General features: G+C 42.6%; 6 protein-coding genes and 6 long non-coding RNA genes across 21 annotated transcripts; 5 read left to right on the forward strand and 7 right to left on the reverse strand.

Annotated features, from left to right (window-relative positions):
* Positions 1-2,155: 2,155 nt before the first annotated feature.
* On the reverse strand, positions 2,156-24,757 carry ST13 (ST13 Hsp70 interacting protein). Its single transcript, XM_086885689.1, has 12 exons — positions 24,427-24,757; positions 19,834-19,891; positions 18,527-18,596; positions 18,352-18,422; positions 17,769-17,835; positions 17,115-17,199; positions 14,552-14,662; positions 13,505-13,607; positions 10,167-10,283; positions 9,413-9,476; positions 8,150-8,244; positions 2,156-3,894 (listed from the first exon to the last, which is right to left on the reverse strand). The coding sequence occupies exons 1-12, from the start codon at positions 24,753-24,755 to the stop codon at positions 3,766-3,768; spliced, it is 1,299 nt and encodes a 432-aa protein (XP_086741815.1). The 5' UTR covers positions 24,756-24,757; the 3' UTR covers positions 2,156-3,765.
* A 1-nt stretch (position 24,758) lies between these two features.
* Positions 24,759-41,674, forward strand: XPNPEP3 (X-prolyl aminopeptidase 3). The gene is made up of 10 exons (XM_023934828.2): positions 24,759-25,126; positions 26,671-26,787; positions 29,297-29,704; positions 30,873-31,075; positions 31,933-31,995; positions 33,340-33,453; positions 35,734-35,819; positions 36,301-36,484; positions 37,967-38,087; positions 38,910-41,674. Exons 1-10 carry the CDS (start codon positions 25,066-25,068, stop codon positions 39,074-39,076), a joined length of 1,524 nt encoding a protein of 507 aa, XP_023790596.1. The 5' UTR covers positions 24,759-25,065; the 3' UTR covers positions 39,077-41,674.
* Positions 26,838-37,254, reverse strand: LOC147653544 (uncharacterized). Its single transcript, XR_015285849.1, has 4 exons — positions 33,295-37,254; positions 33,034-33,172; positions 28,455-28,562; positions 26,838-27,086 (listed from the first exon to the last, which is right to left on the reverse strand). It is a non-coding gene; the product is annotated as an uncharacterized LOC147653544 (long non-coding RNA).
* A 6,129-nt stretch (positions 41,675-47,803) lies between the features above and the next one.
* LOC111934638 (uncharacterized) lies at positions 47,804-57,186 on the reverse strand. Its single transcript, XR_015285847.1, has 5 exons — positions 57,031-57,186; positions 56,777-56,879; positions 56,554-56,682; positions 51,318-51,454; positions 47,804-49,637 (listed from the first exon to the last, which is right to left on the reverse strand). It is a non-coding gene; the product is annotated as an uncharacterized LOC111934638 (long non-coding RNA).
* A 70-nt stretch (positions 57,187-57,256) lies between these two features.
* Positions 57,257-68,255, forward strand: RBX1 (ring-box 1). Its single transcript, XM_023934793.2, has 5 exons — positions 57,257-57,446; positions 59,784-59,862; positions 65,355-65,425; positions 66,680-66,765; positions 68,076-68,255. Exons 1-5 carry the CDS (start codon positions 57,303-57,305, stop codon positions 68,086-68,088), a joined length of 393 nt encoding a protein of 130 aa, XP_023790561.2. The 5' UTR covers positions 57,257-57,302; the 3' UTR covers positions 68,089-68,255.
* Positions 61,349-94,863, reverse strand: LOC111934643 (uncharacterized). Of its 2 annotated transcripts, XR_015285848.1 has the most exons (5): positions 93,644-94,863; positions 77,634-77,733; positions 73,564-73,658; positions 66,334-66,808; positions 61,349-64,210 (listed from the first exon to the last, which is right to left on the reverse strand). It is a non-coding gene; the product is annotated as an uncharacterized LOC111934643 (long non-coding RNA). The 2 variants fall into 2 exon arrangements; XR_002867350.2 differs by lacking the exon at positions 66,334-66,808 and having other exon boundaries at positions 93,644-94,732.
* Positions 94,864-95,189: 326 nt separating this feature from the next.
* Positions 95,190-158,003, forward strand: EP300 (EP300 lysine acetyltransferase). 2 transcript variants are annotated; one of them, XM_086885692.1, is made up of 33 exons: positions 95,190-95,245; positions 96,234-96,346; positions 96,468-97,073; positions 110,894-111,552; positions 120,148-120,324; positions 122,469-122,730; positions 123,500-123,613; positions 124,530-124,766; positions 127,241-127,334; positions 127,668-127,802; positions 128,199-128,316; positions 128,806-128,980; positions 129,374-129,451; positions 130,288-130,397; positions 130,925-131,080; positions 132,145-132,588; positions 133,079-133,267; positions 134,169-134,325; positions 134,870-134,988; positions 136,198-136,437; positions 137,003-137,091; positions 139,522-139,602; positions 141,715-141,771; positions 143,211-143,288; positions 144,371-144,438; positions 145,108-145,258; positions 145,795-145,941; positions 146,361-146,474; positions 148,109-148,274; positions 148,916-149,080; positions 152,392-152,553; positions 153,027-153,308; positions 154,599-158,003. In XM_086885692.1, exons 3-33 carry the CDS (start codon positions 96,980-96,982, stop codon positions 156,822-156,824), a joined length of 7,344 nt encoding a protein of 2,447 aa, XP_086741818.1. In that variant the 5' UTR covers positions 95,190-95,245; positions 96,234-96,346; positions 96,468-96,979; the 3' UTR covers positions 156,825-158,003. The 2 variants fall into 2 exon arrangements, with proteins under 2 accessions (XP_086741818.1, XP_023790529.2); XM_023934761.2 differs by lacking the exon at positions 95,190-95,245 and having other exon boundaries at positions 96,234-97,073.
* A 237-nt stretch (positions 158,004-158,240) lies between these two features.
* LOC111934619 (uncharacterized) lies at positions 158,241-168,621 on the reverse strand. Of its 2 annotated transcripts, none has more exons than XR_002867329.2 (3): positions 164,354-164,876; positions 160,078-160,298; positions 158,241-158,892 (listed from the first exon to the last, which is right to left on the reverse strand). It is a non-coding gene; the product is annotated as an uncharacterized LOC111934619 (long non-coding RNA). The 2 variants fall into 2 exon arrangements; XR_015285850.1 differs by lacking the exon at positions 158,241-158,892 and adding an exon at positions 165,238-168,621 and having other exon boundaries at positions 159,682-160,298; positions 164,354-164,448.
* On the forward strand, positions 164,896-182,263 carry L3MBTL2 (L3MBTL histone methyl-lysine binding protein 2). 2 transcript variants are annotated; one of them, XM_023934769.2, is made up of 17 exons: positions 164,896-165,037; positions 166,449-166,716; positions 166,927-167,060; positions 167,739-167,862; positions 168,862-168,941; positions 170,255-170,372; positions 170,696-170,830; positions 171,501-171,589; positions 173,097-173,328; positions 174,038-174,117; positions 174,708-174,812; positions 175,941-176,088; positions 176,905-176,987; positions 178,402-178,636; positions 179,391-179,456; positions 180,385-180,507; positions 181,373-182,263. In XM_023934769.2, exons 1-17 carry the CDS (start codon positions 164,987-164,989, stop codon positions 181,480-181,482), a joined length of 2,181 nt encoding a protein of 726 aa, XP_023790537.1. In that variant the 5' UTR covers positions 164,896-164,986; the 3' UTR covers positions 181,483-182,263. The 2 variants fall into 2 exon arrangements, with proteins under 2 accessions (XP_023790537.1, XP_023790543.1); XM_023934775.2 differs by lacking the exon at positions 179,391-179,456 and having other exon boundaries at positions 164,945-165,037.
* A 2,129-nt stretch (positions 182,264-184,392) lies between these two features.
* CHADL (chondroadherin like) lies at positions 184,393-191,617 on the reverse strand. Of its 6 annotated transcripts, none has more exons than XM_086885698.1 (7): positions 190,842-191,560; positions 190,623-190,689; positions 189,519-189,603; positions 188,345-188,515; positions 186,591-188,252; positions 185,758-185,924; positions 184,393-185,419 (listed from the first exon to the last, which is right to left on the reverse strand). In XM_086885698.1, exons 4-7 carry the CDS (start codon positions 188,495-188,497, stop codon positions 185,194-185,196), a joined length of 2,208 nt encoding a protein of 735 aa, XP_086741824.1. In that variant the 5' UTR covers positions 188,498-188,515; positions 189,519-189,603; positions 190,623-190,689; positions 190,842-191,560; the 3' UTR covers positions 184,393-185,193. The 6 variants fall into 6 exon arrangements, with proteins under 6 accessions (XP_086741824.1, XP_086741821.1, XP_086741822.1 ...); XM_086885695.1 differs by having other exon boundaries at positions 189,519-189,925; XM_086885696.1 differs by lacking the exon at positions 189,519-189,603.
* LOC147653545 (uncharacterized) lies at positions 191,609-198,093 on the forward strand. Its single transcript, XR_015285851.1, has 2 exons — positions 191,609-196,486; positions 197,878-198,093. It is a non-coding gene; the product is annotated as an uncharacterized LOC147653545 (long non-coding RNA).
* A 5,770-nt stretch (positions 198,094-203,863) lies between these two features.
* LOC147653546 (uncharacterized) lies at positions 203,864-204,673 on the reverse strand. The gene is made up of 2 exons (XR_015285856.1): positions 204,599-204,673; positions 203,864-203,965 (listed from the first exon to the last, which is right to left on the reverse strand). It is a non-coding gene; the product is annotated as an uncharacterized LOC147653546 (long non-coding RNA).
* Positions 204,674-209,393: the final 4,720 nt, after the last annotated feature.

The raw sequence follows: 209,393 nt of genomic DNA on the forward strand, positions 1-209,393 counted from the left end.
GATTTGTCTTGTGGCACTGAACATGGAGGTATCTGCATTATATTGGACACCACCATTTTTTACTCCACTTCAGCTTTTTGGTAATCCAGAATTACTTTCTCACAATGCTGCCCTAGCTCCATCATGTGTGAAGAAAGGTTGAGGCCCACCTCCGCAGAGCTCTGGTGGTTCATGAGACGCTTTTCTCTAGGCATCAGAGAAAACACTGCTCCTATTTCCTCAGTGAACCACCCTCCAGCTCCAGGTTACCAATCATTGTCAGTACTGGTAACTGCCAGTGTCAGACTGCCCTTGGAGCAAACGAAAGGAAGCAACCTTCCTGCCTCTGCCACTAGCATCCCTCAGCCTACAAGCCCTGGGGGATTTCAAAGGGGCTCCAAACACTTCCAAGTCAGCAGCACGCCATGATCCAGGGGAAGCTACATGCCAAAGCTAACCTGGCTCCAGCTCCCCTGGCTACGTCCAGAATCTCCCATCCATATGGGAAGGATTCTGCTTGGACAGCAGGTGCCATATGCTCCCATAACAATCTTATTTGCTCGTCCATTCCTCAGAAGAGGGATGTACAGGCATATGTAAGAGTGTGGCTTGTATGAGCGTTACGCAAAAGCCCTGAAAGTAACACACAAGAAAAAAGAGGTGGCATTTAAAGACAGGTTTTTTAAACCATATATAGTACTTGCAAAAAACTGTTTCTGTAGCATGGTTTTACCTTTACATGGCTTTTTAATACTTATTGACCCATTCTCCTCTGGCCTATCACTGCTCTACCTAGCTTTGTTCCATATGCTTTCATCCAACTTTTAGAGTCGCTCCTACTCATCCAGTCACTGCCTTCTGACAAAGACAAACCAAGCCACCACAACAACTACCATTTATTTGTAGCCCAACAATGGAAGGAGAGATTTCAAAAAAATTCTGGTAAAGGAACCAAGCTTTGCATTTTCCACATTACTATACAAAAGGACTTCCTGTGAACTACAACAGCCTGGATATGGCAACTGAGCTGACACTTGCTTTCCCTTGGGGCAGCAGCTGAATCAGAGAGGACAGTCAAGTCACTGGGACTCACACAGGAACAAGGCTATGAGCCTCTGCTACCAGTCAGCTGCAGGTGCATCACTGCACTCCTGTCCTGGGCAGCCCGGGTCATTGAATCTGTGGCATGGGATCAGCCAAACAGCACAAGGCAGAAAGGCACACCTGAGCCAGGGGCAGGAGTGGTAGCACTCTGTCCCAGCTGACATCAGTACGCTCTTGCAGCTTTCAGAGCCAAACTGCCAGCAGAGCTGATTATTGCCACTGCACTTGCAACAACCACTCCTACTCTATGCTGCAATTGAACAAATAACCTGAAGGAGCTGCCAGTAAACGCAGGAGCAACCAATGAAAGTAACAACTTTCTCATTTAGCTACTTACATCCTGCATTTGGAACTTCCCATCTTTGCTCATCTCTTGTGTAGTTAGCTTTTTGCACTTTTACTTCTCTTCAAATCAGTTTAGCTGCTTGGATGTCCACACACCAACTTGGGGAACTGAGATGACAACTTGTCAATTTACTTGCTGAGTAACACTAAAAGCAAAAAAGCTCACACACCAAGGGAGTCATAGAATGTGTATTCCCAAAGAACAAGAATTCAGCTAAACTGCTAATGCCAACATCAAAATGAGAGAGAATGCTTTTATAGAATCAATCAGCTCTCAGGAAGGGCAACTGATGTGTAAGCAAGCAGGACACAGACATGACCATTTCTATTAGGTAGGAATAATTTCCTACTTATGGGTAGACAGACACAGACAGCCAAGTTGGAATAACAGGAAACTGTAGGGGATAAATCTATAATCAAGATACTCTAATTTGTGCATAACACATATGCATTAGCCTGAATGCAGAAGTCAAAATTTAGCTTATACTGAGGGGTGGCCTACTTCAAATATCTCTTCTTGGGAATAGGAGATCAAGACCATGAACAAAAGCCATGCACACAGCAACACACAATTACAATTTGAGTTCATTTGGTCATGAGGATGAGCCCTTAGGCATTTTGTTCCAATTTAAAACACAAGTTATATATACAGTTTAATTAAAGCATGTCCACATTTAATTTAAGCAAAATAGTTTTTAACAGAAAGTTACACAAACCCAAAAAGCAGTGTTTTTCAAAACCATACTTTATTTTTAAAGGTGGAGAGAAGTATTCAGAACTGTATTTCTTAAGCAAAAAGATTCACATTTCACTGTGCAGGTCATTAGTAGGAGAAAAAGCATTTGGGGATTTACTTTTTTCAACTGCTGTTGAGTTCCTACATCAAACCAGATTTGTTTAAAAATGGTAACATCAGTTATGGCTTAAGATACAGAATTACAAAAGATTAACACAAGCCTTGAAACTCAAGGGGTGAACAGGTAACTATGGTCATTCTTTCCACATAAAAGATGTTTTAGCCAAGACAAACAGAAGCAACTGTCTTTATTGGTAGACAAACCCACTGAACATCATCAGCTTCAGACACTGCTTCAAAGATATCCATGCTGATAAATGCACGTGTTAGAAGAATGTTCTGTCTGTTCCAATTACTTCACCTTATCCTCCGCACCACAAGCCTCAAAACCATGGAGGTATAAAACCACAACAACAAGATACTTTATTTCTTTTTTAAACAAGAGGCTACAAGAAAAGACGGAAGACTACAGAATGTGGTGAAGAAAGAGTCATCACCTCTACAGAGACAGCAGGACTTTGACCAAGAAATTTTAATCACTGAGCATGTAAGAACCCAAACCAATTCAGAACCCAGAGCTGCAATTTTGCTGGGTACTCTCCCCTTGACCGATCTGTAACTCTGCATGTACATGTTCTGGATGGCTTGCATTCAGTGGGACAGAGGTAGTGATGGGAACAAGATTCCTTCCCTAAGGTTTCCAAATAGATGCAACCTGGTAAGCATGGCCCCAAGGAAGGGTAAATGCAACCAGCAGAGGGCCTGCCAACTGGGAAAGGACAAGAGCACAAGCACAGACAGGAAGCTGCTCTCCCTACCTAGACCGATAAATAAAATGTTATGTAAAGGTGCTGGACAAGAACTGAACAAGTAACATCTGTGGCCTCAACAATATGTACTTCATGCCAGGTTGTGCAAAGGGTAGAACTGAACCTTTACTGCACAGTTATAGTGATCAAAATGATATAGTGTTTGCAGTACTGCCAGAAGTTCCAGTGTGTAACTAGCTAGCCTGATTATACTGATAATAGCGCTAAAAAGTCAATCATCCATAAAAAAAAAAAAAAATGTATTTGCAGACAATTCCTTTATCCAGTTAATTCTTCAGACTTGTCCCACCTTTTTTATTTTTCTGTCCTAAGGGGATTAAGACAGACTTCAGTTGTTAAAGTATTTTCCCCTTTGCTCAGTGAGAGCAATTTTTAAAAATGGCATATTTTTTATCTTACATTCCTGGAATACTACAATTTGTTATAAGAATGTTCATTAAGAGGAAGCTGTCTGTAATACTTGTGATGAAAGGTTGCAACTGCTGGACAAGAAGGGATGGTTGAAAACTAGGTCATCTGAATATAATTTGAGTTCTACAAACCAATAATTGAATAAAGTCAATACTTGGGGCGAGAGAGCAGTTCTCCTTAGAAGAACACCCCATTTCTCTTCTTAAGAAGATCAGAGGTAAAATGGTTTGTTTTATTGCAACGCTGGTTAGCCAAATCCAATCCTTGCCATTCAGATATGATTTTTAAGAACTAGGGATTTTACGGTTTACTGCCAAATTTGGCAGACAATTTACTGATGAGATTCATGACCTTGGGATTGCTCTGGTACTTGGACATATTTGCTGGGTTCTGGGCAACATCTTGGAATGCAACCATAACTTCTGGATCCTACAGGACAAAAAGCAAAAAAAAAAAAAAAAGAAAAATTAGGGCACTTGTAAAACAACTACAAAAGTGATTATGTGGTTCCACATTAATCTAGTCTTGCTCAGCTTTTACATGACAAGCCTACACTAGTCTTCTGGCAAGAAGTCTCAAAAGACAACCCAATAATACAGTGCATGTTGTTAAAACCATGTCACTAAACACCAAAGTCATTACTGAACTTGTTACAGTAATAGTTCAGTGTGTGAGAAGGGGGATAGGATAAGACTTCTGTTTCCCCAGGACAGAAGTTATCAAACACAGCCACATCTGCTGTATTATTTCTGTTCAGGTATCTTTCAAATGCATTTTGAAGGAGGTAGGAGTTTGATGTGTGTAGCATGCATGATAGAAAAGTTCTACTCTGAGCAACAGCTGATTCTTATCTTACTTTTTCATTCTAGCAGTGGAAGCCTGAAACTGTTTGGTTGTGAGCAGACAATGTGGCAATGTCTGGCTTTTAAAAATTCATCTAATTTCAGTCATTCCCCACCTCCACTGAGAATTCCCACTTGGAAAAGAACCTTGTTATTTCTCGTCACACTACTGTGTTGCAGTTGATAAATACATTCACATATTCAGTAAAGTCAGTGCCCCCAAAAAAACCTCTCCATCTTCTCTACTTAATATGAGAAGCATGAATACCTTTTTCCCATACTTCTAGTATACCTTTGGCCTCCACTGAACTTGAACTGGTTTTACTTGTTTTACCTGTGTATGTTTTGAACATAATGAATTGGTACGTAACAATTTTACATCTCAGTTTGGAAAAAATGTTTCCATTATAAGCAATACTTAAAAAAAATCCATTTTTCTCTAATTCAACAGAAGTGCAAGCAGTTTATTATGTTCAGTACAAATCACAGATGTTAGCTGTAATTTCATCTGCTGTTCTAAGACATTTAAGTATTTTCACCAAAAGACACACTGCTTCCTAGACTTCTAACCCATTGCTACAGCAGGCATGTTCTTTGGAATCCATCACAACCCAACCAGTCTGCTCAGAGCTGTCTGTGATATAGCAACACCATCCTGTATCTATTCCAGCATCAGACTCAGTCCAAAGCTGTTTAACAAGTCTGATCCTAAATTGCATTTGGTAGGTGTGGACTCCACTGAAAGCACCCACACACCTCAGTCATATTTTATACATGTTGGGAACCCAGAGTCCAGTCTTATGGGAGGATTTACAAATGTGTTGTCTCCCTCACCGAAAATAATCTGCAAAGTATATGGAAAATGGAATGCTGACAGAAAAGAGAGACTAGATACATTCTCCTCTCCACTTTACAAGATTCCCATGGAAAGAAAAAAGGCAGACTTTCAAAACCTCAGGCTTCTTGAACTGATTTCAAAATAGGGCACATGATTACAAAGATTATGTCATGTTGTTAAGTCTGTGGTTTCACTTATATACGAATCTGGAACAAAAAGCTGAGTAATCTTAGTCACTAGTTTGTATCAAAGCTCTCCTCAATATCCTAAATGTTAAATATCCAGTTTTCTGCTAAGCGTTTCACTTTCCTATAAATTCACAGCACGTAAATGATTCTGTACTTCCGTTACACCCTGGAATCTCTCAACCTTAGAGAGTGTGTATAACGTCCAAGGTTTAACAGTGATGAGCAATATTATCAAAATAAAGCGTAAGACTGAGGATATCTACATTTCTAAACATTTCAGGGAAATATTTAGTGCATAAGGTAGAATGGTAGCCATTCCATTAATGGTACTAGGGAGACATACAGTTTTCTAATGCTCTGGGTCTTTAGCTGCAGAAGGAAAAATAACACTTCCAAGAAAAAAGTTATCACTATTTTTATTTTTTTTTTTAAACTTAACACGTTTCCTTGGAAGTCTGTGTCTAACATATGGCTACACGTCAAATAAGGAATCTATAGGTTCATCTTACATATCACTCCTTATAAAAAGAACTTCTACTTGACTCCAAAATGCAAATGTCCTGTGTCTAGAGAAAGCAGTTGTATATGCAAGATAAGATGTACTAGACAACCCTCCAGACAGACAAAACAGTAATATGAAACACACTAAAATTTCAGTCAATTCTTCTGGAGACTAGAAAGCTTAGGGGCAAATGAGCTAAACATCCATCCATTAGAAGTCACTGCAAAAAGTTACAACTGGCTACCAGTAAGAAGCTGTGAAAAGAAATGCCAGAGAATTTTTGCTGCTTTGAGAAAAAAAAACCCTAAAAAACTTAAAGAAATTAATCTTCAGGTAACAAAACCAGAAATCTTCCTCAAGAAGTAAGTCTTTATAGTGGTTTGCAGAGATCACAAAATCACAGAATTGTTAGGGTTGGAAGGGACCTCTGGAGATCATCTAGGCCAACCCCCCTGCTCAGAGCATGGTCACCTAGACTAGGTAAGATTTATGTAAATGACAAGCAATAACTCCCCTAAACATGTCCAAAGGCAACCACATCTGGTTCTTTGCTTCTGTGGGTGACAAGATGAAGTTAACAGCAAAACTCATTTAATCTGGCTTGTCTTCAGGCACACATGGTTGTCAGGTTTGCTAAGATGTCAAAAGACTCAGGGACATTTCAGTGTTAACTCATGGAGAACAGTCTCCAAAATTATGAAATCACAGCAAGTCTAAAGAGACTGAGGTGGTGGCCTTTACTCTTAGAATATTCCCATTTTGGCACTAACACCTCACTATGAAAAGCCTCTACAGACTAGCAGTTAAAATACAATTTTGCATCAACTTGTGTGTTTCGGTATGTTCAGACTTTTTTGTTACCTCAGATAACAGACATAATATAATAGCTGCCAGCTAACATTATCCATCAACACATTCTGTAGCTGCACTGGGCAGATGCCAAGCAGTAGAAACTACTGTCTTTTAAAACTACAGTTTACATGGCCAAATCAGAAAAGACCAGAAAAGAGAGTTGGACATTTTAGGAAAAGGTGGCAGTGTAGACATAGATCAGGCTCTAATAAATCATATCTAGATACAAAGTTGATGCAAAGAGTACAGTAAGAGACTCAAGGTTTGCTAACAGGCTGTACATGCTAAAGCCTGCCTGCATTATCAGAAAACACTGTCAACACACATTCTTGCAAGAGTCCTGCCCTATGATGGGGCGTAAGTAATCAGCGTGAAATGGAGTTTTCTTAAAAGCATGTGACAAGCACTGAATATTGAGCTGCACCTCAACACTGTTTTCAGCAACCTCTCATCACAAACTCCAGTGTTACAGCAGGAAGTAGTCAGGTAAGGAAGACAGCAACATGTCAAGGGCCCTTTCTGCATGGTTTGCATGCAAACCAACACTGCTGACTGTGGTAGCCTAAGTGAAGGTGTGTTTTCCAACACCAGCAACCACTAAGGGAATGAACCCATGAACTTTTGCAGGGAAAGTGATGATTTCTTTGTGATTCCAGGGCATACTGAATAAGCTTCCTTTGTGATTCCTTTATTTCAATGAGCTGAGGACAATACGTAACTCTAATCACAGCAAATCCACAAAAAAGAAACAAGACAGTTTTATACTTGATCATGTAGGAATGTAAATGTAACTACACAGCTCTGACTTTTTCTAGCCCACCTGCCCTTAAAACTGGTGTTGTCAGACATGTTCCCTTTAATCTGTTGAAATATTTTTCTTGAGTAGAAGTAGTTATGATATTGAGCAATTAATCAAGCCCACTATGGAAGTAAGCTTTTTGAATATGATTTCAGAAAATCCCAGATGAAGAACTATTCTAATAATACTTTGGCAAAATCTCAAACATTTAATCTTCTAAAAGGAAGGCAATTCTCATCACAATATTATTATAGTATATTGTGTAAGAAAAATATTGCCATTTTTTCTTTTTGTGCATAATTATTCCTCTATAAAGTGTGTGCATTCAAAAAATGAGCAAGTAAACCATGATGTGTAGAAAACAACCATTTGAGAGACTTTTTCAAAAGAGATGACAACTGCATATAGCACAGTTTTCCCTATCATAGACGTGGGGCAGCGTTTGTGTGTCATCTTTAGTTAAGCTTCCATTAGTTTGCAAAACAGCTAAGGTTGAATCCAGACAGTCTGAAGTCACACACATCAGGAAAGAATTTTACAACAGAAATAAGTAAACACCCCATTGCTATCCAAAAGGTCACATCTTCCTTCCTCCCGTTAGGCTCATAGGTACTGTTCTTTCCTCGCTCATAACGTGTAGCTTTGACTTTAACAAATACTCACCTGCATGGCTGCAAGAACCTCTGGATCACTGAGAATCTCATTGAGTCCTGGCATACCTGCCATTCCTGGCATGCCTCCAGCCCCAGGAAAGCCACCTGAAAATCCAACACAAGAAAAACGTTCAACTCACCTACACAGTAATTATGCTCCCTGAGACCAAGACGTACTGCCCTTGGCACATCTCTAAAGCCATGTCTTCTCTACAGCTACAGCTGGTCCACTCAATGGAAAGCAGGGTCTTCACCTTCTCTTTCTGTTAAGACCTACATCTTATTTCATCCATGTTTGTACCCAGTTGAATAGGAGGCTTTTAATGAGTACAGTTCTTTTCCTGGTTAACTTAAATGAGGTAGGCCTCAAGCTCAGGAACATAAGGAGTTTGAATGCATAGGGTGAAAAATTTAGAGCAGAAGCAGCTCAGTATTATGTCCCAGGCACATTCTATATTTAGCAGGAACTTTAGGTTTTGAAAAATTGTACACCAATGGGGAAAAACTCCAACAAAATATCAAGAAAAATATCCCTGAAGCAAAATGCTTGAGGTTCTGTTATGGAATCCCTATTCTGCAGCTTCCCCAGGTGTGCCGAGCATGACACATATGGTCTCTATCTGGCTGCTGATCCATATAGAGCACACACACAGCTTAGCTCAACTCTGAACTACACTACAATCTTCAAGAGCATCAATACTTTTGTTTCTGCCCAGTTAATTGTATAACATGGAAAGTCTCATTTTTGTGAAGCTGTCAAGGATAATTTTTCTATAAGGTAATCTGCACTACCTTCTTTAAAGAACTATTCTGTTGAAAACGGCTTGCAACCAGCAGAGATTTCCCTCATGTTCAATCCAAATTTTCAGCTTCAAAACTATTGTCCTTAAACAGAATGGATTCAAGGCACCCTGGGTAATTAAGAGAACATTTTCATACTCATTTTTTAAACACATTATCAAGCAAATTCTGCTTCTTTTGTTTTCACAGACCTAAATTCTTTCATTCTGTTATCCCTCAATTATTGATTTCTTTCTTCTCTCTACTTGCTACACAGCATCAATCTTCTTCAAGAGAAGGAATCCCAACCCTTTTACTACTAGTGCTCCAAGTATACAAGTTCTAATACTAGTGCATATGCATATAAGTTCTAAACTTCACATAAGATTTTTCTCTCTATCTTGAGAAAAAATGCTACAAAAACTGCAGTTATACTCCATATGGAAACAAAAGCCGCTTCCACCTCAAGTACTGGTGCTTAAAAATAAAATACCTGGGAAGCCACCTGGGAAGCCACCAAACTGAGCTCCTCCTGCCTGTCGTCTTGCTTCTTCCTCCTGCAGATGAAAGCACATCATTCCACACAAAACAATGGAACTGCAGTCTGTTTTCTACTGCTCAACTGGGTTTAGGAGAAAAAAAAATAGCCAAGACTGTTTCAGGCAGATACGCTATCACACTGAACAAAGCACTCTACTACCTTCAAAATCACTGACAAGAAATTGCTTTGTCTATTCTTAATTTTGTACAGGATTGCAAGTTAGTTATGCAGGGTATGTTTCTACTGAACATGAACTTGTACAATTTGTTTTAGCTCCCCAACTGTATTTTTAGAACACCCACCCCCCACATATTCAAATACATCACTAAAGCATTAAGAAAAAGCAAGCAAACTGTGCCAAGAATTGAGAAAGAGAAGCAAAGTATTATTCTGAATTTAAAACCTCCCACTTTGGGATATATAAGTGCTTTAAGTGAAAATTATTCTGGAACAGTCATACAATAACTGACTTCTTGAAGTACAGGATTAGTAGCAATTCCAGAGACTGTTTTTGTCACAAGCAATAAAACCAGATTAACTCAAATGCCCTCTTCTTCAGATTTCATTATTGGTTAAGTAACCAAGACAAAAACCAACTCTCTAAAATTTAAAGCTTACATTTAAAGTATTTTTTCCTCTGCAATTAATGCTAACCAAAATTAACACTCTCCAAATTATTAAGAAATATTAAAGCCTAAATATTCACCCTTTGTGCTTTCTCATGCTCCTCCCGTGCCTTCTTCACCCTTTCCATTCTTTCCTTGATTTCCTTTTCTTCCCGCTTCCGCTCATATTTTCGTCGATGTTCTGCAATTTTCTGAGCCTGTCACAATGGAATACCAGGAGTTCCTACACATTTCTAGTATATCACACAATGTATTTCAATGCAAAACACATGTAAGCATAACCAACTCATTCTAGCAGTTCTTAAAACTAAGAACCGATTTCTCATCCTAAAAGCCTCTCTGTTTTAGAAGCTGTTTGCTACTTCTTTCCCCTGACAGTCAGTCATTTATGTCTACTCAATCCTGACTGGATTCACCAGAACACACACTCTAGCATATTTTTTTGCAGTAGTTTCAGAACTTGCGTCATTGTTAGAACTTGAACATGTTATTATTCCATGTGCATTTATGCTGAAATACTGATTTCTCTGGGGCTAAAACCAGCAAGTGGCCTAGAAAAGGGCACAACAGGAAGATAATTCCCACTGCATACACACACACACACACACACACACACACACACACACACATTCTAGATAGTGCTATTGCTGTTTCAGATGCCTCTACAGCATGTACAGACCGACACAAGCAGACCAAAGAATTACTCAACCAAACCAAGAAAGGGCTGGTGGGGAAGAAGTTTGCTTCCTTTTACTAACTTTTTCCTCGAATTTATTAAGTCTATAGTCCCAGCGAAAGAGGGATTAACAATGAACTTCCCAAGGCTCCTCACTCAGGGCTCCACAACAGAATTAACTGCAGCACTGCTTTCCTCAAAACAGAATGTATCCTTATAAATAATTGCAAAAATGGTTCATGATTTCAGAAATGGAGTACGACGATTACTCTGTAATATTCCTGTAACTAAAAAACCCATAGCAAAACCCGCCTGCAAGAACAAAGATACTATTAAGACAATAGATACTCTTGTATTCTTTTTGAATACTCTTTAAAGGAAAAAAATATTGTTGAAGTAGCAGAGCTTTGATACAACTTGTTTTAGCTAGGAGATACTCATTCCATACTACATCATTCCTGAAGTGCATCTGCCAGAGAAAGCACACTGGAAGCAGCAGGAATGATAGTGTGTACGCAGTACCTGCTATCAGATCCTGACGTCACTAACATTTAGTGGCTCATTAAGAGAAAGGTAAATGCTCTGTTTTCTTTTTAATAAAGTATGAAGAGTTTCCAAATTTAAGATTTTTGCTCTAAGTATTTTTCAAAATGAACTAAACGTTTTTAGAATTTAACTTAGACTTTTAGGTGAAAGTGCTACAAAGTAAAAAATTCTAGGAAAGCGTGAAGTGAGTAAATTAGATGAATGCATCATTTTCACTTAATAAAGATTTTGAAAATCACCCATGAAAAGATCCTATGTTCTTCCTAGAGTTACAAACACAAATTCCCATGCAGTTAGTAACTACACATCCACGTATCACAGATACTCACTCTGCTGTTTCTGTGCTCAGGCAGATTAACTGGGAAAGAAAAGGTTCCCCCTCAGCCATGCATTAAGTATTACTTATTATGAAAACCAGTTGAGACCTAAAACCTAATTACATTAACCACAGATCAATAGTCTCCAAAACAGAAGACTAATAGGTTGTAAACTGGCTTCCATTGTCATTTTGCTGGAGAAGCAAAGACATGGCAGAAAAACTGAACGCTATTAGACACAGGAATGTTTATGCTTGTGGGGGTTTAAGCCTGACTGGCTGCCAGATGTTCACTATGCTGCTCTCACTTTCCCCTCCTCAACAGGACAGGAAGAGAAAATAAGATGGAGAAGCTCTTGGCTTGAGATAAAGATCATCCACTCACTACCATCATGGGCAAAACAGACTCAACCTGGATAGGATTAATTTCATTTATTGCCCATTAAAAATAGAGCAGGATGATGAGAAACAAAGACTAAACTAAAGCCACCTTCTTCACAAAGATCAGCTTTACTGCTTCATTCCCCACTCTTCTACCCTGAACAGCACAGTGGGATGGGGCTGTTATCAGTTCACAACACTGTACTTCTGCTACTCCTTCCTTTTCACACTTTTTTCCTGCCCCAGCATGTCTTCTCCACAGGACACAGTTCTTCACAAACTGCTCCAGCATGGCTGTCCCCACAAGGTACAGTGCCTAACCAACAGACTTTTCCACCATGGGTCCCCCATGAGCTGCAGCTCCTGCCACAAAACCAGCTTCTGTGTAGGCTTCTCTCCACAGGCTGCAGTTCCTGCCAGGAGCCTGCTCCAGGGAACTCTCCATGAGCTGCAGCTTTCTTCAGGGCAGATCCACTTCCTCTGTCATGGGATCCTCCATGGGCTGCAGGGTGGATTTGCCCCACTGTGGATCTCCATGGGCTCAAGAAGGACAACCTGCTAAACCATGACCTTCTTCATTGGCTGCAGGGGAATCTCTGCTCCCATGCCTAGCACACCTCCTCCCACTTTGTTCTTCACTGATCTTGGTGTCTCTGAGGGGTTGCTTCTCTCAAATTTTTCTTCTTTTTTGCCCATCCTCTCACAGCTGTTACACTGCATTTTTAAATCCTTTTTAGAATATCACAGAAGCACCACTGGCATCACTGACTCACTCGGCTTTGGCACCAGCTGGAACTGGCTCCCTCTGACACACAGGCAGCCTCAGGTCTCTTCTTACAAGAGGCCAGCCTTGCAGTCTCCACCTTCCCCCAAACTTCCTATGTAAATCCAATACAATGCAACAGCTGCCATCTGTGGTGTGTCAATCATTTCAAAGAAGCAGCCAAAAACATGAAAAAGAAAGCCTGCTATCAATAGTGTTACAGAAGTCTCGCCTTACAAGATTCTCCCTGGGGTCAGCCAGGGGAGAACAGCTGAAAACCAGTTGTGCAGAGCTAAGGCTGCCCTCATGGGGCTGACTTATGAAAGTACAAACCATTTCAAAATGCTTCCTTTGGAAAACATGCCTAAGGTCAAAGCCTTGATCAACTCAGAAATACCTTGGGAAAAAATCAATTACTAGCTATCTCTGGCTTTTCTGAAGGTTTTTTAGTCTAGATCCTAAAATACCTGGCAAACTTCAACTGCTTCAGATTCTTCTGTTGAAACTTTAAGAAAGAATGTATTTCATATTTCTGTTACATGCCCAGCCCCACACACTCAATTTCTCTAAACACAGCCATAAGCAGCTGTTACCAAAGACAGAAGTATTTATAATTCAGTCTGAAGTGTCGGAAGATATACGAACACATTTCTTCCAGACAACGTCTGTTGAAGAATATGAAGGCAGCTATGTCACTCAAATACAGGAAAGACCTCCAGCATTCTTCCCCACTTACTCTTGGCTGCACCTCCTTCAGCATGGCACTTGCATCTTCATCATAATCCAGTTTACAAGCTAATGCAAGATCATGAGCAGCCTCCTCCCAGTGACCAAGAAGTCTGGAATTCAGAAGACACCAACAGTCAGAAGGGAAAACTGACCACTTGCAGCTATTCAAAACATTTAACCCTGCATCACTCAGAAATTTTACCTAGAGCTACAAGGACTTACAGAAGTTTAATAATCTGTGTTTAATGATGGTTAATAATGTTAAATAATGGTTTAATAATGGTTAATAACATTTAATAATAGTGTTTCCTCTAAGCTGCACACTACAATACCATTAGAGGACACTTGATTGCTTGCTTCATATCCTTAGATAACTTCTACTTGAAGTAACAATGAGTAAAAAACTCTCCATGAGATCATGTCATTGTCTGCTATAAAGAATGATCTAACAGGGAGAAGGTGCCCTAGCTAAACACAAGAAGCACTTCTATCACCTCAGGCTTAAGTGGACACTCTTACACTTAGCACTCAAACCCTGCGACTGGATGCACCATGTCTTAATTAAAGTGGTCACATAAGCCTCTGTGCACACTTCCTTACTATTAATTTACACATACGCTTGATAACTAAAAATTTTTAAGCAAACTGTGGTATTACTAAATGGTCAAAGCACTTCTGCTCAGAGACAGGTATTAATTCAAACTGTTCTCAAATCCACAAATAAAACAAGCAGTTTTATCCTATATCTCATAATCTTTACCAAATGATTAGAAAATGTTATTCAGAAAAGCAGGAAGCCATTAGAAGATGAGACAGAGAGAGGAAGGGTGGGGGGGACCACAGTACCAAGAGGACTACTCATAAATTGCCATCAATAAATCACTATCATCCTTTCTATTCTCTAAGCCACATATTCAGCACAATGGTGTCTTGGCTCACAGCTACTGCTCTCAGGTACAAGACAAACAGTTCAGAGGCACAGAGAGAGAGAATGCATGAACAGGACTATTCCCTCCAAGAAAAGATAACATCAAGTACAGGTGCAGTTCATTACCTATGTGCTGTCCCCCTCCATTTATAGGTCTGTGCAGAGTCAGGATTAATCTTGATGGCTCTGTCACAATCTCTAATGGCAGCATTTGGCTTCTGTAGTTTCACAAAAACACTGTGGGAACAAGAACATTTATCATACATATTGAAATACCAAGTTACTAACTTAAGCTGGAAATAATTTTGGATGACTAACAGGCAAGCTAGTGAGATAATGCATTTGAAGAGCTGAGTTCAAAAAGATTTCATAGTAGCATAGATAACAAAGTCGCAAAAATTTAGTCTCACCCTCCCAGTATTGTAGGTGAGTCATGAGCAAGAACTGAAAGCATTCATTGTTCAGACTCAAGCCTTGTCAGCAAGAGTAACTTCAGAGCAGATGAGAAGATACAAAATTGCAAAGGACAGTTCAGCCCCATGGTGCTGGGGTCTATGGCAAATGGCAACTAGCTATTTGAACAAAACAACAATAATATTCTGCATGCCATATTGCACAGTCTTGAACACAGTAACACAAAGAAAGCATGAGAAGTTACACAGGCTACAAGGATCAACAGCTAGATTCATGGAGGTAGGAGATGAGTCATCAAAATCAAAAGCAGCAAAACAAACACAAACTCAGCAAGAAGCCTCAATCCCTTGTCGGTTAAATGTAAAAACTGAAAATTTTACAACACACAAGCATATCAGACTAATTAGTAGAGTGGTACATTAGGAGGTTCACGTAATTAAAATTTAAAATCTCTTATAGAAACACTAAAAAACATTCCTGAATTGGTCAAAGTATTCAATATTCAACATATTCCATGCCAGAACTTCTACATCTACATCTAATTCTACATCCCCCTTTTACATGAATCTGAAAACAGTTTCTCAACAATTCCTGTAAGTAACTTCATATTAAGTCTTCTTATAAAGCAAGCACAAAGTCACACATTATCTTCTAGGAACAAACAGGTGGACAGGGTGCCAGGGAAGTGCTCCAAAGCTACACCTCATCAATGAGAGCCATTCCTATGCTGCTGGCTCCACAAAGCCTCAGTCTCTCGAACTATGTTATTATAGTTTATATCTCAAATATATTATTCATTTCTTTCTACAACAGACCAAACTGAGGGAACTTTTAAACTTCTAAAATTCTTATTTTTCATTGCTACACTCAGTCCTAAGAAGACAGGACACTGTAAGAGATTTAAAAAATACTGTTATGATTGCAACAGCAACAGTGTACTATGAAGGTATGCAAATGGTGTTACATGAAAGAACTTTGATATGGAAAGGAAAAAAACATCAAGGCAAGTACCAGTCAAGATGTATTACAATGCAACAGTATTTCGTATTACAAAGGACACTAATAAATAATAATTAATCTTATGAAAGTTTAAGTTCTCTCTGAATAAAACTTTGCTAGGGAAAAGATCCATTAAATTATCAAATCATCCATGATTAGTGGACTTTTGTGTAAGAACAGAAAAAAAAACCTGCTTTTGCAACCCATACTTGTCAACTCTTCCTGAAGAATCAGGAAGATAAAGATGTTTGTGCATTATGAATTCAGAAAGTTCCCAGTGCATCATCTGCAGTCTGGTAGGGGTTAAGTAGCAGTAAGGTGGGTAGAGAATGGGCTGAGATACAGATGTGTCCTACTCAAACATAAGACTGTTGAGCAGAACCTGGTCTGCTAACAAATTCAATTAGCAGATACAACAGGGAGAGAATTCATAGGATTTTTAACTAAGTTTGCATCTAAATAGAATATCATTTCAATCATCTTAATCCCAGAATACACTTCAGATTTTACAAGAGTTCACAACCCAGCATTATTCTATCTCAACATCCCAAAAGCATTATTGTTGAGGAATACTTTCAGTGCAGATAGCTCCACGCGCAGTTGCAGTGTCAGCTGAAGACTGAACTCTGGGTGGTGAGAGGCCCAGGCAAGAACTGGTGCTAACCTCTGCACAGGGAGCTGTGGCCCAGCCAGGTGATTGGACACTCGCAGACACAACGGAAGCTCATAACCCCAGACATCACGAGCACAGACTGTGAAGGTATAAAAGCCCAGGGCTTCCTCTGTTTGGAATCCCTCCTCAGAAACACAAGCTCAAGCTGTTATTTTGTTATTGCACCATGATGAAATTATTTTAGGGATCCAGATGCCTGAGAGTCTGCTGTGGGAAACCCAGGGTCAAGACAGTAAGAAAAGCTGATGTGACTGTCTGAGTGTGGGGTGTGTAGGTGCAAAGGCCCTTCAGTCCCAGCTCAGGCAGTGCAAGCGTGACTGCCAGGGTGTCCCCTGGAAGGTCAGACATGGAAGTACCATTAAGGTTACCACAATGCATTTTGGAAACATTTTCTGTTATTTATCCTATTACCAAGATTCTTTATATGGCTGCTACAGCAAATCTGGTGAGTCAAACAGAAGAGAAACTGCATGAAATTAACACTTCCCTTTCCCTCCTGTGTGTGGTTTAAGTTTATACAGATCTTCAAGTTGCCTTATATTTAGGCTCTTTAAGGAAAATAACAGAACAGACAGAAACATTAATCAGCAGTTTATGACTCACCTTGCCCTCTTGGCATACAAGATGGCCAAACAAGGATTCAGCTTGATAGCATCTGTGAACAAGTCAACAGCCTTCTGAAGGTCCCCTAAATAAAAGTACCATGAAGTTTCAATCATTATGTAATGAAATTGCATCTGAATTCTCAAACCTGCCTTCACAGTGTTACGTAGACACTTCTTAGAGAGAACATTATCAACAAAGAAAAATCACTTTCTCCCTCTCGCTTTGTTACTGAACTACAAGCTCCAAAATGAATGCTTGAGGAGAAGAGATACTATTCCCATTTAAATTTGTATATTTAACTTCTAATGCAATCAAACAGAATGTCACATCTTCACTATACATCTTTTCACTGTATTAAGACAAACCACCAGAGACAATGTGGAGGGAATTACTACATTGATCAATTTGGAATTAAGATGCTGCAGTACCTCATTCCCCCCTCTCACCCTTCCCTAAACTATGGCTACATTGGACAAACAGTACTTGAAGAAGCTTTCATGTTCTAGATAATTTTGGGTATCCAACGAGAAGTATATTTTCTCCTCCTCAAAAGCATTCAAAAATGGTCCAAGATATTCTCCTTTTTTGTAATAGGAGAGCCAAAACTAATAAACTAATAACTTGAATAAGTACTAAAAAAAATTTTATCACCTTCACTGAGAGCATTTATTGCTTCAATCTTCTTTTCATTAGCTTGATCCGCCATCTCTTCAGTTACCTAATAAAATAAGATGAAAAACACACACACAACAAACCCCAAAAGCTGTAGAGTCCAGGCCAGAATTACCACACTAAGACCTCGCCAAAGGAGAAAGTGCTTCAGTTGTTCAATTCCAGAACCTTAATTTTAACTTGCATTGAAATAATAGTTTAAAAAAACCCATAAAACCTTTGCTTTTAGCTTGAAGACGTTAGTCAACATTATTTTTAGCTATAAAATCTTGAAAGCCAAGTTGAATAATGGTAGAATTCTATGTCTCTACTTTGCATGGGTGTTTTGATAAACTTTGCTGGCATTTTCTGACCTGATCTTCCACATGCAACTTTTTGATTGACTAACCTTGAATAAGAAAAGAATGTGATTTTAAGCCAGTTTTCTGTTTAGAAGAAAAAGAGCCAAAACAACAGCAGGCTACACAGAAAATAGAGTATTCATCCTCCCTCAGCTGCTATCCTTGATTACAGTCAAACCCTCCTATCTTTCCTACTGCCACATTGAAAATATTTTGCTTACCTCCACATTTTCATCTCCCATTTCTTGATGGTCATCGTTGTCTGGTTCAATCACTCCCTCATTATCAATTTCTGGGGGAAAAACAAAAAGCAAGACTAAGCTCCATCTACAGAGACAGGATTTCCAGAATCGTTCTCACATTGGCAAAATGCAATCAAGTCGCAATTTTCCCCACCTAAGTCGCTCTCTTCACTTTCTGGTTCAGGTGATTTAACCGGCTCCTCTGGGCGCTCCTCTGCTTTGCCCTGAGAGAGACACGTATTTGTAAGCACACATTATTTCTGACCAATGCTCTATTCCCACTCTCATAAATAACAATGTATTAGAAAAATCAGATTGCTATACAGCTGAACCATTTTATTTTTAGGATACTAGTGTCCTTTCCCTCCTCTCAGATTAAGCCTATCATGCATGCAAGTATTCCAGAGCCCAAATTTGGAACCATGAACTTCTATTATTGGTAAAGCTGGTCCTTCAAATTCTGTAATTCAATAACCAAAAACAAATAATCCAAATAACATCCAATTCAGATCCACTTTTGCAGTGATTACTAACCAACCCTTCCAATCTTCCTGCCTCCCCTCACACATTCTCTGGATCAAAAATTCTCTCAATTTAATACCATTAAGCTAAGATCCTTTAGCAGAGAACAATAAGCTGATGACAGTGATTTACATATTGTTTTCATTTGCCAAGGTCTGAGATTGTTGCCACTTCTACGTGCTTAGAATATTTTTTCAAAAATTTCAAATGTTTTCTTATCGACTTCTAACTAAATTTCATCTGAATCCCGTAACTTAGCACATCCTGTCTATTATCACAGATACAAGCTGCTTGTCCTCATACTTAGTGTCAGACTATATTCAGTACATACACACAATACCTCCATATTGTTCTAACTAGCCAGTAATTCCAGCATCCAGTCTCGCTAAAAAAAATTAAAAACATCTTTTTTCCAAAATAAATTCAAACTTGAAAAAATCCTGATATAAATATTTAAAAGGAAATTTTATTTTCTCCCTTAAAATAAATCCACAGAAGCCAACATCTTCCACAACACTGCCTTAAAAATTTCATAGTTCAACTGATCACTTCATTACTTATCATGCTCATAAATACTTCTTCTCATAAATACTTCTTCTCATGAAGAGATTATAATTTAATCCACTAATGATTAGAGAAATGGTTTATAAAGAGACAAGAAAAAACAAAAAAATAGAAATCAAGACTCTGTACGGCATTTGCATTGCAGAGAACATCAGGCATTCAGGATTAGGGAAATGGAGCATGATAACACTTGAAATGAACTAGGAAGCCATCTGTAACAAGTCCTCTACAATACACAATGGACAAGCTTCAGACTGAACTCTAACATCCATGACCCCCCCCAATCTGAGTGAAAAATGACAGCAAATTTTTCCCTTCTGCTGCTCAGTAATTTTGCCAGCATCAATTTTCAGTGACAAATGTTTCATATCTCACCTTACTTGTCTCCTCCGTGGAGGTATTGGCTGGAGCAGGTGGTATGGTGCCTCCCATACTTTTCAGCAAAACAGAGAAAAGACAAAACGAAACAGTAAGATTACCAAAATAGTGGCATGTATTTTATTGATTCAAATCCTGATAATCTCTGCTTTTTGTTGCAACACAAAACATGATGATCCATTTCACTGTCAAAGCAGCAGAGTACACATCCCCCACACTTTTCTCAGTGTAGTGCAATGCACACTGTTGTACAACTCCACTGAGACTTGTAGTCACTCGCATCACCCTTCACCCATCCACCCTTTCTCATAAAGGAAAAGGTATCTGTTGGCTCAAATGGATTTTCTCCTTTAAATGTAACTTATGTTTGAATCAAAACTAGGTATTATGATTATAGAAATTACTAGAATTAGAATTATTTTTTGAACAGAGATCAAACAATTAAAGAGAACATCCTAAAATGCTTATGCAATTAAAAAAAATTGCTGCCTAGAAAAAAAATTCTCTTAAATATTTCAACATTCCTGCTTTTCCTTCACCACAATTAAGACACAGTCTTGGTGGAGACAGCATTCTGTCAATACAGAATAAATTTCCACATGCTATCGACTTTGATTAGGAGCCAGGAATAAGCAGAGGTCGAATTCTCCAGCTGTTAGATAGAACATCTAATCATACCTATGACAGCACACCACAAGGAATACCATTCCCAGCAATCCTCTGCCCCACATTTCTACCTACTGATGGTTTTCAATAAAAATGTTTCTATGAACTCAACAACCAACTCCTTGGGGCCCCACACAAATGGTTAGATGGGATTCAGGGGAGAGGAGAAGGATGTGGGTAAACAGGGCTGAGCAGGTGGAACTGGAAGGACTATCTGCTTTCAGGAATTAGTGCAACATAAAACTATCCCAAGGATGAGAAGTTAGAGCTTCTTAAGTCAAGCTACTGCAGTGCATTCTCCCCTCTTTCCTCCCCCCTGTCAGCAGCACCTCAGACTCAGGCCTCAAACTGGCTGAAAACAAACCTGAATGAGGGAATGAACTGGGGGAGAAAGGGGAGAAGGAGTTGGAGAAGGAGTTGACAGGACTGACAGGTCCTGGCACAAGGCCCTGCAGCAAAAGGCAAGCAAACAGCACTAAACTACTTCTCATTTCAAGAGAAAACTGTCAAAAAAACCCAAAACCAACCAACCAACCAACCAAACCCCAACAAGTGACAAAGCCCAGCATGTTCAGAAGCTTTTGCAACAATCTCTATGCATCCCTGGGATGTTGACATTACTTAATCAAATTTATACTGCAAGGATTGAACAACTGCAGCCTGAGAAATCATTACCCAGCCAGGCAGAAAAAAAGGAACACAGACTAACTGTTCCTCCTGAATTTTTGCCCTTGTAGGCTGACAATAGAACACATAACTCTAGTAGTCTCTAAAAACCAGAGACAACTACAGGGACCATCTAGTGAAGCCTTGGAACTTTTCTTCTGCATAAAGGAAACTACAAATTACAAAGCATTTTAGCAGCACTAATAGCTATTATTAGCTGGTTTTAATTCTGAAACCTTAAATCACCTCAAGACTGAAACAACTTAGTCAGTCCCCTCTGTTCTCTTCATATCCCCCTGAAAACTATCCAAGTTTAGTTCAGTCTGAGAAATGTTTACTAATATACATGCATATTTTATAATATGCTATTTCATGAACTGCCAAAGCTAAACAGTTTCACTCACAGTACTTGAAAATCTTTTTGCTATCCTAGTAATCTCTATTTAAACGACAGTTATAATCCCAGAATAATGCAAAAGCAAGTTACACTAAAATCTCTTTAACCTAGTATTTGATAACAATGACTGAATACATAGCAGGGATATATGCAATGTTTGCAACGTATTAAACCTCAGCAGTATATGGAAACACAAGACACTCTTGAAGGGAAAGGCAGGTACTGAGCTGTAGAAAAAGCACAGACACACACACAAGACACACAAAGAGTTTAAAGTGTGTGATGCCAGCAACAACTGGGAGTTGTCAGGACTCCATTGCAACAGTGACTGCACATTTCCACTCATCACAGCCATAAAAAGTGTCACATTTATGACTAGTTGGAAGAACTGCAAATGTGATTTCTGCAACCACTTTTATTACTGACAGCAAAATTATTGTTAGAGAGAAATTGGATGACCATGAATTCAAAAGGGTAAAAACCTATTTGAACAAAGCAACAAAAAAAGACAAAAAGCCTTATTAATCAATTAGGGATTCTGTGTTTTATTTTTAAGGACTGCTATTGTTTCTTTGCTCCATTGCAGGGTTTTGAAATGTGTTTCCTTTAATGACTCATTTCATAATAATTCAAGTAAAACATTTGCATTTTTATGCAATTATGAAAAAACTGTCTTGATAAAAGGAATGTCAAAACACTTCCAAACACACTCACGCACTACCCTATGCTTTCTCTACAAAGAGCATCAATATAGAAATTAAATACAACAGCTAGGCAGAATAAGGGTTAGAAAACCAAAAACCACAAGTGTATGAAAACAGGTAAGACTTAAAGTTACTGATGCAATATTAACAGCTAATCAGAAATAAAGCATCCCATTCTGGCTTCAGGAGTAGTTAGCATAATTTAAATTACAATCACTAGGTTTATGGAAAAAATCTAAATCAAAGCAATTAGCAGGATTTTACTTGAAAAACTTAATGATGATTTTAGTATAATTTAATCATTATTATAATCACTCATAACAATACCTAGGTCAACAAATCTATATACTTCAGATTAGACAGGTAAGCCAAACAGAGATATAAGAGTGATCAAGTTTATTTCCACCTGAAGGCATGCCATGCTGTTTGAAGCAGTTTCCAAAGAATGATCAGGCCCTATAATGCACTTAGCAGTTCTACTGCACACAGCGCTATTATGCAAAGGCAGAGGGAAACCCACCGGAATTCCAGACAAATTTTACATGGTAAGTAATTTGGGTACCACTACCACCATCCAAGTGTATTACTTCGGCAAATATTTAACTCAAATATGTGAAGAAAATCAGAAAACTTGAGAAAACTGTGGGAGGCTTTGCTTTCAAGTATTCTTAAACTTTTGAGACAGAGACATTCAATGAAGATTTTATATGTAAAAAAATATTCCATGGCTCTAAATGTAATTACTGTATTTATAAGACAAGCACCAAATACAAATTCTAAAAATTAATCTGGAAATTAAAGACCTCTCCATTAACACAGAAAAATCATCTTTGCATTCCCTGACACTTTCTTCGGCAAAAAGAAGTCAGTGTTCTTCCTCTCCCTTTTAAAGTAGTGTGTCCACACCCTCAGATTTACGCAACAGAAGTACTGAAAGAAGCCTAGGGTAAGACACTGAAGTATTTCATGCAGTAGCAAAAGGAATAGACCTGTAGTAGGGTGAGACAGACATCGATCTCCGTCCTAGGCAGAGGTACATCTACTGTCAGTACTGCAAAGCCAAGTTCAGTTAAATACCAGTGGTTTTACAACCACACTGTTATTCAGATGCAAAAAAAAATTCACTATCACTGTAAAAAACCACGAATGAACACTTCATTGTAGCCATTTTCATTACAGGACGTGTTGTGAAATGCCAGTGTTTACTTCTCTATATATATGTACATATATGTACATGTAAACACACAAAACCCTGTTAAGACGTGATGAACACAAATTTTCTAAAACGAATCCCACTTTGTCATTAAATAAAAATCTTTTAAATTCTCTTTGCTTAAAACGTGCACCTGAAAGTATGCCCCTCACTTCTCAAGAGTTCTTCAGCACAGCAGCCATAAAACCCAAATAGAGGCACCGTAGCTGAACACGGGGGTTCTGTGGGCTCTCTGCCAGCAGCAAAGAATCCCAACCCTTCGAGCCTCCTGCTTCTGGACGCTTAGGGTGGAACCCAAAGAGGATTTTTATTTGATAAGCATCTGCTACGGCAGGCCCCGCTCACACAGAGAATACGTGCAGCGTAAACAGCAGGTACCTAAATGGCCCACAGGGAGCGGAGAACTCGACTACCTTTGAGACATTAAACTTCAAAGAGCAAAGCACGTCTTGGACAGGAACTGTAGCTGCCAGGTATTTTGTGCTTTTGGGTACCAGGATGCAAATCAACGCCACTCAGCGCCCCAAAAACTCGGCTCCTTTTTAAGACAGGCTAACCAACTCTGCTGCGTAATGCAAGAATTAGCTCAATAAGTATTACTCTGGGGCTTTCCAGGCTGGAAAGCAGAGCCACTGAGATAGCCGGGGGGCAGGCTTTTTGCAACGGCAATAGCCAGCGTTAACGAAACAAAACGAAAAATTAACGAGTCTTTTTGACGCGCCAGGACTAATCCCGGAGGGAAGAGGAGGAGAGGGCGGGAAGGCCGCAGCACGGACCGGACCCGCGGGGGCGACACTGTGCGCCCCCCTCCCCGGCCACGCGGCGCGCCCGCGCTCCGGCACGCGCCGAGGAGACACGCCCCCCTCCCCTCACCGCGTCCCGCGCCAGAACACCCCTCCCCCCCCGCCCCTCACGGCCGCCTCCTTCCGCGGCCCGGGACCGACCTCTCCACCCACTCGCGGAGGAAAGCGAGCTCCGGGGTGTGCAGCAGCCCCGGGTTCTGCTTGCACAGCCGGACGAAGGCCCGCAGCTCACTCAGCTTGCGCGAGTCCATGGCGGCACGGCGGCGGCCCAGGCGCGCTCGTTCCCCCGCCCACCCGCCGCGGAACCTTCCAGCCCGCCCCGCCCCCCAGAGGCCCCGCCCACAACCGGCCTGGTTCCGCCCACCAGCACTGACTCTGCCCATGCCAAACAGCGTCCCGCCCATAAACTCCACGGGCGCGCCCACAAACGCCGCGCGGCGCCGTGGAACCTTCCAGCCCGCCCCGCCCATCCCATTCCGAGGCCTCTACCCCGCCCACGCCAGTCATGGCCCCGGGCCTCCGCGGTGCGGCGGGTGGAAAAGTTCCCGAAGCCGGCGGCCGTGGCCCGGCAGCTGCGCCCCGCCCCGTGCGGCGCCGCTCCCCTGCTGCTGTTGCCGCCAGCCCCGCCGTGGCGCGGGCTCCCCCTGGCGGCCGAGGCAGGCGGGCCCCGGGCGCTCCTGAGGCGGCGCCGCTCATTGGCGGCGGGCCGCGCGCCGTGATGGTGTCAGCGCGCGGCGCCGCGGCGCAGAGAGGCCCCGCCATGCGCCGTGTGGCCCGGCCATGTCGCGCCTCCCGCAGCAGGGGCTTGTCCTGGCGGCCCGGGGCTGGCGCGGCGCCGCAGGTCAGACACCCCTCCTTCCCCACACCCCGACACCGCCCGCGGCTCCGCTAGCGACACCCGGCTATCGCCGCTTATAGCCCCGCTTTCGCTTCTCGGGTCGCGGAAAAGCGGCTCTCCCCGGCGGTGCAGTGGCAGCCCCCGTCAGGGCTGAATCCTAGGGAAGAACAGGCAGTAACTTGAATAATAAAGCGACGGTAGAAAGCTCCTCGCCGCCTTCAAGGTGTTGCTTTATTTAATGCCCGCTGTGTCGTCTCGTTGCGAGCTGCCCTGTTTGTCTGCCGTGTATGTGGAGGGAAACAGTAGAAACACCAATTTTAAGCTAGACTGCACAAGAAACTGCAGTTACATTTCACCGCCCGGATCTGCAGTCAAGCATCACATAGTGAACGCTTCATGTTGTGACTATTAGTTGTCAGCCATAAATGATGTTCAATTAGAGGCTAATCGTACTGGCTCTCACAGCAAATCCATGTACGTAGGTTTTGCTGTAAGCCTCGGAGGCTCAGCTACCTGAAAGGCAGGTGTTCTGCTTGTGTTATCCTTGCTTATGCTGGTGAAGATGTAATAATATTTGTTTAAAGGATAGCAGCACAAATTAGTTTTCTAGCAGGCATGTGGTAAGTAACATACAGAGCAACCACTCTAAATAGATGTTTACCTTCTGACTACCCTTTCCTTCCTACATGTCTGGATGATTTGTATTCAGGCACAAGGCAACTTCTTCAGTTGCAAAAGGCTGTGACAGAGAATTGGAAACTTTCTGACAATTCATTTTTAGTTTTAGATTTTGTCTTATCGTGTCCATTCCCAGCTCACAGATGCATACTTGTAGTATTCTTTAAAACTCACCTGCTTTGGCTGTGTGTGGGTTTGGAAGTGGGATACAGTAACTATTCAGTTTGGCTAATGCTGCTGTCATGGAAGGTCAAGACATAAACAGGGACTCACGAGTATCCTCCACACAGGAAAATTCCTGTATAAACCTGTGTTATTTGATGGTTTCTTTTCAGCATTAGTAATAAAAAACAGAACTGGAAAGGCCTTGAAAACTGTATAATTTTTTCAAATGAGAGAAATTTTTTTGAAGACATAGTCAAGAAGACACAATATGTCTCTTGTCTTCATAGTCAAGAAGAGACAGGTGCGGTGCTTGGAGCCCTTTGGTGTTTGAAGGAAGCAAGGGAGGGAGAGTGCTAAGTACCTCCTGATTGTCAGTTGTATGAATTGGGATGTGCAAACCAACAGAGCTTCCTGGGTTTTGTTGCTGAATTGTCAGGTTTAGCATATGTTTGTTTCTTTCTGTTATGAATATGTTTGTTTTTATCTGTTCCACGAGTATTTGATTGTCAGTTGAGTTGTGTGCATGTTGTTTCATAAACTTGTGATGCACAGCAAATGGAGACCTTAAGGAGGGATATTTATGTCATATAAGTGAAAAAATGCTGCTAAGGGACTGATGACTAGACCACAGTTCTGCAGTTTCCTAGCTGGAAAGATTAGTTGTTTTTTTTTTACCTTGACATGGTGCATTTCTTTTCCTCTAGTTTGCAAATCATGTGCTCTCCGAAGATTTTCCATCCAGCCTGCCCAGCAGAAGAAGATTCCAAACCGGTATTTGGGCCAGCCCAGCCCCTTCACACACCCACATCTGCTCAAACCAGGTGAGGTTTGGGCCCTGCATGAACTAGTCATTGATATTTTCTTGTCTCTGTTTTTCTGAGTATATTGATTTTCTGCATCATAGAGTTGTTTGTGTTTTCAGCTGTTTATGACTTCCTTCATTAGCCAGTAATTACATTTAGTAGCTAATTTCCTTGTCTAAGATGATACTGATTCCAAAAATAGGCTTCACATGTGATGGCTTTCATAGCTTCTTTCTTTTTTCTCATGACGTACTCAGGGTTGTTTACTTGGGTGCTGCAGATCTTTCGTGGCAGTGGCATTTTGCGGGCTCGTTGTCCTGCAAATAAATATGTTTTTTATTAAGAGGGAGTATTTTGTGCAAGCTGAGCTGTCAGAATGGTTCATATCCCATATCTTGTGAGTCACAAAACAAAGGTGCAGTTCAGCAAAGGTGAATGGGGAGGGACATTGATAGATGGACACCACTTATCTAAAGAATGTGCCCTGTTCAGAGGAGTATTCAATATGAGGCAAAGGAGAAAAAGAAACTTGAGATAGAGTGATAGAAAAAAAGAAAAAAAGAAACTAGTGATAGAGGCTGAAGTTGTGCATTTTTTTTGAGATTCATGAAAATGAGTGTATAGGCATAAGATGACCACAGTTAAATTTTAAAAACAAAAAACAAACATACAAAAAAACCCAAAAAAAAACCCCAAACAAAAAAATGCAGCAAAAATATTTTCAAGAATATGTCCAGGAAAACACTCTGTGTTCTTCCATAGGTGTGTATAAAGGAAGAACAGATGACTATATGTGTGTGTATCTATATATATACACATATACACACTTCTGCATTTAATTGTAGAATAATTCAGGTCAGAAGGAACCTCACACAGTTAACAGGTTCCCCCAGTGCTCAAAGCTGGTCTAACTTCAGCATTAGATCAGGTTGTTTAGGCCACTCATTGACAGCTCACAACAAGGCTGACTCCTTAAAGTGCAGCCAAAGCACTGGAAATGAATTCCAGTTATCCAAAGTATTTTTCCATTTAATAAAGCAGAGGTGGTTTCTTTAAAATAATATGACATGGTTTTATTGCAACCATTGTTTTAAAAAGCAAATGCCTTTAATGCAAAGAGAATTTCTAGGCCTCACAATTGGAAGACAGCTGGGATTCCCATGTTTCACCCCATTGCAGCTTCTGAAATTCACTGGACTGTGGCGGCTAAAAAGCTGACTGGAATGTGGTGGAACACAGGAAATTTGCATTATAGCATTGTGGAATTGTGAGGCCACATTGCATTAAAACAGTTTCTGTGTTCTCTGTCATTTCTACATTTATAGAGTAAAACAAATGTGGTGGGTTTTTTTGGTTTTTTTTGGTTCTTTTTAAAAACTTCTACATCTAATAGGCATTGAGGATATAATTGAAAAGGTGTAAAAATTAATGCAAATAGAACTTCCCCCTCCCACTGCACTCATGCAAGAATCCACTGGCAATATAAGTCAAATGTAAATTTTTGTTCTATAATTGTCACTGTGTAACACATGAAAGAGGAAGAAAAGATTATGAAAGTGGAAAGTTAACAAATGGTATCAAAATTCAGTTCATCTTAAAGTAGGATATTAGCCAAAGTACTGATTAAGGCTCTTATATTAATTTAGATCATAATTAGGGAGTCTCACAATTTTAAAAATACATACTTCAGCTGTTGCTGGTTGTCCTTTGAACTTCAGTCCTGTTTTGGTGACTATCTTGATTGCTGTACTTCATGTCTTTTGGGACTGGAGCAGTTGAAAGAGTACCTCCATCTGAAAGATCATTTGCTTAGTGTTATTAGAAATACAGTATTTTTAGAAAAATCTGAATTGTTAAATATTGAGAAAAGCTACATATGTCCTGGAGAAGATCCCTTCCCTTAACAGGAGTCTGATGGCAGCCTGCAGTCTGTGGTTTGTTTCTGCCTGGAATCTTGAGACTGGTTAGACTCTGTGATCTCTGTTGCTTCTGCATGATCTCCCAGAATCTCTGACACTCAATTTGCCCCTTGTGGTTTAGAAATAGTCACTTTATGAGTTGACTTAGTGTGCATTTGGACAAACATTCTAGCTTTATCTGAGAAAATTAATGCTCAACCTCAGGAAGCAAACTTCTGTTCAATGTCCATGCTGTAAAACCCATCAGTTTTTAGCGGTCAAAGTTCAGTTTGCCTTGCCCCTTGTTTTTTTTTACACATTCTCTGCAAACATTTGGATGTTTGTCTAAATCTACCAGGTTTTGTGATTTCTACCTTTGCACAGAAATATGTAACATAGCATCCAATTGGTTAAAACCAATGTCTGGCTTTCCATGATGGAGAAGCAGCATGAATGAAGATGTGCTGTAGGGATGGAAGGTGAAGAGTAGCAAGGGAAGGGCTTGTGAGGGATGACAAAGGAGCCATGCACATGTAAGGCATCAGGGAGTAGGCAGGAATTGGCCATGTGATGAGTAAAATACCCTTAGTGCCTTGAATTTCTCCATCTGATTTGTTTTGTGTTCACAGGAGAGGTAACGCCAGGATTGTCACAGGTGGAATACGCTCTTCGCCGGCACAAACTGATGGTGTTGATCCAGAAGGAAGCCCAAGGCTGGGAAAGTTTGGACCACACAGTGATTCTGCTGTCCAACCCTACATACTATATGAGCAATGACATCCCCTATATTTTCCACCAGGACACTAATTTCCTGTACCTCTGTGGGTTTCAGGAGCCTGACAGCATCCTTGTGCTGCAGAGCATTCCTGGCAAAGCGCTGCCGTCTCACAAATCCATACTTTTTGTGCCCCGGAGAGATCCAAATCGAGAGCTGTGGGATGGGCCCAGATCAGGCCCAGATGGGGCAATTGCTCTCACAGGAGTAGATGAAGCTTACACCATTGAGGAGTTCAGACACTTGGTGGCCAAGCTGAAAGGTAACAAAAAATAGAGGGGGAATGAGATGAGATGTGGTCTGTAGATGGTACAGGTTTGGGAGGTGGTCTGTGACATCACTTTGAGACTGAAATGAACTTGGAGAGGGGCAGGGAGTATGGTTTTGGCAAAGGCAGTTGGAAGTTCATGTTAGCTCTTTGAGGGCCACCAGTGGATATGTAGTTTTGAAAATTTCTGACTTTCTTGTGTATCCGTGTGAATGCCAGTCTGAGTATCTGTGAAATATTAAGGAACAGGGTGAACAGGACCATGTTACTGATTTAGTCATATCTGTTTGCTGACAGAGCCAGAACCAGATGACATATAGGAAACTTGAAGGCTTTTTATTCATAATAGGCTTGGAAAACGATCCACACAGGGAGCTTGTTAGTCCACTCTCATTTAGCTAGATGATGACTTGCCCCTGAAATACAAACATTGCTGTGCTTTAGAAATATTCTTCTGCATCTCACATCACCATGTAGCCTCAATACTTATAATCTAGGGGGAACTTAAATGCATTATAAAATGAAGTTGAAGAAGGCTCATGACAATATAAGGGCAAGTGTGACTTTGGAGGGATCACACAACTAGAGGGAGAGAATTCTGGAGTATCTTGGGATACTATCTTGGGATCAGTTATTTTGTTTCAAAAAAGGATATCTTGAAAACAGGTAAGTCACAGGGCAAAGGATGATCAAAGAAAGCAGGAAATGTGTGTGAGATACATGCTGAACAAACCTGCTCAGCTTGAAGGCAAGGTATGAGATGTGTATGTCTCGTGGACAGGCTGAATGGGAGAACAGTCCAGAAGGTGCACTGTAATGTGATGGCTGCTTAGCTTACCCAGGTGCAGTTTTGACAGTGAACTCTGAATGGATCTGAGTCAGATGCATATATTCAGTGATGGTTGTAATCCCTATTATTTGCCCAGAAGTGGGGATTTGTCAAATCAATATGCTATGAATTGGTAATCTTCCAAACTTAGAAGACATTGCTGGTATTCTGTGACAGTGCAAGTGTCTATAGCCTGTCAATGTAGATTCAGAGAAAATTACTTTTCTCAAATACAGCCACAGATCTTGTCTAAGGGGAGTGAGTTAGTTTAAGATGGGGAGGGACATTTCTGCATTTATTTTAGTCTGTGGCAACTTGTGTTTTGTTTGCTAGGTGAGTCAAACATGGTTTGGTATGACTTGAGAAAACCAGTGCATGCAGAGCTGCACTCTGACTACATGCAGTCCCTGGCTGAGGTAAAAGCTCGGAGCAAAAACCGCATCCAGGGCGTTCGACATCTCGTGCAAAACCTTCGGCTGATCAAATCCCCTGCCGAGATTGAGAGGATGAAGATAGCTGGCCGGGTGACAGCAGAGGTAATGGGGTTGTGTGCTCTCCTAATGAACCAGTGCATTGCCTTGATGAGGTGACATGAGTTGGAAGGAGAGCTTTGGTCTAATCTATTACTGAACTGCTCTGTCTCAACCACTGGCTGGGCTTGGCTCCCTCCACAGAACAAGGAGAAACGGGAAGACTGCTTAGACTACCAGATTCTCTCAATTAGCATAACTCCAGTGAAGAAAAGCCAGCAGCTGTTAGACTTTGTTTGAAAGCAAAGGCTAGCCTTTTCACTGTCTTCCCAGCTTACTCTCTGCTTTCCAAAATAATTTTCGTTCCCATCTATTATGTTTATTTTGAGAAAATAGGGTTTTTATGAAGATGTTTCCTATGTATGTGTCTGCATTCCCCCTTCACTCTCAAGTACCTTTTGAGCTCATTGGCCACTTCTAAACATATCTGACAGATACCTCAAATGCAGTTACATTTTCATAAATGTTATTAAAATAGCCAAGTAGACAAGAGAGGCACAGATTGTCCTTCTCTGAAGGAAAAGCTGCATAAGGCAATCCTGTTATACCTGAGGGAATCCATAAGTGAGACAACTTCGAAAATGCCAACACCATGGGATCATCCTGAATCATCTAATTCTTGTATTTTTTTTTTCCCCAAAAACTAGAGTCAGTCATCTCCTAAGTACAGTTTCACAAGGCACAGGGTATAGACAGGGCATAGAATTTAACTGGTTCTAGTCTTGACAGCACTTTCACCAAAGAAGTTGATGAAACCCACTGATTCTGGGCCAGCTGATTTTGGGCTTTCCTCAAGAAACAACAGGTGGAAAAAAAACCAGTTCATGCTTCTTTGCTAACTGAAAGTCCCTTCATTTTCACAGGCTTTCACAGAGACAATATTTGCCAGTAAATCCCCTGTGGATGAAGCCTTTCTGTATGCTAAGGTGAGTACTTCATAGCTGGAAGTGAGATAAAAGGGCTGGATGTTGGTTATCCTTCCAGGAAGCCAGAAATGTCAGATGTCTATCACATGTCTCCCATTGTAGCACTTTTATTCACACAGCTCTTGGGGTTCCTTGGACTTGCAGAAGAGTCAGTGTGAGGAATTCTTCAGCTGTATTTCCTGTACCCTTATTTAAGGAGTGTAGCATTTGTCTAAGTTTCTCTCTGTTGATGACTATTTGTACTATATAGAAATGTAAAACCTGCTAAACAATTGCAGGTAGAGTTATTACCTTATTCTATAGAACAGATCTGTTGTACAAAATTTAAGTAGTTATAACACCCGTTTGTAAAACCTGCTTCTCTTGCCTCTAACCTCTTACTGCATCAGATTACCACAACCATCTTGAAGCAGTTTAGATGCCTCTCAGTTACAAAATAAGGACTGATTGGCCTGCACATTTGGTAAGGAGCTATGTAAGGAATTGCAGTGAGATGCCCGGAGAAACATCAGCAAAATTTGGCCTTCTGTTATGAAATGGATGGGCCTGTGCTGACATGGCACTGGCAGTAGTGAGTTGAAAAAACTACTTTAATTATAGTGTATTTAACAGGTCAGTTTTTCAGTCCAGACCAGGATTGTAAAACCTTTGCTCCATGTTGGCATCCTGGAGTGTTCCACACATGATTTCGGTACCCATAGAAAAGGCATGCTATTAATATATTGAGGGTCTTTATAGGTGTAAATTTATTCATTTCCAGCCTTTCATCAGCTTCATCGTTCAAGAAAGGTAAAGATCTTGAGGCTTAAGGTGCTTTTTTCTTCTATCCCCTCAGACATCAAGGTAGTGCATGCTTTCAAACCTTCTTACTTCAACAGTCATGAAAAACAGATACTGCTGTAAATATGCTGGTACTTTGCAATTTTAAAAGACAGAAACAAACCATGACTGTTGTCATGCTGACATATAGGATCTTTGAAAATTTGCAGAGTCATATGGCAAATAAGAGCATTATTTTATATAAGAACAAATCTTCACCTGGATATGTGACAATGTAATTAATGTTTGAGACAGTATTGAACAGCTTGTACCAGAAAGAGCTTCCTGGAAACCTGGTAAAGGCTTGAAAAACCCTTGAAAAAGTGGACGGTTCTGTATTTTTTTTCCTCCAGAGTTCCTGTAAAATATTTAAGACTGCTTTCATTTAGTCAACTCACTTCCCAATTTCACTTTGTATTGTACAAATTAAGAAAACAGTTGTAGGGCAAAAAATTTTATGGTTCTAGGGCAGTTAATGACCTGAATCAACTCTAATGGTTTTCTCTCTCTGTATTGTTGCTCCAGTTTGAATTCGAGTGCCGGGCTCGTGGTGCTGACATATTGGCATACCCCCCTGTTGTTGCTGGTGGCAACAGATCAAACACTTTGCACTATGTGAAGAATAATCAGCTCATCAAGGTAACCCCTGTGCTGTCCAGTAACTTGAAATCCAGTGCTGTGACACAGATATACATTCCCTAGCTGCTGCTTGTTTTGACTGAACAGATCAAAGCACTTAAATACATATTTTTTAAGTGAGCAAGGGAAAAGAATCCTGCCCTGGTTAATTTTACTGTCAGTGGCAGATTCAGCTTGTCCTTCTTTCCTCTCAGTTCTTGCTGCAGTATTTTCTGAACAGTGCAAGGACTTGCAAACAAGGTTGCAGATAATTTACTGAATGTCTGCTCTCACAGCAGCTTGCAGTGCTGAGGGCCTCACAAATAAAGGGGAGCCACTGTTGCAGGCAGAGCAAAGGCACCGGAGGGGATCTTCTGCTGTCACTTGCATTCCTTGGCCTTGCTTTGCAGTATAAGGGCAAAGTGCATTCCTGCTCTGGTGAAACTAAAACATATTTTGGTTCCATGTAGCCCAGCAGAGCAGGGAAAGGGAACAAGTAGGGAGCAGATCAGCATTAAATGTCAAGAGGTGGAAGAGTAATGTGTTTTGTCTTATTTTGAAGATTCCCATTGAACTGAACTCTCTCCAGCTTTCCTGACAATAGGTCTTTCGATTCAGATAAGTATTTTCAGGGGCAGTATGCCCTCACTGCTCTGCTCACTATTTACTTTTCAAAGGAGTATATTTTTCTTCTGTCTTAAGGCAGAATGAAACTTTCCCACTAGCATTGTCTTTTCTTGAAACTGGCATGCTAGCAGACCTTGAAATGATCTGCAGAGACAAATGTACAAAAGATATGACAGGCTGCTTTTGGCAGGAAGAAGCCTCCTTTGTTGTTCTGTCATCCAAGGTCAGGCGCGCTGCTGTAACTCCAGTTGCTTCTGTTAAAGTTGTTCAGTTAAATGATTGTCACTTGTTTCTTTCCAAAACTATTAAGTAGAAGGCTAAACCCATAAACTTGACTCTTCCTTTGTGTGCTGCTTCCTACAGATCTTTTTTCCAAATAGGCTAACGAAATGTCTAATTTGGGAGGTATCTGAATGTTTCATTCAGTTTTTTTACTTAGAGGGATCCACTTTAAAGAAAGGACAAGCACAGCATAAGGCATTTACTGGATAATCAAACCACAAGCTGAATTCCCTTAGTCAATAAATTGTTACTTAGCTTGTTTAATTGCTTGGAAGATGGCAGGTGCTGTAATTTCAAATTTGCCTTAAAGAATTCAACCAGCTATTCTGAAAAAGTTAAAAAGTACAATTTAAATGGATAGTTAATGGCCTGTCTATTCAGAGGGATAGTGAGATCTGCTCACTGCTGGTTTATCTGCTGTGTGTTTGTTTGTGTCACTTAACTGTACACAATGATAGCAGCTAGTGCTGGAGGTAACACTAGCAGTGGAATTCTGCTGCTTTATTCTTTCACTTAACATGGTGCAATTATGGCTTGCCATTCCACATCATGTCTGCTGGCACAGTCATGGATCTGTGGAATGAATCTCTACATGTAGTGTAAATCTATAGCGAATTTAATCCAAAATTTGTTGAACATCTTACTGCTCTATTTGTTGTTAGCCCCTTTAAGGAGGGAAAGCAAGACAGTGGTTTTGTTCCTGGCCCTTTGTCTTTCTTCTGTGTGACTTTTTGGGAGATGTGTAGTCATTGATATGGAACAGTTTTGCTGAAGTGGAGATTCACATCTCCAAAATTTTTTTCTTCATCACCAGATAGATCCAGAAAGGTATGTTAAAACAGTCAAGAAAGTCCTAGAAGAGAAAGGGAAGGTTGTACAAGCTATTCACCAGTGCATTTACAGCAGTGATTACAGAGCTGTCCGATTTTGTGATACAAGGGTAAATTTGTAGCTGTTAGTGATCCTGAGGGGAGCTCAGAAATCCTATGCTTTTGTTACAAGCCCCCTCTGTTTGAGTCACTATAGCTGAGAACTTCTAGTGAAAGGAATCACAGGCATAATTTGCTAGAGTAAGTGATCCAGGTGTGAATAGGACTCATGTCTTGGAGAGCAGAATAGTTCAAGGCAAATGCCTTTTTTTTCTTCAAAATCTTCATCTTAAAAGTTCAGGCCATAGATAAGCATAACAGTCAGAGACTACCTTGCAGAGACACAATCCAACTGGAATAGCCCATTTATAAACAGTACTACCTGGGGTATTACTCTGCAAAAGGAATTCACGTTCCTGCAGCTGCGTTGTGAAAACAGAATCATAATCTCCCTGCTCTCAGACAGAAAAATCAGTTAATAGCTGGACTGATCCACAGAGAATTCTTTCCTGTTATTCTCTAGGATGGTGAACTGGTCTTGCTAGATGGTGGATGTGAATTTTCCTGCTATGTGAGTGACATCACACGTACCTGGCCTGTTAATGGAAGGTATGCTGCAATAAGTTTTTTAGAAGAATTTTGCTAAGTTATTACATAATTGATGATTGAATGTGTGTTTAATCATAGTTTTACCATGTCCCATTCTGTGGTGCTTCAGAGTAATCAAATTATACAAAGTAATCGTTCAGCTCTATTCCCCACTGCCTCATTAATTACTGCATGAATATGTGTGATTATTGCTATTTTCAGCTATTACAGCATGCTTAAAGTGCACAGATGGCTTTCATACAACTGACTTCAGTTGTGTGTAAGAAAACAGGAGTTTCAGTTGATGTGTACATAGCTCTGCCAGTTGTGAATTTGCTGGTGTGGCCTTTTGTACAAGGAGACAGTTGCTTTGCTTTCTGGTTTTCCCTTGTGCCATCCTTGAACTGAATCTGTCCCCAGAATAGGTTCTGGGGACAGAACCTCTTTTCTCTTGGAAACAGAGGTTTAGTTGTGAGATATTCCTTTACTCAATGGCCTTCAGGTTCACCAAACCCCAAGCAGAACTGTATCAAGCTGTCCTGGATATCCAGAAGTCCTGCTTGAGCCTCTGCTCCCCTGGCATGAGTTTGGAAAATATCTACAGCCTCATGCTGAGCCTTATTGGACAGAAACTGAAAGACTTGGGTGTCCTGAAAAGCAGCGTCACTGACAGCCATTTTTTCAAGGTACCTCAAGTTTTTTACTCTAGTTTACTAGATTACTCCTAGTAATCCTGATTAATCCTTGGCTAGTTTTAGGGCTTTAATTTGGGTTACAAATGTGGTTTCAGGATGTCTCTTTTAATTGCTGCTACACAGTGCTGTAATTCGTGTCGTAGGCTGGTCTCAGCACAGGAATGAATTTCTCTGAGACAGGGCTAAACTCCAAGATGTGATTTAACCATTTGGTACACAATTTGATCTGAAGTAATCTCCAGTCTTACATGCACATAGTGTGAATATTTGTTCCTTGGTTCTTGCTGTTTCACTCTGCAGATCCATTCCCATTGCTCTGCACTACTTCCCAGTGCAGAAACAGCTTTAGAGCATGGTCTGAAGGGAACTATAGGCACACGGGCACTAACACAAGATTCTGGGTCTAGGGCTGGCTGCAGGCAGTTATTCGTACTTTTGTGGTTTGTTTTACATCACAAAAATCTGCATTGCCACCAAAAGGTGCAGCCTATTCTCAGTCATTCCACCTGCCGCCTCTTCTGCACCATTTTGTGTCACTACTGGAATTCACAGAGCTACCTGCTGAACAAGACCGGGAAAGTGGTCTGCCTTAGAGCAGAACCTGCAGGTAGATAGGATTGGTTTGCAGTTAGAGAAGTTTGTGCGGTCACTCGCAGTGCAGGGCAGTGCAGAGCACGGCTGCCGATGGCAGCAGTGCCAAGATGGCGGGAGCAGGTGAGGGCGGCGCGGCCTTGGCGGCCGGACAGGTTCGTGCCGGATTCAGCTGCGCGCGGTGCCGGTGCCATGGCAGCCCCGCTGCCGCCGGCCGAGCGAGGTGTCGTGCCGGGCTCCTCCGGCAGGGGGAAGCACAGCCAGACGGGAGCGGCGCCGCCGGCTCAGTCCCTTGGGAATGAGGAGCGTAGGCTGGGGAGGAGTTCTCCCCGATTCCTGTTTTGGAGGGAGGGAGGTTAGGATGGAGAGGTGGGCGGCGGTGTCCGTGCCTTGTAGAGGCGGATTGAAATCATGCTGTCGCTACTGAATGAAATCGGCACAGCATTCGCTCTGCTGTGCATAGGAGACAACTTTCACAGCCCAGAGCGGCTGTACCCGCTGCTGTCAATTGTGAAGATCTGCTGATGGGAGTCGTGCAGGGCTTGGATGTTTAAGGGATGTTTAAGGGTTGGGGCAGCAAAGCTCAGCGATTTGCAAATTGACATCTTGCCTGACGTGCTGAGATGGTGATGGGTTTGGGCTGTTCTTTTTAGTGCAGGGGAAAGGCAATCTGCAATGTACTCATAATAGGCACCTGGTACTGGCGGGTTTTAAGGGCCATCCAGTTCTAGTCAATGGAAGGCAGGCCCTGGTGACCTAGGCATGGCAGTAAGACTGCTAGTTAAGCACATAACTATTCTGCCTCTTTTCCCTATCTTTTGTGCTGAAACAAGTTGGGCTGTGTTTAACTGCCTCTGTGACACTTGTTCTGTCTTCTCGTAGGCTGTTCGAAAGTACTGCCCTCATCACGTGGGCCATTACTTGGGCATGGATGTTCACGATACCCCGGATATATCCCGATCGCTCCCGTTCCAGCCAGGCATGGTGATAACCATTGAACCAGGTAAAAGCACTCAATGGTGGACAAAAACATGCTGAAGACATGAGGACAAAAACTTTTACTGAGGGTAACAGTATTGCTTTTCAATAGTTAGCTGGTCCTGCACACCAAAGCATTCAAATCCTTTCTGGTGAAGCTGGAAACTATAGCAGTATTGGAAAGCCTTAAGTTATTCCCCTCCCAAAGTCATTACAGTATTAGGAAACCCTATTTCCTTCCCAAACATAGCCAAGGTAACACGTAGTGGGAGTAAACTCATGAAGCAGAGTAGTGTAGAGCTCAGGCTGTGCAGCATAGGTGAACTGCAGTGCAGAAATCGGGGTCAATTCACTTGTGCTGCGTTCTGTGTTCCTGCCACTGAACTTCTACCAGTCACTGGTATTGTCTCAAGCATTGCAGTCAGCAATTACAGGGATTCACAGCTGAGCTTTGCAAATTAGGCATACTGTGAGAAATCTTTCTATCTCCTTGTCACTAGATTTAGAGCTGTCAGCTGGAAACTTATATTTTGCTTGGCTCTCTCTCTATTCAGAACATTGTTAAAATCATTGTGAATGTAACACTGAGGGCAAGAAGTGTGAAAAGGCCAGGTGTAACTATGGAAGTTTTTATTAATGTGCTGATATCTGTAGCCACAGAGGGACACTTCCTTTGCCCACCAACAGCCATGAGTGAGAGGAAAGAGAGTAACTTGCCATATTAAAAATTCTCAGGATCATACACATTATGTTGCTGAAAGTCCAGCCCTGCTCTCCTGGTGGTGCAGTAAGGGAAAGGTGGTGTTCTGGAGAGTGTTGTGTGTTTTAATTCCATTTCTTCTTTCAGGCATTTATATCCCTGAGGATGATGTGAGTGCTCCAGAGAGGTTTCGTGGCATTGGTGTGCGCATTGAGGATGATGTTGTGATAACAGAGGATGCACCTCTCGTCTTGTCTGCTGACTGTCCCAAGGATATCTACCACATTGAGCAGATCTGTGGCCGCAGCTCATGATGCCCCTTCTCTGCCTCTTTCATTCTCCTTGGGAGATGCAGCCCTGCAGGGATGCAGATCCCTTCGCTGGCTGTAGTTGTGAAGTGATGGAAGGCATGGATGGACACTTGATGGCTATTTCCAAGACTGGGACTGGGCAGTGGAATGCAAAAGGCTTGGGTACTGAGGGATGAAAGAACAAAGCAACCTTTTCTGTGCTCAATTTTCTTCTGATTTGTGCTGATGTTAAACTGTTGTATGATGTGGGAGTGGATTAACCCCTCTGCTGTGTGTATCCGTGTGTTCTGGGACCCTTGGCGGGGGTTGAATTTTGTCAGCGCTACCAGATGCATAGGTACAACAGCTGAGACCAAGGACCCCTGTTTTCCCCCCTTAGCAGCAGTTTCACAACAGTCAGATTTTTAAAATGAGGCTTTTATAAATGCTGGTTTGGGATAAGAAAGTGTCGGCTTGAATTTTATAGCACCATGTAAGGAGATAGCCTGGTAATCAAGAAGATGGGATTGTTGGAGAGGTGGCTGTATCTGAAGCCAGTGGAGAATTCTTTTAGTATTTTAAGGATAAAAGTGTGTTTAGACCTTGTTCAAGCATAGGCAAAATAGGCCTGCAGCTGGGAAAAACACCTTGTCTTTCAGCTTATTGGAGTGTTTCATAATTTCAAAAAGTACAAATAGGGCTCAGAAGGTTAGACATACCTATTCTTGCTGTCTTCCACATTCCATTCCTTTTGTCCCAAAAGTCCATTAGATTTTCCTGCTCTGAGTTCCTTTCTAATGTAGGAAGCAGGGCCATGTTGATTATGCTGGACTCCACTGGTGAGCTGTTGGTTGTCACCCAGATGGGAGGTGTCCAGTTCTGGGACAGTCACAACACCTGTCTGGCTTATGCTTGTTTTGTGTTGTAAGTGCCAGCAGCTTCAGCAGTGTGGTTTTAAGGAGTCTGTCCTATGGCAAGTCTTTACATGGCTTTTATATGGAATTAATTAGAATTAAAAGTAATTCTTCTTTTCTGAACTCCAAGGGCATGACAAGAGTTGACTTTTAGATTTTTCCAAGTGCTCTGACAATATTTTTGAAGCAGCTGCAAATGTTACTGGGACTAGGCTGGGTGAGGAGTAAAGAGAAGAGTTTTCTACCCTGAACATCAGCCTACCACCCAGGCCATTGTATGCCATAGTAAATACACTTACTAGAGGCAAGCACAGCATCTGTGTATTTACTGAAAATATTTAGACAATCAGCTATTTAACATGTCTGAAAAATGCCTCTCATCAGAGCATCTCCTGTTATTTACACTTGCTGTTGCATCACCTTACTTCCTTTCTTATGATAGCTTTCAGTGCTCTTCATTTGTTACTTTAAATTTTCTTTTCTCTTCCTAGATTGTCTATTTTTGACCCACTATGTCACTGCTTGCTAATCCATTTTACTTTCTTACCAATGTCACTGCCTCTTCCTCGGTTTGGCCTAATTCCCCACAGTGAATGTAGCCACAAGCATGTGGGAAAGGTGCTCAGGGTTCTGGAGTTTGACCTCTGGTTCTGTTGCTGTGTAATCTCTAGCAAAATCTGCACTTGTTTTTTCCCCCCTCCTTGTTTTTTTTCTATGTTTCACTTAGTGAAGGCCAAGTGGGCAGTGTCTTGCATCTCTCATTGCATTTAACATGAGCTGGGTGCATGCGCTGGAGTTGGAATTTTGGCACCTGAAAGGCAGCCAAGGCATGCCATAATTTTATTTTCTAAATATGACAAAAATAAATGCTTTTATGGGGTTTAGTGTATCAAGTTTCACCTATTTAAGGGAATCTGCTAATCTCTGATGTCAGTGCATGTTAAATACTCCTGTGTTGCAGTGATAGCTACAGCCTAAAATGGGAGGCTTCCTAAGTATGAACACAGACCTGATGAATACTTTTGATGTTGTTCTGATCTGTAATACATTTGTTCCAATTACACCTGTTAGAGCCACATCAACTGGGCCAAATCTTGGGGATTTTGGAACTATGTAAGCAGCTTAAAATAACATTAATCTGAGAGATACATGTGTGGGCTGATCTGCACATCTGCCCATGCATCTAACAGAGTTAATAATGGTACTTACTGTAAATAAGCCTTTAAAATGCATATATACAAATTATTTTTAAAATAAAGCAATTTGTAGGAAGTAATTTCTTAGGCCATCAAATTGTACGCTGTTGAATAGAAATATGCACCTCCAAAAACAGCATTGTTTTTGAGGGAGATTTATAAATTGTGTGTGACCTGTTTTGGACTTGAAATAACATTGTCAAATGTTATTTCACACACTAATTCCTACACCTCTCAGGAAAATCCTGCAACTTGTAAACACCAATAGATCTTAGGAATGCTGCAGATGAATGTTTCTGTTAGTAATGAAGTGTTTGTGACTCTGCTGAGTGGAAAGTAATGGATCTGCTAGGGCTGCTGACTGTGTCTGATTCAGGCCATGCATATTCTGTAATTTTTCCACTGTGTTCAGCCATTTTTTCAGCATGGTTTGAATGCTGGTTTGAATCTCTTGTTCCATGTAAAGGGTGCATTTCACAGAAGGTATTAAATCTGCATCCTATGAACCTAAATTTTGGAAGGCTTTTTCTCACTCGTTGCAGAGATGAATAATCTGTGACCTACACACATGCTGCAGTGTCCCTTGCAAACAACCAAATCCTTGAACATTTTAGACGACCTTCATCCAGAAGCCCTAAAGAGCTTGGTTCTCTGGCTGCCGGCACGGCACATACCCGTGGTGTATCTCCCCTGTCGCTGATCCCTTCCTGCCAGACTGCTTCTGCCACAGAAGAGATTCCTCCCTCCAGCCACTTGGGCGCAGGAGCAGCTCTCGGTGGTGGCACAAGCTGACAGCTGCTTGATGAGGGCGTTGGTGGGATCATGGGGAGTGAAAGAGAAATTGAGGTACAAACAAGTTCACATGGGGAGAGATTTTATTCATGTGGCACAGGTCTTAAGGACATCAGAGTATGAGAGAAAACGAGAGCCAACCATCCCTGTGGAGAAGCTGCTTTATTTTTAGAGGAACTCTGAGAGGCTTTTGGCTTTCCCACTTCACCTTCTGCCAGGGGACTATTTTGCCTTGCAGAGAACTAGTAAAGTCCTGTTGTTAAATACAGTCTGAGCAGAGGTACCAATTTGCAGATTTGCTTCCGTCATTGAAGTGGAACAAAATTTGTCATTTAACACAATTTGGCATTCTACCTCTATGTGGAAAAATACAGTATGTCTTTCCTAAAATTGCATTCATTATTTTGCAAAGGAACACAGTGTAGGAAGTAGCAAACTGAGGTAGCTCAGTAAAGAGAATGGACTTGGAGAGTTTTGGGACCGTACAATGCAATAAGAGAAGAATCAGGAGAAGGTTGTGATTTGCAGCGGCAGGGATGTGTGCCAGGGGGATGGGAGAGCAAGGAGAGAACAACAGAGCATAAACTGGCTATTCAGTATGTTGTCAGAATGGTGCAATAGCTCCAGAAAACTGGTTATGCTGTTTCATAACCCTGATTGATTTGTCCTACTCAGTAGGGAGGAACAAAAGAGTCAAGATTGTATTGATGAACTTCGTCTTAACGGTTAGTTTAATTATTTCTTCTAAAAATCAATAGAATTATCATACAAGAAAGTTTTATGCAGTTTCAGGTTATTGATTATGTGTCATATTTCAAATAATGCGAAGGGAAAAATATATGTTTCTAGGCAAAATCTTCATTTTGATGGAGGGAGCAAGGCTGAGGTTACATGCTCTTATGCTATCCAAATTGCTGCTGTGGAAATTGAGTAATTACTCCCAGGAGAATTACCATAAGGTCAAAAGAGTTAGGGCTAAACTTAGAAAAGAAATCTGTACGAGATAAATGACAAAAATGTTTTAATTGTGATATTTAATACTTTATGTAATTGGATAACAAAACTCTGCACTGACATAAATTGATGGTTTTAAATTTCTTTTAAACTGAGTTGTCCAGAAGCCTGTACAGCCATCTCTTTATTAGTATGCAGATCTAAAGTGCATTTAAGTTTATAATTCTGACATCATTACAGCATAGCTGTTAAATATACTCCCTACATGTGTGCACAGCCTCCACTTGATTAAAAATCATCCTTTGGACACTGTCACAGTGCTGGCTCTAGGATTGGGTCTATAAAATCCACTGTATTTAAGAGATATATCAATAAATTACATTTTAAAGCAGTATCTATAATTGAAATGGACAGTGAGCCACCATGGGCTCAATAACACTCAATTTCAGCTCCTTTCTCCTCAGGTCCTTTCTCCTTCTCAGTTTGTCTTGCTGCCTTAACTGCCTGGCAGCTCTGAGCCTTCTTCTGTAGCAGCAGGTGGAGCAGTGAAACCCTGTCTTCCTAGGACAGCTTATGCCTCAGCCTACCTGGTTGTTTCTCTGAACCCCCACGCAATATCTGGCTAACCAAAACCAGGATTTTCAGAAGACGGGCAGAAAGGAACAAGGAAGACTTTTCAGCTCCTCCACGTGTACGTTGCCTTCACTTGCTGACTCATACCATGTATACCTTAACAACCATGACAGAGTTATCCATTAACAATGGCAAAGGAAAGAAAATAAAAATCCTGTCTGGGTAAGCTTAACAATGAGATTTTTGAACAAGGAAAAAGTTAAGAAGCAAGCTGGTTCTAGACCCAGAAGTGAGAATGTGTACTATAGGCTTCAGTATGTTCTTTCCTGAGAGCTCTCAGCCTGTGGTCCAACTAGGAGTTGTTGGCATTCCAGTGAAAACTTTTAGAAATGCAGTTCTTTCCAGGAAAATAGCTCACTGCATTTTTTTGGTGAGTAACCAGGCCAATATGAACAATATTTCATGAAAGGGAGAGAGACTCAGCTTCTTTTTATTCCCAGCAGCACAAGGCTTCTGCCTCTGTGTGCCTTTGGGATATTAATGCAAAATGGGATTGGCCACTGATCCAAGTTAAGATTACATGATCTGACTCTTGTACCAGGAAATAGTTAGCAGATGTCAGGTAATGTCTTATCATGTGAATATTTTACTCAGGTAGTGCTTTAAGTTTGGGGATAATATACTGTGTTCTTTCAGTCTGCGCACAGAGAATGTAACATACAACATCTGTTTTGCCTATAGGAGCTACAAGCAGCTCCTCTGTAATTAATAGTATTACATCAACGTCATGAGCACCCAGCAAATTATTAGAGTCATTCAGAGAAAGCGCAGCTGCTAATGGCACAGCAAGGGGTTGGGTTTGAGCTGTATCTACAGGCTTTGTTCCAGGCTACAAAACCTAATGTTCCTGGTACAACCTATGAACACCCTTCCCTACCGCCTCTTGGTAGAATCACCATTTCTATTGAGTGGCCTCTGCAAAGTTTCTGGTGGCATTTCTGTGCTGTTGTCCTAATGTGTCATCAGGATCTGCTAAACAATTTTAGCATTGCTTCTTGGATAGACAAAGTTTGATACGGCATCAGGAGAGTTCTGCTGTGGAGCCAGGTCTGGCTGGCTCCTCGCAAGCTGTGCCCTTGGTCCAGCAGCCCGGTTGCTCTTGTCTCCATGTCCTCAGCAGGACAGAGAGGCATGGCCCTACTGACAGCACAGGAATGTCCTCATCCCCATGCAGCTGCTCCTGTCACAGAGGCCTTAATTTCCAAATGTCTTTCTAACTCCTCCCCTTCTGGACGTGCAGAGGTACCAGTCTGGAGCCAAAAGCTGTAGCTTCTGGTGTGCTGGTTGCACTGACCGCTTGTCAGACTCCATACGGTGCCACTGATGCTCCTGTGATGCATTGCAGTATCTGGTATGTATATTGCTTCCTAATTTATGCTTTATCCTCTTCTTTTTTCCAGAAGATGAGCTATTTGACAGCTACATGGGTGTTACTGTGGTGACTGTAACTAAGCAAAACCATGCAGTTTGTACTGAGATGGTTCTACATTTGTGGACTTGGAGATGATTAAGAAATTTTTAAGGGCTTGTTGTGGTTTTTTTGGTCTTCCCTGCAGAACCAAGGTTTCTTATGAACTTTCAGTTACCATGAAGTAGAAAGGTATCATTCATCTTCAAATGCACAGATGTATTAGTATCTATACACAAACAACACATATTGGGTAAATGAATGTTCTGACTTCTAGTTAGCTAGAGATTTAAGAGATGTTTTCTCAAACCATAATTAAGATTGTTTAGATATTTGACTCTTAATTTCTTTGTGCTTTGTTTGGATTTCTTGTTACATGTAATTTTACCCTAGAAGTTCCAAGGTTTATAATTCTTCGGGTTTGAATAAATGCATTATCTCTCTAATGGATTTACTGTAAGTCACTGCCATATAGCCTTACCTTTGCTTCATTCTTCAGGGGTTTTTTTCACTTTTATAATAAAATTTCCCCGGAGTATGAGGCTCTTTTGGGAGACAGCATTCTGTGATTCTCACCTGAGGAGCGCCTTTTCAAAAAAAGGTGAGAATGTGCTATCTGAAAGATGCCATTATTACTCTTGAAGCTTAAAACTGTGTGAGTTTTGAACCCAAATGTACCATTCTAACTTAGGTTTTAGGGATATAAAATTGAATAAGTATAGAAATTCATGGAAATTAGGACTGTAGTACAAATTTAAATTCCTAATAAACTGATACTTGTAAATTAATCTCAGCAATTAGACATAAAAGCTATTTTCCTCTAGTGTGCAACTCTTCAAAATTTTACTAAACTTTAATAATAAATTACAAGACTGATAAACTGTCTAAGTTCATTGGAATTAAGAATTGCACCAAATGCCACATTTCTGAAGGACTCAATTTTTAAATTATTCATAAGCTAATAGAGGACTGAGTTGAAATCTTCCACAATATTGGCTATATTTTGTTAATAGAGTCACTGAATGAAAGGGTAGGACTGAGATCTTTGATCAAACAGTTTGAGCACCTTTCTATTACAGCAACTGCATTTCATCTCTTCATTTAGTGCATCTCTTCATTTTAGAGCCTTGTAGTTCGTATGTGGCAGCAACAAATCCCTCAGTAAGGCATTAAGCCTTGATCAGAGGGCTTGTGGAGGGAGAAGGATAAGGTGGAAAATGGCTTTTTTCTGTCATCTGCTTCAGCTGCTAATCACACCATCATCAAAAATCTCTGCACTTTTTTTTCCCACTCCCTATAATGCCCAAACAGGCATAATAGGGAGTATAAGGAGCAGCTTTATATGTTTTGTGAACCTGCTCTGTGTTCAGTGTAGCCTTGACAGTAGAACTGTGACTGTACTTCTGTGAAAATGTCTACAACTATGAAATTCATTCACATTTCTGAGCCCACAGAGCTGCACAACAGGGCCATTCACAGTTTAGCAAGAAGGACAGAGAACCAGAGAGGAAAGAAAGAAAATGAGCAATGAAGAGACATATGTGTTGCATGACTCTCCTCTGGTAGAAAAGATCTTGGATGCATACAAACATGAAAAAGAAAATCAACTCTTCTGGTAACTACTGCAATCTCCTTTTTTTATTATTTTTTTCCCCTGGTACTTAACATAATCTTGGTGTGTTTAAAAAATTAAGTGTAATCGTACAAAAGCTTCTTCAAAGTGACTCTGAACCTGGGTCCATACCAAACTGGGACCTGCCCTGCCTGCCCCTCTTTTTGCCATCATGTTTGTTCCCCTAAAACAAGCAACTGTAACAGGACACAAGTATTGTCCAAATATTATCTAAGTCTTCCCTTTATTCCCTGAATCATCTGGCTTTGATCGTAGACTGCTCATGCCAACACAAAGTGAAAGCAAACTCTAAACCTGAAAAGTAAAGGAGAGAACCAACTAATCCTGTGAACTGACATTGCCTTTTGGGTGTCACTCTGCATTCAGGATCTGGTGTTTCAAGAAAAGCCCATCCTTGTGTGTGTTCTGTTACTTTTGATCACTTTAACCACCTCAGTAGCAAAGGTCTTTCCTTAAAATCCTCATTGTTTGTTGCTCTTGCTTTACATTTTAAATCTAACAGGCACAATACAGACTTCGTGTACCTCCAACTTTTTCCCATGCCACTTGGTATACTTACATTGATCTGGTTACAGTATATTTAACAGATAAGAAATACACTGTGGCCGAGATCTTTTCGTCCTGTCACCCGGTATTTTCAAAACATTTCTATTGGAAAGCTTGCTCTAGATTGTATGTTGAATACCACTGAGTGTGGTTAAAAGGATGGATGGCCTTTTACATGACCCATAACCTGAATTTGCCCTGGAAAAATTTTTGGAGTAGGTCTGATGTGGGCAGCTTGTCCCAGCCCCAAACAATGACTAGGAGGATGTCTCTGTGAAACATTATTCCACACCTGGAGGAGAAGGCTTGTGAGCCTATGTACACACACCGTGTGCTTTTCTGCAGACTTCCCTTTTCAATTCAAACAGGGAGCAGCTGATTGTAAGGTACACCCTTACATTCCTTTCTTCAGTAATTAATTCAAGAGAAGTGCCTAAATCACAGAGCAATTGCAAATGGAGCACTCAGTGATGGATAATCTCTACTGTTTGTTTTGAATTCATTATTTCCTCTATCTTCTCAAGACAGTCATGCCATTATTTTGCTCTCTTTTCAGACTCTTCCATTCAGTCTCTTGTAACCTGCTTGCACACAAATCATTATTTCATTTTATCTGGAGGTGGCTGGACTGATGATAATATTTAATTCATTTCAGGAAGTTTGAGGTCACCAGCATCAAGGAACATTAGCTTCTTTATTAAGTGCATTCTTTTTTTTCAATCAAGTATTATTTTACCACAAAAGAGAAGTATTCTTGAAATTTATACTTGTTGCAGATATCATATCCTCTTCCACCAACTTTGAGATCGTTACATAAACCGGAAGATTAAAAACATTTTTTATTATAAAAATCTGGGCAAGGAAGAAGCTGATTCTTTATTTCTAGCTTTTTTATGCAATAAACACATTTTTAAAAAGAGTAACATTGTAGGCAGAAGATTAACTGATTAGCAAAAGTTAACAATATTAATTGCAATTAATGAAGGTAAATTATTCTAGATAGTAAACCCAGATCTCATATTACAGATGGTAGCCCAGAATTTTTAGATGACAAATGGAAATCTCTTCTAACTCTGTACCATTATTTTGGTTGTTCCACAGATATAGAAATCCACAGTTGGATTGTCTAAATAAGTTATTTTAGTAAATAGAGCTCCTTATTCAAAGTACATATGCAAATAATTCCCAGCCCAATATTAGTTATTGACTTCTAAGTTAATGCACTTTTTGAAGAATTCCCAGTGCCAGTCTTCTCTTTTGGACATCAGAAGAGATGTCCAAAAGCAACATGTGGTTTAAAGCAACATGTGGTTTCTCACTTTTCTATAAGAAAAAGGCAATTTCTACATAAGGTGAAGAAAAATGTAATTTAAATAAAAGTGTGTTTTATTTTGGATATTAAAATCTATAATAGCAGCTCTCCTGAAGAGAGAAAAAACACTTTCTATCTAAAGAGACCTCCTTAGCAGTTATTTTTTTTACATTTCTATGGACAATTCAGATAGTTTTTTAGAAGTCTGTATAAGATACTGAGAGGAGCAAAGCTTATGATTTCATAAGTCTTATGAGGAAGGATGTTTTCTCTTGTGCATTAATGTGTTTCATTGGAATTCCTGGGAATCTGTCCAGCTATACATAGTAGATGTTTCACATACCAATAAAGTGATTCCTCAGCAATTCAACCACTCAGCACAAATGAGGCTTAATTTGTGATGGATATCTGCACCTGTTAAACAGTGGAATAGGCTCCTGATATAAGTAATTCTTTCATGCCGTTATTTCTCTAAATATTTTTTAAGATCATAGCTACCTAGATTTACCTCAAGACATTTTTAAAGCTCATAATTTCAAAAACACATCCACATTTTGAAATTTCATATTGAAGAAGGAATTTATGTGCTTTTGAGCTAAAGTGTATATATGAAGTGTTTAGATCAACACCATGAAAGGCAGGCATGAAACATGCCTATTACTAAATTAGCCTTTTGCTTTGTATATCTAATGATAAAATCAATATGAGGCTCCATCAGAGGAGAGATTCATCAGCCTCCATCTTGCTAGCACTCAATCAAGAGATTGAATTTGCAAACTTCGAGGAGGAGAAATGTTTCTCCATTTTTTGACAATCCATATTACACTAATTCAGACAGCTTTTACACAGAGCTGCACCAGTTTACTCAAGCATTGCTTTCAATATCATTTCATTAAATCAATGCAAAAGGTGGTGTTGACCTTTTAAGTATATATTTAAATCTGATCAGTGAAGCTTAAATCAATTTGGAACAGATTTTAGACAATTCTTAAGGCAAATAAGTGTGTCCACATGGGGTTCCTCAGCTGTTCAACGAATTGATGTGAAATCCAATTTAAATTAAGCCACTGCAAACAAACCATTGTTGTGTTGTAGGTAAGTCCCAAATGTGCCATCCAAGTTTTTCGAGAACTTTCTTTCCAGCTTGAACAGAGAACCCAAGGGAGATACACTTAATGGAGTGAAAGCTGTTCATCCCTGTCAGGAAAGGAGAAATGACTATGAAACGCAGTAAAAAGCTTCCAAGCAAACATCCAGGGTTCAGCCAAAAGCTGTGTTTGTAAACCTGTTCCCTACTGTTTTTTATTCCTTTCTCTTGGCAGCTGTAACTGTAGTGAACAAGGAAGAAATGCCACCACCCACCAGATTCTGGCAGGAGGAAGCCTCTGTATCTCACAGGTTTAAAAGATCCAAAGTGAGTTTGAAGGAAATCCCCTCTTGTTCATGTTTGCTAGGGATTTGGATACCCAAGGTTTTCAACCTTCAGTTTGCCTTTGCAGGAGCTTTGGTGTTTCCATAGCGTAGATTTTTGCACTCTCCTAAAACATCTCTGAAGACCTTTGCAGGACTGCAGAGAAGCCCCTTGATCTTCACAGGCCTTAAGTCTACAGGGGGACTTCAAAGAATTTGCTCTTAGAGCAAAGAAGTGCAAAATGAACTTCACTCCATATTGATTGGTAATGCAAATAAGATGGGTATTTGTAGAAGGGAAAGATTACCTGACAATTGTAACCAGGGTTTTTAATGACTGAGTTTAAAAACATGAAAAATCATAGAGTCATACGATAAAATAAGCTATGAGAGAAAGCAGGGATGAAAGCAGTAAGTAGGAGGAAATAGTACAATAAATTGAGGGAAAACTGGTTTAGTATAAGCAAATACCAGAATTATTAATCCAATAACATGGAAATGCAAGTTGCACTCCTGAACTTAAGGAGGCTAGTGGTCCCTCAACCTCTTCCCCCCCACTCTTATCCAGATAAATTATTATCTGCTCCATTTTCCCCTGTCCTAGAACTGAGTGAACAGTTTTCCTTATATTCTCAAAAATGTTTTAATTATTTGACAGTTTTGCTGTGTGAAAGAAGAGTATAAGGGCTCTTCTTCAGTTTCACACCCCTTTCTAACAGAAGGTTAATGTTTGATAGGCATTTTGGAGCTCTCTTTGCCAGTCCAAACCCCAGCAGGAGAGAAATAAATGCAAAGATAGGTTCTTGTATGAACAAAGGGACATAAGAGAATGGGCCTTTGTTTTGTCTCCCCCAGGGATTCAAAAGGTTCTGCTGCTGACTGCTAATGGTTTGGGTGTGTGTGGTACTGGTAGATTAATGGCCTCTTTCCAGCTTTCCTGGTTCCTCAAAATTACTTACAATATTCCCATTCAAACTTGTGCAGTTGATTATATTGAATGGCTGCAGACTCACAAAAGGTTACAGGATGTGAGCAAACTTGAACATAAGGATCTTCCATGATAAACTCATGAGTATTTCTACATATTGAGGTAAAGGAATTAACTCCATAGTACTAAGTGGAATGAACTTAGAACTTTCCATGTGTCTTGCTGAAACCACCCCAAAGCTGTTGCATCTTGTTGTATTATTTTATGTTTTAAAGTCTTGTTGACTGCAGGTGAGTGGGAGTGTGTTCCTAGTGCTGGATATGGCTCTTTCCTCTTTCTCCTAGCACAGGGCACTGAATCCTTAAACTGGGTTGAGAAATAAAATTTATTAATGTGGTGAGCAGAAGAGGAAAGAAAACCCACAAAGCCCCCACCATGACTGGAGAGAAGAAGAGACTTCGTCACTTTGCAGTGGTAAATTACCAAAAGCATAAACTACCAAAAGTAAAAATTACCAAAGCAGTAGGCTCTGCACTTACACTTCCTTCTCTGCTTGCTCCTATTTCCTGCATTTCCTGTGGCTGTCAGAATTGGGGAACTTCTGTGCTCAGATCAGTGAAAGCTCACTGCCTCAAATGGTTCTTCTGTCCACTGATGTTTTGGAGATCCACTTGTGCTGAGTTTGGAAATGAAAGGAAACGGTGTTTAACACAGCAAGATACATTTAAGGTATGTTCAGTATAGAACTGGCAGAGACACCACCTCTTGTGGGATTTGCATATAGGCATTCATAACAAACAGAAGTTAAATGCCAGAAATACTTTAATACTGCCTTCTGAGGACTGAGTTAGGTACCACAACCTTCTGTTCCTTCTGGTATGGGAGGCAGAGGATTGATCCCTCCCTCACTCTTGGCTTCTTTTGTAATATCCATATAGTTTTTGAACTAGAAATTGCCATGTCTGCAAGCCACCTATTTTTTTCCCCATTCCTTTGTGTATTTCTAAGAAGAAATGATATAAAGTTAGTCAATTTTTTTGCCCTGAAATCACATCTGAACTCACTTCAACATCCCCCCTGCCTAAAACCAAACAAAACCAACAATACCAAAAAAATAACCACCAAAAAAAGTGACAGAAAAACTTGGATTGTTACAATTTTTGATTGTCAAATGGTGCCTTTGCTATGGCTACCAGGGACTTCAACAAGATGCTTTTACTGACAGCAGCATCTTTCCTATTTTGACAAAGAAGCATGGCAAATGAATTGCATCTTACTGAGCAGGGCCTGCAGTTAGGGACTTGATTCCCTTAAGAGATATTTGGAGCAATTTTGGGATACTGTATTTCTTGGGAAATGAACAAAGAATCTTCGACTCAGTGAAGGTAGCTTCCAGACCTCTCTTTTTCTGAAATATTTTTTTTGTCTGATTTTAGTGCTTGTTGCCTCTTTATGACTCTCTCCCCACATTCAAGACTGTCAGGGAAAAGCTGTAGATAAGAATATCTGTAAACAGTGTTTTAGTATCTCCCACACAACAGTCTGGAACTGCCTCCCCTCCTGTTTCTGAAGGTTCATGGATTTCCCAAATCAGTAGGAGTTTATTGATTTATATGCAGGCAAACTCGTGTTACTACTTTGGTTACTCTTGTGCTTTTTCCTGGCTACTGCTAATTAGCCTGGCAGATCTTCCAGTGTTGCTTACATGCAGTAGTAAATGAATATAACTACTTGTATTGAGTTATCATAATGTTCTTTTTTTTTTTTTTTGGTATGCTACTTAAGAGGATAAAAACCACTTTGAAAACTCTAATCTGAGCAATGAAAGAGATGCAGACTATGACCTGATACTCAGATCAGTCTCCTGCACTTGAGCTATCCCATAGCCTCTTGTCACCTCATGCAGTTTTTTATGGTATATTCAGGTTAACAATCATCACTCCCTTGCTACCTCTTTCCTGTTAGTTACCCTCTGAAAGACTTGTCCTCTCTCTCAATTACAATCCTGTCTCAATTCTCATTGGGATCCCAGCTCAGGTTAAAGATTCTTTCTCTCTTCCAAGCCCTCGCTCTTCCCGGTGTATAATTTTTTTTTTTCCTCAGTTTCTGTAGGCAGTCTCACCCTTCTGCTTCTTCAGCTTTGTGAGTAACAGAGGTTCCCAGGCTGCAGCTGACCCAGAGGTGCGGCGATCTTGGGCCCACGTTTGCCTCCCCAGGCTGCCGGCGGTCCCTGGAGTCCCGGCTTGCCCGGGGCCCTCCGTGCAGGCTGGGAGCCCGGCTCTGGAACGTTTCCTTCCCTCTGAGCTGAAGCCAGGATGCTGCTTTCTCTCGGGAGGTGGCAGCACAGCCAGATGTGATCAGTGTATGCAGTTTGACGCCCAGAACTGCAAAGGGGTGGCAGGGAGGTGGGGTTGGCGTTGGATTCCTGCTGAGATGGAGCTCCTTAGCTGGGAGCAGGGATTAAGATGGGGAGCACAGGGGTGCTCATGCATAGGAGGCATAGCTTCAAGCCCCTTCTCGAAGCGGAATGGAATCAGCCCAGCATCCTCACGGTAGCATACTGGGATCCCTCTGTCCTGACCATGTTCCTCTGTATCAGCTGCAGCTGATTGTTAGGCGTGGTGTGGGGCCCGAGATGCCCACGGTGGGGACAGTGCCATTTGCTGAGCCTGCAGGCGCAGCCCCAAGTGCTTGTTTTATTCATGTGTGGAGAAGGGCTCTGCAGGAATCTGGGCACAGTCAGTATATATCCTGGGTTTTGCAGGCACCCACTTTCCTGCAACCTGCCGGAATGCTTGCATGTTATTTTTTCTATCAAGCAGTTTAAGGTAGAATGCCAGGAGAAAGGAAGAGCAGCAATCAGTCACCATCCCATTAAATGCTACAACCTGCTCCTCTCTCAGAACCTCGTCTGTTCTATTTAGCCAGTTTGGAGGGTCCCATTCTCTCCCGAGGTTTTAATAATGAATTATAAAGACAGGGGTACTGTATGGGGTTTAATGTGACCCTCATCTGGAAAACATACACAGAGGCAGGTTGTTTGGGTTTCCACAGAAAGCGAGCACAGTCTGGTCCAAAAATCTATGGGATATATTGCCTAATCTATCCCTCTGTCTCTGTTCTCTGAATTCAATCTCCCTGTGCCAAGCACTCTGGAGATGCTACAGAGCCTTGTAGAGAGCTTTGTTGGGTGGTTGTCTGCTTGAATTTTGAGAAAGTTTTGCGGCAACACAGAATAACTGTAGATTCAGCTTTGCCCCAACAGTAATTTGTGAATGCTGTCTGTGGGCTTGTGCATCCAAAAGCAAAGAGTGCTAGAAATCCCAGCTTAGGCAACTCAAATAATTTTACTAGCATCAGCAACTGGAGGGCAACCAGCCAGTCAGCCCTACAGTTCTTTAAAAAGTAATAAAGTGCACCTGATTTTTGCTCCTTGGATGGCAACCACTGACTGGCAACTGGTCCCATATATCAAGTAATTCCTGCTTGATGCTGCTTAGGGTACCATTGAAACTACACCTTAAGCAGGCAGCACTGAGAGGGTGAAGCAGAGAAAAGCAAGAGAAAAACTGAGGTTTGTAAGCACTTAGGAAAGGGCCACCTCCCTTTTTTCCCCCCCTCTTTGCTCTTGGCAGTCTTGGAAGGCCCATTCTTACTCTCAGGATTTGCTCTGATAAGTGTTTGAAAGTGCTGCAATTCTCCTTCACAACAGTTTTGTTCCTAAGTGACCCAAGTGCCCCAGAAAGATCCTGTCACACTGGAGGACTAGTCATGATAACTGCTCGTGTCTTCTGGGGTTGGGAAGCAGAATACAAACAGTTCAGGCAGCGAGGACTAAGCAAATCCACCTTTCCTGTCTGTATTTTCCTTCTAACTCAGTTCTGGGGGATCCTCCCACTGCCATGTGCCTCCCTCTGCCCTGGAGGGACAAGTTGTGTTAGTATGACCACCACCAGGCCTGCTGCCCAGTCCCTGTGCAGGTGCAGAGCCAGGGCTGCGAGAAACCACACCTCCAGGAGCAGTTCCACAGCAGTCCAGTCAGGAACATGCATTCAAAGAGTGCATGTAATGGAGAAGGGAAGTATTTGAGGGATAAATCCCACATAGGAAAATCTTGGTGACTTCAGAAAAATAAACAGCAAACCACCAATAGAATGAATGAAAGGGAAAAGGGCAGTAACCAAAATCCAAGACACTGGCTTGACCTTTCGAAAGGTTGGCGGTACCCTGCCTTTTGGAACAGTCTTTGACAATTTAGAGTTTGTCTCAGTTTAATTGGGACTAACCATATTCACAGGAGTTGTCACATGTCACCTAGTCTGTCTGTCTCCCTGCCTTTTCAATTTGGTAGCCTTCTCTTTTCCCCCTGCATGTCCCAGAGATTTGAAAAATGACCCTATCTTCAAAGCATCCCTGGTAATTTGGACCACAGTGTTACATTTTTGAGACTGATGCCTTTCAAAGCTGCAGCCTTTCTTGCTGCAGCAGCTCCTGACAGCCCTCTCCAACATATAGGCTTAAGAGGGGAAAACAGGTCTGAGGAGATGCACTTTTACTAGGAGGAAAGACATTAGAGATGGCACTAAAATCAACAGAAAACAGATTATTTCAAGCAGAGAAGGTAGCTTAGCCCTTTTTATGAAGTGCGGGACTATACTGTCACTAATTTCACTTTGCAAAGTGTACTGGAAGTCTCTTCATGCACTTGTTGGTAAAATGTATCTGCATACACAGTAAATATTAATTAATTAAATATCGCTTTATGCATATGCGATGTTTTCTGTCCTGCACCATATTTGCTATCTTTTTTGTTTTCCTAAGAACACCCACACCTTTTTAGCAAGACTTAAGATCTGTGTTGCTACGTTGTTTTTGCTGCCAGATAGGGAAAGATAAATCTAGACCACAGGATTGCTGGCTGCATGGTTTTACCCCACTGGCAACCACCTCCCTGTGGTGGGACAGCTGAGGTGGGGAGACTACAATTTTATACAACAGTAGACACTTAAAGTGAAAATTAATGTTAAGATCTTGGATATGTGTATGCCCTAGTCTACATGTTTGATCAATGTCCTGGTTTCTTACTGAGAAATCTCCTACTGGAGATGTTGCCATACACATTTATGAATTAGGGTTAGAATTGATGCTTCTATTAATAAGAAATCTTGCAAATTCTGCTTTGAAAAGAGCTATTTTCTTGAAGGTGAAAAGTACATTTTCTCAAGCACCCAACTCTCATTTTCAAAATACCCCTTTGCAATAGTCCTGAATATGAAGCAACAGGACAGAAACATGAATTTGTACAGCTGCAATTGAGATGCTTCATACCCAAGCAGCATCTGGGGAAAGGGGCAATTCAGTGAAATGGAAGCTTTCCATGTATGTAAGGAGAGGTGTTAAAGGGTGTTTATATGGTGGAGGGCATTTTTCTTCTTCAAACTTGCGATTATTGTCTGTGCCACTCTCAGGCTCAGCCTGATGCTGCAAATATTTAGGTATGCGTGTAAGTCAAGGCGGAATGTCTTTCAAATATTAATACCAAACCAATTATTAAAATTATTCCTATACATCCAGTGACAGCATCATTTTGTTCTTACTGCAGATCTCTGCTTTAGGTTTAAGTCTATTTGGAGACTGCCAGACACCCACCCCAGCAAGCACGGGGTCTCAGGAAAAAGCTGTATGCACACAGCAAGACGGATACAATGGAGCCAGACCACAACAGTGCTGTTGGGCCCGAGTACTTGTGAGAGGTAGAGTACAGATATTGCTTGCCTGTATCTATGCAAGAGAATGGCCTTTTAGTGCCTCTAGAGCTTCCTCTTTCCCACATCCATGGAGCAGCACAGTGTACAAATGGGTTTAGAAGGGATGACTCTGCAGAGAGGTCGCATCTCCAGAGACCTGCAAAGCCGGGTGAAATTTCAAGACCTGTAGTTGTCCTGCTGGGGAGTGAATTGCCCTCAGTTTCCAGATCATGGGGGGAACTACCACTGACCTTCTCGGGAAGGGACTGACGGAGGAAGCTCCCAGTAGCAGCTGCCGTGCTTGTCTCCATCCTTGCAACACATCAGGCAAGGCTTGGGCAGCTCTGGCAGCACCTATAAACCCATGTTGATTATAACTCTTGTAAGCCCAAATCACACACCCTAAGGTGAGCGTCCTGTCTCCAGCAATTCCAAGTTCATTTAAAAAAAAACCTGGACTGCGGGAGAACAAAAGGGCTACAGCAGCAGCGCCGCCCGCCCCCACCTCGTTCTGCATCGATTACGATGGGCGAAAACAAGTTAGAAATTTATTGAGGGCTGAAGGCCCTCATATGAAGAGGGCAGGGAGGCAAATCCCAAGGGATTGTAGTGAGGCGCGGTACCGAGAGGCCGGACGCCGGCGGCAGTGATGAGGTAACTTGGCGCGACCCCGCCCTGGCTGCCGCCCTCGGGAGCGCGCTCACGTGACCGCGCCATCAGCCCCTCCACCTGCCGGCGCGGGAAAGGGGGCGGGGCTAAAGTGGGCGTGACGACTGCATGGCCCCTCCCACCGCCTCGCCGCGCACGCGCGCGGAGCAGGACGGGCCGATTCACGCACCCAAAATGGCGGCCGCAATGGATGTGGATACCCCCAGCGGAACCAACAGCGGCGCCGGCAAGAAGCGCTTCGAAGTGAAGAAAGTGAGGCCCCGCCGGCGCGGTCCTCCGGTTGCTGCCGGAGGGACGGGGTGGGGGACTGGGACCGGCCTGATGCCAACGAGAGGGACGGAGAAGGGGGCGACTTCCCGCTCCTCTCACGGAGCCGGGCGCCCGGTTCCGCACCGGAGTGGTGGGAGGGGCGAGGCGAGGCCTGCGGGGAGTCCTGGCGTGCGTCCTAGCCAATAGCTGAGGCGGGCCGCCGCACGTGCAGCGGGAGCTGGCCAATCAGCGGGCGCGGCTGGCGGGGGCGGGAGCAGGAGCGGGGGCGCCGACGGGGCCGTGCCGGTGGGGTAATCCCCCGGTCGAGCTCTGCCGCTCGCTCCCCTCAGCCGCTGCCGTCCCGACGGGCCTGGGCTACTCCGTACCCAGAGCCTCTGGGCAGCTCGGGCTGGCGAGCAGCGCTGGAGTGCTTGCGGCTCCCCATCACCTCCGACCGCTGTGGCCCAGCTGCCCGGGCTGCCCCATGTGCTGCATAAAATGCTTTCTACAAATGTCTGTGGCTGACTTTTTTTCTCCTTGTTATTTAAGTCGAGCCATAGCAACGTGTTAGTGGGAAAATGTTCTCATGCCACCCTGGCTTTGCCTCCTCGCTCAGAGCAGCCATTATATGCTTTCCTAATCCAGTGCCACCCTTTGGTCAGCTGGATCACGGTGATGGTCCAGGCTCTTCCCGAGAGTGTAGAGAAGCAGGGATAGATTGTGTGGGCTTGCACTAAGGTATAATTTGAGGAAAAATGACCCTCTAGACTGAATATCAGTAAACATTTCCAGTGATTCCTGCTTGTAGATGAGTTTGTTTGAAATGCAGCTGCCATCAGTGATGATGGAAATCCCGGATGTGTGCAGAAGGAAGAGTCTGGGTGACATAATGGCTTGTCCTTTGGAAATAGGGACAGATATAATGAGAGTGGTAGGAAGTAGCACCATGTATGTGTCAGTGGCATTACTCCTCCCCAGCAAGGTACCAAGACCTTTATTGCATGTGTGGCTCAGTACAGGTGTGTGAGCTATCAGAGTAGACCATGATGGGACAAGAGATTAAGTCCTGGAGTGTATGGGAGAGATAAGGGTGCTGAGAACTTTTATCTCAGCTGCCTTGAAGTATGGATGAAATCCGTGCGAAATGAGTAGATGGCCAGAAGGCCAGCTAGGCTTGAAGTTGGGAGATTGGGGAAAAGAATTGGATTGCTGCTGGTGCATGTCCTAAAAGATCTAGCAGTACTGGGAATACTTTTTATATCAGTACTAATGAAAAATTGAAGAATTTATCGAAGTCCAGTACTGCCTATCAATACTTGGAAGTTGGCATTCCTCCTTTAGTGTCCCAGACTGAGGGAAAGAAATGAAAACATTGAGATGGAAAAGGAGCACAGTAGAGAATATTTACTATAGTACAGTCAGTGCAAATATATACTGAAAAAATGTAAGTGGGAAAAACAATCTATACTACTTAAGTAGTAAATCAAAATTATTCTGATTGCCAGTAGAATGTTTTGGATTGCATTGGATGTTGAAGGCAGACCCACTTATTTAAAGAGTTTACAAAAGACCTGATTATGGGTTTTGTCTGGAGGAATAAAAAGGAACCATGTTTTTCTGCCTGGCTTGCCCTAAAGTCCTCAAACCCTTCCCCTGAAGTAGCATGGGATAGTGCTATTACTTTTTTATATGTAAAAAGTAAGTATTTGAAAGGTGGATTTGGTAGTACTTTGAAATTTTTATATCCAGCCTTGCTGATAGGTTGTTGCTTATTAACCTTTTCTAGGGAAGATTATTCAAGATTCAGTGGAGAGTAGCCTTAGAAATTTAGTTCCTGACCCCAGTTGCTCTGAAGGGTGATTCCTAGAGGAACTGCTGCAAGTAATGTGAATTCCTCCTACAAAAATCTCATCTGAATTGGTCTTTCTCCAAGGGACTGTCCTTTCCTTCAGAATTGAGGATTTGGCATGAGCTGCACCCTTGCCATTGGATCTTGAGTAGAAATCCAGATATTTGCATTTGATTCACAAGAAGAAAAAAAAAAAAAAAAGGCTGGGGGAGGGGGGGAGGAGGGGAAAGGTGGTCTGTGTGAGTTACCTTCTTTTTGAATTGGGAAGGAGACATTGTGTCTGGGAGGTTTGTGAGAGGAATGTACCACTGCTTCCTAGTAACCTGAACTCATGATGAAGAATTGTTCTGGACTTCTAAGATTTGTTTTTTCTTAAATATTCCAGCTTTTCTATTTCAAAAAGTACGTGGGATCTTGAAGAATAGTGAGGATTTCTGTCCCCTGTAAATTGAATCAAAACTATGTTTTTCTTTTTTTTTCCCTCTCTCCAGTGGAATGCCGTAGCTCTGTGGGCATGGGACATTGTGGTTGATAACTGTGCCATTTGCAGAAACCACATTATGGATCTATGTAAGTAAATGGGAGGGAACACAGTTTGTACTTGTGTGTGATGAACAGTTGGATTGTATCCAGCTGAGGATATAATTCAGCAAAGCTTGCTGTTAGTAACTAACTCTTCTGCTAACCTCTATTTTATGTAATGCTGAAGTCTCATAATCCATTTTTGTAACCTCTGTCACCATACTGCTTCTCCCTCACCCTTTTCTTGTAAAGGGTAGGATCACTTGATGCCAGGTCAACAGTCATGGTGCTGCTGAGTGTATTTTGAATGCAACAAAGAAGAAAAGGAGTAGTAATAAAGAGGAACTGAAATTATTCAGGGTTCACAGACATTGCTTCCAAAGAGAGGTATTATATTTCAGGGCTGGGGAGGTTGCTATGAGTGTCAACTTCTCAATGACGCTCATTAAGATGAAGTCTTGTAACACTCTCTGTGTCTGTGTCTGGCAAGGAAAGGCATGGAGCAGCAAATTAATTTGACTCCTCATTCTATAAAACCTACCTTGCCTAACTAATTTAGTACATGTTATAGTAGGGGGAATTTTATAGCCACCTAGAAAAATATTTTTTCAGTTACAAAGGAGAGGAATAAAATGCCAAAATAAAAAGCGATACATTGCTAGTATCAGTTTGATTTGAATTTTTTTTTTTTTTTTGCTGTATAATCTTGATGGTTCATTTCTATAATGAAATAGGACTGTGTGCATGAAGTCACTGTTTTCAGTTCCTTAGAGTATTAGTAATGAGTACAAATCTATTTATTTTTTTTTCTCCTCAAAAGTGACAAAGTACTGTTGGCACCGTAGCTGTCTTGTTTCAATTATGAAGAACAGAAGACCTTTTAACATACCCAAGATAGAAATTTGCCTATGTTCCTAAAATATGAAGCTGATGAAATCCCCCAAAACAAGCTCAGGTCCAAGAACAGTGCCTGGGCATGGCCCATCCTGATCCCATTGGAATAGTTTTGTTGCACTTTGGTTTTATGCAGTTGCCCTTGGAACCAATACTATTGGCAACTTCTTGTCAATAAGACTGTATGGGTATAAAACACTGCAGAAAAATGAGACTTCAAGTTTATAAACTTGAACAGCTACTGAGGGATGCACCTTATTTTACTCCATATTTAAATAATAGTTATAAAATTACTCTCAGAAGCTTTGTTTCAGTGCTTTTTTTTAATAAAGAGAAAACACACTGTAACACACCAGTGTGAAAATGGGTTAAGCAGGTTCACTTCTCTTCTTGAGGACTGGTATGTTTGCATTTTGAGCCAGCTACTGCCTATCCATGCTTCAGTTTATTCTTGGTTATTAGACAGGGAATGATAACTCTAAAAAAGAACAGGAATTATGAAACAAGTTGAGGTCCTTTAATGTAAAGATTTCCTTTTTAAGTGTCTCTAACCTGTACTGTCTTGGAAGACACTGGGCTACTACTTAGTCTCTCAGGTTTATAATATATTAGAGAGGAAAGCATTTTGCTGACAGGCAAATGGAATTTCAAAGATTTATTAGAACATGTTACATTTATAGAATTTACAAATGTATAGAATAAGTATATAAAATCCTGTAATTCAAGGTAATTATTCATGGTAAGAGTGATGTATTTTAAGATAGGAGATGCTGGGGTGTTTCTTTCTATCAATCTGCCTCAGAACTAATTGTACCTTCCATGACAGACCAAATACAGTCTCATATATTTGCTTTTTTTTTTTTTTTTTATAAATAGCAAATAGGACATATGGGATGAAGGAGAGGTGTGGAGGAGCTGCAAGGAGAATGGACAGATGCTATTTTTCAGTAGTAAATTTTGTTTATCAATTCTTAAAAAAATATTTTAAAAAGTCCTACCAATATGTGGGTGGGGGTTGAGAGTATATAGGTAGATCAGGAAAAACAGTAAAGAAAAAAGGCATAGGTAATTTTTTTTTTCTTTTCTGAGTTGCTCGAGCATAACATGTTATTAATTTGTATGAGCAATGTTATGAGAATCCTGGACTGCAAATGACATACTAAAATTGACAGCATACAGAGTAGAAGGGATATCTAAATTGGTATTCCGAGATCAGTGTTGGCTCTGGATTTGCTTACTTCCTTATTACAGATCATTAATGTTGTTAAAAAACCCTTTAATTAGATTTTCAAGCATAATATGTGAAGTGATGGCAAATTGAGAAAAAATTAATAGAATGTGCAGGGAAGAGCAACACAAGATTTGATTTGATAAAATGCAGGATACAAATGTCTCCCACTCCTAGCAATGAAGGGAAGCCTAGAATGGAAAAACAGTAGGAGAGTGATAAGTAATGCCAGTCATGGTAACAAAAGTTTATTAATGTTGTAAAGTCAGGCATCAAGGTTAAGGTGTCATGCAATTCTCCCCATGCATATGCCTTATGGCTGGGTAATAATGTGATTCAAAGGATCCCCCCTGCCCTCAGTTTGGTTTGTATTCAGTGTACAGAAGGGGTGAGTAGATTTTCAGTGTTTTGGTTTCATTCTTCTCTGGGAAGGCCCAAGATCTGTTTAGATTTTACTTTGGTCTTTCTTCAAAGGCTTGCTCTATGGTGCTGTCTCTGCAACATGGTAAGCTGAGGAGTGTTAACAGGTTGTTTAGTATATTGGATTATCTTTTGGTCTAAAATGTGTAATGTCTTATTATAGTAAGATGACCGGCTCTGAACTGTGTAATATGTGCTGTCAAAATACTGTCCCCTTGCTTTGACAGTAACATGCCAAGTACCATGAATCCATCTTCACAAAGATGGATATGTTGCACAGAATCCAGAGAAGAGTCTCAGGATGTTTATTAAGTGGAATGGGTTTGGATTTTTTTCTTGATCTGTAAATGTACAGGTGAATTCTGCAATAGTATATGCATAGGAACCATGGGCCGGTTCTCATGATGTCAAGGTTCAGAAGCTGCCATTATATAAGACGCATTTCTGCAACTCCCTGAGTTTAAATGCTTCCATTGCATCTTTCACAATTATTTACAGGTATTTCAGGTTTTAGCTGTATCTTTCTGTCCTCACCTGCAGATACTCTGTCAAAAGCAAGACAACAGGAGAGTCATTCAGTATTCCTCCAGTACCTGTTACTATCTGACTCTTACTGCTTCTTTTGGGTCAGCAGATGGTAAATAGCTTCTCTTTCTTTCAAAAGCCAGGATCATCAGTTTTTATTCTAGGATGGAGATTGTCCATGTGTTATTTATGATTTGTTTTTTATTTGTTGATATATTTTCCTTTTCTGAAATGAAGCAAGTAGGAGACCAAAAAGTGCTTCAGCTTTTGGGAGGCCCTTTTTTGGCAGCCAAATGTAGCAGTGCTGGCAGTAGCTACCACTCCAGTGTGTTTGAGGGAGCTAAGCCTGGGTGTCTTGTTGGAAGGGCTTTTCATCACCACCAGGGAACTCCTCCTCAGCCACTTCCACGAGAGTTCATCTGTCCTCTTAAACGTTTTGGATTATCATGCTTTAGACTGTCAGTGAAAGTTTAGGTTTGTCAGTGAAACTTTGAGTAATGCTTAAAAGAATGTCAGTGCTGCTTCTTTTCTTTGCCTAAACCATCCTTCTTCCCTCTCAATCCCAGTAAAATACAGAGTCCTTTAAATCCAGCAAAATTAAAAATTGTGTTCAAGCAGCTCTAATGTTAGAGCCACTTAAAAAAAATGGGCTAGGTGGACTTCATGTCTAATATGCCCAATATTTTGTTTCCAGCAGGGAAAGAGAAGAAACAAGATAAGTATATTGTGTGCTGGAGTATTTTCCTTGCTTTCAGGAGAAGCTTTCTGAATGAAACTTTGCTTACTTCCTGACTTTTCTCCCTTCAGATGAATTGCCTCATCTTTTCCTACTACTTATCATCCCACCATTATCTGTTACTGTACAGATAATTACTGGCCAGATATTGAAAAGTTAATATACTATGCCCCATGACCATGAGTCTATACTGCAGTAACAGTAAAATTGTTGCAATTATCTCAGGTGTAGAGTTTTATACAAGTATCCAAAGAAATCAAAGTTCTTCAAGGGTCTTGAGTATCTTCCACATTCTTAATCAGATTTAGTTTTATAGCAGTATGTACTGAGAGATTCAGGAATTAAGACATCAGACCTTTCTTCTGTAAACAGGCAAGGGATTGAGCTTTTGACTTCTTGCTGTGGTATATCATACCTTTGATGTAAACCATATGATAAATAGAGGTTCACTCAAATCTTGCAGAACAGCTGTTGCTACTGAGTTTCTTTAGACATCAGTCTTGTTCTGAGTAGTTCCTCATGACCAAAGTTAATTGACATCTCTTGCATCTCAGAAAAAATGGGCCTTTCTTTTCTTTTGTGCACCTCCACATCTGAAAAGCATGAAAAATAGAGAAAGGGATGAACAAATAGAGATCACATTCTTCAGCCAAACCTGTAGGATTTGAAAGTTTTTGAATCTTCAATTGGTGAATCAAATTCCTTTTCCTTTAAGCATATTCAAGCACACAAAGAGTGAACAGAAAATTGGACCTCATTCAGACATCTTCTTTGCCAGGAAAAAAAATCTGAAAAACAAGAAAGCAGCAAGCCCTTGTATTGAGTTCTAAGCTGATCATCTATCAGCAGATTTTTTAATTCATTTGGGTTTTACTCTTAAAGAAGACATCCTTTAGCAAGAAGTAAAATGTTAGTGTTATAGGTTTGTGCTGCTGACGATGGAGGAATTGGAAATATCTTTTTTCCTTCTGAAGTTTCTTCTTGAGCTGGAGCAGAAGTGAATTGCTCAGGCTTTAGAATGGAGAACTGGCTTGTAGGATTTATTTTCTCAGTATTGTTCTTCTTTCCTCACTCTTTTTCATCTCCTTCATCCATGCCATCTGACACAAAAGCCCAAAATATAACCCAAACTCATAAATAGTTAGGGCTGGGGATCCTCCTGGGTACTCAGCTCCAAGACATAAAAAGTCCAAACCATACTGTATTTGCTATTGTGGATTTTTGGGATGTACTTACCTATCACATGACTATAAAACAAAGACAGTAAAGTTACATGAGCAAATTAATTTGCAAATTAATTAAAGTACATAATGTCTGACAGGAACATATAGGAATTTGTATTGAGAGAAACCTGGGTAAGAAGTTAATGTACTGTCAACTCATCTTCAAAAGACATCTCTGTGAACACAAGAGGAAAAAATGGAAAATATTTATCCTTCAAATTTGTGAAGCAGACACATGTTGCCAGCAGATGAGCTATGTGCTCTTGTCCTCTGGAACTTTGGAATACTAAAATGTAGAGGAAGGAGAAAATCGGGATTAAGTATGTTTTGATATGATACTTTTGGAAAAACAGTACACATTAAACCGTAGCTCATGATACTTTTTGGTGTGTTAAATACCACAAAAGAGCTCCTCCTCCCCTGCCTACATCTGCTATTATGAAGGAATCTACCAGTTAGTATTGCATGTACATCTTAACTCCTGTGTATATTTGTTCAATCTTTATTTTCACAGGCATAGAATGTCAAGCCAACCAAGCATCGGCTACCTCTGAGGAGTGCACAGTTGCATGGGGCGTCTGCAATGTAAGGAAAACTTTTATTGTGGAGCTTGTGTGGGGTGATGCTATCCTGCTTTTTTGAAGACATGGGGCAGAATGAGTTCTGTAGCATGTTTCACATAATCTACCAGAAATAAGAATTTTAAAGTCCTTATGTTTACTAGAATGTAGAAAGGAGAGAGAAAATGAAAGATGGGGAGATTTAGTAAGACACAGAAGCAAAGGGAGGAAGATAAGCCTTAATTTTCTTTTTTTTTTAATTTTTTTTTTTTTTTGAGGAACAATAGATCTTTCATTCTGAACATGATTTTCCTGATCATGGTTTGCCTAGGAGTTATACCTTTTCCTTTCCCCCAGTAATATGATCACTTGGATGTCAGCCTGCTTGATTTGTCTATGTGCAGGCTAATTCAATGAGTCAGTCTGGGATAACCAGGTGATTTGCTTCCAGTTTTTGATTGATTGATCAAATCAATTGGTCCCACTAGCATGTGAACTCCAAACTTGAATACCTCACTAGCCTGGGCCTGAGTTGGAAAATAAACTATTCCATGGTGGAATAACTTCCTGATCCTCAGTCCCATCTTTACTGTGCTGTGGGATCGAGTTACAATGTGATAATGCTAGAACAGGACTATAAATGTTGCAATTCTGTTTGCAGAGGACAAGAGCAAAATTTTTAACCATGTCAGGATATTCTAGTGTCAAAATTATGTTGTTGTGTGTGAGACTCACCACAAGTAGAACTTTGATTTTAAGTAGCTGTGTGGAGTAAGAGAAAGGACGCTCTTACTAAACACATAAATGAGATTTTTTTTTTTTTCTTTCTTTCTAATTTTGCAAATTCCTTTTTATTCAGGCTCTGGTATCTCCTGCAAACTGACAGAAAGCTTCCTTCAGCATGTATACATTTATATCATCCCTGCTACTCACTCTGAAATCCTCTCTTTTCTTTCTGATTATGCTTCTTATCAGCATCTGCTCTGCCAATTTTAGCAGCTGCTAAACTCTGCACTCCCTCCTTCAACAGAAGTCAGTCAGGTGCCACTGCATGCACTGTGGAGCAGGCTCCCTGCTGTGGTTTCACTAATGTTTCTTCCTCTCTGAAAATGTGGATCGATTCCTTGGTGTTTATCAGCTAATTGACTTATCAGTTGTCCCCGCCTTTGCCTGCAAACTCTTGCTACTCTCTTCTTACTGTGATTCTTTCAGTGGTAGTTTTCACATTGAGATGCTTTCATACATTCTGAAATTACGTGATCTGAACTTTGTCTTCCAGCACGCTTTCCACTTCCACTGCATCTCTCGCTGGCTCAAAACTCGCCAAGTATGTCCGCTGGACAACAGGGAATGGGAGTTCCAAAAGTACGTATCCTGCACAGATTTCAAGATGAAAGGTCTATTTGTCCTGTAAATATAAATTATCAATGTCAGATTGGTGTGTCGGAGGGCATAGTTGCTGTTCAGAGAGGTTCTTTCCTTAGTCACCTGGGTCTGAGATCTGAAGGAAGTCCAAACAGATGTGGAGTATGTGGGAGCTGTTAAAAAGTAGTGATTTCTACTGACAGTCTCTAAAGAATGGAGAGCAGGAGAGAAATTGAATTAGCTAGAAGTGGAGCCTCAGGTGAATAGTGTTCTGCTGCATGAGCGATTTGGGTTTAGAGAATGACCTGAATTCAGCTGCTTGGGTTCCAAAGTGTTTCTGCTGAGGTGCCAGACCTCAGACATCTTATTGGGTCCCTCCGTTATCCTGATGCTTTGTTTCATAACTCTGATAGCCTCAGAAATTAATAGAGCTGATTTCCTAGCATTTGGAAATCAAGTGTCCATTTAGCCATTCCTGCAGCTTTGGCCCATTTATTTATAATTGCTGTATTGTTTATTTAATGTTTTTTAAAGGTTTCATGCTAAGAATAGCAGTAGGTTATCCAAGAATGGGTTTTTGAGGGATAATCATATTTTGAGAGGTAATTGTCCATTGAGAATAGTTAGGAAGTTTGCCTATCACTTGCTTCATTCTGCACCATTGATCTAGTAATGTTTTCTTAACTGTGCATTGTCCCTCTCCCCACCCACTTAAAAAAAACAAATTAATTCTGGTCAGAGTCCAGACTGAAACAAAGCAAAATAGGTATTATAACTGTTGAGAATTGTGTTTGGGCTCTGGTACAGTCAGTTGTGCAAATCATCATTGACATGACAGCTGAAGTACCATAGTTTTGATATTAACATGTTTCCCTGAACACAGAGTGAAAACTGAGTCCATGTTGCCTGGCTAATCACTTCATAATACACGGGCAGCATGATGAGATACAGAGACATGAATTAATATTTTCTGATGTGTGCTCAGTGTTACTTCTGGGGCTGTGAAAAGCTTTGGCCTTGTTTCGTGCCAGATATATTTGAAGTGGGATTCAGGGCAGAAGGTAACTGGTACTGAGATCTCTTTACACATGGTGTTGTGGATTGCTCAGGCTCTCTTCTAACTGGTGTCTGGGTAGACTTTTAGGGGAAGTGAAATGTGGACAACTTCCTAAGATTTTCTTAACAGCATTTCACCTTCATCCCATTTACATGTTAATTATGTTGTGGTAGAATGAAAATAAATCCATCCAAACCAGCACTCCAATGAATTGTAGTTTTTAAGGAAGCATTAACATATTATCTATTTACAGGTACGGACACTAGAGAGATGGTCACACGCTTCTTGTTATGTCATCGAACTCAGTTGTTCTTGTCACTATGGGTTTGTTTTAGTGACTTGGAAAGTCAGTAATGTATACGATTCTTCTTTCATGCTAATTTCTTCCTATTGTATACCATTGAATAAAGTCTTGCTGGAGCTTCCTGTCAAAGTTTTTTGTCTTGTGTTCAGGAGTGGGCAGTCGGAGCATGGGGGAGGAGAATTATCTGCAGACCGGGGACTTAAGCTAAGTTAACTCTTTAGATGGGCAGTGCTGCTTCTTTGCTGTACCAGGCTTTTGACTGTGAGTTTGGTCTTACTCCCACACAACTGAGAACCACACCTTTGGCTCGCTGAGATTGGTATTAAGCTCCATTGAGTAGTGCAGTGGGTGCAGGATTTGGCCTAAGAGTAGTTTATGCAAATAGCTTTTTGTGTGGACATGCTTTATTACAGCAGAGTTGAAATGATGATCTATACAATTAGGGGTTGTGTCATCATTAGAAACTATTCTCTCACTTCTGCTCTTGCGTTTGACTAGACCACCGCCCCTGCAGAGGAAATTTTCACTAACTTCCCAGTTCCAGCTGTTTAGCTTTGGGGAATGGAAAAGGGATGTCACTTTTTGTCAGTGTTCATAAAGCACATTCATGTGTTGAGTGAAAGTAAACTCAGGAAATTCATGTGCTAGATTGGCTGGAAAGCTAAAGGTAAGCAGTCTATAAGAAAGCCAATTCTTAGTTGGTATTTTATAATACCACTATAGTAGTGGTATTTTTCCCAGTTCCAGTCCAATTGGCCAAAAAGCATTCCTCTGAAAACTCTATAATGTTCTGTTTGGTGTGTCCTCTGCCAAATGGCCTGGTATCCCGCTCATGGCATCAAATTTTGCCCTCTATGTTAACAGCTGCAGCAGATGCTGGGAACTGAAACAGCATTCAGAAGTTTTTCCTGCTACAAAAGACTGCCTCTGTATGTCAGCAGTAGTGGACATGGTAGATTTCTGTCCTTGGCTATTCATGATGCCATCTTTGGATGTCATTTTTTTGCTGGTTACTGAGGATGGGAAATTTGATAGCTAATGCTAAACATTAGTGTACTGTAGTGATAGGGGATAAAAATGGCCAATGACAGAACCAAAACTTGCAGGTTTTTCAGTAATTGCTGGGGCTTTCTCTAATCTGCAGCAAGCAAATGTCAGGATTATTTTATCAGTTGGTGTCATTGCTCTGAAATTATATTGCTCGCTGTTTTCCACCCTTAAGAAGAAAACAGGAACAAGTAAGACTGGAAGAGTTTATAGCTAGACAGGTTATTTACTATGTTTCTTGGTAGAAAGGTCATCCTGAATTTGCCAGGTAGTTTTGGTGATGGAGGCAGGAAAGGAACAGAAGAGGAGGGGGAAGATGATCTCAACAGTGGTCAAAGTATTCATCCAGGCAACAGGGTATCCAGGTTAAATGCCATTCCCTGAAATTTGAACTATTTAATGTCCTGTTGAGATGAGTGAAATGTTAGATGTCCCTGTTCTTGATTGTCCATTTTGGTTGCAGTGTTTGGTTTTTCAGGACCTGGTACCCAGATGTTCACCAGTTTATATCCTTGAGAACTTTGTTTTGGGTCCCAGCTACATTGTTCTGATTCATCCCCCTTTCATCTGTGCATATTGCCCTGAGCTTATTTCTTTTAGATGGGGACAGACATATTTTCCTCTCCTCTGTGGCTTCGTGTACATTTGCTTGAGGCTGTGCCTGCAGAAAGACAAGGGGGTTTGGTATTTTTTATTGCCTTTCTTTAAATGTACCCTCCAAATGGCTGGCTACAGGCACTCTTCCCTAGACATCCTTTGAAACTCTGTTCTGCTGCAGTGCGTAAAACTCTGTTAAATTTGATTTCAGATTGCTTTTGTAGTGTCTGTCCCAAACATGGTTTTCCCAAATGGAAAAATACAGAATGTAAAGCACCAATTGCATACATCCTCAGGAAAGAAAATCCTTTTTCAGCTGCTGCCCGTTGCAGTGGCCCTGCTGCCATTTCCCCTGCTGCAAAGGTGATGGGCCATGGCTGCTGCAGCACAGTCCTGTTTTCTGTAGTGCAGAAATACACTAAGGATTGTGTTTGGAGAAACAAGGAAAAGCTTCAGTGAGTGAGCTCAGAGAGAAGCTGTGTGGCACAGGCAGCACCAGGTGAAGGTATAAGAGATCTCCTATCCAAGGGTGCAAAGTGCCCCATTTCCCAGGGAATGCTTGTTTGCTTGGGCTGGTATGGCTCTGTCCTAACTTTTACTGTGCACCCTCTCCACCTCTGCTAGATGTGGGAGAAAGCCCATTTATTCTCACTGTCTCTTCTCCTGAAGCAACAATAATTTTTGCCTACAGCTTTCCCCTTTTTGCAAAATACTGAGAACTTCTTGGGGAGGAAGGAGAAATAGGGCACATTTCTAGGTATCCTGTGGTGAAGATAGGTACACAGGGGAGAAAAGACCATGTCAGTGCCATTTTCCCATCCTATAAATGGAGAATGCATTTGAACTGTGGATTTGAAAATAAAATCAGGAGCGAATGACAGTTAAAACTGCAGAGAACAGTGTATCCTGCAGCTGCCTGGCTTAGAGAAAAACAAATCACTGATAGACCTGCTGTGGAGCAGAAGGTAATTTTGACATTTCTGATTCTTTCTACAAGTCTATCAGCTGAAGCAGGCTGCATCACTGAGCAGGCCATGGCAGAGAGCAGCCAAAATGACCAGACACTGGTTTCCTCCTCTGCCTTTTGCAAAGGAGACAATGAGCTCTAGGTGCTGTGTGGCATTGGCTGTGCCTCATGTGCCAAATCCCTTAGTGGTCTTGCATTAAAATGCCAGAATCAGGACAATGAGACACCATGATGACACAGCACATTGAGCTGCGTGGAAGTACGAGGGGATGGATGGGAATTTTCCTGTCAAAATCACTACAGACTGTGCATTAAAGAAAAATGTCAGGCTGACAGGAGTCTGCTGGTTGAAAAATGTCTGATGTCAGAGAAAAATGGCTGAAGCCTCAACTAGTTTGCCAGGTTTGTAGCGACACACCATGGAGTGAACTTCATCATCATGTCCTCCTGCCATAGTCAGATAGGGAGGGAGTATCTGTGGAGATGCAGCTGTTTGGGCTGGGATGAGAAAGCTTTGCAATTGCTTTGTGTGGTCCTGTGCAAATACCCCTTGTAGGAGAGCCCCAGGAGCTGCTCCTGCTTCTCTATGGTCAGGTGTGATGGTGAGACCCCAACCACACGAGAAAATACACCTTTGAGTGTGGAGCTGTCTGTGTGCAGGTAAGAAAGAGATGCACAGCTATGAGCCCTCTCCCAATATCTCCTAATAAAGAAGCTAATGGCATCCCCAAGTGGTCTGGGACCATAGCAGCAGAGCAGATGTGAAGATGAGCTAAGTAGCACTGGTGGTGTGTGAGCTGCAGCACAGCCTGTGCAGGCAGAGAGCTGAGCTTCCAAAAGGAGAGCACCCACTTGGGGAGATCTGCACTGCTTCTGCAAAACTGCCTCCTCCAAAGGCATCAGGGCAGAGAATGGCAGTAGCACCACTTCCCTGGAATGTGGTTCTGTCATGGGACAGCAGAAAGGCACTTGCAAGTTGTGGAGCTGATGCCTGTAAAGTGTTGCTTGGCCAGTGTGCTGCTAGCCCTTTCCTGGACCACCATGAACTCCCATCCTTCTGCCCTATGGCAGCTGCTTTGCCGTGCAACAAAGGGATGAACCTCTCGGCACTGTAAGAGGAGGCACTGGCACCGCAGGTTGCTCACCCCAGCCTGGGTGACATCAGCCATCGCTGCCTGGAGATCCTCAGGCCATGGCTGGAGAAAAAGAGGAGGAGGTGACACTGCTGAGGGTATTTTTCCTAATGCAGTTTCCTCTGGGGGCTGGAGGGGAAGAGGAGAATGGGTTTAGAGAAGCATCCTTTGTCTCTGCTTTGCTCACAACCTTCTCCTCACAAAACCTGTGGGAAGACTGAGCTCTTCTTGTCTGCTTTTGCTTTTCCTCACAAGCTCCCTCTGCCAATATCGCTGCCAGTTTAATCTGCTGTGAGGAAACACACCATTCCCCCACCACAGGCTCCATACATCGCTCAGGTTTCTTCCCCAGTGCAGCAGGCTTTGCAGTAAGCCTGTTATTGCTCGCCACAGGGCACTGTGGCACATGGATGGTCTCCACATGTCCTTCACCCCACCACCACCCTCTCTCTGTTCCCTGCTGCTCACTCTGGTCTGTTCTCTGCTCTCCTCTTTCATTTCCCCTCGCTCTGATATGGTTCCCATGGAGATCCAAGGTACCAGTGGTGCCCTTCCTCCGCAGCCTGAGGGTAGTGGGGTGATTTTGGGCTCGCCTGGGGTTGACATTGCATTCAATCCCAGAAGTCAAGCTACAAGGTGCTAGAAGTTCTGTTTTGTCTCTCTGCTACTTGACTCCTTCATAACAGGACATTGGCCTGTTCTTTCCCCTTTTTAGCAGCTTTCCAGCCTTTCTCCATTGGACACAAGAAGGGGTAGCTCACCAGGTCTTTGCATCCTGCCATACCCAGCAATGGTCCTGATTGTAAAAGAAAAAAAAAAAAAAGGCATTTGAGGTTTGATTTGAAAATCCATTGGAAATTAGAACCAACTGATTTTGGAGAGGCCAAATCTGAGTGTGGGGATGCACCACTGCCTGTTGCCTTGAAGAATTTACCCACTCCACTGCAGCAGCCTAGAATTTGCCTGTTTGCTGCCTTTTCTTTACATATGGCTGTGAATATGGCTCAGTCACCTGATTTCTTGGTCCTTGCATGAAAGGTGGTTCCTGACCTCACTGCTCCAACACATAAACCAGGAACACAGCAGAGCAGTTTCCTCTGGAAAGGAATCAGATGTACTATCATGGTAGGTATCAAAACTCAGCATGGGAATGCAAAGTGCCAGGGTTCCGATGGTGCCCTTGAGAACATGTCTTTTTCTTCTGGTTGTGCTGTTCTTACTCTCATGTCCTCTTCACCTTATTTGCTGGGAAGAGGATTAAAGGGAGTTTTTTTCTCTTGAGATGCAGGCTGCCTAATATCCCTTTCATCCCCCTTCCTCTCCTATGTCCTAGAAGACACCACTTTCAATGCAAATCAAAAAGGACATTCATCTCCTGTCCACTCACAAAGAGAAGTGGTGTGCTGTTGGAGCAGTCTCTTCATTGCAGTTGTATTGGATGCATTGAGATTATTCATTTTGATATTTTAGACATGAAACATTATGATTTTTTAATGAAAAACATGGGCTTGGATGTTTTGTGTTCTCCTCCCCCTCCCACCCTTCACCAAATGTCAGTATTGTGGATTTTTGAAGGGCGTGTGCTTGCCAAAATCCATCCCAGAACTGCAGCGTTTTCTGTAAAACATGAGTCCAGTTTCACATGGTTTCAGTGTACAAGTCATTATGCTTGTCACAAAACCCTTTGACTCACGTTCAGTTTTGGGGATGAGAGATGGCTCCAGGTGACAAGGCTCCGATGTCCTGCTGCTCCATGCAGAGTGAGTGGCCATCCATCTCCCTGCTTAGCTAAATGGAGACCAAACATTTAAAGACTCATAAATCACTGATCTGTGTAGTGTTCAGAGATAGAAGTCTACAAAGAAAGACAACAGCTCTGTGAGGGTTGTCCTGAGCTTCTGGTTTCTACAGAAACTTTCCAAGACTCCCTAAAGGGACTTGTGTGAGAAGCAACACAAACCTGTTCTCACAGTGGATATTTTGCATGTCTCTTGGTGCCACTGTGTGCCTTTCCAGTGGGGCAGTAAGATGGCAAAGAAATGTTGCATAGGAGGCAAAATGTGATACCCCTTCCTTTTTGAGCCATTTTAGGACAGATATAACTTTATCCATGTGGCATCTTCTTGAGATGTTGAAGGTAAACCTCAAATCCCTGATTGTCACCCATGAGCCTCAGCTTCATTTCAGACAATAGTCAGCTGATGACAAACCCAAACCACAGTCTTTTTTTGATACAGCCATTAACTACCTTTAAAACCTGAGACTGATACCCAGAGATGCTCCTTCTTCTCCCATATCACATATGACATCTCACTCAAAAATTGTTTTTAGTGTTTCTGCAACCGTTGTGCTCATGGAATATTCCTATCCTGGGTTGTGACTGCCTCCACCACCTCACTGACACGGTTCATCCTGCTTGAAGCTGGAGACCTCCAAGGGGCAGGATAGCATCCATGGGAGAGGGACACAACAAATCCTCAAAATCACAAGCAGCTGCAGCATTTGTGCCACAAATCACTGTTTGAACCTCAGCCGTTACTTGTTTTGTGGCAGTTTCCTCACCTATGCTGTAGGATGCATCAGCAGAATGGAGCTGCAGGTAATGACAGTGGCTCTGGATTTGAGGCCACTGTTGATCAGCCATCTACTGAAGCACTAAAAGCAGCTCCTGGAAGATGAGGCAGCCTCATTTACTTTCTCCTTTCCCAGTTCTCTTCTGGGATCAGAATACCAGTTTGGGCTCTTTCCCTTGAGTGCATTGTCAAGCTCTTTGAGCTGTCTATAACTGTAGTATCTTCATTAGTATTTAATAATCCCTGGTCACCCCTGAACAGCAGCCCATGAAGATGTCATGCTTCTGACAGGAGGCACTTGTGGCCAGTCCTGTCTATTGTGGCAGCACGTGTTCATCAGAGCTTTGCACATAGAGCAGATGTGCCTGAGGTGAGGACAATGAGTTCAACCCAGATCCTTTCTGCTGCCCATAAATCACATTAGAGTTTATCAAAGCCTTGGACTGTCAGCACTATCTAGATGTAAATACCGTAATTATCTTAAGTAAAATTAACAGTTTATCGGACTTCCTGTGTTGAATCTTTTTATTACAGGGTTGCTTTTTTTCATCACAGATTTGATTTGCCATAGAGATTATGTGACCCTGGATTATAAATCTCTGCCTTTCAAACACTACCTGACATCATGAGCTGTTACAGCAGCTAATTGGCAGCCACTCAGAGGCTTGTTTTGCTGAGGAGAACGCTTCTCTCCTGACTGCCCTGAAATCTTCTAGTCCCTTCAAAAAAGCTTTTCCCATGAAATGAATGATGTTGGATCCTCACCAAGGTCCAATGGGATCCAGGCACAGATGCAACCCCACACAAATAAAGCAATGAGCCTGTGCCAAGGAGAACATGGGGTGGCGAGTGTGGGGAGCAGAAAGGGCTCAAGCCTTCTTCATGCACATCAAGGCAGAAGGCAGCAGCGTCACACAGTGAACGCAAGGATGGTCTCTTCAGCCCACCATCCCCACCAGTGACTGCCATCATGGGCTGCCTCCACGATAGGGGAGGCTGCCCACAGCGGCTGCCAAGGTAGGAGCTTCAGAGAGGCACCTGCAGAAAGCTGCACTAATATCACAAGTTAGTTATTACACAGTCAAAGCTTCCTAATGATTGTATCAGGCTGCACAGTTCAAGTCATATGAGATAACCTTCTTTTCACCCTATCGGAAAAACCATTGAGCAAAATTACTCCAGTAACAGGGAAGCACTTGGCAAAGCCTCGTGCTGCATTTTCCACTGCCCACCTCCCCGCAGCAGAAGACAGAGGAGAGTCAGCACAGGCATTTCACCGTGAGTTACAACTGGCAAAAAAAGGGGCACTGTGTTTTGAACACATTAAAAAATGAGCCTTTTTCCGCACACACATTTGCACATTAGGAGACAAGGAACGTTATTGCTTTTGTCCCAGTGGATCCTGGCATGAGAGGTTCATTTTTCCTGCCTGTTCAGTGCCTTTCCACCAGATCCACACTTCCTGAAGATGATTCAGAACATGAAACGTGACAAACCAAAACTCATTTTAATAGCTTGTTTTGGCCAAGGCCAACTAGGAATATAGCTGTGTTATTATCATGAGCTGGAATGCAGAGCTATTTACTTCATTCATAGGAACAACAGCAAAATAGCAGCCTGTGGTGTTGGCATGGGTAGAGCCATAACTAAAATACTGCATACAAAATAGAAAAAGACCTGGAATAAACTCCTTATTATGGATCTAAAATATTTTTTTCTTGGACAAAATAGGCTCAGAAAGCTCCAGCAGCTTGTGAGAGTCTCCTTGAAAAGCGGTGTTTTGTCCAACATCTGACTGGAAACCTCTGACACCCTGAGCATGAAACACTGACCCTCCTGCCTCCAGGATGAAAGCCAGGGTCTGAATACTGGCACTACACTGATGAGTGAAAACTTCAAGGCTGGAGACTTAAGAAGGACAGAGCATTTAACCAAAGTGATTTTACGTTTTGGAGTGAATGCAGTTCTAGAACCAGGGCAAGCATTGAATATGTATATCTATTCCCAGCCATTGAAAAATGAGAGCTGCAGGTACAGTAAAGTAAGAGTAGGCTGAATTCCTCATCATGAGACTAACATAATTAGGCTGGGGTTTGTTTTGCTTTGCTTTACTTTTAATTAAAAGGCTCTCTGTACAATTTTGACAAGTATTTTCACTGTTTATGGGTAACTTCTTTCCAGGGACAGGTTGCATTCCCCAACTGGACCAGGGCAGCCATGTGGATACAGAGGTGTTTAATTCTCTGGAGACAGAACTTCATCTGAAGTACACAACAGGAGAATATAACGTAGAAATAACTGTAGTCAAATCTGCTTAATTTTGAGAGAGGAACAGACTGTTTATCTGGTTGTAACAACATAATGTCTTTCAGTTTTGTTCCAAATTTTCAGTCTATCTTGGACTGTCTTTTGCATCTTAAATAGATCAAGCTGTCCCTAAATGCCCCATGAACATACCTGAAAGCAATATGTGCTTGTACCTCGAGCCTGCCTTCTTCATCAGCCCACTGGAGAAATCTTTTAAAACAGCCCTTCAAAGTACCTTCCAAGAGTAGGAAGGGTTCCCTCTGTAGGATTTTAATTTTCTCTCTCTGTTTTGGACACTTAGTCCATCCGCCCTGCTCTGTGCCCCCCCATTTCCCCAGCCATGCCTCCACCTGCTTCCCATACACTTGCAGGTACTGCTGGAGGAGACTGGTACCACCACCTCTACTGTGCCAGGAGGTGGCTATGGGAGGCAGCACCAAAGATCTCCAATAGCTTCTTTAGGAAAATGGCTTGGGTTTGGGATGATAGGTCCTCTTACCCTCATTCCAAACTGCTGTGAGCTGAAGACATGGATACATGTGCTTCCCCCAGTCTGTGTATGCCCATGCCAGCTTTAGGAGGAGACATAAAAGTTGTCAGAGCTGCCCTGGCTTCCTTCTTTCCTTGAATTTCCACCACCGTTTTTCCCCTCACTTGTGCTTTGGCATCAGCTGCAGTATAAGCCATACAGAGGCTTGAAGAAGACAAGGTAATGTGCATCTCCTGGAAAGGATGAGCTTCAAGGTATTTAGTCCATGCATTCAACATTTGCATGCAGAATGGTGTTCAGAAGGACAGCAGGGAGAGAAATACAGACAAGTCCCAGCTCTACCTTTGTGAAAAGGCTGTGTGCAGCAAGAGGAGCTGAAAAGCTCTGCCATACCTGTGCTCTCTCATTCTGACTCTATGGCTTTTCCAGGACATCAGACTCATCCTCCACCTCAGCTTTCTTGTTGGCCAGCCCAGGAAAGCAACACAAACATCTGAAACACAGGTTTAGAAGTGATTACTCAGAGTCTACTATGCTTTGGATCAGAAAAGTGCAGGGCAAGCACTTTTATTTATTTAGGTCCTAGACATGTATGGTAATTACTCAGTGCTTGTGTGTTTGGGTGGCTTTCTAAGTTTGAAAAAAACCCAGACTGCCACGAATCAGTCAGCAGTAAAGATGTCTCAAGAAGACGAGCTGAGGCAGGGAAGTTTCTGTAGTGAGTCACGGCAAGATCACAAGTAATTTGTCAGTAAGCTCCTGTCCTCATCCTTGGCTGTCCAAGACATTTCTCATCCCATTGGGTGGCCTCCAGGCAGTTGTGTGCTGCTGGTGCCAGTACCCAACATTACTGCACATGGCCCCTGTTCTCACCTGTCTTCTGTGAGCAGCAGTGCACAGGTCTTCCTGCACGCCTTTGTGCACATCTTTTTTCCTCAGCAAAAATCTACTCTTTGGGGTATCTTTCAAGGATTATCCAGAATGTAAGAGAGATATATGTTGGGGCTGAAATGTAAGCTCTTCCTTTAGCAAGCCATACTGTTTTGATACAAGGAAAACCAAAAAATCAATTTGCTCCCCCTCCTTCTGCACATACATTGTTAGAAACATAGACTAAATTAATTGCAGGAACATCAGGCACCAGGGGGTAGAGAAAAAAATCCAAAGCCTTGTAGTACAAATCTAACAGCATTTAATGTTCTCTGGGGTTTTCACTTCCAGTGATTCTAAATCAAGGTTTCAGTCACACAATTTAATGTGAATTTTTATTCTGCTCATTCCATCCTGGGGACATGCACTTGACCTCTGCGAAAATACACTTTAAGGCCTCAATGCATCAGTGCTTTTTGAATCTCAGGTATGAGTAGGCCCCCAAAATAATTTCTCTCTTTAGTCCTCTAACTACAAGCTTTTTCTTCCTTTCTTCTCTCTGGGTCTGGATTAACAAATAGACACTATCTATCTGTGCCAAGGTCCCAGCTCCTGGGCGAGGTGATGAAATTGAAATTTCAGCTTCAGGAGCTGAGATTATTTCTTTTAATAAATTAAACATTCAGTCTTTCATCATACTGAGAGGAAATTTGAAAACATCACCTACAAGATGTTGGTTGAAGTCTGTGGAGATGCTGGAGCTGTACATCAAACAAGAGATGCACTGCACTGTGCATCTCAACCAGGACTTAATGAGAAGGGTTATTTCTACAAGGGCTTCTTCCTGGTTTATGGCTGGGGTGGCCTTTCACTGGCCTATAAATCCTGCTGCTGGGTTAAAAGATTTGGCAGGGGTCTCTCCTACTCCCAGAGGTGTGGAAGTCTCACAGCCCAATGACACCATACCAAAGATAGGGGACATTTGACATCATTCCGAGGGTGGGAGACTCCCCACCACTGAATTGACAGCAGACCTTCAGAGGTCATTTGAAGGTTAGAAGATTGCAAAGTGCATCTGGCTGCTGGCACAGATCAGTGAGCTCTGCAAATTTGCAGTGTTGTCCCTGGGGGCTCCTGCTGCAGCCTCTTTTGCAGGGCTGGTTCCAGGATAGGAGGTCCTGACAATCTTTGGGAGCACCTGCTTCCCACCAAGAGTGCTGTGATCACTGCAATCTCTACTTGTTTGTTTCTGGGGGTGAATTTTTCCACTTCAGTGACTGAGGTGGTGGAGCAGGGAGCAAAATGTTCTAATAAAGGTCTCCAGGTGCTTTTTTGCTCCAGACAGCAAAATGCCTGTCTTGGAAAATGGATCTACCAATATTTTATGTAACCAAACATTTTAAAACACATGATGCTGAATTTTCTCTGTAGATCTTCTCTATAGGATTGTCTTCCTCTCAGAGCATGTTGGAGCTTGGATGTGTCAGTCCCCTGGCCCATGGAATAATTGCTGAGAGGACAATTATTTTCTCAGCTCTGAGTGAGGAGCCTTGTCAGATAAAACTGCAGCAAGGAGTAGCAAAATTCTGATCACTTATTTTGCCATTAGTGTGTGCACCTTCTCCAACAGAAATATTTCACAGCTATCACTCAGGCACTTTCAACCCCCATACCATGCCAATAGATTGTTCTGGCTTTTCTATAATAACGGAGCTCAGTTTGGATCCTGCTGATTTCAAGTATTTACTTCTCCTTACTATCTTCTTTGTTTGTTTGTTTGTTTGTGGATTTTCCCTTGAGAAAGCAAAAGTAATTTGCCTGTTCTTGCAAGATCTGTTTTGCCCGCTCCCTTCACCAGGACTGACGCATGGCTGCTGGGATCAGGAGGTGACTAAGGGCTTTGCTGCAGCCAAACACAGAGCAGAGAGCCCTTTGCAAAGTTGTGTGTTATATAGCGGGAAATGCTAAATATGACGAAACAGTTTCAGGGCTCAGCGTTTCAGCAACCGATTACTCCCAGTTCAGGATGAATCACCCTGGAGCTGCTGCAACCTCAGGCAGGTGCCGCCTCCAGGAGCCCTCCCACCACCTTCCCCATGGCCTTTCCCATCCCCTTGCAATGTTTTATCCAACAACAGCAGCAGCAGCAGCCACACAGGCACTTTTCTCACTCAGCATTCCTCTCCCCTCATTTCCAGCATAATGGCTGGAGCCTGTCTGGCATGCTGGGACATTGCCATGGACCTACTAGACAGCACCAGCAAAACAAGAGAGGGAACCTTTAGTTGGGATGTTTTAGGATCTCTCAACCATCTCTGGGTTTGCCTGAGCCTGTGCAATTTCCTGAGAGCAGAATCCGCTGCTGTTGGTTATACTTCGTTCTCTGGAGAGGCAGAGGGATTCAACAATCTTAACAGCAATAAATCTCAGCTGAAGTAAAAGTGGCTGTAGGGTCAGCTTCACTCAGAGAAACACAGAAACCACAATCACAGGGTAGGGGTGATCTTGAGAGGGCGTTTATAATCCCAGTGAGTTCAGCAATCTGTTAGCATGCTGCCGACATCACTGGCTGCTGTCCGGTCCTGGGGTTTAATATGTCCATGCGGTGGTTCTGAGGAACTCAGGATCCCAGCTCATCCCTGCTTTTTCCTGATTGCATAAATGACCCCAAAACAACACACCTCTCTTGGGGTCGTAAGGGGCTGAACATGCTCATCGCCGGGTCTCCCACTGGCAGTATTTTGAAGATGACTTCCCTGCTTAGCATAGGTGCTGCCAAACAGTACAGCTGGGAGATGTGTCCTCCTCTGCTTTGCACCTTCTGGATCCCCAGGGCTCTTCCTTGTCCCACTGTGCCATGAAAACTGGGATTAGTATCAGCTGCAGAGCCTATACCACCCAGAGGCATCACCATCCACTCCTGGATATCCTGCTCACACCACTCTGGGACCTACTTGTAGCTCCAGAAAACAGACATTTGAGTGGCTGCTGCAGGGTAAGCTTGTGACTCAGCCCAGTTAAATGGTGGTTTGTGATTGAGCTGGAAACTGTTTGAAACTGGGTCCATCCATCTGGTCTGGGTGACCAGAAGATGGTTGGCTTCATAGCTGGAGACAGGTTATATAGAAAAAGAAATAAAAAAACATCAGTGATGTGATCTTTGATTGTTTTGTCCTGAATTCAGTTGATGTTCTTTCAATTCCCTAAGATGAAAATACAGTAAAACAGGGATTTTTCAGCCTCCTTTTCTTTGTAGCAAAAAATAAGATCAAGCCAAGATACCAAGCTCTGCCATGAGATCCTGGGTGCAAACCTGGCCCTTCATTCCTTGCCTCAGGTCTCTTCCCATTGCCACACCAAGGGTTAGATGAAAAAGAAAGGTCCTTTCCAAATGGACTCAACCAAACTGATTCCCAGTGCTTTGGTTCTGTACATAAAACTGAAAGGTTTATCAAAACCTGCTGTTGAGATATCCTGTGCCATTTAAGCACATTTGTTAAGGAACGCTGCTGTGATTTAGAACACCAAATCTAAGGGCATCCTGTCATGGCTGTATAAGTAAAAACATTAGGATATCTAAAAAGAAAGTGGCTTATTTTGACTATCTAGAATGAATGAACACTAGTAACCAAACTACATGAAAACACAAATAAAACCATAGTCCTTATTTTCTGTACATGAAAGCATTCAATTTTTCTCCACAATAATCCCTTGATTTCATGTCTATACATTTTTATTATTAGTCACATGGCAGCTCTTTTTAAACTACATTTTGAGAAATAAGATTTCCTCATTGATATCTCAAACCTTCAGAGCAAACCATGAGTTCCCAACCAAAGAGCTCTTCCCACTTCAGCACAAGATGCAAAATTTTGAAATGCAACACATGTAAGGAGAGGTATTTAAATTCCTTTGAATGAAAATAACTCCCTAAAATATTACTATCAAATGCAGAAGCACTAACATTTGTCAAAGGTGAATAGATCTTCACTCCTGTGGAAGAGAGGTCAGAGCAGGTGGAAGAATATGCAGAAGGCAAGGAATAAAAACTCTCTCTGACAAACATAGGCAGAAGTCCTGCAGAGGGGTGGGCCAAGGTATTTCATTAAAATAATTGTCAAGTCAGAAGTGCTATGACCTGGCAGGTAAAAGCTTTAGCTTATAAACTGGGAGAAGTGACCACCAGGGTTTGAAATGCCCCTTGGTGATAAGCAGGTGAGCAAAGGTGGGTGCATTTACCATGTGCACACTCCGAGGCTTCACCATCATTGCTCCTCTGTTTCATTCATCCCCTAGTTGAGTTGGGAGCACCAAGAAGATCTTCCTGGGCTACCCACAGGTCTGCTCCAGGGAAGAAATGCCTTTTGGCTCTAAGGGTTCTGGTCCATCGTGCCTGGCTCCTGCTGGTCCCCTGAGAATCGGGGCAGGAGAACATGTGGGCAGCTGTGCTGCTCCTCTCAGTGCCACAGCCACCCCAGCTGGATCATGGGGAGCAATGTGGTGAGTTTTGCATCCAAAGCAGGGGGTGAAGTAAAAAATTTTCTTTCTCTCTGATGTTCTCAGAGCAGTATGACAATGACATAAAACGAATATAAAATAAAAAAAAAGTCTATTTTAATTATTAAAAAAAGAAACAAGTGCAACAGTGAACCACATAGGTTTCTGGAAGTTTTTCCTTACAGTGTATCTATTGTTTCTCTCTTGAATTCAAAACCACCCACTAGTGAATTTGAATGAAAATCACTGAAAATATAAAGGCTTCAGAAGCGTTTTTGATTGAGAGAGGTGGACAACAAACAGATCATAAAGCTGCACACAGTCTCCATAGTGACGGGGCTTCCAAAAGGACACAGGGGAGCCTCAGCCTTCAGGAGCATCACCAACCTCCACCACACCAGGAGAAGCAGGAACATCCCAAAAGGGACGTTGGGAGTTGTTATTCAAAGGAAGGATGTCTCTTCAGGGAGACAGGTGGGAGGCTGTGCAGACAGAGTCCTTCCTGCTGGCCCTCTTAACAAAAGAATCACTGAGCAGATGTGGAGAGTTTGGGATCTTGGGAAGAGACCTTCAGAAACATGGCCTTAGGACAGCTATTGAGTTGTCTGGGCTTACATCAAGCAGTGGATGGGAGGTGATCTCAGTGTCTTTAGCAGCCCAAATTTCTATTTGAAACTGAGCCCTTAAGAAGAACTTAAAAAAAAAAAAAAAATAAAAAACAACAGAGGCCAGAAATCAACCAGCTTGACTCAAAAAAATCTTCCCTGTCATGCACTGATTAAAAAAAGAGCACTGAACACTTCTGAGTCCATCATGGGGGACCATGCACAGAAGACTTCATCTCATATGGAAAAAAACAAGATGAGTAAGGGAAAGGATTGCTCTGCTACCCAATAAATAGCAAAAGCTATTGATAAATACTTTCAATAAAGTCAAAGTCCTTAATACTTTTTTTTATTATCAGCCTACAGTGAATATATTGCTGCCAAACAGGCAGCCAAGACAGGGAATGAGATGCAAGCTGGAAGGAAAGAAGTGGTTAGAGAGCACACAGATGAGGTAAATGTTTTCAATTTCACTGTGCAGGAGCAATTTCACCCAGCACTAATTGACAGTAGTGGTTAATTTGGGGAGTTAGTGATAGATATGCCAGGACCCCCCAAGTTTAAAAGGCCAAAGGAGTTCCTACGAAGAGAAAAGGGAAGACAAGTGAAGCCAAGGTAATTGTAGACCAGTCAGCCTAGCTGTAACTCTTTAGAACAAATAATGAATTTATTTGTAAACATCCAGGATATAACAATGAGATGAGAAGCAGCCAACTTGGATTAGTCAAGACCAAGCCATACCACACCAACCAGCTTTCCTCCCGAAGCAGACTAACCTGGAAGTTAGAAACTCCAGAGGTGAAGCAGCTCAGCTCCAGACAGGCTGTGGCCCAGTCTCATGCAATGTCCTGCTTAAACCAGGAAGAAGAACACACTTGATAAAATTAGGAGGGCTAGTGGCAAAGCCCTGTGCTATTCTGGACTTTAGAGGTGATTTATTTTCCAAATGAAAGGCTGGACCAAGTGAGGGTGAGCCAGGATCTGTCCTGGGCACAGGCCTGTACATGACTTTCATGTAAATTATTTGCCTGAAAGATTAGGTTGATTAAACCTGCAGATGACCCAAAGCTGTGTCATGTTGCAAGTAACACAGATAACTCTCCCTAAAAATAATACAAAAAAAGGCTTTATAAAATAAAATAAGATATTCAAATTTCAGCTGTGCTTACTAATAGTATCTCAGAAAGACTGAATATATATATATATAGATGAGATCAGTCAAAATCCTTAGCTACATATCACCCTAAATCAGGAAATTACTTTCCACCAGAGCACTGTGCAGAGCTCACCCCCTGATTTGTGCCGTCTCTGCAAAAGGAGAACCACAGCATCTTTTATTTTACTCTTTATTTTTTTATTTTTAAGGCCCACATATTGCCTCAGGCATGCTATAATTCACATTGGTGACAAAGAAATTTGAAAAGCCTCCCACCACATTACCAGCAAGCCTGGGGCCTCCATGAACTGGGAATTCAAATACATTTTGACCCTTGCTTGGACTGGACACTGTGGGATGAGAGTAGACCCAAAGTAGAGTCAATACTGAGAAAACTTTAATGGTAAAATAGTAATTAATGTAACAGTGTTTTGTAGGTTTAGATCAGAAGCCATGAGAGTAATGGAAAAAATTTCCCCAAGTTAGCACCCCAATAGTTTTCCATTAAGAAATTCACAATATTTTAACTGTAGGAGGAACTAACACAAGGAAACTGTACCAAGGAGCTGTATGCTGAGCAGGATACCCAGTATTTTTCTGGAAGTTGGGAGATTTCCATCAACAGCATGTGATACTCCCTTACCTCTGCTGCAAGAAAAACTTCCCCTTTACTGGCAAGGCTTCCTCCTACACATCTGTATTTTATATTACAGATATATGATCAAAACTGATCAGGCAAAATTAAAGGTCACTTGCTAGTGGGACTTCCCGACACAGCTTATGAAAGACCTGGATGACAGATACCATCCAAACCAGCAGGGTTTATAACTGGCCTGACAGCCCTACAGTGTGACCCCAAGGCTGGTTTAAGTAGAAGTTGTACCTGTACAAATGCTAATGATAACAATAAGAGAAACATGATTCTTTTGTATCATCCACTACCCAAAATAAAAATATGAACATGCTGCCTTAGCTGCAGAGGAAGATGAGCTAGACTTGAGGGAAGGCTCTCATGGGGCTGGGCAGGCTGCAGCCTGCTCTGGGGCCACATCAGACTCCAGGCTGTGTGCCCAGAGGAAGCCTTTAGTGTTGTGCTTGGTGTAATGAAGAAATATGGATGGAATTAAACCCTCCAAGGAATGATGAAATTACATTGTTTGTTTTTACCTTTGTTTTAATGAATCGATTCCATCTCTTCTTGGTTTTCTATTGGTATGAATGGGTGACCAGGTGTGCTTGTGGGAAAAATCCCCTTGGAGGAATACTAGAACAAAGTAGTAAATTAGTTAAGATGGCAGGTTTTGGAGCTGAAAACAAGATTATTCAGAAGTTGCCAGGCTTACCTAACTACCCCTTCTGCTTTGGCAGTGGAGAAAAACTGGGCCACTTGCGAAACAGGGTATATATAGACAATAAATGTTAATATATTTTAAAGTAAAAATAAGGTTTAAGAAAGATGTGTTAAAGGAAAGTTACCGTGGTGATGCCTGTCACGTTACATCCCCAAACACAGTGAAAACAAGATTACCATATGACCTGGGTCATACAGCTTAGTAAAAAATCCAAAGAAGACTGGATATACCCCTTTGAAGCAGGAGAGATATCTCCTTCAATATCACTATATCTTTCAAAGGTCTATGTTCTTCACTGCTGGAAAGCTCACTGGGGTTTTAGCCTGAAAAGACTCTGCCTCCTCGTTGAAATCTTCCTAGACAAGATTAAAATCAAAGTAATTCCTTCAGTGGCAACCTCACAAGTCGTTTTGATAGATATACAACCTGCTGATCAACCATTTGAATCTACTGATTTATTGATTTGATCTTAATCATGATCGCAGTGTGATCACTTAATTGATCTGCCTTTAATTAGCTTAGTAGAAATAATGAATTAATCTAGTGATATCCTTGCTCAGGTGTTCCTTCATGTGTTCATCCTTTTTAATCAGCTCTGCAGGGAATATACAAGGTAGGTTTACACTATTAAATAGTCACTGAGGTCACAAACCTGAGGGCAGGAGTAAATTTGGGTAGGGCATATGCCAGCAGCTCAGCTCTGCATCTCTCCAGCCAAGACCTCATACACCCTTTGAATAAACTCATGTCCAGCCATGTTTGGTCTCCCAAAGATTTTGCCGTATTGCTGAATGAAGAGCAAGGAGGGCTTTGTCTCAGAAGCAGTCAAACATTTCAAGGATATCTTTCTCCATGATTCACAACCAAACAGGAGTGAACAAGGCATCCTGGACCCCACAGTGGATTATTTATCCTCCCATAGCCTTCATTCATGAGCACAGAAAGCTCTGACTCTTTTGAGTCCTCAGGGAAAAAGTTGTGACTGAATTAAACTGAAAGAGAAGGTAAGATTTTGAACTGTAAGATTTTGAATAACACAGTAATGGGGTGACAAGCATCCCATTCTGTTGGGTTTTTTTTTGCATTGTCACCGTTCTTGCATACCAGGAGAGATCACACACTCCTGTGGGATAGGTAACACACACAAAAAAAAATCTCAATGGACTTTTAAGTGAGGTGGATGGGTGGTAAAAGGTAATGAACAGTTGAAATCACAAAAAAAAATCACTCAGTATTTGCACCTAGATGGTTAAAATTTGAGCAGAAGAGCTGAGACTTCATGCTTGTCAAACGATGTGAGTGAACAGAGAAGGCACTGGGCTGATGCCCATGGAACCCACTATCAGAGCATGAGCTCCCACTGCTCCCAGTGCCCAGGCAACTCTTCTTTCAGGACTGATGCCTTCAAATGCAGGTCAAATGTATAACCACAACAGAATGAGCAGGAAAAAAGAGAAAAAGTAAAAAAAGCTCACATAAGCTCATATTACCAGCTCTGAGTGTGTAAGGGATGCAGCTTTCAGTTAGCTAATTTTGTTCTTTACGGATATTGCTGTTAGCTTTGTAAGAAAATCAGAAGGCATCATCTGAACTGGCTTAGAAATTACAAACAAGCACTTTAATTTTTATTTAAACATGGAGAAGCTGTTAGAGGCCTGTTTTGAAGCCAGTTTAAGTCCATGGAAGGATTTAACCGGGCTTTGTTTGCAGGCGTGGCGGCAGCCTCTTTTAAAGTCATTCCTCTGCTTATAATCAAGCCTTGCCCCCGTCAGATTTTAACCACTTCTTCCTAAGTTAGGCACGGGGATGGGCTGGTGACAGTCCCTGCTGCAGTCGCATACCACTCGTGTGGAGCTGGCGCTCGAAGCCAGGCTGCTTCACGGTTTCCACTGCCGACTGTTTGCAAACGCGGGAGAGGAGCTGGGAATGAGCAGAGCAATGCAGAGTCGGGGAGGGAGGGGTTTGGTGGCTGGGCTGGAGTTAGTCACCGCAGACTTCCATTTCCAGATCGTGAGGAAGGACTCAAGCCATTTTAGGCATTTTCTTGGACTTCCTTCTCGGCTTTTAATTGAAATACCCAGGAGGGATGGAGGAATCCACGGGCCCATTTTGCACCGACGTGGGATACTTCTGTGCAAGCACAGACGTGCTCCCCCTTCGTATTGTAGTTCGGACCACTGTTGTTAGTCCTTGGCTCAGCTCCTTTGCGTGGCAACCGGGAATCTTCCACATATCTCACCTTCTGGAAGCTGATGCACTCCTCTGTGGAAGATGCTCACTGAGGTGAAAATAATTTTTAAAGAATTTTCTATGCTGGGATGTCTTGAATATTCAAAACAAAACACATTTAATTCTGAGACCTCTGAGGTATATAAACATACATGTACATTTATCCATATATATCTGTAAGTGCCACAGATAAGAAGACATATGAACCAGCAAATTGCAAAATCACAAGAGGCTTTGAACACCCCTGTTCCTCTTTAGCAGGAATTCAGATGCCTACATCTAGCACAGCAAACAAGAAAAAACCCTGCATAGCTGCCAAGACAACTGACACATCCAGCTGCCAGACTTCACTAGGCTTCTCACTCTGGTGTTGTAAGTTTTGCATCTCCCCTTGTCCAGCAGCAGTGTCCTTTTTGCCAGAGAGCTGTTTGGGAAATCACCCCCAGGACGTCGCAGGGGGGACAGGCAGCAGGCATGGTTAGGAGCACATCCAGCACATCCAGGCAAAGTCCCCTCTGTCCAGTCCCAAACAGGGGGCCAATGCTCACTGTGCAGGGCAGCAGCAGGAGCAGCAGCAGCAAATGGGGTTTTTTGTGTGGTTGATGTTACAATGCTTTTTTCTCCTGGTGAGACAAAAGAATTTTCTCTGTCCAGGGGAGCTCAGTGTCGTGGTCACCCAGAGAAGCTTCTCCTGGGCTTGGTGCTTGGCCTAGCAGCACCGTGCAGAGCGCCCATGGCCAAGCTCCTTCACACGGGACCCATATATTGGCACAAAATACTTATTTATCACATGGTGAAAGAACCAATGTTTCTGGCCTTTCGTGATGCTGATTGTGCACCTTGTGCTTTGTGTTTTGCTTTCTTGAAGCTGATTCTTAATTAGCAACAAAGTTGCAGTTATATAAACACTGAGGACAGAGGAGTAACATCAACCTTGAAATTGTTACTTTTCTGACCACTCGAAAAGCCCTCTGCCGTCCCCTAAAAGCTACTTAAATGTTTCTTCACTTCTAAAGAATGATAAACAAGTCCTTACTGACAAAGTATCACGGCAACCACGACCTTCCTTTCTCATTGGGGCCTGCAGGTTTATGAAACAACGATCAGTCCAGCCATCTCTCATAAGGTTTTAGTTTTACTCACAGGTGGTTGCACCTTTTTTATGGTGCCTGTGTTGGACTGGGTGACTGGCCTTTCCCTGACACCCCAATGACACCTGATGTGGTTTGTGACCACCTCCATGCACTGAATCTGGAGAATCCTGTGGCACCCCTCTCCCGTGTCTGCCCTGCAATCAAAAGGAAGGCATCTGAGATGGAAAAAGAGGTTGGAGTAAGTATCACAAATCAGCCCATAAACCTCTGCTCTGCTAAAATGATCTTTCCAAGGACTGAGGCAATGTAGGAGCACAAGGAGGAAAGGTGTGCTGCTGGGGGGCTGCCAGAGTTTCTGCATTCTGGCTTCTCTCTTGGTGCCTTTTAACAGCTTTACAGCATCAGGGGTGATGTTCCCTTCTCCAAGGCTCCCAGGCCTCACATGAGGGACAGGAAGGGAATGAGAACTGAATGTCTGGTGTTGTCTGGTGTCTACAGAGACCAAACAGTAAAAAAAAAAAAACCTCATAGACAATGAAATGTGAGGGTTTGCAAGGAAACTTCTGGGAAGAGAAGTGATAAGTCAGTATAAATTAGGAAGGTAGGGAACTGAGAGATTTACCCTATTGTTTTACACACAGTGGTTGCATTAGAATCAATTGTATTTTGGTGTTTGTGGTTAATAATTGACTTCTATTTACACGTAGAAGGAAAGAATTCATGCCAAAAAACCAAGAATGTGCAAGATCTTTTTAGAGAAAAGCAGAAAAAGAAAAAAGAAAAAAAAAAACCAACCAGACCTATATTTCTGGTGTAATCTTTTTCTTCCATGGCAGCTGTAAAACCAGCTCACATTGTGTTAACTAAGTGTATTATCCTGTGAACAACAGGGTCCCATTAGCTCCATCAGAAGGCCAATACCCTCTGTACTGAAAACCTCTTGATTCAGTATATTTCTCTGTCACAGAGTAAATTTTTGCTTGACCCCATTGAAGGAATCGGTTTAAATCTTGAAACATAAAAACTATTAAAGCAGAAAAAAAAATACTTTCCCCCTCTCTTTGCCTTTTGATTGTTGACATCAAACACCACGTTGCAGTTCAGCAAATAGAAGAATGTTGTAGCAAGTAAAAAAAATAAATTAGGAAATACTGAGAAAAAAAAAAAAGCAAGACAGGAAAGGATTGTATGGCAGTAATAAATGTATTCTGTTCTTTATAAACACATGTGTGGTGTGGATTTGTGTCTGTGGGACAATTCAGGAAAAAAAATGAAAAGACAAGTTTTGGGTTTAAACTCAGCAGATTTCAAAGTGCATTGTTTATACCCTCTGCAGTGCAATAAAGCTTATCAAGAACTTTTCCACTGGATACAAGAGTCAGAAGAAATAAGAAGAATGTGAACAGTATGCTTCCTTTGGGTTGCTACAATATCTGTAATTCTTTTAGCACAGATTTCCCATGTTAGCTTAAGCTCTGTCTCACAACCATCATTTTCAGCAGATAGTTGTAAATACTTCGCTGAGCTGAGTTGTTCAGAAATTTGCCATCATTTCACTCTCCACAAGCTCAAAGCATGTGGCAAGTTCAAGGGCCCTTAATTAAAAATGTAATACTTTCATTCTAGAAGCTCTTGCTTGCATCCTGGCGATACTCTGGGATAAATCAACTGCTGATGTAAATGCATTAATTTCAGTGTAATTTCATTTAGAAGCTACAAGTGTACTAAATTTTTATTTAATGATTTGAATGTGCTTTCTGTAAGAGGGAGTAGGATCACTTCTCCCTTAAAAAGGGGAGAGCTGAGCCTGGGAAGTGGGAGGCAGAGATTTGACCAGCCCTTGGTAAAAGCTGGGAGAACAAGCCTCTCACTCCAATCCATGTTTGTACTTTCAGCATGAACCAGGACATGGAAACGACAACTAAAATATGTACATTTCAAGCACGGGATTTGGCACCAGACCTCAAAGCTGCCACATTTTCTAGGCAGAATGTATTTCTGCCCCTCTCTTAAATTGAGAGGTCAATTTTTGTCTTCTTTTCCTATTTTGCTCTTGTAAGGGAAGACAGCATGGCATGTTTGTTAGAACTATAATGTTGCATTTACTAATTAAATAAAGTGGGGTTTTTGGGAGAACTTCTTTTAAGCGAAACCATGTGTCCCAGGGAGGAAACATTCTTCTGGTAAACAGCTGAGCCCTTAACATTTAGCAACATAACTGTGTTTGCAGCTATTGAAAACTGTGTGACCGAGGAAGCCTGTGTTTCTGAGGCTGAGGACTGAAAGCATTTTGCTCGCTGTCAGAATGCCAGCCCTTTCTTTTATGTATATGCTAAAAGCAAGAAAGAACCAACTATTGGATGGTCGCTTCTTATGGTTTTAATAAAATTTCTCTCATATCAAAATGCTGTTGGGTTTTAATGTTGACACTGCACTAAGCAATCTTCTCTGCTCTGGCACAGCTGGCTCTTGCTTTCCAGAAATATAGCTGCACCCTGGCATTACTTGCAAAAATTGCAGCCTTAAATCATTTCCTCATCCCTCTGACCTGTGCCAGGAAGGACCCTCTCACTGGTACAAAGAAGGGGATCATTCCTCCTCCCTCCCCAGCTGCTGTGTGAGCAGAGTGCTCAGAGTGGCAGGAGGTAGCTAAGGAACAAAAGTTACCTGCCAGACATGAACAGCAGCCTTGGAAAGCTCAGGGAAAAAAGATAATAGAGCTAGACACTACAAGCAGAAACAGGACTGAGAAAATGGGAGTGCTCTGTCACTGGCTCCTGCTTTCCATTCCAAGAGTCCACATCTCTCAGAGACACTCGAAGTGCCGCAGGACTGTGGGACAAATCCTGCTGAGGGGGAGCAGGGAAGTATTATTTGGTATAAGTGATTTCCCGAGCAGTGTTAGGGAGGGGGCTGGCTGACTTTGAGACCTTACACTGCTTCTCCATCCAGCAGCTGGAAGGGGAAGGCCACAGTCCCAGCTCCCTCTGGGCCAAAGGAGATGATTATTCCTCTGCCTGCTCATCTCACTGAAGCTGGGCTGCTGAGCTCTGGCCATCACGTTGACCTTTGCAGTACAAAGGGATCTTATATTGTTCTTTGTAGCCCTCAAAGCAGCTGGGCATGCTTACAAATTTCAGTAACTACCAGATAAGGCCAAACAAGATCCCACGATAAGAGTTCAAGGCTCTGCATTCCTCTCTGATTGCTTTCCTGAGCAGATTCTCATTTTAACTGGACTTATGGTAGTTTCATCCAGTTATCTTAAAGTACATAATGACTATGGTAATTACTGACAATAATGAGCTAATAAATTCTTCTAGGTATTTTCAAGGGATAAATATTACTGTCCTTGCTGTAATAATGGGGAAACTGAAGCAAAGAGAAGTTTTTTGATAAATGTACTTTACTTCTAATATTTTGATATCCTTCTGGTTTTATTTGTACAGGTTTATGTATTTGCTTCTTAGTATGCTTTGTGTTCTGTTATTGCTTTCCAGTAATGTTATCTGGCATGGGTTGTGTGTGTGTACTAAGGTGCATTTAAGAAAACAGCAGTGATTTCAGAAAACTTCACAGATATTGAAGAGTTTTTTGTAATTGTTTATATATATATATACACATACATATTTGATTTATCATAACCCTATTTTTCTATTTTTTCTATTTTTAATTGAATATAATTAATATTCAAAAGACATAAGTTTGTTTGGTAGCATTTATCTAAGAGTTTAAGTTTCCCACAGTTCAGGTATGCTTCCCCGAAGCCTTTTCACGGATAGATATACAGGTAGCCAGATCAGAGGCTAAGCTGCACCAAAAAACAAAACCAAAACCAAAACAAAAAAGACAATTTTGTTTGTCAGCACATTTTCAGGTGAATTATGTGGGAGGATCTAGTCTCTAGACAGGAACAAGTGCCACAAAACTCTTATTTGAGACATTTTCTTTGATGCAAACTTATTTAGTAAGGACCTGACTTCTAAAAACATTAAGGTGTTTATGTGCATTTCAGCATCTTTATAAAGCCAGCACTGATTCCTTATTGAACTGTGGACTAAGAGCCTCCAGATAGTCTGACAACTTTATATTGATTTATTTCAACCAACTTCTAATTCTAAGGAGACAAAAAAGTTAAAATAAGACTTAGGTGTGTTAAAAACTTGCTTCGCAAACAAGGAAAACAGTCAATATGAAAAAAAATTGAGGTACTATAAAATCTTTATAACTGGAATATTTTGGGAAGTTTAGAAACAATAAAAGGCAAAAAACCCTGTGAGAACCACTAACATAGTTTCTAAGGTATCACTGGTAAATTTAAGGCTGTTAGCCCTGACAGCTTTAGTACTGAGACTTTCTGCTCTACAGAATATTTTCCTGAGGCTTATTTGTCCTTGCAAGACTCCCTCCACCTCTCTTAGCGTACTGCCTATGCCTTCAAGACTTTTCAGGAAGGCTAATCCAATCTTTGGGCATTTTTGGAGTGGTTTGTGTTTTCCTTTTTGTGCTGGGGGAGACAAGAACAATCTTGCTTAATGTAAAACCCAAACAAGGGAAACTGAAGAGTGGGAGTATGTGAGGGAGCTGGTGGATAACTTACAGGGCTGTGAATCTCCTCCCGCCTGTAGACTCCTCTTGCAGGCTGCAGTAGGGATTCTGTGTTTAGTCTAGGCTCTTCCCAAATACCTGCTTCGGCTCTTACGTGGATTGCAGAGAGCTCAGCCCTGAGGGTGAGCGGCAAGGGAAGCCCGCGTCGCAAATGTCCGGTTTTGGATCAACACCCCCTGATTTTCCATTAAAAACACGCACGTGCCTGCATTTCCCTTCCACTCCTATCCCGTAATGGTGTGCGGCCCGACGGAGTCCAAACGCACCGAAGGGAAATGCCGGGTTGGGGCATTTCCTCACGGACGAGCCCTCAGAGATTTGAGGAAATCTCGTGGTGGGTCCGTAACCTCTGGGACGGCTCAGGGGCCGAGAAGGCTGGGGAAGAACCGCGCCAGTGTCACCTGCGCCTGCGACAGCCCCTCTGAGGGGCGGGTGCGCTGTCAGGGCTCTGCGATCCCTCAGACCGTGCCCTGCGCCATCACCGGCACGCGCGGGGGCCTGGCAGAGAGCGCGGGGCTTGTGCGCTTATTTACCCTTTGGCATACAAGTGTGGGGTTTTGGGGTTTTCATTTATGTTTTGCATATATGTTTTTTTATAATGCCGACGGGAGCCCGAGGCAGCTCTGGACACCTCCGGGATGGGCAGTACAGAGCGCTCCCAGATTAGGAGGAATTTATTCACAGAAGGGGCAATTAGGCATTGGGAGCTGCCAGGAGCGGTGGTGGAGTCTCCGTCCCTGGAGGTGTTTAACGTAAGACTGGACATGGCACTCAGTGCCGTGATCTGGTTGACACGGTGGTATTCTGTCTCAGGTTGGACTCGATGATCTCAAAGGTCTTTTCTAATCTAACTTATTCTGTGACTCGTACGCGCACTCGCCCACCTCGGGGCGCGGGCCTCGCTCCGCAGCCCCTTTGCTCGCTGGCCAGGGACTGCCGGCCCGGGCTGCCATGTCTGTGGCGCAGCACGGCCCGGGATCGGCGGCAGGAACGCCCCGCCCGCCGGCGCCGCGGGGAACCGGCCGGGAGCCGGCAGGGAAGGAAGGAGGGAGGGCGGCGGCGAAAGAACCGCGCTCTTCCCGCTGGCGCCTCAGCCCACCGGGCCTGGCAGCAGGCACCGGGTGGTGCAAGAGGCCAGAACGGCCACAGGGTCCGGCCAGCCTTCCCCAGGCCTACGCCGCGCACTTTTCGGCCGACAGATAAGGGCGTGTGGGGCGGGGCAGGAAGAAGGAGCCTTTTTTTTTTTTTTTGCCTTTTTTTCCAAGGGAAAAACCCTTCGCCTTTAAGGGGCGGGACCACAAGAGTTTGCGGAAGAGCCGGGCGAGAGACGAGCGGTGATTGGATAGACGCAGTCTCGTGACGGCGGCGGGGGCGGTCCCACCCCCCCAGCCCGCCGGCGCCCCGCGTTCCATTGTGTGCGCTAGCGCCGCCGGGCCCCGCCCCGCCGTGTCCCCGCCCGCAGGGCTGACCACGCCCCCGGTGGCGGCCCCGCCCCCCGCGTTCTCTTGGCTCATTTCCGGCCGCCGCCGCCACCGCCGCTTCCCTCCGAGGGCTCGGGAGAGCGAAGGAACAACAGCCGCCATTTTGTTTGTGTGTGAGCGACGGAGGGAGGAGAAGGGAGCGAGAGGCCGAGCCGGACGGGGCGAACCAGGGGGAGGGCAGCGCACAGAGATCCAGGGGCTCGGACAGGGGACGGGGAGAGAAGCGAGGAGCCCAGACGTCCGTCCCCCCCCCCCAACCCTAGCCTGCCCGACCCCTCGCTATTTCCTCTCTCTCTGTTTCCTTTTCTCTCTTCTCCTTTTCCCGGAATTCTCTCTCCCCGCGCTGCCCTCCGCCCCCGCTTTGCCCGCTCCGCACACACGCCCCCGGAGCGCCAGGCAGGGGCAGTAGGGAGCCTGCGCTCGGCCCCCGCGCTGCCGCCGTCCCGCCCCGGCCCCCCCCGCCGGGCAGCGCCGGGGACCCCCTCCCCCGCCCGGCCATTCCGGAGCGAATCCCCCCGCCTCCCCCGCCGTGATTTTTCTCCTGTTTTATTATTTTAATTTTACCTCTCACGCCTCTTCTCGGAGGGGTCGCTGCGCGGCCTCCCCTCCCACCCCGACTACAAACCTCTTCGCTCCCTTCCCCACCCTCGCAGAGGCGAACGGGGAGTCCCCACCGCGCCCGAGGGTCTCCTCCCTCGCTCATCGCGCCCCGCATCGCCCGTGGGTCCGGGGGAGCTGAGACAGACAGCCCCCTCCCTGCCACCGTCCTCGGCCGCCCGGGAAGGGGGAAGGTAGGCAGAGAGGGCGGGAGGGGCCGGCTTCTTCCTCCTCCTCCTCCTCCTCCTCCTGCCGCTGCTGTGGGATCGGCCCCTCTGCCTGCGCCGGAGAGGGGGGGCAGCCTGCTACTGCGAACGAGAGAAAGAGGAAGGGGAAAGAAGAGGAAAAAGGGGGGGCAGCAGGGGTGTTGAAACCCGCCCCCCACCTTCCCATCCCGCGATCGGTGCTGCCTCCATCAGGACAACAACCCCTCCTCCTTCCCTGCACAACAAGATGTGAAGCGGAGACTCCTGGGACTTATCCTCACCCTCCTCATCCTTACAGCTCCCCTTTCTGCAGCCATTAGCGACGGGCGAGGAAGAAGCGAGTGGAGCTGGGGACCCCGCGCACGCTGTGCCACTCCCCCCGCCGCCTCCCCCCCAGCCCTGTCGCTGGCGGTGGGTATTTTTTCGCAGGGTGGTGTTGGAGGGGGAAGGAGCCGCTGCTAGAGGACGGTGATCTTTTTTTCTTTTTTCCTCCTCCTCTCCCCTCCTTCGCCCGCCTCCTTGTGGCGATGAGGAGGAGGAGGACGGCGCCGAGGAGGAAGAGGCTGATGGCGGCGGTGAGGAGGCAGCAGGAGGAGGAGACCCCACGAAGGATGAAGATGATGATGGTGGCGGCGGCGAGGAAGCACCAGCACAACAGCCGGGATTAATTTTACTTAAAAAAAAAAAAAAAAAAAAAATATTCACCAGCCTCCTTTTTTTTTTTAAATTTTTTTTTTTTTTTTTTTTTTTTTTTTTGGCGGGGGCTTTACCTGCTCTTCCTATCTTCGTTCAGCCCTTTCGCCTGGGGGAAGAGGCCTCTCCCGCTCCAGCTCCCACCTCTCCCGGCTTCTCCGCTGCCGCCCTCCCAGAGCCCGAGAAGCAGAAAAAGGGGAACTTGGCCCCCCTTCTCTGCCAGATCCTCCTCGCTAGCTCTCGGCGTTATTGTTGTTCTTCAGCTGACTCGGGGCCCCAGAAGAACGCGAAGGTTTTGGGGCTCACCCCCCACCTTCTCTCTGCTCTGAGTGATTGTCTAAAAAATTAAAAATGGCCGAGAATGTGGTGGAGCCGGGCCCGCCTTCAGCCAAGCGGCCTAAACTCTCCTCACCGGCGCTCTCCGTGTCCGCCAGCGACGGCACAGGTCAGTCTCGGGGCCCCAGACCCTCCCCACTTCTCGTTGCCGCAATTACTGCCCCTTTCTCCCCGATTTTGCCTAAATTTCTTCCTCCCTTTTGCTGCTCTTAGCTCGAGCCTGCCTTTCTCCTTCGCGTCTGTTTCGCCTGTTCTCGCTCCGTTTGAAGCTATTTGCGTTAATGGCATAGGGAGGGTGTTCGGATGTTTTTGCCCTTCTGGTTTTTTGGAAGTGATTGAACGCAAAGCTGTTCTGTTTATTGTGCTTTTGATCAGCTGCAGATAGAACTTAACAGTTCGTCATTTTCGTGGCTTTCACAATAGTAGCGATTACCGAGCTCCTTGCTAAGCATAATGCCAGTTGCAGAAAACGAAGTACTGCTAAAGACGATGCTTTTGTATATTTTATTGTTAAATCACGTGTGTACACACAAATGTCTTGGTTTTGTATTTTATTTTGCATATATGGGGTTCTTTTACAGTTTGTTTAGAAACGAGTGATTTATTTCTCTGCTATTTTTCTTTTTTCCTTCTTACGTGCAGTCTGCTTATATGATTTACTTTTTACAATCTTCTTCTTCCTTACAGAAGTGTATCAAAATACTGCTTTTCTGATTCAAATAGCCCATCGGCTTTAGGAAAAACAGCTAAAACCAAAATCCAGATGCCATGCTTGTAGCATAAGGTTTATTGAGACTCTTATCTTCTTAGAGATGAAATTTTATTTCACCTTATTTGCATTAAGAATCAATATGGAGTGTAGTTAATCTTGCATCTCCTGTTTCTTTGCTGCTAGACCAAAATGTCTGAAATTCTCCTGTAGTCTTAAGAGCTGTGAAGAGAAAAGGGATGTCTCTGCAGTCCTGCAAAGGTCTTTGGTGATGCTGCGAAGGCAAGCTAGAGCATGGAAATTTTAGGTGTCCCAGTCCCTAGCAAATATGAACTGGTTGTTCTGGGAGGGGGGAGAAAGTAACAAAGGGCTGTTCAGCTTTTTAATGCTTCTTGGGAAGTAGGTGAGTATTTGGTGTCATTCTGCTATGAGAATACTCTGTTACCTGTCCCACAGGAGTTTCTTTGAACTCACATTAGATCCTATTAGCCTATGGGATATGGAGGAGGCCTCCTCCTGCCAGTCTGACGAGTGGTGGCATTTCTGAAGGCACCATTGCTCTTGTTCAATGCAGTTAACAACTGGCAAGAAAAGGGGAGAGTAGTTTTGTTGGTGATGGTGTTGGGTTTTTTTGTTTGGTTTGGTTTGTTCGCTCTGAAAAGCTCTCTTTGACAGTTAACACCAGGTTTTAATAGCAGGTCTTTGAGGAGTGGATGTGATTCTACTTGGGATCATCTCCAAAATTTTGATTTTGCCTTTTCTATTCTCAGTGAATGACATGTTAGTTTTGAAAAATTTGTGTGTGACTTTTAGTGCATATTAAATACAGCCAATACTGTGTTGTAATTGGAGGACATGACTATTCCTTATATCAACAGGTCTCTAGTAAGAGTAGAAGAGGGTTGGAGAAACTACTCTTAACTAGAACTAGTTGTTGTCTGTTTTTGTGCTACATTTGGGAAACAGTGGTTAATTCAATAGTAATCACTTTTTATTTGTCTTGATAGTGGTTATTTTTGCTCTGTTTAGAGAGGTGAAATAATATTTTGTGAAAAAAGTTCTGATACTTTAAAAATATGAAAGTTAAAGGCACGTTTTGATTCATATGTATGCATACATCTAAGTTTGGACATTTGTGATCAAATAAGGGTTGGATGTGAATGTATTTCAGTTTATCAGGTGTAGTCTTTCACAGAATACTTAGTCTTTAGTTGTTAACTTACTGGGCAGGTTTTTATAGTTAATAAATTAACTTTTTATCGTTTTGGTGAAACACTAGGGACTGGAGAGTTTCAATAAGTTTCAGACAGTTTCAGTTTTTCCCAAAGTGATTTGGACTGTCATCATCTGATAGCAGAGGTTTATAGTATTGCAAGCACTTCATATGTGCTACATAAGACCTATTAAAGAGTTCTTAATTTTCTGGCTATTTTTTTTTTTATTGCCAACTAATTATATGAATATGGGACAGTTTTACTTTCAGTGTTTTTTAACATGACATATAATACCTATTTCTGTAAAAATCCAGCCCATGAACCAATGAATGTATTTTGAGGGTTATATTTTTTCATTTGCTGCTTGCGACTGCAGTTTGTTTTGTCATATTTCTGTTGTGAGAAACGGCTTTAAGTTTACAATTTTTTAACCTATCTGCTAAATCTGCTTTGAAATAGTGCAAGCAGCTGTCATTAAGTAAATTCCACTTATAGAATCTTGTATTGTCCCCACTCCTTGGATAATTATAGGAAATAAGTAACATGGTGCTTATGTACTTACTCAAGTACTCTTTTTAAAACTGTTAGATTCTCAGCACCATCAGAGGGAAGGAGAAAGAAATTTGCACTGTTCATGAAACTTTTTGCAGCACCTGTGCTTAGTGCTGTTTTTGCTGTTAACTTTTTGATTAGTGTCTTAATCTCAAACGTTTTAGTTTGTTAGATATGTAAAGATGATGATTGACTCCTGTTAAGTTATTCCCAAACTTGCAGATGTTAAGTATATTTGTATTGAAGACTAAGAGGAGTCTCTAACTCATGTTTTCACTGTAGACTTGGATGATACTCATATTCTGGGCCTGGAGTACACTAAACTCTTAACGTTGGTGGCTTTCTTCTAAAAAGTAAGGAGAGATTGTCCTAATATGCTTGATTTATTGACAGCAGCCAAATATAGCTGCATTTCCCACTTCTGTTGCAGTGCTGCATCTTCTGTCTTAAAAGTTATAGATGGTTCATGTGTTCCCTGCTCAGAATTTCCTTTGCCATGGAACATACTGTGTTAGTGTGCTTTTAAGTTGCTTTATTAATGCCAGTTCATACTTTAGTAGGGCAAACTGAAATGCTTGTAGCACATCTTATAATAAATATTTTGAAGTAGTTTAGAAAGTCTTGGTACTTCCAATGTAGTATATTAGAATTTTTGAATGGTCTCATTTTTTCTTTAACATTGTGTAGCTCTGGAATAATTTCAGAGGCAGGACTGTGTGGGATTCCCTTGAACTACAGATTTTTTTAAAACTTTTTTTCCCCCTCCCCCCGCTTTCCGGTTTAAGTGTTAAATTTGTTGCGAAGAAGAACGGTAATGATCAATATATCTTGTCCAGGTCTTAAGTTTTCTGAGGGCCATTACAACTCTAGAGTGGGATCATCTATTGGTAACAACAGTGACTGTCACACTTCTGTACAAGCAGGGTTACATTGGGTTACATTGATAGAAGATGAAACTGGCTACATTGCCAATGTAGCTCCTTTGCTTACCTTTCCGAACTGGTAGCAACATTTTTTATTTGTTTCACCTATTCTAACAAGACTTTCTTAAATATTATGTTAGCAAATTGGTGCATTTTAGTCCCCCCACTACAGCAGAATACCATGAGTGCATCCTGAGGAATTACCTCTTGGAATAAAATGAGTGAAAGTTGTTCATAAAGATAGAATTGGATGCTTTAAGTCACTTAATTGGATGCTTTAAGTCACTTGTTTTGGGATTTTTTTTGGGGGGGGGGAGGGGAAATATGTCTTTTTATTCGTGAATCCCTTAACTTTTCCTGCATTAATGCAGCTGTGCTGAAATTGTTATGTACAGATTTCTATGTGGTATATTCAGGGCAGGAGAGTTTAATTGTATTTTACACCCCCCCATGTACTTCTCTTGCTTAAAAATAACCTGTTTTGTGTTAACTGGGAAAATGATTTGGGCTCTGGGTTCGGAACTGCTGTATTTCTTCACAGAATAAAAATGGAGTACACCCCCTGCTGCAGTGTGTTTGTATAGTATCATGTCTTTAGGCTGCTAGATCTGAAAATAAGATTTTAAGGGCTTAGTGTTTCAGGCTCGCTGGGACACTGGAAGTCAGTTGTTCACAATTAGTTGGCATTTGTGTATTTGTGGTATGTGCCTCAATATCCTTCAGTTTACTATACCCAAAAGTCACGTTTCTCTGCGCAGTAGCACATCTTCAATCTCCCTTGAAATATCCATCTTTTGTAAAGCCTGGATGTTCCTTTTTGTCAGGAGCTGTTTCTAACCTTTGAAATTTTACTCTCCCTCACATCAAAGGTTTAAGACCTGTAATGTAACTTTTCTTCTGGACTATTGCAGTTTTGACTGATTCTCATCTTTCATTTGTTCCGAATGGATCAGGATGTTTATTTTCTCAAAATGAGTTGTATTAATCTTGCCTCACTGCCCTCTTCAAGTCTCTTTTCCGAGAGCTGTGTGGTTTTTGCTGGTGTTTGTATGTACTACATTTAAAATTAAACTTTTCATCAATCTGTTTTCTAGCTAACGTTAAAGATTATGACAAGCTACATTTAACTTAAAGCCATCACTTCAATGTTTTCATCCCTTCTTGTTAAAAGCCTTATTTCTTGCTGGTTTTGCCTTAAAATGTCGTATGATGGATAGCATATACTATAAGTCAAGTATTGTAGTGGTGGATGCTTGTGTGACAAAAATGAATGTCTTTGCTGTGTAGCTCAACAGGCTCTCAAAGTAACTGTTTTAGGAATAAACATAAATTAAGAAAATATAAGTCTGTGAGACTTGTTTAAAAAGTAAACCAGTCATTCATATAGTGCTTAGTGATTTTTTTTTTAAAGAAAATCTTGCAGACTTCTGAGCCTTGTAAGTTTCCAAAATCCTGTATCCTTTCGTGTCTTTCACCATGTAGACTCTGGCATAGGCAGGTACTTTTTCTGAGCAGTGTTAGAAAGGTACCTAATTAAAAAAAATAAATGCTCACTCCAACACAATGACCATACGTACCACGGTGTAAAACTGAGTGTTGAGCACTTAGCAATAAAAAGCCTTTGAGACTGGAAAACCAGTTTACAATTGCAATTTAAAACTAGATTTGCAAGTTTAATATTGCAGGGAAAAACTTCTGTTTGGGAAAACACTTTGGAATTTAAATCCTAGTTAAAAAAAAAATCTTCTAATTTTTACATCTTGTTCCTCACGGTCCTAGAGCAGGGCTTGCCTTGAGTTCAGTTTATTGGTCACCTTTTGCAGAAAACCAAATTTTATCTGGGAAGGGTCTATCAGACTCTAGGTTTTAGTATATGTTTTTTGGGGATGTGGGTCTAATAAGATACTGGGGCCAAATACTGAACTTCTACTGTAGGAATTCTGGTTTTTTGTATCTTTATAACTTGGAGAAAACCACTTTATTATTAAGTTTGAATTTTGTATGATTTAGTGTGTATTTCCTGCATCTTCTCTGTAGGCTACTTGCTCATCCTCCAGGGTGTCACCTCAGTGTCTTTCTTAGCTGCTTAGCAGAAGCAGCCTTTCAGTGCTTGCTCCAACAGTGTAATGATACTATTTCAACCTTTCTCATCTCTTGAATTTGTGCTCCTTCTGAGAGGGTTTGCCCAAAAATAACTTAGATTTATAATTTGACAAATTGGAGTCATTTTGCTGCGTAGATTTCACTGACAACTAAACAATGCACACCTGTCTCCAAGGATTTTGTTTTTCTGTCTTCACTTAAACTGTAGCAGCAGGCTGAAGTAAAATACATCTGTCTCTGCATATGGTGGTGGGCCTGATAAAAAACTTCTGTGGCTGCCTTGAATTTGTAGAACTTAAACTAGGGCAGAGATCCTCCCCCTGAACAGTATCAGAGAACCTATCATTCTCTTCCTAAACAGCAACAAGTTTTCTTTAAATGCACTAGCATATGAATGTATTTAAAGTTCTCTTAAAAACTCGATGTACAATATTCTCCTTCAAGCACCTATTTCTTCCAAATATTTTTGAAGAAAATTAGAAGGAGTGTTGAATTTTGGGGGTCTCAAACCGCAGTAACTTGTTGCTCCTGTAAACATACCTGATATCAAGCATGTGAAGTTGTAGACCAGTCTAAGATATTCATTAAAAAGTGCAAGTTAGATACAGAACCTTGAAAAACAGGTTATTTTCTATTAGTGGTCGTTGTGAGATGGGGCAGATAAAGATTTAGCTCTTTCCCATTTGATGGTGTGAAACACCTCTGTGCTGCTTCTTTCTCTGTTTGCAGAATCAAGATTTGGAGTTTCTTTTTTTTGGTAGGACTTCCAAATAATACTGAATAGACAATTTATCTTGTTTTAAGAGAGATTGTAACACACTCCTACTGTTTCAATGAATGAAACGATAGTTATTTTCAGAGTTTTTTCCTTTTTGGAATCCTAATAGAAAGTAAAATTCCAGCAAAATGCTGATATATGGCTTGCTCAGTACAAATTTTGCTGAAGCTAAACTCCCTTTTACATGTTGCTGGATGTAATTTCAGTAAATCTGGACTACTACTGGTTTAAGATAATGAAGTCTGATCTTCTGACTTATGTTATTTCGTTTACTTGTATGTTTTTTGTACATAAGTTCAGCATTGCTTTTTGCTTTTACTCTGGAGTAATGGGGAATGAACTCAGAAAAGTGACTTGACTTTTTGGTAATTGTATATGCAGATTGCATCATTTCAAAGTCGTTGTTAACTTGACAATGAAATGAACTTTACTATTTTCTTGAAACATTTGTAATCACTTTTAAAGTGGATTCAGTGTGTTCTGTGTACATGAGGGTGTTCCCATCCTGTCTGCATGTACCCGGTTTTTGTTCACCAGCTTCTCTAACTTTCTAGACCAGTGTGAATACACAGATGCCACTGGGAGTAAGAATACTATTTTAGAGACTTTTGACTAAAGTTAAAGGTAGTCCAGTGAAATTTATGTAAATAGCAACATGTTCATAAGGAAGTTATGATGGTTTGACTTCAGCATTTTGGAATTAAAATGTAAAAACTTCATATTATGTGGGTTATCAGTGTTGGCAAGACAAGTACCGTTGTATAACAGCGTGAATAAACAGGTACATAGATAGAAATGTCTCTGCAATTCCTCCTTAAGTAATATTAAATCTTCAAACATACCCTATTCCTGAATTCTGACCCCAGTCTTTTCCATATGTTTACACCACTTCTCTTTCCCTAGAACAATTACAATTATATATTTCAGACTCATAATCATTGTCTTTTCACTGTGGTTTTCTGTGGTTAACTCCTGCAATCATCTGTATCTCTAAATATTGGTTTTTTAAGAACTTTGAATATGAGACTGAAAAGTTTGTTATAAATACTATTTTATTCTGAAGCTGCAAAAAACATGTATCAAGCAGAGCCTATTAAATAGTCATTTCAGTTGATATTAGCTTGGGAAAAGTATGACTTAAACTTGCAGGTTATTTAGACTTCACGAAATTAAGACTATTGTCCTTAAGCAAAAGTTGATGTATTTGACACCAGTGTTTGAATAGAGATTAGGATAGCTTAAAAAATTGAGAGAGCAAAGTCCTAATTTTAGGACTTCAGTAGATGTTGAATGATATGCTGTTGCTGCTTTAGAATGATTGTTGTTGCTGTTCACATTTGTACTTACATTTATGCCTGGTTGTTACAACTAATATTGGAATCGTGTACATTCTAGATGGTGAATTGGACTTTGATCAACAAATGTTTAATCGTTTTTAAAAATATTTGTGCCAGAAATTGCTACCATAATGTGGCAACATATTTTGAGCCTTTGTGTTTGTTGTCTTACAGGTTTTTCGAATAAGTTTTTTTTAATATGTTTTCTGTTTGTATGATTTACAGTCTCTTACCTCAAAATACAATGTTTCTTGATGTAGTGAAGAAATTCAGGTGTTTTTCTGGATTGGCAGGGAAGGAAGATGGCAGTGCTTTCCCAGTTTCTTACAGGGAACAGAATTAACATTGAAGTCTAATGCTGAAGACTGTTACTCAAATAGCATAATACAGAACACGAATTCTCAGTTGCTGTTGAGCAAGAGATCACCTCCCATTAGGGTTTTAGAGGGAGTGCTCTCTGAAGATTTTGGAAGCAGTAGCTGCAATGATGACTCTTAATATGTTAGGCTGATGTGGTTGTTTTGCCCCTTCATTTTGAATCAGTTCAGTAGATGAATTTAAATTAATTCTACATTCTAAGTTAGAACATTTTGACAGAGCTTGTGTTATCATTGGGTAATTGTGGCTTCATAGAGGATCTACATGAAAAGTCCCCTCTTTTAAAGGATTTGATGGTCTGATCTCCAAAGTGCAATATAGCAAAGTTCCTACCAGGTTGGTGTGTGCTTCTTTCTTGAGCATGTGGATTTTTGTTTGGGTTTTTTTCTTCCCTGATAAAACTGCCTGGACTTGTCTAGCTTAATTTTCTGTCATTGTAGAGGCCTTGGGAATTGATGACTTTATTAGCACTTTGTTGCAAGTCTGTGCTTCACCTTTGCTTCTGAATTTTCATGGATAGTTGAGGATTATCCTATTGTGTCTCCTTATCTTCTGTCTTTTTTTGTTTTTATGTTTTGAATTTTGGGGGTTTTTTTTGTGGGTTTTTTTTTGGGGTTTTCTGGTTCTGGGTTTTTTTGTTTGTTTGTTTGTTTTTGAAGGCATTTCAGACAGTGTGCTTTAGGGCCTGTAATGCTGGTGCTTGACTGCAAACCTGAATGGCTGATTTCTCTGGAATACTGGTGGGATCATCTGGGCACTTTCTCTGTTACTTGTAGGCCCTGTTCAGTTATAGGTAGCTTTTGTGTCCTCATGCAGGGAAGGTACTGACCTCAGCACCTTATTGTCATTCTTTGTCTGAAAGCATGACAAAGGTGTTGTTTTCCATGTGGTCCAACATCATCTGCAGTTCCTGTCAACCCTGTAACATGCATGCTTTGTATTCAGTGTCCTGTCTGCTTGTTTCATAGTGAACCCAATGACTGTGATAGAAGTTGATCCACGAAGAGGTTCTTGGGCTTCAGAAACATTTGTGTAAAAAGGTGTGTTCAGCAGCTTTCTAAGGTGGTGTGCCTCTGGAATATACTACATGGGAAACAGGAACAGGAGCTGGTTGAATTTCTTACCTCTTTGCTGGTCTGGCAGAGGTAGGCTCAGGAGTCTGTAGCTGTCTGACCTATCTGCTGTGCAGGGTTCTTGAGGTATGGCTGATCACACGTGATGCTTTTCCTTCAGCTTGTACCAGCTCTTCTCAAGACTGAATGCTGTAATGGCTTGAGTCTGAGGGTTCATACCTGTGAGAATAAAATGTTGCTATTTTGTAGCACGTGGGGAAGTTCCTAGAAAACTAGTATTGTTCACTGCAGCCTATTTGCTAGGACCAGATAGTTTGCATACAGACAGCAATTCCTGTTTTATTCTGGAAGGTGAGTAAAGGTCTGTTCTCTTAATCCAGAAATGAGAAAATGATGGAATCCTGACTGTAGTCTATAAAGCATGTAAAAGAAACTCATATGTGCCACCTGAACACGTGTTGATTTCCTTGCTAAGTAGTTAGTATTGATATATTTTCCCTGCTTTGTAAGCACTGTCATAAATTGCTGCATTGCCTGCTTTGAGAGCTGTTGCATCACTGGTGCTACCAGGTGCTCTTGCAGTAAAACTAACTTGAAATAAATACTTTGTAGCTAATTTGAAAATTGATCACTTGATAAGACTCTGAAGTCTTATTGACTTAAGGATTTTGATTGCACACTCTGCATATGTATTAGTTTAAAGTCCATTTTGGTGCCAGATGGCTTTTCAACCCAGGCTGGAAGTTTCCTTGCATTTTGCAGATTTGATATTGTTAAAGGCAGACTTTTAGAAGTAGAATCCAGAATCAAGAAGACAGTCCATAGCATGCAATGCAAGTTAGTACACTGATTTTTGAAGTTGCCTTCTCACAGTTTAGGGCACATTTAATCCAGTCTAGCTGAACTGCCTCTGATAGAGATGGACCTGTTTCTACTGTCTTTTCTGATTTTCTCACTACAGATCTAATGTAGCCAGGGCAAGTTAGATCAGACTTTCATGACTCTTTTTTTTTTTTTTTTTCCCCTAAAGACTTGCTAAGTGTTCAGTAGTGGTACAGTTCCTAAATGGCATTATACCTTTGCATGTTGAGATGATCACAGGGTAAGACTTTTGGATCTACCACTTAGATGTTGTTTGGAGGAGGCTTTGTTTTCTTTGCCTCTTGGGTGGCAGCACCAATCTATTCTGTATGTTCGTTTTACCTGGAGAAAGAAATACGCTAACAATACCGTGAACAGCATAATGGGGAATTGCTCTGTGCCGCTTTACTGAGATCAGGATTTAGCTTTACCACTACCACTTCCTTCCAGTGTATTACTGGATGGTTTTGGGCTTTAGGCCAGATAATGTCTGTTCTGTTACATCCCAATTTTCTTTGTGTCAGGATCTCTAGAGATGATGAATCAGGTGGACAAACCTTTGCAGCACTGATCTTCCTCCACTGCCTGCCCACAAGCTTGATTTTGTTAGCAAGAAATCTTTGTGCATATTAATGAAACAGATTGCAAGAGTAGCAGTGAGTTCAGTGTACTGGAAAGTCAACTGGTTCTCTGAATCCTTCTCACCATTGTCTTAAACTATGTCTTTGGCTCTTGTGTGAGTATATATGATCTTGTTTTCACATGGTTTGTGAGCTGCCTGGCCCAGCCTTGACTGTTTATGGCTTGGTGATAGGTAGAACTCTCTACAGTGGCCCTTAGGTCACCAGTTCTATGCAGAAGACTGAAATGGATTGCAATTATTAGCTATACACAAGGTTCTATTCATCTTTATGATCACTGAGATTTTGTTTCAGTCCTGTATCAGAAAATTTCTGCCTCCCAGCAGTTGACTAAAAATGTTATTTTCATAGCTGATCAGACAATTGAAAGTTTTTTTTCTTTATCTACTGGCTAAAGAAGACTTTGAAGATTTATTTTTGGACAAGGCTTCTAGAAAGAGCAAACTCACACCAGAATCTTACATTCTTGGTAGTTACTACTTACCGTTCTTAATAGTTGACAGTATCTTTTGCAATTAATTGTCTGTAGTATATTCTCCAGGATTAAAAAATCCTAGCAAGTTAGTTTTATGTGGAAAGTTTTATTGGAATGTCCTAGATGTTTTGATGTAAAGAACTAGTCCAATTAGGATTATTTCACAGCCATTTTCAGGTTGGGGGTGGGTTTTGTTAATGTAGTTGGTGCTACATTGTGTTTTAAGGCATTAATAAAAAGAATTAATGCCACTTACAGTTTTTATGACATTTTTCTTCCTGTTCACTGATGACACAAAATGACCAGGCCAAGGAGCTCAGATAGCTTGTACCTGGATGCTCCAGTTAGTAGTGTGCAAGTAAGCCTTAAAGCTGGAATTATCTACTCATTTATGAAGAGGGAGAATTTCAAGAAGAGTGAGGTCTTCAGAGAAGCAGATTAATATTTTCTTGTGAGTCAAGATGATCAAAACTTTGTCTCTCAAAACAAGAATTGCACTGCCTCTTTGTGGTGTTACATCTGAAATCATCTGTATGGGTCTTCCTGAGAAAATACTGTGTGGTAATTTGATAAACAAATTAGTTTTTCATATTTAAACATTTACCAGTCACTTTACAGTTGGTTTTGTGAAGGGCTTTGTAGGCAATGGTCTGAACTCAAGAAAGGTGAAGCGAGGACTTACCCTGTGCTGGAAGTTGTTCAAGAGCAAAAATTATTTGTTCTTTTGTTCAAGAGCAAAAATTCTTTGCTCAGCTACAGTCAAAAACTTGGACTGTGTGGGTGCTGATGGGGAGGTGTCTGGGCTGCCATGGTGGTTATGTTGTCGGTACAGGCCTTGTGCTGGGTCACGTTTTTTCCAGTCACTTAACTTTCGTTTTCAGTTTTGTTTGTTCAACATTGAGGCCAACAGACTAGTTTGTGAGTTTCCTGATCTTGAGTATCTTTTACTTCTTCCTCACTCATGGGCTCTTTGTCAGAGTGTTAGCAGGGTGTTTTCAGGATGTAGTGTTTCAACAGTTGTCTGTGAAACATGTCTGAACATGCTTCTTAAGGTGCCAATGGAAGCTGATTTAAGCTGTCATCAAGTTTTTTTGATGGTATTCTCCAGTTTGTGGATCTCTAATTTGAGGGTCTCTTCCATTAACTCTTCCCATGTTCATTAAAACTTAATTTAAACACTGAGCATTGTAAGTTGGTTTTAGTTTTTTGTTCTGTGTTTTTTGTGGAGATGGGGGGGTGTGTGGTGTGTTTTTAGATGAATCTACTGACACACAACATTAAGTTCATAATTTTAGATGAAAGACAACTTGGACAAAGATTTATTCTTCTGATTGTTCCTTCACTTTTAAATCCTCAAAAATACCAGTCATGCAAAAGAATGATCAGTCCATAGTGTGTCTTGCAAAGCACAACTTCTAGCACAAGATAAATGGCAATGAAGAATGGGCTACCTGATTTTAATAGTTTAAAAGTTCTTTAATGGAAATTTTCAGTCTGCCTCTGGTGGTTTGTAGTAATGTAGAGTGTATAAAAGGAGTGTTAAAATCCCTGATGTGATGTACTTGCATTCTTGCCAATCTCATACCCTATTTTCAGAATTCTAAACTCATAATCTTACAGATTGATAACGGTTGTGAAGTTGTAGGAACTCTCTTAGTCCAGGTGTTTGGTAATTCGGATATAATATCATGCGAAACATTTTAAACGTAAAGAGAAGATCCATAATGCTGATGAACTTTTCTGACTTGCTGTTCAACTGTAGTCCTTTTCCACTAATATTTGGACCGTTTGGATCTTGACCTCCTCTGTTTCTGGTTACTGAAGCCAAGGCTGCATTTGAGCTTTGCATTCCTCACCAGATACTCGTTGTTGGTGAGAACAGCACACCAGCTCCTCTCTCACTTGGAGAGGGAAGTTGTCATTAATGCATGTCAGAAACCATAAGCTTGCCAAGTTATTTTTGGTTTAACTACTGTAGATAAAATAGACCAAGGTGTGTACTAGTAGACATACGAACTTCTTGTTCTTTTTAGAAAATCAATTCTGGGAACTGGGAATGTGATATTCTTGTATCTATATATTCCAAGTAGCAATCTTTCGCCACTTAGTTACTTTTCATGGGCTCTTGAGATGGGAACTCGTTTTTTCATCCTGGTGTTTTTCACAGCTTTGTGGCAAGGAGGGTTACTTTGTTTTTTGACAGTGGTTGTTGTGGGAAGATACCGGCTTACTGAATTTCAATGAAATTAGGCAATTCAGTGGTGGTGATGACTGCATATGGAAGAATAAAAAAAACAAACAGCTACCCAAAAAAAAGAAACCAAACCAAACACCAGAAAACCAAATTCAACATAAAACCCTATAACCAAACTTCTACTGATTATTTCATAAATAATAAATAAATAACAAATATAAATAATAAATAAACTTTTTTTAAAAAAAACTTTTTTAAGAAATTATGTTGCTGTATTAATTACTGTTGTTCCAAAAGTGACAGAGGTTAGTGAAAGTTATAAAGGCAGTGTTTTCCTGTCAACCTGCTAATTCTTTTTCATAATTGCTCTTTAATTCCACTGGCGAACTCAGAGATTTCTATATGCATTTTTCACTTCCCCCTTATTGAAATTCTCAAGTTGAGAGATAATAGGCTGAGTTATCCAGTGATCTTTCAACACAGATTGTAGAATGGTTTTCTCTAGTTTAGACCCCATAAAGTTTAGAATTACTTTTATCTTGATGAATTAGATAGCTTTCGGTAACAACTGATAAGGGAATTCTGTTCAAATTTAAAAGGTCAAGTTTCGCTAGTTACTGGAAATTAAAAAGTAGAAGCTTCAAGACAGTTAATTACTCTGACTTCATACACAATCTGTTTTGTTTTTCAGATTTTGGATCACTCTTTGATCTGGAACATGACTTGCCAGATGAACTAATCAGCTCCACAGAACTTGGACTCACCAATGGCGGTGACATTAATCAGCTGCAGACCAGCCTTGGCCTGGCACAAGATGCTGCCTCTAAACACAAGCAGCTGTCTGAACTTCTACGGGCTGGTAGCTCCCCAAATCTCAATATGGGGGTTGGTGGCCCTGGCCAAGGCATGGCCAGTCAAACCCAACAAAATAGTCCTGGAATGGGAATGTTAAACAGCATGGTGAAAAGCCCTATGGCACAGGCTGGCTTGACTTCTCCCAGTATGGCGATGGGCGCAAGTGGACCAAACCAGGGTCCTTCTGCTCAATCCACAGCAGCAATGATGCCAACAGTGAACAGCCCAGTTAACCAGCCTGGCATGGGAATGAACACAGGGATGAATGCTGGCATGAATCCTGGGATGTTGGCAGCAGGCAACGGACAGGGGATGATGCAGGGGCAAGTCATGAACGGTTCCATTGGAGCAGGCAGAGGACGACCCAATATGCCGTACCCAAACCCGGGAATGGGCAGTGCTGGCAACTTGTTGGCTGAGACACTGCAACAAGGCACTCCACAAATGGGAGGGCAGGCTGGACTTAGAGGGCCACAGCCTGGAGCCATGAACAAGGTAAGACATGCTAAATTTTATTACTTTTCCTCATTGTTTACTTTGTTTAGTAAAATGAATCCTCTGCACTGTGGAGTCTATAGGGTTTTTTCTTTAAGAATCCTGTATGATGGATTAAATAGTTTATAAAGTGCTAAAGTGGAATTTGGGATGGCCATAGGAAGCAAAAATTGAATCTTGCACAAAAAGCAAGACTATGGCTAGATTAGAAAGCCTGTTTTGGCAATCTTGTGACAATACTGATTATCCATAACACTGAAAAGTAACTTAATTATATTTTATTCTGTTTTATGGTTTGTCTTCAATTGTATTTTTCCATCTAATGTGATGCTGGTATTGTGAGTGTGATGGGAATCCATCAGGATATTTTAGATGTTGTGGTGCTTTTTTCTGTAGGACAGTTATTGCAAGTATTTGTTGTCTGAGATCAGCTGAGTGTTCATGCTGTAGCAGATGCCAAGAGGTGCATGCAGGTTTGAATTAACTGATGTACTCACTGTATGTGTTGGGTTCTTAAGACTCTTAATCTGACTCAGTTCTAGTTTTAAAATTTGCAGTGGCTTTGTCTATTGGAGAGTAAACCAGAAAGCTGGGAAAAAAGAAATTAATACCAGGAGGGAAATAAATGTGCTTTTTAAAATTTTTAAAAACAGGTTGGAAGAAAATTGTTGTCATAAGTCACTGAAATGATGAGAGAAGACCTACTGGTTTAACTAGCAAAAAGATGTCTGAATTTAATTTTTGTCATGCACAGTTAGGCAGCTTAGAGTAGGAGCCATTAATTCTCCAGTATTCTCCATTTTTTTGTGTTTTGGTCAAAAGCCTAGAAAACCCTTCAGTGTTTTAGTTCACTTTAAATGGGTATTTTGTGTTTCTTGGCTAATGAGGGGAGAGTTCTTTTTAAGTTCCTTTGCAATACCTAAATCTGTCTCAAAATGCCTAAAGTCCACTTGGAGGACTTGGAATGATAAGTAAGAGTCTATAAATGTATTTGAAATGTACATTAAAATTATGCTGTGTATTGATAGTTTTGTCATGCTTTAATATATTAAGCGAAATTACTTTTGTGTCTTGTGAACATTAATTGTGAAATTCTTTGGTCTTAGTTGCTATATTTTATATATATATATATATATATATATATATATATATATATATATATATGCATGCTTAGTAATGAGTTGGTTCTGTGATCTGGTCATTTCGGGTATTTTTGCCTGATAGGAAAATAATTCAAAGCTTGATTACTAAAGTAAAAATTTTATATGCAGCTCACAGTGATAAGAAATATGTAGCTGCTTGAAGTATTCTTGCATTGGAATTATATAACACCTCATTCGTTATTCCTTGATCAAAAAAAAATTTTGATCTTTAGAAAGCTATCTTCAGAGGTCAAAAATTGACATATTGAGTGTTTGGATGAAATGCAACTTCATCCTTACTTATCAGAGCTGAAGTAGAGTTATGCACTATAATAAACTAATTTATCTAAAAGTAAAGAAAGGACATAAAATCAAGCTTTTGACTGATTTAGTCTAAAATTAAATTGTCTTCTTTCCTTACGTAAATTCCAAAAGTTCTGTACATGTAAATTAAGAACACTTTATGCTTTTGAAAATATTCAGACCAAATACACAATAACTTCTGCTACGAAATTCATAGTCCCAGACTGGTTAAAAATATTTAGGGGTCTTAAATTACTGATGAAACAATCTTGAGACTTTTGGTGTTAAGCATAGTGGGTATAGTGCTCATAAAGGAGTTGAAACTGTCGGATGAGAGAGAACAGTCTGAAATGGAGGCTGAAATTCCAGAATGTCTTCAATTGGTTTGGTTGTTGGCAGGGAGCCTGTGTTTCACTTCATACAGTAGACTTAGCAAAGTCTTACAACAGTAATGTCTGACCATTTTATCTCCCCACCCATCTGCTTTTAGGTTTTTCCACCTACAAATCTTCAAAAGTAGATGAAAACGGAGGGCCTTAAGCAAAGTGTTTTTAAAAGCCAGTTTTTCTAATTGGTAAATTCAGTAGCGTGTTGCTGTTAATGTGGGAGTTTGTTTAATAACTTCTGTAGGTTTCCTTCATTGCGGCAAAAAATGGGCATTATCCAGAAGCTCTCCTTCAGTAGGAGGGAAAAAAAACAGATGAGATGATTTGGTTATGATTGTTTAACTTTGTGTTAGCTTGCCAAATGCATCCCCTTTAGGTGATGGGAGAGTTCCTTCAGAGAGTTCTCTCTCAATGAAATAGAGGTTTTTTGTGCAATGGTTTGTATGGAACAGCTTAGGTTTGCTGTGATGTTGAGTAATTGGGAGGGAGGATGTTATGCTCTTCTAACAGGAAAGATGATCTCCAAGGGGCTAGTCAATTTGAAAAAGTGAAATTAGTTATGTTTCTGCTTTGTTCTGTTATCCTGTGGAGTTACTGAAATTTTCTTCCTCTCTTCCCAAAACGTTGACTAGCAATAGAGTGGAACACTTTGCTCATTATCTATGTACTTCCAACCTTCTCTAGTTGTGCATGTTACTTTTAGGACTTTAAATCCCAAATGTCACTGTAAATTATTTCTATTCATAAACTTGTCCTGTCACAATCTGATGCTTCCATCCTGTGGTTAAATGCTGTAGTTTTCTGTCCTGATGTTAGCAGTCACCAACATATGAAGGAGCAGTTCTTTCTGGATGCTGTCTCTGTGCCAGTTGCATGACAGGCTGTGTTGAGAAACTAAACCTGACTGAAACTGAAACTCAGGTGGCCATTAAAAAAAATTAATTTCAATTTTTTTTCAGGTCCACTTCATGCTCATCGGTTGGAAAGCTGGTATCCCTGTGTTAGGGAGGGGATTTTTTAAAGCAGTTGATCTTGCCTGTCAGAGGGGGGTGTGAATCCTACGTTGGTGACAGTTCAGGCATAAAAATGCCTGTGAAAGTCTACCCTGAAAGGATGTGTTAGAAGTTTGGAGGGGATGGAATTGTAACAAGTTTTGAATTCTTGATAGTTTTTTGTTTTCTATGTGCTTGGTTTTGTGCAAGTTAAGAGGGTAACAGGCATGCCTTTTACTCTTGAAATAGTGTTTTGGAAATTGTTTGTAATGCTTGGGTTCTGTCATCATTTAAGTATTTTCCAGGCATTTTGTTTCACTAGATAGTTTTACAGCTTTGATTTAAATGTGAGCAGGTAACTTATTACAAAGCTTGAATTGTTAAAAGCTGATTCATGTTTCCGGTTTTGAACCATTCTTCATTTGGAATTTGATCTAGTTAAAACCTTTGTTTTGTTTTTCCACTGGGTTCTGTTAAGAGTGCCCCATTAGGGTCTTAACTGTCCAGCCTTGTATGAGGGGAGGAGGGTATTTTCTGTATGAGCTGCTCTATGCATTTTTGTCATAGCAGTGCTCTACCACAGAGTGCTAGACCTGACCTTCAGGTCACTGACATTTCCTCTCTGATTCAAGAAATTCCCTTACTCCACTAACAAAGTGGATGTGTAGGCAGTTCAGATTAGTAAGGGCATTACTACTACATCTGCTATATGAGCGTTTCACTTGAAACATTTACTTCCAGTAGTAATTCTTTGTGACTTGGTTTGCTCTTTCAGTTAGTACAAAGCTGTCTGCTGTTATTTGCTTTAGCAGTTTAACATTTTACAAAGACAAACATAATTTGTCAGAATCTCCTTAACTTCCTCTGAGCTGAACAATAAGAAATTTCATAATAATAAATTTCTGTTCAAAGTTGAAGGGATTGAAGATTTCACCCTCAAATTGTGAAATTAGGTTAAGAAAATAAAAACATCATATATTCCTTAGTTGTTAGCATATTCAGTCTCTCATTTTAGTTAGGTGGTAAGTGTTCTTGGTTGCCTTTCTTTTTTCAGTAGCTATTGAATTCAACAGTAAGTGTATCCATACTGTTGAGAGTCTGTTACTAAGCATATTGTATGATCAAGTACATTAATCTGTTCAAAGGGTAGTGTGAGTTCCAGTCCTTGTCTTTCTCTTCTTTGGTAAACCAAGGTGAAAAAAAGAATAACTGCTCACTGTATACCAGAGTAAGAGAGGAATATTTGTTTATGAGGGAAAAATGAAACAGTGAAGACTTGGAGTCTAAGTTTCTGGAGTGGCATGGGGAGTTTCTTGCAGAAATAGCGGTGACATAATGCTGGTATCCTGAAATAGGCATCTTAAAATACTGTGCAGTTAAGTGCAAAGAATAATAATCAATAGCAGTCCTTGGAAGGAATGCAGCAAACACCACTGGCAAAATGTAGTTAGGGTATGCTTGAGTTCAGTAATGCTCTACAATTCAGTAGAATGACACTAGGAAGTGATGTACAGTAAATTCTTGTTTTTAAATACACAGCTGGAATTTACTAAAACTAAATTTCCTGTTTGGGTAAAATTAATTAACTTTCACTTGTGAACCTGTGGATATGGAAAGATACTAGATATTATCAGTATAGCCTTAAACTAGTCCATGCACTGCAGTTTCCCTGATAGATATATACATAGTTGATGCTGTGATACTGGATTCTTTGAAAGAATGTTATTAAAACTTCATTCTATTTGTTTACTTTTCCACACTTATGATTATCTTTGCAAATCTAAAAGCTGGTCATGGTTCAGTACTACTGCAGATATCTAGCTGTCTTTCAAATGTAGAAATGTAAATTAGACAGAATAGAATGTAGAATGTAAATGACACAGTTGTTCTTACAGAGAAACAATAGAATATTTGCAATGTCTGGGTGCATACCGGTAGCAGGTATTCATTTTCAATTTGTACTCTGTGGTATTAACCAGAGTAAAACCAGAAGTGGAGTTAATCACTTGAGCTTCCTCTGAACTGAAGATGCATATGTTTCATGGCATTAGAACAAAACCTTGGGGAACTTCCTCTGCTTTTGTAGTTACTCTTCATAGATTGGGGGAGTACCTGAACAGCCCTGTCTGATGCTGCTTGTAAACTACGATGTTTCCTGAACTCATGTCATCTGTGGTGAGAGATACACACCTTTCACCATTCTGATATTGACAGCCCCTGCTTCCCCTGGATGCAGGCAAGTCATGTTGTTTTCTACTGTGTATATAAAAGGTAGAATCATTTAAGATCACCTTTGCTTTCTATTAACCACCTATCATCATTTTCTGATCTTCCTTGTTTTCCTCTTCTTGACTGTCAATTTGATTTCTGTCTGTTCTTCCTTGTGTGCAAGTTCTTGAATACGTGATGAAATTGAGTGGAAGCTGTGAGGTGAGGAAGAAAAACTTTGGATGAATATGAAGTAGGAAGGGCAGTCAGAGGAAGTGGTGGCTAGGGGAAGAGTAAGTAGAGGTTGCAGTTGCTGATTTGTAGCTCTAATTAAGACGTGTATGTTTTTGCATTGTATTGCAGATGAAGCCTTCTCTTATGCGGTGGTACTAACACCACCTTTCTTTAGCTGGTTCTTCTGCACTTGGTTGTTTATCTGTCCCCTCCCAAAGATCACTAATGTGCTGATGAACTTCAGTGACTGTGCATCAGTCTTCCTGGTTGTTGCCTACTGATAAAATTATACAGGATTTTGATCTTCCTTCTGTAGTCATGAGACCATACTTTTCTTACTGTTACATGTTTTCTTTTATTCAAGTTTCTCAACATGTCACAGCAAATAGCATGAGCATGCTCCTGCTTCTTTTGCAGGATCACAAGGCCACCTTGTGCCAGGTGGAGAATCTCCCAAATGACCCTTCTCTTGACTCAGTCTAGAGATGCATGCAGTTGGTTGCTGTCAGGTTAGTCTATGATGGCTGAACTGGGGGACATTGCTGTGAGGTTCAGCTGAAGATCTGTCAGGTGTCAATCTCACCTGGATCAAGTAATGGCTGCTGATTTGTTTAGGGAGACCTTGAGGAATTTGGTTTTTGGCATCTTAGGTGTTACTTGAGTGTCTGGCTTTGAGTCAGTTTGGTGTGCTTGCCTGTCAACCTGGCCTGAGCTTCTCTGGTCTTTGCCTCTCCACCTAAAATGGGAGAATATTACCCAGTAAGGAACACCTAGGCTGAGCTGGGCAGGTGGTGTTCTGTTGCCAGGTCCCTTGGCACAGTGGGGTGGAGGTGGAGGGGAGCCTTGTGTTTCTGCCGTGGAGAGAGCCTTGTTGGAGAGGACTGGTCTTGCATCCCAAACAATGCCAATGGCTGATGCTTGAGAAAGCATCAGAGATCCTTGTGCTGAGCCAACTTGATGAGTAATTTGAAAAAGTCAGAAGTTTCACATAAAGTTTGTGTTCAGCTTTGTTGCAAATATAAATGTTGATTGGCTTGGTGAAACCTCATCCGTGAGTTTTATTAGAAAGCTGTTCTGAGTGACATAGCAGAAGTGTCTTTTTTAAGTCTAGGTTTGCGTTTCTTACCCTGTAGTCAGGACAGAGCTGGCTCACAAGGCCACAGTTACTCTGAACCCTTTGATACCTGTTTGTGAAGTCTCCAATTGTTTGAATTGGGTGTCTTGATTTCTCCCTGTAACACCAAGCTGTGAAAATGTGCCCTTCAGCCTTTAATTCTTAATTGTTTGGTTTGTTTTTTAAGGCTGATAGCAGCATAAGTTACAGAAGTCAAATGGGGCTGATAGTGATAGCCAGCATATAGTCTGTGCTTTGGTGTGCTCTCAGGTGTCAACTGACTTTGGGAGCTGTGATTGTTAATGAACGTAAAGCTTTGCTCAGAAATTTATGGTTTTGGGGATGTCCTTGCTTTCAAAACTCTCTTGGAGTTTTGAGATCCCCTCAAGGGGATCGGGCTGTCTTACAGGAAAACATATCTTTTTTTCTAAAGGGACTAATCCTCACTGTCAGGCCTTCACTGAGCCTTGAAAACCTGTCTGTCAATTTGAGATGGCTGTGACGATGGGGAATATTTCTGAAAGTGTGTTTGCTGGCTCCTTATGCTATTCTTCTCCCTTTGCCTTCTGCTTAACTTGCACATAAGGTCTTACGAGTCTTCTGAGGGAGAAGAAGGAAGACTAGGTCTTACCTGTCCTGGTTTTGGCAGCAGCTGCTTCATTGGTCACCATTGAGGTATTCATTGTGGTCGAGACATGGCAGTGGGAAGGAAGGCTTTCAGTTCTGCTTGATCATTACATAGTTTGTTTGTCTGCCATGTGCAGAGATTCTTTTCATTGCTCTCTAATGAATTACTGCTGTGTGATTATGGTTATTGCTTATGTGTGGAGGAGGGGGGCTGTCCTCAAGTGAATTCACTTGTGCATATCAGATGTCTAAAGTGGCAGGTTCTTTAGCGAATTTTGTATTCCTTTTCCTGTAGCTTGAGTTTGATCCAGCCTTATTTTGTAAATGCAAACTGAAGGCTATTATGATGGATTGGAGGCTGTTAGAGCCTGAGAACGGGAAGTGTGAGTAATTGCAGGTAATCTCAGGGCATGTTGGTTACTTCTAGTGCAGGTTGAAGAAGCTCGGTGAGCAGAAACAAGGTGTTTCTCCTAGGGGAGGATGCTTTAAGAATAAATGTAGAAGTGATTAGAAACAAGCCTGCCATAGGAGTTAAGTTCTTCTTTGAATGCAGGAAAATGCTTTGAACCAAAGAGCATCAAGGAGACTGGACATTGTCTAGTCAAATGCTAATGTAAGTTGAAACAACACTGCTCTTTAAAGTATTTTTGTGCCTTTTTGAGTTATGGCTCCTTGAGGATCCTGCCTGAGTAATGGTGAGAATGTGGTAATCTTAATGAAAATCTCCAGTTTTTCTGGTCCTCTGTCTAGTTCTTTTGGTCCTAGAAGGCCAAATTTCCCATGGAAAATAAATGGGAATGCAAGGAATGGAAAAAAAATGTCAGGGGACAACAACTTTATTGGCAAAATTGCTCCTTGTTCTTTAGGTTCTGGGCATTCCAAGACAACAAATGGTATTCTGGTATGCTAGAACTGTTGAATATGGCTTGTATGAAACATTAATCTATTTCCCCTGTGGGTGAATGGTTCAGTAGATTTGTTTCGTTTGCAGACTTCCTATCTGTCCTCTCCTTTGACCTCTAGTACTGCAAATGAGTTGGTGTGACTGTGAGGTGTTACCTATGACTGTGGTGTATCCTTAAATTGAAAATGGTTGTGTACTGATAATGCAGGCATGCACTGTTATGCCTGTCAGGAGAGGAGCTGTGGGAGTGCTAGTAGGATGTTTTTGGGATAAACTCTGCTGATATGAATGAAGATGGTATTTGTCTCCATTTAGAGTCTGCACAAATACAGGGGGAGAACTCAAGTCTGGAAGAATTATGTAGTCCATTGTACAAATCTGTGATTCAGAAAGGTGAAATGAGAAATCTATTGAACCAAATATTTTATAAAAAAATAATCAGACCACTTCTGTCCAGTCAGGTTCAAAGATTGCTAAATTAGCTTTTTTGTGTTTACAGGACCTGTCTAGTTGAAGAGTTTGTTGTGTGATGGGTAAATCTATGAACATGAAGGAGCAGGGGAAGCATGTGTATCAATATTGCATTGCAGCCATGGCTGTTCTTGCTTCTCTGAAGTATAAATTTGCCTTTTACATTGTGAATTTAAACTATCTGACTTAAACACCTTATCATTTTAATTCCTAGATGGGAATGATGAACAATCCTAGCCCTTATGGCCAGCCCTATAGTCAAAATACTGGGCAGCAGATTGGAGCCAGTGGACTTGGTCCTCCAATGCAGAATAAAGCTGGACTGCAGAATAGCTTACCACAGTTTCCAATGGACAAGAAGCCAGTTCCTGGAGCAGGAATGCCTAATATGGTAAGTAGAATGAAAGGTGTATTCAGAAAATGTTGTGGTAAAGAGGAGCAATATGCTCTGGTCTTGGCACATTATAAGTTTTTTGCAGCTGTCATACCCTATGTGAATTTGTGCTTGGAGTCCACAAAGAATGCACTTGTTTCAACCCCAAAGACTGATATGCAGGAGAGGGCCGAGTTGTGCCTTCTGTGTTAATAAACTGCATCTCCACTCTTTGGCCTTCAAACCCTGTTAACAGGGAAAGTGAAATGGAGCTCCTTAACTGAAATGAGCTTTGCAACCTATTTGGACACCTCTGTTCTCCTATCCCATCCTTTCCTATGCTGTTGCTGTCTTGGGCCCCTTCTCCTCAGAGTATCTCTGTCTGGAGAATTGTTTTCCTGCTTGTACTTGCTGATGCTTTTTGGGAAAGAGAAGTGTCCCTTCTCCAACAGATATTGCCTATGATAGGGCTTAGAAATCCCAGCTGTGTGTTCATTCTTGTGAATTTTACGAACATGCACAACAGTCCTGATGCTGAAGGTGATTCCCTGGCAACTGGGATACCTTGATAGCCTGTCCCTTTACCTCCACTCTTATTACAGCAGGACTTAAGGAAAAGGGAAGTAAGAACGGTGGGAAAAATGGATCGCCCAAGCTTGTAAATGCCAGTGCCTCACCACATGCCTTAATATTGGATTCCCTGGCTTGAGCTTAATGCTGATGCCTCATTTTCAAAGTTAAATTTGTTAGGGGCATGACATGCAACATTTCTTACAGGTTTTTTTCCCCTATATTTATTTATTTATTTATTTAAAAAACAAATTCATGTTTCTGAATATAGCTGGTGTTTCTCTCTGCTTCAAATTTCACTCCCACACACCCCCTGGGAGGGTCCATCTATTTATCTTACTAACTGTTGCTGAAAAACCATTTCTAGTTAACTTTAGTGCCTTTAAATTAAAAAGAGCTGCATCCTGTGAGTTTTATTTAATTTTTTTTTAAGTTGAGCATGAAACATTGGAAGATGAGCAAAGCAGTTGGTTATATGAATCAGTAAAAAAGCAGCCAAAACTTGTTCAGAACCCCAGCTGTCAAGTTTGTGTTCAGTGCAGAGCATATAACTCTTTTGAACTGGTACCCAGCTGAACGTAGGAACTTGAAGTTGTTGCTGTCTCAGTTGTTGTTTAGAATGCCAGGCTGTGAATATTTGGATATTGGAGCATGCACAGACCCTGAGAGCCCAACTTAATTGTAGTGAAGTCGCCTTGTAAAATGAAGGGTTAATGCTGGTAGTCAGGTGCTATGGGAGAACTGGGGTTTAGAAATACTGGTAGCTGGATCTGAAGATCTGGAGATCTCCAGAATCATCTTGTAGAACCTTTGAGAGTCAATTAGAAACTGGAGTCTGTTGAAATGAAGTGATATAGGCAACACAGAGTACCTCAGCCTCTCTTATTTGAGTATTCCTCAAATGTCACCTGAAATGAACACAGAGTTCTGAACAAATAAACAGTAACAGAGAAGACAAACTAGATGTTGCCATACCTGACATTAGTTCTGTGGTGTTTATTATCCTGAAGTTGTGCTTCATCTCTAGCAGACACTAGGAGATGCTTGTTTTGAATGCCTGTGTGCAAGTCTGCTGATGGAAAAAGGTTAAAAGCTTCACAGAACTTCCCTTTCCTTCTCCCTTTCTAGGAGCAGTCAACTTGAGACACCACATACTGAGAGGGAAAGCCCTATTATTTCTAAAATGTGCTTTCTTCCATTACTGCAAGAATTGTGGATGCAACTTTTTAGCCTCCAAAATTAGGAGATTTGAGATCTAAATGCTATTAATATTTTCTGGTTGGTCTAGCACTGCAAATTAACCTGTGAGCCTGTGCAAAGGTCTGCTGGACATTGATAAGGCAAGAGCTAGGACTAATAGAGTGATATGGGGAGGAAATTGTGGCTGGCAAGCGAATTGCCAGGACTGTTGCTAAGGGACATTTTTAGTGAGTCCTCCAGAACTACACATAGGTGGGCTGTTTCCTTAATCAGAGAATGTAGTAATAGTTGTTTCTCTTATTGGACTTCTTCTTGTGTTGCTGTTTACTTGCCAGATGAATTATTTTCAAAAATAGATTTATTTCCAGGAATTTCTTTTTCAACTTCTTCAGGGCCAGCAGCAGGCTCCCCAGGTGCAGCAAGCTGGGATGGGGCCAGCAGCTTCTCAAGGAATGGGGTCTGGAGCACCGACAGCAGATCCAGAAAAGCGCAAACTCATTCAGCAGCAACTCGTTCTCCTCTTACATGCTCACAAGTGTCAGCGTCGAGAACAGGCCAACGGGGAGGTGCGACAGTGCAACCTCCCGCATTGCCGAACCATGAAGAATGTCTTGAACCACATGACACACTGTCAGGCTGGCAAATCTTGCCAAGGTAAGTGGGGGAGTGGTTATGTATATGAGGTCAACATTTGAGGGAGGAGAAGGGCTCCTAGAAAGAGATGGACTGGTGAGTGACTTGGGAAATAAGTTTGAGAAATTCTGTCTTATTTGCTTAAGACAGGGAATTGTAAGCAACTTCTGAGCCTCTAAAGTTTAGGGAAGTTAGAGGGGACAAGATACGACAAAGAGATGAGTAAAAATCTTTTGCTTAACTTCGTAAGTCACTGTAAAATCTTTTGGATTCTGCCTTTAAAAAAAGGTAGACACAAACCAGGAATCTGCAAATAGGAGTCTACCTGTCTTCCTTAAACTGAAGAGATGAATCCCAAACAATACCAAGCCATAAATTTGACTGCTGCTGGCACTTGCAATCTCTCTCTGTCCTACTAAAATGTAATCTCCCTTTTTGGTAGCCTTGGCTCATCTGGATTGTGCCAGTTGTTAATATCCCAGTTGCTTGGCACAGTCTGCCCTGATACCTGAGCTAGATGGAGCTATCCTTCAAGCCACGGAGACATAAGCTTGGGTGTATCATGTAGGGTTTTTGAGTAGGCTTTGGTTGAGCCAATAGTCCAAGAAGAAATCTGGCTACATTTTCAGGTCTAATTAGTGCTGAACTATTTCAAATAATACTTTATTGACTTGTGTTGATATAGATGTGTGCCCTGAGAGAAAATGCCACTCTCTACCCAGCTTGTGATGACCACGTGGAGAGACTGGCAGCAGTTTGTAAATGCTTTTCCATTCCTTCTTTTTCTCAGTGGCACATTGCGCATCTTCCCGACAAATCATCTCACACTGGAAGAATTGTACAAGACATGATTGTCCTGTATGTTTGCCTCTCAAAAATGCTGGGGACAAAAGAAATCAGCAATGTAAGTCTACTGGGGAATTCTGTGCGTTGAATAAACCATAAAATGCATGTTTGGAGTTAAACTTTTTTGCACCCATATGGTAGCGGTGATGCTCTCAAACCTGGGAACATGTTAATGTGATTTTTCTCTTGTTTTAATCTCAGAGTATTTTTCTGGCTCTGATTGCTAGTGTTTATGAAAGCTTTCTAACTTTATTGTATTTTTCTATCAAGAGAGTGGTAAGGGTGAACAAATCGTAGCTCTCTCAACCAAATGCTTGGCTTTTCATTACTGCTTCTTCCAGCTGGATAGTTTCTGGAGACAGATGTGCACACACACGCACATTGTGTCATTTTAGCCCTGATACTTGGTTCTGTCTTCGTTCTTTGTTTTCATCAGATGTCACTTTCCCTTTCTCTTTGTGTCCTCTTGGTCTCCCTGACAAAATGTTTGGCAAGATTTTTGTCACTGTGTTACCTGTATGGGGATGTTTTCCTCCCTACTTTAATGTTGTTTTAGGTTCTTCTCACAGCTAATGTGAGCTATTTCTTGGCTTAAGAAAACTAAAAAAAAAACCAAAAAGGGCAGAAAAGGCATTGCAATGGCTGGTGGAAAGCTGTATGTACATTTCTGCCTTTAGCCTCTGTGACATGGTATGCCTCTGTTTTCAGTTTGAAGCAAGCAGATGTGTCCTAAATACTTAAGAGTGGGATTTCCTCTGAGCAGCCCAAAGGGAAAACAACATGTTGGATTGGCTGGTTGGGTCAAAATTTGTCTCTCTGTTTCGTGACAGATTTTTCAGATCTGTTCCCTGCATGCTTCCAGAAGGAGATGCTTCAACTCTGAGCAGCCAGTGCACTTTTTGTCTGTCCCTGTATTGGTGGGGCCTCTCTGGCCGCCTTCTGCTCTCCTCACTAACTCCGTGTGTCTCTCGCAGCGCTGCTGGGCGGAGCTGCAGTAGGACTTGCCAATACCGGCTCTGTGGGCGTGGGGCAGCAGACAACGCCCAGCATCAACACTACCAGTCAGATAGACCCCAGCTCCATCGAGAGAGCCTACGCAGCCCTCGGACTGACCTATCAAGGGAACCAGATGCAGACACAGCCCCAGGCTCAAGTGAAGAATCAACAACAGGGACAGTCACCCCAGGGTCTGCGCCCTATGAATCCTATGAGTAAGTTTATCTGTTAGTGTTAAAATGCAAACTTCAGGCAACTTCCCCATGCTACATCTAATGCAAATTTTCTCAACCTACTAGCTTAATACTGCTAGTTAATTTGCAAAAGGTAGGGCTTTGCGATATTTTAGATTTGAAATAGCAAGTTACTGAGTGGAACATTAGAGGGCCCAGGTGCCTTCTCCTGGTAAACAAGTTCTCTGGAAAAACTAGTTTCTTTGGAAAAATGATAATTTTCCAAGACTTTTTTTTTTTTCCCCTTTTTCCCCCCCTTTTTGTTTTCTATTTTTCTTTTTTTTTTTTTCCCTGCTTTATGATTGTACTGTAATGCAAGTCTCAGGCTACTGGGGAGTTTTTAATTGGATATGCAGCCATTGGAATGCCAGCATTCAGGTGTACTTCCCTGTCACTCAGAGTGCAGCATTTTACATTTATATCTCAGATAGGTAAAGTTTGTTTAAAAAATGAAAAATAGGAAATAACTGACATCCTCCCCAAATCCTGTCAGTGATCTCACATAGCTCTAAATTGTCTAGGTGGCTTATAGCAACATTGTAGGACTAGGTAAGAATTTCAATTCAAGTGCAGTTAATTGGAACCTGGCTATCAATGGTGTCAAATGAAGTCATCTTTAACTACCAAATCTAAGTTAGATGTTTTGAGATTACATCACAGGACTTTTTCTCACTCTTAGCTGTTTGCTTGAATTGCATAAGTAGATGTGGCTTTTTCAGTGGAAAAGGAAAGAAGAGCTGGTAGTGATTTATCACAAGCTTGTATGGGATTGCAGTGATCGTGCCTACGCGTCCCATGACAAGCTTGTGTGCAGAATGAGACATTGGTGCAGAAACACACAGACCGCAGCCTGAAACCAACTGCTACTTTGCAAAGGGAATGCTGCTCCTGAGTTACTCAGGAAAAGGCTGCTGGGTAGAGTAGACTTGTTAATGAGATGACTGGCCCTCATAGATTACATGACTTGCTAGAACTTTACCTTCCAGTGTGTAAAAACAGAGGAAAGGTCAAGGGTCGTGAGAGCTTAGCCTTAAAACAGTTAGGTTAAAATAATATTATTTTCTATTGTGCCTTAGAGTCTTTTTTGAAGCAAAATGATTCCTATTTTTTTATGTATGTAATTACTTATAAGCAGTGTTTTGCCTGTGCATTCCTTGCAGAACAGTGGGCATTCTTTGCACAATTGCTAAGAAAATCCAGTGAAATGGGATTGAAAAAACTCTTGGAGTTTGGAGAACTACAGCTTAATGTAAAAAAGACAAGCATGGAGAGTGTAGACTTTTGACTCTTGCTTCCTTATTAGGAGTGGGTGGCTAAGGAGGAAATTACAACAGGTGAGATAGGAATTACCAGGTCATGGCCTACAACACAGCAGGGCTAGTTTAGGAGAGACAGCGGGATTTGGTGAGGACTGCTATGTGAAAAGCTGCAGTCCTAAGTAGCTCAAACAAATAGAGGACAATTTTGACAATTGAAAAGGGGAGAGTTAAGGTAAAGGTTGACTATTGTCTTGCATGCCAGTGTGCTTTCAGATGGCAAAGTGGATTTGGGAAAAAGAAAAGGACTAAAGGAAGGGAGATTTGGAACAGATTTATGAAAAATCTGTTAAATACTTGGTTGTAATATTAGGTATCAGGCTTGATAGAGTTCTCTTCTGTGGTTTTCTCCTGTATGCAGTGTGTAATTTTGCTTGAAATACAGATTCTGTGTGATTCAAATGTTCTAAATACATGTGAAGCTTGGTCATGGCTTTTATGCTATTTGCTGTTTGGTTTCATGCTACTTGATCTGTTTGGAAGCTCCAGACAGAAATATGCCGAGTTTTTCTTTACTAATTGAGAAGTAACTGTAGTTTGTGAAGAAGATAAGAAATTTTTATGGTGATTAAAATCTGGTATGATTCAGAAAATCAGATTTTGTTATGCAACAAATTGCAGGTGTTTCCTGCAAAGGACTGTCAGATTTCCTTCTTACAAACCTCGTAGTTGTAGGATCATTAAATATGGAGTGGGTGAGAAGGGACCTTGTCTGATGTAGGTGGTAGCTGAAGGTTTAAGTTTTTGAAGCCTTTGTGAATATATATCCTAAGATTCTGAATGAAAAAAAAAGTCCAACTGCTTCTAAACAAAAAAATAGAAGTGGTTGGAGTCTTTCATTAGAGAATCACAGAACATAATATTTGCAGCAAATTGAAATCACTTGTTTGTTGATAAGTTCAGGAGGATGTGCAGAGGAGTAATGGGGTTAATGCTTCACTTGGAGGTCACCAGTGTTGTGCCTCAGGCTTTTTCTAAGTTTGTAAAAGAAAGAGGGTGAAGAGAGCAATAGGTAATTAAATTCCCTTCACAAAAGTCCAAGTACTTGAAAGTCGAAACCCTTGTTATTGATTATTAAGAGTTACTGATTTTGTGTGGTAAATGGGCTTTTAATTTTTTCTGTATTCTTCTGTTTTCTAGGTGCAAATCCAATGGGAGTGAATGGAGGAGTAGGGGTCCAACCCCCTAATCTGCTGCCTGACTCAATGTTACATTCAACCATGAATTCTCAAAAGTAAGTTGAATCCTTTGAAGTCCCCCAGTGATTTTGTTTTGCTCTCATGGCACTTCTTGCATAAACAGTGGAGTAAATGCCATTGATGGCTATCTCTCCCTTTGGATTTTGCATCTTTTGTTGCAGTTTTCCAAGTCCTTGGGTAGAACAGCATGTACTGTTTCATGGCGTTGTTTGGTGTGTGTGTGTGCAGCTATTTCTGCAGTTTGTCCATTGATTAGGGAATGGCTGAACTAGCACTTTGTCCTAACATTATTCTAAAAGAGGCTATGACTGTAAGATGATTAAGCTGGGGCTAGACTTTTGCACTCAATTCTTGCTCTGTTTTTGAAGCCCCATGATGAGTGAAAGCGCCAATGTTGCCAGTTTGGGAGCCATGCCAACAGCTCAACCATCCAATACTGGAATTCGAAAGCAGTGGCATGAAGACATTACTCAGGATCTCCGAAACCACCTTGTTCACAAATTGTGAGTAGCTAATATCAAAACAGCCTCCTGTTAGGTGAGCTGCTGCCCCAGAGCAGAGGTGTATTGGAGGCAGAGGGGTTGCAGAAGGGGTTGCAGAAGGAAGCCTGACTTGCAAAACTAGAAGGCCAGGGGGTGAATTTTGTCAGAATGCATGAGAAGGGAAAGCAGAAGCCGGAAAGATGAAGCTGTGCTGGTTTGGGACTGTTGTCTTGGAAGTTTCCCACTCCATGCTCAAGCCATCTACAACATCTACTGCCCCTGGAAGAGTAGCAGTAGCTGCAGTCTGTCAGCAGATTTACTTGCTGCTTAGTGTTCAAACCACTGGGTTTAATGCTGTTTTGGGAACATTCTAATCATTTGCATGCACTTCTTTAATATTTTTTTCTTCCTACTCAGAGTCCAAGCCATATTTCCTACTCCTGACCCTGCAGCACTGAAGGATCGGCGTATGGAGAATCTGGTGGCATATGCTCGGAAAGTGGAAGGGGACATGTATGAATCAGCAAACAGCAGGGTGAGATGCCATCCCCTGTTGTCTGGTTGTGTGTATTTCTACCTTGATCCTGTAGTGACTGGGGAGGAAGAGGAATAGGGACTCCCAGGCTCAGGAAACAAATGTTCAGGGGCTGCTGGATGGAGTCTAGGAACCAGCCAGTTGAGGGCTGCTCACTGGGTGTGCTGGGAGTTGAGATGTACTGTGCCTGAGACTTGTCATAGTCCCCCAAAAGCAATGTTGAAGCTCTTCACTGTGATTGTCCCAGAGAAGTGTTGGACACAAGAAGAGAAATATCTGGTGTTCTAATAGTTGAGAACAGTGCCCTTAGCAGTGCCCCTTTTGCCCCCTCCTGTCTGTCTGACAGTCCCTGCAAAGGGGAAGACCACCTCCCACCCCAAGCCAAAATGTGTCTGTAAGGCCACTTTGCAAGTTCAAATCACTGGGACCAGTTGCCTTTTCTTAATGTGTGTCTCATCTCCTTTCTTGGCTTTTATTCCTCCACAACAGGCTGAGTACTATCACTTGCTAGCAGAGAAGATCTACAAGATTCAGAAGGAGCTGGAGGAGAAACGAAGAACCAGGCTGCAAAAGCAAAATATGATCCCAAATGCTCCAGGCATGCCACAAGCTCCTATGAATCAAGGGCCCAATATGGGACAGCCACAGCCAGGAATGTCTGCAAGTAAGAAGCTTTGGGTCACTGATTACCTGGTGTGGGAAATCCTGTACTGTCATTTCAGTAGCCTGGTGACTATTTAGCTTTCATGGGTACCTGACTTGTTTGTGAGCTATTGTTTATTGTTATACCTTGATAACATACTTCAAATTTGTCCCAGTGGCTGAAAGCTGATTCTAAGTCAAAGGATATTTCTGTCACTGGGATGTACTTCTATTTTCAAGGAGGTTCTTGAGTTTGCCTCTCACTTCGAGGACTCTTTAATAATGTTTAGTTACTGTATACATTTACTTTCTTTGTACATGAGTTTTAATGTGTAATTCTCACTAAAATGTTTGGTGGATAAATCCTGGTGGTCTTCTGAATAACACTATCTTATTTCAATGTCTTTTTTCCCAGATGGTCCTCTTCCTGACCCAACCCTGATACGTGCCAATGTGCCAAACCAGATGATGAATCGCATGCAGGCACAGCCAGGTAAATACTTGAAGAAAATTTGCTACTGTGATTTTTGAAGGAATCTTGGATTTGGATAGCTCTTACTGAAGCATCAGAGATCTTGTATCATGTGCAGTTTTTACCTTTGATTAAGAAAAATAGCTATCTATATAGCATAATTCTTACATAACTATATAATAAATATAAAATGCTATCTCTAGTAGCATTTCATCTTGTGATTTTGAGCTGCACATTAGCTGCTTGCTTCATTAAATAAAGAGCTTGATGCTTTTGGAATTTCCGATGATGTGTGCATAGGATTGTGGGATCAGTCAAACATGGTGAGCCCAGCCAACTCAGGTGAGGGCATGTTGGTGGCAGAGGGAATATGGTGAGAATTACTACTCAGAAAAAAGGGACAGAACCTTTGTTATACATTCAAGATGTGTTACGGCCAGCATGCAAAGTACTTGAAGTTAAGATACAGTTTGAGATAAAATAAGTGAATTTCTAATATGTAATTATGATAATGCAACTTTCTGTGGAAAGTTTATCTTCAACAGCAGGTGTATTCAATACAATCAGTATTTGTCATGTGTTACAGTAGTTCTCAAACTTAATGAGTTTTAGTAACAGTGGAAACAGATGTCTTGAGTTGGGGAAAGCTGATCTGTATTCTGAAAGAATAGGTAGCTTGAGCACTATATTTAAAATAATTCCGCGTAACTAGTTAATAGAAGGCAATATTTGATTGGAAGCTGGTTGCTAGAAAGCAAAATTAGAAAGAAGCAGCATTTCTTCTCCAAATGTTGAATGATGCCTAAAGAAGATTTCAGACCTTTGTTTACACATATGTTTTTGGCACAAACTCTCAGGAATGAATCAGTTTGGCCAGATGAACATGCAGCTGTCACCGATGGGACCCCGACAAACCCCTCCTCTTCAGCACCCTGGACAGCTAAGTCAGGCCGGGGCCATGAACCAGGTCAGTGCGCCTTCCCTCCAGGGTTGAGTTCACAGGTTGGCTTCTCTTGTCTGTGGTTTCCTTAAAATCAATAAATAAAAGAAATTTGAAAATAAATCAAGCATCACTTCTTCATTCTCTTGGCCCTTTGGTTTCTGTCTTTTGCTTCTGCTTTAAAATCTGCCCGATATATAGTAAATCTTTAGATCTTTGTGGTAAGACTTGCCTAAAAATTTAGTTGAAGTGGCTTTTTATTGCAGTCTTATAACAAGGAATCAAAATAAATCTTAAGCCACAGTCCCAATCTGAAATCAATATCCTTTTACTATGCTTTTGAGAGAAACCATCATAAATTGTGTCTTTTGAGAGGAGCTATAAGCAGGCTTTTCATGTTGTTTCCTACATTTATATGGCAAGCATCAATTTCTGATTGATAAAAGTTTTTTGGGTTTGTTTTTTGGGTTTTTTTTGGTTTTTTGGGTTTTTTTTGTAAAATGTTATGAAGGTGTATGCACATTGTGTGAAATGAGTTGCTTTTTTTTCACCAGATGGGATTTCCTTCACGTATGCAGCAACCAGGAGTTGGCCAGCCTTCTGGTCAGAATCAATTTCTACAACAGACTCAGTTCCCTGCTTCTTCCCCGGCAATGAATGCAGCGAGCATGCCTATGACTCAGCCTGGCAATCAGACACCAGTATCTCAAGTAAGTTTCTGATTTCTTGAAGTGCTGTCAGTGACTTTTGTCATATACTGGTTATGATTGTTCAGTTTGTAGTAATGGAGATAAACTTGTTTCCTTGAGAGACTTTTGGAATTATAGTCAACCAAATTCATATATTGAGACTTTCCATTCCTGGTGTAGCACTGGGAATGGCAAGGGTGAAATATTGTTGACTTGTTCTCAGGCTTTAATTTAAGTGTTAGAGAGGAATTGGTTTAGGTTTATTTTTATGGAGCAAAGAAGAAATTGTGACTCAGCATGCAGTAGTTAAGATTCTCTTGCTGAACAGCAAAGCAACAGAGCCTGAGAAGTTAAGAGGTGGCAGAATAAGTCATAAAAAGGCATGTCTGTCCAGGCCTGTGTGCTGCTGACTTTGGGGGATTAGGAGGGTTATCACTACTGAAGATCTGAACTTGCAGTCTAGCAGTTTCCTTTCTGTCCTCTCCCTCTCCCTTTTCAGCAAGAACCTTTCAGGCCAGGAAGAAGTAGGGAACGTCAGTTTGCTTCTCATTGATGCTTCTTCCTAGTTTGCAGGCAAGATTATTGTGGAGTTACAGTTTTTTATCTTGACCAATACTTTTTTTTTTGTAATTTTATAATGGTAGAGTTACAGCTGTACTTATTTGTGATGATAAATTCAGTTTCTAATCTTGGGGGTGGAGGCATGGGCACACTAAGTGTATTTGAATGCAGTTTTTCACTGTGGTGTATTGTCCCATATCCAGGATGTACAAATCTGCAGTTTTAGAAAGAAATGTTTTGCAAACCAGGAGTGTAGGTGTGCCATTCTTCTAAGTTTATCAACAAGTATGTTATTCATCTCTCTTAGAGAAGTTTCAATACAATAAATTATAAAATAGCCTTATTTTTGGGTAGAACAAAATAAATCAAGTAGACCATTTCTGCTTTTTGAAAGAGTTTTTAAAAGTGAAGCAGATGGTTTGTCACATTTTTTAAAGTATGTTGTGGGAAAGCAGACATTTGACAGTAATTTATCTTGCTTTTGTATTTCAAGTCATTCCAAATGTGTACCTGTTTTCCCACAGGCACAAATGACCAGCGCTTCCTGTCCTGTCAACTCTCCTGCAATGGCTCCAGGTTCTCAAGGGAGCCATATTCACTGCCCACCTCTTCCACAGCCTCCCATGCACCAAAATTCTCCTTCTCCGGTACCTAGCCGAACCCCAACACCTCACCACACGCCCCCAGGCTTGGGATCACAGCAGCAGCAGGCGGCAGCAGCTGCTGCCACCACTGCCCCCACACCTGCTCCTCAGGCAATGCCACCTGGACCACAGTCCCAAACTATGCACCCCCCTCAAAGGCAGACTCCAACGCCTCCGCAGGCACAGCTGCCTCCGCAAGTCCAGCCTCCAGTTCCAGTTACCCCTTCTGCAGAGCAGCAGCAGCAGCCCTTGTCACAGCAGAGCACGACTGCGTCTGTTCCTACACCAACAGCACCACTGCAACCTCAACACCCCACAACACCTGTAAGGAAATACTTTAAATGTGCTTTCCCTGCAAATGTTTGTATGTAAGGTTTAATTTTCAACTGTGTGCTCATGGCATGTTTAATTTTAAAACACAGGGTTTTTTGTATGTGGGGAGTAAACTTTTTCCATCAAGACAAGTCTGTAGATCATCTGTTGTTTCCAGAGAGGAAGTATTTTACAGAATTCTTGCACATTTTTTGAAATTCACTGTGAAACATGGATGATGGTTTTGGTTACATATATGTATGCATAGGGCTTATACATTAGGGGAAACAATGTCATCTTCTATAGACAGGGCCTTCTAGTGCATGCCTCTGATACATATTTTCCACTAGTTGAGGTTGGGGGACACTGTATTCTTCAGGGAGAGCAATTAGAAGGGCTGGAGTGCTTTTAAACTCAGTGGAAATGTAGCATAGGTAAAACATAGATTAGGAAAGAAAAATAGGCTCATTAGAAGCCTGTTTGTAATGTTTTGTTCCTTCAGCTTTCACAGCCAGCTGTGAGCATTGATGGGCAGGTATCCAACCCCCCGTCCACCAGCAGCACAGAGGTGAACTCTCAGCAGACTGTTCCAGAACAGCAGCAGCCACCCTTGCAGGAAGTGAAAATGGAGATTAAAACAGATGAAGGGGAACCAGAACAAACAGAGATGCAAATGGAGGAGAAACCTGAGGTGAGGTTGTTGGTCCTGATCAGATTTTGGGTAGAATACCTTCATCTATTACTGCTGGATGCTTTCTGTCATTCCTTCCAGAATTCAGTGAGAGCTGTAGGTGCTCCCTGCTGCTGCTGCAGTTTTGATTGTTGTATTTTGTCTTATTCCTAAAGAAAAGTTTGTGTTTTCTGGTGAAATTGTGGTAGAAGTCAGTGGCCACATTATAATGTGGTTACTATGAACCTTTTCTTTGGTAAATGCCAGCTTTTATATATAAAAATACCAGTGAGTGAGAATGCACTCGGGTCAATTCTACAGATGTTAAAATAGCAGATACTAGGATGAGGGGAAATGGCTTCAGGTTGTGTCAGGGAAGGTTTAGGTTGGATATTAGGAAAAGTTTCTTCACTTGAAAGGGTTAGCAAGCATTGGAACAGGCTGCCCAGGGAAGTGGTTGAGTCACCATTCATGGAGGTATTTAGATGATGTGTAGATGTGGCACTTTAGGATGTGGCATAGCAGTGGACTGGTCAGTGCCGTGTTAATACTGGACTTAAAGGTCTTTTCCAACCTACATGATTCTATATGTACATGGTGGGATGCTTTACTGGGCTTTGACAACTTGTCACCGAGGACAGCCAGGAGTGTGGCTGCCAGTCGCATCATCCTGGCAGCTCTGCTGAATGAGAGGCTGTTAGAACTGCCTGAAGAGGTACCCATGTGTCTGCTTGCAGATCAGAACTCGTTAGCAGCTCATCATTGCTACTACTGCAGTGTTTAAAGATGCATTCTAACACATTTGCTCAAGTTTTAGGGGAGTTTTGACTACAAAGGAGATAGAAGAGTGGTTTAAAGGACAGAAGTGTACATGGGTGGCCTCCCAGGAGATTTAAGTGACAGGTTTCAATCTGCTTTCCAGGTTAAAGTAGAACCAGTCGTGGAGGAATGTAAACCAGACCCAATGGAGCAAGAAGAGAAGAAACCTGAAATGAAGACTGAAGTACCAGAGGGGGAAGAACGACCTACTACTCCAGCAACTCAGTCTTCTCCAGCAGCTGGGCAGTCTAAGAAAAAAAGTAAGCAGAAAGACTGTTTTTACTTAAATTCACTGCATCTCCCTAGAGAAATCTCTGCAGGGAAAAAAACCCTGGGCTTTCCTTTTTGGTACTTAGTGGATTATGTGGTACTTATATGGCTTGTTCTTTGTGGCTTTTGGACAAAAATATCTAATAATACATGTGCTTATAATTGGCTTTGGGCAAGTTCTTTAAGCCTTTAGAATTAGACACTAAGCCGTAGTAAAATTGTCAATACAATGGAGATTTGAAATACTGAGTTACAGATTCTCTAGACAATTTTTTTTCCTCGGGGCCTCTGAGAGGGGATGTATCTGGAATGTGAACCATCTCTACTCATCAATGTTGTCTTATGATCGCCTTTTCTTCAGGTGATCATTTTAATATCCGCCTCACGACTCAGTGTTTTAGAGGATAAACAAGCCGTGCTAAGTACCTTAAACACATCGTCTGTCTGTCTTTTTCCACAGACATCGCACTTTCTAGCAGGTTTCTTCCTTCTGGCTGTTTCTGCTATCTTTCTAATGTTGATTGTTTTCCAAAGTTTTCAAGCCAGAAGAGTTGCGGCAGGCGCTTATGCCAACACTAGAGGCACTTTACCGTCAGGATCCGGAGTCTCTTCCATTTCGACAGCCTGTGGATCCCCAGCTACTAGGAATTCCTGTGAGTGTCTTAGCAAGATAATTTCCTGGTTTTAATTCAAAACTACTGTATTTTGACATACCTGTTTGAGAACAGCTTATGTCTGTCTTGTTAATGTCTTCATATTGACATGTTTGGGGAGGTTTAACTTTGCCGGTGGAACATACAAGGTCTGACTTAGGAAAGTTTGTTTGGTTCTCTGTTCCTTTTACTAAATAAGCCAGATGTAACATGCACTGGAATGATTTACCAACAGAACCCCAGTGCTGTATGGCCTTTTTATGGTAGTTGCTTCATGTTGTGATGCTCTCATAGGTGTTTCTCATCATGTATAAATCTTGTCTGAAGATGTGGGAAATTATGCAGATCAAACCCACTTTAAAATATCCATCAATGATTATTATCTGTTATAGGAAAAGAAGAAACAATTTAAGTTAGATGTTTCTTTAGATTAAATTTTCTGCTTGTTTTAGAATTGTCTTGAGAAGACAATTATCGTTCAAGGATCTGTGTTTTTATAGTCTCTGAACTGACCACACAAGTTCACAAAATATAAACAAATACACAGATGTAGAAGTCCTTTTTAGGTGCTTCAGACAACATTTTTTGCCTGAAAGAGTTTTGATTTGCTGTTGGTGTGGGGTTTTTTTTAAGGCAGATACTAGGAAACTTCAAGGCCTGCTGTATTACAAGCATTTATACACTTGCTAATATTTTTAACAAGCTTTTAATTGACTGTCATTCTGCAAACTTTTGTAGATGTTGCACTGTATCAATGGTGGATTGGAAAAAGGCATTCTTTAGAGGAGACATGATAAGTTTTATTGTAGAATAAAGTTTTTTATTTTTGTTAGGTTTTCTGGGCTACTGGAAACAGTTGCTTTATATTAACGTTCTTGTGTATATCTTTGGATCACAATGGCTGCAAAAATATTGGCATTTTCTACTATTTGTAATACTTGTTTTGTTGATTAAAATTAGAGTGACTTGATTCCATTCGTTGTGAATGAGCAACAGCACTGGGAAATACAGGAATAATGAAAAGAAAGCACTGGAATTATATGCTATTACTTAGAGATTGCATTCTGTGTGTCACAAGTAGTTTGACAATCAAGTCAGGGAGGAACCTGTTTTTCTTGATGAGAAGACTTTATACGCTGAGAATGCGCATGCTCTCATGTCACAACACAGTTCTCTAGGAGGGTTTTGATGTGCTGCGTTTTCTTGCAGGATTATTTTGACATAGTGAAGAACCCCATGGATCTTTCTACTATCAAGAGAAAGCTGGACACAGGACAGTATCAGGAACCGTGGCAGTATGTAGATGACATCTGGCTCATGTTCAATAATGCCTGGTTGTATAACCGCAAAACGTCCCGGGTATACAAGTACTGTTCCAAACTGGCAGAGGTGTTTGAGCAAGAAATTGACCCAGTTATGCAGAGCCTTGGTTATTGCTGTGGAAGAAAGGTAAGAAAGTAAATATCTTTAGTCTGTTGCTTGCTTGCTTGAATTGAAGGGGGAAAATATAGTGGTTGCAGTTATCAGTTATGGTGGATCCAAAATTTCCAAAGTTTACCAGGATTTAGCAATCCTGAGTAATCTGAATTTGAGCATTTTGTGGGTCTTCTAATTCTATCTGGTCTTTAAGTAATCTATTTAAAGGTAAATGGATTAATTCCACCCCCTTGAGGGGAAAAAAAGCCTGCAACAGAAGGCTTATTTTGATTAGGACAAACGTTTGCTATTGCAGATTTAACAGACATGATTTTATTACTTCAGAAGTTCTGTATTTCACTGTATACTGAAATTCTGTTTCCCTTGTTTTGATGCGCTTTCTGTCTTTGGAGAAGAGTTAACTTGAAAATAACAGCCCACTTAATGTCTTCTGTGACTAGCAGTGCGTACACTTTGCTGTACAGAGAGACCTGTGCACAGAGTAAGGTGGAAGTGTTCACTGTCTGGGTTACACTTGCTTCCCACAGAGAGCAAGTGAAAATGTGTGAGTACTAAGACGACCCATTCCTCTTTGCAGTTGGAGTTCTCGCCACAGACTTTGTGTTGCTATGGCAAACAGCTATGCACGATCCCTCGAGATGCCACTTACTACAGTTACCAGAACAGGTAAGGAAAACTCAGTTGGTGCAGTTTTGTGCATGCTGCAATCAATCTGTTATAGGCATGCATGTATTTACATAGACACCCTCTTTATATGTGCACACCTTTATGTTTTAAGATAAAAATTTTTGCTGGAAGTGCTCTTGAATAGTTTGCCTTGTGTGTTAATAATGATTTCTTTGAGCAAAAGTTCACTGCAGCCTTTGTTCTTCCCTCCTTTGTTTGCAGAAATGTGATGTTTTATTACATTTTGATCCTGCAGTTAATTAAATGTTCAGTTACCTACAAATCATAATACAGCTCTGTTGCCTTTGCTTCCTACTGTGCAGCAGTATTTTTTGTGCAGAACACTGAGTAAACTATGCAGAAAGTGTATTAATGCTCATAATACATATTGGTTTTGGCAAGTCTTGGTTTTTCTTGTGATGTTAACGCTGAAGAGCAAACTTACCTCTGTATTGCACATCTTAACTGGAAGATCTGTGTATTCAGATCTTCAGCAGATTGATGCTTGCTTTTTCTTACAAAGTTTCCTAAAGGGAATTGTTTTGGCAGTAGCTATCAGTAGCTCTGTAAAACGCTGTCCCTTCTACAGCTCTTTTGAGTACATTTTTTGCTTGAAGTTTATTAAAGGATTTAAACTTGACTTCTGGAAGGAAGTTTCTTGTTAGTAATCTGACAGCTGAGGAAGTGAGGCAGGAAAAAGCAGGCAAACACACCCTTTAACATTCCCATATTCCCTTCCCTGTCACCAGAATGCACCTATTAGAGCAGAGAACTGCTTAACTCCAAGATACATCAATTTTATTTAGTTCCTGCTCTCCATTCATTCAAAAACCTCAAACAAACAGAAAAACCAGCCCCAAAACAAACCAGAATGACAAAAACATGGATGATTTTACCTCAAAGCCAATTTTCCAAGATTTGTAACTTCCTTAAGCACCTGGTCTGATTAAAAACATTCAAAGATTATACAAGTTATATCTTAACCTTTTAAAGCTTTATAAAGGTTTATAGCAGCAAATGGTGATTTTAAAATTTCTCCTACTTTTTTAGTCCTGTAATACCCTACCATAGCTATTGTAGTGTTATACTTGTATGTGGTGTAGAGCTTGTCATGTCAGTATCTTCTGCTTATGTTTGTCCATGGGCAAGCACTAGAGGAACCGAAAGACTTGCTCAGAAATCTGACATTTGACATGTTTTCAAATGTTAGAAGGGAATGTCTGCATTTAACAGGTGCCTGTGTGTGACTTGTAGATTGCATCATATGCACAGATGCACCTATCTATAGATTGAAATGTATAATTCCAGAAGTACTGTTCTCTGCTTTATCTCAGATGAAAACTGAGAAAGGAGGTTGAGACCTGTCTTTTTAGCCTGACAGTTGCTAATAACACAGATTCGTGTGGCTTTATAATGAACTTGTTTGAATATTTTTATTTCTATTTTTAGCTGTCTTGTACACTCAATTAACATGCCTTATAATGGAGAAGCCACAGCTTTAGACCTTTTTTGAAGGCTAGGGTGGAATCTTGAATTAATCTCTTATTTTATTGAAGTACAAATAAAATCTTTCTCTGTAATGCTTGCTGTAGTGATGGCTGGACTGTTCTGTGTGCAGACTGGGCTATGGCAGAGTCATATCCATGTAGAGCATTATATGTCTAGTTAATGTTAGTTAACATGCAGTTTGACAGTTCTATTAGTCTGTAAGAATTCTGAGGACAGATTTTATTGTTCCTAAAGTTTTGATATTTAGCTTTCCCTTTCAACTGGGAGAGAATTCTGTGACCTTTCAGCATTTATATATTTAAGATGGAAGACTACCTCTCTTCCATTGATCTCCTGCAGATCCTCCTCCCAACAGAACTGCTGTGCTGATGTACAAGTCAGAGTAGCAGTTCCTCCTTCTTTCTGCTCTTTCCCTGTCTCATTTTAATTCTTTGCTGTACGTGGCATGGATTATTAAAATGAAGAGGGTATGGGTATGCTAAAATGGAATACTCTTGTTTAATTTGTTTTTATCGTTTGCTGCTTGTGAACCCATTTGAGAGATTTAATGCTAATCTGTGCTTTGCCTTGGCTTTCTGCTTTGTGTTGTCTTGTCTTGCTTCTATGTTTTTGTTTTTGTCCTGCAAACCCCCATTTATTTGTTTGTGTGTGTGTTATTTTTTTAATTTCTCCTTCATGCTTGTCATTGTCTGCACTTGGCTTTGATTGCGCAAAAAAAAAATCCAAACCAAAAAACCAAACCAACCAAACACAATGTGGGGCCCATAAATCTGCATCATTGAATATCCTTGTCGCCGTTGATGACCTGCTCTCTGCTCCTGTCCCTTCCTTGGCCTGCTGTGATTGGTGGCTCCGTTGCTTGACTTGGGCTGTGTTGTGTGGACGGAGCAGTTCACCCAAATATGGCCTTCTTGCTGACAGGTATCATTTCTGTGAGAAGTGCTTCAACGAAATCCAAGGGGAGAGCGTTTCTCTGGGAGATGACCCATCACAACCTCAAACGTGAGTTACTTGTGCTTGCTTGGGCTGTGCTTTTGTGACCTGTGTCTTGGCCTACAATGCTTTCTGTAGGGAAGGGGGGGTTCAGCTGTAGGTTTTGAGGCTAGTAGAAGGTGGATGATAGATCCTTCAGAAAAGCCTGGACTTGTGCTTGTCTTCAAAACCTGGACTGACTGAACTAGTGAAAAATAAGCACTTAGTGCTTAAAAATTGCAACTGTATCAATAGAAGGGAAAGAAGAAAATGGCTTTTTCCCCTGAAAAAAAAGTGGATGTATTCTACTGCAGAAAAATAACCAAGCCTGCAGGCAAGTGTGTGACAGACATAGCTTGAAATGTCAAATGTACTGTTTTCTTTATACCCTAGCTATGCTATTAAACTTGTATTCAACATCAGGTTGTTTTTCATCCAAATTAGAAGCAGGCAACCTCCTTTTGCCATACAAACATTTCACTGCTGGAATGCCATCTGCCTACAAGAAATACTGTGCAGTTGTTGAGGACACAATAAAAGGCTGTGCATGGATTTTACCATGTTAGTGGCAAACTGTTGAGGCAGCCTCTCATTTTGCTGTATCCTCCTCATACCTCCCCTCACAAAAAATCTTGAAACAGAATTTTTGGAGACTATGGAAGCCCTTGAGGGACAAACAAGTGCCAAGCAGTTACTCTTTGAGCTATTCAAGAAATCCCTTTTCAGGAAGGCACTGCAACAACCAGGTAGAACAAAATGATGAATTCAGGAAGGTCTGAAGCTAGAGGGAGAGTTGCTGAAGTTGGTAATTGGACAAGCTGAGTTAACTTTCATTTGGAACCAGATCCTGGATGCACTAATGGATACATACAGAACAGTACTGGAAGTATCTGGGCTTGGGATGATGTAAGTGTACTGAAAGAGGTTAGATACAAGGAAGAAGTTATTCACTCTGAGGGTGGTGAGGCAGTGGAATAGATGGCACAAAGAGGTTCTGGATGCCCATCACTAGAAGTGTTTAATGACAGGTTGGATGGAACTTTAAGCAACCTGGTCTAGTGGAAGGTGTCCCTGACAGTGGCAGGGGGTGATGATCTCTTAATGTCCCTGCCAGTCCAAACTATCCTAGGATTCTGTGATCTACCTTTCTGGAAGGAAAAAGGAAGAAACAATGTTGTATACTGGTCAGTACAATGGGCCAGGTCATGTCCCTGTGGATAAGTGGATTGCTATTCTAGTAGAAGCAAAAAAAACAAAGTTTAATCATTCTAGAGTCATAGAGTACATCACAGGAATATACATGGTGGGTCCTGTTTAAGTTCCCTGCACCTTATTATAAGAATAGTTTGAGATAATTGAGATTTTTAACTTCATCATTTATTTTATAAGGAGCTTCATGTATTCAGAATAAACACTGAAATAAGAGGAGAATAAGAGGAAGGTTAATTCATCTCATGCAAATTGGAGTCTGTCATTGCGTTTCAGAGAGGGACATACTGATCTCGTGTTATGGAGAACACTCTTTGGGGCAAGTTCTCACAGATTCGAGTGTTCTTGTATGTTCTGAACCAGGTCGTTTAAAAGATACTTGGGACCTCACTGTCAAAAAGATGGAATTTTAGGCCTTGAAAATTATGTAGAGAAGGTATAGATAATGTATAGTAGTGGCTGGGCTGGGGTTGCAGGGTTTGGAAGCTGAAATTTTTCCTTTGAAATTGATGTAGGAGGAGGGTTAGGGGAATCTGAAAAAAGATAACCTGCCTTTCTCAGTAATCAAAGATAATTGGAATTCTTTGCCTGCAGAACATGAGAGGCATATCAAGTAGTCTTTTCACCATTAAATACTGATCAGACCTATCAAAACTTGAATTGTCAGCAAGCTTTAATATTTATCCTGTAGTAAAACTGAATATGGGAGCAATGTTCTCCACAAGAGAAAAGTAATGTTTTCCACAGACAAAGTGGAATGGCGTACACTTCAGTTGTCTGTCACTGTAAAATACAAATACTTTCCTTGTAGTGCCAGTGAGTGTTTAAAAATTCTGCTTGTAAGTTTTGTCTTGGTTTGTGGATAGGTGTGCTATTGCATGGATGTTTGTTGTCTTGTGTTAAAACTGAGTTTTATTGCCTGTTTCTCCATAGCACGATAAACAAAGAACAGTTTTCAAAAAGGAAAAATGATACACTGGATCCTGAGCTGTAAGTATTGCTGTCCCTCTTTGAATGATCCTCATTTTATTATAAATACTTTGTAAGATACATGTTATTCATTCACCGTCAGCTTTGTCTTTGAATGTTTTCTAATTTCATGTAGCTCTGTTAGTTGGTAGGGGCTGCTCAGTAATCAGCAGATCTGGCATTCAGTGCTGAGAACCCAAACCACCGTGGCTGTGCTTGAGAAATACATAACACTGAATGTCTGGGCTGAAATGACTCCATTTTGTTGTCTTGCATGTGGATTCTACAGGAGGATGAATGCAGATAGCTCTGCTTTGAAACTTTGTTGTGGCAAATGCTCAAGTCTCAGAACTGATTTGAGTCATTTGGCAGTAGCTCTTAGTGCCTTCGGCATTTCTAGTTCCTGCATATTACAGGCAGCTGTAGTAGAAGGAAAAGTTGCTGTATTTTGAATCAGCCTGTTCTCTACTGCTCTGAAAGCAGAACTGTAGTCATTCAGTAGCATTAAGATGATGGTGACTCAGCTGCTTTTGCTTTTCTTTATATTCCTGAGCCGTTTTTTGAAACTGCTTTACATGGTCCTGCATCATACACCTATGCTGCTATTTTGCAAACATCATATCAGTTCTCAAATGAATGAGCAAAAGGGATATTTATTGTTCCCACACCATCCTTCTAAAGGCACAAGGGTCAGCCAGTTCTTCTGTTTTACAAGGGCTGTGGGAAGGAGAGAATAGTAGCTTGATTCATAAATTTTCTTTCTCTTTGTTAAAGTGAAGATAGAATATAAGCCTAACTTACAGTGTGATACCACATGCTCTACATAGATTACAACTATTCATTCAAAGTCTCAAGCTTTTAGACAGGCATGTTCAAAAGGAGCCAGATTGCCCCAATACCTGAAGCAACCCTAGATATTTTTGAGAATTATATTCACCAACATCTGGGAATTAAATCATATGACTTGTCTCAGCTGTTCTTAAATCTCTGCTGATCTTCTGAAAGTGACTTAGGTATTTGCTTCTGTGTTCTTCCTTCCCAACTTTCTGCAGTATAGTTGTAATATACCGCAGAGTTCAAGCATAGTGGGGCAACTAACAGCCAAGTATTTCACCTGGTTCTTCCTTTCTGACATGTGTGAATCCATTTTCCTCTACTCTTTATAGCAACAAGCAGTTTACAGATTTTATCCTTAAAAGGGCTTTACTTGACAAAAAAAGGAGTGGATAGTGGTAGTACAAGCAAATGGTAATTATGTGTCCTTGCATAGTCTGCCTGACTTGAGCTGGCAGGTTCTTAATTTATTCTGAAGGCTGTTCTCAGCGTAGATGTGCTCTCTGTGTTAAACAGACTCAAAAGCCTAAATGCTAGAAGTGCTTGAATAAAATATTACAAAATATACAAGCAAGCAGTGTTACTATTAACCTTTGCGTCCCTTTGCCTTTTTCTGCCTCGTACAGATTTGTTGAATGTATAGAGTGTGGAAGAAAAATGCACCAGATATGTGTTCTTCATAATGAGATAATCTGGCCTTCTGGGTGAGCAATTTCTCCTTATTAAGTAGTTAGCATGTTTAGTGTTTGGTAAAGCTCATGCATAAACTTCCTTATATTGGTTATATTTAAAAGACTGTTTAATGGAATAAGTTACATTCCCTGAAAATTTTACACAATCTATAGGGTAACATCAAATTTAGACAGTATATCTTACAGTGTTCTGTGTGAAATTTTCTAATCTTTAATGTTTCCAATGTTTCTTTCTGTGGAAGAGAGCATTTCAATTTCGGCCTTTTATGTTTAGAGAGTCTTGGCCTTCATGGAAAGATGTTTTTAATTCTGGTAACAGTTTCAGACTGATCTGTTTTCTGTACAAATCATACTGCTTTGTCATCTTCAAAAAATTTTGTAACAAGGATTTAACAGGTGAACCAACTTTTTTGACCTCAGTGATCAGATTAAAATTTTAAAATTTTAATTTAGATTTTAAAACAAATGTGAGTTTCTTTTACTCCATGGTTCTTGATCAACGTGTTTTCTTCTAATTGATTAAGAAGGATGATAACTTATATGTTGAGGAAGTTTTATAAGAGCTTAAATGTCCCATTTCTTGTCAAAAAAGCTGTGGGTTTAGCATTCTGTTGTCCCATCCACATTGCTGCAGAAGTCTGTGGATGCTGCAGAGACGTACTCCTGTAAGTGAGGAAGAATCATAGAATCATTTCAGTTTACAGTGTACTTGGGCATTTAAAAAAAAAAAAATCAGCCTTGTGCTTGGTGTTGCAGTGTCTTATCATGATCAGAGGCAACAGTTTGAGCCTATTTGCTCCAAGAATACTGTGAGCTGATATTGTCAGACCTGGCAGTGGAGACTTCCCTGGGCTTTCCAGAGGTGATGTGGACAAGTGATAGGGCGTGCAGAACCTGGAGCTTAGATCCTCCTTTGCAGCTCTGAAACAGTTGGGCTGTTCTTTGTGCTTTTATTTCAAATTTCAGTTAAGGTATTTTTCAGATCAGCTAAGATCTGGTGAAGGATTTTGCTTCTAATGCTAAGATGCTAGAGAACTTGGTGGTCTGACTTGGGGTGACTTCAATTTTTATTTATTTATTTTTTTTTGCTTCAGCTTTGTCTGTGATGGCTGCCTAAAGAAAACAGGACGAACCAGGAAAGAGAACAAATTCTCTGCTAAAAGTAAGATTCTTATTTAGATTTATTTTGCACCAGCAAATTTAAATAATAGGTTAAGAATGAGGAAGAGGTGGCTTTTAAACTTGTGTTGTATTTAAGTGTTTTGGAGCTCAAGGAGGATACTTTTGGTCAGTTTTGACCATCAGTTCTGTAGTGTTCAGAGTGTTTGCATTCACAGGTGGGAGTGTTAGTTAATAATAGTCTGTTTTAGAGGGCTAACATACTGTTTTAGAGCACTTCCATTATTGAAATGTATTCTTTTGTTAAGTGGAGATACTAACTTGGCTAGTATGGCTTTAGAGACAGGATATACTTCCAAATGCAATGTCTGCTTGTGAAGATATGTCTGGAAACAGTGTTTTGTAATCCAGTTTAAGTAAGTTTAACACCTATTCAGGAGAAACCATAATTGTGATTGACTTTTAAGACAAGATAAAAGTTGGGTTGAAATACAGATTCTTTATTCATTTAAATAATGTATAAGCCATAAATGTGCCTGCAGGGGAAAAGCAGCTCACCCCATCTAGAAGTGGTAGGGTTTAAAGATAAAGCTTTAATTAATGTTAACATGCTGCATGTGTTAAGTCATTTTTCATCTGATATCTGAGTAGAGAAATCACATATGAACAGTTCAGTTTTGTATATGTTTAGAGCTGTATTTTCTTTCTGCAGGGTTACCAGCTACAAGACTTGGTACCTTCCTGGAGAACAGAGTCAATGATTTTCTAAGACGACAGAATCACCCTGAGGCAGGAGAGGTCACCGTTAGGGTGGTACACGCATCTGACAAAACTGTGGAAGTAAAACCAGGAATGAAAGCAAGGTATGTTTGTTTAATTTTGCTTTCTTTTGGTGGAAGTGGGAGTTGTTTGTACTTACATGATACACTTGATTAAATAGAATCATTTAGGTTAGAAAATAGTTTTAAGCTTGAATCCAGCTGTTACCCTAGCACTGCCAAGGCCACTGCTAAACCATGTACATCTACATATCTTCTAAATATCTCCAGAGATGGTGACTCAAACTCTTCCCTGGGCAGCTTTTTTCTACACTTGACAGTCCTTTTTATGAAGAATTTTTTTTCTTAATATCCAGTCAAAAAAGATTTTTGTATTCAAAACCTCATCACCAGACAGTTCATGACAAACAGGTGTTCCAGCAGCATAATAATTTTTTGTGACGAGTGTCTTTTTCACAGTAAAAAGGGAATCCCTCATATTTGAGTAGTCTGTAAACTATTTTCAAATTTCACTAAAATTACCCTTAGAGTAGTCTTGATCTTTGTTGCCTTCACCTAGTAACATGCAGTCTCTGATATGTGAATATATTTGGTATTCCTCTTTATCCTCTGGTCTGCAGGTTTGTAGACAATGGAGAGATGGCAGAGTCTTTCCCTTACCGAACAAAAGCGCTTTTTGCCTTTGAGGAGATCGATGGAGTAGACTTGTGCTTCTTTGGGATGCATGTGCAGGAGTATGGCTCGGACTGCCCTCCACCCAATCAAAGGTGAGGAACCCTATGAAAGTCTGTTTTACCTCGGTACTCTCTTCTTTGGATGAACCTCCTGTAGTTCTGGATAGAGATTCCCTGTTGCGTGTGAGAGACCTGTAGTGCTGCTAGGTTCTAGAAACAAAGTAGCTTCTGTAATGTTAGAGTTGTTTCTTACTGAGGATGCTGGCTAGCAGACAGCCTTACCTTAAGGATCACTTTATCTGTGTTCTCAAGGAAAGAGTTGAATAGTTTTAGAGAGATGAAGCTAGGATATCAAAAGAAGGCCAAGTTTCTAGAGGTAAACTAGAATCAGAGGCTTTGCAGATTGCTGTTATAATGGATGCTTCAGATTTATAAAAAAACATTAATAAACTTGTAGAATTACTTCAAAAAGTCTTTTCTTTCTCATGCTTTTTGTTGCTTTTTTTTTTTAGGCGAGTGTATATATCTTACCTTGACAGTGTTCATTTTTTCCGCCCTAAATGCTTGAGGACTGCTGTCTATCATGAAATACTAATTGGATATCTAGAATATGTTAAGAAACTAGGGTAAGTATCTTAGAACATTTTCTTCTGTATAACATTTGTACTGAGTAGTTCTTTCAGCAAATTAAATTACTACATCCTCTAGTAAAGAATATGGGGCCTAAGTATCAACCTGTGGTAGAATAACTTGACAACAACTGTGTACAGTTGAAAAGAAGAAGAGAAGGAGGAATTGCAGGCTTTTCATGGGAGGCCTCTGTTTCAGATATTTTTGTTTCCAAACTTATGTAAAACTCGAAGTCTAAGTAGAAACAGTAAGCCTCTTCTCCATAAAATGTTGTTGGCATTGTGTAATGCCACAGCTTTAATTAGGTCATTCCTTTGGGCTAGCAAGTAAGTCCTTACCCTTGTTTATAAGGAGAAAGTTGTGTATTTTGTTGTACTGATGAACTCATAAGTTATAACTTTGTAACAATTGTATAAAGCCACTAAGAAATCTTATGTAGTTGAAATTGTGAGAAACTGTAGAGTTAGGAGAGAGGAAAATATCCTTGGACAGCACAAAATAACACAGAACACTGCTGCAACGAGAAGGGTGGAAATTAAATGACCATGGTTACTGAAGTAGAAAGGCCAGTGAAGTAAACATCCCACTATTGTCAAGGTACCTAGTGTAGGTTGGTGAAGTTATTTGTGGAGAAATTGTTAGGGACTACATTTAAAACATTGATGAGAAAAGTTAGGGGAGTTGAAATGGAGGTAAGTAGTACTATCTTCAGTACCTCAGTGAGGTGGTGTTTTCTTTATTAATTCAAAAGCATACATTAGGCTTCTTTCTGGTTTTTTTTATTGTCTATTTTCTAACTTTTGAGTCTGTACATTTGCTGCATAGAGTTCAAGCCTCAGCTTTACTTAATGCTGTTTTCTGTGCTAATGGGTAACATCAGGTTCTCATTTTGGGAAAACAATCTTGGTCATGCAGTATCATCTCTCCATTCTCAGGCAGAAGGAATGACAACTGGCTGCAGCTCCCAGGGCTTGGGGAGGGTTCTGCAGAGCTGTTTCCCAACAGGGAAAGGATGGTTATTTTTCTCTGATTATCCCTCCTACTAGAGTTCTCTTCAAAAACTAATAGAGAAGAACTGAGGATGAAGAACTGATCTTAGGTGTTATATTCACTGCAGCTGCTGCTAATTGGCTGTCATCTGTCTTAATATGTCATCTGTCTTAATCTGTGCACTCCATACTATTGTTTGGCAGTGCCTGTTTATTCCCAGATATAATTCTAAAACTTTCTCAAACCAATTCTCAAAACCCAGAGGATCTACAATAGAAAAGTGAATTCTGTCTTTAAGTAAATCTGTTTTTAAAATGTTGCTACCTGAAGTAATACTGCTCTGTCTCAAGATTTTGCTACTTGAATACCTAGACTGCATCTTTCTCCTGTTAGTTAACTGTGAGATGGAAGTTGCAGGTTTGTGTCAGGCTTTGTTTTTCATGTAGACTGTAAAATGTGCACCCTTTACATATAAGTGCTCGATATATAGCGCTGGATTTTGGAAAATTAGTGAAAAGATGGAAATGTTAGGTCCGCGAACAGCCGCCGGCTCGGTGGTGGCGCCACCTGGTGCCAGAGAAGAGAGTGCGCGAGTCCATTGTCAGAGCCCACATGTCCCGGTTTTGTCTGCCCACACCAGGTATACTACTGGACACATCTGGGCGTGCCCGCCCAGTGAAGGAGATGACTACATCTTCCACTGCCATCCTCCTGACCAAAAGATACCCAAACCCAAGAGACTGCAAGAGTGGTACAAAAAGATGCTGGACAAGTCTGTGTCAGAGCGCATCGTCCATGATTATAAGGTCTGTTAAGTGTGTGCCTGGGGGAGATTGACCAATCTCATTCTGATTTCTTCCTTGCCTTATGCGTTGTGCCTGCTTAGTGGTGTTTACTGCATTAGTTTTAAGTGAATTGAGCACCAAAAGTTTAGAGTTAAAACTTACTCTCTTCAAAACATGTAGCTTCTGAAGTCATTCTAGCAAAAGACTTGAAATGGTACCTTAGAACAAACTAAGTTCTCGAGGAATACTGTAAAAGAGCAAAAGAACATACATGGAATCTTAAATCCTGTGTTAAATCAAATTGCAGAGTTAGGGTGCTGATGCACTTAGAAGTATGTAAAATCTTTGGAATTATCAAGACTAAAATGAGAGTGGAGATTATGGTGATTACATTGTCCCAGTTGGTAAGAATGCACATTGAAATCTAGCACACAGTAATGATGTCTTACTTCTGAGTGGGAATATTTGAAATATATTTGACAAACTGTAACTGATACAGTGTTAAATTTGCACTTAGAATGTGCTCTCATAAAATGAATTGAAATAGTAAGCTTTCCTTTGTTTAGTCTGCTGATGCCTTTTCTTGTCACTCATTGAGAACATTGCTTTTCATTACATGACTTGTAATAGTGATAACCAAAAGTGGTTTTGCTGTCTTTTAGGATATATTTAAGCAGGCAACAGAAGACCGTCTAACAAGTGCAAAGGAGCTCCCTTACTTTGAAGGGGACTTCTGGCCTAATGTTCTGGAGGAGAGCATTAAGGAGCTAGAGCAAGAGGAAGAAGAACGGAAGAGAGAAGAAAACACTAGTAATGAAAGCACAGATGTAAGGATGCTTCTGCTTTTCATGATCTAATGTAAAAGTTCTGATTATATATGGCTAATGATAAAAAAAGAAGGGGGGGGAAAGGCACTTTGGTTAACTGAATTTTTCACTCTAATATAAATTTCAATTTTAGTTTATAAATTAGAGCTGATAAAATACCACTAAGCTACATTTGGATGAACAGTGGGTGTTCATATGGCTATAAACTATCTAATTACCTGTCTTGGTAATTTTGTTGAAACAGCTGCTAATTGAATATTTTGTTGCTGAAATCCAATTGTTATCAATGATCATGTTGCCACCTCAGCCTGATTTGGAAGTTTTATCCTTAAGCATTACCTTTTTAATAGTGGCTCACTCTTTCCTTTATAACTTCGATGTTATAACACAAATCTTAGCAGAATGTTCTGAGAAAGTAATGGAATGTTGAGAGTTAGTACTTGATTCTCAATAGGTTTGTTTAGTGGTATTAAGGATCTGAAGCACAAATTACTGTGAATCTATTGTTGGGCTGCTTTAAACTAGAGAAATTTCTTGCTGGTGTCTGGTGTATTTTTTTTTTTTTTTGAGAATGTACAACAGTGTAATCAAGTTCAACAAAAAACCCTCCCAAAAATAAAAAGATGCCTCTTAATTCAACAATAAGTTTGAAAGTGAACAGATGCAGAATTTATGTATCTGCCTATCCTTGGATACTCTGAGCTTTTATGGAAGAGGTTGTGAATCTAGGGTAAGATTAGTAGTTTTGCTCACGCAGTAGTATTTGTTAGTTAACTCCTTAAACACCTTTGCTTTGTCACCTTATCAACTACTAGATTTTTTTGGCAGCTTAGAATTTTTTGCTGGAAGATCTTTGGATCAAAAAAAGTTAGGTTTAATGTTACAGTTAAAACCTGTGATTCTCCTGTGCTGCTCTTTGCAATACCTAATGTCATGGGGTGGCTTTACCTTTAAAGTACTTTTGAGAGCTAAAGAAGTTGAGGCTGCTGGTGGCTGATGAGAGTCCTTTCTCCTGACCAATTATCAAGCATTTCTAAGAATTGACAGCAGTTCTGACCATTAAAAAGTGAATTCAACTTGTGAACACCCCCTTAAGATGTACAGTCAGAGTTTTCTTGCTCTCTTTTGTTTCCGGCTTTTGAGAAGGTAACAAGGCCCTGTCGTATCTTCCTCTTTCCCCCCCTCCTTGGCCGGATAAGGCCGCAGAGGACGAAGGCGGGGGGAGGAAAAGAAAGCAGAGCTGCTCAGTTACTGCTGCTGCTGAACTGAAACCTGACACCATGAACTCTTGCTGCTTTTCTAAAGCTTTTAATTCTTTTACTACCTGGATAAAACGTACAGATTACTCCTTTTCTCAGAAAAACAGAGAGAGAGACAATAAACATGAAGAAGACATCATAGAACCACCAAAAACAGTGAAGAAGAGTTAAGTTTTAAATAGAAGAGAGAAAATAGTAAGATGCTTGATAGCTGAAATATCTTTCTGTTAAAGCTATGGAGATGGACAATAGTAGTTTAAAAAGACTCCTTTAATTCATGATAAGAGTATTGAGAGGAATAGAGTATTCAGAGTGTGGATTTTGAGCAAAAGAGAGAGTACTTGTGATACTGTGAGTTGCTGGAATTAGGTAGAGTGAAGATTTTGAAGCCTTAGGGGGCAAAGATAAAACTGTTTTCCAGGAAGGCTCAGACACAGATGAAGAAGACTTCTACCTTTGAATACAACTCATCCTTAAAATGGCATCCCTAGACTCATGGCCCATACAAACCTCAGAGTGATGTGAAATGAGAGGAGTGAACTGATGACAGATTTCCAGGCAGCTGGCATTAGAGAAATAGAAAACTATAACAAAAATAGTTTTCTTGTGAGAAACTCCATAGATTAGCAAAAAGAGACTTCTGTTTCTCTACAAAGACTGATGAAAAGACTCTAGCAAGAATTGAGACTGTTTTTGACCACCAAAGTTCTAAAGTTTTTTGTCTCTGTGTTACCATGTGTACAAAGAAATGGTCAAGTAGTGAGAGATAAAAGAGTTTTCTGGAAGTTTATTCTGGTGTTCTTATTCTTGTAGTTTGTTAATAAACTGTCTTTATTCCTTTTAAGTTTTAAGCCTGTTTTGCTCTTGTTCTAATCCATATCTCACAGCAAGAAATAAGTAATTTTTAGTTACTAGTTTAAAACCATAACACCTTCTTTCAAGGACTTAGATTAAACAAAGTGCAGGAAATTAGGCAATATGATATCAGATTTGCGTTAAGAAACATCTTTCTTAGGAAGGTATTGTTGGCTTCCCCATAAGGTATAGCTTCAAGTCCTCATCTTTCTAATACACCCAGAAACCACTTTTGAAAGATCATTTAGTTCTGTCTGTGAGGTTGGTCAATATTTAGTTGAGCCTTCACAGCAGTTTGGCTCCAAAATCCTGAGGTACGGCAAGCTTGCAGTACATTACTATTTAACTTCATTATTATTATTACAAGTATTTTTAACTCTTTATTGTTACTATGTTGCACTCTTGAAGAAGGGGCAATAATAAACTGTACTGTCAAGTGACATGATACTCATCCATGTTCACTGGGAATTTCCATTCTTGCAAAGTTATTTTAAGCTTAGGAAAAATGTTTGTTTGGCTAGCAATTACTTGGATCCTTGATCATCTTATGCTGTGGGATTTTGAGGGGTTTTCTGAGCAGCCCAGTGAGGAATAAAGTGTTCATTGCTAGCAGAATATAGTTGAAATTAAGGTGACCTGTTTTGTTTGACTCCTGTAGGTTATGTGACAGGTGCATGCTAGAAGTTGCACTACTAATGCCTTTTGGATGCAGAACAACAGCTTCATACCAAAATCAGTTTAATGTAGTCTGTTAAAAGTAAATCTGTCAGAGCTGTAGCAAACTAAATCTAGGTGGTTTAAGTCTGTCTTACCTTTGTTTAGTGCAGTATGAATTGCACTTGGCAGTTATTTTTACCTTTGAATTGCATGGGAATTCATCTACTGAACCTCTTTGTGATCATCCAAGGGTGTGTAGCTGTAACAGACAAAAAAGTTTCACTATATAATGTTTTGCTTGTACATCCTGAATATCTATACTTTTAATATTTTTGCATGTATGTATTGCTGATCTTGATATCTTTTTGGAGTAATTCTAATGGAATTAATTTAAAGTTTCTGGGGACCCTAGTATGTGTCCTCAGAGTAAATGATTGGTGAAGTGTGTTTTGTCCTGCAGCTATAGAATATGTAAAAATAATAAAATGGTGATGTGGTGTTGCTTAGATACCTGACATAAAATGTCTTTAAAATTGCTAGGTGAGCAAAGGAGACAGTAAAAATGCCAAAAAGAAGAACAATAAGAAGACAAGTAAAAACAAGAGCAGCTTGAGTCGTGGCAATAAGAAGAAGCCTGGCATGCCCAATGTGTCCAATGACCTCTCCCAAAAGCTGTATGCCACTATGGAGAAGCACAAGGAGGTAAGAGTTGATTGAATGAGGAATGCTTTTTTACTTTACTAAAGAGGTGTACAAAGCTTTGATACTTCAAACAGAGGCATGCCCTGTAAATTATACAGGTTTGGCTGGAGAATTGAGTGGCTCACCCAGACAGACCAGTACCAGTAAGTCTGGGTGCTCTTGGCTGCAAGGGAAATGGGAATAAATGCAGCTGTGCACTTATTGGATTTATATGCAAAACTTCCTAACCTTCCTAGATTGCCACATCAGTTCTACTGTTACTGTTCAGTTCAGTGCCCTCTTCCTGTCACTTCAGAGGAAAGTGAACCTGCAGGGCACCCAGAGGTCCAAGATTTCCCAGACCTCGCAAGCACCCCACCTGGCGGCAGGTCATTCGAGTGTTAGCTGATCCTGGAGCTGTACACTCTGTAATGAGGTTTGGTGATCAAAACATCTTGATAAGTGCTAGCATAATAAGCTTTTTTATTTTTCAGGTCTTCTTTGTCATCCGTCTCATTGCTGGCCCTGCAGCCAACTCCCTGCCCCCCATCATTGAGCCTGACCCACTCATTCCATGTGACCTGATGGATGGGCGTGATGCTTTCCTAACCCTTGCTAGAGACAAGCACCTGGAGTTCTCCTCACTACGAAGGGCTCAGTGGTCAACCATGTGCATGCTGGTGGAACTGCATACCCAGAGCCAAGACCGCTTTGTTTACACCTGCAATGAGTGCAAGCATCATGTGGAGACCAGATGGCATTGCACTGTCTGTGAGGTATGTTTGGTAAAGTTTTCCCTGCTTCTGTTCCTGCAGCTTTGTGCCCAGACTGTTCTTTACCTGAACTGGTTTCACATTATTAACTGTCAGAAAAAGATCTGTGCAGCCCATCTGCTGGTAGCTCACAAAGGAAGGAAAACATTTTCTGTAACAAGTAGCTCTCCTAATGTGCTGCTTGGTGTGATTTCTGCCTTGTGGAGAGCTGAAGGTGCTGCTGCCTAAGAAACTGGCAACTGTAGCCATGGCTTTAGCTGGAATGGTAGGGTTAGCTGATTTTTCTGAAGAGCAATGCAAAATTTTCCTTCCAGAGTCAAAAGTGTGGGGCTGCAGTATTTCTGTAAAGAGGGCTCTGTTGGTTTACTGGCACAGAGGTTCTGCTGTGCTGCAGGCCAGATCTCAGTACTCCTGTGACTCCTTCACTACTCTGTAGAATGCTGCAAACAGCATTTGTGTCTTCAGAAGTGTTTGCAAAACCAGTGTGTTTGAAATCAAGTCCAGGGGTTTGGTTCAATGCCCACTGGAAGCTGCATTATCAATGTATCTGGCTTCTAACTTATTTTTTTAGCCTGCTGGAAGGGAATGACTGACTCAGATTTGATCCTAATTACAATTTGATACTTCCATTTCCTCTGGTTACATATATAAATAAATAAATACACACACGTGTGCATGTGTGATTTTACCTTCTTGGTAAAAAAACCAGAAAGTAAATTCTGGACTTTCTATGGTTTAGTAAATCCTGAGAACTTCGGTCTTTTACTTTAGTGAACCCAAACTCGTGTGCTGTTGCCTTCACTGAATGCGTTCTGTTCTTTCACCATTCTCTGTTGTTTAGCTCACATCTGCAAACTGAAAATGCAGCTTTCATTCTTTTTTGAAAGCTGGTACCTCTTCTGCCACTCCTGCCCTCTTCTTTTGAAGAAGCAGAAGCAGATGAGCACCCTGCCTATTCGTCCCCTGCCTATTTCTTCTCCTTTCCTGTTGGGATTTTTCTGGCCCAGCTGAATAATGTGGGATTTACTAGCTCAGAGCCAACTTGTTTTTCAAGGTTTATATATTTGTGTAGCTTCCAGACACCCTTACACCCACACACTTTCCCTGGCTATAATTTGGATTTATTCCTTCTCTAGGACCTCAACATGGCATGAAAGATTGAATTTTTCCCTAGAGCAACAATTTGCCTGCAACAGACTGGGAGTAATTTGTTGAGGTGGCATGACATCATTTATTCATTTATCATATAGAGCTTCAGGAACATTGATAACTCCTCCTTTGTTGTCTTTTCAGGATTATGACCTGTGCATCACCTGCTATAACACTAAAAACCATGACCACAAGATGGAAAAATTAGGCCTCGGTCTAGACGATGAGAGCAACAACCAGCAGACAGCCACGACACAGAGCCCTGGCGATTCCCGCCGCCTGAGCATCCAGCGCTGTATCCAGTCTCTGGTCCACGCCTGCCAGTGTCGCAACGCCAACTGCTCGCTGCCGTCCTGTCAGAAGATGAAACGGGTTGTCCAACACACCAAAGGCTGCAAACGCAAGACCAATGGAGGGTGCCCCATCTGCAAGCAACTCATTGCCCTCTGCTGCTACCACGCAAAGCACTGCCAGGAGAACAAGTGCCCCGTGCCCTTCTGCCTCAACATCAAACACAAGCTTCGTCAGCAACAGCTCCAGCACCGCCTGCAGCAGGCGCAGATGCTCCGAAGGAGGATGGCGAGCATGCAGCGCACGGGTGTGGCGGGCCAGCAGCAAGGATTGCCCTCACCCACGCCGGCCACGCCGACAACTCCAACAGGGCAGCAGCCCCCAACACCACAAACCCCACAACCTCAGCCTCCACCCCAGCCTGTGTCACAGCCTCAGCCTGCACCTCCCAACAGCATGCCACCCTACACCATGCCAAGAACTCAGCCCCCCAGTGCTGTGTCCCAGGGCAAGGCAGGTGGCCAGGTGACACCTCCAACTCCACCTCAGCCACCACAGCCACCAGTTCAGGGTCCTCCTCCGGCAGCAGTGGAAATGGCCATGCAGATCCAGCGGGCGGCAGAGACCCAGCGCCAGATGGCACAGGTTCAGATCTTCCAAAGGCCGATTCAGCACCAGATGCCCCAGATGCCACCGATGGGAATGAACCCCCCACAGATAGGCAGAGGTCCTGGTGGCCATATAGATCAAGGAATGGGGCCAGGAGGAATTCAGCAGCAGCCACCGTGGGTACAGGGGGCCTTACCCCAAGCTCAGCTGCAGCCAGGAATGCAGAGACCATCCATGATGTCAGTAGCTCAGCCGGGTCAGCCGATGAATATGGCCCCTCAGCCAGGAATGGGTCAAGTACCTGGCACTGCTCAGCCCAAACAACCACCTCTGCCCCAGGCGGCCTTACAAAACCTACTGCGGACTCTCAGGTCTCCCAGCTCACCCATGCAGCAGCAGCAGGTGCTTAACATCCTTCACTCCAACCCTCAGCTGCTGGCTGCGTTCATCAAGCAGCGGGCAGCCAAGTACGCGGGGTCCCAGAACCCCCAGGGCATGGCGGGGCAGCCTGGCATCCCGCAGGGGCAGCCGGGGCTCCAGCCGCAGCAGGCCATGCAAGGGCAGCAAGGAGGGGTGCACCCCAACCCTGCCATGCAGAACATGAACCCCATGCAAGCAGGAGTGCAGAGGCCCAGCATGCCCCAGCAGCAGGCGCAGCAGCAGCCACAGCAGGCCATGGCTGGGATGAATCCTCAGGCGCAGCAGATGAATATGAATCACTCGGGAATGGCTCCCCAGTTCCGAGATCTCCTGATGAGACGGCACCAGATGATGGAGCAGCAGCGCCACCAGCAGCAGCAGCAGCAGGGAGCGGGACCGGCGCTGGGGCCAGGGATGGCCAACCACAACCAGTTTCAGCAGCCCCAGGGTGTCGGGTATCCCCAGCAGCAGCAGCAGCGAATGCAGCATCACATGCAGCAGATGCAGCAAGGAAACATGGGACAAATAAGCCAGCTTCCACAGGCCATGAGTGCAGAGACAGGAGCCAGTTTGCAACAGGCTTTCCAGCAAAGGCTGCTTCAGCAGCAGATGGGGTCCCCAGCTCAGCCCAATCCTATGAGCCCCCAACAGCACATGCTCCCCAATCAGGCCCAGTCCCCGCACCTCCAGGGCCAGCAGCTCCCTTCATCGCTCACCAATCAAGTGCGTTCTCCGCAGCCTGTACCCTCACCGCGGCCCCAGTCCCAGCCCCCTCATTCCAGCCCATCCCCTCGGATGCAGCCTCAGCCTTCTCCACACCACGTCTCCCCGCAGACCAGCTCCCCACATCCAGGACTGGTAGCTGCCCAGGCTAACCCCATGGATCAAGGGCACTTTGCCAGCCCGGACCAGAGTGCAATGCTTTCCCAGCTTACTAGCAATCCTGGCATGGCAGGCCTCCATGGTACAAGCGCCACGGAACTGGGGCTCAGCTCCGAGAACTCAGACTTGAATTCAAACCTTTCACAGAGTACACTAGACATACACTAGACACGTTGTAGCATTTTGGGAGCAAAAAAAAAAAAAATTAAAAAACAAAGAAAATAAAAAAAACTTATTTTCGCAAGACTTTTTGTACTGAAGACAAATTTTTTTGAATCTTTCTTAGCTAAAACGACATTTTTCCCTGGAACACATCTGAACTCTGCAGCAGTAGTTTATGGTTTTAAAAACAAACCGACAACGAACCTGAGGGACAGTAGAGTACAAAGAATATATTTTTGTTATGGCTGGAATCATAACCAGTCCTTTTTCTTGGCTTTTTTTTTTTTCCTCGTGTGCGTTGGGGAGGTCGGGGGAGGAAGGTGTTCTTTTGGTTGTTTGCCAAAGGATGCCCTGCTCATGCCTCCAATAGGTTTTATTTTTTTTTAAATTAATGAAAATATGTAATATTGATAGTTATTATTTACTGAGGCAGATGGTAAACATTTTCCCTATTCTGGTTTTTCTTCATGTCACTGCAAAAAAAACCACCACAAAAACAGAACAACAGAAAAACACAGGAGAACCTTTTCCTAAAACCGGAGGACAAAAGGGGTTAATGTTGCTTTAAAAATACATTACATATATAAATATATATATATAAAAATAAATACCAATCTTTTCCTCTTTGGTTGGAAATATGTCAATTCTTTGAAAAATGTAAAAATATTAAATAACTCAGTCCCCTCCTGAAGTCTACTTTTGTCCTCCAAGAATTTTCTATACAAGAGTCTGAGCTTAAAAAAAACTTCAAGTATTAAAGTAATTTGTACATGTAGAGAGAAGACAACATTTTTGGAAATACACAGGGGCAGCTGCCAAATGGATGTAGTATATATATTGTGGTTTCTGTTTTCTTGAAAGAATTTTTTTTGTTATTTTTACATCTAACAAAGGAAAAAAAAAAACCATAAAAAAGAGGGTAAGAAACAATTCCAACGGGATTATTTCAACCTGAGAAAAAGTCCCTGGGGTTTCTTCTTTATGCTTGCTTTCTCTCTCCCGTGCCCCTTTCCCATCCTCTTCCACTTTCTGTAAAACTTGAAAATAGAAAGCAAAAAACCCTCAAATGTTGTATATCATGCAATTCAAGTTGGTTACTTATAAATAAGAACTTTCGATCACTGTATAGACTGTTAAAATTGATTTCTTATTACCTATTGTTAAATAAACTGTGTGAGACAGACAGCCTGTTTTTAATGTTTCCCTTCTCTCCCACATGTGTTGCTTGTTCTTAAAATGGTGGGGGTAGCGGAATATGTGCTACTTCAAATGTTTGCTATCTAGACGTCGGAGAGCTATTTAATGTATATGACTGTTTTAAAATGCAAATCTCTAATAAGGGATGTGGAGTAATAATTAGTCTTCTAAATGGACTCTTTTGGTACAACTCTGCATTCGCGTTGTTCCCGGCATGTATCTTACCAAAGAAACGAGGTCTGACCTCGACAGTTGTGCCAGTCAGCTGTGCCCCGCCCTGCTCACACAGCCTGGGAGCAGCTGATCTTCAAAGGACCTATTTTGCATTTTGAAATGAGAACTATTTGTTTGGATATGTGATATTAAAAGATCCTATTTCACTTGGAGTATATTGTGCGCCTTTTGGCACTGAAGTGTGGGCACGAGGTAAGCTTGTGTGGGTGTTCTGCAGGCAGGTGCTGCACCAGGACGGTGCATGGGTGCCCAGTCATCCTGAGTCACATCTGGTGACCTGCTGGTTGCAGGGGCATTCCCGAACAGGCGTGCTGTCACCATGGGCATGTGTGCAGTGACCCCTGTTGTGTGCTGCCCGCAGCTGCACTCACAAGCAGTTAATCCGGTCATGTCGTGTGTCGTGCACAGGCTGCTTGCGGTGGATGTGGCTGGTTCATTGAGGGCTTTCCAAAATCCAGCTGTATGGTGTGCATGTGCGCTTACTGCCTAGGGAATAACTCACCACCAGGGCCTTACGCACCTGGAAGACCCAGATGGGACCAAGGATGTGACCAGAGCACGATTGTCGAGCACCAGCTGTTTTGGGAGCATCGGTGTATCTGCAGATGCCAAATAGCTTGAGCAAGCTGACCTCAGGAGACTGCTGGTGGAAGATAACAGAGGGTAAACATGGATTGATGGGAAGCTGAGCCAAGTGCCAAACAAAAGTAATGGTGCATTACAATGTGAATAGATGTTAGAGATTTTCAAAAGTGGGTGTAAAATGCTTGGGTTTTGGATGTAAACACAATTAGGACAATGAATCTTCTATTTAAAAGGGGGTTGGTGGCAAGCCTTTAGCAAGATGGTGAGAAGTTTGTGGCAGGCTTAAGGAAAGCAGCCCTGGGCTTTGGTATTTGCCCTTGGCTAAAACATCATACTGCTCACCCCAGTATTGTGCAGAGCTGGTCTGCACCAAGCCCACAATTACCCTGGTGCAGTGAGAGGGACTGCTCCTGACCTAAAGGAGAGCAGAAAGCAAAAAAAACCCCGTGTGTCGAATGCCAAGACAGCAGCCTGGGATTGTCTGGGACCTTGCAGAGCATGCTACAGATCTTCCAACTTCAAATGCCAACATAGAGACTTGCTTGAAAGATGCCATGATGCATTCTGTGCAACAGCACAGCTGCTCTGTCCCCATTTGTAGGTGCTGACTCTGAGTCAAGTTCAGTTTTTGAGGTGGTGTGGATGATCTATAGTCTTAAATTTGTATAGGGTTTCTTTTCCTGACATACCCCCACTTCTGCTTTCCCTGGTTCTACTGGAGAACCAGATCTCACCATTTGGGGAACTACTATGGCTGTTTCCAGTAGTAGGAGGATTTCAGAGTGATGACAAGATTAGGTTGTCATCTCTATCTCTCGCCATTCAGTTGTGTCCAAGTAAGAGTAGGTTGTTTCACTCCTGTTTATTAGACTCTTGGATCAGCAAAAAGAATCCTCACCCAAAGTTCTAGCAATCCAATCAGTATTGATTGTCCAGTTACAATGATGCTAATGGTTATACTCAAATAATGTGTAGTTCAGTGATGTAAATTTTCTAATGTCTGACCTTCCAATGTCCCAGCTGTCTCAGCCTCTCCCCATCTGACAGAGGCTCCAGTCTTCACATCACCATGCTGCCCATTTGCTGAATTCACTATGCCCATGCCCAAGACAATGTTGGTGGCAATCAATTAATGACCAAGTCATTAATAGCAAAACGAGCTACACCAGCTCCTGGCAGGCCAAGACAAGCCCAGGCAAAGCCTGGCAGAGCCTCACGTAATGCAGAGCTTGTGGCCTCTTACTGGCAATGGCAGCACCATGACAAGGCTGAGGTAGATGATGTGATGGTGACAGCCATTCCCGCTTCTGTTTCATTTTTCCAGCATTTTTTTCCAGTGTATGATATGCAGTTTCTTTGAAAGAAACTCCATCTCCTGTTTCCAAGCTGGTCTTTTTGCTGCTTTCAGTTTCAGCCAAACTCGAGGACTCCAGTGCATCATCTCTGGACAGTCTGGAGCAGGTGCTGTAATGAAAGACAGCAGTAGTCAGAAGAGTGCTCCTAAAGAGCAGTTCTGCCTATGTGATGAGGCTTCCTACCCTAAAAATGAGCTTTTATTTGAAGACCAGACACAGGGTGCTGTGTCTGGGCAATGTTTATTTTTACAAACCCTCTCAGCAGCTGCCTTCCTACAGTACAAGGCTGGGGTATCTGCCAGTTTGCCCAAGGAGCCATTTATTACCTCAGCTTGTCAAAGCAGTGTGCCATAGATCCCAGCCTAGCCTGGCCCCTGAAAGTGTAAAAGCACAACATGCTCTATCCACAGAAATTGTAGCAGCATCTGTGCTTGCATCATGGCTGGAGAGCTACTGAGCTGCTCTGTCAGCCTTGCCAGTGTGGCAGGAGCATCAGCATTTGCCTGCCTGACTGCAATCTGGCATTTTGTTTCAAAATGTTTTGATGGTTTGCTCAAGTTGCCTCAGTTGCACTCCCTTAGAACCTTGGGTCTTGGTTTTAACTCTCCAGCAGGGGATATTGAACACAGAAAGGAAACCTGTTCCATGACTGGTGCTGTGGGTAGCTGATGGGCAATCAGCCATGGCTCTGGTCTACTCTCCCTGTTGTAGGGAGTGTGTTGTAGGGAGTGTGTGAAGAAATTACTGTTGGCACCATCTCCCTCAGTCATCTTTAAAGCCCTTCCTAGTTCCTGGTGAAGTTGGCACAGCTCAGACTCTGGTTTTCCCCAGGTGTGCTGGGTGGTGGCAGGCTCTGTCATATCTTGGGAGCACAGAGCTATGTGGGATGCAACCACAGGCACTGGCAGTGGGTATTTTGCTTCTCCTCATGCCTCTGCAGTCCCCAGGGCAATAGCAGGGATTGGAAGGTCATTACCAGAAGAAAGCTCATTGCCAACCCTGCTCCTTTGGTTGAAACTGCAGAGCTTCTGTTGCCCCGAAAAGCAAGGAGTCTTTTGTTTTGTTTCCTCTTCATGTTTACTTTTCATTATCTGTGTTGTCCCACACCAGTGTGGCACTGAAATGAGCTCCAAGACAATGTTGTGGTGACCAAAGCTTTGGGAGCCATACAGTGGATATCTCACCAGGCCCATGGATGGAAAACCAGGGCAGGCTGAGGTGTGACCTGGGTCTTACCACCACCCAAACTTCCAGGGCTTGTAACCACATTCATGGCCTGAGTTACAGCCATCAGATGTTAGAATTCCAAATTAATGAGTTAAAAAACAAACAAACAAACAACAAAAAAAACCCCTCAGGTGCTCTTCTGTTTGCCTGCTGTTATCTCAGTCGGAGCTTGTATTGAAGGATTTAAAGCATTTTTTTATCAGGTGGGCCCAATTCTCCCATGTCACCACAAACAGTGAGAGAGCCCTTAACTGGGACTCAGGAAAGGATGTGTAAAGGGATTTCCACCTTGGTAAACTGCTTATTTTGTGTCAGGCCTTCTGGATGGTGTAACATCTTCCGCCATTACCTGGATCTACTGATCCAGGCTGCCCTTTCTGCTGGGGAAGGTGACCTGGCAGGACATGGTGGTGCCCCGTGTCTTCCTCAAAAAGCTTGCAGAGGGATCAAGAGGCAGCACATCTCAGCTCTCAAAAGCCAGATTTCTTGGGGGTCTGGGATGGGATAAGCACTTCAAATTGAGATTTACCTCCTAGGCAGTTAACTCTTCCCTCTCCTTGTCAGAATAGCCCTGGAAGTGGGTGTAGTTGCTTTTTGGAGTTTTGGTTTGGTTTAGGGTTTTTTGTTTGGTTTTTTTTTGTTTGAGTTTTTTTTTTTTAATTTGGACAAAAAATTATTTACTGCTTCATTAGTATTTGTATGTAGAGTTGTGCTGACATATATTGACAGATCTAATGTGGTAGTAAAAGAGCAAGGAAGGGGCTAACTTAGGATTTGTGCCCTTAACTGGGTTGCCTGTTGGGTCTGGGGTTGACTTACTTGTTCACTATACAAACTATTCAATTACTATATCTATTGTACAGTGTAACTTAGTGACAAGTGGCTGTAAATGTGGAAGAACATCAGTGTAACATTAAGGATGATCTGACAAGGGTTTTCTGCGAGATCTGAGAGGTCTAGAAAACAGCAGCCTCTCAGATCTCCTACCTCCAAGTAGGCTGTTGCCTGTTCTTACATAGTGCAAGACATGCCTCTCTTAATTTCACAGTTACCTTGGTAAAACTAGTCTGCCAAAGGTTAAGCAGAATATGTTTTCTTCTATTATTCCTTCTGTTTTCTTGTTGGTTTTCCAAGCTCATCTACCCTATTTTCCTTTTTCAAAGACAGTAATGTGAATGTATAGCCAAGGCTTACGTATCTATAAATACTTTTTCTTCAAAATGGTTCCCTTCACAGTCCTCATGACAGAAATTAAACCCTTCAATGTCTTTTGGTTATTCACAGTATCAGCTAGGAGAAGCCTTACAAAAGCCATGTGCCACTTCCCACTGCACACAAGAATTTGGGTGTCCTGTAACTGAATGGCTGCCACTTAGTGCTGGAAGTGAAAAAAGGCCCCTGGAGCACCAGGATTCTCATGAGCTCTTTGAAATAACAGAGTAGAAAACTGAAAAAGGAGGCTCTGGAGAAGCAGCAGATGAATTTATGAAGCCTGGGGACCTGGAACATGAGCTCTGCATCCCAGAGCATGAGTGATAGGACAGTGCCAGTAGACAAGCACAAAGAGCCAGTGAGACAATTCTCCTCAAGGAAGTTGTAGTAATGAGGGACAGAGCAGATGCTGAAGTACCAAAGCTGCACACCTTGGAGCTGAGTGCCTGAGGAAGCAGCCTGGCCCCCTGTCCTGCAGCAATAATCCCTCCCATTACAGCCAGGACTCCTTTGGTCATTGCTCCTGACAGCAGCCCTTTGATGCTGATCTTCCTGCAATTTTTATTGCAATGATGTCAAAACACAGACCAAGCCCAGAGCAGTAGGGAAGAAGATGGGAAAAGTGAAGTCTAATCTAAGTGTTGTGTTTTAGTTACCTGAGATTGTCAGTGGTGTTCTCTCCCTAAAGAAAGGAGTTGGCTTTACAGAACTATTATGATTATTGTTACATAACAGAGTTTTTATTATTGAAAAGAATATGAGTATTCCTCATTCAAATTGAATTTGATTAACATTAAAACTAATTTATTTAAATGCTATTATTTATTGAAAAGGCTTATTTAGAACTACAATGAAAATTGAACAGCTGTGGTGTGGGCACTGCCTTTAAGCTTGTTCTGTGTCAACACAGAACTCGTTTCTACTTAAGCTTTCAAGAAGCCTTGAGCCAGCCTGTGTGTGATCTAAGGGAGCAGTGCTGCCTGATCCACTCTGGGAAGGGAGCAAGGGATGCACACCAGTTATAGCTCACAATGTGCTCCATGAAAGATCATTGCAGTAGAAAGACTTAATGAGCCTTTAATTTTGTATTGTGTCTTTTCTGGAAACAGCTTTGCTGCCTGCCATGCTGTGAAATGTCTAGCATTTATAAGGGAATAACAGTCATTATGATTTATTTCATTATTAACTATATTATTTTAAAGGAATTTTCTATTTTTAACATTGCTGGAGGATTGTTTGGAAAACTTGAATGTGGAGGATCCCTGATGCTATGGAAATTTGCTGATCAAGTTGCAGACTGGTTTTGCCAGCTCCCTGCCACTGTCCCTCTGTAATTAGGCTGTGACCACCACCCTGGATTCTCAGTATGTTTCACATGGATAGTGACACTCCTTTGTGTTTAGATCAACAGGCTGTAGCCTCACGTTAGAGCCTTTGGATTGTGTGGAAGAGCAATCCATGTGTAAGGTAAACCTTTGGAATGAACCTTTTCTAAGCTGCTTTACTCCCACCTGAAGTTAAGTCTGTACAGTTGTGCTTCACACGTTATTTGTTCAGCCACTCACTACAAAGCCTGTACAGACTGGGAATAGACTGGGAATGCACATTACAGCTTTTTTTTTTTTTTTTTTTTTTTTTTTTAAACCTCTTACAACGTCAACACAGTGACAGTGGTAACAAAATAAAGGGGGAGGGTGGAAAATAGAACTGCCTCCAGAGACTTACCTTTACATAAGCTTCTTGACAGGCTGACAGAGCTGGGATTGTTCAGCCTGGAGAAGAAAAGGCTCTGGAGGGACCTCACTGCAGCCTTCCTGTACCTGGAGGGGGATTATGAAAAGGAGGAAGATGGACTTTTTATACGGGCATGTAGTGACAGGACAAGGGGCAGTGAGAGAGGGCAGGCTGAGATAAGAAACAGGAAGAAACTCTTTGCTGTGAGGGTGGTGAGGCACTGGCACAGATTGCCCAGAGAAGCTGTGGATGTCCCATCCCTGGGAATGCTCAAGGTCAGGTTGGACAGGGCCCCGAACAACACGCTCTCGTGAAAGGTGACTCCGCCCTCCGCAAGGGTTTCGAACTGGATGATCTTTAAAGTATCGTCCAATCCAAGACATTCTGGGACCGAGTGGGCTAATCCCGAGCTACAAGTAAGAACGGAGCCGGGGAGGCGCCAGCGGGGCCCAGCCTGTTCCTGGGCGGGACCGCCGCGAGGCGCCATGGCCGCGGGAAAAGAACTACAGCTCCCGTCGTGCCCCGCAAGCAGCGCGGCGGGAACAAGCTCCCCGCTGATTTGCTGTGCTTTCAGCTGCTCTCGCCAATCAGACGCACAGCTCGGGGGGGACGGTTTCCACGCGCATGAGGCGGGCTGGCGGCGTCCCGGGCGCAATGGAGCGGGACCGGGGAGAGGTGAGCGGAACCGGGGACGGGACGGGATGGGATGGGACGAGGGCTCCGCTGGGGCCCAGGATGGGCTGCTCCTGGAGGCGGCGGTGGGTCCGTCTGATCCCGGCGGGATGGCCGGGATGCGTCCCCCTCAGCTTCCTGAGGAGTCTCCAGATGATGCTGCCCTTGCCTGGTAAGGTGACATGTCCGCAAGTTTCACTCACCTGTTGTGGAAGAGTAGCGGTGCAATGGTGCTCACGTCCTACGAGCTGGTGTAAGGTGCACCCACACAGGGATTAAAAGGCGGTGAAAATATTTCTTTTTTAGAGGAGTTCAGGCCTTTCAGACGTAAGGAATGCTGTCTGAGGGCCTGGATCCGCAGGAGAGCAACTTGTTGTTCAGGGAGCAACTTGGGAACCTTGGGTCTGTTTTGTGTGAAAGCTGGGGAGGGTAAAGCAGGGAGACGGCAGTGAGTGAAGTCTGATCTTTCTGTCCACGTGCCTATAATGATAGTGAGGAGCTAGGGATCAGAGGGAATTTAGCACTGGAAGGTGATGGGCTTGCTGCTGATCTTTTGTTGTTGCCCACTTGGAGGAACAATTGTATCCTCCTGCTTCATGTAGCTGTTTGAATCTGCCTTTCTGTTCCATCACTTCCTGTCCTGATGTTGACTTCTTGCTGCTTCTTCATGAATTACTGACACATTTTCCCAGCTTCATTTGGGCTTATTTGGAGCCTGGCTCAAGATTCTTCTGAGACACACTGTTTTTCTTTGCTCTTTCTTCAGTCTGGGCCTCACAGCTCTCCTTCTGTAACAGCAAGGACAAAGAGCTAGTGAAGATGTTTAGCTGTGGAGGCATCTGGTTTTAGGCAAAAACCTATAGCAAATGTTCTGCCATCCTGCTGGTGCAGTTTCTAACCCGAGGTCAGCTGTGGACTGTGAAGTTTCCAGAGGACATGAACCGTCTCCAGGACTGAGTTGGCCCTGCTGACTTCCAGGCTGTGCTGGTCTTGTGAGCTGTGGTGGCGGGAATATTGTGGCTTGTGCTCTGTTCTGGAAGTCTCATGGTGTCTGCACTGCTGTGCTGTGCAGCTGTGTTGGGAGGAAAACTGCCTGCAAGGACACAGTCTCATCTGTCTGTCATCAGCATGGCAGTGCTGTGCCCTGTATTTCTGTATGTTCCTCAAGCTGTTTTTTATCCAGCTACAGCCCTGTGGTACTTTCCTCTTGGGAAGCAGCCTGTGGAATGCCAGTAACGGGACCTGTTTGGGGGAAGGCATTCAGAGTCCTGCCTTTGGGGTTGTTATGTGGACTCTTTGCTCACTCTGAGGCCACTCCCTGGCCCAAGAAGGGGCTCCCCTAGCAGCAAAGGCAGGTTTATTGTGCAGTGGAGTCTAAAGTCTCTATTTTAAAGCAAACTGGCTCTTTTTGTAGTTGGTGTCTGCCTTCTGCCACAAAACTTCATCTTTGGAGCGGGTGGAGGAGGAAGGCGATGACGATGAGGATGATGATGAATTGGACATCTTTGGGGGTTATGACAGCCTCACATGCTACAACAGCAGCATGGGCAGTGACAGCAGCTCCTGTCTGGAGGAGTCTAGCGATGATGAGGTGGCAGACCGGGAAGCTGGAGAACTTTCGACCTCTCCAATGCACCAGCCATCCACAGGCCGGCTCACAGAAGACAGTGGCTCCGAACCAGGTACTGCCTGTGCTGCCTGAAACATGTCTGGGGGCTTCACTGCACCTGGGGTGTGTGGCTGCACCTGGGGATGCTTTGGGAGCAGCTTTGGATTCAGACTGCATTTTCTAGGCTATGTGGGGGGATCTGCTCTGTACAATGACTGTTAGCTTGTCTCAGTTCTGTCCTTGTAGTGCATTGACTCTGCTCACACTTTTGACCTTCTTCCAGCTGTGTGCGAAATGTGTGGGATTGTGGGCACCAGGGAGGCTTTCTTCTCCAAGACCAAGCGTTTCTGCAGTGTCTCCTGCTCCAGAAGCTACTCCTCAAATTCCAAAAAGGCCAGCATCCTGGCCAGACTGCAAGTGAGTTAAAACCTTTCCATCTGGCTCTCAGGCTCCTTTGTGCTTGCAGGCTGTTGTCATGCTGGGGGACTTCAACCACCTCTATACGTGCAAAAAGTAGCTTGGCAAGCTGTAGGTAATCCAGGAGACTCCTGGAATGCATTGGGGATCATTTCTTAAGCCTGGGAATAGACAGCTGTAGCAGACGGAAGGCAACAGTAGATGTGATGGTCACCAAGGTAAATAAACTAATTGGGGATGTCAGGACTGGAATGGCTCCAGCTGCAGTGGTAATGCATTGGTGGAATTTGCAATCTTGAGGAATATAGGGCAGCTAAGGAGTGAAGTCACACTCCTGAACTGAAGGCAGCCTTCCATCTCTTCAGGGAGATTCTGTAATTCTGTGAGCTTTCCTGCGGATGGAGCAGCATGTGCCTGCATGTAGGGGTAGGTGATTGCTTTCTAGTTAAATATAAGACTAACATTCCCAGTGGCTTCCAGCCTGACATCCCCAGAGAAGGCGTGACAGCTTAAAAGTGGTTCTGCCTAAAAGCTAAAAGGACACTATTTCTTGTTTCTATGAGCATTAATAAATAATGTAGTAACCTGAAAATTGTCCCAAGGAAGGGATACATACCCTGTTGCAAGGGGTGACTTAGTCTCCTGTGCCATTAATGTTTCTAATGTTTTCTTTTGTAGGGGAAACCACCAACAAAGAAAGCTAAAGTTCTGCACAAGGCATCCTGGTCAGCCAAGATTGGGGCCTTCCTCCATTCGCAGGGCACGGGACAGCTGGCGGATGGGACACTGACAGGTCAAGATGGTGAGTGTAGGTGAGGTGTGAGGAGGTGCAGCTGCTGGAGTCACAGAAATGGGGACACCTTGAGGGCTGAGAGTTCTTCAGTCCTCCTCCTCCTCCTTTCTGGTACACTGCCTTGTATGATGTGTGTGGATCGCTCTGACATAGGCTGGCAGAACACAGGGCACATGTTTTTTTCCTCTTCCTGCCCATCCACTTATTGTAGCCTTATCCTCACTCCTCATACAACTTGACCTGGAGCATAAGCTCTGTGGTCCCAGTCCCACGAGGTACTGGCTTCTGCTGGCAGAGGTGACTTAAAGGTGTCCTGCTTCTCCCAGCCATCCACTGCCCCACTGCTCATGGGGAGTTACATTTGCGCCAAGTCACTCACTGATAAACTTGATCATTAAACAGTGACTGCAGCTGAACTAGCAGCAACTTACTGTGTTAGGGAAAAGGGGAGTGCTGGGGCATGGCAGCAGCAGGGACTGATCCCTGAGCAGACTGCTGCTGGAGCAGAGCTGTAGCCTTCACAGGAGTGACTGTGGGATTAATCTCTCAAATTAGTATTTCTGATTTTCCCAGCACCCTCTGGGAAAGCAAGTGCTGCTGATATGACCCTGCAGTGTTGCTGCTGAGAGGCAAAGATGTGAAGTGGTTTAACCCTGAAAGGATGCACTCTCTCTGGAGTGCTTTAGGCCTGGGCTGGACTTGACCCCTTTTATTGCCCTTTCTGCTTCCCCTTTCCAAAAGCAAGTGACAGCAAATCATGATTAATAATATGGGAATATTATTAATCAGAAAATACTGATTAATAATATATTTTGCCTCTTGTGGAGGTTAGTGACCATGCACTCACACAGGGCCTAGTTTCCCACCAGAAAAAATGCAGTGGAATGTATAATCCCTGTGTGCTGTGTCCTAGTGCTTGGAGACTGCAGGCTGTAGTCCAGAGGTAATTGATCTCTGTGCCTGTTCTGTGATCTCATCTGATTTTTCTGTTCTGATGTCTGCTTGTAGCACTCGTCCTGGGCTTTGACTGGGGGAAGTACCTGCAGGAGCACGGCTACAAGGCAGCTCCTGTCAGTTGCTTCAAACACGTGAGTCCTACTTTGCTGTGCATGCAGGGTGCACGGGGCATGTCACATGCATGGGGCCCCCCTGTGCTCCTGTGGCAGGTGGTGAGCAGGGGCCCAGCAGGGCGTTATTGAGATCCAGGTGATGCAAGGAAAGGACTTGGGGTTTCTTGCAGCTGAGAATGGGAGTCTCATAAAGGGTCCAGGAGTTGGGGGGAGGGAAACAGAAGGGGACTTGATAGAAACACTGTCGATAGTGATGCCTAAGATTTTTAGCTTTTTATGTTTTTCATGCATTTTTAGCTTTGTAGATTGCTAAAGCATGGCTGTAGCTTCTAGTATTTTTCTTCCCTACATTTAGGAACAATAAGCTAACCTTATAAACATATTCAGATGTGTTTCAATACACATATTGTAGTCTTATTCCATGAAGAGAACTGGCTACTAGGATGTTCTATTTTCCAACCAGAATCTGAACCAGACATAACAAAACTGGGGCAAAAGAAACCTCTGGACTGCTTCCAGTGGGTCAGAATCCTAGGAATTACTACCTTATCAACTAACATTTTAACTGGATGTTATATGGTAAATATACTAATTGACTAACCTTATAAAAATGTAGAATTACTATACCACATGTGATTTTTGCCATATTGTGTACCTGAAAGCTTTCAAGTAAAGGTTTGCTTTTATATTCAATCTAATATTGTTGGGAAGATCTATTTTCCAGGCATCAGTAGCACTGGCTCAGTGCAGACTGGGAACAAAATTAGTTCTGACTGAGGATGATAGTGGGAAGCTAATTTTGCAGTTTGTATGGCTGAGTACAAGCACAATTTTGCAGTTTGTATGTCCTAGGGTGATGTGCAGAGAGGAATTCTGTTTATGTGAGCCTGGCAGTAGCTGCCCCTCCAGCATTTCCAATGTTTTTAAGACTTGATATATTCCTTTTGAGGCCTAATAATACTGACAGCATTTCATTTTTCTTGAGGATAAGTCAGGCAGACATGGCATTTTTATTGATCGTTTGGTATTTTTATGCCATAGAGGAATGGCAGCAGCTACTTTGGAATAATAGGACATCTGGCAGTGAAACAGTAAAGTATTGCTATATGGTATTCTGCCTTTTGGGATCCTCAGTGAATATCCCAGTGAGATGTTTGGGACAGTTCAACTGTATTTTTAGATGTTGGCAGATCTAGGAGGGCTAAGGTGTGGAAGCTTGTGTCTAAGGTGAAAGTGTAGCTGCCTAAGACATGTCTCTGAAAGTTAGAAGGGCCTGAACCCTGCTGTGAATTCCACATCCCTCTCCCAACATGGCTGTCTCAATCTTTCAGGTGCCACTCTTCGATCAGTGGGATGATGTGGTGAAAGGTATGAAAGTGGAAGTGCTGAACAGTGACGCTGTGCTCCCCAGCCGCGTGTACTGGATTGCATCCGTCATCCAGATTGTAGGTAAATCTCCAAAGTAATCTTTGACAGCTGGGCACAGCTAAGCTCTGAGGGAAGCTTTAAAGAGCTGAGTATAGATGGTCAAACAAAACAGCAGCTCTTCGGAGAGCTGTTGAGAGATTTTGGAACAGGAAATATCATGGTGTGGGAGTGAAAGGAAACCAGCACATGGTTCCTCTTCTGGTTGCTGGGCAATTTGCAAGAAAAGTTGCCAGAGAAGTTCTGGTAACCTGTGCAGAGCTCTGAAGGCCATGTGGTGGGTACTAAGCCTGTGGTGCCAAATTCTTGGCCTCTAATGCCTTTGTCTGTCTGCTCTGTCCTGGCAGGATACAGGGCCCTTCTGCGATATGAAGGCTTTGAGAATGATGCTGGTCATGACTTCTGGTGCAATTTGGGCACAGTGGATATTCACCCCATTGGCTGGTGTGCCATCAACAGCAAAATCCTGGTACCACCACAAAGTGAGTGTGGGGCAAGGGGAGTCAGCATATGCCTGGGCATGGAGAAGCTTTGGTTTCTGCCAACATGTGGGGACAGGTGCTCCCACTGCATGTAGGACTACGGTTCTATCTGTGCTTTGAGTTAAAAGCAGCAGTTTGAGTTTGGGAAGCTGGAGACTGCTTTGATTGCTCCCTCTGCATCCCCCTGTTGTTGACCTGGGGATGCTGCATTCAGAGCTGATGTCAGACTTGTGGGGGCTAACGCAGGTGGCTTTTCTTCCTTCTAGCCCACATGGAGGCTGGACTTGAACTTTGGGGGAGCTTTTTGGTCCTATATCCTGGGCAGCATCTCTGGTAAGTGCAGTGGCTCCAGTCCCTGCACAGCTAGCTGTTCAGAGAAGGATGCCAGTTTAGTGGAATTCTGGCAAGCTGAGATTTGATTGCTATGGCTCATGGCTTTTGCTCTGTTACCACTTCCTCATCTAGATCAGTGTAGTTGAATGTCTGCTTGGCCCAGTTCATTCTGTAATGGTGATCCCTTCAGCCAGATGTGGGAGCAAGCTGGCAAAAGAGTACAGAATCTGAGTGTGAAGAAGGCCTTTTTGTGCTAATGGACTGTTAGAGAGATGAAAGGTGTGATGCTGTAATTATTTTGGTCATAAAGATGGACTTTTTCCCTGCCCATATGTAGCTATCCATGCCAAGTACACTGACTGGAGAAGTTACCTCATGAAAAAACTGGTGGGAGCTAGGACCATCCCAGTGGATTTCCACATGAAGGTAAATGTGGGAGGCTGCGATTTCGCATGGGGGAAATGAAGCTGAAGTCAAGACATGTGCTCAACTTGTCTCTTCTGGTTCTGGTCTGTGTGACTTTTGTGTGCCTTGAAACCTGGGCAGGGGCAGTGAGTGCCACCACATGCTCCTAAGAGAACTATCATGATACTGTGTGTAATGGATGTCACAAGCTCCATGCCCTCTCAACACAACAGTTTCTGCTTTGCATCACAGCAAGCTTTAAAATCTGTTGTCACAGATTTTAATACTGGGAAATACTGGGGATGATGTTTGGCATTTTGCTGAAGGGAGAGGCCAGTGAAGCTCCAACCTGGCCTTTTCCTACCCTGCTTCAGTGGCAGGGAATAGCTCTGAGAGTCAAAAAACTTTGCCTTCAATGTTGGTAGCAAAGCAGCCTGCAGGGAGTGAGAAGGGCACAGGCTTCCTTTAAGGCCATGGCCTTAGCATCTTTATAGCTCTCATGATTGTTTTTGTGTAGCCTGCACTGAGCTTAGGCCTTGTTAGAGGGAAGAGGGTATTCTGTGGCTAGGAGCTTTGGAAATGGCAAATAAGGAAGACAGTCCCAGAGACAGCAGGCAGGAAAGCAGGTGATAGGCTTTTTTGTGTGCAAGGTAAGTGGTGACCCTGAGCTGGAGATCTGGATGTAGCTAGTGCTTCCCATGTTACTCCTCAGAAAGTTAAGAGTTAAGTTTGTATCTGCTTGTTCCTGGGCCCCAGCTTGTAGCTGGAAGGGAAGTGGTAAAGGGAAACAGACATTGCTTTGGTCTTAACTCCCCTCAGCATCTCTGCTCCAACTTAATGAACAGGAGGTGGAACTATCTTGGGATCATAGTTCTAAAATGTCAGGGGTTCTATAAACACCATTGGGCATTTGTGGATGAGTAGGGCAAGGATGTATGAGCAAACCAAAGGTCTCAAAAAAAGTCAGAAAGCAGCCAATGACTCCACGTACCTGTGCCTTTGGGTCAGTCTGCAGAGTAACTGGCTTTAGATGTGGAGTTGGCAGGTAGATCATCGTGTAGTTCAAGCTCTGATCAGAATAAAAATGTGAAAATAAGAACCCGACCTCTTTTGAAGTCAACTGAAAATCCTGTTGCCCTTTGGGAAGCTACACCTCTAACTAATTGCAGTCTCGAAATCCTTGTGATCTCTTTCATGACTGAAAAAGGCACACACAATGCCTTACTCAGTTCCTTGTGAACAGAAGTTCTCATTGGGAGCATTCACACAAGGTGGTGGCTGGGCATGGCTGCTGGTGGGGGGCAACTCTTATGAGGCCACATGACAAAAGGGAGACCCAGGCTGTGTGTGCTCAACTACACTGTCACCTAGGGCTGCCAGCTAGCTGTACTCCCAATGAACCCACTCCCATGCATCCCTTCCTAGTCAGCTTTGGGCAGTGCCAGGATGCATGTCTGTGGGGGAGGTTGTTCTCTGAAGTGTTTGGAGAACTGTGGTTGATCTCACCTTCTCTGTGGGTTGTTGCCAGATGGCAGAGAGCATGAAGTACCCATTCCGTCAGGGCATGCGGGTCGAGGTGGTGGATAAGAACCATGTGTCCCAGACACGTATGGCAGTGGTGGACACAGTGATTGGCGGCAGACTGAGACTCCTCTATGAGGATGGTGACAGTGATGATGACTTCTGGTGCCACATGTGGAGTCCCCTCATCCATCCTGTGGGCTGGTCACGGAGAGTGGGCCATGACATAAAAAAAACAGGTAAGGATCGGGCCACTGCAGTCATCTTCTGATTTGCTGATAACTGCCTGCACCCTGCTTTGACACCAGTCTTGACATGCTGGGAGTGAGGCAGTTGCCTCAAGACCTAACGGGTGAAGTCTGCTTAGTTTTGTGTCTGCTGTTTTTTTATCTGGATAGATAAAAGCCCTGTGATCACAGGTCAGAACAGGGGACTGTAGGGTTTCTTACCTGAAACAGGCAGTCTGTTCTGTTAGTGTGGGAATACAGACTTTGCAACATGACAAATGTTTATAGTCTTTTTGAGGAAATTCATGCAGGCTTCTGTAACACTGGATGCCATCAGGTTGTATTTTTCTGGACTTTACCAAGAGGAATTGCTGATTAGCTTACTCTGGCAAAGTAAAAGACAAAGTAAAAAGCACTGCTTGAGCTCTGCTGATTCTTTTGGTTGTGTCTCCATTCCTTGCTGCCTCTCCCTGGTAATAACATATGTGTGTAGAGGTGTTATCAGTAGAGCTCAGGAAGCTGAGCTGTCTGCTTTTGAGCAAGCCCTTCATCACAGCCCATTTTATGAGAGGTGTAGAGGGACCTGTTCTTTTTATTAAATGGTCTCATATTGAGGCAGTTTATAACAGTTAAGCTCTCACAGGAAAATTAATAACCAGTCTATTTTCTAACTGCAGTTGCTGCAGGTTTTTTACTTCTGTGTTTCTTCATTTCCTCACAGAAGAAAAACGTAATGACATGGCAAACCATCCCACCTTCCGGAAGATTTATTGTGATGCTGTCCCCTATCTGTTTAAGAAGGTAGGACAAGTCTGCCTTTCTGTGGGGGTCACAAAGAGGGAAGCAGTGACAGCACTTCCTTGCTTGGGCATACATGCTGCCATGTGGGTTGTTGAGGGTTGGCTTTCTTATAGCTAAGGGCAGTAAGGTCTTTGGGGTGTCAAGGCTGTTGTTAAGCAGGACCAGGTCAAAGGAGAAAGCTAAAAGAATGAAAGGACAGTGATAGATTGAGGGACTCAATTGAAGGGCAAGCAAGGGAGCTTTGAGGTGGAGAAGGAAGAGGATTGCATGGGAGAGACCACTTCTGACAAGGAACTGGATCATGCTGGTAAGGACTGAGATGAGAAGGAGGCTTGCTTTGTTGTGGAGCAGCAGTTGGGCTTAGCTCTCTGACTGACCCAGAGTCGTGGTAAGGGGTTGCTGACACAAAAAAGTGTTGGTTTGGCTGCCTCTTTGTCTGTAAGAAAATATTCTTATAATATTTTTGCTTTCCCCTCCCAAGTTGAGCCAAGTGAAGAAGTTCTAATCCTATTTGCATTTGCTGTGCTTGGTGTCAGGATGGGACTGTCCCATACCCCTGGCAGCACATGGTACACCAGAGTCTCCCTTAGGTACGAGCGGTCTATTCTGAAGGTGGATGGTTTGAGAGAGGCATGAAACTGGAAGCCATTGACCCCCTGAATCTGGGCAACATCTGTGTGGCCACTGTTTGCAAGGTAAGTTCAGTGGGCCTAAGGGGATCAGCAGTGTTTGCTTGAGATAATGCAGCTTCTCCTCAGGTCTTTTCAAATTAATAAGACCAGGTAGGATGTAGCATGGGAGAGCAGAGAGGGCTGTCAAGAGAGGTGGACAGCTGTTATGTGGAGGGAACTGGGGGGTGACCTCAAAGGTCTAACAAGCTGCTGTCCATGTGTACTGAAATGGACAGCATAAAGATGAGCATGCTTGGTCTGCAAGCTAGTGCAGTGTGTGTGACTGGCAACCACCCTCTTTCTACCCTTGGGCATGCAGTAGGGAAGATTTGTTCTCCAGTTCTGAGTGCACAGAGAGACCCCTGTGGAAAGAAGGGAAGAGTTGTGAGGTGACCTCCATGTGGGGAATGGCATGAGGAAGCTGAGGATGGATGTGTCTCCTTCAGTTTCTTGATGAGGTGGTTGTAAGCTCTACTCTTGTGCTAGTGTAGAGAAGTAAATTCCTTGCCCATGTTTCCTCAGCGAGGTGTGTTAAACGTTGAAAGTATATCAGCCATCTGGGCCTTTCCTGCTTCCTCAAAAAGCTGTTTGCCCTCAGAGAACCCAAGTTGAGGACTTTGAGACCTGGAGTTTGGCAGTGGGATGCTAGGAGAGCTGTTTATGTTTAAAATGTTCCCTTCAGCCACTGATTGGAAATGGAAGAGTTTAGGACAGGCCTGCCTTTGGTAGGCATTGATTGCCAGTGAGTGACAGGATAACACAAGTCTTGTTGCTATACAAGGTACCAATTCCAAGGATGGTGCTCCTTCCCTTCTATCCAGTAGCAAATTCATGATCTTGCTGGTGGAGAGGGTTTTTGGGCTGCCAATAAAGTGTTTCTGGGGGAGAACAGAGCTCCTGACCATTTAAGGCTTTCACACAGTCCTTTCACAAGGCTCTTAGTGTTGTTCCCAGTCCTGCAGAAAGTGCTGCTTTGGGGATTATCTTGTGTTGACTAACATATTAGGAGAAGCTTGGGGCATATAACATTGCATTTTACTGTCTAGTGGCAATTGTGATTGATATTTGGGGACTCTTGAGAGAATCTTTTGCAAGGAGGAGAGGCTTTAGAGCAAGTAGAGCTCTACACTCATGCCTTCACTCCCATCTCAGGTTCTCTTGGATGGGTATCTCATGATCAGTATTGATGGAGCAACATCTGATGATGGCTCTGACTGGTTCTGCTATCATGCCTCCTCACATGCCATCTTCCCTGCCAACTTCTGTAAGAGGAACAACATTGAGCTGACCCCTCCAAAAGGTGAGTTTTGGACTCTGCCCTGTGGTACAAACCTGCATGCAGAATCTGATGGGTGGTGCATTTCTGAGAAAGGTCAGGTTCAGATAAATCAAAACAAGATCCCAATCTGTTTGTTTTTCAGGGAGACAGGGCTTAGAGTGCCAGGCTGTTTGAGCTCTGCCCATATACCAAGTTTTAGTTAGCTCCTGGCAGATCAGTGGGAGAGGTGTATGATCCTCAAACTGAACAGAATAAAAACTTTCAAAGGACAAGGAGGGTGGGAAGGAATAAGTAGAGCCATTGCTGCATGAGTCAGTACTTAAGTGTCCAGAGCTTTGTTCTTTTCTCTGTGAATAGATCTGACATGAGTATTTCTTCAAACTCCTAAGAGACAATCACCCTAGGAGTGTTTTTGCTTCCTCATCTAGTCATACCCAAAACAGCCTGCTCTGAATTTCTGTGTTGCAGCATTTTTGTGCAGTGCTGTTCCATCCTCCTTTGGTATTCCTGTTGCTGGAAAAAGGAAGGATCAGGTTTAGTGGTGTGTTTTGAACATACTACGTCCTACTTGCTGCTGGTCCTTGCCTTTCTCTGTGGTCTGGGTCTATGGCTGACACAGATGTTCAGAGCTGCAACTTGCACTTTTCTGTATTTGCCTGCTGGAGAGGGGTGCTGGACTCCCATGGAATCCTTGCACTAGGTTCATGTCCCAGATCAGGCTGTATGTGCTGGTTCATTGACCTGCTCTGCAACCAATTGCTGCCTATTCTGTCTTTTGTCCCAGCTGGTCAACCCAGTGATTGCCTTTTCACCTCTTGGTGTTTCTTCCTTCTGCAGGGCATGATGCAAAGACATTCAGCTGGGAACGTTACCTGGAAGAGACAAAATCAAGACCTGCTCCATCACGGCTCTTCAACACAGTGAGTGCTGCCAGGAAGAAACGATGTGTAGGGATGCTTGGAGCAAGTAAGGAGGAGTGCAAAAGCTCTGTCTGTCACAAGATCACTGAGATGGAAGTGACTTCTTGTCCAACACCCCTGCTATAGCAGGGTTACCTGTAGCAGGTTGCTCAGTACTGTGTCCAGATGGATGGAGACTCCACAACTATGTGGACAACCTGTGCCAGTTCTCATTGGCACTTATGGTAGAACGTGTCTCCTGATGTTCACAGGGAAACTCCTGTGTTTCAGTTTGTGCCTGTGAACTCTGGTCCAGGCACTGGGCACCACTGAGAGAAATCTGGCTCCATCTTTGCACCCTCATTTTAGACATTTATATACATAAATAAGGTACCCCTGAGCCTTTTCTTCTCCAGGATGAAGTCACAACTTTCTCATACAAAAGATGCTCCAGTTCCCTCATCATCTTCCTGGCCCTTTGCTTGACTCTCTCCAATATATCCACATCTCTCTTGTACCAGGGAACAATTCAGGTGTGGCCTCATCAGTGCCAAGCAGATGGGTTGATCAAGAGCAGTGCCATTGACCTGCTGAGAACAGGTTACCATTAGCCTTCTTTGTTCCAAAGGCACATCCCTGGCCCATGTTCAACTTCATGTCCACTGGGATTCCCAGGCCCTTTTCTGCCACACTGCTTTTCAGTTAGTCTGCCCCCAGCTTGTGCTGGTGCCTTGGGTTCTTCCTCCGCACGTATGGGATCCTATAATTTCTCCAGCTTGTCAAGGTGCCTCTGGAGGGCAGCACAACCATCTAGTATATTCTGTCTTTCCTACCAGTTTTCTACCACAACCAAGCTTGCTTGGTTTGACATGACACTGACATAGCATGTCATCCAGATAATTAATGAAGATGTTGAATAGCATTGGATCCAGTGTTGACCCCTGGGGTAAACTGCTAATTACTAGCCTCCAACTAGATTTTGTGCCACTAATAACCATCCTCTGGGCTCAGTCACTCAGCCAGTTTTCAGTCTCTCTTGCTGTCTCTGCACCCAGCCTGTATAGTTCAATCATCTCTAAGAGGTTCTTACGGCAGACAGTGTCAAAAGCTGCTTTACATCAGCAAAACTGCTGCAGTGCCTGGGCCTATGCTGGTCTTTCTGATTTCCTAGGGGTATGTCATGTAATTGTTTGACTATATGCTCCTGAACTGCTGCTGCCCCCACATCAGGATCTTGCTTCTAAAGGCTGGGCTGAGATTGACTAAGGACACAGTTGGCCTTGGATCTGTTTTTGGATCTATGGGCTTGTTTTGTCTGCTTGCTTTAGGTGGGAGGCCAACTTGTGTGAGAGTGGTGTTGGCCAGATACGGGTTTGGACTGAGTGCAATGGCCTTAGCTTTTCTTTTTTCATGTTTCCATTTTTTATGCATCCAGGACTGTCCAAACCATGGCTTCAAGGCAGGCATGAAGGTGGAGGCAGTGGACCTGATGGAACCCCGGCTCATCTGTGTGGCCACAGTGAAGCGTGTAGTCCAGCGTCTCCTTAGCATCCATTTTGATGGCTGGGACAACGAGTATGACCAGTGGGTGGACTGCGAGTCTCCAGACATCTATCCTGTGGGGTGGTGTGAGCTGACAGGCTATCAGCTTCAACCACCAGTGGTTCCAGGTGAGTGAAGATTTTACTGTGGTTTCAAATGCTAGAGATAAAGATTTCCTTCCTCTTGCTCTGTGAGTGGCTCCTTTATTTTTGGGCCTTGGAGGGAGAAGCAAATGGCTTCCTTGATTTGCACTGGCTACCGTAAATCTTCCTCTGTTGCCATGTTCTAGGAGTTGGCAGAGGGAGGAGCCTGATGGGGAGAAAACAGCCTGAGTTTTGAGGTTGGCTCTGTTCCCCCACACCAACACAGAATTAATTACTCCTGAGGAAGCTGGGTAGAGTTCCAGGCGGTCCTATCCCTGCACAGCTCCCTTTTATTAAGCATATCTATAACCTTAGCCAGATAGCAGCAGGAGCTCGCCCCATGCTCCCTTTTCTTATCCACTCTCTGACTCTGTCTGTAAAAGGTAAGAGCATCCTCTCAAGAGTTCGTTCCTTCCCTTGTCACAGGGAGGCCACTGCCTCACCTCTGCAGATGTTTTCCTTCTTGTCCCAAACTACAAATCTTGTTTCTTAACTGCCCCTACCAAGTCTGTACTGGGCCTCTCTCCCCTGTGCTGCCCCAGCCTGTCAGCCTGGGCTCTCACCTGGAAGCACAGACAGCAACTGCACTAGAGCCTTGCTTTCTCCTCAGCTGGTTGTCTTGGGAAGAGGGCTTTGGCTTGGGGGGACGGGTATATCTGTTTCTCGCTTATGTCACTTCATCCCAGTTACCTACTGGTTATGGGACTTGGCTTTCGTTTCCCTCTCGTCTCCATGACAGAGCCCACAACTCCAGCGAAGGCCAAGGAGGTGCCCAGGAAGAAGAAGAAACCCTATGGAAAGAAGAGTGAGTGATGTTTGATTAGTGCCCTCCCGCTCGCTCGCAGGCTGGGCCCAGTTAGAGGAACCCTGTCCATGTCCCATCAGAGCAGGAGAGAGAGGCCTTGTCTTGCTGTGGATGCCCTCAGCTGGCTGTGGGTTTGCCAATACAGCTTCATCCTTCTTACCTGTCCTGTTAGCTAAAGAGCAGTGAGCTGTGTGTGGGAAGGATCTGTTTTTCAGTCTGTTTTCTGTTGGCCGAGGTATATGTGGCACTTGCTTCCAGGTGTGAGGTTGTGCTGCTTTCCCTACTGTGTCCGTGTTGGAGGGAGATGTTTGCTGCAGCTGGAGGGTAACTGGAGAGCAACTCTGCTTTGTGCTGAGGGAAAGAAGGCCTTAAGATGTCTGAAGATGCCAGTATAAACCATTTTATTGTTTCATCTTGTCATTGTTGTTGTCATTGTTGCAGTAGCTGTGGCAAATCATGTAGACAGACAAGAAATTCCTTCCTAGGGGGTGGAGGGGAAAGGACTTCTAAAGAATATAAAGATTTTCAGCATAAATAAAAAGGTCAGTTAAAAAACAGAACATTATGGTTACAATGCCTGTGCCTTGCAGCAGATATACTCATTGCCTAGGACTAGACCCAGACAGGTAAGCAAAGCTGACTCCACACTGATTCCAAGAGGACCTGCTCCTTGGAAGTTAAACACATGCTGAGGTGCCTTGCCTTGAATGAAGGAGAACATGAAGGAGCATATTTTGAGATGATGACTATAGATTTTTTCTCCAGTAGGCTATTTCTGTTGTATAACCAGTTGGCAGCTAATGACCATGTAGCTTTCTGTTCAGTTGTGCTGGTTTCTGGCCTGTGGTTTCTCAGAGGAACAGGGTTGCTGATTTTCCAGAGGAAAAGAAACACTCTTTTGCTCATACTTTGTTATTCCTTTGTTAAGGAAAAAAGTTACCTGCCAAAGCCCGCAGTGTCAAGCAGACTGTCAAGAAGCCTTCTGCCACGAATTCAAAAAGAGAAGCAAAAGCTGCAAGCCAGGCTTTGCCAGAGCCAGCACCTGATGAGAGTAAGGGAATGAGTTACTCTAACCTGCAGCCACATCCACCTCTCCCAGTACACCCTCTTGGCCACTAAGTCATGGGTGCCCTCAGGCAGGAAAAGGCAACAGCATTTTGTCAAATGTCCTTCCCTACTCCTCCAGAGACATTCCAGAGAGTAGAAGAAAGCATTTGCTTGCTTTTGCTGGAAAGGTTTGCCTCCCAAGAGAGTTTGGTGGAACCAGGACTGCTCAATATCTCAATGCTGCTAATGCCTGCTGTGGGCCTGGCTGCCCTGCTGAGCAGTCTGGATGTGTGAGGTCAGGGAGGAGAGACAAAGTGTCAGATGTTGCTGACATGATGAGGATGTGTTGCAACCTCTGGGTTGCTGTCACATCCCCATCCCCATAAGGGCTTTTTTCAGCACATGAACACAGCCTCTCATGCTGTGGTGACCAGAAGAGCAGCTGGCTTACCTGCCAACCCTAGTGGGTAGGGGGAAGGAGGGTGGGTGAGATGCCTTGTGCACATGGGTATTAGAGAGTCATGAAGGTCTCTCTTGTTCATTTAAGTTCCCCCATGTGAACCCAGACAGATTGAAAGTGGACCACACCAGCTTTTCAACCCTTAGGAACTGTTCTTGGGAGCTAGCAGCTGAATGCTGCCAGGGTTTAGTCCTATCCTGATTGCTGCTGTGGCATAACATTGATTTGCAGTGGCATAACAGGGTTGCCTGTAGTGAGGGACCCTCAGGAAATGGGCTCGTCCCAGGGCCTGGGGCATTTTGAGGACCTGTATGGACAGAGCTGGTTTGGAGATGCTGCAGGTAATGCAAGTCAACATGGGTTGATTGTATTTATTTACTTCTTCCTCTGTCTGTCTGTCTCTTGGTAGTCATTGCTGTGCGGGTGAAAGAAGAAACCATTGATCCTTCAGATGCAGAATTTGGAGAGACAGAGCTTCCTGTTCCCATCAACAGCATAAAGCAGGAGGACACAGACTGATCTGGAGCATTCTCCAGCTGCCCACAGCGGTTTTACCTTGTGGCTCTTTAGGGAAGGTCCTGGCAAAGGGAAATGGGACCAAAAGGGCCTTCCTTTTGTAAAGCAGACCACCCTGCAGCATCACAGCTCTGCTTTCCTGGTGTGCAAGAAAATTTCCCCTAGATTTGTAATATTAAGCCCTGGGAAACAGCAGAAAGACTACAGGCTTGCTGAGGAGCATGACCAGGGTGGCTGCTGTGGTTGTGCATGCCTGATTTTGAAGGCATCTTTTGGAGCAGGAGCTCAAAACAGGGAAAGAGGCTGCCAGGGCACAAAAGGCCAGTTTGGGTTCTTGGCTGTGGCTGGAGATGACGAGCTGCTGTCCAACGTGATGAGTGCAGGACGTATCAGGAAAGGAGCTGCCCCCGTAGGACTTCGGTGCTGTGCTCTCTGGTCTAAGCACTGCGAACCCCAAGAAAATCAGGACAGGAAGAGTGGAAAGAGGTGAAGAAACAGAAAGAGATGATGTTGCCTGCTGAAGAAGTGAGACCTTTTTTCATAGAATCATAGAATGGTTTGGGTTGGAAAAGGACCTTAAGAATCTCAAGATCCTCATTTAGTTTTGATACCCCTGCTGTGGGCAGGGACAATTTCCACTAAACCAGGTTGCCCAGAAACCCATCCAGCCTGGCCTTGAACACTTACAGGGATGAGGTATCCACAACTTCCCTGGGCATCCTGTTCCAGTGCATCATCACCCTCACAGTAAAGAGTTTTTTCCTAATACATAATCTAAAACTACTGTCTTTCAGTTCAAATCCATTTGTCCTTGTGCTGTCACTACTTGCTCATGTAAATGGTCTTGTCCCATCTTGCCTGTATGTTCTCTTCAGGTAGCAGGAGACTGCAGTTAGGTTACCTTGAAGCCTTCTCTTTTCCAGACTGAACAATCCTGATTCTGTCATCATTTCCTCATAGGACAGGTGCTTCACCCTTTTAATCATTTTGGTGGCCTCCTCTGGACTTGCTCCAACAGGTCTATGTCCTTTTTGTGCAGAGGACCCCAGAGCTGGATGCAGCACTTCAGGTAGGGTCTCACCAGGACAGTGGGAGAGAATCCCTTCCCTCACCCTGCTGGCCATGTTGCTTTTGACGCTTTCACTCATCTTTTGATGCTTGATTGGGTTTCTGGGCTGTGAGTGCACATTGTTGGGTCATGTCCAGCCTCTCATGCACCTGTATCCCCAAGTCCTTGGCAGGACTGCTCTTGATCCCTTCATCCCCCAGCTTGTGTTGATACTGGGGATTGCCCCAACTCAGGTGCAGCACCTTGCACTTGGTCTTGTTAAGCCTCATGAAATTCCCATGTGCCCACTTTTGAGTCTGTTCAGATCCCTGTGGATGGCATCCCATCCTTCAGGTGAGTCAAGAGCAGCACTCAGCTTGGTGTTACCTGCAAACTCGCTGAGGGTGCACTTGGTCCCTTCATCTGTGTCATTAATGAAGACATTAAATAACACAATTGGTCCCAGTACAGACCCATGAGGGACACCACTCGTTACTGATGCCCCTTGGGACTCTGAGCTGTTGATCTCTATCCTCTGAAGGTGACAATCCAACCAATTCCTAATCCACCAAACAGTCCACCCATGGAATCCATCACTTCAGTTTGAAGGGAGTAGTTGTGGGGGACTCTGTCAAAAGCTTTACAGAAGTCCCCCTGGCTCAAGAAGCTGACCTCCATGTATTGCAGGAGTCTCCTGGACTGCCTGCAGCTTGCCCTGGTACTTTCCCAATAGATGTCAAGGTGGCTGAAGTCCCCCAACAGGACTGGAGCGTGTGAGCACAATGCCTCCTGTAGCTGGGGCAAGAAGGCTTTGTCAATTGGCTCCCCTTGGTCCGGCAGCTGTAGGAGACCCCAGCTGCAAGGTTCCTTTTGTTGCCTCAGTGTCTGATTTTTACCCACAGTCTTTCAACCTGCTCATGGCTGTTCTTCAGAGACAGCTCTTCACACTCAGTGCACCTCTAGATGTAGAGAGCAACCCCTCCACCTCTCCCTCCTTTCTGTCTCTTCTGAACAGCTCATGGGCATTGATAGTCAGACTCCAGTCACACAATTTGTCCTACCAAGTTTCAGTAATGGCAACAAGGTCATAACTTCAGCCTGGTGGCTTCCAGCCCCTCCTTTGGTTTGTTGCCCATGCTGCGTGCTTTGGTGTAAAGGCACCCTGGCCAGGCTGTTGGCTGCATCACCTGCCTAGTGGAACACCCCTTAATTCCTTTGAGATATTTCCCTGCTGGTATCCTTGTTGGCTTCTGTTACCTCTGGATTCCCTGTCTCACTTCTGTAAGACTCCAAGTGTGCTCCCCTGTGTCTGCTACCTCTAAAAGTCACTTGCAGAGAGACTTGCTAGCACCCTGTCCCTCTAACCTTTTCATACCATCCCACAGCTTGCCAGGGAAGAACCTGAAATTATCCCCCTCATGTCTGGTTTAATCAAACAATTGGATTACCCACGAAGGAGTTTAGGAGGATTCACCATAACCATAAATACCTTCAGTGGTGGCTCTTTGACGCTCACCTTAAGGGACAGTAAAGGAACACCTTTCACTGCACTGATTGATGTGATCCCAGAGGAAGCCATGGGACTTTGGATTTCAACTGCACGGAGTTCCTTAATTTAAAGCCCATCTCACCAAATTAGGCAGCTGCTGCCAAAAATTCTCTTACCCCTTATAGATAGGTGAATCCCATCCTTCTAACATGTTACAATCATTAAAGCACACCCACAGTAATTTTACAATCACTAAAGCATACACCATTGTCTCAAAAGCCAAAACCTCCATGGCACCAGCCTCAAACCCAGATGTTCATCCACACTGTGTCTGCTTCTGCCTTTTCTTGCTTTTAAACCCAGAACTGCAGAGGACTTGGAGCATGGTTTGAGTTTTTAATTTTTTGAACAGTTGTACTGTAAATTTGATCTGCAATCGTACCCTGAAGCCCTGTGACCAACTTCAGGAAGAGGTCTAAGGTTTGCATATTGCTTTCCCGGTCACCAATACCCAGAGTTAGTCAAAACATATCTTTATCTGTAAATTTATCTTTTAAAGCCTCTTCAATTTAAGCAAACTGCTGGGGCCTGGGGTCCCAACCTATGCAGTCATGGGGAATAGGTTGAGCACATTGCTTATCATGGGATTACTTATGGATCACTGATCAAATTCTGCAGGAAATAAAAAGGCTTCCATGTGCATGTTTTAATTCTGAGGAACTGCTGGGAATCAAGGCAACATTTGCACTAATAATTTTTAAGCTTTCTAGCATAAGATTTGTGCCAGTGCAGGACCTTACTGGACAGTGCTGGTTGCAGTCCCACTCAGGGTTCTGCTATGATTTTGCAAGCTGGGAAAGTGCTCTCAAAAACAAAACCAACCTTGTGGATATCAGCTTTTCCACGAGGCTGGAAGAAGCCTTGGAAAGAAGCAGCAAGTATTTGGCTTCATTGTTTGCATCACCAAAGTATGCTGCAGACTCTATGGAATGTGCCTCTGTGTCCTACAAAACCAAACCCTGCATCTTTGGCAAATCAGCATTGTTTTGGTTGGCACAGGCTCTCCTTTGCTCTTTGGGCTCTACTCATGTCCCCATGATGGGGACAAGTCTAGAAAAACTGCTCTAGCCAGACTGTAGATATGGCTCAGCACATGTCCTACACACCTTAAGAAACCCTACGCTCTGCTCTTACTGAAGCCTCTGGCTGGAGGTTTTCCCGACCTCTTTTTCTTGCTGGGCTTGCTTGCAGCCTTAGTCTTGTTAGGATTGTTTTCCCCAGCCTCGCCTTGTCCCCAGTCAGGACAAGTTTGGAAAGTGGTGGAAAGCTTCACCTTCAGTCCCTGGGCTTCTGCTGGGGACCCACAGGTGGCCCCTATGCGAAGGTTGAGTTTGTTGATCCACCTGGAAATGTGGCAGAAGATCAGGGAAAAGAATGAGGCAGGGCAAAAGGAAGGACAAAAGTCTGTGCCCATAAGTGGATAATCACTTCTAAGTAAGGCCAGGTCACCTGGGTGACCTCTGAATATCTGAAAATTTGCCCTCCCCAGCTTGTGGCTGCTTTCCCTACAGCCAGAAAGCCCAGGCAACTTCCATCCTTGCACATAGATGTGTGCTACATCTGACCACCACGGGAAAAGACCAAAAACAGTCAGTGTGCTGTGAGCTTGTGCCTTCAGCATGGGAGGTCCAGCTGTCCCCCAGGAAGATCCCTGGGGCTGTTCCCAGCTCGCGACACTCACCTATGCAGCGGAAGGAGCTGGCAGTCACAGTGGAAAGGCACATCCTGCAGGTTGAGGATCTCCAGCCCTGTGAAGTTGCTCATGTCGGGTATGTTACTCATTTTATTGCTCTCCAGGTAGAGGCTTCTGATCTTGGGACCAAGACCAGTGAAGGCATGGGGGGAAATCTGCAATGGAAGAAGGGAAAGTCAGAGGCATGCTGATCAAGGCAGGGGAGCAGATCTCTGCTCCTGCACTTCTGATCAACTTGGGGGACCTGACAACTTGTCCTGAATCTGGCAACCCCATGAAAAAGCTGCTTTAAAGAAGGGGGACTTATAATTAATCCAAGCAGTTTCAATCATGTTTTGGAACTCATTAGACCCCTGTTCAGTCTTCTTACAAAGAAGTTCATATGCAGGAGGTCTCAGAGTGATACCTGGGTGCTGTTAAGATACACAATTTTTATGAGGGTGCTGCTAACACCACTTCCTTGAGAGGATGGAAATACTTGGATTAATAGCAGTGAAGAGTCCTGCAGGACAGCCTGTAATAAGAGAAAGAGAAATCTGGCCAGAGCTGGGGGAAGGAGGTGATTTAGGGGATGATCTGGACCCCAATGAAATTGGGTGTTTAAGGACTGGAGGGAGTAAGCTTCTTCCAGGGGAGCCAGGACCAAGGTTGAAGCAAGGCAATGCTATAGCTGAGCCTGAAGAGATCTGGCTTCCCAGCCAGGCTATGGAACATCTCCTGAAGGCTTGGGAATTCAGGGATGTCTGTTTGGATTCCCCTATAGGAGCCTTTAATATGCCCTGTGATGCCACTGCCCCTTGGGAGTCCTGTAATGCACTCACCCACTCCAGGCCCATGTTGTCCAGGTAGAGGTGCTGTAGGCTGGAGGCCACCGGCAGGAAAACACCATCCCCCATGTGCTTGATGGGGTTTCGGGATAGCTTCAACTCACTCAGGGCAGGCAGGCCCCGCAGGGCTGCTGTGGGCACCTCCGACAGGTGGTTTCCCTCCAGCTGCAGCTTTTCCAGCATCTTGGTGGGAGCCAAGGCAGCAGGGGCAATGTGCCTGATGGCATTCCCAGCTAGGTAGAGCCAGCGGAGCCCCCTGGCTCCAGCCAGGTCGCCCTCTGCCAGTTCCCCGATGGTGTTGTGCTGCAGATGGAGGGAGATGAGGTTGGGCAGGAGCCGGAAGGTGCCTGCAGGCACATGGGTGAAGCTGTTGTGGTCCAGGTCGAGGTAGGCCAGCTGTGGGGCCCCCTCAAAGGCAGCAGCTGCCAGGGTGGAGAGGTGGTTGTTGGTGAGGTACAGGTAGACCAGGCTCTCCAGCCCCCGGAGTGCCCCGGGGTGCAGTGTCCTGATGCTGCACCTCTGCAGGTGGAGCGACACCAGCCCCTTCAGGCCGAGGAAGGCATCTGGTGGCACTGTCCTGAAGGGGTTTTGGCGCAGGTCGAGAAGGCGGGTGTCCTCAGGGAAGTCCCGAGGGATCTCGCGCAGGTCCCTGTTCTCACAAGACCCATGATGGAAATCGGGAGAGCAGACACACCCCCGGGGGCACTGCCTGCTGCCACCTGCCCTTGGCTGCTCTGGCGGTGCACTGGGGCTAGGGGGTGGCCGGAGGCGACTGCATCTCATCTCAGGGGACTTCAGGGAGTTGAGGGACCGGCCACGGAGGGCAGGGGGTGCAGCACAGGCACCCTCGGCCTGCACCCGTGCCCTTGCCAGCCACCTGTGGAAGGGGCGCAGGAGGCAGGAGCAGAGCAGAGGGTTCCCATCCAGGCTGACCCTTACCAGCCCCCCCGCCCCAGCCAGGGGTGGCAGCCCAAGCAGCTGGTTTTCCCGGAGGTCCAGCATACGGAGCTGGGGACTGCGGGCAAAGGCATCCTGTGCCACATCCTGGAGGGAGGCATGATCCAGGAAGAGGTGCCTCAGTGAGGCCATGGCCAGGGCTTCTTCGGCCACGTAGGTGATGGGGTTGTGGCCCAGGTCTAGCCAGGTAGCCCCATCCAGCCTGGCCAGGGCCTCACCAGGCAGTGCCTGCAGCTCATTGTGGTCCAGGCTCAGCCTGCGCAGGGCAGGCAGAGCAGCAAAGGCCTCACTGCCCAGCACATGGAGGGCATTGTGCGACAGCCGGAGCCATCTAAGAACCTGTAGACCCTGGAAGACCATGTCTGGGAGGTAAACCAAAGCATTTGCCCTCAGGTCGAGGACAGTGAGGGACCCCAGATGGCCAAAAGCACCAGGCTGTATCTCTTCAATGCGATTCCCCTCCAGAATGAGCTGCTGGAGGGAGGAGAGCCCATCCAGGGACTCCTGGTAGAGGAGGGCTATGCCATTGGAGGCCAGGTTGAGGTAGACAAGCCTCCCCAGACCCCGGAAAGCCCCTTCTTCCAGCCTCTCCACTTTGCAATGCTGGAGGTCTAAGTGTGTCAGGTAGGGGGTGGCAAGGAAGGCTCTCGCTGGGATGACAGTGAAACTGTTGCCACGAAGATCTAGTTTTTTTGTGAGCTGTCAGTCACACAAATAAAACACGGAGTTACCCCAGGTCTCCCATACCTATCTTCTCTCCCCATCCCTCGACCTTTATTCCTCTTGCTCACCTCTGGGATGGTGTCAGGGACGGCCGTCAGGCTCCCATTGAGACACAGGACGTGGGCACGGAGGTTGTCACAGACACAGGGTGTAGGGCAGCGGGCAGCAGCTGTTGTCCCCAGGGCTGCTGCAAGCAGGAGGAGCCCCCAGGATGGCCCCATGTTGGAGGGCTCCTGTGGCTGGGGAGAGACAGTAAGGCCAGGAGGGAGGCCAGACTCCATGCATCCCCAAATAGCATCTCCTGCTTGGCAGCCCATGTGCCAAGAGGGCTGCTGCTGTGACCTAGTGGTGCAGGTCTCACTTTCTCTTGCTCTCACACTATGATTTCAGAAGTTATAAACGAGGAAGAGTGGAAGAAAGAGAGGAGGAATACTTGGAATGAAAAGTGAAGGTCACAGCTAGAAGGTCACTCACAAGGAGCTGGCTTGAAACAGGCACTCACCCCACCCCTGCATTTTCTTCAAATAGCACTAACTTACGATTGCCTTGATCTGTGGAAGCTATCAATGTCTCTCCTACAATTGTTTTTGTAAGGCAAGCAGGTGTAGCCATCCAGGGAATGTGATCACACAGGCTTCTGAGCTGCTACCCTTCTTTAAATGGCAAAGGTCCCATGTCTGGTCCCATCCTGGTCATCTGCCTTCCAGCTCTCTACCCTGCAAGCTCCCTGCTTCCCCCCTAAGCTATTCATAGCAGTGTTTGGAATAGAACTCCACTGTTTAGTTGCAGGAAGGACAGGTTGGTTTTGGCTGGGCAGGAGTGAGCCCCTGGGGCGAAGGTACCAGAGAGAGGCCAAGGCTGGGGCAAACACAGGGGAGGCAGCTGGCTGCAGATATGACCAATATATCCTACTAAGCTCCAAGACAGCACCAGTGGGGTATGCAAGGCTCAAACTTGTAGAACCACTCTAGTGCACAGCCCCATGCCCAATGTAGCTCATCATCCCCTGTGGTCCCATGCCCCAACACTGCCCTCCTGCTGTTGCCCCATCTAGTCCTGCTGCAGGCCCCCCACACACACTGGAGGCAGCCCTCTCCTGCACACCCACTGCCCAGTGACACCAATGTAATGTCCCTAAACTCAGTCCCCATGCTGTGTCTGGAGCACTGCCACGTGCCAGACATCATGCCATCACTCCCTCCCTCACACCTGGAGGGTTCACACGCCCGAGATTTGGAGTACCTGGACTTAAAGATGTGTCGAAGAGAGGAAAGCGTCCCCTGCCCTGTCTAGCAGCTGCTGAGCTCCTGCGCCGGTGTTTGCTCTCCTTGCAGAAGTGAGAAATGAATGGGCCCCGTTGTGTTGCTTTCCCAGCAGCTCTCACCGGGCAGAGCCAGAGACGGGGGAGGAGGAAAAGGACGGGGGGAGGAAGGGTAAGCCACCCCTGGAGAGAGGGCAGCAACCCAGACATTGCCTCCCGCTCAATTCACCGGGGCTGGGAGCACCAGCCCAACAAAGCCCATGAGGGGCTTGCATTCATCGTTTCCAGGGCTCTGCCTTCCCTTTCCAGGCTGTGTTAGTCACAGGAGCTACAGAGGTGCAGGGTAGAAAGGTGACATCCAGACAGAATTGCAATGGCAGTGGTAAGCCTGATCAAAAAGGAGAGGTAGCTGACCAGATGTGCCATGTTTACAGGCCTCCACTCTTCATTTTGCTTTTTTGCTTCTTTAGTAGAGGCTGGGGTGGCAGTGCCTGCGTGACACGTCATTAGCTTACAGAAGGACATTGAGGCATTCATTTTCCTCCCAGACTGTTGTTTTACTCTCACAGGGAACAGGAAGAGATCTGGAGTCTGACAAAAATCTTGAAAGATTTGGTGCTAGTATCTTGTTCCCCTTCAAGCCCTTCCCCTATTCAGCAGCCTCAGTAGAAGCTGAAGCTGGGGAGATCATTGCTGGGTAAATGAGCAAAATAAAACCATGGGGTGAGGCTGGGGAAGGGCCAGATGTGGCATTCAGTGCCTGGTACCACACCTTATCCTCCCCATGGTTCTCCAGCAGAGCCCAGGCCACCACCAGGGAGATTCTGCTGTACAGGCTGTCGACAAGCCAGAGGAGGGGGCTCCTAGCTAGGGGAAATGATGGAAGGGCCAGGCAGAGGGGAGCAGGGTGGGCTGGACAGTGGCCAGAATGGAAGTTCAGGTGTGCTACCTTCATGTCCCATGCCCCATCAGGGAGAGAAAAGAATGGCTGCCTCCCTACAGCAAGCTCAGATACCAGAACCAGTATGTCCCAGTACAGACACTGCCTTCTTCCCAGACCTGCCAGCCATCCCTGCTGCTCTTACCTTGCCCTTCCGCTCAAGCTTGAATCCGCTGCTGCTCGTGCTTGCTTACCTCATCGTCCCATAGCTTCTGCAATGGACAACAACACAATCAGGCCTGAGAAGCTCCAGCTCCTGAAAGGAACCACGACCCAATAGCCCCACGGTGAGACCCTCAAGCCACCACGCACAGACCCCCTTGCCCCCAGCTGCCCAAAACCCTCCAACTTCAGCTTGACTCACCACCACAACGTCCAGAGCAGTCCCACATGGTGCTGGGAGCCAGGCAAATGAAGCTGGGCATGCAAAGCAGTGGGCAAGAGGCTGCCCCCCTGCTCACAGGGGGCTCAAGCCGCTGCCTGGACTGCAAAGTGCCCAGGACTTCAGAGCACTGGCCCTGACTTACAGGGCAGCCCTGTTCCCAAGGCCTGTGGAGGTTCCTTCTCTCCAATTCTGGGGTGCTCCCCACTAACGGGGCGGGCGCCCCACGCAGGCTGCCAGCTGAGGGAGCACAAAGGCTCCCAGACCCACAGACCGCTTACAGGCTGATGACACCCAGGGAGCCACAGAGCTCGGCCTTTCCCCGCGGCAACAGGAACGAGACTCTGCAGTCAGGCAGTCGAGCCGAGGGGCCTGAGGGGCCAGGAGCCCAGCCCCGAGGACAGGGAGGGCACACGCCCGACCCCATGACTCCCGACCCCACATCTCTGAAAGGCCAGGACCAGGGAAACCCGCCTGATTACAGGGGGTCCCTCCGACCACTGCCAATGAATGCACACAACCCCACTTACGGGGCCGCCCCTCACAGCCCGGGCACCCCAACAAGCACCACGGAGCACAGGCTGCGGCCTGCACCCTGCTTGCCAGAGCCCAGCCATGGCACAACACATCAACACAGCCCCGGGAGCCTCCTCAGCAAGGCCCGCAGGGAGGCGGCACCAGCCCAAAGCAGCGCCAAAGGCAGGACCGCAACCTGCAGCACAGCACTTCATCCTGCACCCTGGCAAGGGTCTGGGAGTGCTCGTTCCTGTCACCTGGCTGAAGCAGCCTCCCCAGCCCTGCTGGGACCTGGGGCTGCTCCTGGGGACAAAGGACATCATAGGGTCCTGACATGTGCCCCGAGTACAGGGCTGTCATGCTCTACTGCTGAGCGACTTTCAACAGAAAGCAGGGGCAAGGCCAGACACTTTCTCCATTTGTGCATTTTTAGTTCCTGCCTGTGGCTGCACAGAGCTCCTCTTTCCCTCCTGGGAAGTCTCAGCTACACTGCTCTATTTCTAAGGAGGGGGTAAAGCACAAATGCACTTGCTCACTCACACCAGCTAAGGGGGAGACATGGGAGGAGAAGACAGTCCCAGAAGAGGGAGCAAGTTCTGTACAGGAAACCCACTCTGGGGAGCCATTCCTGCTGCTGAGTGGGAGAGGAAAGCATCAGACCTGCCGCTGCACTGCACTGCAGGGAGGGAACAGGGGCCTCGACGTGCTGAGGCGCTTCAGGGCTGGCACAGGGACAAAGGCTGTGACGTGCCCCAGGTACAGGGGGTCACGCTGGCCAGGGACCAGCAGCAGGCAGAAAGCTGCTGGGGCTGGGGAAAAGCCCTGCCCTGCTTACAGGGTGGCTGGGCTGGGGGCCAGGAGAGCTCCATTTGCCCCCTCAGCTGTGGAGACAGGGGCTCTCACCCTCCTTACAGGGTTGCCCCTCTCTCCATGCAGCCAAAGGAGCACAATGGCAAAAGGCTAACCATAGCAAAGACCCAGCCCTGCACACAAGGAGGTTGCCCAGTGCAAAGCCAGCCATGGCACCCTGAAAGGTGCCCTGGCCATGCCAGGAAGGCCCTTTGCCCAGAGGGCCTCTCATCCACCCTCTTCAGCTCCAAGCTTGCTCTTGCCTCGCCATTCCACTCTTGAGCTTGAAGCTGCCTCATTGTCCCATGGCTTCTGTCAGTGGACGATGACACCCTCAGGCCTGAGAAGCTCCAGCTTCTGTGCCTGAAAGGAACTGCCACCCAATAGTCCCACAGGCTGAGCCTTGAGCCACCCAGTCCCAAATATTAACAGCAGGTCTTGCAACATACCTTGGAATGCTATGTGTAACAATCCCTCCCTGATTGTTGACACCTCTCAGTTCCCTCTCAAAGATAAGCAAAAGAGATACTCCTCCATTTTTGGCACGGCTGTGTTACATTGACTTTCACTGAATAGATTTTTTTTCTAGCTTTAATATAATCACTGGTGGTTGAAAACAGTGTGTTATACTACACTGGTTTTTGTAGTGCCTATACTGTGTAGTAAATAACAAGATATTTTTGTGTAGTTGTTATCATAATAAATCATGTAGCTTTATATGAATGTATGTGGTTTTCAATCTTTTATCCTGAGAGAGAAAATTGTTGAAAGTTTCAGTTACATCTGTAAAATCTTTTAGGTATAAACCATTGCCATTAGGACATGTGGGGGCAGAACCAGTTTCCATTGCTGGGGTGACGGGGCAATTGCAGCAATTGACTCTGTTGGAAGCCAAGGTGAGCCTGACTGGGAAGGAGTGGCAGAAACATCCTATTGTGACCATCCCTGAGGCCTCATGTATTCTGGGCATGGACTTCCTTCGGAATGGCTATTACAAAGACCCAAAGGGACTCAGGTGGGCTTTTGGAATAGCTGCTGTGGAGGCAGAGGACATTAAGCAATTGAACAGCTTGCCTGGACTATCAGAGAACCCATCTGCAGTAGGACTCCTGAAAGTGGAAGAACAGCAAGTACCAACTGCCACTTTAACAGTGCACCATGGGCAGCACAGAACCACTCAAGATGCTGTGATTCACATCCACAAGATGATCCATGAGCTGGAGAGGCAAAGGGTGGAAACACAGCCCCACCATCTGCCATGGACTGATCCAGGCTGCACTGGAAAAAAATGAGGCTCCAGAACATCTGCAGTACATCAATGACATCATTGTGCAGGGGAACATGTCAGTGGAAGTATTTGAGAAAGGAGAAAAGTTCATCCAGATTCTGCTGGAAGCCGGCTTTGCCATCAAAAAGAACAAAGTCAAAGGACCTGCTTGAGAGATCCAGTTCCTGGAGGTAAAGTGGCAAGATGGACGGCGTCAGATTCCCACGGAGGTCATCAGTAAGATCACTGCAATGTCTCCACCCACCAACAAGAAGGAAACACAAGCTTTCCTAGGTGCCATAGGTTTTTGGAGGATGCACATTCCTGAGTACAGCCAGATCGTGAGCCCTCTCTACCTGGTTACCTGAAAAAAGAATGATTTCCACTGGGGCCCTGAGCAGCAACAAGCCTTTGCTCAGATCAAACAGGAGATTGCTCATGCAGTAGCCCTTGGCCCAGTCAGAACAGGACCAGATGTGAAGAACGTGCTCTACTCTGCAGCTGGGAACAATGGCTTGTCCTGGAGCCTTTGGCAGAAAGTGCCTGGGGAGACTCGAGGCCGACCACTGGGATTCTGGAGCCGAAGCTACAGAGGGTCCAAAGCCAACTACACTCCCACAGAGAAGGAAATCTTAGCTGCCTATGAAGGAGTTCAAGCCACCTCAGAAGTGATTGGCACAGAAGCACAACTCCTCCTGGCACCCCGACTGCCAGTGCTGGGGTGGATGTTCAAAAAAAAGGTTCCTGCTACCCACCACGCCACCGACGCTACATGGAGCAAGTGGATCGCCCTCATCACACAGCACACCTGCATTGGAAACCCAAATTGCCCTGGGATTTTGGAGATAATTACAAACTGGCCGGAAGGTGAAAACTTTGGTCTCACTGATGAAGAGAAGCAGGAACAAGTGACACGGGCTGAAGAAGCTCCACCGTACAACCAACTGCCAGCAGAAGAAACATGCTATTCTCTTTTCACTAACGGTTCCTGTCGCATCTTAGGGAGGAACCAGAAGTGGAAAGCAGCTGTATGAAGCCCCATACAAGTCTGAAGGAGAAGGTGGATCCAGCCAATTTGCTGAACTTAAAACCATTCAGCTGGCCCTGGACATTGCTGAAAGAGGGAAGTGGCCAAAGCTATACCTTTATACTGGTCCATAGATGGTAGCCAATGCTCTGTGGGGATGGCTGGACAGGTGGAAAATGGCCAATTGGCAGTGTAGGGGAAAACCAGTCTGGGCTGCTGATGAGTGGAAAGACATCGCCACCAGGGTAGAGAAGTGAAAGTCCGTCATGTAGATGCTCATGTCCCCATGATCAGAGTAATGAGGAACACCAAAATAACGAGCAGGTAGATCAGACTGTGAAAACAGGGTTGTCACAGATAGACTTAGACTGGCAACATAAGGGCAAGTTGTTCCTAGCTCAATGGGCCCATGAAGCCTCAGGCCATCAGGGTAGAGATGCCACCTATAATTGGGCACAAGACCAAGGGGTGGACCTATCCATGGACAGTATTTCTCAAGTCATTCATGACTGTGAGATGTGTGCCACGATCAAGCAGGCCAGGAGGTTGAAGCCCCTATAGTACGGTGGGCGGTGGTCCAGATACAGGTATGGGGGAGCCTGGCAGATTGACTAAATCACACTGCCCCAAACCTGCCAAGGCAAGCACTACGTGCTCACGATGGTAGAAGCCACCACTGGATGGTTGGAAACCTACCCTGTACCTCATGCTACAGCCCGTAACACCATCCTGGGACTTGAAAAGCAGGTCCTTTGGAGGCATGGCAACCCTGAGAGGATTGAGTCAGACAATGGGACTCATTTCAAGAACAGCCCTAAAAACACCTGGGCTAGGGAACATGGCACTGAGTGGGTGTACCATATCCCCTACCATGCACCTGCTGCGGGGAAAGTTGAACGGTGCAATGGCCTCTTAAAACCAGCTTGAAGGCACTGGGTGGGGGAACTTTCAAGAACTGGGAGATTGATTAAGAAAAGACCACATTGTTAGTGAACACCTGAGGTTCCACTAACTGAGCAGGCCCTGCCCAGTCTGAGCCCTTGGAAACAACAGATAAGGTTCTTGGAAATAACAGAGAAGTATGCTGGAAAAAAACTTTTTGGGTTAATTCTGCCTCCAGCAAAGACAATCCCATCCGTGGGGTTGTCTTCGCTCAGGGACCAGGTTACACCTGATGGGTGATGCAAAAGGATGGAGAGAGCTGATGCGTATCTCAAGAGGACCTTGTTTTAGGGTGAACTATTCATGACACAGTGCTTGTATCTGTATCTGCATGTACATACGCATATAATTAAGGTAGTGCAAGTATGTATATAATTTAAAGGTTTAAATTTGATGTGACATGTTGATATGGGAAAAAATTCGGGGTGGATAATGTTGGGGGTGAAGTTTCTTTCCTTTTGTTGCTTTTTACTTAGAGAATTTCTTTCCCATTAGTTGCTAGGATACTCTAAGGACAGGGTACTTAAGAAAAACTAAAGAAGTGGCCAAACTCAGGGGAGAGGGGCAGGGATACCTCGAGAATTGGGCAGGCAAAAGATGGGCTGGGGAGCTGCCAGCTCTCTCGCTCTCGGCGTCGGAAGAGGACAGGCAAGCTGTCGCTTAGTGCGGGGAGAATTCCCCGTCACCGCCGGAGCCCAGCCCTGTACTGCCTCGTCCTTTCTGTGGGTGAACCTTTGCTCGTAAGAGCAGCCTTTGGACTGGGACCTTATTAACATCTACCTCACTAAACGAGGGACCTATCCCCGTCTGCTCGGGTGCCCGCGATCTTGGGCTGGCCCCTCTGCCCTGCTGGGAGCCTGGTGCCGCTGTCCCGCCCCCGCTGCTTCCCGGCGCTGTAGCCCCGGCACCTCCTGCCTGCCGAGACATCCATCCTGCGGCTCCAGCCACGGCTCCGGAGCTTCTCACACATCTCGTCTACCACCCCAGGATTTTTGCTCATTCTTGCCGGCCCAGCTTGCTGTTTCCGTAAGTCTTGCTGGGGCACTGGGATCGACTGCCCCGGGGGTTTTGTGGAGCAAAGCCTCTTCCATCCTTTCCCATCTCGGCCGAGAAGGCTGTCACTGGGTTCCCTGGTTCTTTTCGTTGTTAATGCCGTAGCTGCTGTTGTTTGTTTGCTTTATTATACCTACGAGTAAAGAACTGTTGTTCCTATCCTCATATCTTTGCCTGAGAGCCCCTTAATTTCAAATTTATAATAATTCGGAGGGAGGAGGTTTACATTTTTCATTCCAAGGGAAGGTCCTGCCTTCATTAGCAGACTCCTGTCTTTCAAACGGAGAACCCAAACAAAATTTGGGACTACAATTGGATTATGGCACACCCAGCTTCCTCTCTGAGCAGTTTAGAAAGCAAAGGGGTCGGTTTTGCACCTCATGAATCATCAGGACTGCTTTTCTAACAGATTTTGTCTACAGCTCTGCCCACCACACTACTAAAGTATCCCAGGTTTTCAGCTAAAAATGTTTTCCCTTCTAAGTTATCCCTTCCTACCTCTTTCCCTTCTAAGTTATCCCAGATTTTCTGTCAAAGATGCTGTCTCTGACTGCTGTGTTACAGCAGACTCTCCCTCAAATGTGCTCACTTTTCCTCTCTAAATTACCCCAAATTCACCCTCCAAAAAAGCGCTAATTTGTTTCTTGTAAGTTACCTCAGGTTTTCTAACAACAGTAACTTCAGACCCCACAAAAAACTGCCTCTGATTTTCCCTCCAAAACGTCCCCTAATTGTGTCCTATACATCATGTAAGATTTTATCCCAAAAAATGTTTGTTCTCTCCCCTACACACTTTCCTGAAAATAAAGCACTTCACCCTTCTGGATGCTCTCTGGACAAACTCAGTTTGGGAACAGGCCAGTAGCACTTTGACTCTCAGTCTGGGTCTCTAGCACTCACAGGTGACCCCAGAACCATAATCAGAGTGTTCTGCCATTCCCAGGACTGGAGATCTCGGTCAACATCTTCAGGACATTTAATAACTAAATTACAGATCCATTACTAATGTACAATTACTAATTATTGTCTGTAAATGTAAACACTTTTGTACAGTTTTGGTACATGAAGAGAAAGAGGAAGAGTGTCCATCTGAAACAATGGCTACCACCTTCTTCCCCCTGATAATTTTTAGCCCTCACTCCAGACTTTAGGAAATGTAGGGACAGGTTTACCATAGTGCTTTGAAGGCTTTTTTTGTGCCTCGAAAGCACTGTTTAACAGCCTCACCTCTAGGATGGCTCTGTGCCCAGAGAAACTGCCAGAGAGCCCAGCCCCATGGAGACAAATTCACGCTGCAAACCCTCACACAGCTTCAGAGCTGCTGGGAGAGGAGAACCTGATCCATTGACTTGTTCCCCAAACAGCAGCCGCTGGGAGGTGCCTGAGTGGCCAATACCTGTGGTGTTTCCATTACCGACTGAGATGAAGTCTGGTGCCAGGAGTCCTGGGGTGGTTTCCTTGACAAACCGAAGAAATGCACAACCAAGATGCACATGACTTTTCAGGTGCTGTATTAACTCCTCTCAAACAATGAGCTGCCCCACCAGAACTCAGATAAATAAAACCAAGTTGTACAGCAAGATGGTGAACAGTATTTATGTTCTAGGGCAAATTTGAGCTGAGCCTGAAATCTGCCATGAAACAAGCCCTCAAGAGAGCAAGCAGGTTGGAAGAATTTCTCCTATTCAATAGGGCAGAGACCTTGCAAGATTATCTACTTTGTTAATAGCCTTTAGATTAGAAATTTCAAGAGATGGAAGGTATTTCCATGGGATATATAGATAAATCCAACACTGAATTAATTTGAATGTCCCTATTAAATCCAAAGGCTTCAAATTTTTAAGTTTATTGCAGACAATAATAAAATTTATTGCAGACAATGCACTGCCTGCAAATGCACTAGGGCATTTATTGAAATCAGAACATATTTTGAAATACTTTAACAAGACAGTGTAAGTTTAAGAACAAATCATACAACAACAACAGGAGCAACAGCATATAGTTGCTCATTGTTTGTAGGTAGGCATGGTCACAAATGTTCTATGGACAGTAAATTCACTGAAAAATTCATATTTTCATAAATTCAAGTTACACTGAGAAGCATTTTAAGCCAAATTATGGCAAATATTTTTTTCAAGGAAGAATTCCATTATAAAATATCAAAATACATAAGAATTTCAAAAGGAAATGTTCTTTTAGGTTTCATAGTTTTGGGGTTTGTTTTGACAAATTAGCTACTCTTTAAGGGGAAAACAATAATAATAAAAAAATTAAAAAGTATCATGTACAATACATTGACAATACAAGTAGTGTTAAAACTGAAAATATGTTTGGATTATTTTGTCTTTGTTTTTAGCCCTTTTACCTGAAGGACCAAAATACTATTATTCCAGTTGAACAGAGTTTCATTTTTCAGTTTAGTAAACAGTCAGAAACATCCATTTCCCTGCTTTGTGCTTGGGAGGAATAAGCACATGTAAGGAAGGCAAGGGGATGCCGTGGATTAAATAAGTAAAGTAGGGGGAGTAAAGAAAGGACTTACCAAAGGCAACAAACCAGATGACAAATGTAAATGTTTTTGAATTCTATCTGCGATATCAGGATACCTCATAATCATTTCCTTTCAGACCTTTCTGATAACTCCACTCTTTCACTAATTCCTTTTCACTGAGGTAATAGGGAATTACTTTATTTAATGATTCTCTAAAGATCCAAGAAGGCTAAATATCCTAATAAGGCAGTTTTATTTCACAAATAATATTGCATTCACCAATATAATTAATTTGTAATGTTTTCTGCAGTAGGCCGTGTCCCTAGCAATGGGGTGTGCAACATCCTAATCCACAGGCAATTTTGGCAAAATGAGCTTGTCCTTTCCCAGAGCTAAGTATCAGTCCGTGGAAAATCATCAAAAAGGTAGTTTACTATGAGAGAATATTTAATGTCCCAAGAAAAAGAGAGAAGAACCCTGACCACTGACTTCCTCTGGAATAAAATTCCCCACACTTGGGGTTTTGCAATAGTTCATATCCTCCTTTGGTTGTAGGTACAGTCTCAGGAAAGGAAATTATTCTCAAATTGTCTTCCCCCTAATCAAAAGATTCCCTTCTTCATGACAAGAATATCACAGATGCAGACCTGAACCAAGGTGTCAAGGATGTCTTCTGCTTAAAAGACAGAACTCACATCAGAAAAATCTTGCAAATAACTTAATCAGCTGTTCTTTTACCTACATTACTTTTGTACATTTAGTACAATTAGTAAAATACAATTACTTTACTAATTAAATATATAATGTAGAAGTGGCCTTTAATTTGCTGGCATTCTGGAGATGTTTTAGACAAATCAAATTGTCTGCTTAGTCCAGTTTACAGCAGGGTACTGCAGCAGGCACTGGCTCAAACCCTGACAAAATGCACTGCCACGTAACATCCTGAAACAAGCACTGAGAGGTCCCACAAAAACCCTTCTGTTTCTGTGGATCCCAGTGGTTTACAGAGAAATTAATAGGTGCTTTTCTCTCAGCATTAGGGCCCTCTATTCATTAGCAGAATGAAAAGTTCTCTAAGCTTTTACTGTAGGGAAGACTCAACTCTTCATGGTGTATTCTACCAAGGTGCAGCTATTAAGCTTCCTCTTAAAAAAACATTTTCATTTCCCAAGCCAAGAGCCCAGGTTCAGCGCTGTAATTATAAACTGCAAGTTCCAAAACTAGCATGTGGCAAAGGTGAAAAAGGAAAGAAGCACAACACACCCATGATTCATTATTGGTTGAGTGAGGTCCAACATTGGATGGGAAAACTAACAAGCACTTTGTGCTTTGAGCTGACTCAACAAAACGCATGGGAAGGGCAATTTCCATGGGATGCACAGCAAGCAGAGCTCCCACTCCAAAGGCAAAGATGCTCCTCTTGTATCAGTGTGGAACTCTGGTGGCTTCAGCTGATGAGGGACCTCTGGCAGATCTCTGCAAGGAGAGACACTGCAAGTGCAGACCTTAGGTGTTCAGACAACTCAAGTGTCTGGCAGAGACCAAAGCAACAATTTCATAGAAACAAAACTTCTGTACATTGGAAACTGAAACGTTGTATTTTTTTTCACTTAAAACAGCAGTTTTTTCATAGCAGAAGAGAAGAATTCAGGCAAAATCTAACAATATATCATGGGAAAAGCTGTTGGATGTGATGGGGGCTTTTTCCTAATCCAGAAGCAAGATTTCCTAATCTGAAAACCTTTCTTCTTCCACAGGAAACAGGCTTTGTTAAAAAAACAAGGGAAATGCATTAATTTTATGTTTTCCTTTCTTGCTGCTTAACTGCACTGCTTTGCTTTTATCATGAGCAGTAATTCTCCCTCACACATCCCCTGCTTCAATCAGCAAGTTTCCACATTACTGTCGTAGGGCTTGAGTACTGTTTAGCATGGAAATAGCATCAGATTACACATCTTAAAATGTTTTGCAAGGGTTCAATAACTGTAGTCAAAGGATTTATTTGTATTTCAGGTAGTAAAGTACTAATTTTACTTCTTTATACTTGAGAGGAATTTTAAAATCTTGGGTTTAGAACAAGCTAAACCTTTGTGTTGCTCCAGAGATCTGAAGTGTGTTTATAAAAAAACAAACAACACAACATTTAAAATCTCCAAGGGTCCAAGCCATACCTGTCCTGTCAGAGCTGGGGCTCAGGGAGCAGGAGGCAGCCCATAAAGGAGACATTGTTTGGGGAGCAGCAGGACACAATCCTGCTTTTATGGAGGATTGGCTGTTCTGTTTTTTTATCAAGCACCACAGTCAAATATCCCAGCAGCACCTTTACCTTTCAAGTGCATCCTTCACTTGGTTGTCAACAGAATCCATCCTTCTGTAAAGACACTCCAGGCTTTGTTGTATCAATGAGATCACCTTCTCTCCACTCACCACCCTCACTGCCTTGAACTGGGCTGCTTTTTCAAGCTACCAGACTGAGTTTAGTGCCATTTTTATCGTTAATTTTCTTTCTCAGAATAAGAACGGTGACTAAATAAAGCTAATTTTAATAATAGTTTAACTTTTGTGTCTTGCCAAGTTACCAGTTTCTGGAGGCATCTTGGAACTTACAAAAAAATAAAAAGAAAAAAAAAAGGGAGGTGTAATTGTGTTTTGCTTCTCTCCAAGCATTCTTTTTCATAAGCAAATTTGGGAGAAAGATCTGCTTTCCACAGGTGCTGAGTGCCCATTAGCACAACTTTATAAAATTGATTGTTTGAATATGATTTTCAATCTCTTTATAAATATTCTGTGATTCATGGGCAAATTGTCTATATATTGCTTAATTCCATTAATTATATATATATATTATATATATAATAAATCCAATACCTAGTCTTTGCATGCTTTGAAACCACCAATTTCCACAAAGAACAGACAGTCCCTGCTCAGGTAATGCAGTTCTGCTTCTTCTGTCTTTAACTACAGACAGAAAAAGCAAAATTTCAGTCATCAGTTTTTTAGAGGGTCGTGTCACTGTTTGGAAATGGTATTCTCCAGTTTCGTGCTCCCAGTAAAACCACTCCCTCCTCCCTGGGGTGGGATGGAGAGGAGAACTGGAGGCACAAAAAATAAAACTCTCAGGTTTTTGTCTTCAGCTTTGAACTTAAATTATGTTAAACATACTTTCAGTTTCAGCATCAAGAAAACTTAATTAAAAGAACACTTTAAATCATATTATGAAGATATACAATGATGGCTATGTGTAATTTCTTAGCACTCATGATTTTAATTGATATTCTTCACAAAGTTTGCAGTGGAAACATGAAATAATTCCAAAGAGTTCCTTGGCAGTGTGTTTATCATGGGCCAGCCTCCCTCTCTCATAAACAGATTGTGCCTGGAAACTGGAATTACTCATTTAACACAGCTTTGTTTAAAAGCCTTCCCTTGGCACCCCCACACTCCTGAACCTTCCAGCAGGGAGAACGAGGATGTTTTGGCCCTGTTTCACTTAAGAATATGCCTGATTTCATCACAGTCAGCAAAGCTTAGGCACATGCTGTGCTTTATCTTTTACTTCCTTTTCAAAGTGGCCTCTTTAACTTTGTTAGCCCTTAACTCCTTTTTTCAGAAACTAGAGGGATTTGCAAGCGGTTTTATATCCCCTAGAGTTCTGTTAAAACAGAAACGAGATTTTTACTTGTGTGAATCAGTCCTGAAAATGAAAAACAAACAAACAAACAAAAACGATCAAAACAAACAACACAATACACTATTTTTTTCTGAGGAGAAAGATTTGCAGGAGATCATCACATCTTCTCCTAGAGCAGCTGGGAGAAAAAAAGAGCACTGGGAGAAAAAAAACATGGACAAGATTTCCAGCCTGCAAGCCCTTCTTCAATTCCAGTACAGGAGTTCTGTAGGGCACAAGGAGTTTTTCAGTTGAGTTTTATTGCACCAAGCATTGAGACAGATCCTGTAACACCCTGGGAGCCCCAGGGTATTCCATGGACCTGGAGATTTTGTGTGTTCAGGAGCTTCAGTCCTTCTCTCCCACATTACTGAAGCAGGTCCTGCAGTTCCTTTTTTTTTTCTTATGTTTTGGGGGTTTTTTTTTCCATTTTCCCCCCTCCCTTTTACTAGAAAGACAGCTCTTATGCTTTCCCTTGAGCATTTTATAATAATTTTACAAATCTGTACTTTGGGCCAGACTCATAACTAATTCCTCCTTGCTCCCCTTGAAAAAAAATGAGTCATAAATGGGACATACAAGTGCCTGGTTTCCCTGAGTGAACACAAATTTTAGGTAGCTGCTGCTAATTTCACGTCCTAAAATGCAAACCTTATTTACTTCAGACTCAGCTGAAGTAAATCAAGGTGCAAACAGACAGTAGGAAATAGCTTTGTTTTGACAGGAACAGGAATAACCTGAAGTGTGTTCCTGAATAAAGCAAAGACAACTATTGATTGAGTCCAGCTCACTGGGACGATTCAAATTCAGCACCAGATTTAGGTCTTGATGTTCAGATCTCAGTCACAGAAACTTTTCTGAGAGCTCACATGCAAAGCTGCTTTACATGTTTATGCATCACTTGCAAATATGCATTTATGGCAGCTTTTCTGCTTGTCAGAGGTAGCTCAAAGGCACAAATAAAAGCTGTCAAATTTGTGTTTGAAAGACACAAATAGAAGCTGTCAATTGTTTGTTTGTTTTCAAGAGGGCAAACAGGGACAATACGAGCCTGGGATAAGGGTCAGAGAGGAGAGGCTGGGAGAAAAAGGCAGAGGAAACTGAAAAGGGGATTGCTCAGAGGGAAAGGCTAAAGGCTAAAATCTCCTAAAGGAGATATTCTTCAGGTCTGAAATAAATGCCAAACTCCTAAAACCGAGCAGGCCTTTACTGTCTGCATTTATTTATTAAACCCAGTGACAAAAGGCACAGTTCATTTCCCTTCAAGGTCTGGGCTCACATCTGTGTTGAGCTGTAAAGACAAAAACCAGAGATTCCTACTCCAGAACTGGAGCTGCTAAATAATTGGAACATCCTTATTAGCAAGCTTGGCCTCAAGAAGCTTATAAAAAGCCACAGAAAAACCCTAACTTACATTTCTCACTGTAAAAATGTTTATTTAAATAGATATTATTATTATTATTCAGGATTTTTTTTTCCAGTGTGGGTTACATACATAACCAAGCACACTGTAAATGGTATATTCTGTTTGCATACTCTTGCAGTTGTTCCATGATCTGCCGTTCAAAATGCTCCAAATTTCAAAAAGGCTACAGGATCTAAATCTCTAAGTCTGGCCTTTGTAAGAAAGTATTGAAATATAGCATATTTTCAAATACATAATCTACTTTTTCCACTTTTTATTTTTTAATTCATAGACTATAAATAACAAGGAACTTTTGCTACTTTTACCTGTTTCTGCCAAAGCTTCTGTGTGGGGGTCTGACACTTAAAGTTAGATCACAGGTGAAGGAAGGAACAATCTTTTTCAGGGACAGAGATCTGTACAGTGAGTTTCCCTTCTCAGGAGTTTAAGAGCTATTTTCATTCTAGAAATTATTGACTTATCCTCTTCAATTGGCAAGTATCAAATGGGAACAATTACCTTTGGAAAGAGGACGTTTTCAATTCTAGGATGAGTGAGCACCATCTGTAATTTTGTGCCTTCAGGCTGCCCTAACTAAAAAGATCAGTAAGTTAAAGCCAGGAAAAGCAAACAGGTGAGGAAAAAAAACCCCAAATCAAGACCAAAAATAACCCTGAAACTTTAGTTATTTCCAGCAAAATGAGTCTTTTAGCCTTTTGTTTGCTATTTTTTTTAGCATTTTCTGAGTTTGATTAAAGTGTCAGTGCTCCAGCATTGTGAGGATGAAGTCCAGATGTCATCATTTTGAAGTCTAGGGCAGATGATGGAAGATCCTTAACACAGTTTACAAATAGAGGGCAAACACAGAGCCAGCATAACAGCCTGGCTTGTCTTTCATTTTAGAAACATTAAAAAATTAGAAGAGATATTGGTTCATTCAGAAGAGAGTTTTGGAAATCTCATTGAAAAAAAATAATTTACATAAGAAAAAAGCCCCAAATATTCACACAGAAAGATTTCCCCCCCACACAAAGGAAATGTTTCTTTTTCAATCTTCATACAAAGCATTTCATCAACTGCAAAACCTATCACTTCTGATAGAACAAATACTAAAAATGGGCTCTTACCTGACTCTTATCCTAACTCCCAGGCAAGCTCCAATCTTGCACCACATCATTTAAATCCACACAGGCCAGGAGATGCCAGTGGGAAAGAGACCAAGCACAATATGAATTCTGATCTGTGACTGAAGCTGTTATTTAACTTTAGCTTTCAAAATACTTGGTCAAAATGCATAAAACAAACCTGGCATTTAAAGTACAAGAGCCTTCTACACTGGGCAGATCTCCTGAGGCTGACATAAGAATACATTATTAATCAAATCCAGCCTCTGTTTCAAGCCTCTTTTCCTCCCCTATTTCAATTCACTGTTTGTATGTATTTTAATGTAGTATTTAATTTTTAATTGTGGACTCTATTAGTTAAAGCTAATTCTGTTGCTTTACTGAAATATGAGTGGACGCTGATATATTTATATAAAATGTGAGGAACAAAACATACAATGAAAAAATAAAAGCTGTGGTAGAATGGATGAGACAAAATAATCATCCATAGAAGACAGATCTAACCTTTATCTCTGTGGCTGTGATAGCAGCACTGGCCATAAATCTCACCTATGAGATTATTAATAAGTGAAATCCTTTGTTTGAGCTAATTAATTAGGAGTAAGTGAACTGATGAGGTAATGAAGCACCTCTAAAACTAAGCTACAGATCAATGACAGAATAATCATTTGAATTGCTACTCCTCTCTGTGTAATAAAGAACAGCTGGCCCTGCCAAGGATCACAACAATAGATTGGAATCATTTTAAGCAGTGCCAAAACATAGCTGCAATTCAGAGCAGGACGGATGGAAGATGCTCCAAACATACAGAAGGAAGTTACAGATCATTCATTGCTCAAGGATGAATTCTATGAGAAGGAGAATTCCCACCAAGAATTATAGGAGAATTATATGGTGAAGAAGAACAGACCAGTTCTGGGCCTCTCTACCAGGAGGACCTGGGTCTATCATTTTGGCACTAATTCAGGCTCTCCAGTGACTTCCCAGAGGTTCTGAGAGTTATGGAATCACAGGTGGCAATGGTCAGTGTCCTACACACCAACCTGCATCATTTGTACACTTTGTATTTTCATCAGCAAAGGTCAGGCAACAGGCAACAGTCGGTAAGATCTCAATAAAAACATCAATATTAGTCCTTTAGATCAATGTAATCAGTGATTTCTCAGTAACTGCTCTGTAGAAAATGAAAAAGGTGTGTAAGACTTTGCTTTAGTTAAAGGGGAGATGTTTAAGATATAAAGTACATAGGGATGATGCTAATCTCCTCTGTTTTGATATTTAAGTTGAAATATTCTTATATAAAATGACATCTTCATGATCCAGGGACATATAAGCCTTAAGGGTGGCACTCCCTGAGACAGGTAATCTTGTGTCTATTGTATTTTCCAGGCTAAGCATTTTTCAAAACTCAAGGGAAAAATTATTCTTTAACCTCTTCCTGTGCTCACAATTAAAATCTATCCAGTTTAATTTCTCTCTCCCTTAAAAGCACTTGAGCTCTGCCATCTTTGCTTAGGATGAAGTGCAGTTGACTTCATTACTAGTGCAAATAATTTTCCTTAGAGTGAAACACAAGGAAGACAGATTGTATTGCCTGTCCTCAGCTGCACTTTGTGCTGCAGCTTTTTTTTGTCCCTTCCAATGCAAGGTGTGAATGCAAAACAATTGCTGTGTGGGCTGTTTTTTATCCTAACAAAATACAGTGAGTGGCAGGGGAGTTTTATGGTATAAAAGGAAAATAAAGAAAATAAAGATGCAGTACTTGGAAGGGAAGGAGGTATAGTGAGGCAGAGAAAGGAAATTATCCTTTAGGAACCTAACATATGGACTACTATGCTGTTAGTATTTAATAATATTTCAGGGGAAAAAGAAAATTACATTTTCCCAGTCATTTTGCTGGCATCTTATATTTCCAATTAAATTTTAATAACAAATGGAGTTCCTTTAATATGCTTCAGTCAATTCAATGGGTACCTGTCATTCCTGTTTTAAATTTCATGTCCTCTAATAAGACTTTTAATACATCTACTTATGGGAAATGGAGAGGAACAAGAGTTCAGATCATAAATTTGAATAATTTTCTTATCATGGATTTTGATGCAGTGATAACAGTTGACATTGGACATGGATGGAATAACATGGACACAGTAGCTGTCTCCATTTTATTCATTGTAACACTCTGTGTGGTTGGGAAAAGGGGATGTTTGAAAATTGACTAATGGCTTTAGTAATGTCCCTTGCATATATATTTTTCAAGGTTTCCAGAAGTCTTCAGGTTCAGCTGCCAAAAACTGAAACCAAGCTGAAATTATATTCAGCCCCTGTTCCAAGTCTAGCTCCATTTCAATCCCTCCTTAGGAAAGGATAAATAAAACAGCTGCAAACAGAGCTGGAGGGAGGAAGGTGGAGGACCAGAATTAAGAGTGCCAGCTGTGAGTACCCACTGCAAAAATATTTAGACAAAAACTAGAGACTACCTCTCACTTCTTCCCACCTGGTTAAAAATCTTCCTTTTGCCACTGACATATCAGCCAGTCCTACAAATTATTGTCATTTCAATTTCCACTGTGTCATTTCTATGGCTGAATATTCAGCCTTATCAAATAATTAATCAATCTTAATATTGAGGTGATCAAGTTCAAGCACATCTCTCTTTTCAAACATGTTCTTAGTATCGTGGCATTTTCAGACTGATAATATATTAAAATTTTATCAGTACATAAATATATCAGCAAACCTTCCTCCTTTTTAGAACAGATTTCCTTCTGAGAATTCAGCATCTATTTCTGGATAAATTTCTGTCATCATAATTCTACTGATGTTAAATATCCTGAATTTTGATCATATGGACATTTTTCCTTGAGGTAGTTGAAGACATTTGTAAATGTGGGGTGGGATGCAGTTATGGATTCAAAGGTGATTAAGCTGTATGAAGAACAGAGGATAAAATGTTCTGTCCTCTGCAACAGAGTTTAAAAGTATTAAAGTTCCTTATCAGGGTTGTTAAGAGTATATTTTATACAGCATTTTGCAACACTGAAATAGCTGAGACAAATGTAAAATTTAGTGAGTTTTCATGAGTCTGTCACTATTGGTTAAAAAATGAAGGGGATTAAAAATATATATAGTTAAAAAATGGTGAAAAAAAAGGGTTGAAACCCAAAGATAAAAGCCAGATAAGATTTGATGTCCCCTACAATAAAAGATAGGGGGTAACTGGATTTTGCAATGAAAGCAACATTCTCTGAACCTGAGAATTCTTTGGTTATAAGGATATTTCCAACAGCACTGAAGGACAATGACAGCTGAAAAATTAGCCAATAAATATATTCTAAGGATCAATTGTCAGTGCAGTAAGTATGTGATGTCACTGTTATAGCAATATAAAAACATATTAAACTTATGTTGTCCTACAGCAGAAGATACAAATTCAATGGAAATATGAACTACAGTTACCAAATTACAATCACCTAAAAAATCAGACAAAATTATTATCAAGACACAGGCAGAAATATTGAACTGTGGATAAATAGTCTCATATCTTCTTAGCCAATCCCAAATTTAGAGATTTATGATTTGATACCAGAACAAAATTTATTTAAATTTCAATTATTAATATTATGGACAGGAGAGGAGATGTTCTGAATTATTGAAATTTGACCCAGCCAGGCACCTTCTTATGTAGCTAATAAATCACTATGGTTGTAAAAACAGATCCTGACTAGCAAAGTGTGTTTAAGTGAAATGAAATGATTGAGAAATAGAATGACATTATTATGAATTGCATTAGCCTCCAGAGTACTTGAGCAAAATTTATCCAGGATTTAACTGGATGAACTGGTGTAGTTTTCTGTCTTAACCCCTACAGCAAGATATATTTTATTCTAATTTAAACTGCAGGCGCAGGACCTGGGAGCAATTCATAGTTCCTTGATCAGGACCTCAGTCCTTACTGCCATGTCGGAGCGGTATCTGTTCTGAATCATCCCCCTCCTGTAATTTCACTTCCACTGAAAGAAAACCTGAACATGTGTGCATGAGCTGAACCACAGCTTTATGAAATTCATCTCTCCTTCATTCTGCCCTTCCATTGCTCTTTATTTTCCTTCAGTAAGTCCCTTAACAGTCGCAGAAAATACCTCACAGTCAACTGTAAGTTAGTCTATAACTAAAACTGACAAACAGAAAGG

This window comes from Cyanistes caeruleus, chromosome 4 (assembly GCF_971803275.1).
Source record: "Cyanistes caeruleus chromosome 4, bCyaCae1.hap1.1, whole genome shotgun sequence".
In the NCBI taxonomy this organism is placed as follows: Eukaryota; Metazoa; Chordata; class Aves; order Passeriformes; family Paridae; genus Cyanistes; species Cyanistes caeruleus.

Excerpts from the sequence above, each read along its gene's own strand:
- ST13 (XM_086885689.1), bottom strand. The coding sequence starts at position 24,755 with ATGGGCGGGGCGGGCTGGAAGGTTCCACGGCGCCGCGCGGCGTTTGTG. Across the intron at positions 17,200-17,768 it reads AATAAATGCTCTCAGTGAAG|GGGACCTTCAGAAGGCTGTT; the intron begins GTGATAAAATTT and ends ACTTTTATTTAG. Across the intron at positions 14,663-17,114 it reads TTGTATGCCAAGAGGGCAAG|TGTTTTTGTGAAACTACAGA; the intron begins GTGAGTCATAAA and ends TTGTTCCCACAG.
- XPNPEP3 (XM_023934828.2), top strand. The coding sequence starts at position 25,066 with ATGTCGCGCCTCCCGCAGCAGGGGCTTGTCCTGGCGGCCCGGGGCTGG. Across the intron at positions 33,454-35,733 it reads AGAATAATCAGCTCATCAAG|GATGGTGAACTGGTCTTGCT; the intron begins GTAACCCCTGTG and ends GTTATTCTCTAG. Across the intron at positions 38,088-38,909 it reads GGTGATAACCATTGAACCAG|GCATTTATATCCCTGAGGAT; the intron begins GTAAAAGCACTC and ends TTCTTCTTTCAG.
- RBX1 (XM_023934793.2), top strand. The coding sequence starts at position 57,303 with ATGGCCCCTCCCACCGCCTCGCCGCGCACGCGCGCGGAGCAGGACGGG. Across the intron at positions 57,447-59,783 it reads AGCGCTTCGAAGTGAAGAAA|TGGAATGCCGTAGCTCTGTG; the intron begins GTGAGGCCCCGC and ends CCCTCTCTCCAG. Across the intron at positions 65,426-66,679 it reads TTGCATGGGGCGTCTGCAAT|CACGCTTTCCACTTCCACTG; the intron begins GTAAGGAAAACT and ends TTTGTCTTCCAG.
- EP300 (XM_086885692.1), top strand. The coding sequence starts at position 96,980 with ATGGCCGAGAATGTGGTGGAGCCGGGCCCGCCTTCAGCCAAGCGGCCT. Across the intron at positions 133,268-134,168 it reads AAATGGAGGAGAAACCTGAG|GTTAAAGTAGAACCAGTCGT; the intron begins GTGAGGTTGTTG and ends TCTGCTTTCCAG. Across the intron at positions 149,081-152,391 it reads CTAGTAATGAAAGCACAGAT|GTGAGCAAAGGAGACAGTAA; the intron begins GTAAGGATGCTT and ends TAAAATTGCTAG.
- L3MBTL2 (XM_023934769.2), top strand. The coding sequence starts at position 164,987 with ATGAGGCGGGCTGGCGGCGTCCCGGGCGCAATGGAGCGGGACCGGGGA. Across the intron at positions 173,329-174,037 it reads CCATGACATAAAAAAAACAG|AAGAAAAACGTAATGACATG; the intron begins GTAAGGATCGGG and ends ATTTCCTCACAG. Across the intron at positions 174,118-174,707 it reads TCCCCTATCTGTTTAAGAAG|GTACGAGCGGTCTATTCTGA; the intron begins GTAGGACAAGTC and ends AGTCTCCCTTAG.
- CHADL (XM_086885693.1), bottom strand. The coding sequence starts at position 188,593 with ATGGGCTGCCAAGCAGGAGATGCTATTTGGGGATGCATGGAGTCTGGC. Across the intron at positions 188,253-188,344 it reads TCCCTGACACCATCCCAGAG|CTCACAAAAAAACTAGATCT; the intron begins GTGAGCAAGAGG and ends TGTGACTGACAG. Across the intron at positions 185,420-185,757 it reads CAGCTCCTTCCGCTGCATAG|GTGGATCAACAAACTCAACC; the intron begins GTGAGTGTCGCG and ends CCACATTTCCAG.